This window comes from Rhipicephalus microplus, unplaced genomic scaffold (assembly GCF_043290135.1).
Source record: "Rhipicephalus microplus isolate Deutch F79 unplaced genomic scaffold, USDA_Rmic scaffold_32, whole genome shotgun sequence".
NCBI lineage: Eukaryota > Metazoa > Arthropoda > Arachnida > Ixodida > Ixodidae > Rhipicephalus > Rhipicephalus microplus.
The window spans coordinates 3,006,839-3,250,631 of record NW_027464605.1 but is presented as its reverse complement, the minus strand read 5'-3'; the positions used below and the strand labels follow the sequence as shown (position 1 = coordinate 3,250,631).

Here is a 243,793-nt window from a genome sequence, read left to right as displayed (position 1 = left end):
AATAGGCACGGGGAAAGAAGTTACGTCACACACACACACACACACACACACACACACACACACACACACACACACACACACACACACACACACACACACACACACACACACACACACACACACATATATATATATATATATATATATATATATATATATATATATATATATATATATATATATATATATATATATACGCACGCACACATATAGATAGATAGATAGATAGATAGATAGATAGATAGATAGATAGACAGATAGACAGATAGAAACACTCGAAGTTACTACATTCGCATTTGACAAGTAAAGCCTACCAGCCCTCACTGCTCAGTACACTGAATGAAACTTCAAGTCGACGAGAGGAGCACAAAGGAGAACAAGATAATCGGCAGCGCCGACTTACATTAGTTTTTATATCAAGCCAGTAAACTGCACACGTAGAATGAAACAAAACAGACACACAAAAAATACGCCAAGCCTGTAAACCGATCTTCGACCTCGTCTAGTGTGCTAGAAGCTGTATCCATATTCTACCAACATGCCCAAGCAGTCACCTAAGCGAGTTTCAAAGAAACGGTTACAAACAACGTCGGAGTGACAGGCTCTCTGTAGCGTGAATGAATAGCGCAAATAAACGAGATACTTGTCAGCCATTTGGCCGTTGACGATACTTTTATTTGTCTCCTTGCGATATAAACCTAATCGAGTGACTAGAAACATACAAGTGTTATTAATAGCACGTTTGCAAATACAACATCACACACAGATTTGGCACGCGAGTAGCTGGGAATGGAAACAGAACGCGGCGCTCGAAAAGCAGAGTTACAATGCACACGCAATCCTCCCCCGATGACAGCAATGCCACCCGCAGAAACACTGAACGCCAAGAAGATGCGTCACCATTTCTGGCATGACGTCACTCTCACGTCGCAAACCTGTGCAGGAATCAGAGCTCTGGGAGAAAAAAAGGAAGAAAGAAAGGTTTCACACACCTCCCTCGTATACCTAAACATGTGAGTGATCCCAGATAGGACAAAAGGAGGTGTCGAAAGCGGCACAGTGAATAAGGTATACAAGCAATACTCTGTGCGATTGTTTTCTCTGGGCCTCTTTACACAATCCGTGCATTCGGAATTTTCTCGCCGACATGTTCAGTTTGTTTTCCGTACGCCAACACTTTTTTTTGTCATCATTTCTATGCTAATTATTTTTGAACGAAATTGTTCTCTCTAAAGAATCAATCAGTTTTCAGATTGCGGACACTCGTGGAAGTACATTTTAACCTTTTTTTTTCTCTCAAGGTAAAAAAAAAAAGGCTTCCTGGAACCTGCAGCGATGTAACTGCTGATGATTATTATATATCCAATTTGTCACATTCAACAAAATTTCTACCATTACTTGAAGTTAACTACATTTGAAGGTAACTATATTAGCTGTATTAGTATCTCTAATAGCGCTTCTCGGCTTCCTCTGACGTTAATCGCATCACGCCTGCTCGGATACTTTAAAACGTTTCTTGCAGTTATGCGTGGTGTGGTACGTGTAATTCCTTAAAGGCTAGAGCGTAAACTGCCCAATAAGAAAGAAATAATAAATTCAACAGTTCTTTTTTCCCACATTGGTCGACAAAAAGGGCAATACGATAGTGCCAGGCGGAGTATGATGAAAACCAGTCTCATTTCCTACCTAGCAATAAGAATACACTAGAAGAGTAAACACAAGTCCACGAGATGGATAACTTTTAAGAACTAACACACGCACTTTGTCTCGCCGGGGCAAATATCAACATCAATAGCTAAAAATAAAAACAAAGTGAGCCTAGATTAACCATCACTATTGTTGCCTCTCGGTCAGTATATAGTGACAAGTTCAGCATCCGATTGTTCTGATAAGCGGGAACGATGGCGCAACGAACAACGCGTAAAAAAAAAAAAAACGAATGAAGTTGAAATAATACTGGCGTAATGTACCGGCCATACATTTCTTTGCGAACAGACACCACGTGCAATTTCATAACTGCAAGTTTCTCTCGTGTACTGAAGAGATAGTGACGTGCAGTGTAAAATGACAGATGTGCTTAGTCGTAACGACAAAGGCTCGGAGCCTGCGCAGCCAACGTATAAGGTACCCGTCGACACTGCTTACCGCACCCGCGAGGATCAGTACCCCGTTGTAGAAGCGCCTTTCGTTTTGTACCACTGCAATAACAGTCAACAGAACTTCTCACACAGCCTACCTGTTTCTATCGGCACTCGGGCATTGTAATCGTTTGAACACCGTGAATACAGTTCGAAGAGGTGCGCGTTCACAAAGCAGTCAACAATGCACGCCCAATGAAGCCAGGACGGAAGAGCGTACGCAACTTCAATACCGTCGCACGTTTGAAGCGTCAGCTACGACTGTGTCTAGCCGCCGTTGCTGCCATATTTAGTCATTCCATGCTATATGCGGTGTCGTCAAATTAGAAGCTTGCACGTTATGAACAAGAATTAACGGGCTCGTGCTTTTTCTTGAGCACACAGTCGACAGGCGGTTATTCGAATAAGACTTAAATACATTGATGCAAGTAAGCACTGATGCACCATAAGATAAAACTCAGACCGTCATATTTGGCAATGCTTAGAGTTCAGACGAATTGACGTCACTCGGGTTTTTTAATGTAAGACTTTGGCAATGTGACAGTGGTTAATTGACCTTATATCGTAAGTTATTACACAGGAACATATCGCTGTTAGGACGTTTCTTTTTCTAAATGCTGGACTAGTACCTCGTCTCTTCGAAGCACGTAAAGCGTAACTTTGCATTTGGTTGCCTTATTGATACTGAATAATGTTTTCCTATGTTTACCGAGTCACGTTTTACCGTATATATAGTTCCTACCGATGTTTATCTTAACACTTGGCTAGTCTGATGACACCCATTTGTGTCGATTGCGTTCGCTAATTCCCGTACTCAAGATCTAATCAGTCGACCAGGACACGACCCGAAGCGATAAAGAGCGCAACGCAACGTTATGCATTATCTCGCAATGGAATCTACAAGCTAACGGCACGTTCGCATAGCTGCAACATCGCCACGTAGCGGTGACCACCTCTCACATGTATACAGAGACAATCTGACCTGAGCACGAGACGTCCTATAGATGACTACACCGGAGGATGTTCGCTATGTTTACTAAACAAGCGAAACGAATGAAGAAAATTCAAAGTGAGTCAATGCGCGTGAACAATATCTCACGCGCCTGTCGGCAATTGTCTCTGCGCGTAGCGAGTCTTTGCTCTCAGTGTACAAATGCATCGTACATCTTTCCAAAGTGGCTTCTCTGCGATTGTCCATGGGCTATGACTAATTCGCACCATATTCAACGCTTTCTCCGCATTCCTGTTCCGTTATTCTATGCAGTGGGATCGCGGTTCATTTGAGGGACGTGTTTGGCAGCTTTGGCGCCGTAAAGCGAAGTCGTATTACAGATGCCCCGTTTCATTTTGTCGCAAGGCTTTGTTGCGCATGTTCTGAGCGTCGCAAGCACTGCACGCAACATCCACTCCTTTTCTAACTGCAGTGGCAGCGTTGGGAGCGTTTTACCGGTAAGCGATGAAGCTATGACTAGGCAGCGTTAAAACATTAGCTCACGCTACCATTTACAGCTGCCACTTGATAAAAACAATGTAACTTCAGGGGCTATAGTTCGTTATAGGTGGAACTACAGTTCTCAAACTGGGACACGTTCTGCATGGGCCAATATGAATGCCGCGTATACACGGATTCGGCATTTAAGGAAGAGTTCGCGGACGCTGTATGCCTTCTTCGCATCACCGAGCCATGTATACAAAGAGAAGTTCGCCTGAAACGCACAAAGAAACCTTCCGGCTTCACGTGCGAGCCTGGCGCTCTTGGCAAATTGAATGTCGTATACAGCGGGAACTCTTGGTTGACGAGGTGACGCGCGAAGCGAATACGTATACGTTCGTATAAAACGGGGGATATTCTCATCCGTGTAGTCTTGTGCGGAGGCCGCACGGGGTTTCACTTTACAGTCCCATGCTCGCCACCAGCTTTTCGTCGAGCGCATGAAGCTAGTGCGATGCGCCAGGCCGTGGCAACTCGTGCAAGGGAAACGTCACTCGCAGCGTTTACGAAGAGAACGATGAAAATGCTACTATTCTAGTATTTTGTTTACTTAGTGGCTTGAAAAAGCGCGGCTGCTTCATAACGGGCAACGGAAGAGCTACCATATTTAGTCACATTTGCACGTACACTCAAGTGACGTGGGCAAACACTCTAGTGATCCGAAGTTGGCACGATAAAAAAAAAAAGAAAGCCCATTGCTTCGCGTTTTGAACTGCATGCGCGTCTGAAGGTGCTGATTACTTGCGTTGTGAATTTGTAATCCGCCTGAAGAAGTTCACAAGCGGCCACTCCTAAATGAATTACATTAAGAACCACTATTACTTTAGTTCAAAGCAACAGCAGGAAAGCGCACTTTTTGACGCTGTTTTCTTGGCTGCCTTTGCTCTCAAATAAAGTAACTATTATTTCCTATTGCAGTTGCTGCACGACAAATCACGACAGGCATGAATATAACGTACTTAATTCAGCTTTTTTTTTTCTGTTGCCAACGTTGAGCTTGGTTTGATGCTGCATGTATGTCTCATCGTCACGCAACTATGTTCGGTTTCGCGTGCGCCTCAAAAAAGAAAAGAACGTGTGAGCCGCACCTACAAGTGTTATTTTTTTATCGGCTCTACAAATACGTCACATTTCGATTCTGGCCGTAAGTACACTTCTACCGAAAAAACGTATACAATCTCTACGAAATGGAAACTATCACCCACTGCAACACCATCGAGAGTTGACAAGTTTTTCGTAACATCTATACAATGTATCACTAAACATGGTTACACTGCACCGTCACTTTTGTCACACACGCGGCATGGTATAGGTATCACTCATCTTCTCAATACTCTAGTACACATTTCGTGGGGACCATGAAAGAAGTCCGTGCCTCTAATATTTGTTTGAGCATTGCGTCACAGTGACCTAAGCTTCCAAGGCATTGCAGTCCCGTATGCTAATAAGAGTAGGGAGCACGCAGAGATCTGGGCATGCACTCACAAAACTTCTTATGCTAGAAATTTTCATTAAACAATATTAGTCAATCGTAATGTGTGATACATCCTTAGCGAAGTTGACTGAACAATGAGAGAATGCACTTATGAAAGATAGATTTTGTGAATTTTGGCCCTCCGAGTGCTCAATTTCTCCCAAATAACGCGACACATGCTCTTCAATAATCGCTATTGGAAATTTAGTATCTGCCAATTTAGTATTTATGTTTTCAGTTCAGACGTCACTCCCGTGCTGGCTCCATGGCTTGAGGTATGCTCAACATATTGTGCCAGGTCACACATCGCCTCTTTTACGCAAGTTCTGCCTGTTGAAACACCAGCTAGACGTCTTTTTTTTTCACACTTTTTCGTTCATGTTTAAAGGGACGTTATAACTGCACGCTTCCTAAAAATGCTCATTATTCTAGGTACCATTCTGTACCAATTGCTAAAACAGGAGTCATGGATGTCATGTGAAGCTAAAAGCGCTGTTTATAAAGTGCTTGAATGACAACCGTCGCCTGAGCGGTACGATCCACAGAATCAAAGCAACTCGAGAATGGGTTGATTTGGTTAGAGATTAATCCTTTGAAACTTCGTTTCTCGAAATTGCTTGGAAAAAATGTGATTATATGAACTGAGATAATACTCAATGCACCTCGAATGTTTGAAAATAAAAACACTTGGATTCGAGACTAATATGCTGATAAACACAATAAAGAAGTGAAGTCCTTGGTACGTATTCTCGAAACATAGGAAAGCTTGTATAGACAAAAGCGTTTTGCACTCAGCTTGCCTTTTAAAAAACTCTGACAACAATCACATAGCCATGACCCATTTCTACTTTGCCAGAGTCTATAAATTCGGGCCCTAGTGCCACGCACTTTCAAAATAATAAATGAACGTGACTGAGTCCCGTCTAGTTTTCGGCACTTCATTCATGGCCCCTTCCGTCATCTTTCTTCCACCATTATCGCTCTTTGCGACCTTGCATTGAACGTAAACACCAATGACGCCATGCAAACACAACAAAGAAGACAATAACTGGTCAGACGTACACGCGGAAATTCTTCACTTTGGACTCCGCGTTGACTGAGCAATCGCTACATTCAATGATTTCGTACAGAAATAGAGAAAAAAATTGAGACAGACAGACAGAAAAGAGAACAATACTGCAGTGACGGAATCACCGGAGGCTGCAGATGGGGGCGCGTCCGTTATCTCGACTAATTGCCGCCTCGACACAGACGAGACGTGAAGTGCACGCCGGCAGGCATCTCCGACGACTCCGGTTGACGGAGACTTCGGCGAGTCCCGGATACAGGGTGGCTGTCATTAGAGCGGATACAACGTGACATGCTTGTATGGCCGACTCCGCGTTGTCGAAGTCGGTGCTTTTAGTGTTGCCTGCCCGCACGCTATGAGCAACCGTTCAAGCACTCGATCGGGTCTATCTTGTTGTGCACGCGGGGAGCTTATGGAGCATTACGTTTTAACTCCTGCTCTCTGTGGTTTCACGGGGCCAGCGGTGAAGAACGACTGAAAGCGCCTAGTTGTGCACAGGCCATTGCATCCCCTCGTGGTGAGGAGAATTCAGTGATTTATTTTTTTTTACTGCCAGCGAGTATCTGTACGGACTCTATCCGCAATGTGACCACGCTGTAGGTACTGGGCTATTTCCTTAGACTGTGCTCACACTTCATGCTCCACATGTTGAATATGTACATAGAGCTTCTGATTACATTTTAATGTACGTATTCTCTTCTATTCTTGTATTCTTTTCTAATATTTTTCTGTCTTTCTAAGTTTATTTAATACTCCTCTCCTGGTGATGGGATAGTCAGCTCTAAGGTAGCCTACCCCTCCCATGTTTTCATATACAAATAAAACAAAATGCTAACGGATGTTCCGGTTCTGCGCCGCTGATCACACGAAACCACGTTTGGTCAAGGTACACGTGCTCACAAGTCTTTCCCGTCTGAGGCCACACGCCTCGGCTAAGTGGTGAAACGTCCGCATTCTCCCGACGTCGTCTCGGGACAGGAATGAGCATCTCCTGCGGCGGGGACTGTGGCGGTGATGGCACTGGGACCGTACATCGGTCGGGGCCAGGCGTCGAGGTCAGCCGACGGCCACCGTCGGCGACGTCAGCGTCGCGTTGTCGGCGGCGAACGCCGAGGTCGCCGTCACGGCGCCTCCCGTCGTGGTGGTGGCAGCCGTGGACGTCGGAAGCCGGAACAGGTTCTCGTTCTCTTTCCTCACTGCGCAAGAGGAGGAATGAGATAGGAAAGAAGAGAAAGAGGTGAGCTTTAGTCGTGTAATTTTATTCAAGCCACTACACGTATTTCAACACAATGCCCACTTCAAATACTGGAAAAAAGTAGTCAAAAATAATTTTTAAAATGTGAATAAATACAAGTAATACATCCCAAAGTAATTAGGTTTGGCAAGCTCAGCTGTTTGGTCGGCTTCAAATGATCAGATTATCGTTAAATAGTTTTTGAATTTTGTTTCTCACTCTCTGAAGGTTTTTTTGTGATGTCTTCTTTCTTGTAGATTAGTTTTTTTTGGAAAGCAACAGTGCTGTTACCGTCCCTAGAATACTATGTGTTGTCTAGTCTCCCAGAGTGGGTATGTGCCCTGGTTTTCAGGCTACAGAGAAACAAAGAAATCATGCGGAAGATCAGTGACTAGAAAATTTTATTATTGGTAGTCATTGCTAGAGTTGCAGTTGACCGGTGAGCTGGTCAGTGAGTAGACAGATAATTAATTAAATCTATTTTGTGGCAGCCGCAGTTAATCAGATAACTTGTCAGTGAGTAGAAAAATTTTCAATTGAATTTATTTTGCTTCAGCTACCATTGACGAGTTAACCAGACATTGAATAGAAAAAAATGTTGAAGCGAATTTCTTTTGCCTCAGCTGCAGTTTACTAGTTGACTGGTGAGTGACTAGATGGATATCTAACCAAATTTCTTTTGCTACAGCTGCAGTTAACCAGTGAACTGGTGAGTGACTAGAGAAATTTTGAACAGAATTTTTTTGTCACAACTGCAGTAAGCCAATATAACGCACCATCTAATGTATGATTGTTTTTCAGTTCTACTTAAGCATAATGATGAGTTATGATCCCTGTCAAGAATTCACAGTAACCAACAATTATAAGCCATTGAATAGATGAGTAGTGAATGTGGCATGGGGAAAACAAACAGACAAACCCTGCTGAACCTTATAGGTGTAATTTAGAGAAATATTAACAATATTAAAAAACTGAACACGATTCCTTGTAGTGGTTGAGAAGGGTCAATTGGAGTCATTTCACATTGCACTTACAATGTGATGTAGATCTAAGATCAACGGCTGGCTGCGTTGATGAAACATATATCTGACAAAAGTGACAAAGGCGCTGGTATTTCAAAGTTCTGTGGCAGTTAAAGGATACATTTTCTTGGCAATATTTATTGATCACATGCGCATTAAATTTTGAAGCATTCGCGTTTGTGATTTCGGATAGTGCACCCTCATATGAAGGCATGCTTTCCCACAGATTTCGCAGAAGAAACAGATTGGAAAAAAGAAAAAAAAAACAGATGGAGGCATCAGTATGAGACATTCGTCTCTTTCAGGCGTGCTAGCAATATAGTTAAAATAATGGAATGAAAACCGAAGAAAGATATATTAGTATACACCTCGAGGCCATCAAAAAATGAGGAGGCACTGGTACGGGTCGTGAGACCACGAGTCTCCAGCTTTTTTTTTCTCGCGAGTCTTTTCTTTATTTAGTTTAACGAACCAAGCGACACGAAGAGGGTGGCAATGATAAGCCAGCTGTCGCAGCCAGGCTTTCATTTTCGCAGCACGCCGCCTTTAGCGCGCTCAGTTTCTCGCGAGAGATAACTGTGTACGTTGTATGTGCGGACTGACGCTTTTGTGATGTGTTAGCTCAGCGCAACTGGAGCGCATACACTGTCCATCACGGGGACGGCCATAGCAGCTTTGGCCCGCACAGATGACGGACAGCTCCGCAAGGCTTTGGCCGCGTATATACCGCAGTTGTCGCAATTGACTCTCTACAGTCGCTCTGCGAAACCGCTTTCACGAAACTTCTTCCCCATCCTCCCCATTCTTATCGGATCCCCCGCTTCATCGACGACCCGATTCAATGGGGAAGCGGCAGCCATGACGACAAATCAACGACAGCATCTGTTCAGGCCGCGACCTCTCGCTCCCCCTTCGCTCCCTCTACCCCTCGTTCCTCCGCGCTGCACGTTCGACCTTGCGGTTTCTGTCAGGAGCCAAAGCTCACTCGAGTACTCACCCGCCTCTGTTGACCTTCTGCGGGGGGTCACACACGGGTGATCAGCGCTACCGCCTTTTTTTTTTCTGCCCCCTCGTCCTTTCCCATTCAGCTTTCCCGAACAGCCCAAACGGGCCCGCCTCCCTCCCGGTCAGCCCAGGTTCGTATTTAGCCGATCATTTCAGTTTTCCCACAACGGTGCCCCGACACTCTCGTCTTTTCGTTCGCCCAGCAAAATATGTTTTATTGCGATGGCAATTATATGGACACTCTCGGCTGGATATCGCCGCTGGCGTCGGCGTCGACAGGGGCGTCGATATCATGCACCGTATATATATATATATATATATATATATATATATATATATATATATATATATATATATATATATGAAAGTGCATGCAAAAACAATAAAGAAGGCGCCAGCGTGAGAATCGAACGTGGGACCTCTACGTCGTGAATGTGAGACGTTAACTACTGAGCTACCGAAAGGTACCAATTCAACGACAAGCTAGCTATATCTACCACTTATCGCTGCTCACGGGCATCTCGGAGGGAAGCTATTGTGTTTTCAGCATTATCAGCAAGATGGCACAATGCGCGCGCGACGGCTCTCATCTCTCACGCGCCCTTATCTGCAGGTGGGGAGGATTTTACGTTTTGGCTGGCGTTCGGCTTGCACTGGAACGATTCTGTTGTAGTGACGGGGTGCACAAAGGTCATTGCAATCATTGCACAGCGTCCGTTTGCGAAAATGGGCGCGCTTTTCAGACACAGCGAACTAACAATTGAGACGCTAATTCACGTGCATCTGTACCTGTGAGTACGTTTCGTGTGTCATTTGTATGTAAGAAACGCGGGGCACATCTCGATCATCTTGCCATTCTGCGCGTGACCTTCCGATTTGTTGCTATTGCGTTCATCGCTTTGCCTTTGCGGCAAAGCTATGACATTTTTATTCCAGCTTCGGCTGTTTAATAGTCGCAGACGTATTAAAGGGCGGGTTATATTAGAGCCAGCTATTCCAAAACATTGATGAAATGTTTAACGCAATGGTTATTGGTTGGGTAATTTAGTAATTCGGCTTAAAGTGTCTCGTTCGTAACAATCAACTTGAAGCACCCCGAAGACGCAGGCAATGTAAGTGAACAAGAAAGTGCAAAGGGAATGGGCTGTCATGCCCAGATTACGCAGGTCAGATTACGCAAGCTTGTGAGTTAAGAAAACGGTTAAAAGAACACTAAAGGCAACTATTAAGTCGACGTGTTTTGTTGAAATAGTGGTCTAGAAACCTCGTAGTGTTACTTTTGTGCCAAATACCTTATCTCAAAATAAAATCATGTTTTAGTGGTTCGCAATGAGTTTGCGCACTTCAAATCACCAGCCTCAAGAAACAGGCCGTCTAGCGTCACTGTTGTTGACGTGTACAACTTTGCCCGGCTTTACTGCATGGCCGCCGAAACTAATAGCAGCACAACGAAAGAATAAGTGCAACAGCAGCAACAACGCCCATTGATCAATTTTTGGCTATTGACTCCAAGATGGCAGACATGTTTGGTTCAACTGAGCACCACTAGATGGCACGACCTGTCCTGTTCTGACAAAGCGAAGTCTTGGCGCATCCTGATGCACACAGCTGGATAGACATGCAGTGAGCAAACATAACACATGTAGCGATTTCAGCTGGGCTGCAGACAAAGAGCTTCAGAAGACAATGTGCGCATACAACTCATTGTGCCCCTTCAGTCACAATACCGGCGTTAAAGAAAAATTGAAGTGTCGTATACGTAAGAATGCTTCACAAAAAGTAGTGTGCATCGTGTTGAGAAACATAACGACAAATGGGACATTGTGTTCATACTCACAAAAAAGCCATTCAGTTCGAGACAATGACCTAAAGCAACAAGTATTCAAGGTGCAATAGCTGAATCAGCAGGGAAAATATAAAGAGAACACCTTTTTAGCGCGAGTTTCATGGTGCGTATACCTAACCTAGAGCTCGCGGTGTCGTGACATTTCGTTCTAACGTAATGTGCCTTGCTAACTAAGTCACTACAAATAATAAGCTGCAGTATGCACCGTAAAGTGACTATTTACGGTGCAGGTTTAGATTTTGCCAGTTTACTTCGTTTTTTGATTTTGTGACTTGTAATGTCCACCGCTTGGTGCGGTTGAGCTCAAGGGCTGAAATTTCGTGATACGCTACAGGAGATACTGATATATATATATATATATATATATATATATATATATATATATATATATATATATATATATATATATAACATGCTCCTTATACAGCTGTAGTTCTATCAAAAAGATCTTAAAAAAAAACGTCTTTTCATCTTTTCCCGGGATCTTGATTGAAACGCTGCTCGCGCCTTACTTTTAAGTCATTTAAAATTTTGCTTCTCGTTATTTTTCGGGTCATCGAATATCGCTCACAAGTTTTTCACAGATCCGATGCATAGGCCTTCGCTCCTGCTTTGCGAGTTCGATCGCGATTTTTTCCTGTCCTTTCCAATAATAATATTAAAGAAAATAGAACGAATGGAGAAGGACACTGCTCCATTCCCGTATTGAGAAAACATTAATCTTGTATTCTAGGAGTACAAAGTGAGCTGGACGTTTAATGAACCGAAGAAATACAGCAAATCGCCCCGTCTCACTCACGCCCTCGTATCAGCTTTTCCTTTTCCCTCCAAGTGCTTCTTATGCTTTAGTAACTTTACGCCGGTCTTTCAACAAGGCTATGGATTCGGTGACACGCAGCGGAAACGCCCGCCATGTTGCCTCAGCACGTACGTGTGACGACGCGTCCGAGCGAACAAAATCCCCTGGAACCGAAAAGGGGCCCTCGACAGGCTCTTCTCACGCTCGGAGCGACGAGCGGAGCAAAAAGAGGAAACATTCCTCGATGCTGTGGCGATTTCCGACATCTTCTGAATTGCAAAGCAGATTCCGCATTCTATCGAGGGGACGGCTACTCGGCTGCGTCTCTTCCCTTCGCTTGCGAGTTTGTGTGCACATGCGACTTATGCGATTGTCCACTGCGCATTGCGCAAACGCCTGGGAAGAGAAATACGGGGGGGGGGGGTGATTCTTAAAAAGAGAGAATAAAAAAAAAAAAGCGAGCCCCGTAACTGTCTGCATCTTAGTGCGAGAAGAGATTCTAGAATTGAAGGAGGGTGAAGGGTGGGGTGAAGTGATGCAGTAACTGTCTCTCAGGCGAGGACACCAAAACTGCGACACTTGAGGGAGAAGGGGGAAAAAGGTAGGGGAAGAATTGGAGGAGACTGAGAGACATGGCGGTTGGGGGGAGGGAGTAGTATAACAGAGCACTGGCAGCTTAACACAGTGCGACACCTTAACGAGGGATGGGGGTAAGGAGAGATTAAAAGGACAGGGAGGAATTGAAGGTACAGAGATACAGAGAGGCGCAAGGACAGAGAGACCACATACGGAAATAAGGAGAAGATAGGAAAGATGGATGCGGTCGCTAGAGTCCGAGGACGGGGTACCACTCGGCGAGAGCTCCTGTCGGCGTTTAAGAGATGGCGTAGGGCGAGCCAGTCGGCGAGAGCTGCACTGTCGTCGGGAGATCGCGGGGGTACAATCGGTCAGCACGGAATCCAGCGAGTGAGTCCCAAAGCAAATACGGAGGAATTAAGCCTGTTGCAATGGCATTAATTGTGAGAACCATGGCGAAAAAAAAAAAAACATAGCGGAGGGGAGTGGAAACGTCGATAGACGAGTGGCCATTGACACGTATCGTTGAAAATTTGTAATATGCTTTTTTTCTCCTTAGGCATATGCGGGGTATTACTAAAAATGACATTAGAAGTGAAACACGACATCTGCGCAAAGAGCGAGGAAATTTTCGCTGAGCCTAGCCGTGCGTTTATGAATGTAAACGTGTATTGACACTTGATCGCCCGTAGGAAACACTGGTGATCTGTGTGACATGCGTGCGCGCTTCGTTCCGCTCGTATTGACTACAATGACAAGAGCACCGGATCAAGGATGGTTTTTCCAACAGCAGCAGCGATTCTTGAAAGGATATAGAAAAGGACGAACGTACCAGGATATAAAAAATTATCTGATTGCAACACCAATTATATGGACAATCTCGTCGCGTTTAGCCGTGGGTGTAGGGGCCGCTGTGACGTTCCGTATAAAGTCTAAATCTAAAACGAAACGATAACAACGCCCCGCACATTGCATGGTCTGTGTGCGAATTTCGCACGCAGGCGCAGGTGGCGAAGAACACCTATCTGCAGCAAGGTAGACACGGCGACACTGGAAACGTCGGAGTGAGTGTAAAGATTATTTACAACAAAGAGGTATTACTGACGTTCATAAGTTGCAGTATCACGACAGGTGACGCTAACTTTAACGCGACTTTGATGAGCCATATTCTTCGTCAAAGCCCAAAACTGTCGATGACCCTAACGTACTTTAAGACAACTTTTAGATGAGTAATGTTGTTTGACAAAGCCAAAAACACATTTTTTGTGTTAAAATAGAATGACTACTAGTTTTACTTGGAATTTCAATAAAACAGCAAATGCGTACAAATAGGACAAACTTATGTTTCACCTTACAGAAGGTCAAAGATGTTAAATGATACGCTGAAATATCGTGCCACGCTCTGAATCATTCAACTAGTCCTGCTGTAAATTAACCACGTACCCCGCGCATTGCGCAGAATCAGTGACACGTGAAATAACCAACGTGAATGTGAGAAACACCACAACGTTTCAGTCGTGTCAGCCTTTAAGATTGGGTACAAAACGCAACTGTAACTCGGCGCGAAGGCTCAGTGGCCATGCCATGGATTATACCGCTGAGCGTGAAGTCGTGGATTCAATTTCCGGTCGCGACGGCCTCGTTTCTATGGAGATGAAAGGCAGAACCGTCTATTTCGAGACTTGGGTGTCGGTGCAGAGGTTCCAAGCAGATGAGAGTACACGCATTGGGGAGTTTGGCTGTGCCATTGTTCTGAAAGGTCAATCTATACTCTTTACGTTTTCGTGTCGCGCAATCGTAAAAGAAATAGTACAGCAGACAGAAACGTAAAGGCAACTTCATTTAAACGCGCGCGCGCGCGCGCGCGCGCGCGCACACGCACACACACACACACACACACACACACACACACACACACACACACACACACACACACACACACACACACACACACACACACACACACACACACACACACACACACACACACACACACACACACACACACACACACACACACACACACACACACACACACACACACACACACACACACACACACACACACACACACACACACACACACACACACACACACACACACACACACACACACACACACACACACACACACACACACACACACACACACACACACACACACACACACACACACACACACACACACACACACACACACAAATTCACTCAGACTAAATTTTGAATTGTTTCGGGGGTCTTACATTTCAAAGCTACAATTTCGTTCAAGGAAGAACATCGGCTAAATTTTGACCACCTGAAATTCATGAACTTGCATCTTAATCCAGGTGAGCGGGTGTTCTTCCATTTCACCAGAATGAAAATGCGGCTGTCGTGTATCGATCGCATGTTTTAGAACATATCCACGTTGCGTATGCCTGTTAAGCCATGAAGGTGGGTGTAAATCAATAAATAAATAAATAAATAAATAAATAAATAAATAAATAAATAGATAAATAAATAAATAAATAAATTAATTAATTAATCAATCAAAAATCTGTCATAGAGAGACAGAAAGGTCCTAAACGAGAGACAGTGAGGTCTACCAGGCCGTTGGACTTGAAGGACTCTACTGCACTGATGTGGGTGAAACAAAGCTGTGAGATGAATCCTATTGAAGTAAGGGGTGTTAGCAAGATCACACCACTGCCCCCAGTTATTGAAGCTGAGGTTTTAAAGATCCGCCCAGGTCTCCTCGCTGCCAGGCAGGCTGTCACAAACCTCGCCTTCACGAAAGCCTGATGCTGGAGGGAACCGCATTTAAGAGCCGATGAAAAGTACGAGAGGTTTATTCACATATTCAGAAAATAAATATATGCGACTTTTGAAAGGAAAAAGGAAGAAATAAGTGCAGTTCCGTCACTGCCCCTCTCTCAATAAAGGACACTTCCACAGTTATGCGCAGGGGATGGGGGTAAGCAGAGATTAAAAAGGATAGGGAGGAATTAACGTGTAGAGATAAAGAGACGAGCGGGAAGAAAAAGCGGCACAGGTACAGCATCATAAGAAAGTAAGGAGAAGATAGGAAAGATGGGCACGGTCTCAGAAGTCCGAGGACGGGGCACCATTCGGCGAGAGCTGTTGTCGGCGTCAGGAGATGGCGTAGTCAGCCAGAGCTGCGCTGTCGTCAAAGATCGCGGGTGCACAACCGGTCGGCGCGAAATCCAGCGAGAAATCGAAACAGGAATTGACTCTCCAGGCATTCGCCTGCTGCTTTTTGTCATCTCGCAGTCCCGAGACGCCAGGCCTTGGGAAACGGGGAAGTACTTTTTCACCCGATCAGGTCACCACTGTTGAGGGTCATTTTGCCGGCACCACCCCAACATACGCACACACACAACACAAAACATGTATTGTTCCGGCCACGCTGTCGCATCAGGGGAATCGTGCTGCCAGCAAACGGGATGTCGCTCCTTCTTGTCTCTGTGTCGTCGTTCTGTTCTCGCGCTATAACTATTGTCATGTCATACCAACTACCCCAAGCTGCCACACTTCTAAGTAATGAGTTCGTCGTGCCGCTGCTCGGGCCGACCACCCACACTCTCGAACGGTGGTCGCAGGCCAGGCAACTTCAATGGGATCTCGCGTTGATTTGAGCGTCGGTGACCTCTGAGCCAGAGACGCGCAGCACGGTGGTCCGAGGTGCGTCTTTGGCGGAAACTCGGCGTCGCAGCCTCGGCGTACAAAGGCGCCACGTGTCGCACTTCTATGGCGGCATAAGCCGAAGCAGTGGTGCGACGATAGTTATAGCGCGAGAACAAAACGACGACACAGAGACAAGAAGGACACGAAAGACACGAGCGCTAAAAACTATCTATAACTATCGTCATGCCATACCAACTAGCCCTAGCTGCCACACTTCTAAGCAGTGGTGCGTGGAGTAATTACTACCACGCACCTCCCAATACATGAAAAATAGCCGGCCGTCTTCGCGTTCCTCCTTGTCGCCACTAAGCGAGGCAGCTGCCTTTTTTTCTGTCACAGCACCCGTGGCGCCGGGTGGCTCGCCGATCACAACAGTACAAAACGTGTATCAGATACAGAATAAAAAAAAATATCGATACAAGTAGAGGAATAAACGACCAAGGGACAGAGAGACCACGGATAGCAGAGTTCAGCTGTTCGAATCCTCCCCCATCCTACTCCATCTCCCTCTATTCACTCGTTTCAGTCATGGTGAAGCCCGTGGAAGAGGTCAGCTGTTATAGTCACCTCCCAGCGATCCTCCTCTCCCGACCGGGCCCTGAAACGTTTTCCTTCATTCACAGCGAAGCGTAAAAATCGGTGAGGCGTTTTTCAATGCACAGCCCTCTAAAGGACGCGGCGACAGACGAAATGATAAAGTAAAAGCAATGCAATGCACATATACCTCGCAGAGAATTGAAAATAAAGAAACGCAGAAAGGAAAGCAGGGAAGTTCAAAAGGGGATGCGGTCGAACGATGATATAACAATATGCCACTTTTTCGTTTCCCTTTCTTTCTTTCTTTCTTTCTTTCTTTCTTTCTTTCTTTCTTTCTTTATTTATTTATTTATTTATTTCTTTATTTCTTTCTTTCTTTCTTTCTTTCTTTTTACCGACACGAACATGAACATATGTAAAAAAAGTAAAAAGCAAGGAATGAAGCAGAGTTAAAGTCAACGAGTGCATTTACGAGTCTGTGAGTGGCACGGGGATCAGAGATCCCCTCCCCTAACCGGCCGCAGAAAAAAAGAAAAAAAAAAGAAAAAAAAAACGTAATATATCAGAGCCAAACGAATCACAGCTGCGTTGTGCGAATGGCCATATGTTCTGCTTGGTGAGAGATTCTTATAAAGGAAAAGAAAAACACGAAGAAAAAACAAACCGAAACGAGTTCAAGGCAAGCCTAAACAAAAAATTCACAGAAACGGTTAGCAGTTTTCTAACGTTAAGAACTATAGCGGGCCCTCGGGACTATCTTGGCGACCGTCCATTCGAATCGCGAGAATTCCGCCTACGCGTTAATATTATTTTTCAAAAGGGGTGTATTTGTCGGTATACCGAAGTCCAAAAAAAAAAAAAGCCCTAATGTGTAACTGCTTTTGTGAAAATATATGCTATATATATGCGGAGTTTTCAATACAAGAATCTATTATACTGAAACATTCGCCCAAGTTATTATTCAGAACGAACAGTAAAAGAGAGGGAGAGTAAAGAAGAATGACTTAGCCATGAAGAAATGAAAGACACCACGAACGTTTGACCGAAAAGCTGATTGAGTCGCTGTGAGGCGTATTGTAATTGCGATGCTTTCATCTTTTGTACAGCAGGACGGGACAAATATTACGCAGTTTCTTTTTTTCGTGATCATGGGAAAAGAAAGTACTTGACTTTAACGTTACACACAGAAAAAATATATTTCCGACGACCTACAGTTTCGAGCCTCCGGATCATATAGCGACCCGGCAAAGTAGAAATAGAGAGAGATTGGACGTTTAGCCTCTCATTATTACTATTTAGGTTGTAGAAAAAAGAGGGACAGAAATTGTGTCTTTGACGATGGTCAAGAAAGTCGTTAAATCCTCGCAGACGAATCTAGACGATATACGCTGATATACTGACGAAAAAAAAAAAAGAGATCTGACGAAGCGGCCTCGGGCTTTTGTATTCGAGATGAAAAGTCACTTTGAAAGACTTCCGGTCTAAGGTCGTTTGAAAAACGCTGGATAAAATACAATTTCGTTTCGGCTGTTGCACCACCGTGGCCAATAGGAACTGGACGGTAATAAAAAATAGAAAAGAAAACGAAAGAGCAAGCGTACTCTCAAGTGTGTAAGGACAGCGGAGTCTGTTTTGATACGGGAACGCTAGTTATTACGTTTTGAGTCTTTTACGTGACTGCTGTTACAAGAGAGCACGGGTGATATCTGTACCATGCTCTGAAGGACAACGAAGTCCATACGGGCGCTGCTTCAATTTTTACGGTCAATCACTCTTCCCAGCGTGCTAGTATATAGCGGAAAGAAAGAACAAAGTAAGAAAGAAAGCAAGGAGGTTAACCCCTACTATACATATAGAATCCACACGGACAGTACCCCAGCACCTGCATTTCGCCAAAACGAAGTATAACAGAAAGCAATAATAAGAAATCATTCATATACCACGGCGAAAATCATGTGCGCAGGGTAACATGGGTTTGTGGCTTCGGGCAACGCACGTACATACGTATAAGTCTATATACTATTCGCAAGAAAAAGAGTCGGCTGCCTGCTTAAACATATAAACATATATACGAGATAGTTCAAGGCGCCTTCAGCGCCTATACGATCACTCGGCGGTGGCAAGCTCGAAGTGACCCGTTTTTGCGGCAGTAGACAAAATAAAGCCTACAACCAACGTATACGAAGCAGTCCGTACGCTTGTATGTGGAGAGAAATATGAATGTGGACCCATTATGGCGACGAGCGTGATGTTAGCGCTGATGGCCGGCCATAATGGCTTGTATGAACGGAAAGCTTGAAGTTCCCGGCCTTTTGAACTCGTACTTGATGGGATTCGTAAGAACAGCCCTCGAAAAAAGAAAGAAACGTCGCAGCTAATCTCGTTAAAGAAGTCGGAAAGCCAAAAACATCGAATTCAAGCAAAGAGATGCTGGTGCCAAAGGTTGAATTCAAGGAAATTTTTTGTCGTAAGTGATTTTTACTTTTCGCCGAACAGCCTCGCTATTAACATGTTCCACATCAGCTTTGGTTGAAACGTGCTCTTGCGAACATTTGTAGCGTACCATGCTTTTGTGAATGTGGTCTTATAAATTATCCTTTTCGAAGATGGTTGACGTCTGCGCGAATGGCGTACCCCAACGTTCGGTATAGGGAAAGAATCGAGAAGATGTTTGCTTTAGTGATTTCTCTTTGCTACAGTCAGCGCTGCTTTCGGTAATGATATGTCGAGACGCGGGATTGGTTGAAAATTTGTCATAAAACTAGTGCTATTGTGTAAGAGCTTTTTGAACACAAGAGCTTCTATAGCTCCGGATAAGCATAAGGAAGCGCCGCCCACTGCCGTGACAAAACCGCTAAATTAAAGTGCGATACTTATATAAGAGGACTTTTTCTACGGAGAGGAGGATTTCGTCCTTTCTGGCCTGTTGCACTAGTGTACAAAAGCCGACGTCAAAGCCTCGGCAGTGCATTTTTTGGTAGGTCACGTGAACTAACAACAGCTCATAGAGGACTATGGCGGCACCTAGGAGAGCGTTGAGGGAAAAGGTCCGTAGCAGCCACTGCATAGTTATTCGCTACAGTAAACATACATCATAATAATGAATTGGTCGAGCCCAATTACGCGCACGTAAGATATTCCATGCACTGAACTTCGGGGTGTACTGTCCATTTCTACTATTTTGCTCACAAATGTACGTCATGCAGCCACAAACACCTACACGCATGTGTTGTAGGACCAGTTGGAACAGCACTTATAAAGCGCACAGTCTTTTTTATTTTTGCATACTAAGCGAATGATATTTTTTGAAAAAAAGCAATGCAGTTTAGATTAAGCATATACTGCAGAAAAGCAAAGAGAAAGTCCCACATATTCGCACCGTTTTTTCGAAAAATAAAAGCAAACAGAAAACCTATAGCGGAAGGTTTTTGCGTGAAATCACTTTCACAGCAAGGATCAGTGTGCAGGAGGGCGAAGAAATGAACATCACCAAAGAGCCAAGGAGCAGTTTCTGGTTCACTGCGCTGGCTTTTAGGAAATTGGAGAGGGTAACTAGCTCAAGTTGTTGCGTTTTATTTCCCTGTCTAAAGTTAGAAAGTTAGATGGACGAAGCAGCAGAGCATGAACAAGATGTTAACGTAGCTAGCTCACTTTTTTATCTTCGTTTTATAGCGTTTATTTGGCCGTAGAACACTCAAAAATCAAACCTTGGAACTTCGCAGCGAGGTAAGCGTATAATGTCCTCAAAGTTTCGATGATGTAAAAACGTGCCGTCGCTGCACACTGCACCAACTTCACGACCATGGAGTTTTTTTTTCTTCCTTTGCTTGACTAGATGAAGTTTCGTCGGTTTTTTAGGTTATCTTGGCGGAGTTCACTCCGAAAAACATGGTCGGTGCTGTACACTTTTATTGATGAAGTGAAAAGCGTGATTCTATCTTTTGCGGCAGTAGACGCTTCAAAATTAGTATTAAAAGCTAGGAGCACTTATTGAGCTACACGAGCTGTAGTAGGCTTGACGTAGCATCAGTGATCACGTGTACGCAAGGCGATGGCGTCGGCTGCTTCAAACTGTTTAGAAGTGACAACAAAGATGGTGTGCTTCGTAGCTCACCCATTGAAACAGGATGTAAAAAAAAAAACGACAACAACGCAATTTAATTGTCAAGAAGGGCTATAGTATGTGTCTTCTGGGCAGCATAGGCTCCACATACATAGTGATAGTGTGGTGCAACAGCTCCCAAAAACTTCGCTCCAACTATATTTGTAGTCTTGTCAAATTTCTCCTACAGCTCACGGACAGTGGGAAAAATATATAATGGAAGCGGACTTCGCTTTCGCGAAAAATCACGATACTCAGGTATTGATGAAATTAGAAGTAATTAAGCAGTGACGTTTTTAATTGTTTTCTTCGTGTTATCTCGGCATTTTGAAAATGAAGATTTCTGAAGTCACGCCTGCCTTGCAGAAATTCGGGTACTGAACAATGCTCCCACCTGTACTTTTTCGAATTGCTGCAGTGTATAGATCTTAGTTTTTTTGACCGCTTCATAATAGTTTAATAGATTTAACGCCAAAAACAATAATAAGTACAACACTAATTCTAAAAGAAAGGGCGTGCAATCACGGACAAAAACAAAAATAGATCAAGACGCCGCCAACGCTCAGTTGTAATTTGGCACACTTTTGGGGTGGATAAATCAAAAGAGATGCTATTACAATAAGAGTTTCCTCTTTCCCTGAATGCAAAATGGACTTCACCGCGAATTCATTGGACTTTGGCGAGTAAAGGAGATATCGACTCACAAAAATTTACTGTCGTGGCCTTCTGATTATGGCTATTTTCAATTTCAGCTCATCATGGAAGTAATCGTATTCCTTCTTTTCTATCATACGTTTGAATAGAAGGAAGTGTGCCTGTTACTGAAAGGCGATTTTGCAACATAGCGCCAAGTTTAAAGCAAGTGAAGAAGCGCTATACACGGGTGGTGCCGAACAAAAGTTTCCAGACGAACTAAAGTTTCCAGGGAGACCTTATGCATTGCCACGCGCGTGCTAGCACAAGCATATAAGAACCGTGAGGTTCACCGGCCGTGGAAGCTTAACAGGTAGTGTCTTCCTGATAAGATTAAGGATGCCAGATGTATTTGCGGCCCGGGCGGCTGCATATTGATAGCAACGGAATGTAATGTCGCCCCTGTATGACCAGGCTTATTCTCACGTTAAACAATCCTTCATGGCCCAAATTAACCGGCAGTCCACGCACCTCGTAATGAATATTGAGGATTTGTCGCATAAAGCTCCGCATACTATAAACTTTGATATCGCTGCTTTGACATGACAATAGCTTATATTTTAAACTTTCCATCATAAATATATTTGTGTCCTTCAAGCACAAAATAAACAAAACAAAAACTGCTCGGTAAACTTCATCTCGGCGAACACTGAGAATGCACGACAGCATCTACGACATCTAAAGATTTTTTGTTCAAGCTAAGATTGTCAGCATTGTTTCACAAAAGTTATGAAAGTGGAGCCCCAACATCTTGAGGCCTCTGCTTTTAGCGATGGTAGTATGCTTGACACCGTCACCGAGTGCCAGATGTAGACGATTAAAATATTCTGTGATCGCAGTGAGAAACAGTATTTAATCAGAAAGTGAAAGAATGTCACGTTGTACCTTTTTCATGAATCTTTTAAATAAAAAAATATATAACCAGAATACTCCAGCCAAACTATCGAGGCATTTTCTTCGTACAAACTATTTGCTTTTTAGCGGCAACATTTGCTAATCGTGTGGCCAAACGCACAGTTCACTGGTATACATCTTCACATAATTAGAGGTGTACCATAACAACTTTGTATATTTAAATCCCTGAATTTTTACCTACAGCAACGTGATAGCCACAGGGTTGTGAGGTGAGAACTTAACCGATAGAAGCACCAACAAAAAAAAATCAGCCAATGCGAATGTCACGACTGCGTTTAAGACATTTGCATGCCTCCCCAAGCTGTACTAAACCTGGAGAATCGCATTAAGAATTCAGATTGAGATGTAGGCTACAATTATTTCTTAGCGTTTTAGAAAAAAAAAACGACAAAAGGAGCGCTCAACGTCAAGAAAGTGGCACTGTGGGACTTCAGGGGAAGCAAAGGTAATTCGGAATGGTATAGCTTTATGACAAAATAGGCAAAAAAAAAAACAAGTATCTTGCGTAGGCTCAATAATATAGAAAATGTCAGATAAATGGTAATGCTGACTAAAAGTAACAATGAAAGAGACAGCAGGAAAAGAGAAAAACAAAATGTGGCTATGTCAAATACAGGACAGGTAGTAATCAACGCTCCGTTTTAAAGGCAATACTTAGGTAAACTTCATAAATATTCAAATTACTATCATTATCACCGTTAACAACGTAATCGGACGATTATTGCGACCCCTCATCAAGGGTGCATTTTCAAAAAAATAGAGTGAATGTCCATTGCACAGCTACGTACCCGAACGGTTCCTTCCACGCGAGTCAGATTAGAGTGGCTAACATGGAGAGGTGCGAACAGCAATACAGTTCCTCCAAAATTTTTGCCCCAGGAGTAGAGACCATATACTTACAGACTTCGTCTACAGCCGGCGATAAAAATAGCGTGATGGCGACGAGCAAGACGCTGGCCGTCAGCAGAGCCAGCGCAACGAGAACCACGGCGAACACTATCCTGCGCCGACGGCTTTCCTTTTGGGAGAGCCCAGTCGAAGGCACCAGTCCGACTTCGACCGCAAACAGTTCGGTGAGCGACGTCGTCTTCAGCAGCCTCCCGCCAGTTCCGGCGGGCGTTCTGTTCGAAGCACCGTTATTCCACTGCGCACTACCACAGTCACCGGAGGCCAGGGTTGACCGGGACCCCAACTTGCCACCGTCCGGGTCTCGCTTGACGCTGCCTACCCGTCGAATCTCGGGACCCTCACGAAGCGTCACCATACTACGAGGTCTCGGTCCTTCACTGCTCGTCCTTCGCACCGGTTGCCGGTTTTTTACCGGAGTACTTTTGTCGCTGTCTCGCTCCGCTGCAGTTGAGGACGCGGAACGTCGAAGGCGTCGTCCCTTGCGGCCACCGTTCTTGTTGTTCGGGCTCTTGCCCCTCCTGCTACCGCGGGCGTTACTCCTGTCCTGGTCGTGCTCGCCAGCCGCCACTTCCGACTGTACGGACGGCCGCCGCTGCTGATGTTTTCCATGTCGTTGATTCTTATGCGTCCTGTGGTTCCCGCCACAGTTGTCGCGATCTTTCGCGCTGGGACCGCTGCAGGTGAGGCTGTCGAGACTTCGAGAGGATCGCGTTGCGTCGTCTTCCCTTATACGAGCGAATGCTGACGGCTCCTTGTACTCCTTGCGGTGGTTCTTAGAGTTGCGACGTCTAGCACCGGTCTTGTTTCCACCGCCTTCCATAACTAATTCTTGTTGATATTCATACTTATGTGCTGACTTAAATATAGCATCACACCAAACAGCAATGTTTGAACTTAGTGTGCTGGCAGCGTTCGCATAAGTTGAACAGGTTTTACGGCTTCTTCGGCAATCCTTATTTGAATGAAGTAGCACTAAACCCGTTTGCTGAACGTCACAGGAGAACGAGAACACTATTTTATTATTGTGGTTTTCCTGTCACATTGCACTGGCGTCCCATGATACGAGGGATACCGAACGTCCGATAGACCAATGTTCAGCGTTGTCGCTGGTCATCTTCAGATGATTATGTACTCCTTGATAAAAGCCCAGGGTAGCCAAAAAGTGCAATCATTGCATCCGGAGGCAAAATCAAAACACGTAAACACAACAATGTTAGAGATGAGATGCAGGACAGAGAAACAAAAACAACCACGGAATCCTGTGGGCCGTGCCTAAGGCTAGGACATTAGGGATTCCGCACACCGCTTCTCACGGACTGGTTGATCGTCCCACGGCGGTCGTTTCTACGGAGATTTCGTTGCTTTCTCTCTTCGTCCTCGTCGACTCCGGGGCCGGTCTCCCGCTCTCCCGTTTCATCCGGTATTCCTCGTTCGCGTGGCGCAACAGACTGCCAGCCTGGACCCCCGAGAGCTCTAGCCGCGGGCCTGTCTGGGACGTCAGAGTCGGAAGGATGGCGAGGAGGATCGTTGCCGCTCGGGGGTGACGAGCGGCTGCGCAGGGGATAGGGGAGAGTTCGTTCCTAACGCGGGGCCCCTACTCTCTCACCACTCACCACACTGCCCTCCTCGCCCCACCTTTACACCCGATGTTTCTGTTCCAGAGTCTGGCAGACCTGGGTGGGAGTCACGGCTTGCGCGGCCGGTACAGCGCACAAGAACATACACAAACAAGAACGCGTGCCGCGGTCCCGGATCGGGGCAACAAAACGAAAAGAAACGCAACAAGAAGCGTGGCGACGACGTCAGTAGGAGAGAGAGCGTAAAGATGGCGGAGGAATGGGTGGCGAATGCAAAAAAAAGGCACTCTTGTCCGTGCGACTGGCGCGTGCACAGTTCTTCTATTTTGGGACAGGCGTTCCCCCGCGCGGAGTTTGGTGCCCCCGCCGAAAGGTGCTGCTCGTATAGCTATTATTTATAAGTAAGTGCTCTCCTACTTCCAAAATCGTCTTGACATTTTTCTTGTGTCTCTCTCACTTACACAGGCGATACTACCTCGGCTCCGAGCAGAATCGGTAGGCGAAAGCGCCCTCGCGGTGCAGCGCGTCACTGAAGAAAAGAGCGAGATAAAAACGAAATCCCCCTTTCTACCTCCTCACCCTCTATAAAACAGCGAAGAAGTAGAAAAAGAAAACAGAGGGTCTTGTTGGAAATAAACCGTCCCTGCCACCGCCACGCGAGCGGGGCACGCGCGCGTGCGTGTCTGTTGCTCCGCTTGGTTCGATCTGCGATTTGTTCTCGCCGCCATCGTCGTCGAACCGAGGCGGCCTCCTAGTTCTTCTTTTACATCTCTTGCTTCTTTGCCTGCGCAGCGAATGCCCCCGTGCTGCACCAGATTTGCTTTTACCGTCCTCTTCTTCGTTCCATCTGCGCTGCCGTTTCATTTCTCCTTCGCATCGAGTTCTTTTGCTTGGCGCCGGGGCTCTGGGGAGAAGCTTGCGTGCTTTTCGCGCATGAAACGGCTGAGGGGTAAGAGTGGGCTAAAGGGCGCTCTGGAGAGTACCCCGGCCGAAAACAAAACAAACAAAAAAAAGGTTGAAACTCGCTGGGGACCATAGCTAACGCTGTGGACGGATAGTTGGCGTTTCTCCATCGTTCCTCTGTGCTCTAAAGAAACGACCAAGAAGAAGAAAAAAAAAAAAACAACGAGAAGGACGCAACGCCAGTTGCGCACGATAACGTACGCCACGCAAATGTACATGAAACCGTACGGGAGGAGTAGTAATGGCGACCAGGACGGTGATAAGTGATGGCGTGGGTGTACAAGTAACCGTAATTTGATATAAGAGAGCTCGGACATGCCGGGGCAGTGTGTCTTCGCGAGTCTGCGGGGACGAGTGATCGGGTGAGAGCGTGCTTCCATGGATAACCATTGGTTGGCCTTGTTATCCGCAGTTATCTATTTATTGCATAAACCATGCTGCAAGCTGTCATATGAGCCGGATATATGATTCTCAACGAAACAACCTCAGGAACATAGGCCAGCAACCTACCTTATAAGTCGACTCACCCGAACTAATATTGAGCCGTGTCTATTGGTCTGAGTGGGTCCAGTTGAGCAATATTTTTGGTAGTCTTGACTAGAGTGAATCTGGTTATGAAACTTTAGTGAGCCTGAGTCCAAGTGAGGCCGGTTGTGAGAAAGTTTGGCGAGTTTGGATCCGAGATGAGCTCGAAGCGCCCGATATATTTCTTAACTGAATCTGAGGGAGCTCCACATTCTTGTGACACAGTGTGAACATTATGGTAGCAGTACAGAATAAGTTAAGTTTTTTTTTTGGTTCCACCTGCGAAAGGCGCAACTTGATTATGATGCACGCCCCGATCGGTAATTCTGCTTGTATTTGATCGCGGGAGGTTCTTTAATGCACATCTTAATCTGAACACGCTTTTTTGTTTTCGCATCCAACCTCATCGAAATGAATACGTTGTGACGGGGAATCCAAAACGCTTATAATAAAAGCATAGCAGCGCAATTGACTGCCCACTAAGAAAACATGATGGGTTGGAAGCAGGTTACAATTTTCAACGGACAATTTATATTGCTTTCTGAGAAAGAATACAACGAAGCGCTGCTGCTTCTGTGTTACGCACAGGGTTTGCGTAAAGCTCTGGCCAATTCTCTGAAGTTTCAAATTTGTGGTGAACACGTTGCAGTTGTTCCATTGCTATTTATCAAATCACCGTTTTGCCCAGTAAAAACCACTGAAGCTTCGAGTATGAATATTTCAAGGCTTTATAATTTCAGTTTCAAGTGGACACACCTAGCAAACTCGCCAGTCACAATTCGTAAGCTGCAACATGAAAGTAATTGACTAAAATCAAATTAGGCTAAATATATTCATCGGTCAACTGTGCAATTCATTTTGACGTGTAAGCGATGTACGTCTCTTCGAGTAATCAACCTCACAGTCAACAATCGCATGCTATCCAAGTACTTTAGCTGCAAGGATTCCTTCTTCTGAAACACACACAACACCCGGAATCTTTCACGAACATGATCAAAGCACGACCGGGTTAGAGAAGTGACACCCGCTCTGGCCCGGCCGTGATCAAAGATGCTTTGTAGCTTTCGCACTTTGAGTTACTTGTGAGCAATCCATCGCTGTGCGTGTTTCTCATCTTTGCCAGGTTACGTTTGTGTAACTTGCGCACATTTTGAGCGAGCTTACATTGTTCTGGCGCTCTATAGGCGTTCAGCTCGAGCCGAGTAAAAAAGCTCATTCGCAAAGTACACTGCAATGTAACTGATAGTCGGCAACATATCAACATTATTTTAAATGTGTGGCAATTAATAAAACAAACAAACAAACAAACCAACAAGAAACGGGCGCTAAATATGAATCAGAAGTGAAAAAAATATAGATATGAATGTTCAGTGAAATATTTTTTTTTGTTTCTTTTTGTTTTTCCACTTCAGAATTTGTATGATCCTCTACGTAAGCATGCCTCGAAGAAAATCCGCTATGAAGCGACATTATTTCCTAAGCAAGAACGCAGTTCCGCAAAAGAAGTGCACTGTGAGAGCTTCAACAGTTCCGCATCGAGTTGTGAAACATTGTGCAAGTCGTCCAGCCTGAATCGTATAACGTTAGTTACGAAGCAAACCCCGAGTGTAGCGTTAGAAGCCAACTTCTCGCGGTAATCAAGTCGCTGGAAAACCATCAAGTTGAACGTTGCCGCAAATTCGAAACCGCAAGTGCGAATGACGTGCATAACAGAGGTCTCTGACCCTTGGCTCTTTCATCATCACCTCCGCTTTTTCTCTAATCTTTCTCTCCGCCCCCACGTTTCCCTTTCCCCAAATGGCAGACGAGAGTGCAACCCAGATCTGTCGGTTTGTTCGTGTGGTCAGTAAACGTGCACGAATTGAAATAAAATTTTTGAAAGTTGTTCCGGTCCGTACCACAATTCATACCCCTGACAGCAGGACATTATGCAAATCAGTAATGCGGAGTTATACCCCTTTCCACCCTCGTCGCGGGACCCCGGGGCGTTTTCGGTACGTTCGTTGCGGTGGGTGTATATGTAACGAACGTCCGCAACACGAGGAGAAGAAAAATGCGTTATTTCTGCCGCCGTAACTCCTCCCCCTCTCCACTACGCTCCAATCGTTTCTGACTCCTTGCCACCCCCCCACCCCCCTCCTTTTTTTTTTATGACCACCGGACAACGCCCCCCGTCTCTGCCGTGGAAGGTCCGTAAAAATAGCTCCTCTCTCGTCATCTCAACCTCGACGGAATGTTCGAGCGAGCTTGAGGCAGACCTCGCGTGTTTTATCCTCATTAGCGATAAATTGAAGTGCGAGCGCAACGTCTCTGGCGTATATGGCACATAGGCCGGAACTCCTCTTCCTCTGCGGAATGTAGCAACGACAGCCTTGCCGAAACAACTGAACAAAACACACAGACAAGAACCACTCCTTCGCGCTGTCTTCGAAAGGCGCTCTCCATCTACAGGCCCCCGAGTTGAAGGAACGCCTTCCTAAAATGGAACGCCCTTTTCTTTGTTTTGCTCCTTCATTTTGCGAACGAATCCACTGCCATCTCTTTAAAGGGCCAAGTATTATACGCCTGGCGTTACGAATGTCGTTCCTTTTGAACTGGACCTCCTTGCGTTGCTTTGGTCCTCCCGCGGATTGCGTGCGTAAATGTAATGAAGCAAAAAAAGGTGAGAGATGCGGAAAATTAATGACAGTTCACGCTGACAAAAAAATTCTGAGCTTTGACACATCCTAGCGAAGACTGTCAATTTATGACAAGACAGGCTGTTCGTTTCGATTGGCTCACCGCGGGAGGCGTCTGTACGTACACCGTGCTATCGCCTTACCGTTTTTTTTCCCACATTGTTCACGTAGAAACAGGTCACGGCTTTCTGAGCATCCATTAGCTATAGAGTTGAAATGCGCTGCATGTATGTACAACTAGGAAGCTGCTATATGCGAAATAGTAATGTTCAGAAAACGACGACGTTGTTAGAGCTCTTCCACTCGAGACCGTGCCATTTCAGACCGCGTCTTTGTTTCCTTTTGAAACGAAACGTAGTAAGTGCCATCGGGGAGGACATGTGTGATTGAGAGCGTTGGCTTCGAACAAGGCACTGACAGTGGCAGAGAAGGCGGCTGCTAATAAAGGGAATGTTCTCCATACAGCTGTGCGGATTCGTTCAAGTTTAACCGACGTGAATTTTGTCGCTATGTGATAGCTGACTATGCTTGCCAGCAGAGAATACCGGCCTGCAAGTGTTGGTTAGCTATACAAGGACTTTCCTACACATACATACATACATACATACATACATACATACATACATACATACATACATACATACATACATACATACATACATACATACATACATACATACATACATACATACAAGTTACAAAATTACGCGAATGCTGCAACTATAGCAGCGAATGAATATGAATGAACGATCTTCGGCGAGCTTAGGTAAGCTTTATATTGTTTTATGTGTATATTATGTGTTTTTTCATGTTATATATATATATATATATATATATATATATATATATATATATATATATATATATATATATATATATATATATATATATATATATAGATGAAATAGATGATCAGAGTTTCTTCCGGCTACCGTAATAAAAGTTATAAACTTCGAGAATAGTGCAGTATAGGAAACAAAACAATAAAATATTTATTTAATCCTAACAGTTTCGGCTGGTGGACCAGCCTTCTTCGGAGGATGTAAGTGAAATGATACAAGTTCCCGTAGCAGAGGGTCACCCTCACAGTTTAAAGACCCTCCAAAAAAAGAGAGAGAGAAAAAGACAAGCGGGCGAACGAGGTAGCAACAGACAACAAGAAGCAGAAGAAGGAGAGGAACTAGAAAGGAGCGACGGAGAGCCGCCGGAAACGAGCGGGTAATTCTGGCATTGTTGCTGCGTATAGGTAAGACGCGCCGCCAGCGGAGGCGACCAAGAAAAACGGAAAAATGTGGAACATGTTGCCGCTTTACTCGCATCCCACACATGGATCGAGTTTAAGTTCACGTGGTTCGGCGGCTGGCCCGTGGCATCGGGCCACACACACACACACACAAGAAGCATACGACCCGCTCCAGCTTTCGGAATATAATGGCCACGTTGGAAAGCTAATGTGCCCTCTCCCCCTCCCTCCACCTGCCCTCTCTTGCAGAAAAATGTACAACCAGTCATACTGAAAATAAATAAATGGGTATTCTTGTAAAGGATGAAAATATATAAAAATAAATAATACTAAAAAGTACTCAGAAATGAAAATAAAGTTTAATAATACTAACACAATCCGTTCGGTTTACGTAGCATCGAATTCGTTTAGTTTCGCTATATTGACTAACTTGCGTGTGCGACTTCACGTATGTATAAATAAATTAATTGAGTAATTCAATTTCTGTGTTTCACTTACATCCTCCGAAGAAGGCTGGTCCACCAGCCGAAACTGTTAGGATTAAATAAATATTTTATTGTTTTGTTTCCTATACTGCACTATTCTCGAAGTTTATAACTATATATATATATATATATATATATATATATATACAGGGGGAAGAAGTGTATACCTAAGGGCTCGTTTTTCAGTGTTTTGACACAATAATAATGAGATTTAACAGACAATAATGCCAAGAAATGTATAGGGCAAGTTATTAGAACCAATTTAATGTAAATAACAAGAAAGAAAAGTGGGGAAAGATATCTTGACGTGAGTAGGAATAGAACCTACGACCTTCAAATAACGCATTCAATGTTCTAGCCACTGAGCTATCACGGAGGCTATTCCCCCAGCCACTTTATTGCGTTTATATGTGAATTTAAACGTAGGAGTATCAAAGTTGCATCAAGTTGCATCAAAGCTATATACAAGCTACGCTGTGGTGAGAAACACCTGGCCTCGGCCACGAACAATTTGCCATGCAGTTCAGTTGAAGTCTCGTGTTCTTCCGCGACATACACGATATCTTTGCAGTAAAGGTAGAAACACTTTCGCATCAACTAACAAAACGAAACAATACATCCTGGTTGCCACTAACGAACGTAGGTGTCATATAACAAGATTAATCGTTCATTAACGTCACTCAAGCGCAGCCTGTCAATGTTGTTTAGAAGGGCGGCCTCGTTGGCGCACTCCGTAGGAAACAACGGCACGCTGCGGTGCGAGTGAAACCACCCAAGATGACACAAAGTTTACGACGCCTTCTTCTTCTCATTGGCCTGCCAACGATCGCTCACGCTGCAAGCTGTACATAATGAAATTATTGATAAAAGACCCTCACGAAACACTGTTTTGTCGCTCCTATCCTACTCCGAACTTACATAGCGAGCAAGCGCTTTCTGTATAAGGAGCTTTTCTATTGCTCCTTCGTACACAATCATTCAGGAGCAACCCGAAAAGCTATCATAATACACAATGCCCGGAGCAGTGGCAACAGCACCGCACGCCAATCTCTGATTGATCTTATTACGAGTGTCTGTCTTTCTGTCTTGCCTGATATATACTTATGGTGCGAGCCGAGGATTTGTTTTTCCTTACCTCCCAATAAATAACGTCTATCTATCTATCTATCTATCTATCTATCTATCTATCTATCTATCTATCTATCTATCTATCTATCTATCTATCTATCTATCTATCTATCTATCTATCTATCTATCTATCTATCTATCTATCTATCTATCTATCTATCTATCTATCTATCTATCTATCTATCTATCTATCTATCTATCTATCTATCTATCTATCTATCTATCTATCTATCTATCTATCTATCTATCTATCTATCTATCTATCTATCTATCTATCTATCTATCTATCTACCTATCTATCTATCTATCTATCTTTCTATCTATCTATCTACCTATCTATCTATCTATCTATCTTTCTATCTATCTATCTATCTATCTATCTATCTATCTATCTATCTATCCACACACACACACACACACACACACACACACACACACACACACACACACACACACACACACACACACACACACACACACACACACACACACACACACACACACACACACACACACACACACACACACACACACACACACACACACACACACACACACACACACACACACACACACACACACACACACACACACACACACACACACACACACACACACAGTGCCTTTCTGTCCGAGATTGGCAAACGGAACCGCCGTAATTACCTTTTGTTCCCTCTTATACCACGTCGCGTGCCTCCGTCATCCCAGGGTATTGCCGGTCTCGTTTCTCGCGACAGAGGCACGTGCGCGGTGTGCGAAGGGCATCTCGGGAAAGATTACGCGCAGGCCACGCGAACGCGGAAGACGCGCGAGCGACGCTGAGCAAACGAGGTGATGACAGTTAACGAGCGAGGCGTGTCGAGCCAGAGACAGAGTTTGCGTTTCCTCTGTATGACGAAGGAATAACAAAACAAAGAGGGACGCCATTGCGAAGAGAGCGCGAAGATGGAAACAATGTATACGTGTTGCCGGTAGATAGAGTAGACCCTGTGGAAGGATATGAGATTCAGAGTGGTAGAGAAAGAAAAGGCGTATTATATATATATATATATATATATATATATATATATATATATATATATATATATATATATATATATATATATATATATATATATATATATATATCTTTATTGGGTGAAGATAGCGGCCTCTTGCACCGGAGTGTGATTGATGAGATCAGTGTCGTTATCTCCTGATGAATGAGGCACGCAACGATAAGCGTGTCTTAGGAATGTGCTTCGCTATCGATCAGTCGTCGGGAAAAGTATTGCGTCGCTTTATTACCACTTCAGCTTTAGAAGAAAACCAAAGAAAGTCGTCCGCCATGGTGGTGTAGCGCTTACGTTGCACGGCTGCTCACCCAAAAGGGTCGGGTTCGATTCCGGCCGCGGTGGTGGCATTTCGATTGAAGCGAAACATTAGAGGCCCGTGCACTTAAATTTAGTTGCACGTTAAAGCAGTTACCCAAAAAAGTGTTTGAAAAAGGTTCTGAAAGGCCACTCTTCCAGCTTCCAATGTGACTCTGCTGCGCGTTTTCACGCAGGTCTGGAGGCTTTATTATTATTATTATTATTATTATTATTATTATTATTATTATTATTATTATTATTATTATTATTATTATTATTATTATTATTATTATTATTATTGTTGTTGTTGAAGAAAGAAACAACAACAAAAAAAGAAAACAGCTGCACATGCATATAATTTTGCAATGAAAGGTATTCACCGAAATTGAATACACAAACGTCACGTACATGATGCGGCGGTTGCTATGCGCAGGTTGTCTTAAAACAATGATGGGTCGTTCTGAGAAAACGAAATTTAACAGTTGCCCTAGGACACGTTGATATATTGTCCGTAAATTCTACAGTTTGGTACTCGTTTAGTATAAATCTGTTAACCAAGATTATTACATAAAATTTGCTTAAGGTGAGTGTCAAAGTAAGATAATTTCCTGAGCGAATAACCAAGCCTACGCGCACGCTGCTCAATGTTCAGTCAAGAGGTTGCGAGTAATTGCTGTTTCTGACATCCAATTTACGAAATAAAAACAACTGCAGAAAATATATCTGAGGGTATTGCAGTAAAAAGCGAGTTGCTGACCGGAACCGTAGAAGTGAAACACAACGTGCGAATCCTACTTCATAAATATACACTTCTCCTTTCGGGCAGGTTCGCGAACTTTTGAGGTTGTTTTGTTCGTTACGCTAGGATCACTGCATGCGCAAAGTACGTACGTTCAGGGGCTCCGGGCAGGTATATATATATATATATATATATATATATATATATATATATATATATATACATAATATGGGCGTTGCTACACATCTGTTTTTGCTAAGGCGAGAAAAGGAGGGGTGGAGGGGTCGTAGAACTTTCAGTGGAGGGGGCATGCCTCCCACCCCACCCCGGTTTGTAACCTTTGGGGGCGACGGCCTCCACTGCCCACTTCGGTTCCGGAGCCCCTGCGTACGTTAGTGCTTGTCCATCCGGCGCCGAAGCTAACACAAAGATTAAGGACAACCCTAATAATTGACTCGTGTGGCTGGCTATGACTTTCACATGTCATCGTTCATGTGCTCTGGTGATTTCGTTCGGTTGACTTCGTGTTCCATCGCACTGTTTAATCAGATCCGAGAGGCCCTGCGTAAAAAAAGCCCGCGGTTTATGCTTCGCTAGGTGTCACGAAGAACCAATCTGCGCCGAGAAGACCATCTATTCTTTCAATAAGATGATTGGAATAATTTCTATTAACTATCCTTAACTTAAATAAACTTATGCTCCTGCGTCAAGTGTATCAAGCATTTAGCTTCAACAATGATCTCCTTTTTCGATGAGTTTTTATTTTTTATTGGGGTGTCGTCACACTCGAGCCAACACTCAGCTTGCAGTTGGCTGGGAGCGGATTACGGCATGCTTCTCAAATAACACAGTGTCACTAAGGGCTATCACCATAATATGACCACTTCACTAAGACCTACGCAAGAAGTTGCAGGGCAATCGGCGAGACTCATTAAGAAAGAAGCGGCAGGGAATGTGGAGCTTAGGGCGCGCGCTTCAGACATGCCATGGGGAAAAGCCCGTGCATCGTCTCATACTCGCCACGTTTCCTTGGTATGCCGGTATAGAATAATTACCGCGAGCTGTTGTCGACGAGTCGTGGCAGGAACATGCCGGTTGCTATACTTACTTCCCGGCCCAGACACGGATGAAACAGCTCGTTACCCTAATTAGACTCCTTCATGGCACTGCTGTCAAGTGAGTACGTGGAGGAATCTTGAACATGCTTAGGGGCCGATTGTAGGCATGCATATTCCGCGGTCGCGCTCTGGCGTGACATCTTCTTTCATAGATGATGGCGGTGCTTCCTTTTCGCACAAAATATTCAGCGCTACAGATTATGTGTACCTACATCTCGTTTTTAAGTATATTGAGATTCTTTCGATGTACGTAGCTTACAATGACATTTTGAATGCACATTAGGAATCTATCTCATTATAAAGACAAAATAAGAACTACCATGCACTTACCGTATTTGCACAATTCTAAACCACGCCTTTTCTCCCTCGATGTAGCTGCGACAGACAGGCTCAAAAACGAAGCCAGCCTCAAGGTTATCTAGCTTTTTCTTAACAACCTCCGTAATGCAGTATTTGGCTACTTGCGTGTTCCAATTGTGGATGTGCAAGAATCACGCAAACGCGGTACCGCGAGCCAGTTGAAATTAAGATTTAGTGTTTATTGCATGTGAGAGAAATAATGCATTGTGGTACTTGTGCATAAGGTTTATTCACTGTTAGCAGAACTTTGCGAGCAAGCAAAATGAATAAATGTGCAAAGTAGCCGCTAATATGCGTGTAAAGTGGGCAGGCGTTCTCACATTTGTTACCTGAACAGTTTCTATCACACGAAGTAGCCTCGAATAAATTGGATGAGGTTGATGGTTGACTGCACCCATGCATGCGTCTCTTATTTCTGTTTGGCGGTCGGCCACTGGCTTTCTCAAGCTTGTGCGCATTCATTGAGTCATGTCATGCAGCTCTAAACGTGCGAACATTACGGATTGTTCAATCGCTTATTCATTGGCGCACACACTGATGGCATGTACACATGGCGTTAAACGATACTTTCCGCTAATGACCCTAAATCAGTAGGTGACAGTACTGTTAAGAGCATCATTATCGTCACCATCACTATTTTCTGTGCCCAGAGTACAGCGCAGCGTACGAAACCTGCTTCCGTGTTAAGAAAATATTTGCGACGATTATTTATTGTTCTCTATTACAGAAATGATTCCGTGAGTTTTCATTTTTTTTATTCGCGAGGTTAAAGGAAGCAGACATATTGGTTTCAATCAACCAAGAATAAAAAAAAGTAAAGAGCTCGAGGTAAGCAAAGGGTGCTAGAAGCGTCAAAAAACCCTAGCATGACCGGGGCGTGAATAACACAGGCTGTAAAGTCGAAGGATATCTTTACGCGGTAGTAACTTTTCTGCTGCATGTGCTCACGCACCATCCAGGCTATCGTGCGAATCACGTCAAGCTGATACAGGTACCATAGTTACAATAAGGATACATTGCGGACATAGCATACACGTCCTTGAATGAGAACACGCTCCCACAGGAGGGTCAGAACATTGATTCAAGAAGACGCGTCAGGTTTTCTAACTAGAATAAACGTTTCAATGTTTGTGTATTTTCTTCAAGCAAAGTACAACTTAGTAAAGAAATTGTAGACTAATCGTTAAAGACAAAAAGATAAAGTCGAACAGATGCACATGAAGACAGACATTACAGATGCCGGTAGATAGAGGGGGAAGTATCGACCACTTATCGACCAAGTACGTTGTCGAATGGACGCAGAATAAAATTCCCTTAGCTCTAGTTCTTTCGCACATTTGTCTTGTCTAGAAACGATTAGGGGTACCGTTCGTTGCACCAAGCCAACATAATCGCCGCCGACATTTCCAGTTTCAGGTTTCCGCAAGAGTGAAGACGGCCCATAGAGAAAAATGGGGTGGGAGAGGGCTCGTGCTTGTCGACCGCCGTCTTTGGAACATGTCCAGGAACCGGATTCCAGAAATCGGGCGTCTGGGAAGCTGCGTCCACAGATCGAAGCGTGCACTGGCTACGTACGCATTGCCCCGGGCCCACTCGATGACAGCCAGCGAGAGCTCAATACTAAACGAGTCGCGATAATTTATCGAGCTTTTCTGCAGCCCTAACGTGCTCGCTACCGCCACGTTGACGGCAAAAACATGTAGAGCAGCGTGGTAGTTGTACAAAATGGCTGTACCAGTTTCTATAGACAAACGCATATTTTGCACTGGGGCTTAATGTTCTAATACCTACCGTGAAAAAAGCCCATTTTGGCGTAACGAACGCATTGTCTTTGTAGCACAATACGTACACTCGTGAAGAATATGAAAGATTGATATATGGGGTTTTAACGTCCTAAAACCACTATATGATTATGAGAGACGCCGTAGTGGAGGGCTCCGGAAATTTAGACCACCTGGGGTTCTTTAACGTGCACCCAAATCTGAGCACACGGGCCTACAACATTTCCGCCTCCATCGGAAATGCAGCCGCCGCAGCCGGGATTTGAACCCACGCCCTGCGGGTCAGCCGCCGAGTGCCTTAGCCGCTAGACCACCGCGGCGGGGCAAGAATATGAAAGGGAACAATGAATGTCGGTTTAAATACCGACAATTCATGATAAAGTTGTGGGGAATCGCACTGCAAGACACCGGTTTCAACCTGAACATTCAGTGCTTCGAACACATGTGTGCTTATCGATTGCGTTCAGCCGCTGTATCACAATGAAGGTGATTTCATCCTTGAAATAAATAGCGCATAAAAAAAGCGGAGTCAAAGCAAGAATACGTGGGCGGGACAAGCGCAAAAAAAAAAATTCGCATGCACTGCTCACTTGAAGTCATGCATCTTAACCTGACAAACTTGCCGCACCTGTCAGTGATCTAAGCAGTCAATTCTATATTGCTCACTACTTTACTCGCTATAGTGTTTATGAATCCCCATTTTCTCGTACAGGCCCAGCAGAACAGAAAAATTTTGAAATCATCACCTCACCAGCGTCCGCGATGCACAGTACCACAAATACCCGGTTTACCTTCGTCAGCTTCAGCAGCGTGTATGCAACTGCTTGAGATGAACTAGATCATATGAAGCACTTCTGGGTCTGAGGAAAGCGAGGACAAATTTTCCACCTCTTCCTTTCAGTTTGCTTTAGACAATTGCAGGCTTGTCAATTAGCATCAGCCTGGTTAAATTGTTTCTCTTTTCATTTTCTTTCTCTCTCTCTGCTGGGTTCCGATTGACAGCCGATGAGAAAGCATCGTGAAAGTAAAATCGACAAAATTGTTCTTCATATCATTATTATTATTATTATTATTATTAAACAACTGCGTGCTTTTAGAATATAGATATTATGCGCAGCATGCATAACAATGAATATTTCCGTGCGACAGGTATGACTTGCGTAAATGTGAGTGGTCCAACAGCATCTTCAGGATCAGATTTCACAATACCATATCAAGTTAAAAATCTACCTAATAGCCAATTTAGGCCTATCCATATGCAGGATAAGACATTAGTGAAGGCTAGCCGCCAACGCAGCATGTCGCTTACAAAATGCAAGCTTTATGACTTCGTCCCCACAACACTCGGGTTTCCTATCTGTGCGTTGCACATTGCCTGCACTGGTAAACAAGATGAGACAAGACGAAGCATCACATTGTTTAGACATCACGTTCGGCGTTCGGACTATTTCGCTGAATCTAAATGTCTTCCCGATGTCTCGGACGGTTTTCGTGCCGTATCACGTACAGGCTTCCAAATGTCGGCGGTTTCCACGAAAGCACTTCAGTGCAAGAAATGCCCGCTGCGTCAGCGTATGATTTTCGGTTGTTGACATTTCCAGGAATCCTGGGCGATTCGTCCTAGCGTCAGCATGTCTCAACAACAGTCCGCTTGCGAGCCTTGTAAAGGTTTCTGCGCAAGATAGTTCGCGTCGCACTTTCATCGGGTCTTATCCATTTATTGCACTTCCAAGTACAGCGGTGCTAACGAGATTAAATCGTCGCAAGGAGGCCCCTTTCGCTTTTCTTTGAGTACAACGCTTTGCCTGTCTTCTCGCTTCTTTCTAGTTCACCTGGGCATGTTGGGACGGTTCCCAAAGAGCGAGAAATTTCGAAACATTTGCTGAATGTGCTTAATTGGGGTGCACTACAAGGGGCGTCAGCAGTATAGCTCGCAATGAGCTCGCGCCTCGTATTTCTTGAGGAATGTGCTGCCTACGCAGCCGCCACAACGCACCGAGTCGAGCTCCCTTCTGGAAAGTAAAAATAGCGCTTTTTTTTTGCGAAACCTTTCTCGATCTCCATCTCGACTGTTGCAATGTTTACACCAATCTTTTGTTTTTTCAAACTAAGTACGCATACACTGCTCACTTCACACTTTGATGGATGTAATGCCCGTTCTTTTTGTTTTTTTGTTTCCTGTCTTTGCCACTGCATTTGCACGCTACACCTTATGCAAGCAGCACAACCCGTTTTGAGCAGCCTCTCACTTTTTATTCTTCCTTCTCCTTTTTATTACACCGCTGACTCAAAAGAGCGCTGATACAAAATATGGAAGGTGAGATAACCAGTGGGATAAATATGTGTGAACACACATGAATCATCTACAAAATTAACGATAACCAACAGACAATAATGCCAGGAAAACTGCGGATGATGTTATTAGAAGTAATTGTAATGTAAACGTGAAGAAAAAAAGTGGGCGAAAAGGTAGTTCGCCACCGGCAGGATCCCAGCCTGCGACCTTTGAATAAAGCATCTGATGCTCTACCACTGAGTTACGGTAGCAATCATCCCCCGATCCACTCTATAGGGTATAAATGTGCATTTAAACGTGTCGCGTGGTGACGCTGACGAAGGGAGCAGACTGTAGTTCGAATATCAAACTGTTTATTTGGCCGAACCTGTGGCCAGTCAACTAAAAGTCAGATTGCAGCGATACACACCGACACTGAGAGAGGTGAACTGAGAGTCGGCCGTCGACCAACTGACAACCGGCGAAGCGCATCAGCCTTTATACGTGTGCCGTCCAATATTCCAGCCTTATCACTGGTCGTCGTGCAAGCTTTGGAATAATCTCGTGTGTTCGCTTCTAGCGAGCAATTTCAGCGACCATCAATAATCGCGATCCTTCTCGAACAATGAGGTGCAGTTTTCACTGAGCATTCCTGACAGGCTTGGTGGGCAAAAGCCGAAGTAACAAGATCGATAATAAGGAACGCTCAGGGCAATATATAGGGTATACTTCATCCGGTATATGCTACAAAGTGTATGGGGGGGGGGGGGATGATTGCCACCGCAGTTCAGTGGAAGAGCATCGTACACGTTATTCCAAGGTCGCAGGTTCGGATCCTGCCGGTGGCAAGTTATCTTTTCGTCCACTTTTCCTTCTTCTTATTTGCTCTAATATTTCTTCTAATAACATCCGCTATACTACACCAGGCATTATTGTCTGTTAGGTATCATTATTATTGTATATAACAAAAAATGAGCCCTTGAATTTACACTTTTTTTTCACTAATCATCTACAACGTTTGAATAGGCAGTATAGCTTAGAACATATTTAACGTAACTTTTAGAGTGTTTGTCACGACACGGCACGTAAAACGCGCCTTTTGTTATTGCGTAAACAACCAACCGTCTGTTACGTCACGGGTTCACGTTGGTTGCCGCGATTTTCATGAGCGTTCTTTTCTAGCAGACCGGTGCAACGGAAAGAGGGGGGGGAGGGGGAGTGATTCCTAAATGAAAAGAAAAGTGAGCCCCGGAACTGTCTCTCATGGGGGAGGACACCTCAACAGTAGCTGACGAGGGATGGGGGCAAGAAGAGATTAAAAGGATAGGATTAATATGTATAGAGATAGGGGAGCGGAAGGAGAGAGTGAGGCGCAGGGACAGTCACATACCGAAGTAAGGAAAAATAGGAAAAACGGACATGGTCGTACGAATCTGAGGACGGGACACCACTCGGCGAGAGCTCATGTCGGCGTCAGGAGATGGCGGAGGGTGAGCCAGTCAGCCAGCGCTGCGCTGTCGGCGGAGATCGCGGGGGCACAACCGGTCGGCACGAAATCCAGCGACCGAGTTCGGAAGAGGAGGCAGGATGTGATGCGTGTACAAAGGCTGATGTATTTGCCTAGGTAGTGCATTTTTGGGGGCTCACGCATCTACATCGTCTCGGGGGGACCCTTCACTCATAACAATTACCAACGTGGCGCTCATGTGCACAGGGTTTTTTGTGCCCCCGTAGCTAACTACGTTTACGTGATAACCACTCTGGGTGCCGCCTCACTCGGTGCTTACTATAATACCTAAACTGCGACCGAGTGGTAGGTATAAAAAGATTTCCAAATAACTAACCTTTGCGCGCTAGAGGAAGCGAGCTTTCCAGACATGATAAGGGGGTCGTTAGCTACTTGTTGCAACAGAAAAACAAAACAAGATGCAAAAATTTTTTTGCCCCACTGTTCATTTAAATTTTCATGTTTGTGTGTAGAAGATCTGTTCCCTTAACACGAACAGAGGGGAACAGCGTCAATTTGTTTCGATCGCTGTTCTACGGTATACCCTACCCTCCTATGTGTCTGCGGCTGTCAAACAACCGCTTCAGACAAAACCTCCATTTTTTGTTTCAAATTTTAGAATTTGTGTCAATACAAGAATAACATAACAAGACATGTGGGTGAGGGAATTTACATAATAGTTTTGACCACATTTGGTTCGTTCACACACACCTAAATGCAAGCACGCGAGTGCTTTCGCATTTAAACCCAATCCAAATTGTTATATAACTAGACAGTGTGTGTCTGAGTAAGTGCACGTTTCCGCGTCACCTGTACTTGTCCTCCATTAATGAGGATTCAACAGGACTTTGCCTGCTGAACCTCTCCGGCTTTATTTCGTTGCTTTCCTAACCCTCTCTCCATCTCTAAGTGACGTCATAGAGTGTCTGGCCACACGCGCGACTCAACCGTTCGGTTCTGCGAAACCTCTTACAGATCTGTTTTATGGTCTAGACTGCGCTTACCTGATCTCCCGCCCACCACTCACTAATCCAACGGCGACCGTCTTGGCCCTTCGTCGCCTGAGCTGAGTTCACTGTACACGCGAGTATATAATCTCCTCTTGCTCCCGATTCTTTTGTGGTCGCGTCTCGCCGCAAAACGCAGCGTCTGAGAGACGGATTGTCCAGCGCCCACGCAAGCGCACACGTTGCTTTGTAGGGATGCCTGCGTCACAAGCCGGGAGCCCAGCGTAAGGTGGGCACGCTTCAACCGGTGTTGTGCGTGTGCGTGCGTATGTCTGTGCAGTGCCGCCGCTGCTCTCTCCAATCGATGCTAGCGTCGGCTATTTTTGGAAAGACGGGCGCCCGCGCTGCCGCCGCCTTGGCCGCGCGTTTTCTTTGGCCTCACCTTTCTCAACCTCCTTCTTTTCTTTTCTTCCCTCAGAATTTTTCTTAAAGCACATATCCTTCACTTCATATTCTCGTTGAACATGCGTTTTTTTTTGCATATGTGCGTTTTTTTCCCCCGCCGTTCACGTGAAAGCGCGCACCCTTTCCTACCCGAAGCGTAAGCCCTGTTTTTGTTTTCACAACCGCATTGTGTGTAATTTTTCCTTTCCAACACTTGCACAGGTGTTTTGCTTCCACCCCCTCTACAAATGAGGTGTAGCACCACATATTTTATATGTTCTCGTTTCTTTACCCTCCCTCATTGCTCTCACCGTCTTCCTGTTCGCCGACTCAATCATTTTTACATTTTCGAGGCGCCTCTCGTACGACGCCAAGAAGAACGACGTGAGCGGCCCTCCGTCACGGATGGGCGATCTTTCATCCTGACAACTTTTCCTTAAACACCGGTTTCTTTTGAGTTTTTCTTTTGTTTTGTATCGGTACTCGAGCAGTGCTGCAATCACTTTGTACATATCATGTCGTGTTCCTTTCCCGTAGCATCAACCATTTCGACATTCCCGTCCGTTTACCTCGTTTTTTCGACTGAAGCTCCCACCTCGCCCCGGAGCCCGGATTTCGGGGATCGGCGCCAACGCTCGCGAGCAATGTCTGCTTGCCTGGCTTTTACTCGCTGGTAGCTGACATCCCTCGAAACACAAAGCATCTAGGTTTGTTGATATCGTCATTCTTTCCTGTATATCATAGCGTCGAAATCGCCGTCGTGAGTTGAGAAAAACAAACAAGCAACCAGCAAGAGAAAAAAACAAGAAAAAACGATAGAAGAGTGAAGTCATGGAGGTTAATCAGTCCGGAAAAGGCAGTTTGCTACCCTACACGTGGTAACGCGAATGGTTAGACTGAAAGATGTACAGAGATAAAGATACACACAACACAGAACACACGCAAACATACAATAGGTCACATGTCCATCATGTTGCCGGGGTGCAAGACAATGCTGTCACAGCTGCTTGTGCAAGTTAGTATTTCTTAGAAATTCCAAGAGTTCGTTGGTCGCCGTTAACTGTGATATACTCTAAGAATACATTCAACAGACATTCGTCTATTGCCATGGTGCTCTAGAACCGACGCCAGTGACTCTTTCTGAACATTGTATAGGTAGTGACAGCAACACAAGATGTGGCGTCTCCTTCCATGACAGGCATAGCAGAGAAAATTGTCCGCCCTCTCAATACAATATGAATAAGACTCAGTGAACGCTACACCTAACCATACACGATAAAGCAGTGTAGCATAGTTTCGGCAGAGCCCAGTTGGCACATGAACCTTCATCAAAGAACGCAGGTGGTGTTGGTGACTGACAAACAAACAAACAAACAAACAAACAAACAAACAAACAAACAAACAAACAAACAAACAAACAAACAAACAAACAAACAAACAAACAAACAAACAAACAAACAAACAAACAAACAAACAAAATATAGGTTTCGACGAACCAGGTAAGGCGAAGCAAGCCTTATTACAGCCGTCTCCTGCAGTGTGGGAATCGCATTCATGCTCTCTTCGTGATTAAGCGAGCTCAAATTTTCGAAAACAATGAAACAGGAGAGATTTTACGTAGACGTTTTTAAGAAAGATGCCATCTGAGTGCGCACAATATTTGCTGGAGTATTACATGCCGGAAACGTGATAATATTGCGATCACATCATAGCGGAAAACTCTGAATTAATTTTCGAACACCTAGCGTGCTTTGCTGAAACTTTGCCAGCTTAGATCATATGCTCTGGCTGTGCCCTGCGTTACGGGTTGAAAACGTTACATCGTCAAAGTGGGACACGGCGCTACGCATTACGGATTTAAAGACGCAGCTATGGGCAGTCCAACGGGTCCAAGACGAGGCAGAAAGGTTAGGCCTATCTGTCCCAATGAGGGAGTGGCCCGCTACATGCTAGTTCACGCCCCAATCGACCTAAATAAAGTTTTCCCATGCCACATATACCATACCATACCATACCATACCATACCATACCATACCATACCATACCATACCATACCATACCATACCATACCATGCCATACGATACCACACCATACCAAGGGCTTCTCCCGTGTACCTAAATTTAGACACATGGTTGTTTATTGAATATACCTCCCGCGTGAAAATAGAACCCACGCGCTTGAGATTAGCAGCACAACACCTTAGGCGTTAGGCTACCTCGGTATAGTTTTAAGAATTTCAGAGGGTCTATACACGATGCTGAGTTAGCCAAATTTCTACCTTAGGTTCCTGAAATACGAAGAAGATTAGGACTGATGCTACTCATTGGAGGAGTTGATGTTATGCGAAGCAGTAATAAGCGAGGCGCAGCCTGATCAACATTTTTTGTTGTTTCCAAGCGTTTCGAGGCGAATCGACGCTTCTCTGCATATTGATTAATTATACACGTATACTGGGATTACCAAAGAATTTGACTGCATTGATGCAGAAAGTGTAGCTTTTAGTCGGACGTAACCTTGGCGCTCACGTAAGAGTATAGACGTCACTTTCATTGAAACGTATGCATATATAGCGCATGCTAGGGTGCGATGATGCACATAATGCAAACAGTGGTTTGTGGCGTATTCCTCTGTTACCAAGTTATAGTTTACTATAGACTAGGGAGCCCTATAGTAGTGAAGATGCAACGGTTATACTACATTGCTACGGAAGCGGGTAGCCAACATTGAAACCACACTGCAACATTGGAACATTGACGTAATTGCCAGGACGTGATGCCTGCGTAGAGGCCTTCCCTGCAGCTGTTTCCAGTAATGGAGTATCTCCGTGGTATAATACTCGACTTAGACGCTTATTGCCTGGCTTTGAGGGCGACTCGAGGAATGATACTTATTCGTTACGTCCGTCTGATCTTTCACTTACCAGTAACGCTCCTGCCACAGACACATTTATTTTTTGCGGCACGGGTTCCTCGAAGATTTCGTGTTGAAATTTCCAAACCCTGCATGTCCTCGCTGTTCATGAGGTGATATGAGCTGTGAATTGCGTGTTGCAGCATACTCGCATTCCAAGGGCCCTGGTTATTGGGCATACGCCACACACGGCTGAACAGACAGGTTTCGTGACGTAAGTGACAGCCATGCAACGTTATTTATGTAATGCCCTGTCAGCAATGTTCCTCATAAATATGTGCCTGGAGCTTAGTTTTAGAGCGCGGCCCGGGCCAACTGACTGCGTTGAAGGCGCAACCTAGCCCGATGCTATAGGGCTGCGAATCCTCCCGGCCCGCCATGACACACAAAAGCCAAAGTCCTGCCCGGCCTGACATTATGAAGGTTTGTGTGGAGACTGAATATAGTTTCTCAATAATGTGGCATTTTATTCAGCATATCGAAGTGCAGTGATTACGAGTTGTATAAAAATAAGCTGTCCAATGAATCGGGCTTCAGTGAAGTGCGGCGTCACACATACCGCCCAACTGAAGCTCCGTTGCCTGCTCGCACTGGTAGCCAGTATTGGCACTATCTTTTTTGAAAGCATAGCAAGCTTGGAACATATAAACTGATTGTTCATGCAAAAGTCTTGTACCTCAGGAGTGGAAGAGAGAATTCTCACGTGTATAGATTATCCCAAAGCTCAACTTGTGTGTGTTTACCTTCTTCCCTCGAGTTGAAAGTGGCTAAAGGAAAGGAAAACCGAGAAACAAGTTAGAGTTGGTCGCGAAAAAAAGCACTGTGCAGTGTAAAAGAGTTGTGGCACAACGTCTATATTTTGGTCTTGATTGAGGCTTTGAATCTCGCACGGCCCGCGCGAAATAAAGCAATGTAGCCCGAGATAGGTCTGCTTCTGAAATCAGAAGACGTCAGCTTGCCCGAGTACGGCCCGTTGGCTGGGCCGGGCCGGGCTCGGGCTTCCTGGAGCCCGTGCGCACTTCTAGTTTCTCATACACTCATATCCTTCTATGTGAATTTCGGTATGTGTCAACTTTGAAGACTACTGCGATAGCACCCGTGGGCCGTTAGACGTAGGCGGTTAGACGTGGGCGGTTAGACGTGGGCGGTTAGATAGGTAGATAGATAGACAGATATATAGATAGATAGACAGATAGATAGATAGACAGACAGATAGATAGATAGATAGATAGATAGATAGATAGATACGCAAAGACAACATTCACCTTACGCCAACGGGAACACGTTTATGTAAGAGGAGAATTGGAATGAAAGTGAGGCATGTACGGATACTAAAACCAGAACTGCCATTCACGTTAGAAAAAAAGAAGAAAAAATTACCCACAAAAAAGGGTGTTGTGGTATCAGCCCAAATTATCATCGAAGAAGCGCTAAATACAGAAAACCCTCGCAAGAGGCCCCATCTGTGCGTATTGACAGTAGGCAGAGGAAGGGAGTGCGGGTGTGCGTACTCGTATAATGTTGTCACTGCCGAACATGGTTCGTAACGCGTGGCCACACAGGACAGATCCCCCTGAAAGCACGGGTCGGACCTTCATAAGTTTGACACGCCGCAAGACAGCTCTCGGTCTGGCACTTCGAGAATGCCTAGACAGCAGAAAAACTTCTCGTGACACCTTTTTTGTTCACCTTTTATATTTTCCGCCATGTTCTGAAGTATTACGGAGACCAGCACTTGGGTACGCTTCTCTGAATTCCTGTCTGATGCAGAAGGAAGCTTTGTAGAGAGTGTAAGCCGAGTGAAGCACGTGTTCTCGCTCTCTTTTTTTTTATCTTTTTTCCCGTTGTTAACCCTACTAAAACTCGATATTGACTTGGTAAACTCTGAGACAGTGAGTAAAAGGTTGTATAGGATTCTATAGGAGTTCGTGAGAAGTAGGGCGGTCTTCTCTGTTTGCCTTACGTTTATACGATTACCATAGTTCGCCGATATTCAGTCAACACCAGATCCATTCGTCTGGGTAAACGACCACCAGGACACGAAGCCTAAAGTATACTGAACTGCATGAGCCTAGTAAAGCGAGACACAGCTCGTACTATACGAGCGGTGAGTACCAACGAAAGCGCAATCTAAGCGTGTTAGACTTGCTCGGCGCCGAAGCAGACGAAACTTCGCACAGCCCAATGAGCGAGTAAACATGTCTAACCTCGAAAGACTTTCAATTGTAATAGAGATAACCACGCTTTTTATATCATAAAAATAACAGGCAGATGATCGTTGCCATGGCGTTATCCAGTAAGTGGTATTGAAAACGAAGAGAAGACCCGGACCTGGACGTCTGGCTACATCGAAGGAAAAGGAACAGCAGAGCAAGGCAGCGCCCATAGCTCTTGTTCGTGCCCATCGGCCCTTTTTTCTCCCTTATTTACAACACACTCCAACGGCCACAGAAAATTAAAATAAAGTGCTGCGTGCTTCAAAAAGGTACCGTTTTGTACCAGACGCCGAATGATTGAGCCGGGCTCCAACCTCAGGCAGCACGCTATAGTGCGATGTTATCGCGGCCGGGAAGCAGTTTGGTTACGCAAGCCATGTTCTGCCTTATTGGCGGTGAGTCGTCGTGCACAAGCATAACGACGCCGACCTGAAGACACGTAGGTGCCTTGAGTGGGTGGGCCAAATTCAGAAGCAACAAGTACTTCTTCCGTCGGCGCTTCCAGAGATGATCCGTCAGCGCTGGTCGATGTAGCGCTCGACGTTGCAGATCGACGCTCGTTCACTGAGGTAAAGCAACACCGAAATGTTGCGGCAACCGCAACATTTCGCAACACCGAAATGTTGCCAAACAGAAAATGTGAAGATGTGAGTGAGCTTGGGTCCTCGGGAACGTTATGTAGATAAGCCAGTGAGCGGCTGTTGATGTTCGCTTCCACCTCGCAGAGAACCGTCGCTATTTCTTCGAAGGAACGATGACTGCCATCCAGCGCACGTTTCAACGTGTTCTTGGCGATGCCTACGAGTCGCTCCCACCAATTACCCCACTAAAGGGCTCATTAGGCGTTAATTTACCACTCGATGTGAAGGTTAGTGCATAAATCTGCCAAAGTGGATGAATTTTCCGTTGTTATGCGCTATGATGGAATGATATAGTCCGAGTAGATGGTGGACGGGTGGCTGCGGATAGGCAGCGATAAGGAGTACCTCGGCCACCCCATTTATTTATGCTGTACTTATAAAAGTAGATGTATGATCACGCTAAACTATCTAACTAGTGAATTACCGAGTAATTACTTTGTTAAATAATTCGTCAATACTATAGATAGCTAGCTAACAAAAATAAATAAATAAATAAGTATAAAATGTGATAACTACTGCAAACAATACTCAGTGAAAATTTCACCGAGTAAGGCAACATAATAGAGAGAGAGAAAGAATATCAGAAACGTAAGGAGGAACCTAATAGACTTCTTTAAAGAATGTCGGCCTTTATGGGCCATCCAACTTAGTCGAATCACGTAAAGCGCCCCGAGATATGTGCAAAGCTTGTGTTGGAGAGACTACAAGATAAACATAAAAAGCTTCCGATATGTTAGAAATAGCGGAAAGGTAATCACTCCTTGTGGAACGGCTAGTGCACGTAAGCAGGAAAAACATGGTGATCCCAGCCATTTCTGCGTGATTCAAGTGCGTCGTTCCCTTTCTTTTTGTTTAGTTCACAATGTCTCTCTTAATAAGCCATTCACCCTTCCATATATCTCTCGAGATGATTGACTGGAAGGCAGAGAGATCGGCTTTGGTTCGCGCGCTCGAGCCCGCTGCTGTGCACAAGGGAAAATGAAAAACGAAAACAAAAAGAAGACATGGGGGGCAGACAACCAACTTGCGCATATATACAATAACTACTTCTGCAGAGCATTGAATTGAGTCCCGTGCTCTTAAGGACCTATAACAATTCTGACAGCAGCTGTTGGTTTTGTCTGACGGCACATTGCTCACAAAACGCCTCTTGTCACACGCATTTATGCGAGCTTTGAAGCAGCCGTTTTAGTTTCTTGACTTCAAGTGAGCAATCAGAAAATAGATGCACTGTTCATTGACACACTTGGCAGCGTTCACAGTTGGGGCTGTGTGTGCGAGGTGGGGGGTGGGGTGGGGGTGTGAAACCGCGAGGGAATGCGAAACCCAGGCGAATGCGGGGTAGAAAAATCTCTCCTGCATGGTACTTCCACGTCAATGAGTGCCTTATACGCAGCCAAGACAGTTTTTGTTTCTGACGGTGATACCCGTATACGCAAAACATTCCGCTTTATTTCATTATAAACGTTTTTTTCTTTGCTTTTATCCCTGTTAGTTCTGTAGAATAACTTGATATTGGAAATATTTTAGCGAGAAAGCTTAAAAGGTCTTTCCTGCAATTACAAACTCCTCGCATCTTTATTCGGACAACCACAGAAAAGAAAGGCAAACATAAACAAGCTTCCTGGCCCAGCACACTTACTGATAGTTCAGAGGCATGTGAATTTGATATTGATTCGCTTCAAGTGGCAAAACCAAACTCTCCTTGAGCAGCACAACAATAAAGGCCACCTCAAAGCACACATTTGTCGAAGCAGCGTAACAAAAACAGGGGTATGGGGCCAAGCAAATAAAAAATCAGAATGAAAGCACATAGCGGAGTACAGTAGTTTATCGTAAAATACGGAAATGCAGTACCTGATATAATAAGCATTTTCCACTCACCACAGTATACTTAAAATATAGAAAAAATTATGAATCATTTGCAAACCGCCATCATAACCGACGGAGGGTGGGAAGTGACAGGGGTTAATCCCCGCCTCCCCCACTTCACCCGGAGGAAATAGTCGCACTTCAAGTGAAGTTTATTCATTCATTAATTGAGCTTTAGATTATGAGGATGCTACATAGAAGCACAGAAAGTAGGGATTTTAGAGTGAAAAAAGAAGCTTCTTAAATCTGGTAAATTTTAAACAGAAACAGTGTCGTTGGTTTAGAGCGTGGTTGCGAAAAAAAAATGATGCGTAAACCCGTTTACGAAACTCTACCTTAATAAAAAACGCGGAAGCAAGGTCGGCCAGAAAATTACAAGGTTTCTGATGATATCACTCGCTGACGGGAGCTTATATAAAAGCCCACAGTGGGCTTTTCTGACAATAAAAACAGGAGATTACAGCGGCTCTAAAGTTTCTACGTCAAAATTAGTGCAAAATGCAATGAACCATTCTGCCATTTCTAAAACGTGAGGGCCTTTTTCGCCTTTTTTTTTGCAGCCTGGAATATTACTGTACAGTGACTATCAACAAAATCTGTAGGAATGCATTTTGTATAATCTATTATTTTAGGCAACGGAAGCGGATTAACGTATGCGTAACAGGATTGTGTTTGAATAAACAAGCGTATTTTTGACTTCGAAGTTTTACAATATGTTGTCTGTTTAGTTTGAATAATTATGCATGCGATGAAATATTAATGCGGTTCATCTATTTTCAGCATAGTACTTGTTTTCTACATTAGATCCTAATAAACATGGATATTTCTTTCATATCAACCAAAACTCTTGTTAGCAACTTTCATGACTGATATTGCCCTAACTCGTGCATAAACGTGTCGTTACAACAAGAGTCTGCCTAGAAACTTCTTTGATGTTTAGAAATAAGATGTTTGCACATAATGCATCCAGCGATGGGTATTTTCGATTCTAAAAGCCAGAAATGTTGACACAGAACAGCTGCCTCTAGTAGAACCTGTAGTTGCAGTAAATTTTACGATTTCTTCCATACCGAAAACTCATAGCGAGGTTAGCTGAATTATAATTCACAACTCAGTCAACTTTCTGTTACAGTCAGCACGTGTTTTTATGCCTTGAAGACTTATCTGGTTGTTTGTATATTGTTTCTAGGCCTTAGCTTGGTGATGCAGGTTGTTTCAAGGCTACCTTGAGGTCGTTGCTAGGCGGTAGCTAGATGATGCTACGTTGCTTTTTCGTCTATTCTCAACGCAGAGAGGTTCGTGTGAAATCTCAGAGTGATAGGCGTGACGTAGTTGTCCGAACTCCAGAGACAGAGACTCGCCTTCTAACCAAGCGTTTGCGCCGCAAGGCTACTGACACGTCGTCGTTGGCTAGACCTTCCATCATTTCAGTGTTTCACCTTCCAGTTCCCCATTATTTTCTCGTTGTAGTACGTCCTCGGGGCCTTGACTCACCGCCGTCACTTCGCAGCTATTCGTTGGTCCCATTGTTGCCTTAATTTTAGTGAACCAGTAGGGAATGATGGGAATATCTCAATGTATGTGGCACTCACCTGTTTATGATGATAGTTTTCTAGATCAACTCTCAAAGAGCGATTTACTAAAGAGCTTTGCTGTAAAGAAAAGTTGAATATAGCTATTCGTAGTGTCGCCCAACAACAACAAAAAAGAGTATACCTTTGTTGATAGGGCTATGAAATTAAGACAACTGACTAGACCGTATTTCATATTTCAGCTGCCAATGCCAATGACATACAAGCTCGTTCGAATGCGGCTGTATTATAGCGAGCACGGATTTTGTTCGGTTCCTGCTTTGTCTTCTTTTGCTGTTTTATGAGAAATAATTTAGCTCTTGGGATTGTCAGTCGGCACCTCTGGTACACTTCGTGAACGGTCTGCGCCTTTGTGTATATGCGAGCACATTGACCGTGCGTGCTATCTGTGCGCATATGTGCGCATACAGTCAATACCCGACACTTGGAATGGCAAGGCAGGTGGTTAACCTAGTTAACATCTCCGCGATAGTCATTAAAAGTTATCTGATCTACATATTACGCTTGTCTGTAAGGTTACACTTCATACATTGACACGCTGCCAGTGTAGCAGGACTAAACTAACAGCTTATCCAGCCCTCCAAAGTACATCGGTGGCCTACGGTGACATATGTTATAGTTACGCACAATTTAAGTCATGTTGTACGCAGTGTAGACGAGAGGTAAAAAAAAAGCCTTAGTGGATATGACTCTGCCATACAACAAAAACCTATTGGTGATGTCACATAGGCCTCAATCAATCTTCCTATTTTGTTATAGTTTACCCAACTATATAAAATGAGGAGGAGTGAGTAAGAACTTTATTGTAAATGTACGACGGAATTGAGCGAGGTGGGTCTACAAGCATCTAAGCCTATAGGCGAACAAGAAACTTCATTCACACACATCAATTTCCTTACAATCACAGCGCTGTCAATGAGAAATTTCTTTTAAAGCAGAAGGACTTGATGGACGACCCACGAAATTAAAGAGTATGCTGTCGTGCTTCTTGGTGCCTTACTCTTGCCTTGAATAACTGTAGAGCCTGTACGCCACAGTATCGACACGGGTCTAGCGGACATGCCTTTGTACTTCTGTGCTGCCAGAAGAAAAAAAAAACAACTGACAGCCTGGAACATTACGTCAGATGTAATTGATGGCCGAGTAAAATTGGGCAGATTAAAAGAAAGAGAAGTACGTGGAACGCAAAAAAAAAAAAAAGATTTCAGTGCGCAAGCACGCACGAACGCCGTGCTCGTTGGAATAAAAACCCACTTAATTAAATTTAGGCAGTCTTCCGGATTCCGCTCTGCAGTGGCCGACAACGCTGCCGAAAATAACTGCGGTTTCGACGAGACCAGTTGCGAGGTCTTATTATACTCAACACACAGCTCACAAACATGTGCTCTCGACTACACTAGCTCATATTGATTTGATTGATTATTATGCGGGGTTTAACGTCCCCAAATCACCATATGATTATGAGAGACGTTGTAGTGAAGGGCTCAAAAATTTAGACCACCTGGGATTCTCTAACGTGCACCCAAACCTGAGCACACGGGCCTACAATATTTCCACCTCTACACTAGCTCATATTACCTACATGCCATTGTCGAGAAAAAATAAAGCTATATTGAAATGCCGACCTGATAAGCCATCACAGCTGCTAATAAGTTCTTGCAGTACTTGGAAACTACAAACGTGCACGAACAGCTTCAGTACTGATACGTTTCATTGTGTGCTGTGAATGGGAGTCATCGAGTGCATCTGCATTGTTTCTTGCTCCCCTTTCACGTTCTTTGTTATATGTCAATCTATTGGTTCAGCAGGTACTTATATGAATGGGCCAGCTTTAGAAACTCGAGGACAGCTTCACAAACACATGGTGTATAGTTTGCTTCACGGCGTGATTCACAGGAACAGACAGAAAAATAGTGTTTCATACTCGCCGTCATGGCTACAGGCAGCGCTGGCTAACGCTCCCACGTTTAATTAACATATATAACGTCCGCCTATCCATACGTCCGCACATATGTTCGGTCGTCTGTCTGTCTGTCTGTCTGTCTGTCTGTCTGTCTGTCTGTCTGTCTGTCTGTCCATCTGTCTGTCCGTCCGTTCGTCCGTCCGTTCGTCCGTCCGTCCGTCCGTCCGTCCGTCCGTCCGTCCGCCCACCCGTTTGTCCATCCGTCCATCCGTTCGCCCATCCGACCCTTTATTCATCAACTATAAGAACACGTCAGCACCGTCTAGTGATCTTATATATAAACTTACTTATAGACACACAACACCATCCAGTGAATAATTCATAAACTAGAGCTGGCTACATACTGTGTACTGATGACGGAGGAGGAAGCGACCCACACCCCAACTAGCTTCTCCCCTAAAAACCAACAGACTTCCTCAGTTCCTTTTTTTTGTCTTCAGTTTCATGGTTTAAGAGGCATACGTATTGGACGTACCAGTGAAAAGAAAAGCAACCAAACAAGCTGATAAGTAGCGGGATGGAATTCTGGCTGAAATAGTCACATTTAGATGGCGATGTAATGCTAGATACCCGTGTGGTTAGACTTACGTGCATGTTAAAGTATTCCAGGTGGCTGAAATTGCAGGAGAACTTCACTACGGTGTCTCTCATAATTATCTCGTGGTTTCGTACGTAAAATTTCGACAATTATTGATGCGAAACGAGCTTACATTTGTGCTATTGAGGCCCACCTTACATCGTCCTCTGGTCTACCCTTTCAGTTTCGGGCTCTGCTGGCTTACACCAGCGAACGTGTCCGCCTGGATGAGCCCTCGTTCTCATGCTGCACTAAGCTCATCAGCGCATGGTCTCCCAGGGGAGAAAGTTGAGCGGACGCCTACGCGAACTATGAGCGTAGTTTGTCAAGGCTTTCGAATAGTTTGCAGTGAAATAGAGAGATGAATAGAGAGATGCTCTTTAATGAGTACTGGAGGAGTTTGCCTGGCGGTACGCCCAGTAAGCTGTATTTATAATGAGTTCCGTACTCGGCAAGCGATATACACCGACCACAATAAGTGCACAGCATACAGAAAACTTGCTTCAACGCTGAAAAAACTCGAGTGCTTCATTTAGATCGGTTTCTCACAGAAACCTCTCAAGTGATACCGTTGTAAGAAAAACGGTGACAGATCTGTTCATGGACTGAGAACGTATCTGAAGCAAAAAAGGGACGACGCTTTGGGAGCGTTTAGTTTCGAGACTAAGATTCGTCTTTCTAGATAAATTAATAGCCTGGAATAGGCCATTGAGTGGTCTGCATTTTCTCGTACCTATCACATCAGAGACTGTAGCTGAATTTCTTGCTCCATTCAACATAAACTTCCAGGGTATGAGAAATTTCGCCAATGTAAGCATGAACGATCACGTTCATTGAGGCTAGAGGACGTACAAAATTCGAATATTCGGTTTTAGGTGCTTACCTCACCAGTGTGATGCTCGAGACGATTGGCACGCAACGGCAGAGACAAAAGCTGACTGTGTGCGCAATGTTGCGTACCGAATGAAGATGGGGAGTTGAGCGAGTTGATTGGAGCTTATATAGGTGAAAGAGCACGCTACTAATAGAAAAACAAGAAAGGCTCAGCACTAGTCCTGTGCTGCATCTGTGTCGCTCCTCTAGTAATACGTGTTTCAAAGTTGTGTGATAAACGAGCAGCGAATATCTGCGTGAAAGTTGCCCGTTATCCCAGAGTGTGAAAATGACACCAATTCCACGTAACGCTGTGCTGCGTGCAACAGAATTCAGCGCGTAACCACTTGCCTTGTGGATGTTCTGGTTATTGGTATGTCTAGATTTTAAGAATAATATTAGAACAAATATCTACGTCAGTAAGATGTCCCAAAGGTCTAGTTGGTTAATGGCTTTTAGTCTTTAATAAACTGCGCGAAAAGACGAGGACACGAGTAAGGAACACACAGAACCCACAGTTTGGTCGCCTGTCCTCGTGGTGTCCTGTATGTTCCTTACTATAGTGTCCTGGTCTTTTCGTGCAGTTTAAAAATGTTGCAAAAAGGACTCACTGGCTCACTGGCAGGCATGTGCGCCTACATCGAATCATCGTGATCATCTGGTTGAACGCTTCTATGAAAACGTAGAGTCAGGCATTAATAAAGTTAGGACACAATATATATATATATATATATATATATATATATATATATATATATATATATATATATATATATATATATATATATATATATATATATATATATATATATATATATATATATATATATATATATATATATATATATATATATACATATATATACTGATGGGCGAAAAAGCCAAAGTAGGCAAGAAACAGGCCGAAGAATTTATTTGTAATACCACCTTCTGAAAACGGACTAACCGTATAGCGAACGTGGCGAAGTCCTAACGGCGAAACTAAAAATGAAATATACCCCATTCTCTGTGCATACCCAGGCATTGTAGAGGATGTAGAAGTAGTTGACAAGATCCACTGTATTGACCATGGAATGACAAGAGCTCGTGTTCAGCTACATTTAAAAAAGCAAAGGCACAAATTGATATGCGAGAAGCCAATTAATGAACTAGAGGTGAGAGGGAAAGTACAGGAATTAGGTGTTTCGCTTCAGAATAGGTTCGAGGCTTTAAATGAGGTAACCGACCTTAGCGTTGACATAATGAACAATAATCTTACTGGAATCATCAAAGAATGTGCAATGGTAGTCGGAGGTACAGTCAGCGGATGGGACACTGGCAAACTATTTGAGTAGACGAAAAAATCTCATTAAGAGATGGCAAACCAAGAAAGCCTCAAATTCAACAAACAAAATAGGCTAGTGGAGCTTTCAAAGTTCATCAATAGACATAAAAATGGAAACTTGAGTGAGTTGGTATGCGTTCTTGTTGGCAGAAGTGTATTAATCTAATTATCTCATCATGCGCTAAAACTTATATTAGCCAAAACGTAAGATGTATCAACATTCGCCTTCGAGAACACGAACACTTATCATCAGAGGCAAAATCGTACTCTCTAGACGACGCATCGACAGAACCACTAAACTACAACGCTACGCTGGAGTACTACCGACAGAGCCGTTATACGTATCCTCCCCCTCATCCTTCACTTAACAGAGCAGATGCTGTCGCTTGGCGGCAACTACAGACCAATTCATTTTCTTGCCTTTATATGCTAAATCGCTTTCATCCGACTCTCTACCCCTCCTACTGCCCCTTCTGTGGATCCGTACCGACAGTGTACCACCCCACGTGGGTATGCTCTGCCCCACAGGACGTTCCTCCCATTCACAACCCCACCCCTTCCTCTTGGGAGTCTGAACTGCTCAGCTTACGCCGGCAGAAACAGCAGCAGCTGGTCAAGCGGGCTCGCAGGGTCGCGCAATGCAATGGAGCCCTGGACTGAGGGCCCCACCCAAAGAAGGCTCAGTGTGCATTTGTTATTAGTAAAAGTTTATTCTCTTTCTCTCTGTCGCCGCTCATTGTCACAAATGCAGCTGCGCACTCTTCTTCAACGATACAGTGGTACTGTCGCATCATAAAAATCAGGCAGCGAGAGAGCCCCGCCATGGTGGTCTAGTGGCTAAGGTACTCGGCTGCTGACCCACAGGTCGCGGGATAGAATCCCGGCTACGGCGGCTGCATTTTCGAGGGAAGCAGAAATTCTGTACGCCCGTGTGCTCAGTTTTGGGTGCACGTTAAAGAACCCCAGGTGGTCAAAATTTCCGGAGCCCTCCACTACGGCGACTGTTATAATCATATCTTGGTTTTGGGACGTTAAAACCCACATATCAATCAATGAGGTAGCAAGAGAGGAGGTTGAAGCCTTACTCATCGGAAGGAAAACATTAGGTGGGTCAGCATGCCGTCCTTCAGCGAAGCAGAATTTATCTATCTTTTCCGCACCTACAAAGGGTGACACTAATGCATATCTTTTTTGCCTTGATTGCAGCATCTTTGGCTGTATTGCGGTTCTCTTTTTGTACTTTCTGTTAAGTTGCAATTTACCTGTATATAAGCTCTTCTTTCCCAAATACATCTTAGTTGCGAGTCCGTGCCTGTCTGTGTTCTTTCACTTCTTCTTGTGTGCGCTGTTCAACCAAGATTAACCAATAGATGTAATGAAGCCGACGTCATAAGGTCATGGAGAGAAATGAGAAAGCTGTAAAAAGCGACCGAAGCCTAAAAGCTGCGAAGGTAAACTTGTGCATAGGCATGAATCGGATGTATGCATTAAGGGTCAAGGAATTAAGGCAACCTTATAACCAATATGAATAGGATAGTTGATGTGGCGGAGGAGATTTATAAAGAGCTGTACAGAATCCGCAACAACCGGGATGATTTCGTGAGAAGCAATAATAGCCCAGCGGCATTCGACATTCTCCCAGTAACGACAGGGGAAGCAAGGAAAGCCCCAGAAGAAATGAAGGAGGCAGAACCGCTGGTTAGGATGCGGTAACAACAGACCTGCTGAAAGATGGCAGAGGAAATGTGTTAAAAAAACTGGCGACCTTATATACGAAGTGCCTCTTGAATAGAACGGTACCATAATCTTGGAAGAACGCCAATATCATCTTAATCCATAAGAAAGGAGACGTCAAAACTTGAAAAAAATTACAGACCGATCAGCTTACTGTCAGTCCTCTACAAACTACTTACAAAAATCATAGCTAACAGAATAAAGGCGCTATCAGAGTTCAATCAATCAAAGAACCAAGAAGGATTGGGAACTAAGCAGGATTAAAAAGCACAATACCGGGTTGAGTGACGGATCATAAGAATAGCCTTTGCCCTGCAGTGGGCGTAGTCAGGCTGATTATGATGATCATGATGAGCTCAGTAGCTACTTGTAGATTTAAATGAAACCTGATCATGAGACAACCATGACCACAAAGCTTCCTCAAAGGCCGAAGGGAAACTTTTGTGGCACTTCGAAAGCTTTGTTGTTCAAAAATTTTCACAGCCTGGTTGTTCCAAGAACCCGGAGTAAACGAAAAAAAACTTCATGCATCACCCATTTTATGCGGTATTATTTTGTGTTCAGCATAAATAAACCAGCTTTCACGAATATCTTGCTAATATTCTTGGTAATATTGTGTCGAATATCTAGTGACGCAAGAGCAGTATAGCCAGATTTGAATAAACTTGATGCATCAACAATTCGTTATGACCAAAAAGCACATTTGTAGTATCTTTGTTGCACTGTTTGTCTGCCAGAAATATGCTTTGTCAAGCCACCAGCAGAATGCCTTGGCCAGTACAGTCAGCCCTGGATTTTTTCCATCACCAACAATACCAACATCATCTTCATTATAATCGTCATCGTCATGATTTTTCATATTCACTGCAGCACGAAGGCATCCTGCCCTGCGCGTGCTGAATCAACTTTATTCCTGAAAAAAATTTCTTAATTTCGTCCCTCCACCTAACCTTTTTACATGCTTAGCCGTGCTTCCCCCTTTTTGATGTACATTCAGACACTCAGATTCACCATCAGTTATGTACTTCCCATGACCGACCTGCCCTATTCCATCTACGACTACGATACTGTTTACTCCTGCTCGTCCTATAAATTTACACCAAATTCTACTGCTTGGTTTGAAACGTGCAGACAAAACGTTCAGGCTGTCTCAATTAAAGTTGTGGCCTATACGTACGTGCAAAAGCCTCGTTGGATTAATATAAAATATAAGATAGAAGTTAGAAAACATCAACACTATATTGATATAGCTGCTTTCCCAACTATAGCCTATTTTAGCCGACACCTGTGGGCAATTCCTGTTTTTTTTTAACGCAAGAAAAAAAATCGGCAGATCCACCATACCTTGGGAATCGACACGTTATGTGAAGCATAAGGAGGGAAGCTGACCATGTATTAACTTTTTTGTTGATTGGCACGTCATGAAGTGACACTAAATATATGCATAAATATTGCATGTACAGATATATGTTGAAGAGTTAAAAACGTTTTTTGCACTTGTGCAATGATGCCAACCGGAACACGAGTATTAGGAACACCAGAAGCAATAATCTGATATTAAGCAGTGATGCGTGGGAGGATGGAAGCTCTCGACACTGCTACATATATAAACTTCAGCTCATGGCCCCTATCTACAATGGACGTTAGCCCGACGTTTCGGCTGTATCATATAATTGCATATGTGTTGTTTATGAAATCAAATAATGAACTTTGCTACCAATATTGACGTTTCTCAAACATAATGACCTATTCCAAATGTAGTTCCGAGACATGGCGTAGCTCTGTGGTAGAGTGCTTGATTGCCACGCAGAATGCTGTAGTATGATTCTTGTTGGGGCGCTGACATTTATTATTTGCATTCATCTGGCCAACGCTGCCAGGTTTTCTTAACGCTCACGTGTTAAAATTACCCATGTATGTTCTCATCGTTCCCGAGTAGATATCAAATGTCAGTTACTTTTGGCACATACCCACAAAGCAGTGGCAAATACCCACTCGCTGGTGTACCATACGTGCCAATGTCTTGATGAAATTGTTTGAAAACGTACGCGACGGGATTCTGACATCATTCACGTCTTGATCAGCGCGTCATGTTGGTCGAACCACGTTACCCTATTATATTAGTTTTGGTTCACGCAAAGCTTAGGGGGTGATCACGAGAGCACTCAGACTTAAGCGGATCGATAGATAGATGGATACGCAGATAGACGTCAAAAGTGCTTGGAGTAATGCTTCATATTTAAAACTAGCCAATATTTGACAACATTAACAAAAACTTGACGACAGTAGCCTACACTTTCACTCTGCTTTTTCACAGCAATATCAATACCAGCCATCACTGAAGCCAAAAACTTGCCTGCACAAGCTATGAATAAGCTTACAATAGCCAACATTAGAAAGAGCTGTCTGGTGCTTACCATAGTTGAGGGACATATGAAGCTGAACACGCACAGCCCAAAGTTTATTGTGGGTCAGTACTGAGAACGGTAGAACAACAAACGATGACATTGAACTGTTTTATATAAGGCAACGTAACTTAGTGACGCCAGATGGTTTTCGAATATTGTCCTGGCGTATTGCGTTTGCTGGTAGAATAAATAACCTGGTAGAGCTATATCATTGGTAATGGCACAATATCCGCTGTACCTAAGTTATGTTGTCGTATATAAGAGCTGTTCAATAACCCACGTGCCGTTTTCAAACTTGAGCAGGAAAAAAATTTCAGATAGTGCCTTTTCAAACCGTTTTTGTTTTCTTCGCTCAACGCTCGTGCTGCAAGACTATTATATTCTTACACAGAATTTCAGAATGTCACACTACAGTTAGACAGTGCGGCATTTATTTTTGTTAATCTGTAATCCAAGGATCGTATTTATTATAAAATTCAAAATTTTTGAGCTAGAGATAAATATTCCCCGTTTAATAGAAACAACTTTTCTCTCATAATTTAGTTTTACACCTATTGCTCGTACTGGCAAGCTGTGGTGACTTAAAATATGCAAAAATCTAGAAAAACGTGAATGCATCTACAGAGGGGTGAGAAGACGGAAATATAAACTGATGTTTGCATTTCCGGGGGAGCAAAATAATGGGTAAACAGATTTGGCGCACCACAACGCGAACTAAAGGCGATAATCCCACCTGCGAGGCCAGAAGCCAAGGCATCCTCGCCAAGAGATGGCGAAGCCCTGGATCTTCTTTTCGTTCCCCGCATTTATGAATTGCCGCCTGCACCAATCTCGACCGCTACCGGGCGAATTTAATAGAATCAAAGGCTTAGCCTGGCTTCGCAATTTCACCATCCAATGGGTCGTGAAATTGGCCGCTTTGTTTTCGCTCGTGTCGTCATGGCCGGGTACCGACCAATATTGGCTATCAATATCTCCCGCTCACACGCTTCGCCAGCATCTTCTTCTTCCCACAATACCCTTTCTCCGTACGTGATCCTTTTCTTTCAACTAAGAGAGAATAAATAAATACAAAAATATCCTAGGTACCTTGTTGCGCGTCTCTCTTGTAGATTTGCCTGGACGGATTGACACACGAGGTGGGAAGACCTTAGTGGTTAAAGAATCCAGGAGGCCATGCAAGGTTAGCAAAAAGAGCGTGCAAGCACCAAGGCAACTCCGTAGAGTCAGGCCGCAGCAATTTAGGATTCGTTCTGGCTGAACAGTTTTGCAACGTGCAATGAGTAAAGAGGCCTTCTTTTATTCTCTGTACATCCCGCTGTGTTCCTCCCCCCCCCCCCCTCCCACACACAGATGCTATAGATAGATAGATAGATAGATAGATAGATAGGTAGATAGATAGATAGATAGATAGATAGATAGATATAGCATCCCTTCTGGTAATGAGCCAGCTTAGGTCGTTCGTATATTTCCTTTGCTCACTGCCACAGCTACAGAAATGCTGACTCGGCGTGCTTCTAAAGGAAGAAAATGCGCCGCTGTTGGGGCACTTTACTTTTGGCGTGAAGAATAATCGAATGTACGTGATTAACTATGGCCGTCGGCATGCGAAGCACATTTAGGTCTGACGTGTTTCGGTAATTTATCTTTTATATCTATTCATGTTTATTTTTCGATTATTCGCTAGTGACAGAAAACTAGGCGAAATAGGAGAAAAGGCGTAATTGCCGAACTAGTTGAACGGTAGAGCGCGGCTTGATTAATCGCATGGCATGTTATAAAATAAAATGTCACCTTCTGGCCTAATTGGCTAAGTTATTTCGATGACTTCAGAGGGTATTCTAGTTAACAGAGCGCTTTATATTTTTTGTCTGCTCGTTAATAACCACGTTAAATAAAGTTCATTTTGATTGACTTGAATCCACTTTATGTTTTTGCCTTATGAATTAAGAAGATAAAGATTAGAGGACACTTTTTAAATTCAAAAGTGTTCGGCGAAACCCTGTTGGCCCTTCAAGTGACTATCGCCGCTTTTCTTGTTTTAGTTTTTCATTTATTTCTTAAACTCTCTCCCATTATCACGTGATTGATGAGAGAGTACAAAAGGGAGAGGCCATGGTTGTTGTGGCACCACCGTTGCCATGCGCCGCTGTGCAATCACGTGATTGCTGAAAGAGTGTGAGCGGGAGAAGCCCCAATCTAGCACCATTCCAGAGCACGGATGGAGTGTTTGACGGACGCGAATATGAGATAAAGGCTTTAGAGTTAATATACATTAGGCAAAGCATACCAAACTATGAGCCCTCTGCCGTCAGTGCATCGATGTAGTCGCATTTGAGGGCTGTGCAGCCACGTTGCCTCCAACGAAGATGGCGAAATTATGAAATTGTTATAAGTTAGGTAGATTTGCCAACATGTACTTCTTTATGGGACGTTCTTAGAGTAATCTGACGTCAACCTGTTACGGTTTGTTAAAAGCTAATATAAACACTGAGAAGTGATGCGTTATGTATGATTTGGGGTAAACGCACTCTCCAGCAATGTTTAGCCTTTAGTTTTTAATACTAAAAACTGGCCCCACATTTAGTAACCAATTTCAACTCTTCTACAAGGGGTGAATGTCCGGCTTCCTCCGAAGCTATAACCTTTCCTTAGTGGTTGTCTCATTCTTCACCATCGCCCATCGTTTTTGTTACAGCGTTCGTTTCATCATTAGCTCCGGAGACCGATTAGATACACGCTCGGACGGGTCCAAGTTGATTGGTTGAAATTGCCACGTGCCGTTTGGATTGCCAAGATTCTAACAATTGGCTTTTGGTGTAGTTACCTTGCGTTTTGATGACCCGGGGGGGGGGGTGCCAAAGTTGGCGCAGTGGGGCATCTTTTCAGTCTGTACTTTGAAAGAGTTTCGTTCTTCATTGAAGCGACGTACGTTGTTTCAAAACATAGCATTGTCAAATGTGTTTACCATTAAATGTTTGCGAGGTGGAATTCAGGAATAAGCGTTTACAAGCATCCAAATTTTTCAGTCAGTGACATCTCATATTATGCTCCCAACAATTTCAAGTCACGTGAACAACACAGACGTAAGTGCAACAATACATAGGCTCAGTGATCTTAAAATTTTCATCTTTTCTCGTCTTATTCATTTGCTAGTGGGAAAGAGCAGTCAGACATGTTAATTTTTTTGCGTTTCCCTTACTCTTATCATGCAACAGCATGCATGACAAATTAGATGCCTGTTTTTACGGGAGGAATGTTATACTCGAGGTTCGTCGTTTGCCGTAGATAACAAGAAAACAACCGGAACACGTTCCCTTCTTCATTGTCGTCTTCTGCTTCTATCCCACAGCACGTACGAATATTTCTGCGGCACGCCATGCAATAACTCTCATGGGCGAGCTGACGAGTACAGAGAGAAAGAAAGGGAATTAACGATAAAGAAAGAAATTTTGTTAGAAAAACAGTGTCTTGGCGAGACTGTTGGGAGACAGAGAGGTAATACGGTAACAGCGTAGCAAAGCCTAGACGAGGTAGGTACCCTCACTTTTAGAACATCGGCTTTCCTGCTTTATTAGTGAGAGTATAACGCGCATAGCACTCCCTTTAGAGAAGCACGTTGACTATCTTTAGGAGATATCGTGGGACGCACGGTTTTCCAAAGAGAGTCGATTCACTACTATCTTAAAGAGAGTCTGCGTGCCTTTATAAGTGAAGGTAACGTGTCTAACACTCCCTTTAGAGAGACACGCTGACTCTTTTTTCGGAGATGTCGTGGCATGCACAGCTTTAAAAAAATAGCCAATGCAGCACTACCCTAAAGAAAGCGTGCCTCTCTAAAGAGAGTCCTACACACGTGAGTCCCACTGGTATAAAAAGAGAGTCAAATGACACCTTTTTTTTTTTTTATAGAATGCGCCAGCTCTGCGGCTACTCAGCTTTGCACGGCTTAGTGCGAGGTGTGGTATTTTCTTACTTGTATAACTGTATGTTGCGTTAAACAGTAGGCAAGGCTCTGAAACATATGTAGCCCGTGGTCGACAGCTGCTGCATGTCTTTTTTTGCGTATTACTTCTGTCAGATGATACAACACGCTGTTATAGCGTTCATCGCGTATCTACGCATTTCTGTCACGACCGAATTTTAATGCATCAGATGTACTATACCAGAGCGTAACACGAAACGAAGTTTGAGCTTTTTCAGAACTTCGAGGTTCTTGGAACTTTCAGCGCGGTTGCTGCTCATCAAGAATTTGTGGCGAGTCATTTCAGATCACGTAGGTGGTGCAGACGTGTAACCTTATTTTTATCAGCGCAGAGCTCGGTCCGCAGAACGGCGCCAGTGCTTATGAAAAACGTTGCACGTTTGTTTTATGCCACGTTTTTGTAAGACTTCGTAACTTCACTGACTCTATTGGAACCGCACCTTCAAGGAATTTTATTTTCGGACCTCGTAAAGCACTTCTCAGAGACGACGTCGCGATGACGTCGTCTCTGGGAAGTGCTTTAGTTTGAAGGAGTTTGAAGGATGACGCCGTCTCTGGGAAGTGCCGAGTTTGAAGCTCGTGATATAACGTTTTTTTGTTTGTTTTTCAGTCACGGTGCTTGCAGGCGCACTTGACTTCTACGATCGAGTTACGTGATTGGTGTTTATGAGTGTCATTCAGTAAGCGAGCGTTAAACAGGCGCATATAAAGTACGTCAACCCATGGTTACAAGTCATTCGTTTCTCATCTACTAAATAGCCTTGACCAATTAAAAGAAGCAAAAAAAAGTGAGCCTTATCTGCGTTTTTCTGAAAACAAATATTTTAATGATGATGCCATGATTTGTCTGAACTCGAAGTATTAGCAGTTGCTTATAGAGCCGCTTTACAATTGCACAGAAACCCACTAAGTGTTCTGACGGCCTTTTATTTTTTTCTACTTTTTAAATATGTATTTTCTTATAGTGAAAGCCGCTTTTGCATTGGTCCAGATGATTTGCCCATCCATTATTTCAAAGTTTTTGTTTTGGAACAAGACATGTAGGTCATCTTAAAGTAGTTTAGTTTACGAACTGATGCTTCAGTTATTCATGCACATGAACACTTAACGAGAATTTCCGAAACTCGCAAAAGCTCCTTGCTGAACTCTCGTTACTAAGAAGCCCGCCGTGTTCAACTGCTTCGTGTTTACGCGAGGTTGTCTTCCAAATATATTTAGGAACAATAGCTCTGCGTTCTAACAATGGGCGGTGAATTATCGGCTAGTACTGCATTATTGAAGAGGCAGGCCTGAATCTATTGAGGATAGGGAGAACTGCAGCGAACGGCGGTTGACTATACGGCAAACCATTCCCAAACTTCAAAAGCTTCAAAACTATGTTTTGGCTGTTGCGATTCGCACAGTCACGCCCACCCATCTGCTTTTGTACCTGTTACCACAAGCTGCCAAATGTGTCTCGGCTGTGTTTGAAAATTGCAGTCAACAAGTGTAAAGTAAAGCTCATTCTGAGGCCAGCAGCATGCATTACACTTTTTATTCTCTCTCGGTACTTGCTCAAATGGCCACTGGTGAGTCTGTTCCAAAGGCTCACGGCCAGCAGTCATGCTTCTGGTAAATTCGCATCACCCGTCTTTTTAAATGAGCAAAAAAAAAAAAAAAACTAGAATGAAGGATAATCTGGAACGTGAGCAAGAAACAAACGAGCTTTCTAAGACAAACACACTGGCTTGCGCTTCGCAAGAGAAAAAAGGCGCGGCACAGACTTTTACACCCTTTTATAATTCGGTGCAGTGCTATGTACGCTAAAGTCGGATTCCTACACACTTTCAAGCACGAAGTTCATTTTTGTTAAGCAAAATAGTCTGCACAGTGACCAAGAAATTGTTATAGACTAAATGCGCTGCCTTAATGAGAACTCATCACCCTAGTCTTGGTCGTACGCTTAATCTAGACACACCTCACGGAAGAAACTATAGGCTTACAGTAATAAGTCGTGAGAATGCTTATCGCCAATCATAGACATTGTGTAAACGCTGTTTCAGTAGTATGAAACAAGTCTACAAGATTTATGGTTATCTTACAGCTGCTATGCTATGGCGTCTCAGAAGCAACATTTACTCTCTCTCCGTTCTTTTTTTTTTCATTTATGGCCAGTGTACAGATTTCATATACATTCATCAGGCGTGTGCGTTAGTCATCTGAAAGTATAAGGCCAAAAATGCCTAAACTTAAAAAAATACGGACTCCCAAAGAGTTGGCAGTGTTCTATTGAGAAAATGATTCTGAAGCCAACTCTTCGACGAGGGGAAGTGCCTTCGGCAGGGCCCCGACAAGAGTCAAGTATGAGGATTGTACTAAAAAACAAGCTTCTGTAGAACATTTTTTCTGCGTAGACTATACTTGCGTGTGAAAAGACGAAATATAGAACCATCAAAACTACGCACAGCTTTTCCAACGTATTGGTTGTTGGCATTATAAGTAATTACAGCTGGTGATTGGAGCACTGACAATAGAAAAATAATGAGGCGACGTAATCACTAAATACTAATGTTGGCCACCACAACGTGCAGTGAAAGCTCAACCTAAACCACCACAAAACTGGCAGCGAAATGTCTTTTAACACTCTTTGCCGACTTCATAAGAGGCATCAAGTCCACCTTCAAATGAATGTAAAGTCACCTATCTGTACGAAATAACTGAGGAGTAGTATCTAGGCTTCTACGTCACTGCACGCTAACGTACGAAACAGGGGCTGCAGGCCGTGTCGGCTTCGCGTGTGGCCTTATAAACGGGCAGCTTCGGTGATGCTTTTTTCCCACGCGAGAGTTTCTTTACGAGAGCCGGAGTGTGGAGGGTGTACTGGCACTGATATACACCTTTGTTTAAGAAACGCGCCCACTTTTTATGACCCGTCTCATCTCCCCTTGGCTTCGAGCGCATATTATGGAAGCATTCTCCCAGACGCCGTCTTCGCTGCAACAACCAGACTTCCAGGAAGCAATTCGACATTTTTCTTGGTTGTGGTGTCTTGCCGTTGTTTCGGGCTCTGTAAGTCAGTCCGGTAAGAAGCTACTGTACGTTAGGACCTTCTTTCTTTTTTTGTAACACCTTATGGTGGGTATTACGCGCGTTGCCCAGCCGGGCCATATGTTCTTTCTAGCCAAAGAAAGGAAAAAAAAGAAACCCTCACGTGACACTCAAGACTGCACCCACTTTCACAACCAAGAATAGTAATAAAATAAATAAAAGCGCATAAAGAAACAAACAGTGAACTATGTAAACGTGAGGGATCCATTTAAGGCGCAGTTTCCCTTGACGATGATTTATTCAGAGCATGGGTGGTGGAAGGAAATTGCAGTAACTCAGTGCGCACACCTGTTCCATTCGGGCACCCGTCACTAAACCAAATTAAATATTGTAACGACTATAGTGCTTCACAGAAACATATGCATATCCCATTCAGATATTTATCGTCTGGTGTGGTTTTTGTCTAGGAGCGCATTCTCATTTTCCCTTTGAGGCTCATAAACCAAAGCCTAAGGATTACAGCATTAACGATCTCAATGCGGGGATTCTCGAAAGCAAGCTTAAAATGCATGTATTCATGGTGGCTTTATTACTACATTTTATGCGCTCTGAATGGGGCATGGATTAAATTTAGTATGTTTGCACTCCGATTTTATACGACCACACTTTTTATTCTTAACCACACCTTTTATTAGCTGAGCAAAACAAGAAAAGAAAAGGAACATAAATGCAGTCGACGAAAAAGAAAGAAAAGCAAACCCTTAATAAGTTTCTGCTGTATATTAATGACCTCATGTGTGTGTAGGTGACACTTCAAAACCTAGGTACTCTTTCCAGCGCAAAAGTGAGAATAGCACTTTAGTTTTTTTTTCTCGAATTAAACTATAGAGGACTAACATTTAACATGGTCGCGTTGTGTTTTGGCACTTAGGGTGTTACTTTTCGTGAAAATCTGGTATTGAACATGCTTCTGCGATATACAATGCCTGATTTAACACAAGTTTTAAACCAAGAAAATTAAGAAGCCAAGAGTAGCACAACAGCGTTTTTGGTGGTTTTCAAATGAAGTGTTTTATTTACGACTTGGAAGGAAACCAATAAAAGTGGCCAGAAAGAACATTCGCCACTTTGGGTGGTTGGTTCATGTGGTTCAACACCGTCAATGTGAGGGAAGTATAGACAACATAATTTGTCGGACAACTCAGCACCTGTTGTTTCCGAACAGTGGCCGCGCCCACATCAAGCGCGCCCTTTCAGCACTGCTGGACTTTGTTGACGGAAGTGGGCTGTGTGAGCAAATTTAGAAAATTTAGAGAATTCACTCCACGTGATTTTCGTAGACGATCTGTGCCTCCCCCCTTCCTCTTCGGTCTCTTCGCTCACTCTCTCCTTCCTATTTTCTCTCTCCCCTCTAGTCTATTACTTCCCACCCTCATTCCCCTTCCCTTGTGAAACGCTGCTGAGGTGTCGCAGTTAGCTCCAGACAGTTGCGGGATTCACTTTTATTTTCTTTTACAATTTTAAGAACCACTTCCCCCTAGTTTTCAAATGAGCTGTTGTAATTGTGGCATGAAATGAAATGAATGAAAGTGACCAGAAAGAAGTACGGCCAAGTTTGGGCGGTTGGTTTACGAGTTTTAACGCCCTAATGGTAAAGGAAGTATAGATAGCATAATTTGTAGTTTTCAGATCAATGGTCATTATAATGACAAAAAAGGAAATCAATAAGAAATAGCCAGAAAAAAGTACTAGGCAAACTTGGGTGGTTGGACTATGGTATTTAACGTCCCAAAGTGGCTCAGGCTGTGCGACGCACAGAAGCGGAGGACTTGGGGTATTTTCGATTACTTGGGGGTTCTTTAAACTACACTGTAGTCACATAGTATCCAGGCCTCCATAGCGTTTCGAAGCTCACAGTTTTCAAGATTCAATGCTGCGCATCCAGTCCACACCGGTATGTAGTTTTTTTTTATCTAACAAGGAACGGGCTCCTCGATATATCCCAATTCTTACGTTGTTGATTCGACATGAATAGGCGGATTGTGATGCAATGAATGTTTCCATTTTGCTTTTCACAAATGTACCTTAAGCAGGTGGTTGCGAAATGACCTTCTGCTAACCTGTTATGTTCCTATGTACTGGTGCATCATGATATTTTTCACTGCTTTAAATTATTCTCTGTGGCCTGTCATGTCGTTCCTCAAAATCACATTATCTATGCTCAACTACCGTTGCTTTTTTTTAATGACCTGAGGGTAGCTAGTTGCCGGGATTTTCTGGGTGACGATTACGATTGTCCACCTGCTCCCTTCCTGATTTTATTTTCGCGTATGACGTTTTCATATGAGTTAATGCATTTTTTTATGTACGGTAGATCCTTCGAGATGTGGCAAAGTTTTTTGTGTTTATAATTAGAAAACGAACGCTGACGCACTGGGTATACAGTTCACTGGGCGTTTGAAGTAACACGCGCCGAGTAGGATGATCCTATTTTTAATACTAAGCCGGTGTGACTATGACAGTCGAAAATTTATTCATGAACAGGGCTGACTGGCCCTTCGCATGACCTCTACCTGGGAATAAATAGATGGACGACTAAATAAGCACGTGGCGTTGTGTTACATGTGCGTGTTGAAGCAAGACGGAAAGGTGAGTTAGTTGATGCATTTGCTTCATACAAATTCAAGCCAGAACTACTATGAAAGGGAACAGCACAAGCGCTTACTCTAATCTCAAAGCTTTATCATAACAGAAAGAACATACACACCCGAATAGGAAATGTATACTGGCCCCTCGTGCGCCACGGTCTTAAGTGCTGGAACAGGCTGCTATAGCGTGCAGCATTTTTTACCTAGCCTCTTTCCTCAACGAGTAATTCTTATTCTCCGGAAATGTTCAAAGGCGGGTGACTAATACACTCGCATCCCTTATCTGAATATGAAATGCTTCAGCAAGTACACACATGTCGTGATCTCGGTGTTCGAAGAGAACTTCCGCTAGAGTAGTGCCACTGCTTAAAAAAAGAAGGCTAGGTAAAATATGCACTATGCGATATCGGCCTGTGTTAGCACTCAGGAATGGTGTACATGTGCGACGGGTAGACGTGCTCTGGTCGGGTTTCTGCTGTCATAGTAAAGCTTTCACTTGCAACGTTATCTTCGGGTCCGTGTCGTATATTGCACTGAAATGTTTAATGATTCACGTGCTCCAATCGATCGTTGTGAGACACTGCCTGTAGTCTAGCAAGCGGGAGCATATCTCTGCCCCACCACGGTGGTCTAGTGGCTAAGGTACTCGGCTGCTGACCCGCAGGTCGCGGGATCAAATCCCGGCTGTGCCGGCTGCATTTTCGATGAAGGCAAAAACGTTGTAGGCCCGTGTACTCAGATTTCAGTGCACGTTAAAGAACCCCAGGTGGTCCAAATTTCTGGAGCCCTCCACTACGGCGTCTATCATAATCAAATAGTGGTTTTGGAACCGTTAAACCCCACAAATCAATCAATCGGGAGCATATCTCTGGAGTTTCCTTCGAATTCATTTAAGCCATGTAGCATAGGTAGACAGTGGTACCTGTGCGCGGTGGAGTTGTTGCACGTGAATAGTGAGGGACTAACTCGACGCTCATCTACAGCCTCAACAACTGACGTCGCGAGCATGGGTAAACTATTCTTACGTCCTAATCAATGCATCGGGCAGCCTGTACGCTGACCTGTGTAAAAAGCTGAAACGCATGAAATGAGTGATTTGATCTATTTGCAGTGGATGTACACACATTAGTAGAGAGCGTATGCACTCCCGTGCGCTATAATACCGACGAACTTTTAAAATAACAGAGTGTAGAAAAAGGAACGCTCGCAAGTTTGTGCTTTTTCGTAACGATGGTGATGAGGCTCCATTGTTACATTCTCGAGGGAGCAACAGTCACGCATAAGGGTTGATTAATTTTGCGATTAGTGAATACGTGGCTCTAATCAGAAGATAGCCAGGACGTGGTTATAGCTTTTTTGACCCGATGCATAAGGCCATGCAATGAAAGATTATCGCTTTGTCTACTCTGCGTGGCCTCGCTTATCGGCTGCGGAGCAAGAAAAAATAACAAGGAAACGATATGAATGGCATAGTGCCCATATCTTTGCGAGCCTGCTATTAATGAAATCTCGTGTAACGGAACCCACTCCTCAGTAGTAGACAAGTGAGATGCGACTACAGTGCTAAAAAAAAACAAAACGGCGATAATTGAATTACGGTAGTGCCTCTGCGAGCGGGGCTACCGGGGGTAACGCAAGATGCCGTAAGTGAAAGGGCATTGTTCCGGTGACCTCACTAATCTTCGATCGCCGCCCGGGCGGGGCCCGCACAGCCGTGCGTGCTGGGCCACTGTTTGCGTTGCCGGGAGCTTTCGCCAGACACTCTCCCACGCCCCGTGTTACTTGTGTTGCCCCGACTGCGAGCTGCAGGCCACCGTCGCAACCTCGTCAGCAATAGCCGTCATTACGCCCGTCATGTCCACACACAGAAGCGAAGCGGCACGCCGGAATGGGCAGGCCGTTTCGTTAATCATCGCCAGATGTCATCAGCCGGCAACCGCCCGACGGTGCTTTATTTCGGGCCAGACGTGACGTCAAAGCAACGAGAAGGGAAGCGGAGGGGCACGCTCCCGTCGTAATGTTGCTGGTTTGCAAATACCCGCTGCTGTGAAACGAAGGGGTGAGGCAGGTGCATCTGGATGGAGTATGTGTTAAGAAATGAAATAGCGAGAAAGACGAGAACACACGGGCAGCTGTCCGGAAGGGTAGGTCCGCATTTACAATGCTGCTCGAAAGCGAGAGAGTGGTTAGCAAGAACCGAGACGATGGTCGGACCCGAAGCTGAAGGACATAACGACAAACACAACGCTCAAAAGACATACATGCGTGTCCTCCGTGAATGTGAAGCTCTGTACACCCGACCATTCATCCTCACAAACAGCGAATTAACTTCATTGACCGAGAGACGGCACATTCGAGTCATTCATTCTCGCACTTATGCTGCTGATTCCTGCTTGTCTGACAATGTCTTGTGGCACTGCGCGTATCTGCGTCTCCCAGAATCAGCCGTAATTTTGCTTGTTCGCGACTTGCAAGGATTATGAATGGTGTGAGCGTCCTGTTTTAGACGTTGATTCACACTTGCTATTCTAGCCATTGTTTCGATCGCCATCATTTTTTTTACATTATAGCCAGAATGGCAAGTAAGAGCTCGCAAAGACTATTTCTCAAGCTCTGTGAATAGGATTGACGCTAACGTTGTGGAGAAGATTCCGCAGTGAGCCTTCTACAATGAGCTCAAGTTTTCTAGTTATTTACTTGCTTGTTGATATATCTTGCTTCGTTGCATTGTTCATCAATAATATATAGTTCAAGTTTTGTTTAAACATTGTGGAGTTAGAGTAAGGCATACCGCCCTATACAGCACAGCATTACAATCTCTACCTGCAAGAAAAAACAAACAAACTAATACGACATACTTTTAGATCTCGCCCGATGCTGACACAAAATCGTGTTTAGTGTGAAACACATCGCTTCACGTTCCTTTTGTACCAACGTCTATTGTGATTACCTCCTGCTTTGTTTGGAGACGTCTGTGTTGATTGATTGATTTGTGGGGTTTAACGTCCCAAAACCACTATATGATTATGAGAGACGCCGTAGTGGAGGGCTCCGGAAATTTCGACCACCTGGGGTTCTTTAGCGTGCACGCAAATCTGAGTACACGGGCCTACAACATTTTCGCCTCCATCGGAAATGCAGCCGCCACAGTCGGGATTTGATCCCGCGACCTGCGGGTCAGCAGCCGAGTACCTTAGCCACTAGACCACCGTGGGAGACGTCTGTGTTGCGTGTTGTGGCGCATTCTTCACGGCATCGCTGTGTTTGCGATGTGTGGTCGATACAAAAATGACGCAGTACGCAGCAGGCTGTACGTCCTTTTCGCATTGTCCACATACACAGCAACACAACGAACGACTAGGCGGAGATCTCTTCCGCGTACGATGTTTCCGCTGCCCGTCTGGATGCGCTACCAGTCCGTCTGCGAAGTATATGAAGACGGCAGGCGAAGAGAGTGACCGAACGTGGTGGAACAAAAAAAATGATGGCATTGTCTGAAGCAAGAATTGCCTGCTTTGAATTTCTGAGCACTTCATTGTGCATTCCGTGGCCTGTTAGTTCCAAACTGACACTACAATTTAGGTCTGTATACGAAAACGTCGACGGCGAAGCATTCATGACGTTTTCGCACTGTCTCCGAGAGCCATGCTCGTGCTCCCAGAGCTGCTAGCTCAGGAAATCAGTATGTCGACGGCGCCTACCGCGGTTTGCAGTCGTCGAATAGGTCTATGTGTAGACAGCTTTCTTTGTGCGCTCATGTGTTAAGGTGACTTTCGCTCTTTCTCGCTCCCGCGATTTTATAGGCGGAAGGATAGCCTATGGTTCTATTCTGGACACTAACGCAATCCGCCGTATTGTCAAATTCCGTAATGGTGACATTTTAAGCCAACCAGAGCGGCCGTAGCAATTCCCCGGGACAAGCACAGTTGACCTAACGCGTAATTGCACATTATCAAGAGTATTAACTTTAGGCCCCTTCTTATTTGTCTTCCAAGCATATCATGTCGAGTGCCTTCTTCCGGTTTTTCAAATATTAACGTGATCCCGTTGAAGAGCTCGTTTCGCAAAAATTCTGGCGTCGGAATCTTTATCAGCGTTGCTGGTTGTGAGCGAAAGAAACCCCATCTCATGTGTGACCATAAAATTGAGAACGATGCAAATAAAATGAATTTTAAAAATCCCGAGTCAGAGTGGGGATCAAACTCGGGTAGTTTGCTTAGGAAGCGGCTGTTCTACCATAAGGCCCCACCTCTGCTGGTAAATGCACTGAAAATATTTTTCTCTGCTAGGAAATGCAGTGAAAGTAACACCTGCCTTACAAAAACATGCATCATGTACACATGGTTCACAATACAACATGAAATATTGCAGTAATAAATCGTGGTACAAGCGCCCATTACCATTAGGTGCCAGCACATGTGATTATCATAATATATTCACGGTTTAAAGCCGGTAACCCCGTACGAAAGGCATACACGCTACTGCGCCTGTTCCGTTAAGACCATGCAGTGGGTTCACTGCAAGTTCAAGAAGATCTCAATCACAAAATGCTTTAAGTACGTGGAGCCGAATATCACTATCGCGTTCAACTGATAAAGGCAAAACTTTAGGGTGACCTAATTTTTCGTCATCTTGTAAAAACATAAACCGACGGTTGTGACTCAAGATAACATTTACGTTGCATATATATAGGGAAGTCTACTTATGACGATGTCCAAGTGCCAAGGAAATCCCATCGTGCGTGCCGACAGAAAAATAAGAGAGAGAGAGAGAGTGAGAGAGAGAAAGACGAAAACATTTAATTTAGATGCAAGTGAGGTAGCGCAAACAAGTAATACTTGCTTCTAGAAAAGACATAGTTTGTCAGCTTTGATTGCTGCACGTATATAGCTGGCAAACATTATTCTCAAGAGCAACAACGTGATCTACGCAGATGGGTGGGAGGTGAGTCCCGAAAACACGGTACCGGTCAAACTGTATCAACCTCGTGCGATGATAATGCCTGTGTAGACTGCTCAATCACGTCGTAGGAGTCATCGCTTTCACCACTATTCACAGCACGGTGTGTTCAGTGTGGAGACCCATTTGCAGCGTGCGCTGTATCCGGGTTCAATCGCTATATCCGATATCACGTCACAGGAGCATAGGGCCATAGAAAGCATGCAAAAGGGAATGGTGCCATCTTTGTTGATCGTTGTGTTCGATATATTGTAATAAATCTTATCGTTATGGGTGGACTCGGCTATCGAATCCAAACGTCACTTATTATGGGCGTCAAATACCTGTATATTAAATAAACTAATTATTTACTTCATTAAACTAATGTATACATCTCGGTATCGTCGTGACAGCTGGCTCTATGTGGGCTCTGAAAACGGCTTGAGCAGCGCGCGACAAACAGTGTTAATCCATGTAGTATACGCCACGACACTCGATCGCCTACGAGCGAGCACCACTACGAGAAACCTAATTCAAGGATTACGGTGATCCCTGAATTTCTTTATCCTCATCTTTTTTTCATGAGGGTAGACGGCTTGACAACTTTCTGGTCAATTATAAAACACTAGCTTAGGCATTATTGAACTATGCTGTCCGGTCGGACTTAAAGAGGACTTTGAGCTTTGCAAGGAAGGACTTATGTACACCTCGATCACGGCTGCTGCATAATGCAGCAGCCATGCTTGAAGTACTGCGTGCGCTAGTCCTCCCACGCGTTCACTTCACTTTCTAGTTTTGTTTTAGATATGCTCGCTATAGCAAAGCGTGGAGCGCTACTCGGGCCTCCAGCCCAGCGTGGCACGCCTTCGTTGCATAGGACCGATATAACGGCAAAACGTACCTTTGCCCCCGTCTAGGGGTCGTAATCAATCATCTAGTGCATATTGACATCGGTTGCTTTCCGATCCGGGGGTTACCCCGTTGTGACTAAGACTCAGCCATGCCTCTTACGTTGCGGTAATCAATGCTACGTTATAAGAAAAACAGAACGAAAGGAAGTCTTCCGTTCTCGTTATCGTGCGACGCAGTGGCCAGGAGATATCCCAGAGCCTAACTCGTGGGCTTTATGACGTCGAATGCGATATCCGCCGCCTGAGAGAATTTCCAAGCGACCCCGGGGGTGCCTCGATCAATAAGTGCAAGGAAGGACAGCAAGTAGGTAAAGCACCACGTAAAGGCGGAGTACAAAAGCATGCGCAAGTGTGTTATTTCTAACCCAGGGCCCGAGGACAGACGTATTGCATTGGCACGGCAATATAAACACATCCGCTCTGCGATCGCTTTATTGCGCGATACGACAACGTTGTTATTATTCATGCAAACATATACAGCGCCCAACGACAAAGAAAGAAAGAAAGTGGGCTGGCGTAGTTCTCCTTCAACAGAGCCACGGCTCATCTGCTTGACGAGGAAAGACTAAAAATAGGAAATGTTTTGAAGGCAATACCCAGAAACGAAGAAAGAGATCAAGTGAAGGTGCGCTCAAGCTGATCGCCACGCAAGTAGAGTACCAACATTAGAGAAGACGATAGTTTGGATAGCTGACGTACAGGAATTCCAACAGTGTTGTGATCTTCGTACTTACTTCATGTGCTGCCATTTGGAAGAGAGGAATCATTGAACGGCGGCAGAAAATTAGGCTTCCCACGAAATGCCCCAGCCCCAGTGCTTCAATCCGGTGAGCCTCACCGTGACGCCAAAAAAGCAAGCACATAACTCGGTGAAAGAACAAGAGTTAGAAAATGGGCCTTTTTCAATTGTAAGCTGGAATTCTTCCACAAAAAAACGTTTCTTTTACGAACCTGGTATTCTTATTTGTCGCAGAGACAATTTCTGATGCAGCCCCGCCGCGGTGGTCTAGTGGTCAAGGTACTCGGCTGCTGACCCTCCGGTCGCGGGATCGAATCCCGGCTGCGGCGGCTGTATTTCCGATGGAGGCGGAAATGTTGTAGGCCCGTGTGCTCAGATTTGGGTGCACGTTAAAGAACCCCAGGTGGTCGAAATTTCCGGAACCCTCCACTACGGCGTCTCTCATAATCATATGGTGGTTTTGGGACGTTAAACCCCACAAATCAATCAAATCAATTTCTGATGCCATTTGAGAATCGCTGACACCTGCATAGACAGTGTCCCTCGCTGCACCCGTCACCCGGCTGTCCATGGTGCAGGCACGAGACAGCTGACATGGCGCGTATACTTTGGGAGTGTGAGTGCAGTGTTTGCCGCCACTACTCGGATGAGTGTGAGTGTACCCCAGGACGACTGACTGAGCGGTGGTGAGGCACCCTTCTCAGCCCACGTGCAGTGGAACAAATCTGAGCTGTCCAGCGAGCCAGGGCTATCACCGATGACCTCGCAAGATGCTCAGCACAACGACAGCTCCTGGAGGCCTAGCTAGGGCCAATAATTCCTCGTTGGATTTTAATAAAGTTTATTACCTATTTATGTGTGGAAGTCAACTAAAAAAGATTACCTATTTGAAATCCACGCATACCCGTAATCTATGAAAGTACGCGCCTACACTGTCTTAGAAGTTTTACTTAATAACAGGATACGTGGAACCATACCACTCATTCTTAGGTATTTTGTGTTTGTCTAATTTTTTTCTACTGTACATTTCATTCGGTTTTGCTTTTAAAACTACGGTTGATAAGATCACACATGTAGGCCGTCTGCGTGGTTGAGCCTTCATGTGATTATTAATTTTTTGAGTTGTATGTATTCTTGGTCTCGCTTTATGCCACCTGCTTTATAGCCCGTCCACCTGCTTTATGCCACCTGCTTATATCCCGTAGGTGGATCAGTGGCTACGGTGTTCTGCTGCTGACCCGAAAGTCGACGGGTCGACCCGGCCGGTCGGTCGTATTTCAGCGAGGTGAAGTGGTTGAGGCCCTTGTGCTATGCGATGTGAGCGCACGTTAAGGAACACCAGATGGTCAAAAACTTCCTGGGCCACCCACTACGGCTTCTCTCATAATGATATCGTGATTTCGGAACGTAGAACCCTATAAATTATTATTATGCTTTTATAGCCCGTCATTACGAATCGCGCGTGCAGTTTTCACTTCGAACTTTCTCGATTAAAATAGTTTAATAAGGGATATACCTGAGACTGCAGCAACCATTGAATTCGATGATTACTACGTACCAAAAGCACGACATCATTGGGAGGCACGACAATGACGGGAAGCTCAGAGCTGTACTTTGATTAATGGCGTTTCTGAAATTCAAGTGTATGCAGAATCTTTCTGCCATTTTACTCGCACAGAAACTTGGTGCTCTTTTGCTTAACAGTGAACACTACGACCAATAAGCTGCCACTACGGTTTCAAATAAATTGAATTATATCGAATTTTCACCATGTGTTATACTGCCAGACCGGATTAAATTTGCACCCACAGTATACAGCCTTACACATCACTTCGTAGAAAGCACCGCATAGTTGTCCACCGAGTGATACCTTTGTCTTTATACTGTGGATAGTGCGCGTGTGAATATTCTATTGAAAATTGAACTCACGTATTTGTACTGCCAATCGACATGCTATTTTTTAAATTAGTTTCAATTTGCTATGTGTTTTTTATTACTTGTTCATTCTTGTTTTAAGTAACAATTTTTATGCGTCGCGGAGTTTATACACTTGGGGTAGCCAAAGTGACAAAAACCTATCTTCACGATAAGGTGATTCAAAAGGAACACTACAGAAGTTGCGCAAGATGGAGGGGCCGGGAAAAGTGATTGACGTAAACCTAATTATCACGACTCTTTTCCCAATTTCCGGGCGTTAGCATTACAGAGATGTCTTACTTCTGATCGAGTGTGCCCGACTATGCCGGTCATCGACCACGCTGCGCGCTATGGGGCGGTTGGGTCCTAAATTTTCATTCGCTGCGCGTGCACAAGATGCGACGGTGTCATTTCGGAGTCCCTTTAATAGTACACCCGCTCGTATAAATACCTGCACGAACTTCGATTCCGGCTTCTCGAAATGACTGCTCTCATTAGTGTCCCACTGTAGGATCGCGTCAGCTAGAACTTTGGAATCTTATCGCGAAGAGAGTGGTTACCTGTATCGATTGTCCAGGCCTCATCACGCCGCATGTATTTACAAAAAAAGGGAGGCCCAAGTTTTTGAACGAGCGTTCGACCTCTTCCCAAGCCTTTACCTAATGACCACTTATTTTCTTGTTTTTTTAACGCTGCGAGTGCTTATACTGAGACGCGAAGGCTGTCTTCAACTTTTCTAAAAATCTTCGATTTCCCATAATGAGGCCCGGCTTTCACCATTTGTTATGAAACATTGAGGAAAATAAGGAAAAACAACAAAAGGTGACAACGAACAGATTTCAGTTTATATAATTTTTGCAATCAAGAACGTTGGGTTCATTAAGCCAGCTGCGCAAAAGCCAATAAAAAATTGAAATAACAAGGCATGACCACTTGGTTCCGGCTATTAGAAAAAGTGAAAACACGACCCCAGTTAATATCGAATATTTCTACAGTGCGGTTATCAGGAATGATATTTAGGGAGACACTAAACAACCGAACAATCTAATCAGATGTTTTGCTTTTCTAAATTCGGGAGACGCATGGCGAGCGTGCCGTAATAACGGTGGCTTAATATAAAAGCTTACGTCTTTTTTTTCCCATCGATAAGTCAAATATATGTAAGCGTATACGGATATTTATAAAAAGTCCCGCCATATGCTAACTGAAGATAATAGGAGATCAATAAGACAAAAATCTGTCTTTCGGATGAGATGAAGCTACTAATATATAAATATGTTGCAGTGAAGGCTGTTGGGGCCTTGGCGATAATGAATTCTTCCACTGTTAATGACTCATTTTTGCGATTTCACCAGTCGGAACAAGAATCTGATTATGAAGAATGCGTTAGTAGGGGATCGACTTCCCATTTACTTCAACCAGCTGGTGTTTTTTATGCGTTCCGAAATTTTATAAAGCTGCACAGTGTTTTTTTTGTATATATAGGAGAAACCACTGGTCGAACTGGTCAAACATAATAATGCGTTTGAATAATATTACGCAGCAAACCAAAGTAGTTTTCGAGATTCCCGGAAAAGAAAAACGTTTTGAGATTGGTTTTCGAGGCTTCGGAGACCTACCACCTACAGAAGATCAGAATAAGAAGTTGGCAGTGATAATGTGGCCCAAAAGAAGCGAGAACAAGGCCGGGCTTAATGAAAAAAAAAAAAAAACACGGCATTGGTCTTTGATCTGCGGTGGACGTGGTCAGGCTGCTGCTGCTTCTGATTACGATGATAATGACGATGAAAGGAAAATGCAGTCACCGCTGCTCGACGCGAGCTAGTGTAGAGCGCCAACGCAGCTGATAAAATATTGCGGTAGCTTCGTCGTTTAGTCGGTGGCTATAAAAAGCTATCAAAAAAAAGTAAGTGCTTTTAAAATTCGAACACTACAGATGAACTTGGAAGGATAATTTAGCGACGTACCCTCAGTCTTACATCGCAGGCCGGGGTTCCCTAAAGTGTCCTAAATAATTGGAAGATTCGAGCACATAGCCACGTATCAAATATACTACATTGCAATGCGCATCTTTAAGTAACAGAAATTAAACCACGGTGCAAGTCTCGGGTGGAAAAATTAGAATGGCAGATTAGAACGCGGATCTGTGTATCACAAGAATGCCGCTTTCATATGCGTGTTAATGATTAGATGCACTGTTTTGTTTATATTTTCAAAAAGCGTAACGTAACATCTCATTATCCACCTGACAATATGCGTACTAGCTGTCCCTCAGAAAGTGCTTAGACAAAATAAAAACAAGGCCTAACGCAACCTAAGTTATGCTAACCTAACCTAATGAAAACTACACATCTCATAAATTAGTTTGCGTTGATAAATTCCTTTGAGTAACTCTGGGGAGATTTCATTCGCCGTAAAACCTTTGAACGTATTCCCACCGAGTTGAGAGTGGGGAAGTTTTCGTTTCTCTGCATCAGGAATATTGGAATGTCGTGAAGAGATATGTTTTACGGGAGGCTGTGGTCTGCAAATGCGAAGACACCACGGAATTTTTTTTTCAATGTTACGCTGGAGGAGTCGCAAATATTTGTTTTTAAGATCACAAAACTCTCACATGGTAGTACGTGCCGTCATGTTTATGTTTCTTGTGATACAGGGCTGCTATTCACACATTAAAAAACGGGTGTCGCATTAAAATTCCTCGCAAGGAAAAATTTGAAGCAATCGTGGTGTTAGGCGTATCATTTGAGAAGATGCTCAGCCAATTAAGTAAACTAATTACGAGAGGAAAACTTTATGAATAAGGATAACCACATATAGCGGCAGGCCACCCTTCATCGAGTTTTGCAGCGCCAGATGGTGATAAGGACGAGTGCATCAGAAGGTCCATGTTGCCTATATTGAGCCCATTCATTTGCTTTTGTTATAGAACCATGCTGCAAAATTAGAAAGGCCATTCAGGAAAGAGAATACACTAGCAGACTGAGTGATTTATTCAACAGCAGATATCTTGCAACATACAGGAAGAAACGGCCACGACACAGAAGTCTCAAGGAGAAGAAGCGATAGGATTTCGAAAGTTGAAAGCTGGTCAGTTCACAACAGACTACATGTGAAGCTGATTAGCGTCACTATCGGATCGTTGTTTCACGAAAGAACAACGTCACAATAGACAGTAAAAAACTTACAAGGACCAATACCGTTCGAGATTAGGTGCCACAAAAAAATGTCTTTTGTAAAAGAAAATGCCACGAAAATGTGTGATCATGCTCAATGACATGATTTGCTTGGGTGAAGGAGACAAACAAAGAAAACATAACTAAAGAATCACATTCCACAGAGGATACTTATTGCACAGATACACCATTTTTGCCATACAATCAATCCAATGTCAGGAGACAAGCTATTACACTTCATGCCTTAATCAATGCATTCTGTTCAGCTTGGTTTGATAGCATCAGCAAGTGGCATCAAATATATATTGAGTTTACGCTTCACCTACAAGCAGCGCAAATCATTGCAGTCACACAAATGCACAGAGAAACCACGTTCATGTCAGGTTTGGCAACTTGAATCTGCTAGATATTTTTCTTTTGCTCCATGTCTTAAAGACAAGACGGCCATACCTCAGAAATAACGCAACAAAAAGGAGAATAAAGCTCCTTTTTAAACGCATCTAATAGATACGCTCAACGTATCAAATGAGACCTGTGAAAACACATAACTATATCGCTTCAGACCGTCATTAACATATTTTCGTTGCTGCTGCTAATACGAATCAATCACAGTATCAAGCACGACACGTTGCTATCGTTCGAAGTAGATTCCAGCTCCAAAGTGGAACACGTCCACAAACACGTCTCGTGTAATTGCAAGAACTTCTGTATAGAACAATACTCGTGGTGTACTCTACAGTTTTGGGCCGTACTGTTTGTTCGGCCTGCTTCACCTCCCATGTCCCTGCATGCCTTTGGGGTGATGACAGTTTTATCCGAATACAAAATAAATAGCTTTCGAAATCAATACTTTCGCACAGTCAATGAATAGACGCAGCTTTGGTGAAGGGCTAAATAGAGTGCGAGTTGGACGAAACTCAATCAAATTATTGTTTGAAGCTCAGCTCACAACTCTTCGGGGCGCGAGTACTTTTATTTCGCCTCGCCAGTATGGAATAAATCTAGATGTCGTGCGCGGCGGGACTCGTTGACGAGAGTAAATTCAGACTAACACACTGCCCATTTCAGCATGCGGGCCAAATTTAGAAGGTGCGCAGGCGATTGGCGCAGCCTAAACGGAAATGTGTTCACGATGAGCTGATGTGGCCCTCGGCGAGGCTTAATCGAGGGCCCCTGGCTCGTGCAATCCCCCGACGCAATTTTCCGCTGCGAGATGAATTAGCTCTGCGATAAAAGCAACACGTTAAACGAAGCGAAGCTAAGCCGTAATAGAACTGGAGAAGCCCCGAAGGCGGGAGGCAAACATACGCGCCGACTTTCATTAACGTGGCACCTACTGAATGCTTTCGAGAGAATTCGGTTCGCCTACGTCTCTCGACGTCACGTTCGTGGGAGTGTATACGGCTGGCTGAATTCTCTACCAGCACAGCGCGTGGTAAAGGCAGAAGCGTGCAGTAGGAATTCTAATTCCCTTAATGGCAATATTATCTGGGGTTTTACATCCCAAACCCACCATACGAATATGTGAGATGCCTTAGTGAAGGGCTCCGGAAAATTTGACCATCTGGTGTTCGTTAACGTTCAGTGATATCGCATGGTACACGGATCTCTACCATTCCACCTCATTCGAAATTCGACCACCACGGCTTCAACGAATTCCACACAAGCAGGAAAAAGGTGCAGTCATGTTAAAAAGGATGCCTTCTGTGCAACTGGCGTACCGTCACTGTTATGACCGAGATGGTTTAAAAATTTTTTAAACCTCTTTGGTTATGACATGAGTATTTATGCGTAGTGCCTTTTTTCATCTGAGTAGAAAAGAAAATTCTAGTTTGTGAAAGTGTGCTAGTGTGTTGGCGGCTTGCATATTAACTTGCTTCGCACAAATTACAGAGGACCACTCGGGCTTTATGCGCAGTGTGAACAAAAAATTTGTACAGACTTAGGAAACATCAAGTTTATTTCCTGATTCATCAATGTTTTGTTTTACAAGCAATGGTTAATAAAAAGTTTTTTTCACTTTTTTCAGCATTGTTTACTGTAAGGTATGAATGCCTTGTTTACAGCCTATAGGTATATGTCAGATATACAATATGCTAATATACAATGAATGAATGAGTGAATGGCGCACTCCCCAAGCATGTGCCACAGTGTGACCCTTTCCCCGCACGCTTAACAAAGCACAATATTTTTAGTTCGTGCATGAACTAAGATTGCAAAAATATCAGGTGAGCTAAACCAAAGCAGAGTATTGAAGAGAGCACTAGTGTGCTTTGTAGTGTTGTGTTTCCAACATGATGGTTACTGATTACGGCAACTAATTATCTTCGTAAATCGCCTGAAAAGATCGCCTAACTTTCTTTGGAAGAATTCAACAATAAAGGGTTGTGCTTCAAGCGTCGTATCCATCTAGTTCTTAACAGATCGTACCCCTCAGCTTGCGATTCACATAGTAGCTGTAATGTCACTCAAAATTTGCAGCATGGTATATCACTGTATTGGTGATATATGTCCTACCAATAGAGCTTCAACAACAATTGAATGTCAAAGCGCAAGGCATTGGGCCCTCACGCACACGCGTACGCACGCACGCACACACACCCATACACAAACCCACACAACCCCTCCCCCCCTCCCCCCCACACACCTTGCTCAACCTTGGCAGCCAGGTGGAGGTCTCAGCAAAAATTATAAGAGAAATATTAGCAGTTGTTCCGTGTACGAATACAACTGATGAGCGAAGCTCCTTAGAAATATGATGCAATCGACTGCGCACCTGATCTTGCTGCTGGCTTTCATGAAGGTGGTAGGTTGTGGAGTGAACGAGGACAGCTTCTGCGGCGCTCGCAGACGCTCTACAGATGGAGCTCCCCAGATGAAGCTCTCCAGATGAAGCCAGATGGTGGCCTCAGCAAAAGTTGTTAGAGAAAAATTGGGCAGCTCTTACGTATCTTGAGAATCAATGTTCTGCGAAGCATGCGGATGCAAGGCGAAAATGTTTTAGTTTTTTGTATTGAGGGAAACGTAATGAAGTGGCGCTAACTATATGTACAAATCCACGCACATAAATACGTTAAACAGCCGCATATGTTTTATATTAGCAGTTGTTTGCAGTTGCTTATCCCTGCCAACAGCAATAATACCAGAAGCGGTAAGCTGATATTAAGCGCTGGTGTTTGCACTCGGACTCACGAGGATGGTGGCCCTCAACACCTCTACACAAATCAACCTCAGCAGATGGCGCCTAACTATTATTGACGTGAACCCATCACGACGGCTGTATCACATGAGTACATATGTTAATAAGGTGGCAATGAGGCTTGTAATGCCCTGAAGGGTAAGAAAGAAAATTACGAACAAACAATCTCCCTGAAGGGAACCCTGGTGGGATGAGAAACGGCAGCGGTGCGCACGGCTTGGACCCGGTTGAGACGGGCGTCGACACAGATGTTGGAAGAACGATTTGAAGCGAAACTCAGTGTAGCGTTTACTCGAATAAACGTGTATTTGAAACGCAAAGACATGAGAGGTGGTTTGCGTTTCGTGTAAGTTTCATTAAAGCGTTTGGCAAGACTTCGTAGTCATCGTTTCTTCAGGGTTGGGACACGGGCGTTGGACCGAAGCAGGTGTGCGTTCCGACTTGACTACCACAGCCAGCCTTGTGATCGGTGACGTGCACGCTGGGAGGTTTCTTCAGACACGCGACGTCGAAGCGGCAGCTGCGGAATCCATTTGACGTTTCACGAACATAAGGTTCTAATTGCAAAGTATTTCCGATGCCTGGCGTGGCTCGGTGGGAGAAGACTTGCCACGCAGAATGCTAGGGTTCAATTCCTGCTGGGAGACCGACGTCAAAAGTGCTTGGACCATGCAAAGAAATGCTTTGCACTCAAAATGAGCAGCGTGAGTTAGACCAGACAACGGACCAACTACTGGGCGGACAACAGGGGAAGCAATAGTTTCGCGCATTCGTATAAGCTTCAGGGAAGTGGGCAGATGCGAAAAAAGAGGGAAAACCAGACAGGCGGGAAGGGATGTGAGTACACACTTGGCGCGCTTGTTTAGCGACTGCGCAAAGGTTTGACATTGCTGAAACGTTTCATAGCCTTTTTGCGTCGGCTCCACATGTATGTTGTCGGAAGCTCCAGCCGGCAAAGGAGGTGACGGTGACGATCACAGTACGGTGCCAGGCTAAGCAGCTTCGCTTTTAAAAGCGAAGGCACTGGGATAGGTGAGTCGTGTCCATGATTGGTAGCGCATGACCTTGCCTGTTGTTTTTACTCATAGGTACAGGAGCCGTTGTCACGTCAACTGAAGATGATCGTTGGTAGTGCGACTAAAACATTTGATCCGGTTTTCGGTAGCCACACGTTCAAATGACTATTGACATTATTAGAAGGCTGCATTGTCCTTGGAGGCGCAAGAGTACTGGAGAGGCGCCACAGCGATCACGTTACAACAGTATGACAGAAAGTACTAACTGTTTTAGCGTGTAACAACAATTTAGTTCTCATGTGACAGCAGTGAGGATGTGAAATAGTGTTGATACAGTACAGTACACCTGCATGGCAGGCTTGACGTAGCCCACATTGCGTGAAATAGCTTTCAATTCCACATTCTAAAAACAGGAGTGCGAGTATACAGCAGATGAGAGAGGAGGAACCCTGATGCAGAGGAGAATGACCATTAACAACTGATCGCAATTAGCGTTTGTCCGATTCAAAGCGAGTACCACCGCCCGTGGTCATCGATCTCTTTTGTCTGTCTTACATTGCGTTGTTTCGGCGTTATGTATTCAAGGTTAGGAACTAACTAGCGCAGCAAAAAATTTCGTTATTCAATTCCCCATAATGAAAGGTTCACCTGAGGCAGAGAATACGATAGCGAATGACTTAGGTGCAGGGAGAGGTGGTACGCGTCCACTAATTTCTTGAAGCACGCACTCTCGGCGCTTTGATTGAAGAAATTAATGAAGAAACTGGATAACCGGAATGGGCAAAGGAAGTGGACGCCTCGTATTCCTGATTCCTGCTTCTCATGGTGTCCAGGCCCGGGGGACTATACGTTTTCCGACCCGTGAACAGGAAGTTAATGCGGTCAGTAGCGCGCACCGGAAATCTAATTACGGCTGCGCGCCTGGCCATTCCCGGACTAGCTCTTCCCTCAGGGTGACGGCGTTTCCAAAACGGGCCTTCCGTGAAACGATGCGCTGTCGCGCTCAGCGCGCACCGAGGAATGCGAGGACGAGAGATGTCTGTCGCGCAGCGCGTGCGATAAAAAAAAAAAAGTGGCTCCCATAGTTGCACTACGAGTAAAAAATTAGTTATAGTATTAGGTACACAAAAGACACTTCCTTTTAAATGCGAAGCATTTCTTAGCGAAAGTTCGGCGACATTGAGCGTATCTATCTATCTATCTATCTATCTATCTATCTATCTATCTATCTATCTATCTATCTATCTATCTATCTATCTATCTATCTATCTATCTATCTATCTATCTATCTATCTATCTATCTATCTATCTATCTATCTATCTATCTATCTATCTATCTATCTATCTATCCATCTATCTATCTATCTATCTATCTATCTATCTATCTATCTATCTGTCTATCTATCTATCTATCTATCTATCTATCTATCTATCTATCTATCTATCTATCTATCTATCTATCTATCTATCTATCTATCTATCTATCTATCTATCTATCTATCTATCTATCTATCTATCTATCTATCTATCTATCTATCTATCTATCTATCTATCTATCCATCCATCCATCCATCCATCCATCTATCTATCTATCTATCTATCTATCTATCTATCTATCTATCTATCTATCTATCTATCTATCTATCTATCTATCTATCTGTCTGTCTGTCTGTCTGTCTGTCTGTCTGTCTGTCTGTCTGTCTGTCTGTCTGTCTGTCTGTCTGTCTGTCTGTCTGTCTGTCTGTCTGTCTGTCTGTCTGTCTGTCTATCTATCTATCTATCTATCTATCTATCTATCTATCTATCTATCTATCTATCTATCTATCTATCTATCTATCTATCTATCTATCTATCTATCTATCTATCTATCTATCTGTCTGTCTGTCTGTCTGTCTGTCTGTCTGTCTGTCTGTCTGTCTGTCTGTCTGTCTGTCTGTCTGTCTGTCTGTCTGTCTGTCTGTCTATCTATCTATCTATCTATCTATCTATCTATCTATCTATCTATCTATCTATCTATCTATCTATCTATCTATCTATCTATCTATCTATCTATCTATCTATCTATCTATCTATCTATCTAGCCGCCTATGACTTTTAGCTCTCCTGGCCGTTTCGATAATGCTATCGATACCAAAATTGGTATGACATAACAAGACTGTATGACGAGCATAAATGACTGGTCATATCATAGAAATCAGAATATGCATGTCATTAATCTCATTATTTATATGTCATGGTCTTGCTGCTCTTGCAGGGGGTTCGTTCACATGACATGTTGAAAAGTGGTATGGTAAGACATGACTGCATGGCGAACACAAGCAACAGATCCTAACAAGAAAATCATGACATGCATGTCATGTAACAACATGACTACATGCCACACTCATGATGCGCTCGCGGCTGTTTCGCTAGCTTCGCAGTTACCAAATTTGGTATTACGGGAGGATACTGAATGACGAATGTATGTGACTGGTGCAAACATGAAAATCATGAGATGCGTGTCATGTAAAAACATGACTACATGTCATGCTCTTGATGTGCTCGCGGCTGTTTCGCTATAGCTTCATATGCACCAAATTTGGTGTTACGGGACGTGAATGAATGACGAAGGTATATGACTGGTGAAACATGATAATCATCAAGTAAATGTCATGTAACAACATGACTACATGTAACGCTCTAGATGGGCTAACGGCCGTCTCGCTAGCTTCACATATACCCAGTTTGGTAATTACAGGACATGGATGACTGACGAAAGTACGTGACTGGTGCAAACATGGTAATCAAGAGATGCGTGTCATGTAAGAACACAACTACGTGCCGGCGATGCCACGTCAGGTGCCTATGTGCCTGCCATATACTCAAAGGCACGCGCCGCGCTGCGTTATTTTCACGTTGTTTTCATGTTTTAGCGTGGCCGGCGTCCCTCCGCACGAAGAGAGTCAGACGCGGTGCTGTCTGGGTAACGTCGTCGGCACAAAATGCACTATGTCGCATTTTGCACCGGTTGCTGCTGGGCTGCGCCAACGGACGCTGGTCGCACCTGGCGTCAGACTATAGCGCTCGCGTTTGCAAGCGTAGCGTCACTGCGCCCAGCGTGCGCACGCGGTAACGTAACGTCGGAGTATATTGGGCCCTTCCTTCATGATGCGCTTGCCGTCCTTTCTTTGGTTCCACATATACCAAATTTGGTATTACGTACGCCCCGCCACGGTGGTCTAGTGGCTAAGGTACTCGGCTGCTGACCCGCAGGTTGCAGGATCGAATCTCGGCTGTGGCGGCTGCATTTCCGATGGAGGCGGAAATGTGGTAGGCCCGTGTGCTCAGATTTGGGTGCACGTTAAAGAACCCTAGGTGGTCGAAATTTCCGGAGCCCTCCACTACGGTGTCTCTCATAATCATATGGTGGTTTTGGGACGTTAAACACCACAAATCGATCAATTGGTATTACGTAACGTTAATACACGACGAACGTGAATCACATGTCCAAACATGATAGTCATAATATGCGTGTCAAGTAAAACATGAGTACATGCTACACTCATAGCGCGTTGCGGCCGTTTTGCTAGTTAACATATACCAACTTTGGTATCACGTGACGTGAATAGATGAAGAAGGTAAATGACACGTCCAAACAAGATAATCATGGCATGCGTGTTGTACGGCATACATAATTCACCTCCGCCTAGTAACGCTGTGCTGATTTTAAAGTGACCTATCAGCCTTCCTTTAGTGCTTCGCATTTCATCGATTCCCAGTGTACGTGGGATCTGCCATTTCTTTTTTAATTTATTCCCACTCAAAGTCTTGATGAGACGCAACAGACAATAAAGCCAAAGAACACAGTCGAGACGTCATTCCTGGTAATTGTGCTATAGATGCAATGAAATTAAACTGAACGACGAGACAACTTGTCACCGGTAGAGGTTTGTATTTTCCACAAGTTAATTGCGTTCCCATTATTATTGTATTTAGGACAAATATCGTCCTCTATACGTGCCTTGTCTGTGTTGTCTGTAGGTTTTAACTAGGGATATGTTCAGCGCAAAAAATAACACGCCCTTCAATTCCCCTACTTTTCACGTGTCCGTCGTCTGTTTGGCGAGTGTAACCAATGATGGATGATGGCACGTCATTGTTACTATACACCATAATTACATCAGTATAAAGAGTAAGAAACTTTACTGTTCCAAAAAGTCTTGACAAAAGGAGTTGAGTTCTTTTTTGTTTTAAGAGCGAAGCTCCATAAGGAGTGGGCTGAGTGCTCCGTTGTAAGCGTATGTAGCCACCTCTCGTTAGTTCTTGAACCGGCCGTAGAGGGCGGTACTTATACATGTAACGAAATGCATATACGCTGAAAAACGCAAACGGCACAATACTAGATGACGTTACTTTTAGTATGATAAATAATAAACATCACAGAATATCCATAGGATGAATGATGATGAGTGGGGCGAAGCGTCCATCCTTCCGTCCGCGCTTCCGGCCATCCGTTCTTTCTTGCTTCCATCCATACGTGCATCCGTGCGTCCACCCGTCCATCAGTGCATCCGTACGTTCGTTCATCCGTGCGTTCATCCATTTGTGCATCCGTCCATGCGTTCGTTCATGCGTCCACCTGTACGTCCGTTCGTGCATCCGTCCATCCGTCTTCTCGTGCGTCCATCTATGCGTTCATCCGTCCGTTCGTTCATGCGTCCATTACTTCATCCGTCCATGCATCCGTCCATGCGTTCATCCGTTCATGCGTGCATTCGTCCATTTGTGCATATGTCGAAGCATCCATCCATCCTTCCATCCATGCGTCCGTCCCTGCATTCGTCCATGCGTCCATCAATTCGTCCTTTTGTGCGTCCGTCCCTGCGTCCGTCCCCGCGTCGGTCCATGCATCCATCCATTCGTCCTTTCGTGCGTCCGTCCCTGCGTTCGTCCCTGCGTCCGTATGTCTGTCCACTCATCCGTCTGTTTGTCCGTCCGTGCTTCAAACAGACAGACAGACAGACAGACGATAGATGGATGTGGCCAGCGGATGATTCATGGTTTGCTGATAAAAAGTATGATACGCTGAAGGCAGGTGTGGCTCGTACTCGAAGATGGAACCCCAATGTGCGAGCGCGCGAGAAAATAGGAATGACGTCACACAAAAACGGTGACGATCGCGTGTTCGTCCGCGGCACCGTACGCTAGGGGGTGTCATGTTGTGAAATAAAAGCCGTTTTGGCGAGCGCGCGTTCAGAAGGCCGGCGGATGGACAAGGCTGCAGAGCAGCGTGCGCGCAAGGCGGCGGTGATGGCTCGCGCTTGAAGACGGAACCCCGATGTGCGAGCGTGTGAGGCAGAAGCGTTCCGTAAAGCTGCGCGGCGGCGCCGATAAGATCCCGGCGAACGAGAACGGGAGGCCGAAGCGGCGCGGCAGTGGCATGCGGACCCAGCTTCACTCCACTCTCCACCATTCACCCCGTGGACATGCTGTCATTTTTTTCTGCAACGAAAGATGATAATGGCTCATCGATCTGTAAAAAAAGTTTCAGCCCAGTTTCGCTCACCATTTCACGCCAAAGGGTGCTAAAGTTACCCTTGTTACCAAGCATTATTTTTTATTAGTACTTATTTTTTCGCTACTGCTTTGGAAGTGACAATGTTGCCTTGAATAGATATTTTGACTCAAGAAAAAAATTAAACCAAAAGAAAACAAGAGAGAAAATATTTTTTTGTTGTTAGCATTGAAAGTGAGTATATGCAATTCAATTTAGAGCAACAGATAAACAACATCTGGTTTTGATAGAGAAAAAATGACATTCACACAAAGCAGAATCTTTTTTTGGCCTGGTATAGTATGCCGAATTATCATCATCGTCATCAGCCTGATTGCGTCCACTGCAGGACAAAGACTTTTTCAATGTTCTGCCAGTCAACTCGGTCCTGTGCTTGTTGCTGCCACTTCATGCCTGCAAACTCCGTAATTTCTTCTGCCCACCTATCTTTCTGTCTCCACCTCACCGACGCTTGCCTTCTCTGGGAATGCGGTCAGTTACCCTTAACGACCAGCGGTTATCCTGCCTATACGCGCTACGTGGCCGGCCCATGTCCATTTCTTATTTTTGATTTCAACTATGATATCCTGGACCCCGGCTTGTTCCCTGACCCACTCTGCTTAAGGTTACACCTATAATTTTCCTTTCCATCGCTTGCTGCGTTGTCTTCAACTTAAGCTGAACCCTTTTTGTAAGCCTCCAGGTTAGGCTCAGTAAACATGTCCAATTAGAATATTGAAATTAACGCCCTCATTCAAGTGAAATAGAATGGGCGTGCAGGTGGATGCGTTCTCTTCATTTAGTCATAGTTTCCACCTACATCTTCATGAGGCGCAAAATGATTGGCCGCATTTTCTGAGTTACTCGTATTTGCGCCGCAGTTATAGACATAAAATATAATAGGGAGTAGCTAACGTGGTTGCTTGGGCGAGTTGTTACGACATGATTCACATAAAAAACAGCGCCAATAACGAGGGACAAAAGAAAGAAGGAGACAGACTGTCTGTCTCCTTCTTTCTATTGTCCCTCGTTATTGGCGCTGTTTTTTACGTGAATAATAGAGAGTGTTCTCTACAAGAGGCTACGACAAAGCTCTTCATTTGTTGATGCAACCTAGTGCTTGCCATAACAGGTTGCACCTTATTCTCTATCTATTTCCTTTTTGTATTTGCCTGGCATCGGGTAGCCAACTGGACGCTTTTCTTTGCAACATTCCTGCCTTTTCGATTGATTTCCTCTCTACATAAAACGCAGCAGACCTGGAAAGAGTAGCTGTACCAATTAAACTTTAGAGCACTGTTTGCAAATAGCAACTATTTGCCGTGCCAAACATAAGTTTCGTGAAGCTTGATGCGGTGATTACAACTTTATGCAATTGCCCATTGGTGTCGTCGGTCAGTTGCTTTTATTTCACGATAATGCTCTGCATTATTAACCGTGCCCGTTCGTAGAAAAGCTAGTTTGTCATGGTAGGGACGGCGTAAGCTCTCCCATAGTAGAGTACCTGGTACTCTAAATCGTTACCCACTTTTTCTAACCCCCCCCGCCCGTGCACGTGTAGATGTTCGTGGAAGTTTATCTTTGATATGTACCAGTTCATCATACGCAGAGAAATAATAGGAATCATGCGTAAGCACTGTGAGATGTCAGGGCACGTTAAAGAAGACCACATGGTCTAAATTTATGGAGCCCTTCGCTATGGCACATCTCTTAGTTGCATAGTGATTTTGGGACGTAAAATCCTCCTTGTTATAAAGGAAGCATAACTGATACCGCATTTTCAAACATTAGCATCTCCCTCTAAAGACATTGCCTCGTCTAGAATGACAAAAAACCTGCCTAATTTTGACAAAATCTAAAAAGGGCGACGGAGTTCACTGAAAAATTTTCTAGATTTGGAACGACTTTTCGCACAACAAGTGTGTACCCGAAGTGAAAATCAATAGCAGCCAAGTTTATCATTGTGCTCGACGGCGTCATCTCATCTCCAGCACGTGACATCAGGCAGGTAGGTTGACCGGCAGCACACTAATAGAGACGTCTCAAGGCGACGGCTCGTTTAACCGGAGCTATAACCGTACACGCTTGAGCACCATAGCGATGATGTGGAAGCCTCCTTTGAGTCCACCTGTTGGGAATTCATCAGGCCTGCGCAAGCAACGCGGTCCCTGATTGGAAGACAAGGGCGTGAAGAGCACACCGTGCGTTGACATACAGCCCACTGTCGTTTTCGAGCTAACACGGGAATCACGACGACGCAATAACGTACTGCACCGAGCTCTTCGAGTGAGTGCTGCCGCAGGTTGCCTCATCCACTGCGAACGTCTCGTAAGAATTCTCATGGCGTGGTATAAATATATCTGCGCCTTTGTGAGCGACACCACGCCGTCCAATGACAGCACGGACGTCATCGCATTCGGGCTGCGTTATCTGAATGGCGCGCCGGTAATCAAGGCGGTCTCCCGCTTGCTTAATCAGTGCCTTTTTTTTTCGGAGAAGTGCACCTCGGAACCGAAGCGAGCACCACGGGCGACCACGTTAATAAATTGCGTTGGGTTTACTCTCACAGCTCCTCGAGGAACCCAAATGCCTTCCGAAAGCGAAGACCAACTAATCAGGACCCTCTAGGCGACGAAGCGCGGGATTTTGGTCTCGACGTGTCCGGTATACCGAAATTAATTAGATTCCTGGGCCCCCGTTTGTCTGATTCCGGCCAGACGTGGCGAAATCTCGCGCTAATCTCGACATGGCCGAAGCATATTTTTTTTTCTCGCTAAACATTATATGAGAGAACCATTTTCTGTCCTTGTATTTACAGCAGTGAGAGTTGAGTCTCTCTAGAGAGGCGTTCGTGAACCACTCTCTTGACCTACTCCTGTTCTTTCTTCAGAAAGCATATATTTAGGATTACCTTATCAGACGCAGGTTGAAATATCAAGTAATATGGTCTTTTCACACTTGTAATATGACGCGTTTGCCTCGTAATCCTTTTCCATGGCAACACATGTGAATTCTACGCGTGAGTTTTGTGCGTTCGTATTTAGTGCCCATTTTTGCTTGTTTTTACTTCTATATGTTATTCCTCACACCTAATAAAGGCTAGCCAACGTTGCACGAGTGCTTAAATAAGCTCTCTACATTCTCCCTTCGTTTCTTCTTCTCTCTTTATCTCTTAATCGATACATAACCCCTACCAGACAGATCTGGAATTAGCATGTCATTCACGAGCCAATAAGGAACAGCTGTACTGATAAAGCTATACAAGCGATATTGCAAGTTATCGAAAGCATTAATGTTAACATCACCAGCAATAACGAAGCCTCAAAAGAATTAAAGTCTCATGTACACGTCAGCACTTGTGGTTGCCCAACGACAGCGACTGGTCTACTTTTTCATTGTAACTTCGTTTTGTTGAGTTTATTTTTCGAAATGTGCCTCGACATATTCCCCAGCTTTCTCGCATAAATAGGTGAAGTTCTTGCAAGTTTTCAAATGGCGGCCATTTATAAGGGAGATTGGGAAACGGGGAACTGGCGCCCTAACAATGTCACCCATTGGTGGGTAGTGATGCAACCCTGGCATCAAAAAATAAAATAAAATAAAATAAAAAAGAGGCAGGAGCGAAACCGAATAATTTCTCAATTTGGAACGAGATGCGTTGCGTACACGAGCTAACATTGCAGCGAGCGAGTTGGTTCTGGGATTGGAACAGCGTGTGGCGGCCTTTATATTCCACCATTGATATGCAAAAGCGTTTCGTTTCTTCTTTCTCCACAAAACGATTTCATCATAGCGACATTCATCGATTAGCGATCCATCTCTCTTGCTCGCGCACGCAAAAATGTGCGCGAAAGCGCCAGGAACAAGCAAACAAAGAGGTGCGCAAACACCACCACAATTTTTGTTGTTCATACACTCTCACTGCAAAGCAGGTCTTATGATGTTTTTAGTTTTGAGCTTGCCTTTCTGTTTCCTTGCGATAGCCTGGTTGCGCACATCGAGAAGGTTTTGAAAAACATTTACTGTTAAAACCTGCACGGCACGTGTACAGCTGTCAAGTTTAATAACGGTCGCCCTCTATTTCATCGCAAAGAAAAAAAAAGAAAAAAAAAAAAGCGGTAGCGACATAGTCGGCGACGCTGCGAGAGGATCGACAAAGTGCGCGACGGTATCCTTCATCTCCGCTTGTAAATTGCGTTCACTAGCGCGCGCACATGCACCGCTGAGTTTGTACATTTTTTTTTTCCAAAGCACCCTCGCACATCCCTCAGTGTCTCGCCGGCGTCGAACTATGGCCCTTTCCCACTCTCTCCCCCCTCCTCGCCCCCGGCGTGCGCACGTGCATTCATCGCCCGCTTTTCATCCACACCGTATGTACGTAACGAGTAAATTTTCTTTAATATTTTTTTCGCGTCTGCGATCACCGGAAATGATATTTTTGTCGCGCTGCCGTGGGCGCCTGGAAGGTATGTATAGCGCGCGCGATATTATTCACACCGCGTGTGCTTGTACGGGCTTTTTATTTTATTTTTTGCTTCTTCCTGTCGAAAAAAAAAAGGGAGACATGCTCAGGAGCTCGTTTATGGGGGGAAAAGATGCAGCAGGGCCGCGGAGAAAGACGAGTGGTCGTGAATGGTTTAGAAGAACGGCGAGATTTTGAGATTTTCAGGAAAGCAGTGGGTTATTATATACCTGAATGGCGCGGTCTCCTTCTTCCCATGTTCCCATTATGATGCTTGCGGGTGTTTTACATCCCAAAACAATAATAATAATAATAATAATAATAATAATAATAATAATAATAATAATAATAATAATAATAATAATAATAATAATAATAATAATAATAATAATAATAATAATAATAATAATGTATGAGGTGTTACGTCGAAAAACCAAGATATGATTATGAGAGACGCCGTAGTGAAAGGACCCAGAAATTCCGCCAATCAGGAGTTCTTTAACGTGCGCCGGAATATAAGTACACGGGCATTTTTTTACGAATTTTGTCCCTATCAAAATTTTGCCTCCGCTGTCGGAAATTAAGCCCTTGCCCTCGAATTTAGCAGTGTGACAACTTGCGTGCTAAGCTGCCACTGCGGTTCCAGGGTTTATTATTATTACTTTTTTTTTGCTCCTCCAGAGTGATTTAGACGGAGGAAACATGAAAATAGGTACGCACAATGCTCATTGTGAGCACGAAATTCTCGAGGTATAGAATGGTTGTAAGGAAGAAAAAAATAATAGGTTGTGCTTTCTGACACTTGCAACTGAATAATACGAAACAACTGATAGCTCGAACCGATCGCGGAACTCTTCAATGTGGGTAATTTATATCGAATGTGTAATGTCTGATCGCGTTGAAGAAATTGTTAATTGTTGATAGTACTGATGATATTGTTAAGTCTGATAGTGTTAATGAAAATGATCATGTTCAATGTTGATTGCACATGAAGACACTGTTTAATCAAGGGGGTGCGAAAACAACAACAACAACAAAAGAATTTCTAACAAAAATACTCTAGACGCATGTTGTGGTTATCACTATGAAATGACGTATACAGGATTTTTTTATTTTCTTTATTACATGTAGAGGATGCCCCGCCACGGTGCTCTAGTGGCTAAGGTACTCGGCTGCTGACCCGCAGGTCGCGGGATTGAATCCCGGCTGTGGTGGCTGCATTTTCGATAGAGGCGGAAATGTTGTAGGCCTATGTGCTCAGATTTGGGTGCACGTTAAAGAACCCCAGGTGGTCGCAGTTTCTGGAGCCCTCCACTACGGCGTTTCTCATAATCATATGGCGGTTTTGGGACATTAAACCCCACATATCAATCAACACGTAGAGGATGCCCACAGCAAAGCATAAACCCGGCCCAGCATACTTAATTGAGGAATATTTCTGTGAACATGCGATATTATCTTCTAGGGAGCTGCGTGTAAGAAATAAAAAATACTAAACACTAATGATAGTAAAACAAAAAAAAAAGAGAAGACGACACCGACATGGCAAGTGGGATTGCGCCACGCCATTCAATCTGCGCAACGTCCCTCCTGTGTCATATGTGGCCGGAAGAAGTCGCGTGCCAGCCACGCGACTAGGCAACCTCGTGGCACGCCCCCTACTTCCGCTCTGAAAGGAGCCCAGAGGGAGTGAGCAATGGGCCACGACTGCGGTATGGTGGGGTGCGGGTACCACAACCTAGGGTCGACCAGATGGCATAGCGTCACGGCGTGCCGCCTACACAGGCTATGGTCTTCCCCTCCGCTATCCCGCAGCACCCTGCAGTCTCTTTATGTACCGTGAATTATTTTTTTCAACCTTAGGTGCTTTTTTTATCGTTACATGACTCCTAGCTTCTTCGAACCATATGTTCTTTCCTTTTTTTGACTCACCGAGCAGCGCAGCCTACGAAAACGTCAGACCCCGCATCTAAATCTGCCGACAATCTGGTTCCCGTTATAGTTACCCCAATATCCGGTCGACACGACCGGCAACGGCCTCGGATGTTGAGTTGCGCTCACGTATACATCCCATACGCTCTCCTTTTTCAGCACAGGGGCGTCGCTTTTTCCATCTTTTCTCGAAACGCCATCACCCACCGGGTCGTTTGGTTTTCATTCGCTTGTGAATTTCTGTTTCAGAGAAGGTCACGTACGGCACACCACGAAACCGCATATCGCATATCCCGGTTGGGGCATGAGGCGGCGGAAGGAGCATTGTGTCGGCGGAAGCACGCGTTCGACAAAATTATCCGCCGGCGACACATCTTGAAGGAAAATGCGAGCACGCTTAGGGTCGTGCATGTGCAAGGAGTTCGCTGCTGTGTCACAATAACCGTCGCAAAATAAAAAAAGGGCGTTGCGGTTTTGTTTTCTGTTAGGACAATGCTAACCCGGTCCCAACCCTATCTTGGTTCCATGGTTCGATTCAACACGTTCTTTGATTCAGCAGTTTTTTTAGGGGCGAAGCTCCTTATTACGGCACCCGTTCGTCCCTCGTAGCCGTTGTAGTATGTGACAAGTATAACATTTGGTCACCAAGGTAGTGCCGGTGAGAGATTTCTTCTGTGCGTTGTTGAAAAACAAAAAGTAATGCTTAATGTACAAGCCAATGGCTGCTAATAAGGAATGAGAAACAGGAGCATTCGGCTTTTAGTTAACGCACACGCTGCGATCTCCATTAGCAGCCATTGGCATGTACATTGAGCACTATATGACAAGAAAGCGTTGCTACGTTATACTCGCTGGGTGTAACCTCCTTAGTTTTAGAAAGGTTTAGCGAGCGTGGAGCCACAGTGCCATGAATACATTGAACTAGTATATACCATGAATGAACTCGAGGTGGTTAAAGTTGGGAAGTAGACAAGAAGCGCAAGCTGTAAGAAAGTGTGCGTGTGCTACCTCTCGTTTAGTCCTTGGAATGTCCGCTGGAGGGCGGTGCTTCTATATGGGGAATATATGATAAAAAGATGCGGGATGGTGGTACTTGGAGTGTTGAATAGATGGACAAACGGACACACAGACAGATGCATGGATGGACGCATGAACGCACGCAGGGAAGGACGCACGAACATACGCACGCACGGCCGGCCGGATGGACGCATGGATGGTCACACAGACAGACTCATGGATGGACGAAGCAAGAACAAATGGACGGACGAGTGCTTCACCCCACTCTCCATCATTCACTCCGTGGATATGCTGCCAATTTTTAAAATTTACATTTGGAAGCAGTTTTTGCTGGTAGTACTAAATAGGTTAGGCTCGGCAACGTAGCCTCGGTTTCTGTCGGTTCACCACCCTACGTGTACCGTGGTTTTGAAGGAGAACATGTCTCACAACTTTGGCATCTCGGCTACGTGGTTGTTACGAGATTTTAGTTACGCGACCGGATGCTATACGTAATGTAACGTGATTTTTGGTCAGATCAGTATCTCTTACGCTATGTTTCGTGATTTTTGTCACGTGACTGAAATCACGTAACATTATTGAACCAATCGTGGCTAGTTGTCACGTAACGTTACATGGACGGTACGTAACTAGTCATGACTGTAGTTGTTACGTAATGCCAGGCGACTTAGTCGACTGGATAGGGGTTACGTGATGTTCCATAATTTTAGTTACGCGACTAAATTTTTTTCACGTGACGGTACGTGATTTTCAGTCAAGGTACTAGTTATTGTCGCATTCCAAGGCCAGACAAATTGGCGCACGTGTTACGGGAACGAAGCAGAAAATGACAAAGAGAACAAAGCGAGCACGTGCCGGTTCTCTTCACTCTACCCAATTTCCCAGCGCGCGCGCGTTTGCATGCCTAATCTACTCTACACAGTGCAACGAAAATCTTCAACGGCTACACCGTAAGTCTCACAGGTGTTATCGCTAAGCGCAGGTCTGTAGCAGCGGCTCATTCTTGGTTGTTCACGAACGTTACAATGAGAATGCGCGCATAACGTGTGTGGCGTAGTTAGGTAACTTATGAGCTAACGCATGTACCAGCGATGAAGTAGGAATGTACAGCCATGTGGCCGCTCTCTTCACCAGACGTCCGCAACAGGCTCTGGTGGTTGCAGTGTTAGACTGCCGACTTGAAGGTGAAGCGTTTTGCTTTCATACATTAAGGAACGAAAATGGCAGCATATCCACGGAGTGAATGATGGATAGTAAGGCGAAGCATCCGTCCGTCCATTGGTTCTTGCTTCCGTCCATCCATGCATGCGTCTGTGTGGCCGCCCGTGCGTCCATTCGCCCGTTCGCGTGTGCGTCTGTTCGTGCGTCCGTCCCTGCTTTCGTCAATGCATCCGCTGCTGCGTCCGTCCATGTGTCCATCCGTCCGTGCAGCCATCCGTGCATCCGTCTATGCATCTGTCTGTGTGTCCCATCGTCCACCTATTCAACGCTACAAGTACCACCATCTCGCATCTTTTCATCATATATTCTTCATATAGAAGCACCGCCATCCAGCGGACATTCTAAGGACAGAACGAGAGGAGGTACACGCACACTTTTTTACGGCTTGCGCTTCGTGTCTACTTTCCACCTTTAACCACCTCGAGTTCATGGTATATACTAGTTCACTGTATTCATGGCACTGCGGTCCAACGCTCGCTAAACCTTTCTAAAACCTAGGAGGTTACACCCAGCGAGTATAACCTAGTAACCCTTTCTTGTCTTCTGCGCGTTGTTGAACAATGAAAAATTCGCAGCGTGCGCGTTAACTAAAAGTCCAATTTTCCTGTCTCTCATTCCCCTTTAGCAGCCATTGGCATGTACATTGAGCACTATTTTTATTGTTCAACAACGCACAGAAGAAATCTCTTAGCAGCACCACCTTGGAGGTCAAAATGTTATACTTGTTACAAACTACTACTACGGCTACGAGGGATGAACAGGTGCCGCTGTAAGGAGCTTCGCCCCTAAAAAAGAAACGCGTGATGATTAGCCCACTAGGCAGGACACTCTGCTGTGGAGCACGAGGGCCTAGGTTCGAAAACCCATACTACCAAGAGGATTTAATTTATTTTATACATTTATTTCTTTATACAGATTTGTCGTGTGTAACAGAATAAAAGTTGTACATTTTTCTCTGTGACTCGGCATATGAGCGCTGACGCATTGAAAACATTCCTGCTGGTGTATGTGAACTACTGATCCAAAACTTTGATAAAAACTAAGAGCATGATGGGTTTAGAAAAAATGTTCAATGATTTAAAGTATGATGTACCATGAAATAGCAATAATTTGTCTTCGTTTCAATATACGTGTTGATTACCTATTTGATTACATATTGATTACCTATTGACTTATTGATTACCTATTTAGACTACTTGGTATTCTACTATGGGATAGCATAAAGCCATCCCGTGGGCACTTGATGGCGCTTCTATGCATCGGCGTATGCAGTCATGATTTTCAATGACAACGAAGGTAGTGAGCTTAGAATACAGGAGGTCACGCTAGAGATAACAGATAAATACAAATATCTGGGCGTATGGATAAGCGATGGGACCGAGTATCTGAGGGAACACGAAATATACGTGACGACTAAAGGCAACAGGAATGCAGCAGTCGTGAAAAATAGGGCACTGTGGAATTACAATAGGTATGATGTTGTGAGAGGAATATGGAAAGGGGTCATGGTTCCTGGGCTGACGTTCGGCAATGCGGTCTTGTGCATGAGATCAGAAGTTCAAGCAAGATTAGAAATTAAGCAACGTGGAATAGGTAGGCTTGCTTTAGGAGCTCACGGGAATACACCAAATCAGGGAGTACAAGGTGATATGGGATAGACATCATTTGAGGGCAGGGAAGGTAGCAGCAAGATAAAATTTGAGAAGAGATTGAGAGAAATGGGGGAAGAGCGTTGGGCTAGGAAGGCTTTCAGCTACTTGTACATGAAGAATGTCGATACAAAATGGAGGAAGCGAACCAGGAAGTTGACTGGTATATACTTAGAAAACAGCAGGTGGCCAAACCAAAAAGAACTATTGCTTAAGAAGAAAGTGAAGGAAACGGAGACTGACATGTGGAGAATGGGCATGATTAAGAAGTCCGCACTAGAGATCTATTGAACTTTCAAGCAGGAAATTGCCAAGGAAAGGATCTATGATAATACTCGGGGTAGTTCTCTACCGTTTGAGGCCAGGACGGGAGTACTACGAACCAAGACATATCGGGCCAAATACGAAGGGGTAGACACAGTATGCAGTGCGTGTGGAGAGGAAGAAGAAACTGCCGAACACTTGATAATGTTCTGTAAAGGGCTTCACCCTATAGTTCAGGATGATGGCGCAGAGTTTTTCAAAGCACTTGGGTTTAGGGACCGGGAGGGCAAAATAAACTTTAAGCGGGTAGACTTAACTATAAGGAGGTTATCTGATTGGTGGATAAAGTCAAGGCACGAGTGAAAATTAAACTCTTCACTGCAAAGTACGAATCCTCAAACTCACTTTTCAAGGAAAAAATATATATAGTTTTTGGTTCATTAGGTATTACGGCTTGGTGGCGCTAGCCACCGCCCGATCTAAAGGGTACAGCCATATCCATCCATCCATCCATCCATCCATCCATCCATCCATCCATCCATCCATCCATCCATCCATCCATCCATCCATCCATCCATCCATCCATCCATCCATCCATCCATCCATCCATCCATCCATCCATCCATCCATCCATCCATCCATCCATCCATCCATCCATCCATCCATCCATCCATCCATCCATCCATCCATCCATCCATCCATCCATCCATCCATCCATCCATCCATCCATCCATCCATCCATCCATCCATCCATCCATCCATCGTATGAACTAGCTGTGTTCTGTAGCAGAATCGTAAAATCACGCGCTCAGAAATGTTCGCCAATTTCGAGTACGTAGCAAAATACGCTGTCCCAGTTTAATTCCCAGGTTCACTGTCCACCATATGAAGTGCACGAAAAGTGTTTAGAAAGAGTGAGGTACTCTACTATGTGAGGGCACGAAGCCATCCCGTTGACCTCTCAATCGACGAGGCCATTGCGACAAGAATTACGGAAACAAAAGGTAACTTGTGTTTAAAACAAATGTTTGACAAATTACAGTACGATGTACTCTACTACGGGAGAGCAAGTGTGTTTAGAAAAAAATTGTTAAACGATTTATACCCCTGTCACACTTAGCAACTTAAGTGCACTTTGAGCGAGTACACTTAGCCGCGACTGTCACACGAGCAAGTTTAGTGTCACTCGCTGCAAAGTACACTTGCCGGCAAGTGGGCTCCCCAACCTGAAGTGCGTAGCCTTGGTACCTGTGGCTTGTGCAGAAAGATGCTGTTGCCTAAAGCGGCGCTCACATTATATTTAAAGCGCTGTTTTTGTTATGATCGATACTGATATGTATAAAACAAGTCATAAAATACCACAATAAACTCGCTATTTTCACCGTCGGGCTGTTTGCGGCTACGTCCGCTAGAGGTATGTGGCAGCCCATGCACAGCAATGGCTGCGTCCGTCGCGTTGTTTATTTCCAGGCAGACTTGCACATGTGTACGCGAGTTATTGTCTAGTTATTTAAGATGAAATGTGCCACAGGTGCTACTTCCACGAAGGTAATGTGGTCTGAAGGTGAGACACAGGCGCACACATAACAAATATACGTTGTGCTACAAATCCGTCAATCGCCACTGCCATCATTTCTAAAGTACACTTCACTTTCTCGTGTAGCAGCGAACAAACAAAATGACACTTTGTGAGCGTAAGTACACTCGCTCAAAATGCACTTAAGTTGCCACGTGTGACAGGGGTATTAGAATACTTTGTACTCTGCTATGGGAGAGCAAGACGCCGTTCCTTGGCGCAGGGATAACTCATGAATTATTAGCAACTTATGTCTGGAGCCAAATGCAAAAATTTAGCTCTTCCTTGTGTCACTCAGTGCTTCCGCGGGCTAAGCCTCTGCCTGAAGATGTTTATATCGTAAATATTTCGGAAAACCACGTCGTGAATTTCCGAAACTAAGACTTCTCTGGTTCTTTTTGACGTCCTCTTAACTAACCTCTCCGAAGGCGAGAATTGATGCCACATATATGGCTGAAATACTGTGTTGGATTGCCTTACAGGATCAAGCAGTCCAGAAACTGCAGACCTCTTGCACGGGAGTTACGGTGGCAGAAGATGGGAAGGGTGCCACTACGGGGTGATAATATGAGGAAGAAATCTCACCCAAAACCTCCTTTTGTATAGTCGTGTGAGTGAAGCTATAGCGCGATGTGACGTGCTCCTCGGTGGCGCAGTGGTTAACGCCTCGCATTCACAGCGCAATATTTTATTGTAGAAATCATAGCGAGCGCGCAACTTAACACAAAAAGCACCAACTCGCGCAACAGGGAACTTTTTGAAGTTTTATTGTAGGTTGCGACATTCCCTAGAGCGTTGTTCGCAGTCGGCCTTTCACTTTCTTTCTCGCGTTTGTCGCCGTCTCGAATGACCCCACGGGAAGCGCATCCCACGACCACCGAAACGGGAGTTCAGCGTTAAGTTTTCGCAAAAATAAAATGTTTCTGACATGCGCAGTCATCTACGTCGGCATTGCGCTTTGTTTTATAAAAAAATTTTTATTCCACCGCCACTGATCAAAAAAGCCTTCATAGAAATGCTCTGCTGTTACACGTGTACTGCGGGGGCACTGCCTTCGGATGGTTAATATATATTCACAATCTTGGATGGCGCGGGTTCAAAACCATGCATTACTAAGTAAATTCATATACTCAATATTGCGATCACTGTCTTGCGTGGCAGATGCACGGACGCACAATTTTATGATTGGGTCGGTATAGAAGCATTTACGAATTGAATGACTTGATGTTAAGTGGTTTGACTGCTTGTCTCATCACCGTTGCGACCAAGCGACGACATTTGTTATTTCGTAATAACCAAGTGAAAAGGGAAAGAGGTAGCCATCGCTAAGTAATGCTGAGAAATCATTCGTTTATTAGAGAATCCATTTGATTGATTTGCGGGGTTTAACGTCCCAAAACCACGATATGATTATGAGAGACGCCGTAGTGGAGGGCTCCGGAAATTTCGAGCACCTGGGGTTCTTTAACGTGCACCCAAATCTGAGCACACGGGCCTGCAACAGTTCCGCCTCCATCGGAAATGCAGCTGCTGTAGCTGGGATTTGAACCCGCGACCTGCGGGTCAGCAGCCGAGTATCTTAGCCACGAGACCACCGTGGCGGGGCCCTTTATTAGAGGCGAAGCTCCTTAGTGTGTGGGTCACTTCCTCGTATTGGTAGTAGTATGTTGCAGTAATAGCCACTTCTAAATATTTTTAAGAATTTATCACTAGTTGGCGTTGTGTGCACATATTCTTGGAAGTAATGCCACTAGATGGCGTTAGTGGTTTCTGTATTGGAATTTACAGCATATCCACGATGTGAATGATGACGAGTGGGAGGAAGCGTTCGTCCAGCCATCCGATGCCTGCTCTAGTGTGATTAGGAGCGGATGGGTGGAAGGACAGACAGACATACAGACAGACGGACGCATCGCACCACTCATCATCGATCACTCCATGGATATGCTGTGGATATATTTATTTTACTACTACTACTACTACTTTTACTACTAATAATAATAATAATAAGAAGAAGCGGGAACACTAATCACCACAGTGCAATCGTACCAGAAGAAGAAACCATCACAGTGTGCCAAATTGAAGTGGGAATTTATATCCATGACTGTCTAACATATGGAATAAATTGCAGGACACCCATACAAAAGACTTCAACTTCAGAGATTTGCCGGGCAATTTGTGCCAAACGAACTTGGAGTGGAACCACAAGCCCCACAGAACGCCCTATCGAACACCAAAGGAAGATCTGCTGGAGGGCCAGCTGAGAAGCACAAGTCACGATGGCTAACCACAACTATAGGTCAGCAGAGCTAGGTTGTAAGCGCAGTTACCCTGAAGAAGGTGATCATCCACCTCCGAGTGTGAACCACTTGGTCTACAAAATAAAGTTAATTTCCTCACTCGTTTCCATGTAAATATTTTGTAGCTGTCTCTTGAGTGTAACTCCATCGTAAAATTCACCATGCCGTATAATAGATTCTATGAAGGTTTATATACAATATTCTATCATCACATGCTTAAAGGACAAAGTTGCGTCATACGCGAGCATCTTTCACTTACTAACAGGCAATGCCTGTGGCTGTACCGTTAATGCTTAGTTACAAATGTATACCACTCTCTGCGAAAGTCTTATAATTTACAGCATTCCTGCCATGCATGGAATTTCTCTAAAGAACATACAGGCACTGACTGGAGTCTAGGCACAAGCCCTGAGGGTGTGCCTTGGCCTACCAAAGAACACATCAAGCATCGGAACCCTTGCTGAAAGTAGGCACTTTTCAGCTCCTGTTCTTCTGCAGCAGGAGTTTTTTCGAGTGCACTTGCGTTATGCCACCAGAGCGCCGGATCACCCTCTTGCTTCAAACAGTAGCCCTGTGCGGAGCCTCCTCCCCCTACACTATCAGAGAGCATCAATGAATACAGAATCATCGTGGAAATCTCCTTCGTGGACCATAGACACCTTTGTGCCTGGGTTCTAGAGCAAAAGACGCACACCCGAACCAGCACTCAGACATTTCACTCTAAAGCATGTGAAAAAAACTGCTACAGAGCTCACCGTCTTATTTACACTGACGGCTCTGTTACGTCTACATCATCCGCCATTGGCGTCTGGATTCCATCTGCCAATGTCACCATCTCTGCTACTATGAGTCACTGCATCTCATCTACAGCCCCTGAACAGGCTGCACTGTGGGCTGCCATTAATTATATCATTGACCAGACAGTCGAGTCCTGGGTCATTTTCACTGACTCAAGATCAGCGCTGCAGTCACTGAGATCTCCGTGCACACAGGACCAACTCGTCATGGACATCAAACGCCTATGCAAGAAAGCCTGTGTCCTCCATCACCGCCGTGTTCTGCAGTAGATACCTGCCCACTGCGGAATACAAGGCAACGTCCGGGCTGATGACGCTGTCAAAGCTGGACATGGCACCTCAGCAGAAATCGTCGAGATACCTTTCTCGAGGCAAGACGCAGCAACGCTAGTGTCGGCACACGCCTCGCGCCTCCAGCGATCTCTCTGGACAGACCCTAGCCAACAGTATGGGCCTCTGTACAAGATTGACACATCGTGTGACTTCAGGATGCCGCGAAATCTCAGCAGGCAAGATGAAACGTGTTTACCCCGCATCCGATTAAACGTTGCATATACGAACTACTTCAGGAACAAAATTGGACTGTCCGACTCAGCGTTTTGTGCCCAATGTAACGTCGTTGAAGACATCAATCATGTCCTCTGTCAGTGTACGAAATACGCATCAAAGAGACAGTCTCTGAAGATGGCCTTAAAAATGCAACAGGACACAAATTTCGAGTTAAAACTATTCTAGGCCCATGGCAGAACACCTCCAGTGCGTTAGACTCTACAAAAACACTACTGACGCTCTTACGGGCCACGGGCTTGAACAAAACGTTGTAAATAGTGCAGTACGTGTGAGTGACTTTATGTGTTATGTGACTGTTATGCGTGTATGTAACTGCATGTGTTGTGTGTTTATCATTGTATATATCCCTGTCATCACCCGGCAACAGGAGTAGCCTATCTGGTGAAAAACCAGGCAAACCTCTCCAGCTTCCCATTAAAATAGCTCTCTATCTCTAACGCAAACGAATTATTTTACGAAATCCTAATTATATCAATAATCATTACATTTTTTGTATAATTTGATCCTGAGGTCTCTCTATTCTTTCATTATCACCACGACTTCTTCACTATTATTGCTGCACACTGATCAAGTCACTCTTACGCGGATGCTTGGTATGTTTTCAGTGTAACATTTAGGAATTTGTTTGTAATAAATTTGTCAATGCCTGACAAGTGGATATGCACAGAACGATCAAAATACAAAAAACTAGTTATTTTTTTATTTTTTGCGCGTGGTGTGAATAGGGTTACAGCTCTGTTCCCGATGCCTTGTGATATTGTAGATGATTGCTCTCATTTCATCCGCCTGCTGTGACGTGCTTTCGAGGGTGACAGAGAAGGAAGCTGTGCAGTAGGAAGGCGTTGGACAATCCTTACAAGACGCGCGTTCGAAACATCACGAAAAAAAAAGAGGGGAGTAAAGTGTCCCTTTCATTTTTTGAAAATTTTCAATATCTCGCTTCCCAATTCCCCATTTCCTTTACTGCGGCGTGTAGACGTGTGTGCGTCGGTCCGATAACGACTGCGCAGCGAGGCTTTCGTTCTCTGTTGCGACCAGAGGGCCGCTGTTGTAAAGCCCTCCGCAAGCCATCGACCCGGGAAACCGGATGCGGCCGAACAAGCGTTCTTTCAAGGCCATCGAAAACCGCTGCCTTCAACGAATTACGGCGTGCGGAGTGCGCCTCTTTTCCCAGATTTTCCCTTTTGGGGTTTCAGTTCCTGCTTTTTCTTGCCATAACAAGGAGAGAGGCTCACCAGCGAAGTTTTCGTTCAGAACGCACCGCAATGGTTACAGCCGATCGAAAAAGCACTGCGCGTCCTGCCGCCTTATCGAAAAAAAAACAACAAAAGAAAAATGGCCGATCTAGTATTGAGGGGCTCAGTCGAGCTTTGCAGCTTTCAGGATATGTTGCGGCCGTAATACCAGCCCATCCGGGTGCTTCGACTCGACGGTGCTTTGGTGAGGAAACATTGCGTCTTTCGGGATTGCTTCTTCCTCACATACGGGAATTTCGCTGTAGAACTTTAATGGCGTCATTGACTTGTCGTTTTGAGGCTCTGATTCCTCGACATAAAGAGAAAGTATATAGTGGCTATTCTTTACTGAAAATTTCTTGCGCTTGGCATCATGTATTTTGATTGTTCTTGTAGCCTCAATCATATTGTAGAAGTTTGTTGAGCGTTTCGCGCTTACCTGACATCGCGTCTTTGAGTTCCGCACCATGCGCATCTCTTATAAAAGACGAGTTGGTCTCATTACGATAATTACTAATGGCACCACTTTGATACGCTTAAGACAGCGAACTTCAAGTGAACTAACAAAAATCTTTCTGACATTTCTCATTGGGGGATTGTTATCACCTGTTGGGCCAAACTGGTTAACGTCCATGCCTTTTCCCTCACTCGGGTTGCTTCTTTTCTCATTTGTTTATTTTGTTTGACATCATCTTTTTTCCTCCCTAAGTAGTGAATAGCCAACTGGAAGTGTGCTATGGTTTACTACCCACACTAAACTATTTACTTTCTTTTCCTCAAGCCTCAGCTCACCATTCTTATAGATCAGACGAATGCTGTGCCGTCTTAACTAGGCAAGTACCAACTTGTAAAATCTAGCCAACCCTTCGTCATGACGGCATCCCATTTTTTTGTGTACGTCTACAGTTCGCTAGGTTGCATGCCGAATTGTCGACGAAAGCACCCACGACAAAATATCACGTCCGCATTCAATCGACGTTGCTTGGAAAAGCTGCACCGTAAGGCAATGCTTCACTTCTCCATAAATACAGCCCAAGGCGTCTCCCATCCCGCTTCCAGGCTGCCATCTTCCCCACTCATAGCAGTGACCTTCGGGCGTTGGGCACATCCGATGGATAAATTGAATTGTTCGGCAAAGAAGGATGAAGTGAGTTTTTTTTGTGCGGCAGTCTGATAGAGGAAAACCGGACACGCCGTGCAGTGAAGCGGAGATTGTCAGGTCGAAGAGGAAAGCGAGATGCGCGATAGGGCGTGCAAGAAGCTTCTTATCAGGTGGCCACGAAAGAGGCATCGTCCCCACAACGATGTCGCAGCCTTCTGGACGCGAAGGCGGTGACAAGAAGAGATGACTGTGAGAAATGATCGCAGACACCTTGCCTGCATCCGCTGAAAGCGGCCGGTATACGCAGAAGACCGGGACGCGGCGTATGATCAAGTCCCCTTTATCGTAACCTTGCACCAGAGCCTTCGTAACAACACTTACTGGCGGCTACAGCTGCGGTATATTTATGCGATGCCTCGTTGGTTCGAGTAAGCCATCCATAGCGGTTCCTTTTTCCGGCCGCCGTGGGCTCCACATCAGTTATTACGCGCAGCGCCACCGAACGTTCAATGCGTTCGGCAAAATATGTGACTCGATTCTTTCGAACGCATAGTTCACTTCCCTGTTTTGTAAGCATTATTTATGTGACCACTGTATGCTCAGATTCCATTTAACCAATGCCAAATGATTTTGTACAGCCAACTTGTGCAAGATGTGCTAAGAATGAAGTGCAGACTCACTCTTCACTACCATTGTTTCCCCCCAGATACCCTCTTACGTCATCTCAGAACGCAGGAACGCTGGTGCACTGGACCGGGAGTGCACAGAACTGTGTTCTCACAAGGACTGCGTTTCCCCTGTGTTTGCTTTCATCTGCTTCTTTATCCCGTCTGTTCTGTTCACTATATCAATGATGCTTTTCAGCGTGACTTCATACGGTTCCCGTTGCCTTCCTGTACTTTTACGCTTTCTCCTCGCCTCTGTCTGAGCAACACGCCCGCCGCTGGGAAATGGTCATAGCTGCCCTCGGGGCTTTTTCTTCCTCCCACTTTTACTTGGCTCTCCTTTTGTCATCGCATCATCTGTTTGGTGCTCTTTGTGCTCCGTAGCAGACTCTTTCAGGGGACCTGGCGGTAAGGGGGAGTCGCCGATAATCTTTCCGCTCGCATTGGGCAAATGGACTTTTCCGACGTATGACGCCCTGCTCTTTCAGAGCGCACTCTCCCCTCCTCCTCTCATTCAATCGCCTCTTTCTCGGAACCACGAATTCCATATCTGTTTCACTTCGCGTTGTGTCTTCGCTTCTCTAGCCCCTCCATCGGGGTGGTTTCAGCCTCTCCATCCCTCCCGAGGCGGCAATCGATTGGTCCCTAACCGTACAGCATTCACTGCCTCCTCGCTTACCCTTCACAACACCATCGAGGCCCCTTCGAATCTCCAGAACAAGAGAGCTGCCGCTGCAAAAAGCCTATCGACGACGCATGGTCTATTGCCACCCCGGCCCGACAGCGGTAATGTAGTCGCCGTCTCGCTGTTCCTGTGTCACCACACTCTGCTGCGGGGGGCCTCGGGATATGGACCTGCCCCATTCGTCGACGGATTCCAACAGTGGGAGCAAAAAGACGAAATAAGACGTAGAAGCGCATAAAAATTCAATCGAAAGCGCAGCTAGTTCGAAGAAGAAGAAAAAAACGTAGTGGAGGTGAAGGACCGAATTTGCTGTCCTTATAGACTGGCCCAGTCTGTTTTCCACGCCGGTGAAGAGCCGAGAGGAGTGCTTCTTTCGCCAGCCGGACGACCGGAAAACGACAGACGAGAGGGGCCGTCAAGTGTGCACGGCTGAGTCTCTTTATCAAGCGAAGAGCCGGTCCATGCGTGAGGTGTGCCTTTAGCGCATCACGCGTTAAAGGACTCGAGAAGAAAAGGGAACGAGCCCCGGAGGTTTCCTTTTCTTCGCGACGGCATGGGCAGGTGGCTCTCAAACTTGATTCTGTCAGGAGGAAGGGAGCGGAAGGCTACAAGACGTGAAGTTTCTCGAGGCCAGAACTTCGGTTCATTCATGTGGGAACTTGGAACTGAGAAGTGTGATGCGGAGTTCTTCACCAGAAAACGCGCGCGCGCTTCAATTGAAGTGGACGCATTTTCTAGTTTTTTTTCCATGAATCTCTCTAACTTGAAGAGTGAACTTCCGCCCGGGACTGTGCAGGTTTTTAGAAAGAGAGCTCTCCAGAGCGTCGAGAGAGAGAGAATAAACTTTATTGGGTTCCAGCATGCGGGATTCCCTCCGGCCGCGCAGGGCGTGGGGTTCCAGAGCGTCGAGTGTGTATTGTTCGATAAGCTTATGTCCTGTGCCATGGAGCTGCTATGAGGATGTCGTTGAACCAACGCAAACCGGCTGTCAAGCATACTCTAGGTATAGATACTTGAAGTTTTCTGGATTGACCCCGACTAAAATTTGCCATCTGATTGTTAAGTTTTGCCTACGGAACACAATGTAGTTACTCGTTCGAAATGCTATTCACACCACTTCAGCCCAAGTACGTCATTTTATTGGCCAGTGGTGAATAATATACACAGAGTGCAACTATTTGAGTCTTTGTTAGCCTCTGATTTATTTATTTATTTATTTATTTAGTTATTTATTTATTTTGAATACCTCAAAGGCACCAGCTGGGGTATTAAATGAGGGATGGGTATTAATCACAGAAAGAAGTGACTCGAGGACAATCATGAATTAATGAGGGTCGAAGTGGTGCACGGTAGATGCATGCAGACCAATTAGTTGCGGTTGTCACAAAAAATGAGCGAAGATGGGTGGTGGTTTGTGCTGTGGAGGGCATATTGCTCTTGAAGGGTTTGTGCGGTGAACACTATGGACTTCCTCGAAACGTTAAGCATGCACTTTCAACTTTAACACGAATAATCATTTTTTTTTGTCAGAAATCATCGAGCCACAACGATTTAACGTACCGTCCGACTAAGGGGCAAAATGAGCATACAAAATCTGTTTCGCTGAATGCGTCTGATACCGATTGCAATCAAAGTTGAAATTTGCAGACAAAGTGGTAACGTTATGAATGGTGTCTGAAAGTGTAATAGTGAAGTAAATTGTCTGCGAGCTTGTGAGCGAAGTTTGCTGATGTTATGCATGCTTCTGAAGAGTAAATAGGCGTGATCACGAACTTGTTGATTGAATAATTTTTTATTATTTCAGCGCGAAAATACTGTAGGTAGCACGTGTAAGGAGACCGTCACATTATAAAAAATGGTGAAGGCGCCTTGTTTCTTCACTGAAAAACGCACTCGATTAAGGAAGCGAATAAAAAAAAGTGGGAAAATAATGTAAATTTAGGGGTTTCGCGCCCGAATCCCTCAATACGAAGCACAACATAAAGAGATGTCATAGATTATTTTTGAAAATGGGGGCTTTTTAAACGTATATAATTTAAGTGCATCAGTGTTTTTTCAATAATTTCTAATCACTAAGTGGCCACAGAGTCTGCGAACCAAACCAGCATGTTTGAGATTGGCAGTGCATTACCGCATTTGCTATAAGCTGCCATGGCGAATGTATAAACATACATGGAAAAAATTTTTGTTTGTAAATGTTGTTTGGGGCTGATCACTGTTTTGTAACAATCGCTGCCACTGTAAACAGCGCTATTTCTGGATTGGTGTCAACCGTTCGAGAAACAGGCACGCAGTTCGCCTATAATGAATATTCTATAACAGCATCCAAATATTAGCGGAAGAGTAACACTGTATCCGTGTCAAATTCGCAGTTAAGGCCTGTCTCCGAAACCACTTCGCTTTTTTTTCTTCAGTGTTCTCTTCCCCGTCCCCCTAGTGACCTGACCACGATACGTTTGTAACCTAGCTATTAATCGCATCACTTCCTCCTGCGTCGCAACCCACTTTTCAGTGCACGACTCCCCGGAGGTTTGCCAGTCGCGGGGTTGCGGAATCTAATTTCGTGGGCAACGAAGTAAATAACGGCGTGAGCAGTTTCTTTTAAAGGCCGAAATTAATTCCTCTCGGGGGGCGAGTGGGAAAGAATGGCCGAGCACGACGAAAAATCGGCGCGCATTCATATAGTACGCGCCACTGGTCAGCGTAAGCCGCATTCGCGAAAGCATCGGCCTGCGAACGCGCACGCCTGCACGCACGGACGCACGGACACACAAACGCACACAAACACACGTACGCACGCACTAATACACACATTCTCCCTCGCTCTTTTCTTCTCTCTCACTTTTCGGTGGCCCGAGGAGAGGTGCGTGTCTGGAATCCCCCGGAGACGACAAAACGTGCGGCGATTGCGATTTCGTGCACCCACTTTTACGTTGCAACATTCCCGCACAACCGTTGCCGCTGCCCGCGGTGCTAATGGCCACCGGGGCCAACGGTATAGAAGAAGGCTGGTCGATTTCGCGCTCGCCGGTGCCGCCGATGCGTAAGCACACACAAATGCACCAGCCGAGGACTGCCCGCGAAGTGACGATGAGTGTTTGCGCATATGCCATGCCACCCTGTATAGAGCAAACAACATCAATCTCACTTCCGTAACGGCTTTCGAGGGATGCCGACTCTCGCAACAAGTTACTAGCCCAGATGAACGCTCATCAGAAGTATACACGGTGGGACGGGCTAATCTTTTATTGATATTTTGCGGTGTTGCGTTCACTTTAGCTGCGTGTGGCAACGCGATTAGCGCTTAGAAAGCCTTCTGCTTTGCCTCTTTATATGTTTGTTTGCCTACTAAGTGAAGCAGTAGCGAGGAACGATATCGAAGTGGAATGACGACGTGACACATTCGGAAAGTGCTTTTTCCTCGCGCGGTCGTATAATACACCGCTGTTAAATTTGACTACTTCTGCTCTCTTATTTCAACTGAGAGTTTGTTGGTATACAAATATTGGTTGTCATCATCACCGGATGAAGTCACGAGTATGTGAACATTTTTTGTGTCAATTCATTCCGTAACCATACAGATGTAGTGTTTTGAGTTCGTGTCTTAAATAGCACGAATTTCACTTTTCGAGGTTGGTCGCGCGTTATTGTTATTATAATTAATCAGCACGCCTTCTCTTTTTGTTCTTCTCTTCATCATCACCATCTTTTTGTTTTCTTTTGCTTCGTTACTTGAACGTGTTCGCTCATTTTTCCGGCAACAAACGCAGGGGCTGAGTGAAAGTGTAGACACACGTAGAGAGAAAAAAGAAACAGAGAAGTTTGGGGATTTAAAACAGAAAAAAGTCTTGGTGAGAACGAAAATTCCTTAGCAAGGCAAGACTGGAACTCACGCACCCACAATCTGATGGTGAGCGTCTTAACCACAGGGTTATTCAAGCACGCTAGAAGAGCATAGCGTAGCCTTGTAGAGTAAAATGTACAAGCAAGGTAGCCTCGTCGTGGACAAGACGAATACGGCCGCGACTATATTGCTTTGAAACACAGTTACAACGCGTACATTGTTTGCAGTTAAAAATCAGTTCGACACACGCGCTGCTCGCGCCCCGCGCGAGTGCCACTATCGTCTTTTTCTTCTAGTATTTAAGATGTATTTAAGCAAAGTATTTAAGCAAAGCAGTGGAAAAAAGAAGTAAGGCTCAGGAGGGGAGAAACGAGGGGAAAACGAGTTCAGGTAGAGAATGAGAGGGAAAGAAAAAGAAAGATATAGATAAAACAAAACGGCTAAAACAGATAAGACAGGTGGGATAATGACTATAGAGCAAGAGAGAAAAATAAAAGAATAGACAGATAAAGAAATACATCAAGAAAAAATAAATAGAAAGAAACAACACACGAAAAATAGAAAAACAAAACGAAGCACAGCCATGTAGAGCATAATATAAGAGCGGTGTGAAAAATGATGACGAAGAAGACACATGAGATGGTCATGAGGAAGGGAAAAGGGGAAAAAAAACGAACACAGAGAGTGAGAAAAAAAATAATCGGGAGAAAAAAAGAGAAAGATAGATACAAAGAAAAAAGAAAGAGAAAAAGGTAGAAGGTGAATTAACGATTGCATATAAAGAGAGAGAGAGAGAGAGAGAGAGAGAGAGGGAGAGACATAGAAAGATAAAGAAACAGAAAAAGAAGAGGGAAATAAAGGAAAGAAACAGAGGAAATTAACGACAGATAAAGGAATCTACGCAAAGAAAAATACAAAGGGAAAATACACAAAAAACGAGCATAGTCATTCATAATATAGACTCATTCCAGGTACGTAAACAGCGGCAGGCACCGTCGACATACAGAGGCGCTTGTAGCGACGTCGCGGTGCGTAGGCTCCGCCCACCCCAAAGCTCATCCCCCCCCCCTCTATGATCATGTGACAACTGGCACAGCAGCCGGAAAGTTGCCTCCGAGCACAGCGCCTGACACGCAGGGGGCAGCTTTGGAAATGGTGTTTCAGTTGTCACGTGATCATGGAAGTTGGCGGCGAGCTTCTGGCTGGGCATGGCCTACACACAGCGACGTCTCTACAAATACCTCAGTATGTAGGAGGCGCCTAATCCTGTTAACAAACATGAAATGTGTCTCTAGAATAACAAGGATGCGAAATGGGGAGGTGAGAGAGTAAAATCTTAGCCTGGGCAGGACCCGTTAGGTGGCCAACAGCTTCGCGTGACCCAGTCTTGGTGACTAAACGGAAGCCGCGCTGATTCTGTTTATCTTATATAAAATAGGTGTTTACAACAACAACCTATAGGCAGTGGTTACGGACATCTGTTCTTCAATACCCTTTCTTCTTTATAGTGCTATTTCAAGACATCAAGTTTTTATTATGTTCCGATAAGTGTCTCCTCGGAATCCACTCTGTGAACTTTAACGCTGCTGCGATGGTAAGCCATACCACATATTTTCAGCTGCTATTATTTAGGAACTAGAAAGCACCGTGCTATAAGAGCACCCTCACGTTAATTGAGATCTTAATATTTTAATTACACGGAGTGATTAGACTACTAGGCACACTTGCACAAATTACGTATTGAGCAAAAAAAAAAACCCTCATTGAAAATTTTGTCGCTTTCTACCATGAACAAATTTTTTTGGTGGTATCAATCTCTGCGGAGAAACAGATCGATAATATTAGAGGCGAAACTTTTTTTGTCTATATTTGCTTCTATAATATGTGAAGAAAATGAAAAACAAAGGTTTCCTGACTAAAACGGCTAAACTATGGTTGCATAAACTGCGTGTTCAAATAACTACACAGAGTTTCCACTCAAAGACGTTGGTAACAGTGACTTTTAGTTTAAGCTATTCAGGTTGGTCGGTCGTTATCAAGTTGAACCTAGTTTACCATAACTCGATTCCCACTACCACAAAAAGCTGGCTTTGTTATTAAGCATAACTACCTTACAGGCAAAGCACGCTTTACAGGCTCTAATGAATACAGTCACGATAACTGCGCGTAGTTCATTGTCCGGACTCGTGGCAGAAACCGAATCATCGATTGTGCTTCCCGATCGTTAAGCCCGTAGTGAACTGGCTCTGTTAGCAACTCCAAAGTTTTTTTGCAAGTGCACTGACATTCGCTGTAATTAACAGCGCTGCGTCATTCAGTGGTAACCATTTGTATTAGAATACTTACATCGCGACACAGGGCGATGCTAAGTGTTTGACCTTTTGCACGGAAGTTTAGAAGGACATAATAAGTAAGAATGACGCACTTTCGCATTGTACTGTTTGCATATAGTGCACATCCGCTCTAGCGTGTTTCTTTAAAGAAGGCGTCTAGCATAGTTCACGAAAAACTGATTGTGAATGAACTCTATTTTTTTTTTGTTGGCAACGTACGTCTCTTCGTACCCATGGAGACCGACGCTATGCAGTCAAAATAGAACCGACTCTCGCATATAAGTAACGTGAGCCGCTGTAGAACGTTAATTTGAGCTGAGCAAGCACTTGGGAAAGAATAGGCATGAGATAATTTTGGCGTGCTGACACGCAGACTGCACCGAACCACGGGCGCTTCTGTGCACATATGATGTGCTGGTTCATCTTTACTGACTCCGCCGTGATTCATAAACGACAGTGGTCTTTGTGATGCGCAGTACGGCCTTTTAGTTCCTAAACTGACGTCACTTTGACTCATGCCCGGATACTTTAAATTAAACACCTTCTAATGCAACGCCACCTGCTTTTATCGTGTCCTCTTGCTGTGTATGGAAGGCGTTGTGGTTGGGTAACAAAAACATTGTTGACGCTGGCGCTACGCGTTTAGGAATTCAGCCGTACACTAAACAAAGACCGACATAGGCGGCAGAAGAAGACGGGATGAGTGCTTGCTCACAACTGGAAAAACAGATTCGTTCATTTCGCAGAGCGCACCACTCCAACGACAGCTCCTCAGATTATGGCAATTAAAAAAACGAGATTTATATTGTCAGCTGTTAAACACAATTGGCCCTTTTTTGTCCACTTAACGATGATGTTGGATTACGGGAATCTGGCTGCCACGTATCTTTTTGTTTTCGACGACATGGAATGCCTGGTTAGTTTTTAAAACATGAAAGTGTTTTATGCAGGGCTCCACTAAGAATTCAGTGACGTACTTTTGTCCCGGAAATGACGTCTAGAAATAATATGGACCAAACGACAAAGAGAAAGTGCAGTCAACGGGAGTCAAACCCACGACCTCTTGGTCGGCGACAACAGCTGCCTTGGCATGCTAACCACTGCTACACGGCCAAGGCTTTATAGGATACCAAAACACACCTTTTAAACCTGACACTGCTCTCTCAAAGTACTCTTGTTAAAGTGCAGTAATGCATGATGACCATGGAATTCACAATTAACTCTTTCAACGCTTCGTTTATACGCGATTTTCTTTTTCGGTGGACAAGTGCAATATGACAAGTCCAATTTTGTCTACGCTTTCACAAACTGCCAGGTGTTGACTTTACCTCAAACGTCGGAATGGCTCATACCATCTCATCATACCGAAATAGTTTGCAACGCCAAGAGCAACGTGCCTGCTTTGCCTTGTTTACCGTGGCCTCAATGTAAGTCCTCGCAATGTTAGCGGTCCCTGCTTAAGCTAACGCCACAATAAATCGTGGTCGACAATAGAGAAGGCAGAGCACGCTGTGTTGCTGTCTAATCGGGTAGTGGCGTTCAACATTAACTCTAACACGCTGCGACCTTAGTCCAAGTTTGGCGTACATTCAGTCATGATCTTTTCACTGTCCTTTAGATCCACTGTCATCGTTAACTACTACAGCTGCCACAGGTATCCATGACCACCAGGGCATGTTTAAGGATTGGTCAATCAATAATAAAGGATGTTAGTCTTCGAGATGGAGATGTGTCGCTAAGTGTCAACTGGGATGTAGTTATGAAAAACAATGCTTTAGCTGTTGAACTTCAACAGACATTGTATAGGCTCTGTTTTTATATCAATGTACAGTCAGCACTAGACTACTTCTGTAAGGAAACGTTTTACTTTTGTGTTATACCATTTTCAATGAAGAAGGGATCCCCCATGTTTTTTGTATGTCATTCAACCCCCCATGCTTCGACAGAGTCCTAATATGTTAAAGTCTCCGCTTTACCAAAGTCAAACAGTTCACAGACTTGAAAAAAATGGGAAACTGCTTCGGTAACCTCCGTTGTTGCGTTATGCATTTATTGTCGCATTAAGTCATTTAGAGTCCGTATGTAACGCCACGTGTCAACAAGATGCCGTAGTAAAATTGACTTGCATACACATGAAGTTTATATGTCGCATATAATTAGAAATAAACTTTCATTCTCAATAGGCAAGCGTACCTTCTTCTTCCATATGTATCCGTGAGCGCTCTCTGTAACGACGAATGCGAGACAACGAATGGCAGATGGATAAAAAAATGAGTTTAGTGGGACATTTCAGTGTTGCGAGTTGGCTTATACTTATTCAGAAGCACAGCGATTGAGACGGCAAACGCACGTCACAAACACTTTCGAGTTGCGAGTTATTCGTTTTATCGAGCCATAGTTGTCTCCACGACGCTTCAACTCTTTCGATCTCCGCCTCGCGACACCATTGTCGGGAACTCTTTCTGTCAAACGTGACGTCACGCGACTGCGCCAGCGAGAAACAAACCCTCTTCGTTCTTTCGCGCTCGTTCAACCGAGAACGTCTCTGTCGACGTTGCTCGCTCGTTTCACGCGTGGAACTGAAAGTGCGCTACCGTTGTTGGCCTAATTACGTCACGCTCAAGTGAGCTGAGTTTGCTGAGGAGGCACATAGTCCGAACAACAAATGGGGTGAGGGTAGAGTGGGCAGGGTTCGCATTGTCAGGCCCTCAAAACCCGCATGACGGCAGCACCACCGATCGCGCCGCTTAGAAAGCAAAGCAAGCGTGGCTGCGCGTGTTTTTGGCGTGTGCTCGTTATGCCGGAGGGACGATTTTCCGCTTTATTGAACTCATTGGAAAGCGGGACTGCTAATATGAATACGTTGTTTTTTTTTTTGTACCCATGCCCTTCGCCGAGTTCCAGAACAAAAAGGGGCCTTCAAAGTTTGGGTGTAATTTCCTATCTGATTATGAGGGTCTACCCACCTTTTTTGTTCTTCGCCCACATGTTTGAATATATAAGTGGCGTGAAAGACGTTTTCATAAATAGACGAAAAAAATAATCTAGTAAGTACATGCTTCTTTGAAAGTTGGACATTTTTTTTTCTTTTTACTGGGTAGGCTTCTATGCAGAGGAAAGAGTGACAGAGCAGACTACGAGTGAACGTTGTGAGCCGACGGATGAATGGCCAGAAATAACGAAAACCAAATGAATGCTATAAGGAGACAATGTAGGCTCAAGTTGCGAAAATAAGTGAAACGTGAAAGTGCTCGCGTTTGCGGACCTCCAAAGAATGAAAATGCCGGAAGAAATGCATGATTACGCAAGCGTCGGCAGAACGCCAGTGATAAGAACAGTGCTGCTTTTGATCCCCTGTGATCTGTCCGACTTAGAAAGCGCTTTGTTGCTTTGTCACACACACACACACAAAAAGCCTTAAAAGCTGCTCACTCCCTCACTCACTGACTCACTCACATTCGCTTGTGTATCCACTGTACCGTACACCGCTTCACTACCACAATTTTCCTTTCCGACCCGATCACAACATTGAAAGAAAGAAGTTTTAAACAGAGCTGAGATTTGAAAATCATGGCAGATACGAGCAATGTGCTTCACCGAATGCAAACTCAGACTACTACGGAAAACCGGAAGTGGAGTGAAAAAGAAGCCCAGTCACTTGGAAGTCCAATTTAATTTTCGACTACTATTTTTACTTCATCTACCCGCCATATCTCCCGAGTGGTCCTAGTGGGAAACACTCAGCGCTATTTCTTTTCTCCCGAGATGCCCCGTTCAGGATCGATTCATTTTTTTTGAGCTGCCACGATGAATAGAATGATGATAGGAGTCAGAACTAAGGAATCGGTTCTTGCTTTTCTCCTCTGCATTCGGCCTCGTCATGATTCTCCCGCGCGTGTTTAAGAATAGCCTCCTCGCGTGGGCCGAGATATCCATCGCCCTTTCCTGCCTTTTCTTCAGTTACGGACCTGAGGCGAATTCAATTTACAGAGATTCGTGCGTCGTATTCATTCCTGAGAGACCTACGGAAGACACACATACATATAGAAGAACGAAAGTATGAGAGGAAGCAAAAGATACGGAGGGAGATTAGTTCATCGGGAAGGTTTCCAGCGTTCCCATGGGAAGGCGTTCAACTAGCGTTCTTTCATTTCACTCGGAGTCTCCACTTCTCCATTGAGGTAGGTCAGTAACACAATGATGAAGAACGAACTTACGAGTAGGACGAGTGGGCCACAAGAAAAGGAAAGAGGAGGATGAAAGAAAAAAACGAAAAAAAAGAAAGAGAAAAAGGAGGAAATATAGAAAGAGAGGCAGAAACAATGAAAGAAAAAAGCAAGCAAAAAGGAATAAACATCAAGCTGTGAAATGCACTAAAAGAGCAGTTCTCATACTCCACAATTTCGCACTTCTTTTGCTCCAGACTGCGCTTTCTGCAGGTGTGTTTGAAGCGCTTGGCAATGGCGACTAAGCGTGAACGCCCTTGGAATTGGAAACAAATCGGGACAACCGAATCTCGAGACTTCTAATTGACAGAATAGCGACCAACCCCTCGCCTCTTTCCTATATGGCGAAGTGCCGCGTGCAGGTAAGATATTTTCAGGTTTGCTCGCCTCACCCTTTTACGGAACGTTGCAGCAGGGAAAAACCTCGTTCCAATATAGCCAATTTCTCAAAAGCCGCAGGGCTGGTGGGACACGGGAATAGAAAGCTATTACGACAAGCCATTGAGGACGCCGGAACTACGGCTGCCTAGTTTGTAATCACGCGACAATCGGCCATTGTTTCTACCCGGAGAATATTCAGCGCCATAGGCGAAACAATTCTTGGGCTCAGTGTGGACAGAAACTTTCACCTGCCTTTTCCGTAATTTCTTTCCGTGACCATTACGTCTATTGTCATCCCGCTGAGTGCATGATGAAATATTTAGGACGCTAGAAGCAGTGCTGAGTAAGAGGCTCTGACGGAAAGAGATTTCGGAGGTACGAGAAGAACGAGAAGAGGCGCGCGCGAGTTCTCGAGTGCTTACGAAGTGAATAATTTCCGAGAAGTTCTACGAAATTTTTCCTTTTCACTTGGTACATCTAAGTGCACTCACGTTGTACGGAACCAGGGCGAACTTTCGCTATCTCGCTCGCTACGTTTGGCCCCACTTACAGTAAGGAGGCGGAACAAAGGCGCAAAATGAATGGCGATGCGCGTTGAGAGTACATTTACGCACGTGATGAATCATCATTCAAGCAGCGTGTGTAGGCAAGTCGGCGGGCGTGATAAACAACTTTGCATTAGATAACTAGGAGGCGTTCCTTAACAGTGATTGCCTAGCCACCGCATTCAAGAAACAATAAATTCAGGTGAGTACCATTAGATGCCTACCGCACCAGACAAAGGTGGGGTCATTGGCACTTATTCGTGTAGGGAAGAGTGCTGGCGGAAAGAGGGGGCACATTTAACGCCACTCTGAATGAATTTCAGTAAATATATATATATATATATATATATATATATATATATATATATAATACTAATAACTATACTAATAACTTCCCCTATACATTCTTTGGCATTATTGTCTGTTAGATCTCAATATTACTGTGTCAAAACACGAATATATATATATATATATATATATATATATATATATATATATATATATATATATATATATATATATATATATATATATATATATATATATATATATATATATATATAAATAAATACAGAACGGAAAAATAACAGCGCTAGACGTATCAAGCAGTACGTAAACAATTTAGTCGGAGGTTTCTGAAAGTGCTCTGCATATCAGTGTTCACATTTTGTGTTTCCAACCGATAATTTAAAACATAGGTAATTAAGGATTACTATATATATATTATGGGGAGAAAATACGGCCTGAGTACCTACAGGCTAGTGCGGTAAGTACGCGTTTGGTTCAATTCGCCGCTGAAGTGTCTTTAACTTTCGAATCCTTGGCTCAAGTTATGTGGGACACCCTGTATATATATAAATGCCAACGCCCGCGTGCAAATTAAGTGTGGTTATGCTCTTGCAAGCCTGCAAGTTTCAAGTTTCTCTTGTAAACCTAAAACAAACAAACCAACAAAAGACAGGTTCGTACTAGTGGTGCAGCGCCCAAAGGAAATGTGCATGCAGCTGGGGGCCGCCGTCTTTATTTTTCGGTATCTATTTTTCTCTACCCTCTTTCTTTCTTTCTGTCCTTTTCCGGTTTTCCTGTCTCTTTTTCTCTATTTATTGCTATTTAACCATTTATCTCTCTTTATATATCTTTTTTCTTGCTCTTCGTATTTTTCTTCAATTTTACCCGTTTCTCTCTCTTTGTATGTCGTGCTCGCTTTTCATTTTTTTATTTTTTCTTATTTTGTGTGTGGTTTTGTTTTCTTTACGCCAAACGCACAACTTTTTTGCCGTTGGTGATAAGTGACGATTGCCACGGTACTGAAAGAGCAAGATAGCCCCGCCGTGGTGGTCTAGTGGCTAAGGTACTCGGCTACTGACCCGCAGGTCGCGGGTTCGAATCCCGGCTGCGGCGGCTGCATTTCCGATGGAGGCGGAAATGGTGTAGGCCCGTGTGCTCAGATTTGGGTGCACGTTAAAGAACCCCAGGTTGTCGAAATTTCCGGAGCCCTCCACTACGGCGTCTCTCATAATCATATGGTGGTTTTGGGACGTTAAACCCCACAAATCAATGATGAAAGAGCAAGACAGAGAAGACGTCTTCTTGGTGCGAGTGCGTGCTCAATATGATACACATAGAGTGTTACGCTAAGTGACCACAATGGCGTACTATAACATACTACATCATATACGACGGCCTGGACCTTGAAATTGCGCCTCAATTCAATTATTTTTTTCCTTTTTGCTATTTCGTGAGTTTACAAGTTCCAAGTCTAGGAGCAATGGGACCAACACGTAGACGCAGAAACTAAATTTCAGAGTGCAGAATTCGTGCACCGAGTTACACAAACGCTGCAATTTCGTGCTCGCAAACATATTTTTTTTGTTTTTTTACGTCTCGAAACCCTCGATATGATTATGTGAGATGCCGTAGTGGAGGGCTTCGGAAATTGCGACCGCCCGGCGTTCTTCAACGTACATCTAGATCTAAGTACACTGGCTTCCCTCACTTCCCCTACACCGAAATACGATACCACAGCCTTCGGGTCAGAAGTAGCGAGCACTGTAAATACTGGACCGCACCAGCGGGTCTTTCTTAATCCCAAATGAACCCTAAATAAACACAAGTTCGAGGGCTGCTTTTCAATTTCGGTGCATGAAGCATGGGAAAGCTGCTTTCCTTTTCACACACACACACACACACACACACACACACACACACACACACACACACACACACACACACACACACGCGCCCCGCCACGGTGGTCAAGTGGCTAAGGTACTCGGCTGCTGATCCGCAGGTCACGGGTTCGAATCCCGGCTGCGCGGCTGCATTTCTGATGAAGACAGAAATGTTACAGGCCCGTGTCCTCAGATTTGGGTGCACGTTAAAGAACACCAGGTGGTCGAAATTTCCGGAGCCCTCCACTACGCGTCTCTCATAATCATATGGTGGTTTTGGGACCCCACATATCAGTCAATCAACACACACACACACACACACACACACACACACACACACACACACACACACACACACACACACACAAGCAATAGCGGTAATACTACACGCAATTTTCAAGCCAAGAGCTGCCAAAATTATACAAAGAAGCAAGTTGTCATTTTATACAACAAAAGCTTCCGTAGAAACAGAAACGAGTCATACCTTCAAACTTGGCTTTGCCTTAGCGACCTTAAGTCACTACATCCCTAGCCCTGCTGGCCCCTGTTGTGGCAGTCAGATTTGTTTACTTTAGGTTCGTATTTGAATGAATTGTATTTGTAAACTTCGTATTTGTATCAATTCACACTCGTAATCATATAACAGATGAACTGGAACTCGAAGAGTATAGTTCAACGTCACTGATACACGTTGCCTTTTCGTCACATGATATTAAGGGTCCTTTTGACTGCCCAGTGAACAATTTATGCCGAGGCACTGTTACGAAAGGCTAACATGCGGAAATAATAGACTCTCCACATCCAGGTATGTCTCCACTGTCATTCACTAATACGCGAGAGCGAAGTTGAGAAGTCAAGCGGGATAACGCATCATCACATTTTCTTCTGTTGTCATCTCTGTCCTTAACGTGACGGAGTGCATAGTGGTGGAGATGTTCAGCGGCAGTCATTTATTTGGTGTTGTGGTCTCTGAGCACTGTTCTTGAATATTATCATTATGCTTCGTGTGACACACTACACATTTGAGAAATAGCAATGCAGGTGACAAAGATAACCAAACATGACACACAGCTAAGTGACAAGGCCTCAATTTTGTCTAGCCTATTCATATTTACCGTTAGCGCAAATTGCAAAAAAATCAAACACTCATTGTTCGCTGGCCTGCTAACTATTTTATTTATTTACGCATCACTATTAACGTTCGGAACTACGTGCTTAACCTATCAGCTGATGTTAGCATGTAACCACGCCTTTTGGATTCTATGAAATCTGCGAATGTTTATCTATGCTGAAGTATTATGGCAGAGCGGTAAAGAATACAATGGACAAGATAAGACAGGACATGCGCTGTACTCACAGTTGTGGGTATGGCGCAAACCAATTGGTTTGTGTTGTGAGTACAACACAAACTAACTCATTCATTTAGCTGTTATTATGCAAATGCTTGTCTGGGTTTTATTGTTCAACCCGGTCTGATATGGCCCACTTAGCGATTCAGGAGCGACGGGAGAAACGTTTTGGTACTACTCCTCGACGGCAGAGAATTTAGCATTGTTCTTGTTTTATATCTGACTAAAAAGAAAGCATCTGTGAGACCTATCTCGTAAGCTCAAACCAAAGAAAGTTGTTCGACACGCTGCGTCCGCCACAGCATTGCTATCACGAAGTTTTCTTTTTCCTTTACATTGTGAAGCAGATGCTTCAGTTACGTTCATTTCTTTGTCTGTGCTATATCGTATCCAAACAAGCCACTGTGCTTGGCACTTCCACTCTTCTAAATGGGCACCCGAAGAAAAATACGTACTTCCACCATTTGAAGGGACGTTAAGCGCCAGGGCTTCATACGTCTATGGCTTGTTCTGATGCCCCAGCCAATGATGAGCCAGCTGGCGCAATGCATCTAAGGAAACCATATAAGACGAGTCGGCAGTGTGGATTAGGAGAAAAGAAAATGTGGTCGTTTCTTGGATGTAGGAGCTTCGAATGCCCTCTCAAGACTGAGGAAAGCGGATATCTCGAGGATCAGAAAAAATACCGAGAAGTGTAGAATCCTGGAGGTAACGATGGGGGTGCGATAGAGAGAGAGAGGGATGGGAGACGAGAAAAAGGCTGTAGACAGTGCGAGAGACTCAGTATACGGTGAACCATTGCGGAGTAAGTCAGAAACACTGGGCTTTAGGTTTGCTTTAGCGCACGGGTGCTCAAGTGGTGTCCGGCTGGTGGTAACTTTATGGAAGCGATGGTCGTACTAGGCTCTCAGCGAGACTTTGTGACGTGACGCGACCGACAAGTCGTGACCAGAGCAGAAGACTGCGGGGGTGGACAGCAAAGAAAGTGTGCCACCACATAGACGATTGAAACTGTGCAGTAGGAAGAGACGGTGGAGTGGCAGAGCCAGAGAGTTAGGAGGTAGTAAGTTGAAGTCATCAGTTATGCGTCCAAGTTACACGCACACTAAGTCTATATGCGCAGATTGTACATTTTCTGTCCGTACTTCATCAATATGAAAAGGCGTGCATAGAAGTGTAACAGAACTTAAGGAAGGCTGTCCAGACTAGGTTTGTAGTGTCCATAAACTCTAAGGACAGCGGAACAATCGTCGCTTCACGCTGATAAATTCCGAGCTCTTCACTGAGCAGCGTTGCAGCAAAAAAAAAAAAAAGAAAAGCAACAGACATGATGACTCTGTTAGCAGCATTTGCAAGAAACAAAACACATGCATATGTCTAATATTTATTGGAATTTTGCAATGATGCACATTGCGGTATGCTCTTGCGCACCGTCCAGAATTACCGCGCACTGGCAAACAACACAGAAGCACTGGCAGCGGATGCTCTGAGCTTGAGCTACAAACGTGTAAACAAATATTTCACTTGACTACTGATAATAAATTTTCCCGAGTTTGATGTAAGATACAGTAAGCTTGATTTGTAATATAAGTTAAACTCGTACTTGCACGCAGGAACAAGAAAAAAACATCTTTGAGAAGAAGAGGTGGCCTAGTACGTCGAGAACCTCCTTTAAGAAATTTTCGACGCAATTCACGTTAACATTTAAACGTATTTCTTTCTCTCTTATTGGCTTTGTTTGTTACGAAGCAATGAAGCAATACAGAAGGAAGGAAAGCATAGGCACTGGTTTACTGAAGATAACACAAGCTGATACTGCATTCTTGCCTTCCGCGATGCTGCGCCGTACCCAGGGGCAAAAGGTAGCCAGGACGCAACAGACCAACAATCCAAGTTACGGAGAACGCGGGGCGAAATCTCCCGGGATAAGCGAGGGCAGTAAATAAGAAGTCCGACCGTGGGCCCTTCGAGGATAGACAGGGACTTTGGTGGGAGATACACTGAGTCACGCCGGAACTTACTGCCATCTTCCTGTTTATTTAGATTACTCGGTGTGCTTGGGCTCCGTGTACTTGCGTGCTCCTCGTATTGTTTCGTTGAGATCGGTGTGTTTGGAACAGCAGTGGCGTGTGCGTATCGGGATGTCTTGGCTGAGGATGGCCACCGTCCATATAGCTGAGACATCTTGTTCGCTAGGTCGTCTGTATACGTTATGTGACTGCGTCTGCCGGGGTGAAGTAAAGGAGCGCAAGCACCGCTCCGGGTTTTGTATATGCTTGGCGATTCCTGGACTTTCGGTATACGCGAACATAAACGCGGGACGCGGGAGCAACAGTCATTATTGCTGGAGGCGTCCGACTCTCCGACGTCGCTACTGGGAAGTCGTGCCGGGAATCTGGAAGTGCATCAGTCGGAGAAGAAGGTAAAAGAATGGCCTGCACCCGGGAGTGCACGGATGACAAAGAAAACTGGGAACGCGGCTAATCAGGAACGCGGAAATGCGCAGGTACAGCAACAAGCGTCCGACCACTACGCGTGTATCGCGGAGAACAACAGAGGAAACGGTGATAGCGCGTGGTCTTCGCTGTCAAAGGAAAGGAACCGAAGGGATGTTGAAAAACAAGGAAGCAATTAGTCTCGGCGGCTAATTAGGAAGGATAAGAGGCGCCCGCGATAAGGTAGTGAGGCTCGGCGTTAACGAAGTGCCGCAAAGATGAGAGGGTGAGCGAGCGCGTAATATAATGAAGGATTCATTATTGTAAGTGGCAAATGCCAGACAAGAAAACACTAGATGAATCAAGGCAAAAATCAGGTTGCGTATAGCCTTGAAGAAGACTGGTAGGAACCGAAAGGCAGGGCTAATAAAAAAAAAAACGGGAAAATGACGCAAAAAGTTTGGTGCGTGGTACTACAGTTCGTGAAGTCAGTCTTAGCTTGATGGCTTTAGGCACGGAGTTAACAAGATTAAGTAGCAAACTATAACAAAAATGGGAACAAAAACGCTCATCTCTTCTTTTTCGTGTGGCCACGGAGCAGCCACCACGGTGCAGGTGAGGGCCAGGCAAAAAGAATTAGACAAAAAAGTACGAGAACAATGAAACGCACGTTAAAAAACCTGTAGTAATGCCAGCTACTTGCAAGGAAGAAATGAAGGGAAACGAGATTTAGGAAATTTGTCCCAGGCATCCTACAGCCTCGTCTTCTGGTTTTGACTTGTTTATGGACGGCGTTTCGCAAAACCCTTTTTGTAGATCGCGTTTCCAGGCGGTGGTTGTTGGGGACGGTTCCTTAAAAGGCGCCTGGTCTGCGAGAATTCCAAAGGTTGCCGCCGGACGGCGCTAAACACAAAGAACGCAAGGAAGTTCTAGCAAAAGAGCTACATGTTGGAAAGTACAAAGCCACCTGGCCCTGGAAGCTCGAGAGTAGAGGAGCAACACATCTTAAACGGCTCACTGTTCCAACACGGAGACAGCACGTAGCGCGCTGCGAACCTTTCGGAGCGAAAGGCCGGGACTACAGGGTCATGGATGGATGGAGACTGTTTTATGCCCACTTGCCTTTCAAAGAATGCAGCGGCTTTGGCATACGACCCAAAATTAAGTGACGTTCGGCCACGCTAGCCCTTTTTACTTTTCTCGCCGTCCATATTTTATGCGCGTGTGCGCAACGAACGTGCATTCTTTGTTCGTCAGAGTGGTTGGTTCTCAAATAAGGTTATGCAAGTCTTAAAAGCCACGCAGCGGCGAATCAGTGATTTAAAGCTGTTTTAAAACGGCCTTGGTGTTGCTCGCCCTGCCTGTCGACGAATACATCCTTCCATGCTTTTAACTCCTTTCTTTTTTAAAACATCTCGCTCCTCGTTCTTAAGACACCAAGACTGACTGCCTTTAAGTTGAGCGCGAATCTTTGGAAATGACTTTAGGGACGTTGTTAGCGGGACTAGTGGCGCGTGCGAACAAAGACCTTGTTATTCTCGGGCCACGTAGTTTCAGGAGTAGAGTTATTAGGGACTATTACCATGGCTACCCGTGCTGCGTGGTGCTTCGTAAATGCTTTGCACACCGTGTACCTCGCTTGAATCGATAAAATTTGGGAGAAAAGTTGGACGAAGGAGGGGGCGAGAATTGAAAAAAACGTGGAAGGAGGTGCGCCTTCTCAACGCTGCAGCCGGTACATTCTAGCCTACATGATTGAATGCATGCTCCGGAGACATCGATTAAGACATGCACCACCTAGAGACAACTCCGTCACGAACGTGATAACAAAGTACGTTCACTGCTCCCCAGAAAAGATTGGTTATAATCACGTGAAACTAATTGCTTGACAAGATATTTAAACCATTTTCAACAACACTAAGGAAGAACTAAACGCCATATTCAGTGGTTAACGAACAGGCTTAGTTAAAACGCAATATCTTTTGCTTTGCTCCCTGATGCCGAAATTTAAAGGGCCATACAGATTAGTCATCCACACCCTAGAAATAATGAATAACGACTCTAGTGAAAACTTATTATGATTTCTAAAAAAAACGTGATTTATAATGCTGATTTGAAATTGACGCCGTCTTCGGAAAATAAGTTCACGTGTTTCATCCCCATGGTTGCATCTGCCAGGATTAAATCGCAAAACATGCTCGTGTACTTTAATTTAATTGTGTGTTAGGCAACTACAGGTATATAGTCCACGTTATTCTAGGGTATCTTCTTCAGAATTCCTCATGATCAGAGAATAAATTTGGCACTTAAAACCTTACGAGTTGTTTTAATGCAATATTAAAAAAAAACAGTGTAGTCCGTGTAGAACGTGGTACTGTCACTGAAGAATTTTCGAAAGGAAAGGTTTCATTGCAGTCGAATTCGAGACGCGTTGACAACGATGACGATGCTGCCACGCTGATGATGATACATGAGCTTTACATAGAGAGATAGAGAAAATGAGGTTTTTTGCGCTCCCAATATGTACTAAGTGTTATATACTGATGGCACCCATACTTTTATGAATGACAGCTGTTTTATTGACTATCCCTAAATAAAATAGTAATAAGGTGATTTATTTAAGTCGCATCAAATTTTCTTCCCCAGGAAATCGGAAGAATTTATGGGCCTGTGTTGTAACCGCAACTAGCTTTCGTAAAAGACTGCTCTGGTGGCTTACAACTACAGCGGGATTTCAAGTCTCACTGGAATATTCTGACACGTGTTTCCTAATTATTTTCTTCGACAGTCATTGAGCGGAAACACTCGACAACACGGTTGTTGTCCTCGGCCACGGCGGCGACATCTCAAGGATGGTTTAATGTGTAAACACCAGTGTACTCAAACTCACGTACACGGGGAGGAATTCCCGAGTGTTATCATTTCAGACAAAAAAAAAAATAAAGAAGAACGACAAACAAAAAATTGTGACATTGGTTTTTAGAGACCCGGAAAACACACCAGCGCCAACCACTACTGGGAGGGCGAGAAAAGAACGAAACTAGATCCTCTGTAACTTCACGGGAGGCTACCGATGCCTGATTATTTTTTATTGTGTAACAATCGCTAGACAAGGTGCGGGAGCACGACTAATCGCAGAGCCGAAGTGTTCGCGCGAAGGATTATAGGCCTTCTACAACGAAGACGGTGAACGTCGTGTGCGAAGGAACACGCAACATTAAGCACCGAAAGCGCGTTAACGTGCGTCAGGACCTGCTACAAAACGAGGGAGAGCTTACGGCGAGCTGTACAACGCATCGATTAACTCTCTCCTCATCATCCATCTCCACATTTCTCGTTCGTCGGATGTCTTGCGCATAATGACACACCCTGCGCCCTTGCGCGGCAGGAGGCGAATGCAGCGAAAAACGGCGAGACAGTATCCGACGAGATGGAAATTTGCAGGCGCGCATTTTAGCGCGTGCAAGAACAGAAAAGTCCATTAATTCTACCCCGCGCCGTGCCTGATCGGAAAGATGCGCCCGCGTCTCAAAAGCCTCACGATGCACCGAGCTCCCGTCGGGCTTGCATGCGCGTGTGGGCGGGACCAAACTATTTATGTTTGCTCGCTTCACCTAGACAAATATCCCGGTACACGCGCTGCGTTGTAAGTATAGGCGAAACGTGCTCACACAGCCTGCTCTTTATGCGAGATATCGACGCTACTTCTTGAGTTTCTGCGTCGCCGCTCGCATGCTGATGCGCTGCACTTTCATCACGATGAAAGCATGACTCGGCAGGGCTAGTGAAGCATCGGAAAAATGCATTCGACCCATGCCGTTTTCATCGAGTTTACTTGGAACTCCACGTTTCAAACGGGGTATTTGTTTGCCTCATCCTAAATCTTGTACATGGGCATCTCCTACCCTAAGTGCGCTTAATAATAATAATAATAATAATAATAATAATAATAATAATAATAATAATAATAATAATAATAATAATAATAATAATAATAATAATAATAATAATAATAATAATTATAATAATAATAATAATAATAATAATAATAATAATAATAATAATAATAATAATAATAACAATAATAATAATAATAATAATAATAATAATAATAATACTTGCTGGAGTACAACGCATCCAAGCCACCATATGATTATGAAAGACGCCGTAGTGGGGGTTCTAGAAATTTTGACCACCTAAGATTCTTTAACGTGCAGCTAAATCAAAGCACATGGGGCTTAAACAGTTTCGCCTCCGTCGGAATTCGGCCCCGCCGTGGCCTGGATTCGATCCCGCGACCGGAGGCTCAGCAGTCGCGTGCCTTACTAGACCCGACAAGCGGGTTACGACTAGCCTAATAGTGTGGGTACATCGAACTGTTTTACCAATAAGGGTCAACGTTTCTGCTTTCATGTGCGCTCATCGAAAGTACGGGTAGTTTGATTTATATTTAGAGTGGAACTACTTGGTAACATCTGGCGGCGTCTGACATGCTTCGTTTAAGGTCACTCTAATGGTGACGAACACCAACGGCTCCTTTCTTCTGCCCAAAAATAATGCTTTGCGCAAAAAAAGTATTTTTGTATGTAGTCGATTTAAAATTAATAATTAAAGGCGATCTGTACCACGAATTCGTATAGGCGGCTACAAACAACGCGTCGATTTGATATTAGATTTTACAGTGGTACGTAGTAAGCAGCCACCCTCTTAGCCCTAATAATAAAGCTGAATTAAAAAAAAAACGAACTCTTCTTTTGCAATGTGCTCATAACCACGCGTCCTAGCAGGCTGCTTGAAAAGCTTTTGCAGCCGCTGATATCTGGTAAATAAATTGCAAAAAAGATGAAAAGAAACCGCCAAGAAAAAACGCTCTGAAGTACTCGATTCATACGCTCGTAGCTTGCAGATCTGTATGAGTGCACTAAATTCAATAGTCGGGCGAAACAAAATATACACAAAGAGGAGATTCAAAGATTCTGCAGACAAGCCCACGAGAGGAAATAAAAAAGACGTTTTACTGCGAACTTCGGTCACTTTAACGTTCAAGAGAAACAAAAAGATTTTAAAAAATTGAGACATTCCGTGCTCAGTGGAAAAGTTCCCCGTACCTTCACTCCCACCTTGGTTTTGCTGAAGCCTAAAAAGCTTGTGAGCGGCAGTTAGAGCGAAAGACGGAGATGATACCGCGTTTCCGCTGCAACAGAACTAGCCCATTTAAGCGTTTTTACGTATCCGGAAGCACTTGCTTTTTGAGGGCAGCCCACACACATCAACGGCGACGAGCGAACCCAGCCTTGCTTCCCTTATTTCGGAGGATGAAATTTTTCTTATCCCGCGAGACTTCTTCGCAAGGAGTAAGTGTTGTCGCACGGAAAATGATCCACCGGGAACTTTCGATGTAGAAAACAATAAAGATTCAGAAAAGAATACAAATGAACAACAACAAAAAAAGAGGGAAGCGAAGGAGGGCCACGTATCAGTATCCGGCCAGCGGCACTCAGTCAACATAATTGAGTCACGGTCATTCACACGCTGCGTCCCAGAAGAGACATCGGCCGAGGAATAACTGCGGCAGCGCCGGCCGACCGTCCGCGTAATAAGCGGAACCGGCACTATACAAACCGACCAGCGATCGAACCGGCGTGAAAGAAAGAGAGCGAATCCAAAGCCGAGTTTCGACGCGGACCGATGCCCATAAAGCAGCCAGATTAATTCCACTAAGTCAATGACGCTTTCGCTTCTGGGGACGCGAAACGAAGCAGGGCGAGACAGTGGTGCCAAGAAAAAAAAAAGCAACAAAACGAAACACTGGTACCAGCGCCACTGAGCACAATCACTGGAGTGTGTAGAATGGGGAAGCGAGGAGTCGAGGGGTGGTTTGTTCGTTGGGAGGACTCAAAGGGAAAAAAAAGTCAATACAAGTGCCTGCCTTCCATGCGGATCACATCTTTCTCGGCGCTTCTGCGGACCCTGATTTGGCAGCGCCACGTCGGTTCGACTTTCGCCCCCCCCCCCTTACTTTACGTCTCTGTACGTTCATGTTTTACTGGGAAGGATTGATGGAAAATAAACGCAACTTACGAAGACCGTGAGACGAAGCGACGGAGGACTCTACATAGTGACCACTGGCGATGCGTGCAACAATTTATTCGCGTATAACAGAGTGCTATGGAATCACACAATTGCATTCTCTCTGGATCTCTACAACGTGACGGTACTACAAATACCATAAAGTGACTCTCTTAAAATATAGGGGATCAGATGGAACTGCGGAAAGTAAGTTCAAAGCAACGTGACAGGATTACGTGATATCAACGCTTCTTTTCCCTGTCTTCACTAACATCAAAGTGGATCACCTGACTTCGACTCGAAATTGCTAATGAAGTATGAAACCGGCGACGACAATGACGTTGACTGGGCTATTTGAGCTGAGACTTCGGTTGTGACGTCGGTTGACTTGTGCGCTTCATGTTAGGGTACGCCCAACTTTGCGCCATTTTCACTGTGTACTGACTGGCGAGTTCTAGCGGCTTAATGTTACTAGATCTTCGCCCTCTACCGTGTCTCGTTTTCAAAAGTTTGTCCACACAGTAAGAAGCTTACAGACTAATTTTGTAATCGCTATCGACCACTGCGTAGGATTCTGGTTTGTAATGCTCGCGCTCTGCATGAAACTTGATGTAGTGTGGAGCAGCCTTTCTGCGTTTTCAGTAGAGAAGGTATTTTTTTTTTCGAGGATTTTATGTTCGCGGACCATCATAGATTGTAGTACTCCCAGAAAGCGGGTAAATCCCACTACAGATACGACCCCTCCCCTCCCAGCACTGCTGACTGCTGACGACTGCTCCCTACTTCTATGCACCACTGCCTACTGCTTCATGACTGCTACGTCATAGTTTTTTTTCTCTGTCGATTATATTTGATTCCCCCCCCCCCCCCCCACTTACTCCCCTGTTGTTTTCTCGCCCTCACGTGAGAGACTTAGTACGAAAATACAGATCGCCTGTTGGCCTGAGCTCGTGAAGCTTACCACCTAGAAAAAAAAAGCAGACTGGAATGTTAACGACTATAAATAAAACGCCTTACTTTCTTCCCATTATCAAATAAGCCCTCGCTCGAACTTGGTAGTTCTCACTTTTGACGTTTTACCGATGTTTTACCGAATTTCCGTTTCTCAATTCATATATGTACCTCTTTTTTGCTCAAAGTAGCTTTCACTTCCACTTCAAGTAACGATCATGGTCTTCTAATCTTGACAGAGAAGATTTTGGTTATAAATATCTCTCTTTACTCACCACGTCGCCTGTGGATGTGAAGGATTATGTTAAAGCATGCAGCCGGGTCTATCTATCTATATATATTTTTTCATTTGCGTTCTGCTGTGGTGGTAAGTACGGTTCGCGTGAAAAAAAAAGTTGAATGATGTTGGCAGTCACATCATCAAAACGGCCCCCATCTCCTGTTAACCAAATGCTTCCATTGTCAGTACGATGCCCAGTACCATGCCTGCATCATACCTTGTACCAAACAGAACCACCCACGATTGTTCGGGCTTAGGCCTACTACTAAACATTTTTCTCGACCGCGAAGTAGCGGTACTCTGTTTTAAATAAAGAAAATGCGCAAGTATAGAGCCCCATGAAGTTCGTTTTAATTAAGAACTGACAGAGAAAGTCGAGAGACAGTATTTATTTATTCTTTATTACGGCCACGGTAGCCAACAATCTTGCTGAACTCAAGAAGTTCACCGGGCAAGTCACATAATGCGATTAATATGTAACCGGTAGTCATAGCGACGGTATGGTATCAGGTGACTGGGAACGCAGCTGAAATTAGTGCATTGTGGGATCGTGTGAACGATTCCGGATGTTTGTTGGTATCAAACGGAGCGAGCACATACGAGATGGAACAAAGTGATACATGTCTTGGTCCTGATGTGAACATAAAGTGGTGTAAAAATACAATGATGATGGTGATGATAGTGATGATGGTGATAATGGTGATGACGACGATGATGTCCGCTTTTCTCAAAGTACAGTTTTATCGAACATTACGTTCAGCGTTCTGTTACAGAACTCATCGCAAGCTACCGTTGTTCAGTGGTGTACGGGGAGCGTTTTAAGAAATATAACCTTCGTATAGCCACGGCTGCTGCATAAAAAAAAAAAAAAAAAAAAAAACAAGCGGCCGTGGTATAGCGTAACTGGACTGTCAGAGATAAACAACCTATCTCGGAACGTACATTGCTGCTCGTGTAACACGCTTATGCTTTGAAACTTGTTCAGAAAGCAAGTGCGATCCGAAGGGCCCGAACTCGCCAAACATCGCTGATTCTCGAAGTCGTAGAAACAAGGCGGGTGAGACAGAGGTCCACAGGAAGAAGTAAAAGTAGCTTTCAATAGAGCTTTTATTCAGAAGCTAATGATACTGTCCACTCCTATTCTTCATGACAGTATATTCCCTACGACTGTATAATCCCTCAAGAGATAATTTGGCCTTGCACATTTCCTACCCCCGCAGTCTATAATATATACCAAACCGGATGCGCGGCTGATGGAACTCCATGCCTTTTATTCCTTTTCTTTGCCCTTCTCCTCCTCACGCATTAACTTTACTCGGAAAGCAGCGCATGGAGACAAGGCTCGAAAAGAAGCGAATAGACAGGATACCTGCTCCACTCACAAACAACCAGTTTATTTCGAAGAAAACATGGTTAATATACAACATGAGGCGCACCACTTGTGACAATGACGCTCAAGTTTCAACAGTTTCCAGTGATCTTCAAACAAACAAACAAAAAATAATTTCGCTATTGCTTAGAGCTATACCGATGCTTGGCTGATGCAATAATTTTTTGGTGTCAGTGATATTAAAGCCCTTGATAACCTCCTTCGTTCTTATCCATGTGACTGAAAAGTATTTCAGTTTCAGCGAACAACGGCATGCAACCACATTAGAAGCAATGCCGTCTATGGTGAGAGTAAGCATTATTTTTTACCAATATTTAGATGCGTATATATCTGTACATACATGCAATGTTATCACGAGATTGACGAGTAAAAGAAGGATGTCTTCAGGCAGATATAGTCTTGAATGTTATACTGGAAGTGAACGAAATACTTGCGAAACAGGAAATCTGTAGGTACGCCGATCAGTTCATCGGAATTTATAAATTCATTAGCAAAGGGGTGTTCGTTCAGTGTTCCTGTAATTACGGTGCTTGGTTTCTGACGCGGAAGTCGTGGGTTCGACCCCAGCTTCGGCAGTGGCATTTCGACGGCAGCAAACTACACGAGGCGCACCTACCGCGCGATGTCTTTGCCCGTTAAAGAACCTCAGGTGGACAAAACTTTGGAAACCTTCCCCTATGGGGTGCCTCATAATAATATTGTGGTTTTGGCACTCAAAATTCTGAAAATTTAATCAAAAGAGTGATGAAAACGGCATTGTCCATGGCAAGATATGTGGTAATTATACCACGTCTGGCAGCTTCCTCTAATGTTGCTTTTGCGGAGTACATAAAAAATACAGTATTATCCCATTTGCCGTTATATATACTATACCTTGCACAAAATTACTTAGGTGCCATGCTTTAAATATTTCAATAAGGTTCAGGAGCATCAAGCAAACTTCATATAGGGGTTTTGTCCCTGGGATACAGTGACGGGAAGGTTGCCGATGCCTTGCAGTAGTTTCTAGAAGGTACAAAATAATGTAGACTACAGAGTCGATATTTACTCCTGTTCTTGCACATTTCCAAGTTGCCCTTTTTTATGCAAGTTGTCCACTTCACTGCTTATATTCTGTTCCAATACACTATTGTTGTCTTAAAAATTTGTGTTTCGCTTTTAATTCGTTCATCTAAAATAGACAAAATTGTAGGTTTAGTTTAAGAGTTACTTTTTAAAACTAGCTTGTTCTAATGCCCTAGTGTGGGTGTGCGCCACGGGTTCAAGAATCTACTCTCCTTTACACAATTACCTGATTTGTCATTACTATCCCGTTTACGATAATATTGCTGAACGTTACGAACCATAGCCTAGGCTCACATTCGAAAAAAATAGTGAAGTAAAAAATACCAGCACTGAGGTTGTATTGATATCATTGTTTAGGTACCTATTCAAAAGCGCAGTGCATCACTAAGAGCTTTAATACAAACACTCTTTTTTATTCCCGTATAGATTCTTCAAGTAAGTGCACTATTTCGCAAATGCGTTCCCTTCAAGACAACCCATTTTCAACGTGGATCAGAGATGTGTCGAAGGTTATCAATGGAAATATTCGTCGGGGCGCAATCCATCGTCGTCTAATGCTATCGTTGCCAGTGCTAAGAGTGCAACTGCGTTAAACTCGCCCTTTCAAATTGCGGGTCATTCGTAAAGAGGCTGTCGGCGTCCGTCCCCGACTCCGTCATTCATGGCAAAGGAAGGCGAATCGCGCAGCCGATCTTCGTTGCCAGGAGTTATCGCTGCAGCGAGCGTCATTGATGGCACGTCGTTCCCAAATAATTTGCGCCATAATGACATCCCAGATGTTGCGCAGTGGCTCCGCGAAAATGCCCTCCGCAATGCTTGCATTGACAACGTTTTCTCGGGCAATCGGTGCCATCGCCCTCCAAGCTCGGAGATGTACATGGTATTCAGATAGGTTGTGCCTACGTCGCGAAAGATCTGTTACTAGATATTGCGTGTACAGGAAGGAGAAAGTGTGAACTCATGAAAGATGGTTTATTATATGGAGAGATGACCGGATCGATGGATAGATTAACGAATAGACAGATGCATTAGATTGATGTAGTGATAGTGGGACTAACATTGAAAAAAAAAAGAATTCCTCTAACAGGGAAGTTGCGCTTAGTGGAGACTTCCCTTGAGTTAACGTATTAGTTATCTCGTCGCCTCGTAAAGAGGCGAGAGTAAAGCTCGATAGAAATGTAAGGGTGGCATCATGTTGCGAGAGGCGAGGGTGGACGATGTCAAGGTTCGCAGGAGGGCTGAAACTTCTAGAAATACGCCAATATGGGGTGATGGAGAGGAAGATGCTCAGTGGAGTACAAAAGAGCGCGTCAGTGTTATAGTTTAGGAGTTTGTGCTTTTAGAATAGCGATAATTTTTCGTTTTCCAGATAAAGAAGTCATCGGACATAGGCGTCAGCGAAAGCTGATGCGAGAATGGGCATGCCATTGCTACGCCAACCACTCTGTTTGTGCAAGAAAGGCTGGAGCTACGCGTAACGGAAGGCTTGAAAAACCCTATACCTTGATAAAGGAGCGGCATAAGCTTCGCCGTTTCGACAATGTTTGCGAATCGTATCGCTTTGTCTGCCACACGAGCACACCTGTACATCCATCCCAACGCCAGGGAATAAACATTCGCGATAAAGGGGATTAATGCATCAAACGAAGCAAATACGAAAAGGTAAAATGCTGGTGGTGGTTATTTCCCAAGCTGTGGGACTACACTCGGAAGCTGAGTGTCTCAATGAACAGTTCGAATACCCTAGCTTGCGAAAGTAGAATACATCTCAACATCCTGAACATCTTGCAGCGGCAGAACTACTGAAAGGCACTGCCGAATGCAAGAAAGAATTGGAGAGACACCATGCCGATTGCACAATAAAAAATTTGGAGCAAAAATTGGGATGGGAGCTAGCTCCTTCTTATCAGAGACAGAGGGGCAATACAAGCTTGGCGCACGCCATTAGGGCAGTGCTTTCTTTCTTTCTTTCTTTCTTTCTTTCTTTCTTTCTTTCTTTCTTTCTTTCTTTCTTTCTTTCTTTCTTTCTTTCTTTCTTTCTTTCTTTCTTTCTTTCTTTCTTTCTTTCTTTATTTCTTTATTTCTTTCTTGCTCGCTTGCCTTCTAGTTCTTATTCCCACATTTGCCAACCTGCATAATGGCCGACCAAAAAGAAACACATCTCGCAGTCATAGAAACACGGATTAGAGATTAGGTTTTCTCAAGTAAGTTTTTTTAACGTCCTTGGGTTTTCTTGAAGTCGTAAATTAGCTGAAATGTGCCATTCCTGATATCGACCATACGAGACGTCCAGCAGATTGCTTTCAGACTACCAAAACGACATAGCTCAGTGAAGTGCTATGGGCGCTTCACTGAACTGTGCCGCCACTGTTACCCCGACGAATGCAAAGAATAAGTGCCAGGGTCTCAGCAGGAATCAAAGCCTAGCATTCTGCGAGGCAATCAAGTATTCTACCATAGTGGTCTCGGAACTACATCTGAAATAGACCCTAATGTTCGTGAAACATCGATTCTGGTTGCAGGGCTGGCAATCCAATTTTATAGAAATTCCACGTGTACTATGATACAGTCATCACGTCATGTTTTACGCCAGTTGTATTTAAATTCTATCTGCCAAAATTAATTTATGTAGCAGTGTCTTCGGCTACCATCCTCGCGAGCACCAGCGCTTCGTATCAGAGTAGCGCTTATGGGGTTGCTAACACTCATGTTCTTGATGGCAGCGTTGCGCAAGTGTAAACTAGCTGTACAAACACCTGCAACTGCTCAAAATTCGTCTGTGCGTGGAACATTTGTAATATATTGAGCAACTAAAAAGCCCCAGGTGGTCGAAATTTCCGGAGCCCTCTACTACGGCATCTCTCTTAATCATACCATGGTTTTGCGACGTTAAACGCCCACAATTATTAAAATCGTATATATTTAGCGTCATTTTATAACGTGTCACCCAATAAAAGATTACAACATGGTCCCTTTCCCTCTTCGTGCTTCGCATAATGTCGATTTCCTAGATACGTAGGATCTGCGTGATCTTTTAAAGGAAAACCAAAACACAGACGTAAACAAAGCCACGAGTGCGTTCCAAGCCTACAGACATGAAGACTAGGAAAATCTGTGTACTACCCATCATTCCCGTAATGGTTGAATGATCGCAGCGCCAGAGTTCCCTCTAGATAATTTGAGGAAACTCTATGAACACCATACCGTCGCCTCAAATTATCACTTCATTACCATTTATCATTAGTACCCTCATTATTCGGCTACGACTGCAGCTATTTCAAACCATAGTTACGCTAGTATATCAAATTTATCATGCACCATAGCAGCATTCACACTTATTATATGGTTTTATTTTTTGCAGGTTTTTGTCACAATCACTTAACGTAGGTAGCCAGAGGTTGCTGCGCAAGGAGCAGAGAACAAAGAGGCAACATAACTCTTTGAATAGAAAATAATGAAGCAATACAAACTCGAAATGACTACGGGTGTTCCGAACTGCATTGAGTGCACACAGAAGAAACACCTTAAAAGAAATAATATTCGATTCCTGATTAAGCTGTTAGTACGTGCGCAGTGGTGGGCACATGCAGGCGCGGAACCTGTATCAAGGAAAAAAAAAATCACTGCCGAAACAGGACACATGGAAGCTTTCTCGAAATGGATGGACCGTGGGAAACAACCATTGTTTTCGCAGCCAGGTTTAGCAACGCCCAAAGAAATCAGCGCACCTGTCGGCAGCAGCTGTGCGGGTGGAAAGAGAGATGAAATGTGCATCGAATTCAAGAATAGGCGCCGTATTGGAGTGACAAAGCGTGCGCGCAGTTTGCTCTCGCATGTGCTAGACAGACGCGTGTGCCTCTCTTCTACGATATTTGCCGAGTGAAATATTCAGCACGCTTGTGAGAACTGATTTTCGGATTATTCCACTTCACTTGCCCTTATCTGCTGTCGCAGTTTAGAGGTAGCGTTAACTCCGTTACAGGTGATTCGGCCGTTGAGTACTTGCTGGGCATGACGACAACGTTGAACCAAACGAACTGAGTCGCATGTTAAAGAAACAATAAAGAGTACGAAGTTTTTTATTTGTATTAGTGAAGTACAATTTTATAATCCTGAAAACGCCCCTCTTATCGCGACACGACGCTTAATAAGCGAGAAAAAGTGCGAAAAGAAAAAAAAAAGCTGCTGGAGACAAAGCGTTGAGCTTTCCGCACCAAATACCATGACGTCATATGTTTTGAACGTGTGTAGTAAATTCTACGTAGCTTCTAATCAATTGATATGTGGGGTTTAACGTCCTAAAAGCACCATATGATTATGAGAGATGCCGTAGTGGAGGGCTCCAGAAATTTCGACCACCTGGGGTTCTTTAACGTGCACCCAAATCTGAGCACACGGGCCTGCAGAATTTCCGCCTCCATCGGAAAAGCAGCCGCCGCCACCGAAATACGAACCCGCGACCTGCGGGTCAGCAGCCGAGTACCTTAGCCACTAGACCACCACGGCGGGGCTAGCTTCTAATCAATAAACCTGAAACATATTGTCGTTTGTGGGTGCCATAGTTCTATCGTACGAAGTTTGAGAAAATGTTTTCGAGCCGAGGTCGCGAAAACACAAAAAGTAAATTTTGGAATTTTCGACGTCATGCGGGAGGGGGGGGGGGGGGGAGTTCCGGCTAAATAATAAATTAAAACTTTGGCCTGGATTTTCTCCACTAATAATTAACTTATATTATTGAAACAAATGGCATTAGAGTTCACAGAGTTCAGTTTACTTGTTTAAACTAAGTTGTTTTTTTATGTCTCTTTAATGGAATGCTTGCTAAAGTGAACGAGAACGAAAATTCTGCAGCAAGCAGAATCATTTCAAATGACCCCCTCTTTCTTCGAACTTTTTTATTGCAATTACAAATCAAGAGTGGTTGGTACCATTATTGTGGCACCAGCTACTCTTTCTTACTTGACCGACAAAATATGTGGTAAAAAATATAAAAAATTACACACCCTCTTCCCAAAGAGAACCCTGATGGGATGCGAAGAAACAGCGTTGCTCACGGGTGGCGCCACGGGTAGACGGTGCTAACGCGGGTGTTTCGGTGAGCGCAAGAAGATTCGTTTGAAGCGATGGCTGGCTTGGGCCCTGCGTGCGTTAGGTGCGCGTCAGGTTTATTTCGCGTGAACCGTCGAGTCGGCGGTGTAGCGAGCGGTGGTCGCAGTAGCGAAGCGAGCGGTGGTAGCGTCAGGTGTCGCGGGCGAACGGACGAGGCGGCAGCTGCGGCGTGTTCTGCTTGGTACCGCTCCAACACCTGCGGTGAGCGAAACGCGTCGCGCCGCGTTCGTACGGACGGCATTACACACATATGATATGAGGGGTTTAACGTTAGAAAACCACGATATTATGGGGGACGCGGTAGTAGATGGCTCCAAAAATTTCGATCATCTGGGTTTCTTTAACGTGCGCACAAATCTGAGCGCACGGGCCTACAGCATTTTTGCCACCATCGAAGATGCAGCCGCCGTAGCCGGAGTTCGACCCTGTGACTTGCGGGTCTTCAGTCGAGTACCTTAGCCACTATACCACCACGGCGGGGCTTACACACGTTTGTCAAACAGCTACTTCGCATCTAAAATGGCACAAAACTCAATACAGTAAAACATACGATGTGAAGTTCAGACCAGGTGAACATCAGATGACAATTCAGATACGCTTAATAGGTTCATATGTATAGGTCAGTGGACACTGAAACAAATTATTAGATATAAAATGAAAGGCACTACTTCTACATTACACACTTGTTTTAGTATAAAGGGAAGGCGACATAGTGTACACAAGGTCAGTATTTGCCAAAAATGTTTGATTCCTCAAGAAACGTCTTGAAGTCGGCAAGTTCTCTTTTATTAAATCCTGCAGTTAACTATCGGCGTATTATTTCTTTTCTGTGAAAGATCTTCTATCTAGAAGTAGCAACTTGTTCGTAAAATTTTTTGTTGGGACTCATATTTCTCTCAATCGAGAAGCAGGTGGTGTACAATGTTAATTTTTATGAAAGGGAACACGGCGACGCATGGCCTGCGCGCTACGGCAGTAAAATTTACCTGGCGGCTGCTAACAGCGCGTTCAAGCGGGAACGAGAGCAACCACAGTCTCTTTGCGCATCATCTCGTGGCGAGAAAAACAGCCATTTTATCTTATATAGAGCGGAAAGATTTCAACCCCTCCCCCTTGAAAGTGATTACTGGCTCTCGCGTAATCGCCTTCAAGGGGGAGGAGTCGCAGTCTTGCCGCTGGTTCCGTATCAGCAACGAATGGTTGTTTTCCTCGCCGCGGGATGACGCGAAAAGAGACTGTGGTTGCTCTCGTTCCCGCTTGAACGCGCTGTTAGCAGCCGCCAGAGCACGCAGTCCACACGTTCCCGTGTTCCCTTTCATAAAAATCGACACTGCACATCTACGTCATGGTGGCCACAGAAACACACTGTACTAGACGCACGTTTTGTCCCGTGTAGGAAGTGTCGCGCAGGTGCTGCGCCAAGACGTAGGCGGTTGTATAATGTTTCAGATCTCCTATATGCTCCCAAAGCAATGCTTAGTGGCTTTGCGAGTCTTGACAGGCAGCGCCGTCTCTGGCAAAAAATAAAAACTCGGGATGCACGCCGCTCGTTTTTCCTTCTCTTCGTCGTGCTGTTCTCACTTCCGTGCACGTGCAGGGCTGATGAATTCTGAGCCGGAGAACTCCACTTTCGTGGAGGGCACCAGGAGGGAATTAACCAATAAAACATACGCGCTCCCTCTACAGTTGCGAGGAAGCTAGCTTAGCCTAAACCACTGCGATGCAAGTTGTCGTTTTTTTTTCTGTTTTTCTTTCAGTTCTCTCGTCATGCTTGCACTCCAATTTTATGAAAATATCTATCGTACAAGTGTATAAGGCCTGCTGTGCGAACGTGGGTCAGCGTTAGAGGTGCCGAATTTCAGGCACTATGTCACATTGGGCGCGCGACGTGCTCGGGCAATTAGCGCACATGTAAGCGCACACTAGAAACACTCTACAAAGCGTTACACGCATACACGCGGCGCGCGTGAAAAAAAAAAACTACATATCTCCGAATGTGATAATTATAATTCATATATTGAGAGTTAGTTAGATTTAGCTGCTGAAATAAATACCACCGTAATAAAGCGACATAATTTAACAAACCAGCAAAGCGATTGCAAACTTGGGCTGAATACGCACAGACGTTCTTTCAGGCGCAACGATGCAGGTTTCCCGATGCGTGAATTGCTGGCAGCGAGCCTTTGAATATGGGCGGAGTTCAGTTGAAATCAGCCACGGAGACAACGCTAACCGCGGTATGACGCATGCGTGTGTGAACACCCAACAACGACAGCTACGTCTCACAAGCGCAAGTAATCAAAACACAAAGCTGTTTCAACATGCAACCTTAACTGAACTTTCACAATGCAAGGAGACAGCGAGCAATCGCTACTGCAGTCGTTGCACATACGCGCCGCGTTTGAAGTAGTCGAAGCATGTGATTTCAAGCGAAGAATTGAGACAATCAAAACAGAAGGCGACAGATTGCGCTAGAGTGCATGGCTTATAAAATCAGCTTTGGTCGTACGGCTAAGCACAAAGTCAACCCAAGAAATATACTAGATAACATGAATGACTACGTCTGAGTGCCTAAACAAGGCACCTAACCTAAACCAGAGAAAAGCCGGGCTAGAGGAGTAGCACACGTTCGCGCGTGCCGCTCCTCTAGCCCGGCCATGACCAGAGATTAAAAATCCCCTTGAATTTTGGCTTAAGATTCATAAACGTTCAGAGGCCTGTTTTGGGAAACAAAAAACGCTTTGGTGACAAAGCATTCCACCTGTGTTGTGTTGCCGTGCATGCAAGGGGATGCGCAAATATCAAAAGCATATCAAGAGGAAAACGCATCCTGCAGAAGCGCACGTGTTGACGGGAGTTAAATGCCAGGGTCGCCCACAATTTATTCTTGACAGCTATAGGCAAGGGCGGCTGCTCGTGGAAGCATGATGTGTTTTGTTGTCTTCGTTGGCCTAAGCAATCATAACTCATGCCCAGTTCAAACAATTGGTCCCGACTATAAGGGTTTCAATGAACGTCTCCTTTGTTTTGTAGCCATCGCGAGCACGTGTCAACGCTGCATGGGAGACACAAAATTAAGTAGCAAATTGGGGTATAGTTAGAACATCAGCGCACAAAAAAGCACAAAAACAGAAAAAAGTGCGCGACACGAGCGCCGCCTAACAATTGAAAGTTTAACAGAAGAAACGTGTCTTATATATGCAAACATGAAGTCATAAACAAATCTTGACCCCCCCCCCCCCCCCAAGCACGTAATCAAGTATGCTGTAGATACGAAATCTCAGCATCGCTGAAAGCGATTGAGCGATATATGTGACACGTTTCTTTCAATAAACCTTCATGACAGTGCTCGTGTCGTGCAGTATCTTCTGTTATTGGGCTTTTTTTGTGCGCTGAACGTGATGAGACACAAAATAAGCAGTTTTAGTAGTAAATGCAATGCTTCAAACAATGAATAGCAGAAGCCTTCTGAATGAATGAATGAATTAATCTCAGGTAATTGTTAGCGCAATATTATTTGGTTTCTAAAATACACTCCGAATAAGCAACACAACTTTCTCACTCTGTCAATCGCGATTATCGCGACAGCCACTTTGCTATATGAAAAAAAAAAAAAACTACGTTTGAGCCCTTCATTTTTTATTTTCTCTTTTTCTTGGGTAATGAATTTGCCGGAGGGAGGCTGTATCCATGGCACTTAATCTCCAAGGCGGTCTGCCTCTCTATGGCAAGGCACCACTGTTACTCAGGCAAAATAAAGCTCATAAAATATTTCTGCCGTGGATTATCCAGCCCAAGTGCTGTTCCGGCAGATTTTTTCCCTTTCTTAGAGCCCTCGACTTGTTCGTGTGAAGGTCCCTGTGGAAAAGTTGCCATTCTTCGACGTAAAAGTTTGCCGTCAAGCAAAGAAACGGTTACATGAGGGGAAAAAAAAGGATAATTACACGGCCTCCTTACTCTTACACAGTACTGGCCTCTTCAGCAGGAGTCCAATCTTGGAGGAGTGGAATGAACTTCAGTCTCGTGTCACGCTTTTGCTTTCGCATTTTTTTTCGTCTCCGTCAGCATTTCTTTCTCTTGACTAAAAACAGCACTGTCGTCGTGAGGGGGTCAGAACGTCCCTTAATTGGACTTCTTTCATTAGCTGGTCGGGCCTGTGCTTTCTTTTTTTTTTTTGCCTTTCCTTTTTGCGAATGGGAGCCACCCCGCAAAAGCCGGGAAGATTTCTTGACAGACTTCTCGCATCTAATCGAAAGAGAAAAGTTAGTTTTGCTTATTTCAACACATTCCTTCAGGGTGGGGGAGGGGTGAGGGGTGCTAATTTCACGAATTTCCCAAAATACTGGTCCCAATTCTTCGACAAGACTCTTAGCCGCGAAGGACGTTCCACGTAGCATGACACAGAAAAAAAATGTTGTCCGTTGTTATCTCTGTCCCGAACTGCGGGCAGTTCCACTTTGTCCTCAAGCGTGCGTCCCTCTTTGTCTCTATGCTCGAGCGCTCGAAGGTAGAAACTAGCGCTATCGTTGCTGAGTTGCAAGGAACTGCCGCGGCAGTCCATGAGTAGCGAGGCACATTAGGGCGGCAAACGACTTGCACTCGGCGCGAACGTGCGGCGTTCCAATGGAGCTTGCCACAACGCGAACCCACACTGATGAGGTCGGCACCTCTCCCACCCTTCTGAATCCCGCGCAATTTTGGCGCGCCGCACTGCCTTCATTTCTCGACCCGCAAAAAAAGAAAAAAGTCATCGTGGTTCTTACCGGACCTGATTCGCTTATGACGGGTCAGACTGCGCCGCTTATGACGTGTGGCTCGACTCACTTGCGTACCTTACGAGCACAAAAGTACATTATTACGCTGACTTGGTCTACGATCACGTCGTAGGGTACTAGGACGGAAAGTACTTTTTTCACTTGTTTTATTTCCATCTTCGTCGAAACATAAGCGTGGAGGCTTCACTCAAGCAGAGATGGCGTGATGGCTTAGATGAATTCTTACTCTTCATCAAGGCCTTTGATGGATGCTGTCGTTCATTCGTATACGCTACCAGTGCTGGTGCCGTCGCTGAAATGACCCTCTTTTTTTCGCATAGTGTTAACAGGTAGTGAACGGCCGCTGTAGAAGCCGTGCAGTAAAGCGCCTTTTGCAGTCAACTGAGACTTGAGATGCTGGACGCTAGCAACGTGACCTGCTTTCAGTTCGAACTATGCCCACCCTGATGTGGACTTGCATGAATATTATAAACACGAAGAAGCAGAACTAATATGAAATGCACTCGCGCATAAAATGGCTCAATTCGTTGCATGCACTGGGGAAACATAGAGCATAGTCATTCGGAAACAAGGTAACATTAGAGAAGGAAAGTGAACACATAACACGTCCCACATCGTCATATAACGCAATATTTTACGTCCATTCTGATTGTTGTAGGGATGTTATTTCTTTTATGTGTACCCAGGCACACATATCGTACGCATGGTCTAGCAGGCACATTTAATATGAGTTGGCGATGAACAAAAACACGACGAGGAGAATACACGTATCGCACACTGGGATGCGAAAGTCGAAAACAGGTTTCGTGGGGCGAGACGAGATAGAAAGAAACGGTGCACACGCAATATACATATATGAATAAAGCATACATGACAGAAGTGTACATTGTTCAAGGAATTCAATCCAAAGCACATCTAGTAAGCGCGTTAGGTATATTATTTGTAATTAGCAGTGATTTAGAATTAGGAACGACTTTACAACAAATCAGCGTTCGCGTTATTTATTCTTGTGTCTGAGTACACTCTACGCTGATATTTACGAAGCGTATGCACCGACAAACCTTTATTTATACCACAGTGAACTTAGTTGCACCTGTCTCTTCAAGTAGTGTAACGTGAAGAGGGATGACCACAGCTACAGTCACATCACTGGTGCTGTTTAGAGCCTCAGTGTCCAGCACTTCTATATTTTGGGGGTGGTGTTAGAGTCGCTATTCAGCGTTCGCAGTTTGCCTCCGTTTATACTTTTAAGTTCGCTAATACATTAACATTTTAGATGTGCAGCAACTCTTACGCGCGTAACCCCATACGTACGTGCCTCCGTACGAACCCGCTTGAACGCGTTCCTCTCACCACAGGTGTAGGAGCAATGCTAGGTAGGTCACGGCGCAGCTGCGCGTTCACGCCACGCTCCCCTCGCACGCTTCTCTCGCAGGTGCGCACTCACGTCATTCTCTTCCTGACCCGCAGCACGCTCGCCGTAGCGTCCCCAGGTGCCGGCTCCCGCGCCCATTCACAACACAATTCTCTCTCGCTTCACCCTCTTCCCCACCCACAATTTCCGATGGCATGTTGAATGGAAACACTCTTTCGGCTCGTTTATCTGCGATGAAATTCACACAAAACCCAACCCGCCTCCCGTGTTCTTGCGTTTCAAACAAACTTTTACTGGAGTAAACCCTGCACGGAGTTTCGCTTCAAACCGTTCTTCCAGCACCCGCGTCGACGTTCGTTTCAAACGGATCAACGCCATGCACACTGCTGCTGCTTCGCATTTTATGAGGGTTCCCTCCAGGGATGTATCTATGATATCTAGATGAGTTTATATATAAGAGAGAGAGCGAGAGAGAGAGTATAAGCATTTATCAGTACTGTCTGTTAGTATATAAAAAAGTGGGCGGGGCCCTCCATTCAGAGCTCCACTGGATATAGCGGCTCGCTGGGCCTGGCCAGAGTTGCCAATTGGCTTCCCAAGGCCTGATCTGAGAGTTGCGTCTCCGAGTACCAGTGAGGTAGCGCGTGTGGTTGTATGAACGTCAAGTTTGCCGCAAGAGGACGTCAGGGACAGCTGTATATAATGAGCATAATTGTTTGCACCCCTCATTCTACATAACAAAGATGGGCACCGCGACCGTTGGTTGTTAAAGAAGTGCCCCGCCACGGTGGTCTAGCGGCAACGGTACTCGACTGCTGACCCGCAAGTCGTGGGATTGAATCCCGACTGCTGCGGCTGCATTCCCGATGGAGACGGAAATGCTGTAGGCCCGTGTTCTCAGATTTGGGTGCACGTTAAAAAACCCAGGTGGTTGAAATTTCCGGAGCCCTCCACTACGGCGTCTCTCATAATCATCTGGTGGTTTTTAGGACGTTTACCACCTTAAGCATATTAAAGAAACGTGTCTAATTTTCACAGATCGAGATACGAATCAATAAAGTAATGAAATGTGTGACGTGCCAACTTCACCGTTTCCATGCGTCTCGCGTAGCGCCATTTCTTTATTTGTCCAAGGTGCAAAGCTGGGAAACTGCAACCCAACATGGCGGTACTGACACCCATCCGGAAAGTAGTCCATGCACGCACTTTATTGATTGTATCCGAACCTATCATCGCACTGGAGTTGCCTTCTTGAGGAATAAGATTTCCCATCACGTAATGCAAATCTAGCCCCAAGATTGCATCTATGTTTTTTTTTTCACTCACGTTTGCAACCCATGCCGCGCACAGTATCATCTCAATGACTAACACCATCGTTCGCTGAAGTCACTCTGTTAGCGCTATTACTGAAAACACTGCCGATAGACGAACTCTCGAAATTTTCACACGTGCAGTTTGCTCAGTCGCAAGTTCTCTCGATGCGGTGTTTTAAACTTTAACAAACCAGAGGCCGCGCTCCTCTGCATGCAGCTGTGGAGCCGGAGTGCAATGAAGCCGCATGTGAGGGAAAGAGTGGGTGGGGGATAAAATGGTTGGTGGGTGGTTGAGCTTGCTCGGTTAACGAGCGGCCCCCGCCATGAGCCTTGCGGTCAGCGGCTGCGCTCAGGCCGAAAGGACAACACGCTCGTCGAAGAGCACCCGAGAGAAAGCCGGCACGGATGGAAGGAAAGAGATAGAGTGGGAGAGAGGGTAGAGGGAGAGATGAAAGAGAGACACTGCGCGGGTTCGCAAAAAAACTTCGCCGAGCGCTCCCGCGGAATATAAAAGGCGAGCCTGTCGCACGAGAGCGCGGTGTCGGTCGCGGGGAGTGTCGGAGTCGTTGCAAATGACGCGCCGGGGCCACCTTAATGCGGCCTGATGCGCGCCTGATGCTGGGCTAGCGTGCGACTGTAGAGATAAGCCTCGGGTACCCCGTCCCCTTCGTGTGCAACCGTTTTACGCGGCGGTGGTCCGCGCTTTTGTGGGCGCGCTGTTTGCGCGGCTTAGTTGACGCTGCCTTTGAATGAAGGCACGCGTTTCAGAGGCTCACTTCCTGTGATTCTTTCTAAAAATTGATTGTATCGAGAGTTTGCTTTCGTTGTACTCGGTTGGAAGCCCTGTTGGAGGCTTTGATGAGAAACCTTTGTTGGCTCTCTCTCGCTTGATGCAGCTGTTCCCTTCATGTTTGAAGTTTGCGAACTTGGTTAGCCTAGAAAGGAGGCTAGAGTCTCCTTTTGTTGAAAAAAGATTCTAGACTACAGTAGTAAGGGAATGAGGGCAGCCATTCGTTAGCCCGTTTTGATGCACGTGTGCATTACTAAGGTTAGCTGAGCTGTATAGAAAAATACTTCAGAATTACATGCAAGAGTGGTTTGTGTTCCAAGAGCATTATGCCTGACTAAAAAAAAAAAGAAAGCTTTGGGATGGCATTAGTCACCATATCAAAGAATCTGCTTTCAAGCAATAGACAGTGACTCTTGTTAGCTGCGGATAATCATGAATAACGTGAATACCTTAAGAAAATTCTGCTCTATACAGCACGAAAAACTGTTTTATGCACACTGCGCGAGCTTGTTCTCAGTGTTTGCTGATGCTAACGAAGCAATTACTGGGCATTCAAGCGGCACCGCTTTATTTTTTTAATATATTGAACTTCTACACAGGTGAGGTAGGTGCCTTGATGGAGGTTTATGTGACTACTACAGGCCCAGCGAAAATAAATATAGATGCAGAAAACAGAGAGAAAAAAGAAAAATGGCCTGAGATATGTCTTTCAGAAAAACACTGCAGACGTTCATACGCAGCGTAATTGAAGAGCGCATGAGTCGCAAATATTATAGCATGGGATGGCGTAAGCACAATGAGATTATATGTTGACGATGAAGCTTGTACTGGGAAACAAAATGGCGAGCCTGATGAATAAAGGGCGTATATATATATATATATATATATATATATATATATATATATATATATATATATATATATATATATATATATATATATATATATATATATATATATATATATATATAACTTGCCGTCGGCCGGTTATCTGGGACTGAGAGTCCCACGTTTAGTTCACATATATACCCAATGAAGTGGCTGGGGGAATAGCCGCCATGGTAGCTCAGTTGGTAGAGCATCAAACGCGTTATTCGAAGGTCGCAGGTTTGGTTCCTGCCCATGGCGCAAGTTATCTCTTCACCCACTTTTCTTTTTCAGATTTACATCACAATTTGGTTTAATAACTTCCTCTATACTTTCCTTGGCATTATTGTCTGTTAGATGTCATATATATATATATATATATATATATATATATATATATATATATATATATATATATATATATATATATATATATATATATATATGTGTGTGTGTGTGTGTGTGTGGTGTGTGTGTGTGTGTGTTGTGTGTGTGTGTGTGTGTGTAGACATACACTGCTCTCACGCCAAATGAAATGGCTGACTGACCGACGAGAAATATTTGCCTCATTATGCAGAAACATTTACGCTTCTTCCTTAGCCGCTATCACGCTTTTGTCAACGGTATGTTTATAGTATGTGTGTTTTGTTTTTCAAGGTTTTTCACCACACCTTCATTATCGGCATATTTTCTACTGCCTTGTTGGGTAATCTCACTGAAATTAGATCCACGGTGTCCACTAATCTTATGTTACTCGAGGTTCGCACACACAAAAAAATTAGCAATGTCTTTTCATCAATTTCACCATGAAATTCACTACTACGTGATCTGAAATATATAGTGCACATGGATGTTTTTGAGGGTAAAAATTGTTTATTCAATGTGTAACTGCTGCATTTTGCCTTGTTTGTAAACAATTCCTAATGTGCTGACCTGAAAATTTAGTCATGTACTTGTTACTCCCAACACTTAAAAAAACGCACTCTTGTTATTTTTTGTTCGTTTCGTACTTCTGTTTTTTTACTGTATGAACATAGGGGATGTCGTCTGCAGCTTGTAACCTTGGGACCTCCTGCTGCATATTTGCCGGCTTTGTGTTACGTTTTTGACACCACTAATAAAAGACGATTGAGATTAAGAGGAGAGTGACTCCATGGGAATGAGCCAACTGACTCTGGGTTTTGACAACGTAAGATGTGTGATCAAAAGCTCAGTAGAGACAAAATACCAGAAATGAGGATGTAGGAGCCCGGTAGAGTCGATGTCACATATTTTGTGAGTAACGGCACCAGGCAAAACACCTCGCCGAGTTTTTTGTTGTTCCGTAGTCACGCACCCATATGGAGGGAAAACTACATTAGCGCCGGTTTTAGTAGGGTTCTGTTCTATTTGTCGTACTGCGGAAAGGTTGAGGTATATATTACCTACTCGACTTCATCTCTATAACTTCTGCAGTGAAAAAAATTGAAGTTTCAAAAAATAAACACAGCAAAAAATGAACAAAAAAGCATAGCACGCTGAAACAAGTTAAAGTGAATGTCCAGTTCATTTCTGAGAGTACACATTGTTACAAAGCGCCCACAAGCGCGAATTTGTAGTTCTGCTCACAGTATACACGTCAATACAACATATCAATACATAGCTGTTCATCACAAGCGCTTATCTGGTCCTGTCTCTACGAAGAAGTCATTCAGGAAACTGTTCATCTTTTCTGAGGATGCACTTAAGACCATGTTACTAGTAATTTCTGCAATGTGAAGTGGTGCATGTCCAAACTTGCTAGTTTCTTCTCTAATCTTTTTCGAATATTTGCACACCTTATAAGCATTCTAAAGGAATATGCCCAACATTATCATTATTCGGCACAGTATCATCATAGCGTGCAGGATTGGTGTGCATTGTCCAGGAAGCTGTTTGTATATGGAACTTTCAATCGAAGTTCACGTAAAGATGTGTGAATGTGTCATGGTATTCCTGCCCCAACCGAAAATTTTACATACGGATCGACATGAGACTGTAATGATTGCTTTAATTTAGTGATATGAAACCACCTATCTCTAGAGCAGTTGTTAGCTCCTTGCATTAATATATTGCCACGTTCCTTTCCTCAAGTTTTGTTATCAGCCCGTTACACTACGTTCGGCGATAACCGCGCTTACAATGTTCGAGGGCTTCGAGGCTGTAGTAGATCGTTGTGTTGGGATTACGCCCACATCGTGAAAAGTACAGACTATTCTGGAACCTACGTCGCCGCTAGCGATAACGCTAGAACATTAGATGGCAAGTGTATAAATTCCGATGCGCTTCGCTGAGCGCCAGCTGGCTGAAACGCAACTTAGGGGCCTAATCGAATACCTTGAGGGCAGGACCTCCGTTGTTCCGAAGGTATTCAAACGGGCCCTACATCATTTTCACTCCAAAACGGCCTTTTCCTCAAGAAGAACTCACCGCTTCGAGCCAAGTACCTTCTTGTGGCGCCTTCATCTCTGCGACAACAACTCCTCCAGGCCCTGCACGAAAATCCAACAGCGGGACACCTTGGTATTTCGTGCATGCTCGCGAGGATACCAGAAAGGTACTACTGGCCACGGCTTACCGCTGACGTAGGTCGTTACGTGAGGACATGTCGAAACTGTCAGCGACGCAAAACACCGCCGACAAGGCCAGGAGGTACTGGCATCGTTATCCAGCACCTCCACCAGATGTCACGGCGTCGTGACAACGACGAAGGGAGCAGACAGTAGGTCGAAGATTAAACTGTTTATTCGGGCTGAACTTGTGGCCAACAAATAAAAAGTAAGATTACAGCGAGGCACTGGCACTGATAGTGGCAGGCAGAGCGTCGGCCGTCGATCAACTGGCAAGCGACGAAGCGCGTCGGCATTTATACACTTACCATCGAATGTTCTAGCGTTATCGCTAGCGGCGACATAGGTTCCAGAATAATCTGTACTGTTCACGATGTGGGCGTAATCCCAACACAACGATCTACTACAGCCTCGAAGCCCCTCGAATATCGTAGGTGCTATTTGCGACGACCGCAGTAAAACAGGGCGATAACAAAACTTGAGGAAAGGAACGTTGCAATATTTCGAATAGCGGCGCCAGACATCGAGATTGCGCAATACCCTTATAGTTCGAGGCCTTTTTGGTGAGTATGTCGACTTCTTCATTACCTTGCATTCCCATTTGGCTTGGTATTCACCAAAATAGCATGTTGCGACCATGCCCTGAGGCATATTTCCCAGTGTGTTGTTATATATTTCGACTGTTATTTACCCCATACATATATATAAATACTACGGGAAGCAACAACGCAAGAAATTATATAATGTATCGAAATATAAACCGCAAACAAGGTAAACCAAAGCGAACCTGAACAAGTGATCAATATGCACGTTAAAGTTCCCGTGAAAAAGAAATGAACCAACGCTACGCCTGATGACCGAAAAGCTCCACAGATAAAAACTGCGGCTTCTTGTTTTTTTTTTTGAGAGCCGCATGCAGTTGGAATTAAAAATCTAGTAAATCTCGTTCTTTGGCCAGTGTGTTCAACATGCTTCAAATCAAAAGGATACGTGAAAATAAGACACGGTCTCAAGCGAGAGCACAGGGGCAAGCGCAAATTCACACTGATTTATTCGTGGGTGGAACCACTCAATAAATAGAAAATAGGAATACAAAGAACACATGTGCATACACCAAATAGATATAATACTTGCACATTCGCATCCAGAAACGCCTTCTGCGATGTAGCAAAAACAAACAATTAGACCTTCATATCTCCACTTCTACCGATAATCTTAATCTCATTAGGTAGATAATCCCTCATGCACGTATTGAAATGTGCAGCTAAATTAGCCTTTTGTTTTTGTCTTTACACTTTGCAGGTGCTCCCTTACTTTGTCATTTACGCAGCAGCCCGCTTGGCCTACGTAGACCTTTACACACCGAAGTGGAATGTCATATACCGCTACCACTGCGCATTTGATGGAGGGCCTCGCATGCATTTTTTTTCGCAAAGTGCTGTCTTTTTTGCAATAATGCGGGAACAAGGAAAGACAGAACAGGAGGGAAAGCAAAAGCAGGAATGTGAACCAGTCTAGAAGGACCGGTATGCTACTCTACACTGGGGAAAGGGGTGGGGGAGTTTGAAAGAGGGTATGAGAGAGAGAGAGAGAGAGGAGAGAGCACAGCCACACATAGTTGCACTTCACAGTCATCATACAACACTATAAGTCTATAAACATCGGTCCCAGTTCGTTGGCTTCAAGAAGCTGAGAGCTGCTTTCTTCGCCTTTACCCACAATAACTGCTGTGGACGACATTCCAGAATAGGATCCGCCATTATCGGTCTGTGATGTATGCAAGCTAGCGTGACTCGAAATCCTGTTCTCTGTGCATTGTAGCGAGGACAGTCGCAGAAATTGTGCTATAATGTCTCCTCGCTACTACAGCCGTTACAGAAGGGGTTATCAGCCATTTAGATACAAAGGGAATGCCGGAACAAAGAACAAACAACCTCATTGTGGCCTTAAGAACAACCGGAACCTCATATTTACCAGCAACTTTCTTGAGGGAGTGCGACATTCGATGCTCACAAGGCAGAGTTTTGGGCCGTGTCACATGTTGCGCACTGTTGGTTGCTGCTGCATTTCTTGGGCCCTTAAGCGGCTGCTGCGACAATGACCGAGCGAGGGTACCCAGCTTCTGCTAATCTGATAATCTATGCACAAAACCTGTCACGCATCTCTTGAATACATCACTTTTTAAAAGAAGATTCAAGGCACATCAACGTAATAGCACGTTTTACCACTTTTCAGTGGACTGATTCAAACGGAAGCCCAGATATTCCTTCTCTACGCTGACACCGCTAACTTGACGTTCGGTGCAGAGCATGCATACTTGAATATTGAGCTGTGATATAATAAATGCTGATATTCAAGAGGTTGCATCCTTATCTTTGTGGTGTTGTTTTATGTGTGCGTGGTAGTGCCCTTTTGCATGTGTGTCCTCGGGCATTCTATTTTCCATGTACCGCTGTCTGTTTTTTCTTTTAAGAAATGTGTTCACCATTCACTGAAGGACTAATGAATATCAGGCGCCTCACTTGTGCGCTGAAATCTCTTTGTATATATGATATCAATAAAGAAATAGAAACAAAAGAAATCAACTTTGCGTAGTTACCAAAATAAGTCGCAGAATAAGAAATTTTTTTGCTGTCGTAGTTTGTTCGCAACCTGCGGAATCGTAAAGACAGCTGTACAGGAAGGCTTAGAGAGCAGTTCAGTCGTTGTCTTGAATTACGGCTAAGTCGTCAGCGTGATCGGTGTGTGCATCTTATGAACTCGAAAGAACGAAACGCGAGACATCCATGTATTAACTTGCCCTGCCCACAGGCAATGCAACGGCTTAAACTCCTGGTTAATAATCCAACGTGACAGCATCTTCCTGCATCAGGTAAGTCGCTGGAAGCAATCAAGGCATCGGCTCCGTGGGTGTGATTCTGGCATAAATAAAAAAAATAATGCGCGTCACCAGCAAGATGCCTATGTAATGACTCTTTCGCGTGATTGTAAACAGTACTTCCTCGAATCCTGTACTGCCCTGGCGTTCAAGTGTGTAGCCTGCATAGTGTACTATGAATACGAACGGGAAAGAGTAATTTCAAATAATGATGTGCGAGCTGTGCTCGCGCTCATTATCTCAACAACGTGATGTTTTGCCTCTATGCTACGTTTCGGTGGTGGCAAGCTTTTAAGAACCAGCTTTTAAGAAAGGCTAGCTTTTAAGAATGGAACATATATAAGTAAACGCTGAGATCACTTAAAAGAGTCGTCGATCATTTGCTGAGGTACCGAATTAAAACTGAAAGAAAACATTCAAGGAACGATCGTGCAAGGTAGTTTTATGAAAAAAAAAGATAATGAATGCAACTGCAAAACTTTGAGAACTCTGAAGCTTTTACATTTATTGAATGTTTTCTGACTGAGTTGTTGCACCAGAGCCCAAGCAGAACACGAGTTAAAGATTAAAAAAAATCACAGCATATCCACGGAGTGAATGATGATGAATTGGTCGAAGCGCTGAATGGTTTCATAGCTAAACCGTGAACCATCCATGAATATTGTGCACTACATCATAAACGACGTGACAAACACTGTATATATTTGTACAAGAAATTTTATTATTATTCGTAAGTGGTAGCTATACGCCACTTCCGTTCCCCCTTCATTATAACGGTTTTGTAGTCGGTGAATTGGTGGATCGGGGATGGGGCGTAGTGGGATGTTTGGAAGGATCCAGTAGTGGGCAGTTTGCAAAGATGGAACTGTGCAGCCACGTTTATAGATACAAGGAATGAACAGACCCACGCCTTTAGGAGCTTCGCCCCAAAAATTACCCCCCCCCCCCCCCCCAATCACTGCATAGCAGAAGCAGGTGGCTCTGGTGGTAATCACGACGGTTTATTAAAGTATGTGTTCCTAATGAGCTTACATACACGCTTGTCTTGGGTTCATTAGGGTATTCATTTCAAGTGCCGCACACTGCGCTTCCCATTATCGCGATCAAGGATGAGTTCTATCAGAGGTTCACAGTGTTTATTATTACGTTAATTACAATGGTTGCTACTATACTAGCTTGCTCGGTAGTTACACAGTGACACACCAAAGCTGCATGTTTCACCTTTGCTGGTTAATCGTTGGCACGGGGAACTTGAGCGGTGATAATTTTTGCACCCTCTCTGCAGTTTCACTTTCTATTCTTCATTTTTAGGGAACCAGAGATGGTTACTGCGGCTTACACGCTTTCTGTGATACATACCGAGTAGGAATTTTCGCTTGCATAGGATGAATGAATTTCGATTGCGCCTAGACAAATAGAACTTCACCGTAAAAACACAGTAAATGCCGACTTGTTTAATGAGCAGAATAGCTATATACAACTGCTCGTATCTATATACGTAGGATGAGTATAGCAATGCGAATTCATTTATCGTCGTCGGACCTGTGTGCAACGCCCATAAAGTATGAATGTACGTTCCTGTGCTACAACGAATCTTTGCAGCCGCACATATGTTTTTTACAATAGAAGTAGTCATGCCTATAACCTGGGGTGTTCACTAACCCCCCAGTTTTGAATTGGGGAGTGTTCTATTGAGAAAAAATAATGAAAATGAATGTTTGACAATGCCTTCAGCATGTAGCGCTCACCTTCCCCCGAAAAAAAAATCCCGGCTACAGGCCTTCCAGTAAGTAACAAATCTGGGTAGATAGCATGAAAATATTCAGTGTGAAAGAAGAAGGATAACAAAAGTAACAAATAGACAGAGAGGTGAACGACGGCGAGTGTGCTTTGCTACCCTGCATTGGGACAAGGAATAAAAAATAAAAAAAAGGAAGCAAGAAAATTCTGCCAGGGTACATGTGCGCTTGTACTATACACGCCTACAAGAGACGAATGTTATATAACAAAGCACCAAAGAAGGTCCCGGCAGGTGTATTGCAAAAAAAAAAAAATGCGGTAATGAAATGAACGAGCATAAAGGATTCAGCCCCATAGTCGTAAGCGGAACTGGCCAACAGTACCACGGTCACGTATAATAAACGTGTAGGTAAGCATCAAGGAAATCGAATGGAAACGTGTAGTTTGTCATAAATATTGCTAGCAGAGAATATGACGCTGCAGTTGTTCAGGGCGACATAAACGACATGCAAGTTTAAAAACTTGAATGAGACGTCCTTTGAGCAGTTGCGCGAGAAAGTTGAAGTGTTTCTCCTAAGGTAAAACTTTACCTCCTAAAATTTTTAACCATAAAGAACGTTTTTGCTTATATAACCACTAGTAGCCACGGCGTCATATTATACAGAAAAAAATATGAAATTAGCATACAAAGGCAACCACTTACACTTGTAAACTGGAAGCGCTACCCAATACTTAAGAATGGTTTGCACTGCCTCCGTAAGCAAGGGTGGGTGGATCTCCTTAACATGGCGACAATTTAGTGGAAATCAGCGTACGAGACATTTTAAATCAGATGCTATAGAAGATTGACTGAGATAAAACACACGAGATGCACCGAGACGATAATCTTAATCGCTTTAGTGGAGCATAAACTGCTGTTACGCCTTGTAATTGATTGAATGCTTGAATGGTCTCCAAGCAACCCTTCAACAATGACCAGTCAATGATCACGTTTGCAGCCGTTCTCCGCCTACGTGTTGTCACGTAGTTGGCAATAACGGGATAGCACCCAAGGCTTCAACTGTTTCGGCTGACGGTAAGCATTTCGATGTCGATGCTGAGTGGGCAAAGATTCGAGATGGGAGAAAAGTGCTGGCTTCGCTGACTCAGCTGTCAGAGTGGCGCAACGTACGTTATAATACAGCCATCGTACCGAATTTACGAACGACACTTGCTGCGATCCGCTCAAGCCGTGATACATGTCTTTCTAAAAAGAGTGCGGTAATTTTGAGGTATCGGAAACGCTTGAATAGCGTAAGAATGGAAGCGCATGTGGCACTAGATAACAAGTAGGACGCAATCAAGGAGTTTTTATATTAAAAAACGCAATAGCTCAGTCACGTTGAATGTATAGCGCTACATTGAGCTGAGTCATGCCATAAGTGTGGCTTTATGTATCATTTTCCTTCGTTAGTAAAGTGAAAGTCTTAAGGCCCAACTAAACGTACGCGTTGCAGCCGGTCAGCGATTGGCTTTTTGACGCAGAGCTGTCTCTATGGGGGGAGAGGGGAGCACTGATTCACGTAACCGGGCACCCTCTCCGCAGAAAGGGGGGCGGCGGCAGACGTCAAATAGCCTCGCGTTGACCCGGGGCAACGCGAATGTGTGGTCAGGCCCTTAGATGCTCAAATGAGAAAATTGACCGTTGGCGTCCCGCGGCGTTGGCGTCCACACAAAAAAATGCAAAACATGATCATTGCGTGAGAACATTATCACTTGAAGTCATCGTGACGTCACAGATCGCCAGAACTTGTGAGAAAGCCATGACGCGATGTCGACGTCACTATGGGATAAAATAAGGTGAGATCAAATGATGACGTTATCATTTCATGACATCCCTCTTGGCCCAAGGGCAGCTGGTCATGGAGTCGGCGCAAAGTGGCGGAAAACTTGCAATGCCTCGGATCCTTGTGGTAGTGCAAAAAGCCAACCGCATATTACGACGAGGGAAACTCGAGTAAATTTGTCGCAGAGTAGGGGATGGGGGTATCGCGCTAATGTTGTGTAACTGGGTGTAGTTTGGGAATGATTAATTGCTATTTTGTCTTTATCGTTCCTATTTATTGAATGAAGGAGAAGCGCTGCCTTCAACGAGTAGTGGGAAGCTGATGTTAAATATTGCCCCACTACTGCCACTACTGGTTAAATGTGCTGTTGCTTCCATCGCACCTACTCGAGTCGAGCAAAGCGCCAAGTCAAGCGAAAGCGAAGGCGCCCTTCACTGAATTCCGAACGCGCGCTCCTCCGTATACACACGCCACCCGCGTTCGAGTAAGTGGGCCGGCACGATACGCGAACATGCGTAGTGGAGGTGCGGATGAGACATGGAGGTGCGCATGAGACATCGTGCGACTGAGACATGCTCCGCATTTAAAACCGTGTTATGTGTGAAAAGATTACCTACGAAAGCAGGGCACAATCAATACTTCGACTGGGAAGAAGATCCTTTCCGACTTCTATTCATCTTAGGTAAATGCAAAACGTACCTTGCACATTCTTTGTTCTTGTTCTTATTGGTACTGCGTAAGAATATCGGCAATCAGCGATGACGCATCTTGTCACTTTTTCCACGTTTTCCGAGTAAGATATATATTTATTTATTTCGAGGGATCGCCTTTCGTGATAATACGAAATATTGTGCAAAATATACACGCGAACTTGATTGGCGAAGAAAGCCCAGCGGCCCGTATATACATCGATTGGTTCCTGGAAGTCATACAGTCTGCTGTCTGTGGTACTGAGATATTCAAGAATGCCTACATACATACCCGGGCAAGTACTGGGCGCCTGTGCCAAGACAAATTTTTCGTTGAAGCGTCATCCAAGGGTCCGTCATTGTGTCTGCTCTGGAAGCTAATGAATTCTGCGAGCGTGCACATCTACAAATTCTGTCTTCTGTGCGCACATAATCGATGTATCTGAATTGCTTTCTGAGACGCGTATCTTTCGAAAACATCACTGCAATTTGCCTGCTCACCCCAACCAGATCAGGATGATCAATTGGCAAAGAAAATACTGCTACTCAAGGCAGCGGAGAAGTCTTCTTTTGAGACTATAGCTTATCGATCGGCAAACGCATTGATACATCGACTAACCCTGATTGATGTTGAGCTGCGAGTAAGAGTTCTTTCGATCACACGGTGTACGGGCCCTGAACCATTTCGCGTCCGTTGAAACTGCAGCCACCGTAGCAGGGATTCGGTCCCGTTACCCTGTAGTCAATAATCTAGCAACATTACCTCAAAACCACCGTAAAGGAGTTGTGTTTATTAGTAGCATATAAAAAACAAATAAGCGCCACGCTTCAAACCCGAGGATTAAGAGGTCTGCCTGTGTATTTCGAGCGACTTTCCGTTTTTCCGAAGCGCATTGTGTTGTGATGCCCTTTTATTTAATTATGGTCACCCCTCTTCAGCTTCGTATTACGTAACAGAACGGCCGCCACATGGCAAGCTTGACTTCAATAATGCCACATAAAGCCGAATAATAATACCTTAGACTGCGTGCGATTTTCTACTTTAAAAAAATTCACGCTCATTTAATTCGACATTTCCTACAACTTTCCTGCATAAAAAAACTGTTTTCAGCTTGATAACAAAATGTTAATAAATAAAACTTTGGTCATTCTTATTGTCGAAGGAACTTTAGTAGTGGCAAAAAATTTTGGCGTCGAAGTAGAGATTGTGTTAAGAGTAATAAAACTTTGCCTTGCTACCGACATTCAATATAGAACACTTCTGAATGGATTGATGTGTATTAGGGATGAGGAAACCTTTTTTAGGCGAGATGTTGCGAAATGGTCGAGTTGCGATACGTTAGCTGAACAGCAGTGAAACGATGTTTTTCCTTACTTGAAATTCGAACGCTTACCGAAAGTTCGAGGAATCTGTTGCAGAAGCTTAATACGAGATAAAATGACAATCCAGTGAGAGGTGTTTTCAATGCCCCGTCCACTAGTACAAAAAAAAGTAGGCAGGTCTAGGGATGAGGCATGGCGAAGTCGGCGCTATGGTTGCGATTGTTATTGAGCACAAATGACCTTATTTTTACGTGACTTACTCATCCCTATTTTATCGTATGCTACGGAGGTAAATGTTTCCCACAGAAAGTTGGTTTAAGGCGATTTGGGTTACTAGTGATCCTGTAGGGGCGTTAGTACTAATTAAGCAGATTAGTTTTTTAAAACTGCACCCGCCATGATGATCTATTGTTCACTGTGCTCAATCGTCGACCTAGAAGTCACAGGATCCAATTCTGGCCGAGGCGGCTACACCGACATGAAGGTGAAAAACTAGAGGAACATGTACTGAGATTTAGGCAAGCATTAAAAAACCCTATAGGTGGTGGAAATTTCCAGAGCCGGCCACTATGGTCTCTCCTAAAGACATGTAATGGCACTGAGACATGTCCTGGTATCACTACTTTTATTATTTCAAGCACATTAGGGACTGGCACGTGGCCGCATAAAACAACTATGTGCCCGCTTCCAATAGAATTAAAGTTTTGACTTCTTGTGAAGAAAAGCTATGCAGATTTAATGTGGAAAAAATATGAATATTTTGAAAAGAGATTTCAAGAAACTTTATATTATTTTTAGAAATTCAGCGTGCTGGGAACATTTTTCACATGTTATATTCTGAAATAATTAAAATTGAATGTCAGTAACTGACGAAGGCAACGCTAAGCGCATCACGAATTTAATAAATTTCTTTCTTTGGCGTTCAAAAAAAGGTTCAGCGAAACATCACCTCTCAAACCCCGCTAAGATGGTCTAGTGGCTAAGGTACTTGGCTGCTGGTCGCAGGTCAGAATCTCAGCTGCGGTGGCTGCATTTTCGATGGAGGCGAAAATGCTGTTGGCCCGTGTGGTCAGATTTTGATGCAAGCTGAAGAACCCCAGGTGGTCGAAATTTCTGTAGCCCTCCATTACAGCATCTCTCATGATCATGTGGTGGCTTTGGGACGTTAAACTTCACGTATATAAAATAACCTCCGAAAACACGTTCCCTAAATTATTTGGGTTCTTCAACAGCACCCTTGCTGACATTTTAGTTACTTAAGGGATTTCCAGGTCTAAGTGACTTCCACAATCGGCCCTGTACGGAGGTTGCTCTCCAGCGAATAACAAGCGTGCGCTACTAATCCACCTTTTTTAAGTATAACCTTCGTTCGCTCTCCGGCTGTCGTGAAACGGCATCGATGTTCCTCGAGGAAAAAAAAAAGAAATATCTCAGCCTGCCTGGTCCTAATGTATATCGTGCATCGTGGTGGAAACGCGGGCGATGTTTTGCGGCCCAATCGATGATGGCAATGCGGAATCCTTTCAACTGAGAACAGGTGGGTCCTCAGGGGAATCGGGCGCCCGTGCGAGTATATCGCGTAAAATGGCACTCGCGACGTACCTGCATGCTCGAGTCGGCGAACTCACCCACGCAGCAGATAAAAAAAAAGAAAGCTCAGTGCGCATGTCTGGCCTTTAGTACGCCCGAGTTGAGTATGCTTGAAGGTTGCTTCTGTCCTGAAAAGACGGAAAAGATGCAAGAAAAAAAAACAAAGCAGCGAGCGACTCAGAATAAAACTTCCACGCTACTTTTTCACCATGATGCGAGTGATTCTTGTTCGTGCAACGTGTTTCCTGAACTTATGCTCGAAGAAAAAAAAGTGGTGCACATAGAGGAACTAGTGAAAAAGAAAAAGCTTCGCAAAGCTCACAGAAGATGTATTTAGAAATGAAGGCGTAACTAAGTTAAACAGTAATGAAAATAGATGACGTTCGTTAAAGATAAATGGGGTGCTGTTTTGCGTACAAAAAATGCAGGAGCATTGAAAGAAAGAAAAAAAAAACGTCTAGGAAAAGTACAGAGCTGTAAAAAATGTTTTTATGTTTCTCGTACTAGAATGAAGAAATAGAAAACAAAATAATAAAAAACGAAAGATAATGAGTCTTAGGATAAGTTGGCCTGTACGCTATAGTATTTTAGTCCAGCGCAAGCGCTTTTGTTACGCTGCCTTTCTTATGCCCCGCCGCGGTGGTCTAGTGGCTAAGGTACTCGGCTGCTGACCCGCAGGGCGCGGGTTCGAATCCCGGCTGCAGCGGCTGCATTTCCGATGGAGGCGGAAACGTTGTAGGCCCGTGTGCTCAGATTTGGGTGCACGTTAAAGAACCTCAGGTGGTCTAAATTTCCGGAGCCCTCCACTACGGCGTCTCTCATAATCATATAGTTGTTTTGGGACGTTAAACCCCACATATCAATCAATCAATCCTTTCTTATCATCGGAAGATTAGTGAGTGGAAGTATTCATGCAGCTTCGCAGCATGAACATCTTGTAAGCGATTGCAGTCACGCGGATCGCTCGCAACGCGGCTGCAATTCGGGCCCACCACCTAGACCTCGCGGGACTGAAGAAAGACGGCAGCGTCGGCAGGAATCGCAAGCGAGCAGTAGCGTCGATCCGGAGGAGGTGCCAGCAGCGAGGGCTCACGCAGCCGAAGAAAAGCGGGCTAGTCGACAAGCGGATTCCTAAGTGGGAGCCCGTGAAGCAGAGGCGGCAAGCAAGTGGTGGCAAAAAAAAAAAAAAACTTGAAATCAGAGCGGGCGCGGGAAGAAGTGGAGACGTACCGAAATCAATCACTGCTTGAGGTTGGTGGTGGCGGTGCGTGCTTCAAGCGTGACTTCCTCTTCCTTGATCGCTCGTTCGGCCACGGCTGCAAGGTATGTAATCGCTTGTGGTGTCACAACAACATAATCACCACCGCCTTCATACGCAGTGACCAGTTCCGTGCAAACACCATGGCTCTGCTCCAACGAGTGTTTCCTCTCGTTCAGTGCCTGCAGCGGAATGTGCCCGACGACGCCAAGTTCAACGTACGCCTGAAGCTCCAGCTCATTACAAGCTATTCTACAGGCAGGGCGTCGTCAAGATGATTCACGGGTTCTGCCGATCAGTTTCAATGGTTCTAGACTCCAAGCCTCCAAAGTGGAGTTTCTAAACGTGCGCAGTCGTGAACTGCGCAGAAGACCGGCCTGCTTAGCCAACCAGAAGCAAATTAAAGTGTTGCTGAAATATTCAAGATAATAAGATACTGTTAGCCACATGAGGCATCCGTTCTGTATTTGACATATTGTTTAACCTAAGATTATACTCGCATACGACAGTGTGACATAAGTCACAGCCTGTCTTTGAATTCGAGGCTTCCTAAAACGTTGGCACGCAAATAATGTTGCAATGTACTACTTCTTGAGAAATATTACGAACACATCCATGCGTGGAAGAGCTACAGCATATTGCCTGCAGCGTTAGCCCACCTTCACGGCAGACTCTTATCAGAACAGCTAGTGCTTGAATGCCGACACGACGTGTTTTCGCAGAGAAAGCCAGTCAAGGTCTTATTAAACTTCTTGCTTGGTAGTGACTTCTTGAATAGGCTATAGCACCCCCGCTTTCGTTTTTTCTCGCGCGCCTATTTTTTTTCTTCGCTTTCTTTCTCATCTTTCTTCCCCATTCCCCCTCCCCTTGGTGCAGGGTAGCAAACCAGATGCTAAAGTTCTTGTTAACCTCCCTGTCTCTGAATTTATTTTCTCTCGTTCTCTCTCTAGAACATCTTATGAGCGTGTGGTCGCATTTGGTAAGTGAGCTTGCGGTGGTTCCCCAAAAACGAAGTTCCAACTGAACACACCCGTCCCCTGTTTTCAGGCATGTAAAGCGTGCTCTTTCTGTGAGGCACTTCTGTTTAACAGCCAAGCCAGCTTCTTTAACACATGTAAGAATGCTAAGAATTGTTTATGCTTGCTCACAAGCGATATTGCAGCCCAGCTGTTATTAATCGACAGCATTAGACCTCTTGCTTTGAAGGTGGCTTTATTAGTTACGTGAACGGGAGTTGACTTCGTGGTGTTATGGCAAGTGGTGAAGTGTCGTGACAAGTGACTCACTTCGTCTTCTTGGCGTTTGCCTCAGCAAACAAACAGACGAACAAGCAAACATAAAAAAAAAACTGGTGGGCGTTTACGTTCGTTGCTGAATAAATAGGCACAGCACAGACGAGGAACATCCCATACACCACGGTGATGCGCGTTCTTCATCCTTTGCATTCCTCGCTCTGATCCTTCCTACTCCTATGAACCGACTCGCCCATTTAAGCCTCACAGTCAGTTTATCCTATGCAATGGTAACGCGAGAAACTAAAGAAAGCGCAAATATCACTGCACAGCACAAGCTACATCTTCAATTTACTTAAGCAGAATTCACGTGTAAAGAAAATTAAGAAAAAAAGCGACATTCGCTTGATATAAAGTACGTGGTAAAATAGACTCCCCCTCATGTCTAACAAGTTTTGTTACGCAAATTCACAAATGACCCTGTGATCTTTTTACTTTGCTCTACACATAACGAAGGGACAGTTGGACCATAGGAAAGGATGACACAGCAAGCTTCGGGGGCTGGAGCCCGAGCCTACGATGGCTTCCACCACGAAAGAAGCGTTAACGCACAGGTGACTGAGTGACCATGAGCGCAGCGTGCAGTTTTCCGAACGTAGAGCACAAATAGAGTTCAAGTGCACACTAGCACGAGGAACTCACGTAGTTGTGCCTTCCGGGAAGGAGTCCTGCTTCCGACCTTCTCAACTACTGCAAGTACACCTGCCTAGCACTTTCACCCACTGAATAATTCCAAGACTCAGCTGGTGGTGCTGCGCGTTGCCGCTGTCTTCCAGCAAATGGTGAGAGTGCTTCGTCAGCCGCTACTGCTAAGACACCTGCTCGAGTAAACAGACACAACGCCATGAACACCCGAATCATGCTGCAACCTAATTTCGTAATGTGGAGTATCGCATGTGTGGGTGATACTTTTATAATATTTTAGTTTCTACATGCATTCCAACTTGTGAAGAAAAAAAACCCAATTCTTGGTAATTTTTCTTTCCTTGCGTCCATTTATATACTTTTGGTTAAATAAAGAAATATTCACTAATGTGTCCTCAATTATGTTTGGCCATTCGTTTCAATTAGAATGTGAATAACTTGTCGAACCACTCGCGTCTTCTTCTGTTCCACTACATAGCGACTGTCTTGACTCTGGGAGCGTCAGTCGCATTCAGCCAATAGGAAACTCACCTACGGCGTAAAGATGGAAGACAGAAGCGGTTCAATACTTACTGCCATGACCGTGAGTAATGGCGCTGGCTAACACTCCCAGAATAAATTTTACCACATACAAATACAGAGAAAAATGGCCGCGAAAACAGTGCCATGCTCAATTTAATGCGCAAGACGCAAAAACGTGGGTCCATGTCCTACCTTAATCCACTTGCTCCATTTGCCTAAAATTTCAAGTTTATTTTCTTTTGTAATTCAGTTATTTGGGAATATTGCCAATCCCAGAGGGATAATAGCAGGAAGGCATATAAAAAAAAACCCCTCTCGATAGGTCACATGTCAATAAGAGGGAAAAAAAACAGAAAACAACTGTCTTGCAGAATTCATCATTCCCTTCAAGTGCATTTAAAAACTGCGGTAGTTATGTGATTTCTATGATATGTGAGGGGAGGTTATGCCCTTCTACTAGGGCCAATGAAAAAAAAGAATTTTCGAAACAGTCCATATGAAAGGTGTATTCCATAAGCATATACGTATGGTTATGTCTTGTAGATTGTGTTCGTAAACTTGTTATGATGTGAGTGACATCAATATTCGTTTTATCATGAAGAAGTAAGTCCATAAATTTAACTCTAGCTATTTAGGCTCGGCACTGGAGGGAATCTATAATGCCACTTTCTATCTACACGGCAGGTGAAACATGGGGCCCATATGTGTTAAAAATTAACCTTACTGCCTTTCTCTGTACGCCATCAAGTTTAGAGATGTCTTGTTTATAAAAATGAAACCATACGATCTTTGCGTGTTCGGGTATTGGTCTGATGAATGCATAGTCAGGAGTTTGCTATCTATAGGAACTAATCGAAGGCGGTGTCGGATGAAAAAGAATCGTTTGAGCGAGGTCGCTGGTATGCTGTTTATGTGATTAGTCCATCTAAGGTCCTCACATATAGTTAATTTCTGGTATTTATGTTCACTGATGGCACTTAATTCAGTGCCAATAATTTTGTACGGGTATAACGATTTGTTGTTTTTCCTCGAGACAATGAGTGGTGTTGATTTTTTGCAATCAAAGGGGCCCTGCAACAATTTTTGAGCATGGTAAGAAATCACTGCCGATCGGTAGTAGAGGCTCCCGACAACACGCGAGCCAAAAATTACAGCGCAGCGTGCGGCCTAGAATTCACAATAAATGATAAAATTCAGCTAAAAATTGCTTTTTCTTCTCTCGACAAATCACGCAATATAGCCAACAATCACACATAGCTAGCCCATCCATCAGCCATTGGGTGATTTGAACATGACACGCTCGCTCGTTACAGAGATTGCCGCGGGAGGCTGCTACTTATCCACGCGCGCGCGCGCGATCGCACTGGTAAAGCCGCGCATCCGAAGAAAAAAAAAGTGCTCAAGGTCACGAAGCGCGCGTCACGTTTTTCTGTGGCCCTGTCATCCCCCCCCCCCCTGCTTAGCTTCCAGCGCTTTCGTTGGGACGAGAGAAGAGAGAATGCAACTGCAGCATGTGACAAAGCTTTGTGACTCCACTCGCACGGAACAGGTTCTTGAATATTTTGGCGTTGAAATCTGGGCCACTCGCAGTGCCCAATAGCCTATTGCCCTCGACCAACTGTCCACAAACACTGGATTCCCGCATGGATATGCCTTTTTCCATCGTTGAACTCAGAGCAGCACTAGCTTTGTGTGGACACACGTCGGCACCAGGACCCGATAGAATTTCTTATAGGGCCCTTTGTCATCTGGGCGAACGCGCGAGAATCCTGCTCCTGGAGTTGTACAACGAATTCCGGCAAGATGAAACGCTCCCGACAAGCTGGAAGACAAGTCGCCTAGTTCCACTTCTGAAGCCAGGCAAGTCACCGTTGGAGCTCACATTTTATCGCCTGATCGCATTGGCCAGTTGTGTAGGCAAAGCTATGGAGAGGATGACTTTGGGACGCCTGGAGTGGTACTTGGAGTGCAACAACATCTACCCAGACGCCAATGCAGGATTTCGGCGTGGTCGATCATCGATTGACAACGTAGTCGACCTGGTCACTTACGCCCAACACGAGAAAGGCCGTAAGCGTCTCTGCGCATCTTTGTTCCTAGACGTCAAAGGGGCGTATGACAACGTTACGCATGAAGCTGTCCTCACCGCTCTCGAAGATGTAGGAGTAGGTGGCCGGATGTATTGCCGGATACGTAGTTATTTGTCAATGCGATCCTTCTTTGTGACCACTGAAGACGGTCATACCTCTTCACATTACAGCTACCGTAGCGTCCCCCAGGGTGGCGTACTCAGCCCTGTGCTGTTCAAGCTTACGCTAATTGCTCTCATTGGGCATCTGCCAAGCATAGTCAGGCTATCAATGTATGCAGATGATATCTGCGTTTGGGCATCGGCTGTAACACGCCTGCAGTTGTGAGGGAGAATTCAAAAAGCTGCCACTGAAACATTACGTTACCTCCAAAATCGAGGCTTGAACATTTTTTCCGAGAAATGCGCCCTCATGGCTTTTACACGAAAGCCTATGGATAAGTACACCAGAAGCATCAATGGTCAAACTGTACCATACGTTCGATCGCACAAGATTTAGGGCGTCATAATTGACAGGAATCTATCATGGAGTGATCACGTTTAGTACATGAAGAAACGGTTAATATACATCTGTAATATACTGAAGTTCTTTGCAGGCAAGACTTGGGGAATGTCTCCCACTGCAACAATACAGCTGTACAGGGTACTTTTTCTCGGTTTCCTGCTGTACAGCTTGCCGGAATTGACCAATGCAAGCAAAACAAGCCTACGAACGCTACAGAGTTTTCAGTCCCAGACACTACGAGATACTACGAGTTTTCAGTCCCAGACACTACGAGGCAATCTGAGGCGCTTGCCTCAGATTGCCTCGTAGTGCGTCGACAATGGCTACTATAGCAATCCCCGCTGACCACCTCATCACGACACATATCGACGTTGAGGCACCCACGACACATGGCATTGCTCGGACAACCTGCCACCATCTAGCCTCTTTACCAGCAGACAGACCACGTTCGTCATTTTGCCATACGGTAATCACATATCATGATTCTTCGCCAACATGCTTCACACCCTCCGCCAGGCTTTCGACTCCTCCCTGGTGCCTGACTCAGGCTAACATCAGGCTAACTATACCCGACATCCAGAAAAAAGCAGATATGTCGTCACCTGCTCTTAGGCAGCTTGCTCTGCTCTTGTTATACGAGACGTATCAAGGCTGTATACACGTATACACCAATGACTCTGTTTTACAGAAGAGTTCAACGGCATAATTTGTTATACCAATAAAAGACACGACAGGAAAAGTCAAGACCTCCCACCTTACGACATCAACGGGAGCAGAGTTCACAGCTCTTCGTGCCGCGTTGTAATTCATCAGCGATCAACAGCCACAAAAACAGACAATTTTCAGTGACTCAAAGGCGGCACTGCAATCCCTTCTATCACTTTTACGCCACGGCCCATAGAAACAGCTGGTATTAGAGATTGCAGAAAAGACTCACCAATTAATTCAGAAAGGACATAAAATAGCCTTTTAATGGTTTCCAAGTCATTGTAGAATAATTGGCAATGAATGGGCCGATCGAGCTGTCTGTTCTGCCCATACTGAGAATGATCAAATATCAATTCCACTCTCCAGAACTGACGCTGCACGGAAACTCCACATGCTTGCTCACAAGCGCACTACGTCAGAATAGAACGAGTCACATTTCATCCATGCACGGTTATGTACCTTCGACCCAACCCTCAGTCTTCGAATTCCTCCGGAATTGCGCCAACGAGACGCTACCATGCTGTGTAGATTATGGTTGGGCGTCGTATTTACCAATGCGTACGCACTCCGTATAGGAATGGATGACACTGCTGCATGCGACCATTGCTGCAGTGACGAAACAACTTGTCAAATTCTGTGTGAATTCCCACAGTACTGCTCGCAGAGACAGTCACTCCGCAATGCACTAGATGAACTGGACAACCAGACTTTTTCGGAAGAAAGAATCCTGCACTACCGACAGGACTTTATGTCGCAAAATAAGGCTGTGAAGGCGCTCCTGCGCTTCTTGCGTTCAACCAGCCAGTTCAAACGACTGTGATCGGAAGTCCCTGAGTGTGTGCGCATGTGAATTTTTTCTAATTTATTTTATATATCTATATCTCTATCCTCTTTCCGACCCTTTTCCCCACCCCTGTACAGGGTAGCAAACCAGTTTTTCTAGGTTAACCTACCTGTCTCTTCTTTTTATTTATTTCTCTCTCTCTCTCGGTGTTGAAATCGTGAGGCAGTAAGCTCTTTCAGTGAATTCATTCCATGGTTGCTTGAAGAAGTGTTTCAGCGCCCCCTTATTGTTATTTTCCTGTCTGAGCACCATCTTGTTACGGTTTGTAAAGCGTAGTCAAGGGCTTGGGGATCTTCATGCGTGTCAGTCATATCATAGATAATGGAGTCATCAGCGAATAATCTGATGTGGTTATATATATTAGCGGGTAGGTTGTTGATGATTATTAGAAAAAGAACTGGGGCTAGGGCACAACCTTGTGGAACACCAGATAACACTGCTGCAGTATCAGACGACTGGCCACCAATTTCAACCAACTGTAAACGATCACTTCTGCGACCGTTATTATCGATTAATTCCCTTGTTCTTATTTCTATCTTTGTCTTTTGTGTGACTTAAATGGACACTAGAGTGGCACAGTGATTAGGTCGATAAAGTGTTTTCTTTCAACAGTAACGTCGTTAATTTTACCGTCATAAGTCCTATATTACAGGGTAACCAAGGTGAAAGTAATATATCTTTTATTTCCCGCCAAAATCAGTGCGCGCGACGTAAAAAACAATCAGAGCAAATTTGTCGTATTTTGCCGGCACTGGGTCGGCGAAACTTCCCAAACTTTGTATGTTAGGCCTGTCACCCCTTCAGCAGAGATTGGGTTTTATTTTTGCCCGTTGGAAGCCACGTAGGCCGCAGTAAAGAACGTCAAAATTTATGACATCATTGCGTTAGGCGCACAAATTTCAAGATGAAGTCATCACTCGCTTTTCTTTTTTGCACGTTTTCGCTTACGAAGTGCCTCCCCGATGCGAGAGCAGTGATTTCGGAATAGTGAAAGGGTAATATTGAAACGGGGGAAAGCAGAAAATTGTGGACCATCTCCCCGGAGAATGTGAAGAATGAGCGGTGCGCATGGCGTTGACCCGGTTGAAACGGGCGCCGACGCGGCTGCTGGCAGAGCGGCTCGCAGTGAAACTTAGTATAGCATTTACTCGAATAAACGTTTGTATTGAAGCTCAAAGACACGGGAATGCGGGATGGGTTTCGTGTTAGTTTCATTGAATCGCTTGGCAAGACTTTGTAGTCATGGTTCCTTCAGAGCGAGACACGGGCGCTGTACCGGAGCAGGCGTGCGTTTCGCCTTGATCGGTGAAGTGCACGCTGAGAGGTTCCTGCAGGCACACAACGTCGAAGTGGCAGCTGCGGGCGCTGCGGTGAGCGTGCTGCGGCTGAGGGAGAGAGGGACGTCAGCGCGTACCTGCAAGGGAAGCGTGCGAGGGGAGCGTGACGTCAACGCGAAGTTGTGGCGTGACCTGCTTGGCACCGCTCCAAAAGCAGCGGCGAGGAGAACGCGTTGTGGCGCATTCGTACAGATGCACGTACGTACGGCGTTACACACGTGAATCAAAGAGCTGCTTCGCATCGAAAAACCAATTTTTCTTTTTATTGTACCTTTATACCTCACGTCGGGCAAAAAATATGAGTTATGATTCTTTAAATAGTTTCTAGAGTTTGGGGTACCTAAAAAGGTCGAGTTTTGCATTAAAAAAACACAACACTAAATGTGCGTTAAGCAGAAATTTCTGTTTCAACGTTCTCGAATGCAGACCAGGTTATGGGTCGTTTTCTTGCGAGACAAGGTTTTGCGAAGGCATCAACTTGGCTAGATATAGAAATAACAGATTTGTTATCTTGTAGCGGCTTGGCAATAACATGCAAATGTACCTTTAGCCGGAAAGAAAGAAAATAATGAATAGAAAAATACATGCTTTGGGGGAGCGTGGTTTATAAATACGTGTAATCGCGACTAATAGCGTGTAATCGAACACATTGGAAGGGTAGGATTGAAATTATTTTTCATTTTCGCCCATGAGGGCCGTAGGGCAACGCTTCAAGACTGAGCAATACATATTTTGACAAGTGCTACCACACAAGCAAAAAAAAAAAAGAAAGGCGGATTCCTCGTTAGAACACCATGAATACTGCAAGTTAGTATTTGGTGTAACATTGTAACAAAGTGCAACATAAAATTTCTGTCATTTTTGTTCCTGTGACTTCTTGGAACTCGTGAATTTGTCTTGGTGACGTTCAAAATTGGCTAACTCATGAACTAAGTAATTGCATACAGGAAAATAAGCTGCATCATGGGGATCTTTCGTGATAAGATGAACCGTAAAAAAAAAAGAAAAAGCAGGAATTTCCTTTCAAGTCAATCATGAGCTGATGGCTAGTAATGATGAGTTGTGCTCTTGATAATGCGTCGAGAACGGCGATGATCGTCGAAAGCACTGTTGCGAAACACTTGCATTGTATGAAGGACACTGTAATCAACAAAAGGGGGGGATTCTTTGGTGTCTAAGAATCCTCGGAGAAAAGTTTGCTGCCACTCGAACATCTTGTTTCTGGTTAATGTAACAGAATCCTTGTGACCTACAAAGTCCTAGCCCGACACGCCCGAGTGCGGTTTAAGGCCACGCTTCTCGTATGATTGATGAGGTGGCGCGTGAATTAGGGTCATTAATTTCTCACCCCTACGAGAAGGATCTAGACTTGGCGCCTTCAACGGGTATCCGGAGCCGCCGACATTTTTCTCGAAAAACGAAGTGTCGTTTTAAGAGAAAGGAGCACAATAACACACAAACACAACAGAAGCTCAATAGCACAAGCACCTCCTGGGCGAGCTTGGTGCAATTTCTGTATTCGCTGAACAAAAGTCACGCCTTGTTCTTTTGTACGTCGCATCTGTGTCGTTTCTACTTGTTTTCTGAAAAAAAAAAAGCTGGTTTCCTTGTTTTCTGTGTAGGTATTCTATATGGAAGAAGCGGAAAAGGATGTTTACTTCTCTTCTACTTTTCTCTCTGTCTCTCTTTTTCCCGAAATGGATGCTGCCCAGGCTCGCATCACGCGAATTACCGCTGTTGTGTCCTCGGCGAGTGCCGGCACCACGGGAATGTGTCGTTGACCGGGCGCCCAAGCGGTGTTGTGGGATGATGTGCGAAAACCCAATTTGTCTCCTAGGGCGGTGCCCCTGTCCTCTTTTTTCCCTTCTCCAACCCTCTTCCAGCAACAATCCTTCGCTTCTTTCATTCCAGCACGCACGCACAGTTTGCAGCGCCTGATTCTCGAAGAGGCTTCATCGTCACTTTTGCCCGTCGTTCGTTCGACTACAAAGCGAAGAAGAAGACCGTTTCGTGGTCACGTCTGCGTGAAACGCTCTTCGGATGTCGCCAGGCTGCCGCGTCTTTTCGTTATTTTGCAATCAGAAGATGGTCCCGGAATCGGGTTCTCAAGTCAGAGCCACGAAAACAGCTCCGAGTGACATTACAATACCCCGCAGTTCTTACAGGAACACCCCCCCCCCCCCCCCCCAGAAAAAAAAAACGACAGTAAAAGAAATCGGCAAGCTGGCTTCTTATTTTCGGGCGGCTGCACTTTGGCTTCCAAGGCGCCCGCTCGGCCTGTCTTCTTCAGCGCAAGAGCGCGAGCGCCTCATTTTCACCTCTGTCAACGCGGATAATTTGTCGCCGCGCGCCTCGTTTTCGGCACCCTATACGAAATGCTGTCGCCGCGGGGAAAAGCTCGCGAGCCTGTTCCCGGACCTCGGAAGCAGGCGCATCACGGTTCAGTGAGGCGACATCCTGAACCGGCGGCACCCCTAGCGGGTTTCCACTATAAGCTGGAATAATCTCCGTTGTTTCGTCGTTGCCACCACTGTCTTAAGAAGCTCTGGTTGGAAAACTTTTGCGACGCCCGTCTGCTTAGTTACTTCGGTCCTTCATGTTTATTATGATAGGGTGGCCATACTGCCTTTTATTTGAATTGCATGAGGTGTTTACCAACAATGGCGCTCGATATGTATGTGTATGTATAGGTAATGAATTAGGTGAGGTACACGATACATTTTAAACGACGCTCCGCATTCTAGACGTGAAGGAATGCTGCACGAAAACCACGTGTGATACATCACATAACGGTTGGAATTTCCGCCTTTTTAAGATAGCACAACGCTGCTAGGCAATCTTAAATGATTACGAAGGACAAGGAAGAAAGAGGATACAAACACACCGATGACTACTACGTTCTCGTCTTTGTATTTTACGTTCTTTGTGAATTAACTATAGATAATCAACAAACTGAAGATACCCATGTGATACTGACAATTGGGCGAGTTAGTGCGGGTTCACAGTTAAGAGCGGCACAAAAAAAAATGCAGGACAAAAAACTATGAGAACACGAAGACGAGTGCCCTGTAATGTTACATGTGTGCAAAGCCGAAAGTATCACAGCCAAATTCCATATTTTATGATGCGCTATGCACCAAAATTTACGACGTACTAGAATGCTAAAATGGGACGCGAAATGTCAGATCAATATTTTCCCGGAATGCCTTCGCGGTTGATATTATACAGCATCAACGTTTCTAAGGAACTCCACATTGTGTATATAGGACGTTTCTTTAAAATTTGCAGGGACTTACCGCATAAATTTGTAAACAGTTGTGCCTCAACTCTTCGGTTCATTCTCTAGGACGTAGTGTTTTAATATGTTGTACTTACGACAATATTTTGTACAGGCATGATAATGACCTTTCGAAGATTTGTGTTGCTTATACTTTAAAAAAAGTTACACGTGGTAAAGTAAAAATAATTTAGTTAAGTGCACTATATATATCACTTCGTAATCACTTTCGCATATGCATTCACACGGTCGTACGCAGTGTAGCCGCCGCTGCACACAGGGCGTTGGCAAGGAAACCGCATATAGATGGTCACAAAGTCATTCATTACGAGAGCGGTGTTATCTTTGGCTCGTGTTTATTCGCAGTTACTACATCTGGTGGCTGCAATCAAACGGAAACAAACACTTTTACTGACCGGAAATGCAGTTATATCATCTGTGCAGTGAACCAAGCAAGAATTCTAAACTGATTATGATTTAAACAAGATGTATTAACCTGATAATCAATGCAGTGCCCAAATATTTCTATAAATCCAACCAACTTTATATTAGAAGATGTCTATTAAAGTAACGTTATGCGTATTCTCAAAGTGAATAGGAAATTTTTTTTTCTTACTGAAAATCCTACAGTAAAACAGCAGATCACGGACTATCATTTACATCATTCAAGTCAATGTGAGGTTTCACGCTACGCCAAGAGAATGGTGGACAAGGCAATAGTTGTTGAAAATTAGAGTTTGTCATCAAAAATGAAGTGTGAAAACGAGAAACGCGATTAGCCAACGAATGAGTAGCACTCCAGTACTAAAATTAGGAGGGAGATGTAGTAAGTGTTAGGATCTCCGCTTCTATATACGGAGTGGGCAGACATATATAGACTCATAGCTCGTCGCTACTCACCGAGGTCGTCGATGACGGGTGCCAGCCGGAGCATGATGCCCACGAGGAGCACACTCATCACAAAGAGCGACACGGCGGTGGTAATGATGATCCAGCGCGCCTTCCGGCTAACGTCCTCCTCTTCCTCCTCCTTGGTCGCTGTGCCGAGTCCTCCTCCGCGCACACCCCTGCCGCCCCTGGCACGTTCGCCGTCGCCGGACGACGCGCACAGGGGCCGGTACTCTTGCGGGCTCTGGTTGCCCAGGCACGAGGAGGCCCTGGGCGGCGAGATGGAGAACACGAAGCGAGACGTCGGCCGATCCTGCCACGTGGGCGTGGCCGCCAAGTCAGTGGGCGACACGTCCGAGTACGTGTGCAGCTCGGTCGTCGGACTGTGCAGGCAAGACGAACTGAAGCTCTTGAAGCGTGGCGTCGGGGGCAGCGTGCGCGGCGGCTGGACACTGGTGCCGCTGCCGCCTGCGCTGCTGCCACTCCCGCCGGCGCTGCTGCTGGTGCCAGCCATCTCTGCCACGGGTTCGGCGAACGTGGCGTGGCGGTTTAGTGTCGAGTACGGCCGGTGGCTGAGCGTTAGGCAGCCGCGATGTGGCAGCGTGTTAGTGGCACGACGTGGTGGCGGTGTGGGAACGGGCACGAACGGTACGTCGTACGGAGTGAGCTGGCGTAGTGGGATCGACTGTCGCGTCGGCGGTGCGCCGCTGCCACCGGCGTTGTTTGTTCCCGCGGGGTCTCGGCTCGCTGCGAGGGCGGCAGCTGCGGCTGCTCGAGCTGGTTGCGAGACCAGGTGGAGCGTGTATAAAGTCCACAGCGTGACGGCCTTGGCTCGGGTGCTGCAGACCCGACGTCTCGCGGCCGGCACACTCCGAGTCTTAACACCACACACGCGCACTGTCTCGCCCGAAACCGGCCAAAGTAACAAGAAGCACGACTCGCGAAGTTGGGAGGGAAGAGCAAACCAGCTCTTCTTTTGGGAGAACAATGAACTAAGCGAAACGCCAGTTCAGCTCGAAATCTATCGATCCTTTACTTTGAATGGGCAAAGAAAAGAAGACTGAAAGAAAAATGAAAAGAGAAGCAGTTGGGAAAAATTCTTCAACAACCAAGAAGGGTCGTCTAGTTGTCGTCGACAATTTTAAAGAGCTTTGGATGCATTGAATGGATGCTGTCTAGATCGACTTCAGCATTGAGCCTGGTGGCTTTGTTGCGCGATGCCTGGAGGGAAGCAGTGAGGCGAATTTTCTTGGCGCCGTCTCCTTTCCTCCAGGGAAAGCCAGAGCGCGATGGGTTGTTCGTGCAGATGTTTTTCTCTTTGCTCAGTCGGGCCGTCTAGTACCGTTCCAGTCCATTAGTCAACGATCGCCAAAGAAGAGAAATCGTTTGTCCTTGTGCAACCCAGAAACAGTTGCCGCAGCAGCTGATCGACTTCTGATCTGCTTTGCTTGGGTTGTTGTTGCGTCGTCTTTTCTCGAAGGTTGAAAAATCGGACCACCCGCTTGGTGAATGCAATTAAACAGAACAACTGCTTGTACTGATGTAAACAATGTCCACTTGTAGCAAGCTTCGACTGTCTGCCCTTAGTAGTCTGGGCCTGCGAAAAAATGCTAGGTATTGGCTGGCGCTTCTCTCTCGTCTTCTTCGTGCGTGCGCCGTTTTCTTGAGCAATGCGCACCAGCGAAAGAAACAAGAAGTTTGAACTTTACGTGCCGACAAAACGAAGACACGATTTGAAAGAGGTGCTCTCGAGTCGAACGCTTGAGCTTTGGCGGTGACTCTTGGCGGAGGAGATCACGATTGGTCTTTTTGGCAATGATGACGATGAACCAAGGATTGTTTGGCGCTTCACATACACACACAATGCAATCATACACACAGGGTTGAGGATTGACTGCTTATCGTGTTTAGCTTCTCCGTCTCTCTCACTTTGAATCATGAGAGGCTGTAGTGCCTCCACGTCTCGAAGCGCAGGTGGTTCCCAGCGGAGTCTTAAGAGTTGCCGGGCGGCCTGCCTGCCAATACACTGTGTCCTTCGTGGCACTCTAAACGCCAGAACGTGTCTCCCAGAGTTGCCTGGCTACGCCTAACGAGCCGCATGCTTTTGGCGATGGCGTCGCGGCTAAAACACGGCCCGATGGTTGCGGTAGTAGCGAGGCGAAGTGTCTTCCCGTGGAGACTTGTCGTACGAACCAGACACCCAGCTCCATCTTCTCCTCCGCTGCCCGAAGCTCTGTCGGCGTCCGAAGTACATAAACCAAATCATCTTCCCGCTTCAGGTGGCTCTTTTCCTTTTGAAGCTCCCTTGTCGACGCTCCCAGGAGTCTCCTCAATAAACGACCTTAGGCCCTTTTCTCACAGCCGCAGCAGCTGTTGAAGAGAAAAACCAGCACTCGTTGCAGGCACACTGAAGTTCTATATGTTATCGACATTTTATTGGCTTTACAACAGCAGTGAGGCCCACTTGAATGTTGTCCTTGCATTGTCGTGTCGTTTACTTGCACGCACCGCTCATGCAGCGAGTTAAACTTACTATAAAAACAGATCCTTTTTTTTTGCAAACTGATACCGTCTGAAACTATCATTCTTTTGAGCGCGCAGATTTGCTAGGAATAGTCATTCTTTCAAGAATATTGAATCTATCTGTGTCATGAGAAATGTTATGAACAATGAACCTGCTGACAGGATTCGCCAATGCGTATGACATGAACATATTTTGTAACGAACACAAGCACGTGCTATCTATCGCTTGACTTGAGTCGGTATAAAGGACAGTTTTTATATATGTGCTAACAACTATCGTCGACATGGAATATAAAATATAAGTAAGAATAGCCAAACGTATTGATTGTGTCATTTGGTGCAATTCTTTTTAACAGGAACTTCAATAAACAGCTCTTGGCACTTATAGTGAGACTCACAAGGGCAATTCCCACCTATCAAGGGCACGTCCGTTTGCCATACATGACTGCACTATTTTTCTGAAGCGCATGTATTATTGATATAGCTGCACTTGAGGGCATTGATACTGTTGTTGCAGCTTTTACGAAGATTGCTGGTTACATACTATGTGACTATCGATCAGATCGAATACTTGCCCTTCAACGGAAAGGCGGCACTTGGTTTTAGTTTTCTCTACCGCTTTGCTGTAGACATGACAGCGCTACAGGATGATACACCGGATAACAAACAAAAGAGAACACGCATCTGCCTGATTTGAAGAGCTTTTCGTGTCACGCCTGCGTTGCAGTCTACTGTCATCATATATATCTACTAAAGAAAGATGAGAGGCACCTACCAAAATAATTCAATAACACCGAGTAATGCAAGCAAATGCCTCCGCACATTTGAAGAAAACGTGGCGACTCCGAAGCTCACCTGTCAGGTCAACGCCGACACGCGTTGTTGTGAAGCGAGCGCAGCAACAACGCAACTCCCACTCGCCGAGAGAAAGCGGCGCAATCCCTCGAGGATGCAGATCCCGGTTGGTTCACCGAAGACAATCGAGGATCCCGAAGAAACCACGTCACGTACAGCCGACTGCAGCAGCAGATGCGGCCAGCGCTTGCCACAGTCGACGACTACGGCGTATGTGCCGCGTTTCGCGGGGGACTTTTCCGCGGTGGCTTCAAAACGGCGAGAGGAAACGGGCCTCGGCCGCTCCTTGCGGTGCGTCCGCAACGGCCAGCTTTCGGCACTGTGTGTGCGTCAACGGCGGGGGATACGTCGAGAGCCGGCAGCCAGCGCGTCTCTCCGGAGGGAGGGGGTAGGGAAATACGGGATGTGGGGAACTGGGGAGATTCCCTCCCCCTTGCAACCATCTTCTCTTCGCCAGCCACCCTCTTGTCCTCCCACGCGAGCACTCCTTTCCTCACACGCGCAAGGAAAGGATCTCCGGATCGATAACACGCATCCCTCTTTGCCTCCTGCTCCTCCTCTCCAACAGGACTTTGCTTTTTTATCCTTAACGTGCTGCATCTTCGTGTATGCGCCACTCTCTTTTCTTTGAGCTTCTTCTTCATACACCGTTGCGTTTGCTGGAGGAATGCTTACGCTGCGTTGTTTCTGCGGTTTTTTTTTTCCCGCCGTGTGGCGAGAATTGCTTGACCAGCGTCGCTTGTCGCCCGACATGTTTCCAAATGCGCACGTCCGAAAAATGTATGCGGCTCCCGTTGCTCTGTATTCTTTGGCACTGTAGCAGAGGCGGTGTCTTTTGTGTCAATCGCCCGAAGCTGGTTCCATATCGCTCTGCTTCTATGCGGTCGGCCGCCTTTGATGTCGCGGAGGATATTCGCACTTTATATATTGCTACGTCTACGGCAATTGAAGGATGAAGAAAAAATTTCCGCTTCCGGTTTTTTTTTTCGGCCTTGTGTCTAGGATATTGAAGTTTATGTTACTTGTACGTAAGCAGCACCACCAATTTGGCAAAGTTTTTAAAGAATTCATGAAGTTTAGGTGATATGACTTCCTTAATTGGAACCTATAAATGGAGACGAAGAATGTTGCCGCAGGATTGTAATGCCTTGCATACACATGTAAAATCCAACACTATCACAAGCACGAAAACAGTCTTTCTTTAAAGCGTTAATTGCGCAATAAAAATAGGAGTGCATTTGAAACTTTTAGCCGTTTACACTAATCTCAGGCAATCATTAAACGTGGCTACAGCAATTTTTTACGATTCTTAGCCCATTTATTGCAAAACTTGTGGCTATGACTACTGCGCTGGTAACATCCATGTTGAAATGAACATATGTATGGTTCACACCACGTTTTTTTTTCTTTTGCAACCGTATTGTCAAGGTATGTACAGCCCAGTTATTTTCTTAGTCTTTACGCATGGGAAAACTCCGCTCAAGTTTGTTGAGTAGCAACAGCGCTTTTGCTTTGTTGCGCGAACTAATCGTTGAAAATGTTAAAGTACATCTACATGATTCTAGCACATACATATATTTTGATAAATGTAGCCCTCAAATTTATGTGCGTGCTACAATCGTGCTCAAAAGCAAAGCAGGCAAAAATTATCGTTTTGAATTTCGCTTACGTAAAGTAATGCGTCCACTCCGTTCGGGGACGCGCTGAAATAGTGCAAATATGGTTGTTTCTGCGCAGTACAATGCGAGTAACTAAGGGCATTAGTCTAGTAACAAGCAACCAATATACTTAATTTATTATATTTATTTTTACTTACAATCTAATGATGTTTTGTTTGGAAATTCTCGGCCTTTGTTATAGTCACGTTCCCAAAGAATGACCCCATAGACTATCAATACACAACCTACACAAAGCGTCCCTCTTTAGGAACGTTATAGTAGATGCATCCCAGGTTACTCTGTATTTTTCACACAAAGTGCAGCTGACACAACGATGACAACTTCCTATCATGGCGGCGATGCGCGAAATAAACGTGTTTTTCACTTAAAAGGTCATCCACTGTTGACGTGTAAAATTTGGTGGAGTTGGTATTTTATGGAAGCGGCATATTTGAATATGAGCTTTATGAGTGTTTTAAATACCTAAGTGCAGTTTTCTTTGAGCTTATGATAGTCGCCCACTAAGAAAACAATTTTTTACTTCCAAAGCTTACTAAATATTTTCGCCTATCGGAACGGATACTCCATTTTCCGATGCCTCATATATGATAATAATGCCTCTGTACTAATTACCTGGACAAAACCTGCACAAATTTACCTGCACAAAACTTTATGTAACAATATTTTAGCCCGAAGTTTATTTCTATACGCAAAAAAAAAACAGATTTATTTGTTCAAAAAACTTGTGCTACTTTTTTAATAGCTTGCATTCTTCTAGTTCTTTTTTTTTAGCATATTCCAGTTACTAAATTACATTAGGTATCGCATTTGTAATTTTTCATGCACGAGACAGATCAAAATGCTGTTTGCTTTTGAAGACTGTTATATGATAAAAGATTGCTTTTAATGCGGTGCATTTTGCTTGCTGCTGCGATTTTAATATGGGTCGGGATTATGGAGCCTTTCGTAATTGATGTAGCTACCCACTTGAGCGGATAACTTACGTACATTATTCGGTTATTGGCAGGGGCTGTCTATGAAAAAAACATAGCCCTAAAATTTATACGACTGAATGGGCTTAATCCATGCCCAAGTTTCGTTTTAATGAATATGCCACAGATCCTATGTGAAGTTAAGGCTATCAGTAAAATTACAAAAAAAACTAGGCGCATAATATTCATAGGGACAAGGGTAATTTGCAAGTAGCGCGGCCTGGTGTCGCCAGAACTTCGTACTGGTCGTTTAAGTGGGGTAGGTTAGTACTGGTTCTTTTATTTCGTTAGTGGCAGGGGATAATCTGTACCCAAAAGAAACGGCTGTGTTTGAACCAACTTTGGCTAAAGTACTCGAATGCTAACGCTTTCGGCCCCTACATCAGTAAGCAAAATTCATTAAAGAAAAGTCTAGTCAAACTAGTAATGAGCTATTTGTTTTCTACAATATGATCCCCCCCCCCCTCTTACCTAAAAAGTAAAAAAAAAATACTTGAAACGTTTATTTCATATACAACGTAATTTACAGCGCTAAGCAGTATGAAAGTGTAGCTGTGCCATTTAACAAAATGTCAAATACTATTCTTATTTATTCTATTTTTTGACTGCATTTTCATGAAAGTAGAAGCTTGGCAATAAAAAGTAATTTCGGTCAACATGCGCGACGAAGTGAGAACTTATTTTTTGCTCAAAATAATCCCTTAACTTTGAAGCTTACCTCGTTCAGTCCGTGCAGCCTAATTTTGACAATTTGAGGCTTTTGGAGTAAACTGTAAGAAATTACAGAAGAACTTTGTAAACTACTGCCTTCAGCAAAATGAGGCCATCACGTCAGAAATCAAACCCACAACCTGAAGCATAGCACCTCAATGGATTAGCCATCAGTCTACTGGGTATATGCACTGACTTTTTCTCTCTCCCAACTTCGTGTTTTTTTTTGTGTACCCGTGTACACTTTCCCTAATTGGAGGTTCTCTGCAATCACTTATTTTCATCCCTTCGACACATGCTTGGAGATATATGCCTATTATAGATCGCCGCTCAACCACATATATAGGAATAACACCGTAGTACGTTCACAATCATTCCATCATAGGACTTCAATCGATCGGAATAATCTGCCTGCATCACTAGTATTCACCACTCACTACACTACATTTACGAATGCGCCAATCGACTAAAATAAATCATTCGTACTTTATACAAGCACTATTAAATGTTTATCGATGAACATTACTTTGTCTATTCACTTGTTATTGCCTGTTCAATAAAGTGTGATCTACGTTTGCATTAATTTACTGCTATGTAGTAGGTATCTTGTTGAAAATCATTCACTATTTGTTTTTCTCTAATACTCTATTTTCTCGTCCCCTCTACAATGTACGAGTTTTACTCTGAAGGTTTCATAAATAAATGAAAATTATAAAAGTGGCTAAGCTGAAAGCAGCTTATAATAACACAGAGCTGAGCTAGATCATAGGTATAGAGCGTGAAAACCCGGATGAAGGAGAAATGTCTAGACGGCTTTGCAGTGCCTCGACTTGTCTGTGCAGTCCGTGTTTACACGCTCCGACTTTTTAACATTGTAACTGCAGCATGTTTCCGCGTGTAGTATGAAAACAGAGAAAACGGTTCATGGCACCTAATGAGCTCTTCTAACCTGTAACCAGCAAATCGCCCTTTAAATTCACCTAAATAATGGACAAAGCTGAAGCTGCGTTGAGCAGTTGTGGAGGTTAAATATTTGGTAACGCTTCTTTGTCAGCGTACCGAAATTTGAGGGTAAGCATCTTGCTTTTCTTGCTCGCATTCGCACGCATTTAGTGTGAATACTTAGCTTTCTTGTATCGTTAAGAAGGTAGCTCGCCTTTGCGTGCATTTGGTGTGAATTATTTCTTTTCTTATATCACAAAGAAAGTTCGAGAGCTTTTGAAGAAGCATAGATATCAAGGCTTCTCACATGTTAACATTACCGCACACTGAATAAAATGATACAAGGTAAACGGAAGCATTAGTTTCGAGTCTTTTATGAAGCTAATGAGACCGCTATGTCTCGCAGTGCCATTCTGCCCTAACATGAGGGGCGCGTAATAAGGTGACGCTACGGTTGATCGCTCAAGGAAAGGCAATTACAAACGCTTCGTAATTAGCTCCCCTCATTGCTGTGACGTCATTAGGCTGAAAAGGTGAGCATTAGGCGCCAGAGTAGCGTGACGTGGCCATACGCTCTTAAATATGAGCAGCGTTATGCCATAAGGAACATATTATTGATTATGCTAATCAGAATCGCCCAAAACGGCTTCTTCAAAAAGTTTCGCGGCTGCTGTGGATTATGTTTTACGTAGTCACATGTCACCGATGTGTTAGCTCTCGGGAGTGGAAGCTATGCAACTATATTCATGGATTATAAGTGGAACTTTTAGGGCCCACAAAAATCATCAAGTTTTAGACACACACTCTCTGGATTTTCATATGAATGCACTTTCAAAAGAGGCTGAGAACTCCGTACGAGAGACGTTAACATATTTAGACCGTGAAGCGAGACACCCATAGAAAGATCAGGCTGCCCAAATTGATGGCCTCTAGAGCCTTTGCCATGACTGCCAGGAAAAGCAAAAATTACGGCTTCTCCTATTTACGGTTTTATTGGGCATTAGCATATACAAACTGAACTTTTTCTTCGAATGCTAGTTCGGGCAAAGAAGGATCTGACAAGCGTGTTTTTCTTTCGTTCGCAAACATCCCCCGACAACTGACGTGGATGTGAGGGGATCGTTCTAATTGCAAATTTCGCCGACTGAATTTTCACTCACGTTCTCGCAGCTGCGAGGCTTCAGCCAATCAATTTCTGAGGCACGAGCGAAGACGCAATGAGATTGCATTTATCTTGTCCGCAAAACGAACCTCGTAGATGTGCGACTGCAGTTGGACATCTGTCCTGTCGCAAACGTAATAACGTAAACGTCACTATTATTGCGACTGTTCGTAATATGCAGCTCCTACAAGGATTTGACAGCCTTAATAATAATTGGTTTCCAAATTACCACAGGTACTGTCGACCGTTTCCCTTCTGGTTGGGAAGCAAAGAGAACAGCGTGCCTTACAAATGTACTAGAAATCTGTGTTATGGATTGCTGTACGGGACGGGACGTACATCTCTTTATCTGCGGACCTCAGGGGTGCTCGGAAGCAAGTCTTCGTCGACAGTGCTAATAAAAAGGATTTCAAGAATTAACTGGTACCTTTATTGAACAAGAGAGAAAAATAAAGTGACTGTAGGTAATATTTGAGTTATTTATTGAATATGACGCGTGAAAGGACGCGGCTCTTTTTTGAGTACTTTGCGCCTGTTGCAGGAAGCATATGACAGATGAGATAAAGTACTTTGCGCGTTGTCTCTCTCTCTCAAACACACACACACACACACACACACACACACACACACACACACACACACACACACACACACACACACACACACACACACACACACACACACCCGCGCCACGGTGGTTTACTGGCTGAGGTGCTCGGCTGCTGACCCGCAGGTCGCGGGTTCGAATCCTGGCTGCGGCGGCTGCATTTCCGATGGAGGCGGAAATGTTGTAGGCCCGTGTGCTCAGATTTGGGTGCACGTTTAAGAACCCCAGGTGGGCGAAATTTTCGGAGCCCTCGACTACGGCGTCTCTCAAATTCATATGGTGGTTTTGGGACGTTAAATTCCACATATCAATCAATCAAAACACACACACACACACACACACACACACACACACACACACACACACACACACACACACACACACACACACACACACACACACACACACACACATATACAAAGGCATTCTCACTACGTCGTTTTGATCCTCAAAAGCCAGCGCAGAACACACAGCACTTTCACAGCATAAACCGGAGAAGCGGCCTTCATGGAGACTGTTGTGAGCTCGCCTGGGGTGATTACTGCAAGTGCAGTTGCGAGGTATCTGCTATGCTATAATGCATTATTTAGTCAAGCAGCGAGGTCCCTATCATAAATATGGAAGAGAAATGCGTGCAACTACGCAACTGGACACTTTGTTTACACCAAGGTTTAGCGTAGGGCGAGCGTGTCTTTCTTTGTTGTCTCTGTTCCGTGCGCTGTGTAAGCAATTTGTTGATGCTGTGGCTGATGATTATGAGGAAATAGGGATGGTTCCTCTATAGTGGGTGGGCACCTGTAAGCCGCCCACTTCTAACGCATTCGCTTATCTGTGAATGCACTAGTGCTCACACGATAGTGTGAGGGCTTGAGTGATTCCATGCTGCTGACAAGCAGTATGTACGCAGCTGCTAAGATAGTCTCGCCCGACCCGACGCCTGGAATAGTTGTTTTTCCCAATATGTTACAAACATTGCTCAGGCTCCGTGGTCCAATATTGAAGTGCCACGCAGAAAGGCTGGGTTCGATTCCGACTCGAGCCCCGGGTTTGTTTCTCACCGTGCGCGATAGCTGCGCTGGAGGCGGTGTTGGCAGTGGAAAAATACGTAAAAGAAATCAGCTTTTGTAGTGAGCTCATAACAGTTTTCGCTGTTGTATCTATCAGGACTAAGGGCGGATAATTCATGATAATTTACATAATTGTTTTGTATTCTTAATAAGTGATATCGTCTCAGTTGTATGGTGTGTGTGCAGATTGTTCGTTGCGTGCGAGAATTTCGGACCCCGTATACTTTATATTCGACACCACTAAGAGGTAAGGAGTAGCCGGTGCTTTATTTGCACGAATTACATCATGAAAATAATAGGAGTATGAAAAAAAGTCACAGCTTTGCCATAAAGGCGAAACAATGAGCGCGATAGCAACAATTTTGCAAGGTCACGCGCAGAATAGAAAGCAGATAGAAACGTGCCCCGCGTTGCTCGCGCACAAATACGCACGAAACGTGCTCACAGGTACGGATGCACGAGAATAAGCGTCTCAGTTGTTAGTTCGCTGAGTCTGAAAAGCGCGCGCTTTTCGTTAATGAAGACTGCAATGATTGCAGTGATCTTTGTGCGTCCGGTAACTACAGCAGAATCGTTCCACGTAAAGCCCGAGGCCAGCTAAGGCTTACGATCTTCCCCTCCTCGCCACCGCGAGATAAGGGCGCACGAGGGAGCGTAGTTCCCCTTCTCTAAGCCGGGCAAAGTACGCGTAGGAGATAAGAGCGGGCGCGCTGCGCGATGTGGCGACGTGCGCTAATTGCACCATCTTTCTGGTATTGCCGAAAACACAGCAGCGGTAAGTGGTTGATATAAGTAGCTTGCCGTTTGAACAGTGAAGAACGTTCTTCAGGGTAGCTCAGTGGTTAACGCCTCGCTTTCACGACGCAGAGGTCTCACGTTCGATTCCGTTCGCCAGAGTGCTTTTTTCCTGGATTATTTCCTTCATGCGTTTTCATATATATAGATACGTACACATATACGATGCATGACATCGACGCCGGCGGCAAAGTCTAGCCGAGAGTGTCTTCATAATTGCTATCGCAATAAAGGCACACCAGAAAAACAGACGCAGAACTGACGGGAAAAACTGGTTTACCAGACGCGAAGAAGTCCCATGACGACCACTGCGCATTAGCAAGAAGTAGCACGCCTCATATAAAACCACAAGAAAAAGTATACAGAAAAAGATACTAGTTTTCAGAAGAAGCGTACTAGTTTCCACGCATGCGCTTTCGTTGTCTGAGAGGTTCACCCAGCCTAATGAACCTCAGAGGCAAGTACAGCGTCATTCCGGTCAGTCCTGTATTATTTTTGTCGGTGTTGTTATTGAGAACACTTATTGACTCTTCTTCCTCAAATTGTAAGTGATGGAATCTAATCCCGGAAGCCGCAGCAGCATTTTCAGTGGAGGCGGAAATGCTTGAGTACCGTGAATTTATATTTAGGTGCATGTTAAAGAACCCAAGGTGGTGGACATTTCCGTAGCCGTCTCTTACGGCGCCTCTAACAAGCGTATTGTGGTTCTGGGACATTAAACTCCATCAATTATTGTATTGTTTTTGAAATGTCTACCCAACTAGTCAACAAGTCCTGCTACTACTTCTGTATGACTTCATGTGGCGCATTGCTTGGGCACTAACTTCCACTTCATAAATTCTCATTTTTTAGACATGTCCTTGTAGCTTGCGGATAACCGTCATAGAAATAAGTGCATTACGTTAACATAGGAGAGTAGTGAAGTACACAAACAATTTACACTGCTTGCAGCCTGAAGAAAACAACAATTTTTGTGTGTGTGAATTCACAGTTTTTGTCGCTTCAGAGAATAAAAAATAAAAGTACTGGCATTGGCGACATGATATACTTAGGACAAGTTGTACAAAAATGTAGGAAGAGGAAACAACAAAGTAGAAAATTGTAGGAGATGAACGGCGCTCGAGAGCAGTGTAAAAATAACTGCTACACGGCATGATATTCTATGACATTTATGTTCTTCCATAATATTCTTTGGCATGATATTCGCATGCCTTGTATGCTTGGCTCTTGGGAACGTAGTGGACTCAAACGTTTAACTTATTTGTATGAGCTAAACCAAGCACCCACAAACTTTTCGTACATGCGTAGGCGAAGTGTTCTGCGCCTTTGGAGTGAAACCTTTTTTTCTTCAGCAAATTTAGGAACTTAACCGTAAGTTGTTCGCAGCTAGGAGGATTGTCGAGATGCGTAAAACAACTGCATAAAATATTGGCTATTATTATACTTTTTGTTTCAGTAGTTGATCAACCAACTCACCCCAATCAAACATTTTTAGATAAATAGCACAGCAGATGAAGGTTGAAATATATTGTGTTGATGCTTCAATAGCATTTTTTGAGCGACATGTCCAGAACAAAAGCCGTAAAGAAACAAAACACATTTTTTCTGCATCCTAAGAAACTTGCAGACCAGATTCAATCGTGAACAAAATACCGGATCACTTAAATATTTCACCAATAATCTCATGCATTGCGTGCGTTCGTTATGCTCACGGTACTGCAAAACTAGTGATCCATTTGCCTACGGCATAAAGAAAGACGGCATAAACGTGGCTGTCGGCACTGGATCTTGTATAAAAGAAAGGGGCATCCTGAATACGTCGAGCCCTACGATGCTTAAGCACGGTCACCGGTTCAAACTTGGTCTAACTTCCGCGAAGTTTTTCAAGTGAAAAATTCAACGGCAGACAGGCTGCCAAAGTTTCTTGCACGCTATTTCGCCGAACCCCAACAACTCGTTCTGTTGAGCACATTCTGCTGCTTGTCAGAAGGAGAGAATCTAAAAGGCCGCACCACAGTTGCAGCATAACTCTCTCTCTCTCTCTGATAATCTTAGAGTTACTTGTACGTGCACTTTGACATGATCTGTCTTTGTGTTCGGCACGATCTCTCTCCTTTCGCATGCCCTGTCTTTGGTTAGCAAAGTGTCTGTCTTTGTGCGTGTGTGCCCTCATGTGTCTGCATATGTGTGTGTGTGTGTGTGTGTGTGTGTGTTTGCGTGCGTGCTTTTATGAGATTACTGCAAATACTCCAAGTTTCACCCACAGCCAGCAGCACCAAAAACGGAACAATCAGCCAGGCTAACATCTTCCGCGTGTGAATGAAGTTTCTTTTTTTACTCTGCCACTGAATGCAGTTTGAAGAGTGCATTTTTGTGTTGCGCTTCGTCAGTAGGATGTTCGTCGCACCCGGCGACTGTCTTAACCCCAAACACCACTGGAGGAAAAGAACATAACTCGGATGCTGGAGTGCTTGTCTGTGTTAGCCAGCACCAACCGTAAATAGCTCAGAACAGCCCGTATTTGCGCACGTCCAACCAGACGAGTTGGTCGCGACGGCTGGCGTTCTTATCAGCGACCCAGTCTTCCAGAAGCAGCGTTCGCCACCATGAACTACTCAGTAAAAAACGTTCTATGCCGCTACGACTGCCTTATCACCGGGCGTTGTTTCCACTTTTGTGGAGCTGCATAAAACAAGCTGTGTGGTCATGCCGACATGCGTGGTTAGTTTTCTTTCTGGAATTCAACGGAAAAGTAACCTGAGCGCATGTCGCGTAAAAGCTGGATGTATGTTTCTCAGATTGTATTCCGTACCATGCCACCGGGACCAGAGAAATGTGAACAGACAGCTATAAATTTGGAACAACAAAGATAAGAGATTTTACTTGCAGCGTAAAAAATGCAAGAGACTGGGAGTTGAACCAATACGGCGTCTAGTTGGCAGTCTTAGGCCAGGGATAATTTTAACTAGCTTGCAGGAGCTTCAAATTTTTATGCGGCAATACTAATGAAAGTGTTTACTTTGAAGCAGAGAAAAAGAAAGTAGTAATGAGATTTTGGCTTGTACGCTCAGTATATAAGAAAGGGGTTTGAAGAAACCGCCTATTTCCAAAAACTGCTGACTCAACCATATTTTTGTGCGATCAGGTGTGTGCTGGAATAGGTTTTGGTTGAGGCCTCACAGCGAGACACATATAAAATGCGTAACTTGATCACGCGTAAGATAACTTGGTGAGTGAAGGAGTGCTATTAAGAGAAGGAAAAGTAACACCAGTCACATCACCTAAGCTCAGCTTTGTAGGCGAAACATTTCTTAGCGAACTTCGGCGAGTTTGAGCGTATCCATCCATCCATCCATCCATCCATCCATCCATCCGTCCATCCGTCCATCCGTCCATCCGTCCATCCGTCCGTCCGTCCGTCCGTCCGTCCGTCCGTCCGTCCGTCCGTCCATCCATCCATCCATCCATCCATCCATCCATCCATCCATCGATCCATCCATCCATCCATCTATCTATCTATCTATCTATCTATCTATCTATCTATCTATCTATCTATCTATCTATCTATCTATCTATCTATCTATCTATCTATCTATCTATCTATCTATCTATCTATCTATCTATCTATCTATCTATCTATCTATCTATCTATCTATCTATCTATCTATCTATCTATCTATCTATCTATCTATCTATCTATCTATCTATCTATCTATATCTATATCTATCTATCTATCTATCTATCTATCTATCTATCTATCTATCTATCTATCTATCTATCTATCTATCTATCTATCTATCTATCTAGCCGCTTCCGTTTGGGTGCTCTCGTGGTCACCTCCTTAACTTCGCGTCAACCAAAATTAGCATGGGAGTGTAAGGTGGCTTGGAGAACATGACGCGCTGCTCCAATACCTCAATAATGTCACAGTCCCGTAACGTACGTCGTCAAACACGTCCGCCAGACAGGGGCACAATACCCATGGGCGGGTATGTGCCGCTGGTAATGCGGGTATGTGCCACAAGTGATTGACACTTAATATCTACACAGGAACGCCGAGAGCACACATGGGCAATTTCAACGTAGAAACGTTAAGAAATAACCGAAATCGGTAGCGTCAACCCGATGAATGCAAAGAATAACTGTCAGCGTCCCAGCTGGAAGCCAACCTAAGCATTCTGTATGACATTGAAGCATTTTACCACAGAGCTACGCCAGGTCTCGGAACTACTTTTCAAGTAGACGTTAGTCTTCGTGAAACGTCAATAGAGGTTGCAGTGCTGCCTATCCAATTTATAAACATTACACATGTGCTGTATTTTAATGCATCCGTCACGTCGGGGTTAACGTCGATTGTGGTTAGTTGTCATGCGCGGAAGTTGATTTATGTGGCAGTGTTCAGGGCCAGTATCCACGCGAGCATAAGCGCTTCATATCAACTTGCAGTGTTGCTAATACATTTGTTCTAGTTGACATCGTTGCACAAGTGCACATAACTGGTTATATAAACCTCTGGAACTCTTCAACATGTGTATGTGCGTGAAACGTTTGTACGTATATTTAGCCTTATTTCATGACGTGTCAAACAATAATAAAAATGCAACACAGTCACCATCCTTTCGCATGCTTCGCATAACGTCGATTCCAAGGTACGTGGGATCTGCCGAATTTTTTTTTGAGAAGCTCTCGTGCCAGATTTTGTTATCCCAACTGCCCCGTATTTCACAAGTAAAAAAATAAACAGATTCGCTAGACTCATCAAGATAGAGAGATAGATGGTGAGGTAAGTGTAATGACACACACACACACACCACACACACACACACACACACACACACACACACACACACACACACACACACACACACACACACACACACACACACACACACCACACACACACACACACACACACACACACACAGCAGATGGAACCCTGAGAGATATGGTCTCCAGTTGGCAGTCATTGATAAACCTGCCCTAATTTTTCTAGATAATCATTCTTTATTTGCATGATCTACGGAAACATACGCAAGAAAGTAATAAAAAAACTATGAAGACCAATACATGCGCGGAATAAAGGTCGTACTATATAAGTTTACAGGTAATCTTTCGAATCTTCGTGAAGCATGTTCGAGAGGGCTATAGTGCTACGACTATTTAAAAGATCCAACGTCAGTGGAGCATCCCTCAGGAATATTTGCGTGCGATGGCTCCTAGAGCCACCTAAACTGAAATTTCAGCCGACTAATAATTTGGAATTCCTCCTGCATGGAAACGAGCAGGCTGCATCCAGAAGTAGAAGCCATGACATCGTCCATGGTTATCCAAAAGCTGCAGCCGGGCACACTAGGGATTGACTAATATTGACAGTCATTCGCGGTGAAAGGCTCACGAAATTCCTGCAGGAGAGAATGCAGTAAATTAGGTTTGCAGACAAGTAGTAATTATTGGGAGGTCACATGCCGTTACCAGTTAGCTAGCGTGGAGTGCTTTAAGTTGCGCACTGCGATATTTTCTCGCCCATCAGAAAAATATCCATTACAGATTCAGTGGCCGTTGTATAATTTTGTTTCTCGTTGGGAAAACTATGTGAATGTAAACAGCGCGTATTAAAATTTACTGATTCTACAATTAAAACCAGCTACGCCCTTTTTCACCCTTCTGCACCCAGCATCATTGTACCCAAAGTTAGTCACAGCTAGAGCATAGATCAAAGTAGGGGGGAAGGAAGCGCAAAGTTAACACCATACATTGACATAACAGGGAGGAGCGGCACTGTTACGAACTTTCGCCATCCTCCTCCTGTCTGAAGGAGAACCTTGCGTATGCCTATGTGTCGTAAGAGTACTTCAGCTACCACAGGATCGCTGAAGTAGATTAATAATTAAACTTCTTATGATTGTCAACGTCACTGATCGAAAAAGAGATGCTGCATCAGTCATCAACTTGGGTGCAAGAACCTCGAAAGAGAGAGTGAATAAGGTTCACTGAGAGGCACGGAGGTAAACCAGAAGAAAATTTCTGGTTTGCTACTTTGCGCTTTGGAAAGGAAAATAGGCAAAGAGTGTCAAAGACGGTTGTTGCGGCCTGTATACTGTGAAAAATGCGATTCTGGACGTCCAGCTATTCAGCTATTACTTTCATATAGTCAAACTTTGCTTTAGCGTTATGAAAAATTTGGGTGAAAGAATGCTCAACCGTCATTCTAAAAGTACTCGTCTGAACATTCTGTCATGAATATACAGAACATTTTATAATAATAAAGCTGCTTCTGTACGCTACACGTTTGACCTACAAATGGCGGCAGCTGTTTTGCTTCAAAAGAAGAAGTTATCTTAGTTGCACGTGCTGTGACATGTCTAATATGCACGTTTTTATACGAATAGAGTTGTGGTACACTCTTCGTGTCAATGCTCTAGCAAACTACACTTGATCACGCTGTTACAAAAAACACTAACCACCAGCTAAGTTAAATGCTTCGCAAAGAAGCTACCTCCACAAATATAAGAATAGCCATTAACCGACCAAACAACCGACCGACTGACGGACTGAATGACTAATATAACTAACTAACTAACTAACTAACTAACTAACTAACTAACTAACTAACTAACTAACTAACTAACTAACTAACTAACTAACTAACTAACTAACTAACTAACTAACTAACTAACTAACTAACTAACTAACTAACTAACTAACTAACTAACTAACTAACTAACTAACTAACTAACCAATGAACTAACTGAACTTTCCAACTCCTTCAAGCGTGTTTAAAGTTAGTTTTGTCACGTAGCAGGACTGCTTCACAGACAAAGCACGCTCTACAGGTTACTGTGAAAATATCTTTCAAAGTTCTACGATGTGTGGGCTAACTTTAATTGAAACGATGCTTAACAACATCAAATAGGAAGCTCTGCATCCAAACATGACTCATAAATGAAGTTACAGAAAGAGTGAGAATAAAATATTTATTGCTAACAAATAGATAGCTCGTTGGTGCACCTTCTAGTCCAGAAGACCATTGGCTCTTGCCACCGTCCCGGGTCGGTCGACCAGGGCCTGTTGCTGACCTGGCTCAGAACTGGACAGGGTCTCCTCCCACTCGACTTTTGTGGGACGATAGTTGGCTGATATTCTGGTATTTTTTCGGCACTCCCAGAGATAATATATGACATAAAGCTGCCATATGGGGACAGCATTTAAATATCGCACTGTACACCAAAGGATCTATTTTGGGTAATACATGAGGATTTGGAACAGATAATAATAGTAAACGTTGCCACGCCACCTGCGTTGCCTTATGTTCTTTGGGATCGGGGGGGGGGGGGGAGTGTAGAGCGTCTACTCAGTCTGATGTGTTGCAGGATATCTGTATGAGAAATGAAAGGCTGGGTGTCGTCCTGGTTCATGAGAAGTTGCACTGTGATGAAGCACAGAAGGTCAGATCCACTGGAGCAGGATAAGCCCAGACCAGACGCCGAGGCATAAGCGAGCTCAATGCTTTGAATTTTTCTGAGATCTTGAACCCACAGCAGCTGTATCCACTCAGCCTCTTGGCGAGTGGCCGCAGCATTGAATGCACTGAGCTAGAGTTACTATATGCTACCTTTAGGTAGCAGAGTTGCGCCAAGGTACGCCCCCTTGGGTTCAAATGTCTTGCGAGAAAGCCACTCACCACCCGCGTAGGAGCAACGTTTGTGCTTCAGAGTGCTCCATAGTCTCTCAATATTGAGGGATTAAGGTACTAGCGTTGCTTTATTTATTTTTCAGTTTCTTTAATTTTTTTTAAGTATGAGTGAAAATCGTTTGCTCCGGTCACACCTAGAAGCCTTGATTTGATGCTTACGTTCTTGGTTTGTAATAATAAAACAAAGTGCGTAGCTCGTTGAACCAGTGATATACATATTTATGGTTGGTTACACTAGCTTTGACTTTTCCGCTGTTTTCCCCATTTATAAACATGAAATTATTTTTGCACTTTTGAACGCAACCGAACCAGTTAGAGATGAAATTTTTTCATCATGTTGGACTCATTCGTTAACTGTGTGAGGGAGCCAGGTGTAGTTGTGTCGCCTTCAACTGAATTGAACGGAACAGCGATAGAAAGTGCCCGTGCAATGCCCATATTACACACGACTCTCTATTGCGCCAGTATTAGAATCGCGGCTCACGACAGCTGATGTGAAACAACAGTCGATGTCAACCACTCTTGATCTGCCCGTAGCGTTGGCTTCTCCGCAGTGCATTTGAACCACTTATGACCACGTGATGGCGCTCGGCGAATAGGGGCGCTGAAGTCCTGTAGGCGGAGCGAGCGGCGCCCGGAAAACAGTGGCGCAACTCTGTTAGCTAAAGGTACCATATACAGTAGCTCTACACTGAGCGGCCGACTGTGCCTCTGGCGGAATTGCGTATGTGGTACCTTCAAAGAAGTGTTGGAAAACTGATTTAGATTGCTCCCACTAATAAAGCAGTATTCAATATAGAAGTTCGCCTAACATCATGATACACGCCTTATTAGTGAAATCCGGAATAATTTTGAACCGTTATAGCTATTAAACAAGTATTTAACTCTCAGATATTGGAAGACAGCACGGTTAATCGGAAAACAGATGGGTGTAGCAGATATCTCAAGACATATCAAGAAGGGTGAATAGACCTGGAAACGTCAAGTCATGAGGAGAGATAAATGATAGCTTATATAGTGTTGGATTATTACCAAGAGAATGGCAGCGTCCACCATGATGGAGTGGTGGTTATGACGCTGGCTGCTGACGCGAAGGCCATGAGTTCGATCTCAGCCATGGCAGTCCCATTTCTATGGAGGCAAAATTCTAAAAGCCTATTTACTGTTCTATGTCAGGGCACGTTACGGAACGCCATATGGTCGAAATTATTGGAGTCCAACACTATGGCATCCTTCACGAATATATCATGGTTTTCGGGCGTTAAACCTCAGGTATCAGTGTTTAGGAGACTGGAAGCATGGCTGAGCCGGGTGGAGAGTTAGATTGAAGGATGAAAGGAATTAAATCGTTTCCGTAAAATGGGATCCACAAGCACGGAACAGATATTGGGAGATGCCTTGGTCATGCGATGGACGTGAGATAGGCTCACGATAATGACGATGACTAAACAAACCTTTACGGTCAGATATGCTTGTGGTAGCTGTAGTAAGCGCGCTGAGAGTGGATCAAAAGAAAGCGTTGTCGCAGAAGGAATGGCGTCACTGATTGGGAGATAAACTTGGGCTAATGTCGCCTACTCGTAGCAGGTTAGGGTTAGTGAACACAACTGCCCAGGTAAAGTGCAACGCAACGCGCATCCTGTTTTTTCTGCTGGCCGGCCGCATAGTTTCGAGTGGAGACCATAAGTGGGGAACGTGGAGTTACAGCCAGGTGGAGCAGTCGTGCATCTCAGTGGTATTTTTCGTATTAGTAGATGATTGAGCGAAGTAGACGCTTGGACTAACAGTCACCGCTCTACAGTGCGTTATTGAGTCGAAAAAAGGAGACTTCCACTACTGGAAACGCACGGAATTGACGAAGTGTGGAAGAAATTAGTCGTGGATTTCCTGGTCGGGAGGCTTTAGCTCACTGAAGAAAAAGTGCTGTGAAATGAAAGTGTTGGATATAAAGGCTCCGAAACATACTGTACGAAGATGCGTGCATTAATGAATAAAGCCTACGGATTGTGTCATCATTACGCTCTTTAATGAAGAAAAAAATCTTACCGTAGCACAGTGGATAGCTTGCCCGGCATCTGTTGTCACAAACCGAGAGGTCGTGGGTTCAACTCCTATTGAGAGAACCTTTATTACCTTTCTTCTGATGATGGGTATTTTGTCGACATGATTTGCGTGACGGGAATTCGACACTGAAGTCTGACATAAGCCTAAAATGTTTTCGTGTTAAAAATAAAAATAAAATTATGTTGATTGTAATGAAACGATTGCACGAAATTGCTATTTAGGTACAATGATTCCACAGAAATCTTGTACCCAGATTATTAGAGCAACCGCACTAGGGGGGGGGGGGGGGACAGACGTTAGAAAAGTCTCTAGATTTGTTTTCGCGTATTTTCACCCTTAGAACTAGATATACAGAGAAATAATAACAGTAGCAAGTTGAACTACACGCATTGCAGCTCATACGCGTCCCTGTAACGAATGTGACAAAGAATAAGAAGTCTTACACAAGCCCTGGTCAGCTTATTTCAGGCTAACATTTTCAAACCACCATTCCTCGAGCCTCATGAATATGTATAAAGCTATGACATATATTTTCCTCGCATGACCATTCTACTCCGGAACCTCTCCTTTCTAAATATATCTCGCTTCGTGCGAAAAACAGCGCACGCAATGTTCACTCCATTTACTTGTTTTATTTATCTGCGGTGGTCACGGCTAAGAATAAAAGACCACAACGAATCATAAAGAGAAACGGCCGCTCGTGGAGGGAAACCACTCGGTGATAAAGATTGTCATTGATGTGGAAGAAAAGATTCGTCACGCGAATGGTGAGGAGACCCTCCCCTCCAAATCGCCTTATTCTTATAACCCACGCCACCATCTCAATGAATGGCAGGGCCTTGCCAAAAGTCAGCGGAGCGTGTCAGTAAGATTCTGTCCTTCAGTGCTTTATGAAGCTAAGGTCAAAAATGTAGAGGCTGCTATAAGGATGTGTAGATACGGCTTAAAACATTTTAAACGACCCACCCGTTATGAAGGTACCCTCATCAGCGCTTCCAAGGCAATTCCGAATAGGGTGATCTATGGGCCAAAATGTACTCACAGCCTGACACTTCTAGTCGCTGCATGCAGCCCGGGTAGCATGAAACGGAGCGAAAAAGTATACGACAGTAAGGAAATAAGAGAGAGAGAAGCAATGTAGGAAAGGTAGGGAGGTTAAGAAATATAACAAAATTACGGGGTGGAACAAGCCGGAATTGTGAAGCAATGACTGCTACAGTAAAAAAAAAAGAGCTTTTTCGAAAGCGTGTCTCCTCCCCCGCCTGCTTTATCCTTGCGTACTGCACTTGCGAAGCTTTTTCCTATGCAGCGAGAGGTCTTGAGACGCGAGCGGACAGAATGTGGAGGCAAGCGAATGACAGCCGGGGTATTTTCGGGCAACCGAAGCGCAAAAAAGGGAAGCGAACGAACCGCCCGTTTCGAAACGGTTGTTCATCGCATAGTCGTCGTCAAATGTACGCTCCTCTTGTCGGCAGTACGTGCAGCTGCAGTATTACGCGCGGACGCTCACATCGAACAAGGAGGTAAAGAAATAAGGACGATACATATACAAAGAAATAAATAAAGAAACAAACAAACGAAAAGATCGAAGAAGATGGAGCTACACGATGCGACCTCATTGCGCATCTTGTTGCGCCGGAAGCCGACTGGCAACGTCGAAGTTGCACGGACAAAGGCGGACGGGACATCGCTTGGCATTCAAAGCGCTCTACGAGCTCATAATGGCGTGTAATGCTTGCCCGGCGATATCGGAAGCTGTAAGTACACTCCCTTCTCTAAGGTTCTCTTGTCATTGACGTGCATCTCAACTCCGAAATGTACTGTACGAAGATGCGCGCAATAATGAATTGTGTGTGTGTGTGTGTGTGTGTGCGCGCACATTTGCGTGTTCCATACATCACGAGTATAATTCTCGCGGTGAACTTAATGGTTGACTTGGTAGATAGATACGTATGCATACATACATACATACATACATTCATACATACATACATACATACATACATACATACATACATACATACATACATACATACATACATACATACATACGTACATGCATACATACATACATACATACATACATACATACATACATACATACATACATACATACATACATACATACATACATACATACATACATACATACATACATACATGCATGCATGCATGCATACATATATCCATACATACATACATACATACATACATACATGCATACATACATGCATACAAGCAATTATGCAGGGGGACTGTTATATGTCGACCCGCAAAAGGAAATTCGCATAACCAAAAAAGAACGCAGATGCTGAAAATTCTCGGTTAGTTCCATTAAGGTGTTGGTCTTTATTTTTCATACGCATACGAGACGCGACCTAGTGGGTTGAAAGAGGAGAAACTAAAGGCTATTGCGAAGTGCAAGTTATTTGTGGCATTCACACTAATCAGTTCTGTGTGATAAGGGGCACTGTTATTCTTGTTTTACAATAAATGCGCTCTCACAATAAACGCAGAACGCACCATAAGCCACCCGCAGGGATATGGCGAATAGTCGGTCCACGTGGGTCGCTGCTTCTGTAGAAAATTCATTGCCACGAAATGGAAAAATAGAACGTCTCGGTTCTCCCCGCTACACAAAGCAGAAATATAAGTGACGTTGAAACAATCGCCGCATGAAACACTATACCTAATGTCTTGTCAGACGCGCCATTTGGCGGCAGAACAATTGCGACACTACGGCACTTAAAGATACACGTCTTTTCATGTTGAAACAAGCAAAAAGCATAAGCAAAAGGCCCCGAAACGAAAAGATTGCGCATCAACAGCAGAACTTCGTGCACACACAACTGCATGCCCTGCTCTGAACAAGCGGAGTGCCTTACTGCTTTGAAATATTTGCTTGGACGTCATCGTCATCAAACCTCGCTTTTTTTCCTTGAGACATTAAACATGAGGCTCATTTATTTCTAACGTATATCAAGAAGCAATCAGAGAAGTTAAAAAAAAAGAAGCACGTTTTCAATAAAGTGGTCGGCTTGGCAGGCTTAACGGCTTCGTTAAGTTTTGAACGCGGTCGCACTTATTTGAAACGTGCGCATACAAAGGTGCTTCGGAATTTATAATTGAACCCATAGGCGCGAAGTGCGAAGTTCTTAGAGTGGATAAAACACGTTTAAAACAGCGAACTTTCTTGTTTTAATCGTATATAAGACATGTTTGAAAAAGTGAGAAAAACAACAAAGTAAGCATCTTGCATCTTGGAGCTTTTGCAAGCACGCTTGGCTGTATTATAATTAAGAAGGATTTAGAATAAAAATCATGGGTTTTCTGCAATATTGTCTATAAAATTATACAATATAAGGGTGATCGACACAAATGAATAAGATCGGTTGTTTGTTTGGAGCAAGCGAAAAGAACGTTTGGTAAGCGTGTTCGATCACGGTATTGTAAAAATAGAGAATATGCTCAGTTGTACTCCGCCAATACACTGTGCGATCTACCGTATATAACAAGCATATTGATGAATGAATGACTTACATAACAGTACTTGCGCATTTATTCACTCTATCGTTGAGCAGCCTTGTCAGGGATGTGTCATGAATTTGAAAAGTGAAGCGTCTTGTGCACATGAACCCTATTATTGAGCAAGGTTATCTGTGGCGGTGCTTGCACAGACACTACACCATGGCAGGTCTTCCGAATAGTGAATCAGGTATTTTATGCGTGTTGATCTCGGAAACAAATGTAATAACTTTGGTGCAAATTTAATAACTTTGGTGCAATTATGGCTAACCTCCCTGTCCTTCCTCATTTATTCCTCCTCCTCTTTGGTGCAATTAGAAAATGGAAATAAGATAAAGACGAACAAGTGAGAATGTTCTACACAAGGCACTAGTCTTGGCGGTAATATGAAAACGTTTTGCGTTGCACATTTATGCTGTGGCTTAACTTCTGCGTATTATTCCTTCCGTAGATCGACATCCACCCTTTTAACGTTACAATCATGGCAATGAGGTACACATAGCCACTTGAAAGATGATACAGGACACACGTAGACACAAACTAGCACCGGTGCGTATCTGTGTGTAAACGCGTCTACTACTAGTCTACGTCTACGTCGCAAAGCATCTCGTAAAATATGAACCAACTAGCCCAGGGGGAAGTAATAATGACTGCGTGCTCTGTTTTTACAGGGAGTTGGAAAACTTCAGTTATAGCGGCAAAGTGTTTCACATGCAATTTAGTTCACTTACAAAAATGGTCAGGCGCTGTGTGCATCTGTAAGGTGACACTTTTCCTTAGGAATAATATACCTGGCACTCGTATCCTCTTAGCGCAAGTGTTGCAAATCTGATAATTATTACAACGCTTGTGAATGAAACACTGGTGATAACACGTATGCACGCCGATATATGCGACACTTAGTTGCGTTTAAAAATATAGTTCCTCGAGAATTACTGCTACGCGTAAATAAAATCAAGCTGTAACCAAGGATAATTACTTGAAGGTTTAGAGCCGACCTCATACTACAAAAGGCACACACATTACTGCGCCTATTCTCCCAACGCCATGTAGTGGGTACATAGCTATACTTCGAAAAGATTTCACGCGCATAATAGCCTGTGGTTTGAAACATGCTACGCTTTACACAGATGTTAAGCTACCCGTCTCTTGGCCGACCCCCCAGGGTAGGTGTGAGTCACAAGTTTAGGATCTACATCTACATCTACACAGAATGCCGCCATATGCCAAAACCTCACTGACACAAGGCACTTCCAGCTTCACAGATTACAATGTAGTAATCCATATTTTGAACTTTTCGAGTAACATAGAACAATAAAAAGTATGCACTAAGTCTTGTACGCACTAGGGACAGGACATCGCTACCGGGTTAAACTCCTAAAGCTAAATGTCAAGGGTCTCCCAATTTTTTTTAACAAGTCAATTTGCTGACATGTCATCTCCAGGTATTGTGCGGGACTTTTTTGTTGATCGCAGCAAAGATGAAGTTGTAGGAACTGCATTGTGAAACGTTGTAGTGGATATATGACCAATATTCTGGCACTTATTTCAGTGAATGTAGAACGTGCAGGGTTGCCGCTGGGCAAACTCATGAAGGAGCCAGAACTCAATCTAAGGGCAGCCAAACCAGCCATGCCATTTAATATTTGTGCCAAGCATGTTTGAAGCCAAATAGAAATAAAAGAGGAGACCTTTGGGCTTTGCTTTTGAGAGTTGAACGCGATAGCAATATCCTGTCCTTACTGCGTGCTTGAACCACTCAGCGGATACAATTTTTGTGTGATGCTACTGGAGATGTGTCCGTGGTGGATTACTGCAATGTAACCGATGAAGTTGAAAGTGGCTTGTGTCAGTGAAGCTTTCGAATATGGCTGCACTCTGTGTAATGAGTAGGATACTTTAGACCATTAGCAGTTGTGCGCGTGAAATCATTTTAAACCTGCTATATATGCACCCCCACGGGGTCATAAAAATATGCGCAGTAACTTGTCTGCCTTTTTGTAATTAGATGACCAGCTTTAAACCACGAAGTTGTGTAATCACATGTTATGATGTCCGATGGCAAGCACGCTTGTGCCACGCAATATTACTGCAATATTACACACTGTATTGCTAAGCGCGTATACAGGACCCGTGTGTTTTAAGTAGTGAAAGTGATTCCCCGTGCATTTACAAGCAAGGGATGTTATTTTCACTATATTTCCAAACAAAAGCATGAATGCGTGGTGCAACATCTGCTTGCCACACAAACGACTTTCATTTGTTCCTCGCTGGGAGCCAGAAATTTTTATCATTTATTTTATTTGCATGATTCTCTATTCTTTTGTTATGCACAAGACGATAATTTTTCATTCATGACCAACGACGCTGACGCTGAAATCTCTGCGAAACAATTTATTTATTGCTATTGCCTTAATACTAATCCAGCTCGAAATGCTTGAGGATCGTGAGCTTAGATTTAGGTGCACGGTAAAAAAAGCCCAGGTGGTAGAAATTTCCCGAGCCCTCTTCTACGGCATCTCTCATAATCATATCGTGGTTTTGAAAGGTCAAGCCCCAACAATTATTATATGTGATTGAAGATGATCAGTCTACAGAGGCGTAGCCACAGAATGGGGAGAGTTAAATTTTTTCTCAAAATTTTGAATGTGCACATATGCACACACACATACAAACGCACATAGGAACATGCACAAATTATTCTTAGCCCAACCTACTTCACCCTTGAAAAAAAGTTAGCTATGATACTGACAGTGAAGCTACATTTTGCAGCGCATACCTTTTTTTCAAGGCGTCAGTAGTGTGCTATATAGTGCCACGCCACATGTGCTTCTTTGTTGGGTACTTCGGGGCACGCTGGCTTGTTGGAAAGGGAAGCACATGTGCGTGCAAAGATCAGCACGATATAAAAGCTTGCAAACAGTGGTGATTCTCTAAGATTGTTTCCCACCTTATCTTCAAATATTACAAGAAAAGTACCAGGAAATCCGCCAAAATGGAACTTCTATATAGTAGCCAGAAAGTAGCCATGGTGCCAACCTGAATATTTTGTCACAAACACTCAAGAATCAGGATTTTAGGGGCGAAGCTTATTATAGCAACACCCATTCGTCCCTCGTGGCCGTCGTAGTAGTCTGTAACAAGTATAACATTTTGACCTCCAAGGTGGTGCCGGTGAGAGATTTCTTCTGTGCGTTGTTGAACAATAAAAGATAGTGCTCAATGTACATGCCAATGGCTGATAAGGGGGAATGAGAGACAGGAGAATTTGGCTTTTAGTTAACGCGCACGCTGCAAATTTTTATTGTTCAACAACGCACAGAAGAAAAGGAAGGGTTGCTACGTTATACTCGCTGAGCGTAACCTCCTAGGTTATAGAAAGGTTTAGCGAGCATTGGGCCGCAGTGCCACGAATACAGTGAACTAGTATATACCATGAACTCGAGGTGGTTAAAGGTGGAAAGTAGACACGAAGCGCAAGCCATAAGAAAGTGTGCGTGTGCCTCCTCTTGTTCAGTCCTTGGAATGTCCACTGGATGGTATTGCTTCTATATGAGGAATATATGATGAAAATATGTGAGATGGTGGTACTTGGAGTGTTGAATAGGTGGATGAACTGACACAGAGACAGATGCATGGACGGACGCACGGATGGCTGCATGGACGAATGGACGCACGGACGGACGCAGGAGCGAATGCATGGACGAAAGCAGGGACGGACGCACAGATGAACGTGTGGACACACGAACAGACGCACGCACGAACAGGGGGATGGACGCACGGGCGGCCACACAGACGCACGCATGGATGGACGGAAGCAAGAACGAATGGACGGATGGATGCTTCGCCCCACTATCCTTCATTCACTCCGTGGATATGCTGCCATTTTTTTCTCTTATACAAAACGACATCTAGACAATTTTAGTTTAGTGTTAGTGTTACCATGCCGCAAATTTTCATTGCGAACAGCAAATTTTATTAGAGCGGAATAGCGCTTACGTGGCACACCTGTGACTGTAGCGACACCTAGTGGAGAGTTGTTGCGATCAACAGGCGAAAAAAAAAATAAAATTCTCCCCTGCCTACTCGCATGCAGCAATATTACTACTTTTTAATGTAATTGTCAAAGTAAACGAATGTGAACCATGCACCAACAGCGAAAGTTTATTTGTAGCAGATTTGTTCATACTGACCTTCATGTCAGACCAATGACTATTAGAAATGGAAAGCGATCTCAAAATTTCAGCTAAGCTATCCGTAATACTCAGTCGCCGAAGCTGCCCAAAGAAATGCAAAGCCATTTAACACAGTCATTTGCTGCGAACAAAGTCATTCCTTGAACAGTAACGCCGATTTCAGTTCGAAGGGGATGCCTCGCCGCGGTGGTCTAGTGGCTAAGGTACTCGGCTGCTGACCCGCAGGTCGCGGGTTCGAATCCCGGCTGCGGCGGCTGCATTTCCGATGGAGGCGGAAATGTTGTAGGCCCGTGTGCTCAGATTTGGGTGCACGTTAAAGAACCCCAGGTGGTCGAAATTTCCGGAGCCCTCCACTACGGCGTCTCTCATAATCATATGGTGGTTTTGGGACGTTAAACCCCACATATCAATCAATCAATCGAAGGGGATGTTTGTACCTGCACCATGTTTGATGTGCACAACGAAGGCCATGCAAATACGGTAACGCTTAATATAAAAAAATATCGTCTGTATATACAACAAATATGACCAAACATTTAGTCACTACGCAAGTGCATTTCGATGCCACCAATTTGCTAAGCACGCTATTGCAATAACCCCACTAAATTTATTTGACCACTGCCCCATCGACAACGGCCAATGGCGGGCGGTCTCAATTGACATCGTGTATCACATAAAAAGACCTGCTGTTTCAAAAGTTAAAAAAATGGCATGATGTTCGCTTGTTGTGCAAGTGGTATTGTATTTGTAGAAAACTGGTTGACATCATGCTGTCATGTTGACAAGTTTATAAAGGTTCAAGTTTTCATTGAGGTTACGTTCTTTTTTTATGCAATGTCACTGGATTAGCCGCGTTAATTGGTCTGTCGAAATTGTCATTCCATGAATGTTTTTAACAGAGCGTAGACATACACATAATTGGCGTAATACGACCACCAAGATACTGACTAATCTACAGCTGGCAGCGCGTATACATATATATATATATATATATATATATATATATATATATATATATATATATATATATATATATATATATATATATATATATATATATATATATATATATATATATATATATAAATATATATATATATAACACCAGATTCATAAAATTAGGTATAAAGAGCATCGCTGAGAAGGAACAAAGATAAACTGAACGCGATGTTTGCAACAGCAATAGACGTCAGCGACCAGATTATCGACGTTTTCATTTTTTTGCTCGTTACCAGCTTTCAATTTGCATTTGGAAAGTAAAGTGCACTGAGACAATCTCGCTTGAAAAGTAATCAGAATACTGCGGCTGATTCCGAAGCATGTCGGAACATCATCACATGCACCCGCAGTTATGGGTAAGCTGAAAACTATGATTACTCGCGGGGCAGTGATGTCGGCGTAGCGAATAACAATAGAAAGATCTAACCTCGCTTCTTAAAAGTTTGGAGCGTTATTACTGCGGCATAGTCGTTATTTCTCTTTAAAAATTCAAGTGCGCATGTTGTCGTCAGCAGCGATGCCGAGGATACAAACGAGAAAGATCATCGCAGAGTATGCAGATAGTGGTCGTGATGAGGCAGTCGCCTCTGAGCGGAGTTTCGGCCTACGCGCGTAAATATAAGCCCCTTTGACTCTTCCGAATTGCAATGCGTGCAAGACAGAGATCAGAGAAAATGATCCCCAGCGGAAGGGGCGAATAATGCCGACGTAGAAGCTCGTTTGCAATCTACAGGTTAATTTTCACGGAATAGCTCGCAGACAGAAAATGGCGATGGTTAGCATTTTTTTTCTTTCATAAACCGGTAGAGGCCGAATGTGAACACTCGTTAGGGCTAGTTACGCGTCGTCTTGGCGCGCCTAAAGTGAACCCCCCCCCCCCCCACAAATTGTACGTCATGTGGAATGATAAAAAACCTAAAGAAAACAAAGAAATGAACGCGATATCTTACAGAGCAAAACGGTTGTGTAGAAAACTCAGAAAACCTTTCCTTGAAAAAAAAAAGGAACAAGGACGCCTTTGCGCCAGTATGCTGGATGTATTTTTCTTCCTTCTTTCTTTCTTTCTTTCTATCCTCCTTTTTCAATTTTTCCTTCTTTTATTGCGATGGCAATCACATGGATTCCCTCGACTGGATTCTGCTGCCGGCGTCGTCTCGACATCACTCACCGTATGTGTACATGTATCTATATATATGAAATGACAAGAAAGAAAAAAAAAACCCACAATAAGTCTCCGACACGTGGAATCGAACTCAAGTCCTCTCAATTGTGAGTGCGAAGCGTTAACCACTAAGCCACCGAGGAGCTTTTTGTTTTGCTTTATTGCCTGTTGATAGGCGCGTACAAGAAACCCCAAGCATAAAAACAAGGAAGTGACATTCCGACACAAACTAAAATTTCGTAAGTGCTGTCAAGGGTTCTTTCCTCAACAACCACTCAGGTACAATTTCCCGAGTTTTCTTATGTTTAACAAACTTGGCCATACATTCACAGAAATACATTCGTACAGGCCGTGCATCCTGTTAACATTAAAATCCCCCCCCCCTCCCCATACGGACCCGCCATAAACAGTGAATGCCACATAACATAATCAAGCCAAAAGGCATTCCCTGTTCGTCAATTATTGGCAGAAATCTTATACCATAAATACTTAAAGGTAATTCATTCTTTATTGTTCTTGGGAGTGCATTCCAAAAATATACTCCTTCTCAACAATGTAAGAAAACATAGTCTATAGTTTCCGGTTTTTCACTCATAAGGCAATTTGTCCCCAAAACCACGGTCTGCTTCAAATGTCCTGACAAATAATATACCCATGTGAAGCTTAAAGAAGAAAGACTTTGCGGCAGGAGCCACTTGCATTCTCTTCACTCGTTTAAGCACATCTTTCGCTTGACTTCCAGTGTACATAGCATGGTACAGGAGTTCAGGTAAAACAACATCACACACATCTTCGTACAACTTTTTGCAAGTCACTGAAAATAAATATTCATTGGAAAATCTAACTGATAAAAACAGTACATTTAGAATAACCTCCTTGAAATATCACGGGACAGCACCGGTCCTGTCATTCTTGGTAACCACATATCCAGGTAAAGCCCTCATCAGTCTCAGTTGGCACACTGCACGTAAGAAAGAATCCCTAGAGTAGCGAAAAAAAAAGGACCTATTTACGACTGGGCGTATGAAAAGTTGGCCAACCCAGCCCTCCGTGTTTTATTCTTCGAAACTGATTGGTTCAACTGCACTTCTCTCAGTTAGAGGCCCACACGGACACTGCGAAGGTGCAATGGAGCTTCTGTATGTGTGCCCTTGAACAATGCAATTCTTGCATCACATACCAAAGTTTTGAGGCAGTCACCCTCGAAGACGCTGACAGATGATTACCGTTGCATCTATTGGCTTTCGTCGAGATTTATTTCACTTGTTATTACCAGTAGTTCTCGTTATCTTTATAATATTCCAGTGGCACAACAAGGTACTTGACAGGTGGGGTCACCCACCTAACATTGGCAAAATAGTATTATCTGAATGACCACTCTCCACACCAGAAGCCCATACACTTTCCCCAGTTTACTAGACTGCCAGTTGCATTACCGAACCTTTTAACTACAGTGATGGTAGTGGTTACACTATCTTGATCGGTACAACAAACAGCCACATCATCAGCATACGCCAGAATTTTAACTTCTGATTCTCGTAACCTAAAGCCATGAATGTTGCTGTTTTGAGTTATTGCTAAGCACAACGATTCTATATATAGACTGAACAGTAGGGGACTCAGCGGGAAGCCCTGACGGACAGAACGCTTTATGTTAATTGTATCTCCTAGCGTTATCAGACGGGTCGTGCTATTCCGGTATGCCATAGATACCCCATCTATGATTATGGAACCAACGTTGACGTGGTCAAATATGACAAGCAGAAGGTTGTGGGAAACACAATGAAAAGCTTTCTCAAGATCGTGCTTCGTGGGATGGGATTCTACGACATGTGCAGCTAGCGAAAGGGCTGCGAGCGCCCACCGACCTCAAAAGCTCTCTCAAGATCGTGCTTCAAGGGATGGCATTCTCAAGATCAATCTGTAGAATAACTACCCCTCCTTGGTTGGCATCGCAACACTCGAGCACACAGTGCATCTTGCGTATATTAGTCACAATGGAGCGTGCCATAATCCCGCATGCTTGGTGAGGCGGTACCAATTCTTTGATTACCCTCGAAGTCGCCGTGTTAATACTTTCACTAAAATTTTGTAATCATCATTAGTGATATATGAGCCACCGAGGAGCACGTCCTTCACCGTTGAAACTGCAAACTATTTATACCATTTACCACTCTTCAAGGGCATCTGGGTGGGAACTGTGTTTTCAGCATTACCAGCAAGATGACACAATAAGTGCGCGTCGCTACATCGCACAGTGGTGCACCTTCTAATCTCCCACGCGTACTTTGCTATGCTTATAGGAGGGGAGCGATGCTCCCTCGCCCGCCCATATCTCATGGTAGGGAGGAAGGGAGGATCATACGTTTTGGCTGGCCTCGGGCTTTACCTGGAACAATTTTGATGTATACTTACAAGGTGCACAAAGGTCAATGCAATCATTGCAGGCTCCGCTGTCGAAATGCGCGCGCTTTTCAGACACAGCGAAGTACCAACTGGGACGCTTATGCGCGTGAATCTGTACCTGTGAGTACGTTTCGTGCGTTATTTGTGCAGCGTCTTGTCACCGCTTCCCTTTAACAGCATACTTGCCGAACTTCCAGGCGGATTACCGCAAGAATGTGACTTTCCTATAGGCATGGAGATTTACACTCATGACATCGCACTCTGGGTCAGTGGTCCGTCACATCATCGTCCACATCTTCGTGGTATATTGCAGCGAGCTCTGAATGCAACTTCGAAACACTTGGTGGAAGTTGGCCTGCAGATTTCCCCTGTGAAGTCAGCTGCGATCGCGTATCATCCAAGGCAACGCGCTCGTCGAAGCCTTAGCAGGCTTTACCTCGGAGACACACCAATACAGTGGGTACACCAACATCGCTACTCGGGTTTAATCATCGATGATCGCTTTTCTTGGCGACCTTCTGATAAAACTGTGCGGCGAAAATCACTGTCCTTGTTCAAGTATGTAGCCGCCTTGACAACTAGGGGTGATGGCATTAATCAGATAATGGCACTACCAGTTTACCAACCAGTAGTACTCGCTTGCGTTATGTATGCCTTGTCAGTCTTGAATGTACTGCCTACTTTAATGTCTCAGCTGGAACAAGATCATGTTGCCCTCCGAGAATTGTTTGACTTACCTCGTGAAGCACAATTCATCCCACTACTGGATGAAGCCCACGAGTTGCCGCTTAGGCTGCAAGCTTACCAGAGAGCGCTACATCATATTGAGAGTATGAACTGAGCCCCAGATGGCAGGACACTACTTAACAGGCTGTTACAGCGCCCACTTTGTCGGATGGGTAAAATGGCGGCTTTGTTCAATGTTATTACTGGCAATTTTGATGAAACTATTGAGTTGCCAACATCGACAGAGCACAGCCCATGTGCCTTCACTACCCATCTGTCAATTCCAGGAATACGAAAAAAGTGTGACTGACCTGTTTCGGAACTATATCAGTTGGCCCATTCACACTTATTTGAAAACTTCGAAGACTATGCAAAAGTATTTACGGACGCTTCTGTACGCAGCGATTGCCTGAGCGCTTCCGCAGCTTTCTTTTGCCCTTCAACCGATTTCAGGTGGTTGTTTAAAATACCACACCCATCATCGTCGGTGACGGCCGAGCTAGGAGCGATTGAAGTACGTAAAAGAAGGGTCACCACTATCGAAGGACGTCATCTTCACCGACTCTCGGAATGCCTTTAGCAGACTCACCAGCAAGGAAACCGACAGCCCTATACTGAAGTGGTTCTTAAGAGAAAGGAAGAGAAAAGTGAGCCCCGTTATTGTCTGCTTCAGTGAGCGACACCGCCACAGAGCTCACAAAGGGATGGGGGTAAGGAGGGATAAAAGGGTAGAAGTAAAGGTATAGGAAAGAGGAAGAAGAAGCAACAACAAACTGAGGGGATAGGAGAGACAGGAAAGATGGAAAACGGTCACTGGAGTCCGAGGACGGGGTGCACTTGCGAGAGATGTTGTCGGCGTCTGTAGATGGCGTAGAGCAGGACCAGTAAATCAGAGCTGCGCTGCCGTCGAAGGTCGTCGGCGACAGGAGATGACGTAGGGCGAGCCCAGTCGGCCAGAGCTACGATGACGCCGAAGGTCACAGCGCGCGGAGCGCGCGGGCGCACAACCGGTCGCCACGAAATCCAGGGAGCGTCTGACTGACAGCCCTATACTAAGCAGCATTATGGAAACCATCAACTATATTTTGTCACGTGGGGTATGCCTACCTGCACAGTGGGTACCTTTGCACGTGGGTATTGCGGGCAATGAAGAAGCGGATCGCCTTGCTTCATCATGCAACGATGATGGCTGTGACTGTCCTGAAATTCCATGTACGATGGGCAATGCTCGTCTGCTTATACGCTGACACTTCCTAAAGCAGCACCATGACCAGCGTGTGGCGAATGGATCGTTCCCTCCCCGTGTTCGTGGCCGTGGCTTGCCTCGTCGTTCCCGAGCGCTGTTGTATAAACTAATAGTGGGCTCTGTGCTGGTGAACGATTACACCGTCAAAGCCGTGTGGACCATCCACTGTGCGCAGCATGTTGTTTCTGGGAAACACTTGAGCATCTCGTAGTACACTGTCCCACATTTGCTACGCAGTGGTCTTTGCTGATTAAAGAATATCAAATCCTAGGACTTAAGTGCGCAACCCTAGACTACTACCTCTTTCCGAGCGGTTGTGCTTCCCGACGCGACCAGTCCCATGACCTCTCCTTACATTTACGAACCAAATGAACCTGGCCACCCGTTTAGAGACTTTTTTTCTTTTTTATTTTTTACTCACACTTGTTGAAGTCTTTGTCATTTTCCCGCCTTCCTCCTAATTTTCTTTCCTCTTTCTCTCTCTCTAATCTGGTTTCCTCTGTTTCCTCTTTCCTCCCGAAAGAGTGAGCAGGCGTGGTGCCCCTCCAGGTGGCTGTTACCACCTTGCTCCCTCCCTCTTTCCTCCGTGTCCTTGTGTATCTGTGTATGCTAATCAAATATCAATAATAAAAACGTGAGGCATGTTTCGTTCTGCTTTCCATCCTGCGCGTGACCTACCAATTTGTGGCTATCGCGTTCATTGCTTCGCCTTTGCGGCAAAGATGTGCTTTTTTCTTTCTTTCTCATTGCGCAGTGCATTCTCCTGTTTCTTCTCTCCATGTCGGTGCTTGGGCTTTTCGTCTATGGGTTCAGGAGTGTATTCCCTCCATGCCAGGACTTGGGCTTTTTGTCTATGGGCTCAGCAGTGCATTCCCACCATGCCGGGATTTGGGCTTTAGGCCTATGGCCTCAGGAGTGCATTCCCTCTATGCCGGAATTAAGGATTTTAAATGCAAAGCATTTGTTAGCGAACTTCAGCGACTGTGAGCATATCCATCCATCCATCCATCCATCCATCCATCCATCCATCCATCCATCCATCCATCCATCCATCCATCCATCCATCCATCCATCCGTCCGTCCGTCCGTCCGTCCGTCCGTCCGTCCGTCCGTCCGTCCGTCCGTCCGTCCATCCATCCATCCATCCATCCATCCATCCATCCATCCATCCATCCATCCATCCATCCATCCATCTATCTATCTATCTATCTATCTATCTATCTATCTATCTATCTATCTATCTATCTATCTATCTATCTATCTATCTATCTATCTATCTATCTATCTATCTATCTATCTATCTATCTATCTATCTAGCCGCCTACAACTTTTAACTCTACTGGCCGTTTCGGTAAAGGTATCAATACCAAACTTGGTATGACATAACATAACTTTATGAAGAACATATTTGACTAGTCACAGCATGAAAATCATGACATGTGTGTCATGAATGTCATGAGTTTCATTTCATGATGCTGTAGCTCTTGCGGGGGTTTCGTTCACTTGGCATGTTGCAAAACTGGTATGCTATATGACATAATTTCATGGCGAACACAAGCGTCAGACCCTTACGTGATAATCATGAGATGCGTGTCATGTAACAACATGACCACATGCCACGCTCATGATGCGATCACGGCTGTCTCGTTAGCAGCACATGTACCAGACTCGGTATTACTCGACGCGAACGGACGACATAGGTAATGACACATCCAAACATGATAATCACGACATGATTGTCATGTAACGACATGAATACATGCCACACTGATGATGCGCTCGCTGCCCTTTCACATATGACGAATTTGGTATTACGTGACGCCAATAGATGACGAAGGTATGTGACTGGTGCAAACATAATAATCCTGAGATGCGCGTCATGTGAGAACATGACTACATGCCACAGTCAAGGTGCCAACACATTTCGACGTGATGTGGTGCGGGTGCTTGCCGGCGTTTATTTCGTCGCGTCACGCCGGCGTTGCCACGCCAGGCACCGGTCCTGCCATATTCTCGCAGTTGCGTGCCGCGCTGCGTTGCTTTGACGCATGCGCGTTTCAGCGCGTCCGGCGTCCCTCCGTCACGAAAGGAGGAATACGCAGTGTTGTCTCGGTAATGCATCGGCACGAAATGTAGCATGTCGCATTTCACACCGGTTGCCGTCGGGCCGCGCCGACGGACGCTGGTCGCGCCTGGCGTCAGACTATAGAGTGCTCGCGTTTTGCTAACGTTGCGTCGCTGTGCTCAGCGTGCGCGCACGTCAACGCTACTTTGGAGTGTATTGGTTCTTTTATAATGAGCTCGCGGCCGTTTTTCTAGCTCCACATATACCTAATTAGGCGTTACGTGATGTCATTGCATGACAAATATATGGCTGGTGCAAACATAATAATCCTACACGCGTGTCATGCAAGAACATGACAACATACCCCGATCATAGCGTGCTCGTGGCCATTTCGCTAGTTCTACTTATTCTAATACTGGTATCACGTGACGTGAACAGATGACGAAGGCAAACGACACATGCAAAGATGATAATCATGACACGGAAGTGATGTACGGCCTCATTTGCCTTTACCTCGTAACATTGGGCTGATTTCAAAGTGCCATATCAACATTTTTGATTCGTGCGTCGCATATCATCGATTCCCACTGTAAGTGGCATCTGCCATTTTTTTTTTGTCTCTGGGTTCAGAAGCGCAACACTTCGATTGATTTTATATGAGCGGTTTAACGTCCCAAAACCGCCATATGATTATTAGAGACGCCATAGTGGGGGGGGGGGGGGGGGCTCCATAAATTTTGACCACCTGGGGTTCTTTAACGTGCACACAAATCTGAGCACACAGGCCTACATGATTTTCGTCTCCATTCAAAACACAGCCACCGCAGCTGGAATTTGATCCCGTGACCTGGAGGTTAGCAGCCGAGTACCTTATTCACTAGACCACCGCAGCGGGGCAAGAAGTGCAACACTTCAGTCACTAGTTAAAAAACCATGTATTCGTATCCAGGCAAAAATTGACTGTTGATATGTCCATATGGTCAGGAGAGACGCCGTAGGCGAGGGCTACGGAAATTTCGATAAACTGAGAGGAAGAGGAGGAGGAGGAGGAGGAGGAGGAGGAAAGTTTAAGCAGAAGGAAAGCGAGGTTAGCCAGTTTTTAGACCTGCTGGCTACCCTGTGGTGAGGAAAGAAGTGAAGGGAATAAAAGATGATAATAGGAAATGTTGCAAGGAGATAGAGAGAAAAATTACAAAAAAATGGTGATGTTTGATGTTGCCTTTCCTCGGTCGATTACCTGAGGTTCTTTAACGTGCACATAAATCTGAGCACACGGGCCTACAGCATTTTCGCCTCCATAAAAATGCATCTAGCGCAGCTGAATTTGATCCCGTGGTATGCCGGTCAGCAGCCGAGTACTTTAGACGTCGGGAGAAGACTTCGAGGGCTCTGCGCCTTACAGGTACGAGGTTTCTTTATCAAAGACTTGGCTCGTACGCAGCCACTACGGTGGTTGGTAGCCATCGCCACGAGCCTTGTGCTCGACCAAGTGCTTCAACCCTCATGAGTGATTCTACATGACATAATGAAAAGCCTGGGGGCTTACAGGCGCGAAAAAACATTATGAAGCCGGCACGTTTCCTCATCCAGAACCGTGAAATGGCTCCAGCGAGCCCAGCAGCAATGAAAGACGATAAAGCTGAGTGCAAGAAGCTTCGCTTAGAAGAGAATCTTTTCGACGACGGAACGTCAACCTATATAAAACCTAAGTGATGAAGAAGACATGGGTGAAGATGAACCATTTACGTTGGTCGCGTATAAGAAGAAGCGAGTAGTGGCCATCCCAGTCGTCTTTCGTCCAACAGCTGAAGGTACTAGTTTCTGGAAAGTGAACCCCAATCAAGTGTCAGCCGAAGTAGTTCCCACTGCTAAAGAAAAAGTGCAGTTATTCAGAACGACCAGAGATGGAAGCTTCAGTGTCAGTATTGCTTCCTTAGCTTCAGCAAAGCGTCTTTTGATGCTTTCGAATGTAAGTGGCCTGGAAGTTGAGCCTTTCCTCCCAGAGTCATACACTCGGAACATTGAGAAAGTAGAGCAGTTATTCAGATGAACAACTCCTAGAATACTTGAGAGATACAGGGGTTATATCGGCGCGGCGGCAAACGAAATATTACCGCCAGGAAGATGGAGCACTGACGTCGCATCCACTTCACACAGTGATCCTGACTTTTCGAGATGACCACCCGATTCCAGGAAGAATCTACTGAGAATTCAGCAGTCACCTAGTAAAAGAATATCTCGGTCCAGAACTTCAGTGCTATACTTGCCAGTGATTTGGACATATGGCGAGACGTTGCCGTACTACACGCCGGTGTAAGATCTGCTCAGAAGAACACCACCATATGGAGTGCAAGTTAGTTCTTCAGCCTAAGTGTGCGTCTCACTTGCTGGATTCCGTGCCGACCGGTTGTGCCCTCGCGATCTCCGGTGCCAGCGTAGCTCTGGCCGACTTGGCTCGCCCTACGTCATCTCCTGGCACCGACCTCCGACGACAGTGTTGCTCTGACTGACTGGACTTGCTCTACGCCATCTCCTGACGTCGACAAGAGCTCTCGCAAGTGGTGCCCCGTCCTCGGACTCCTGTGAACGTGTTTCCATCTTTCCTATCTCTTCTATCTCCTCGATTTGCCATGGCTCTCTCTGGCTTTCCTCATCTCCCTTTCTCTCTCTCTACACCTTTTTTCTATCCTTTTAATCCCTCCTCACCCCCATCCTTTGTGAGCTACTGCTGAGGTGTCACACCCTGATGCAGACAGTTGTAAGGCTCACTTTTCTTTTCTTTTCTTTTTTATAAACATAAACACTCCCCCCCCCTCAGCCTAAGTGTGCAAACTGTGCAGATAATCACGCTGACTAATATTCAGGCTGCCCGCAAAGTAGAGCTGCTGCGAAAATGCGTCGGCATAAACTTATCTATCAAAGAAAACCGCGCCCCAATGAACCCTCCCCAAACGTTGAGATTGTTCACTCTGTACGTGGCCTACCTCAGCGCACACCACAACAAAAACAGCCGAGAACCACGCCAAGAGAACCGCCAAGAGCACACCCGAGAGACCACGCACGAGAAGTACATTCAAGTACCCCAACTTATGCGTCGAAGCTGCGAGTGCCCACGCGACGTCAAACGGAAAGTAGCAGGACCGACAACGCCAGTGTTCGCCCAAGCTACAACATCGAAACATCCCGTCATTCTCAGTTAGCCTCAGAAACTGAACTATTCAATGGTGACCGTGCCTCGGCATTAGTCATGCAATTGATTCTACCAATGCTTTTCGCAGCACTTAGAGAAATCCTATCTGCTCTACCAGGAACAAACAACCTGCCAGAAGTAAAAGCCCTGCTTCCTCTGGAAGCACTATTGTGTGTCCAACGCGCTACAAGTAACATATAAATAAGTGCTATAAAAATGTCTTGATATTGCAGTGAAATGTCAAAAGTCCTCGAAGGAAGTGTGCTGACTTCCGTAAACTCCTTTTGCAATATAACTTTCCAATACTTTACAACCAAGAAGCAGGAATGAATGACGATTTCCGCCTCTCTAACTACGTGATATATAAGTCATCTCATCGAAGTGGTCCTAGCAGAGTGCATCTGTGCGTCAAAAAGGATCTACCTTCTGACCAAGTTCTCTCAGGTGATTGGGACTTCCCGGAATTCGTCGCTTCAGTACGTGACAGCCATTATTTTTTACCTACAACCTTCAAAGCGTATTTCGATGGAACAGCTAACAAATATCTTCAATATTTCTAAGTGATATACATTTGTATGTGGAGACTTTAATGCACACAACATTATCTGGAGTAGTGATCCATGTGATGGAAGACGAAGATGAAGACGTCTCAACGCAGACGTGGTTTCTTTCACTCCGTTAGAAATTGCTCGACACCAACAAAAATCTCGACCGTATCCAGACAGGAGGCTTCTCGGAAGCGTATGGGGACCTGAGGGCTTCAGTGAGGCCATTCCTTTGCCCTGTCCTGCTGATCCTGCGCGACTAGTCGACTTTGAATCTGCAAGGCTGTCGTTTAGGCATAGTGTGGCCTAGCGGCCACACTCGCCTGAAGAAGATGACGTGCTGGTGGCAGATGTGGGCGTTTCATCTAAGCCATCTACTGGACTATCGCGCATGACCACTTCCGTGCCAACTATGCAAAAGCAACGTGCAGCTGACAGTTCAATGATTCAAGGTGCAATGACCAAGGACTGTACACTTCGTGACGAGAGTACGAACCAACGGGAGGCCATGTTGGTGGACAGTGAGGACCCCATGGACGTGCAGTCTTCTGGTGGTCCCGTGATTCAAGCAAAGCGAGGTCCTCCTGTCATTGTGCATCAAGAAGATGCCACCACATCGGAGCAACCACCAAAAAAGGTAAGGGCCACCCCTGATAATGCCTCCACGCTCTTTGCTTCTCAGTGTTAACCAACGCCCACCCCATCCCAATCTGATCGAGTTCACATACGCCCCCTATCAATCTATGACATAACTTCAGTGCCCACCGAACATGTTCAAAGGGTCATTGACCATGCCCTTGAAACAAAGGGATCAAAGGGTTCGCAGCATACAGATCGACGGAAACAATTATTGCGCACTTGGCATCTCTCAACGACGTGCAGAAACTATGCTCTTCAACATCTATACCGCGCTCAGAAGATCGAGAGCTGCCTGTGCCGTGCTACTTTGCATCGGGCCCTAACATACAAAAGTGTGTTGTCTATGGCATTGACCGTGAAAATTCTCCTGAAATAATATGTCTCAAATTGTATTCCCCGACGCACAAGGTTCTTGCGGCCTGGTTCATGGGCAAAAGTCGTACTTGCTTAGTAATGGTACAGGGCCCCCAATGTATTCGTGATCAATTTTACTACTATAGTTGTTTGTTGTGCCCCAAACCCTACCTTCCTCGGGCAATTTTCTGTTACCGTTGCTTTCAACGGGGACACACGAAGGCATTTTGCTCAAAGCCTACAATGACTCAGAAAGGCTCACACCCGAGGGCCAACCACAATATCGATGTGGCCTATGTAAATCCGATGAGCACGACACAACAAGCATAAACTGTCTGACTAAACAGAGGGCCACAGCGAGATTACGAAAGGCTACACCAAAACACAATATAGTAAGAACTAACAGTTGCTTCAAAGTTCTTAATGAAGAGCCGGAGGCACTCACGGCAGAAGACACACAGGGCTCCGAAACACAACTGTACTCTTCAGTGGTTAAACAAGGCAGACAGACCCGGACAATGAAACCAAAGTTAGCTGAACCACTGCTTGAATCGAATAATGGCCACGATGATATTGACGCCTGGATAGAAGGATTAGCCAAAGAAATTGAGAGGCTACGCAAACGTAAGGAATTGGTCATTCTGAAGCGCCAGAATACAGGACCTACACGCAATGAATCACTGAGCGCGCATTCCGCAGTTACGCCTGCAGCCCACACGACACTACGGGTCAACCAACCAGTTTGCACAGCAGTTTGGATCAGCTAGCTCAACTGACGGCAATCAGACAGGATTGCTTGCATCATGGCTAACTCCCTGCAGCAGATGCCATGTGACGGAATTCTTCAATGAAATTGTCGACGCTTCAGCTCCAAGTTAGTAGAAATTAAAACCAAGCTTGAATACAACAACCTACATGTATGGGCACTACTTATTCGAGAGCATAATAAGCTGTGCTGTCCGTATAATATTTTGGGTATGATAACCCGTCCATTACAGATAGGCATGCTACGACTATGGGTTCAACTCTGGGAAAAGCCGTAGCGTATATGTCATCGCGTATTCCCCGTACAATGATTACTATGGTACCATGGTGCGGTGGAAATTAAGAAGTTGTCGCTGTTCTGACACGGCCATTGAGGACTCCTGTCATACTAGTGTCTTTTTATGCCAGACTAGAGCGCACACGTCTTAACCTGGATAGATATCACATCTCCATTCTAAGTAATCGGGGATTCCCATCCTCGTAAGTGGAGATTTCAATGCACCACCTACAGATTGTGGATACAAGCACAACTCCCAATGAGGATGCCAGGTTAAAAACATCATGACTGATGACATAATTATTCTGTTGAACCATCGCGCCATGTCTACCTGCTCTGTGCGTACAACATCGGAAACACACGCTCCAGATCTCACATGGTGGTTGGGTCCTGGGACGCCGCAATGGCGAGTGGAGCCGGATACCTAAGGTAGTGATCATATGCCAATAATTATTGGTTTAGAAAGAAGATGCAGAAGGAAAATTCGACGACGCGTAGCGATCACGCATTAAAATAAATTTCGGGAATCGTCGATTGATATAATTCCCACAGAGCCCACAGAAATTCTTCCCGCTTTACAAGAGCTGCTCTGCAGTAACACAGTCGTGATCACCGTTGACTAAGAACAACCTCAACCGGACCTCGCTCTTTTGAGACTCTGGGCGAAGCGACGTCAGGTGGAACTGTATGCGCCGAGGAATCCAGATGCACAAGGTAGCCATGCACATGCCAACCATATAGCAGCAAAAGCGCGTTGGCATGAAAAGCAGCTTTCTCGACAGTGGTGACATGAGTGGTGTGAAAAACTTGGATCTGGCATGGTAAACAGAGCCCTTTGTCTTACGTTCCGGTTGATGGAACGCGGTTACAAGCAACCTGAACCTGCAGTGAGCGTTAGGTTATCGATGCAAAGTACGTCACAAGAATTTGCAGAGCAGGCTGCAAGAGCTTTTTCCCGAAGTACGATAGCGCATCTTCTATAACCTGTCCCGAAATCGACGAGCTTGAGCCAAGTGCCAAATCCAATATATCCATTCTTTTCGGCATGGCCGAACTAATAGCTGCGATTCAAACTTCTCACCAAGAAACAACACCTGGTTCAGATGGTATTTCATACGAAGTTTTCAAAAACATGGAAGGTGAAGCTCTTGATGCACTTCTGCCGGCTAATAATAAAGTATGGGAAACTGAGGACCTCCCATCTGATTGGAAACCCTCAGTTGTCGTCCCAATTCCAAAACCCACAAAGTCTCCAAATAGCCTGCAATCCTTACGCCCGATTTCATTGACTGCTACAGTGAGCAAACTTGCTGAAAAGATGCTGGCCACACGTGTTTCCTGGTGGCTCGAACGACACAAGAAGTACCATCTGGCTCAAATACGGCTCTCCTCTCATTTGGGGACTGAAGACAGCCTTTCTATCTTGTCGGCTGACATTTTACAAGCTTCTCTACACAGCCATGCAGTACGCACTGTAATAGCAATGGACGTAATGAAAGCTTACGACAACATAAACCATGACGTCATTTTATCCAACCTCATCGAGCTCGAACTTCCACTGCAAGTAGTAAAATTTATTTACTCTTTTCTTTACAACCGCATATTTGCGATAAGAGTTGATGGAAAGCCTGAAGGTTGCTTCATGTCCAACAGAGGTGTCCCGCAAGGATCCGTTTTGTCTCCTCTACTGTTCAACATTGCTCTAATACCTCTAGCATGGCAACTACACCAAATTCAAGACGTGACATTTCTAATATACGCTAATGATGTGACTTTATGGTGTGTGCATAAAGACGTTTCACGACAAGTACAACAGTTTCAGAAAGCCCTTGATGTTCTTCACAGCTACACTCGGAACGCAGGGTTAAACATGCCCGCCAAAAATCATGCTATGTTCAGGTATCTAACAAAGCAGGATGCACAAAATCAAGAAGTGCCCCTTTACATTTACACTAGGTGCATTAATCAATCCTGAGGCTTCAGAGGTCCGCATACTAGGTCTTGATATTCACCAGTCCGGCCATGGAGTGCACTGGCTTCGAAAAGTAAGACAGAGTTTCACAAAAACACTTTATCTGATTCGCCGTATTGCACCGAAAGCAGCTGTAACTCGTACACATGTAGCTCGACAGCTCGTCCACACAGTTGTGCAGCCAAGAATTTTATACCAGGCTCAATTTCAATGGTTAACTTTGGCCCAGCTGGCACAGTTGGAGACTATTAACCGCGATGCTATGCGCACAATAACAGCGTTACCTCGCATCACTCCCATACCAAGTTTACAGGAGCACGCCCAGCTTAACACCATTGCAGAGCTGGTTTCGCAAAGAGAAAAAGCTCGTGAAATCAAAGGCAACTTCTATCGACTGTTGCTGCGTTGCATGTTCACTTTCAACGTGGCTCTCGCATTGACAACCATCCCGAGTCTATGCCTCCCAGGGAATTCACCACCATCACATCTAATGAAACAACAAAGTTACGGCGCTCCCATACATCATCTACAATTGACGAACGCTCCATCATCGAGGGCCCTTTCGATAACTTGTCGATAACTTGCCGTGGGAATTCTGCCCACGGCAAGTTATATTTTCACCCACTTGTCTTTCTTCTCATTTGCATTACAATTGGCCTAACTCCCCTATACCTTCCTTGGCATTATTGTCTGTTAGATCACATTAATGTTGTGTCAACACGAAAAACGAGCCCTTAAGTATACACCTGCTTCTCTTATTCATTAACGAGGTTCTCGTACTGGCAGACTTGGTGCGTTTAGGTTGTATACGAGGGACTATTGGTCAGCTGCCAGTTAGTAATAAGTTCACGTGCTACGTGACGCCAAACAGGCTCGTAAAGAGTGTGCCACCCTCGCCGCCCTGGCTACTACTGGCGCTGACTGACACTCCCACGTTTAAATTGACATATATACCCGTGTGGGGGATAGCTGTCGCGGTAGCTCAGTGGTAGAGCATTGAATGCGTTATATATATATATATATATATATATATATATATATATATATATATATATATATATATATATATATATATATATATATATATATATATCATCAGCCTGACTTCGTCCACTGCAGGACAAAGGCCTCTCCCATGTTCCGCCAGTTAACCCGGTCCTGTGTTTGCTGCTGCCAATTTATACCCGCAAACTTCTTAATCTCATCTGCCCACCTAACCTTTTGTCTCCCCTTAAGCCGCTTCCCTTCTCTGGGAATCCAGTTAGTTACCCTTAATGACCAGCGGTTATCCTGTCTACGCGCTACATACCCGGCCCATGTCCATTTCCTCTTCTTTATTTCAACTATGATATCCTTAACTCCCGTTTGTCCCCTAATCCACTCTGCTCTCTTCTTGTCTCTTAAGGTTACACCTACCATTTTTCTTTCCATTGCTCACTGCGTCGTCCTCAATTTAAGCTGAACCCTCTTTGTAAGTCTCCAGGTTTCTGCTCCGTAGCTAAGTACCGGCAAGATACAGCTGTTATATACCTTCCTCTTGAGGGATAGTGGCAATCTACCTGTCATAATTTGGGAGTGCTTGCCGAATGTGCTCCACCCCATTCTTATTCTTCTAGTTACTTCAATCTCGTGGTTCGGCTCTGCGGTTATTACCTGCCCTAAGTAGACATAGGCTTTTACAACTTCAAGTGCACTATTACCTATCTCGAAGCGCTGCTCCTTTCCGAGGTTGTTGTACATTACTTTCGTTTTCTGAAGATTAATTTTAAGACCCACCTTTCTGCTCTCCTTTCTGTTATATATATATATATATATATATATATATATATATATATATATATATATATATATATATATATATATATATATATATATATATATATATATATATATATATATATTGCATGCACCGACACATGGTAAAGAGTTACAGATGTTTATATAACCAGTTCGCTCTTGCACAACGATGTCATCTGGAAGATGCGTATTAGAAACACCAGAAACTGATATGAAGCGCTGATGCTCTCGAAGATGCTGTTCCTAGACACTGCTTCATATATGAACTTCAGCGCATGGATCCTAACAACAATTGGCGCTGACTCGACGTGACGGCTGTATCAAAGGAGTACATATGTATTGTTCATAAAATTGGGTAGGCAGCACTGCAACCGCTATTGACGTTTCACGAAGATTAACGTCTATTTGAAAAATATTTCGGAGACCTGGCGTAGATCTCTGGTAGAATGCTTGACTGCCACGCAGAGTGCTTGGGTTAGATTCCTGCTGGGACCCTGAGATTTATTATTCGCATTCGTCAGGGGTCAACGCTGCCTATGTCAGGTTTTTCTTAAAACTGACCTTTATTGTATGCCTTCATTGGGTCGTCGCTACCAATGGAGGGTATTGCTTAACGCTCACGCGTTGGAATTGCCAATGTGTGTTCTCGTCGTTCCTGGGTAAACACCAAGTGTCAATAACCTGTGGCACACCCGCATACCCGTGGCATGTACCCACTTGTGGGTATGTGCCACTGTCTGGCAGGAAGTGTTTGACGATGTACGGGACAGAATTGTGACATTATTCATGTCTTGACCAGCGCATAATATTAATCAAACCACCTTACCCTGCCACGCTAATTTTGGTTCAAGCCAAGTTAAGGGGGTGACCACGAGAGCACCCAAACGTAAGATGCTGGCTAGACAGATAAATAGATAGATAGATAGATAGATAGATAGATAGATAGATAGATAGATAGACAGATAGATAGATGGATTGATAGATACGCTCAAAGTCGCCGAAGTTCGCTAAGAAATGCTCCGCATTTAAAACCGATACACAAGAAACCAATTGTTGAACTAGCAGTGAAAGCGAAAGTACAGGAATTCATAGTTTTGCTTCAGAATAGATTAGAGGTACGAAACGAGATAACCGACGCTAGCGTTGACACTGTCACAAATAACCTATTGGAATGTCACTACCGTAAAATCGACTGCGTAAGCGAAACGCTAACAGCAATAGAGACCATGTTTGGCTGGATGGTAGAAAGACCCTTGTCGTCTGACAGCATCCAGTGCCAGTCTAACGCACTGTTTCTCTTGAGTCGCACACCTTCTGCAACGCACACAGATACATCTTCGATGTGGCGTTTTGGTTCCATCAGGAAAGATAAAACGCCTTCATGAATCTCGGACAATGACCATGATCCACCGGTACGGGAGCAAGTTATCCCCACAGGAACGAAGTGCCATCGACTTAACTGCACAGTCCGTGGCGGCAGGAACTTAGAAGAGGCTGAGACGCCGGGCAAGCAGGTCGATGCTCACCGTGCACTGCCGCGCGCGTTGACGTCGGTAATCTTCCATGTCTCGATCGAGTGCACTGCGAATATCTTTCCTTCCTTACCCGCTTTCCTTCACCCTTTACGTAACGAGGAGCTGTGTGGTGATGCTCTCCGCGATGGACCTCCCGAGGTCCTCCGAGCTCTGATACAGCGGACCCAACTCGTCGCTGGAGTCGTCCTAGGGACCCCGGACTAGGGGTTCTTCCCACGCCTTCCTTCTCCATGCTTTCGTGAATAAAGACGTTTCTCTCTCCCTGAACAACTTTTTGGGCGACCACCACAAAAGCATCACGTCTTCGTAAGTCTGCACGCGTGGGAAATGGACAGCTTTGGCTCCATGCTGAAAGAAACGGGTCGCCTCCATCTAACGTTTGCGGAGTGATTTGGCGCAGACACAGTGAACGATAATCTTACTAGAAAAATAAAAGAGTGTGCAATTGAAGTTTGAGGTACAGTCACTAGACAGGAGGCAAACTATTTCAGGAGACGAAAAAATCTTATTAAGACACGACAACCTATGAAAGCCTCAAATGCAATTAAAAATATAGAGCTAGTGGAGCTTTCTAAGTTAATCAATAGACGAAAAGTAGCTGAATTCAGAAGTCATAATATGGAGAGAAGTGAGCAGGCTGTAAAAAGCGACAGAAGCCTAAAATGTCTGAAGGCAAACGCGTGCATGGGGAAAAAATGTGATATATGCGTTAATGGACAAAGAAGGCAATGTCTTAACTAATAAGGATAGGATAGTTGAGATGGTGGAGGAGTTCTACAAGAGCTGTAAAGAAGCTGGAACAACCAGGATGATGTCGTAAGAAGCAATAGTAGTCCAAAAGAATTCGACATTTTACCAGTAACGGCCAGGTAAGTAAGGAAAGCCCTAGAGGGAATGCAAGAAAAAAAATTCGTTGGTGAGGATAAGGTAACAGCGGACCTGCTGAAAGATGGCGGAGAAACTGTGTTAGAAAAACTGGTCACCTTATGTACGAAGTGTCTCTTGACGGGAAGGGTTCCAGCATCTTGGAAGAACGCCAACATCATTTTATCCCATCAGAAAGGAAGATGCAAGGACTCAAAAAATTACAGGCGAAATAGATTACTGTCCGTTCTCTACAAACTATTGAGAAAAATAATAGCTAATAGAATATAATGTGACATTAGAGTTCAATCCACCAAAGAACCAAGCAGAATTTCGTACAGCCTACTCCACAATAGACAATAGTAATGGTTTCAATCAGGTAATAAAGAAATGTGCGGAATATAATCAACCTATATACATAGCTGTCATAGATTACGAAAAGGTGTTTGACTCAGTTGAGACGTCAGCTGTAATGCAGGCACCACGGAATCGAGACATCGACGAACCCTACATAAAGATACTGAAAGCAATCTACACAGGCACCATAGTTATTCATAAAAAAAGCGACACATCCCAATAAAAAGAATTGTAAGGCAGGGAGACACGATCCGTTCAATGCTATTCACGGCATGTTTACAGAAGGTTTTCAGGGCCCTAGATTGGAAAAAGTTAGGATTATGATGATGATATGCGAGGTTTAACGTCCCAAAACTGCTATATGATTATGAGAGACGCTGTAGTGGAGGGCTCCAGAAATTTTGACCTCCTGGGGTTCTTCAAAGTGCACTCAAATCTGAGTACACGGGCCTACAATATTTCCGCCTCCATTGGAAATGCAGCCGCCGCAGCTGGAAGAGTTAGGGATAGGATTTAATGAAGAGTATCTTGATAACCTTCAATTCACTCACGACGTTGCCTTGATGTACAATTCAGGGGACAAATGAAAGCTCATGATTATTGGTCTGGACATGAAAAGCAGAAGATTGATTGATTGATTGATTGATATGTGGGGTTTAACGTCCCCAAACCACCTTATGATTATGAGAGACGCCACAGGGGAGGGCTCCGGAAATTTTGACCACCTGGGGTTCTTTACCGTGCAACCAAATCTGAGCACACGGGCCTACAACATTTCCGCCTCCATCGGAAATGCAGCTGCCGCTGCCGGGATTGAAACCCGCGACCTGCAAGTGAGCAGCCGAGTACCTTAGCCATTAGACCACCGCTGCGGGGCATGGAAAGCAAAGGGTAGATCTGAAAATTACTATGCACATAACAAAAGTGATGTGCAACAGTCTCAGGAGAAAACAGCGCTTTGCAATAGGTGGAGAGACGCTGGAACTTGTAAATAAATATGTCTACGTAAGACATGTAGTAACCGCGGAGCCAAACCACGAGAGAGAAATAAGGAGAAAAATAAGGTTGGGGTGGGTTGCACTCAGCAAGCGTTCTCAAATCATGAATGGTAATCTGTCACTAACCTTCAAAAAGTAGGTATATAATAGCTGCATCCTCCCCGTACTTACCTACAGAGCAGAAACCAGGAGGCTTCCAAAGAGCGTTCAGCTTAAATTGAGGATGACGCAGCAAGCGATGAAAAGGAAAATGATAGGTGTAACCTTGAGACGCAGGAAGAGAGTAGAGTGGGTCAGGGAACAAACATATTAGTTTAAAGTTAGTTGAAAGGACATAATAGTTGAAATTTAGAAGAAAAAAATTAACATGGGCTGGGCACGTAGCATGCAGAAAACCGCTGGTTATTGAGGGTAACTCGATAAATTCCCAGAGAAGGCACATGTATGAAGGGGAGACAGAAAGTTAGGTCGGCTAATCAGATTGATAATTTCGCAGGTATTACGTTGCAACAGAAAGCACAAGACCGGTTTGATTGATGAATCAGTAGAGGCCTTTGCCTTACAGTGGATGCAGTCAGGCTGAAGATGATGATGTGGATAGCATCAGTGGACACGTGGAGGGAAATGGTGAAGTAGACAGATTATTTCTCTGCTACAGTAGACTACTTTCTGCTCTGAGAACTGTGGAACATTTGTAATAAACACATGTTTAGTCACGTGAGATGAGTTTAGGCTCTCCCATAGTAGAGTACTATGTACCCTATAACGTTAAACGTTTTTTTCTGAACACGGTCTTTCTTACGTATATTGTAAATTATTTTGTGAGGTTTTATACCTACGTATTTGCCAAAAAGAAGCTTGGGGATGTCACCCGTCATGGTTCTCTAGTGGCTAAGGCACTCGGCTGCTGACCCGCAGGCCACGGGGTCAAATGCAGGCCACGGCGGCCGCTCTTTCGATGGATGCGAAAATACTTGAAGGCCATGTTCATAACTTTAGGCGCCCGTTAAAAAACCCCTGGTGGTCAAAATTTCCGGAGTCCATCACTATGACATCGCATAATCACACGACGGTTTCGGGACGTTAAACTCCAACAATTATTTTAAGCTTGGGTGTGTCGTTAGAGTCACTTTAGCACCACACTTTTAAATACAGGGAGCTGTAGTCACCAAGAAGACGCGAAAGGGACCCAAAAAAGCTCAAAAAGATGCGCAAATCACCGTAATGTAATTTAGGAGATGCTCTCTATTTTCGCTAATTGAATATATATTATATAAGCATAAAACTATCAAATGACTCCAACAGACTACTGGACCAATGAAAACACAGATGGCAATAACTTTTGTCTTTAACTGTAAAGACTTACCTGCAATGCCCTAAAGTCCGACAAAAAGTTTTTACAGAGAAGGGAAGCTTGCGTACGCAAATACAGCAAGAGTTACCGATATCTCGTCATTGACGTACGCACTTTCGTGTTGTTGAAACAGCGCGTCACCATGTTATAACCATTGTGATGACGTAACAAATGTTGACAAGATGTACCACCACAACAGCACCATTGCTGACCTTTTGATCATTTACCTCAAGCTGATGTAAACTCACAGACGAAACGGGAAAAGCCCGAGTGTCCCATTTTTACAACCTTTATTCTCGCCAGCTGTTACGTGTGATAACGATATTGGCGTGAAGCTATTACTTGCGTATATGACGTCTCCAATAGCAGATAGTAAATGTATATAAAAATAAAGCAGAAAAACTAATGTTCTGAGAATGCGGAGTTCCCATCACCATGCGGTACTAGACTGTAGCTGAAATTGAAGGTTGCACGTGTGCTGACTGATGATCGACTCGTAGGAAAAACGAAAAGGAGCTATACAACAAATAACAGTGAGCGTTTCACGGAAGACATTTTTTTTTCTCAAAACAAGCAATGTTTCTTCGAGAAGGTATTAGCCATTTCACGTATTTCGTATGAGGCGTTGAAGAAATTTCCAGGTTTCACTCAATCACCGCGGGATAACGAAAGTTTGCAAGGAAATAGCGCCTTCGCAATAGCGCCTTCGCAAGTATGCGAAACCGAAGAGAAGCCCCAAACGACGGCTTTTTCTTTACACAAGTACACATCACTGTTATATACTCCTCCTTCAACCACCGAGGAACTTCAAAATGAAGAAAAAGAAAGGCAGGTCCAGCAAGACGTTGAGAAAGATATGGAAGTGAGGCGCGAGTGTGAGGGGAAACACAGGGTTGCTCTCGCTGGGTGTATGTTGGTGCACGTCACGAACAAGAAGAAGCATTTTTCAATCTAGTAGCGCTTATCGCTCGGGCGCCTAGTTGTTTGCACAGTAGCGAGAAAGTCTCCAACTTTTGCGCAACAAGATAGGAAACAAGTTAGGATTAAATGAAAATAAAAAGGAACTGCCTCGGTCAGCCTGCATAATATGAGCCACTCCGTTTTCTTCCTTCGCGAAAGTTGACAGAAAAGATAGTGGTGCGAGCGCGCGTGAGTTTGAAAGTCTGGCTTCCCGAGCGACCGACGGGTCGACAGGCTTGCGCCTCCAAGAATCCTCTTTCATCGTTTCACGCATTGCGCTTGCGCGTCCAAACGAGAATGCCCCCGCTTGTCGTAAACCTGCACCTCTGTTACCACAGCGCGACAGCTGCTGCAAGTTGCCTAGAGCTTCTTCACGCGGAAACCCTTGCCTTATTTGCTCCTTCTAAACCAAAGAAAAAAAAAGAGAATGAGAGAGTGACAGTTCGTTTGTTTACTCCTCCGCGCTCGCTGTGAAAGACACGTCATCTCGTCAAGGTTTGTTTGCGGATGATTCGGACAATGTTGTTAACACCTTATCTAGAAGCGTCTGAAGTTCGCACGACGACTCGCAAAAACAGCTAAAGCCGAAAAAATTATAAAGACCACTGCAGGAAAAAATCTTTAGGTAGACAATTTGTGCATAAAAATCCGCTCCTGAGCACAGAAGAGTGCGGAAGGATGCCTCTTCGTGAAAAAAAATATTAGCGAGTATATATATATATATATATATATAAATATATATATATATATATATATATATATATATATATATATATATATATATATATATATATATATATATATATATATGCGGTGCAGTCTAACCCCACTTTCTGCTGTGCCACTGTGTGCTGCAGCCATAGAATAATTCCTGCACGAAAACTTTGCGAGGCGGCGCAATTTATATTCGATGAGACCACTCCGTATTTGTGATGGTTCAGCAACTCGCGGGGATAATAACTACAAGCTACCTTACTGTGTACCAAAGACTAATTAGTAGTAGAGTTACACGTGTGTGCAGAGAAAGTTACTAATAGTGGATTCAGGCAGCTTTGATAAGTAACATTAGCAATATCTGGTGGTTTACGCACCGAAACTACCACATGATAACAAGGCAAGCCGTAGTAAAGTGTTGCGGAAATTTCGACCACTAGGTGTTTTTTTTCACGCGCACTGAGACCATACAAGATACGGGCCCCTAGAATTTCAACTCCACTTAAATTTGACCACCGCGACCAGGCTCAAACCCGGGATTGACAGGCCTGCATAGTAAGCCACCATGAGAGGGAGGGTGTACTTTGATTATAGACCTCCATTAATAGAATGAAAAAAAAAAATGCACTTGGGCACTGTAAACAAAAACGTCAACTGACGCCGTAAAATTCACCCCTATAAGTGCCTTGTATTGCATCATATATATATATATATATATATATATATATATATATATATATATATATATATATATATATATAAGAGAAACAAGTGTATACCCAAGGGCTCGTTTTTCGTGTTTTACACATTGATAATGAGATCCAACAGAGAACAATGCCAAGGAAGACATAGGGGAAGTTATTAGGCCAATTGTAATGTAAATGAGAATAAAGAAAAGTGGGTGAAAAGACAACCCGCCGTGGGCAGGATCCTGCCCACGGCGGGTTGTCTTTTCACCCACTTTTCTTTATTCTCATTTACATTACAATTGGCCTAATAACTTCCCCTATGCCTTCCTTGGCATTGTTGTCTGTTGGATCTTATATATATATATATATATATATATATATATATATATATATATATATATATATATATATATATATATATATATATATATATATAACTGTTTCTTTTTTTAAGTATGAGCAACGCTTTGAATAAGCATCAGTGCTGAAAATGATGCGCACACTGTTTTGGTCCATATGTTAAGTTGCTGTTTTGGCTGCACTGCCGCCAGGCGCCGAAGCTGTCCCGCTTCAGCGTGTTGACAGACAAGGTGAGGCCGTCTAAAGCAGCAGGATCCCCAATACCAAGACCAAAACGGGCTCAGTTATGCACTGTACAATATAGTATGTTACAGTAGAAATAAATTGTTCTTGTATGTCCACAAAAGCTTCTAATTTTTAGCTATTAAATGAAACTCAACGAGGTTTGGAGAAGCTTGGTTTCTGAGCAGTACGCTTATACGAGATGACCGGCTTCATAGGTTGCACTTCAAGCGTAAAAACGGAGCATTGACTTGGTGTGGGGCATATATTACTGTTCGAGAAATCAGCAGCACTGATTTCGTGCCTCGATGACCGGCCGCTTTCTGAGCAATCAGTTTTTGAATGCCGGAAAGATTGAGCTTCCCCACAGAAGGCACTGCTGGAGTTTCTTCAAGCGTCCCGGCTTGTTGAACCATTCAGGCTTGACTAAATTCAGAAATGAATGTTTGTTTTTCCGCTTCTCTCCTTCCAACTCTCTTGCCCTGTCACCTTTCTTTCAGTCTTCCCTTTCCTCTGACCTTTTCCAAGAGCAGAGTAGTGAACCAGGTACTTGTTTTTTGGTGAACCTCCTTACCTTTCGTGCATTACATTTCTCTCTCTCGAAAATTTACTATGGAAAAATATCAAGTTTCTTTCGTACTTAATATGAGCGTGCTGTTTTTTTTAATTTTCGTATGCGTTTGAAATGTAAATGAGACACGAGAGAAACATTTTCGACTAGTAAATCAAATACTAAACATGTTATCATCATCTTCATCATCATCATCACTTTTGTCATCGTCACAATCATCCAAACGACTGCCTGTCCCAAAGATCTCCACCCCACCCTGTACTGCGCAAGCTGTTCCTGACCCCAAACTTCTTAGTTTAGCGGCGCCACCAAACCTTTCACGATCCTCGGCAGCGCGTGTGTTGTAAAAATGTTGGAATGCGAGATGAGAGAGAGAGAAATAAACGTTTATTCAGAAACAGTGTTCGTATCGAGGCCCTGTATCACCCTAAGGTAGGAGGGAACCTAGTCGAAGGACCCTCTGGCTTCGACTGCCCTCTTGGTCCTGGCGACGAGTGGTCGCTGGTCTTCCAGGTACACGGGGACGAGGTTCGTCTCGCACGTTTCCATTAAGTGGTCATCGTTTATTTTTGGGGCTTGGTCCCGCTCCAGTTGCATGTCGTGGTTTGCATGGCACTGGCATTCCAGGCGCAAGTGTGCCAGGGTGTCCGGTACGCTGGAGAGCGGGCACATGTAGCCATGTGTCTTTGGGTAGAGGCGGTGCATTAATATGCCATGTATGTAAGTGTTGCTTTGCAGGCGTCTGAAGATCACGCTGTGTTCTTTGGTTAGTTCCGGATGGGGTGGAGGGTACACCCGTCGCTCCAGTTTGCAGTGTTGAAGTAGCGACTAGTAGGTACCTCCATCTCTGCAGCCACGGATCGGATATTCTTTGGTCCCAGGGCAGCCCGGCTGACGTGTCTGCGGGCAGCGGTGTGGGTCGCTTCATTTCCCTGTAGACCCTCGTGTATAGGAACCCAGATTACGCAGGTAGACACTAAGATAGTATTTGTTACATCTCCTTGAACATACATAATATTGCAAGTCATTAGAGTACAACCAATTGGAAATACTCTAAATAATGCGCTAATCGGAGCTGATCATGTAGAACATTTAACTAGTTCACGCGTTCACAAACTGAGCCCACTTTAGGCGTTATATCAACACTTCCTAAAGATAACAAATGCTCTTCTATATGCATTCGGGTGCTCGCGCTCCTAATTTTTTTTTCAAGCACGTAAACATTGCTTAATGTCATTCTTGGCAACCATGTTGTATATGCTTATAGAACTTGAAATCATCACATATGAACATAAAAGAGCAGTGACTTTTAGCTGGAAGAAAATGAAAGCTCTTGCAACTTCAGCGTGCAGGACGTAGACATCAATGGAGCAAGGTATACCACCCCTTTATATGCAAATTTTGCAGTGATCCAAGCAAAACATCGCTTATTACTGGGAAGGCTACAAAACGATGCACTGAACGGGAATGCATAGTAACTACGGAGTAGAAGGTAACCCAACGGGTACGTATTAGTGGCGTTTATTTCAAGCATAGTAACGTGCAGCCTTTATAAATCACTGCTTGTTCGAGTGTTCGAAGTTCTTCGTGTATTTGATTCTTTAAATGTGCACCCAGCTGTGACCCAATGTCCGAAAATACCCAGATATGCTTCTATTGAATTGAATGGGCTTAACATAGCGAAGATGTTCTATTCGTATTCGAAATTTCCCCTTACGCACGCACCTCTAGTATATAAAGTTTTGAGCACTGCCACCATTCATTTTTCCGGTGGCGGAAACTGTATAGAACTATCGTTTCTTTTTTTTTACAGCAGAGCTGTTTTGCTCAAGGTTGCCCATGTGATGAAGAGTGAACATCATGAGCTGACATTCACTCTATTCATCCTCCTCTTCATTGTTGTGTTATTTTATTTTGTATTTGTTTTACTCATGTGTAGAAGGTTACACTTAGGAAAGAGATAAATAGAGGCACTGACGCCAATAAGGGCCTCTCACCTGATACTAATACGATTTGCACACAAACACTGGCCTCAAAAACGGAAGTGACTGAAAATTTGCACATGTAATATAAAAGATGACTTGCAACTTTGAATACTTACAGAATGATAAGATAATATTTTTCAGATAAATATGCAATTGCAATAGCACCGTTGTTGTGAACGGAAATATCAAGCAATATGCTCTGGAAGTAACACCAAAGCTATAAAATAGGTAATCTCGTGCTTTATATTTTTTACTGATTTTTCCTGTTGTTTACCATTTCCTCAGTGAAGGTTTTCATTGACCATCCATAATATTAGTTCTTCTGTTTCGTTTCCACAAAACGTGCGCCGGTTTTTACGACCGTGTTGCAAAGTTGTGAACGCCGACGGAACGAGTGTAGAGAGAGAGAGAGATAGAGAGAGAGAGAGGGAGATACATGAAAAGAGAAAAGTCCTCGGTGAGGAGGGATTCGAACCCGCGTGTTCATAATCCGTAGACGGCTGTCTCGTCCACTCGGCTATCCTGGCACGCTAGCAGAGTATAGTAGAGTAGAGTATAACAATGAGGGGGGGGGGGAAGTGAGAGTAATATCAAAAGTTGTGAAAGTGAGGTGGAAGAAAAAGCGAGTACAGTGAAAGAGAGAAAGAAAAAAGAGACAGAGATAAAAGGGAGAAATATATGAAAGAATAGAAAGAGAAACGAATAGAGCAATAAAGAGGTTAGAAAGGAACAGTCAGATGAATAGATATAAGGAAACAGAGAGTAAACGTGGCATATTGTAGCGAAAGCTTTGTGACGCATTTTTTTTCATGCATGCTATGCGATCTTTGTAAATTCATGGTTATCAAGAATCACTCAGCTTCTGGAGAAGCGAGTCAGGCGGTGAACTAAGCTACTCTCTCCAGTGAACAAATACTAATTGTATTAATGTAATCGTAACAATGTTTAATGGTGGCCACCTAAAGTAACTTCAGAATGAATAGAGTGGGATGCAATCTGCACTCCAATGAATTAAAAAGGCATGCGAATAAACAGAAATGTGTGCACTATAAGGAAAATTACAACAAAGAGGTATCTGCATGCTACCTGCGGAGTTCCTTTTACAGCGCCAAAGGAATGTTAAAATGGTTATAAACATAATTACGGCAGTAAATATAGAAATGAACGAAATTTAGTTTTCAAACAGTGTAAATAAGCGTTTGAGTCAAATGGGCAAATTCGAGTCCTTCCTGTGAGTATTGCATAGCTTCTTTGGAAATTCTGAAAGACGGGTGGTGGCATTAACCGCGGGGCAATGAAATCTAGCTATTTTATGAAAAATAAGAAAAAAAATTGAAATGGACACACCAAACAGCACATCTACCATGCACTTAGAAATCATCCTCAGTGACTACACTGTTTCCCTCGGTTTGGGGGAGGAAGACAAGCGAGCGTCGATAAGCGAACATCCGGCGGGACAGCGCTTCCACGAAACGAAGTATGTAGATTGACGGTTGATCATTGCGAGGGAAACAGTGTCGTGACTGGCGTTTTTTTTTTCGAAGTGAATCGTACACGCACTGTTTGTTGCATTGGTTTCGGTTTAGCCTGCAAAATTAGCTTCATTTTTTCACTCCGCCATGATTACCAATGTCCGCGTTTAAAAAACTTGAAACTTGTTACGCGCAATTCGCAGGAAGGACTTGAATTCGCCCATTTAACTCAACCACTCATTTTTACTGGTTATAAGATATTTTGTTAATTTTTATTATTACTACAGTAAATATTGTTCGCACACATCTGAAGATGCACTCTCCCACAGTAAACGGAATGCAGCAGGTACACGCAGATACCTCCTTTTTGTAATTTTTCGATAATAGTGGGCACATTTCTTGAAGCACTGTGTATATTAATTCAACAAATCGCAATGACTGCTCATAGGAAAGGGATACAGAACACTGATGCAAGCTATGCTTTATCCATTTTCTGCATTACATCCTCGGGCAGCGCGTACAAGAAGTAGCATAACATAAATCATAAAAAATAAACGCAAATAAGGGGGTTTCCTTAAGTAGAGGAAACCTGCAATATAGGAAAATAATATCTTCCTACTACCTTACCTTAACTTCCCGTTTATAATACTTCGAATGTGCCTATTAGAGACCCCATAGGCCGTTCGCACCTTGGGCCCAATCAGTTACCTTTTCCCCTTCCTCTATAACTTTCTCTGCCCCTCCCCCCTTCTACAGTGCCGGGCTCAGTCATGGTTAACCTCTCCGCCTTTCTTCTCATTCCGTGACTTTCTCCTTTATCCAATACTTTCACGGTACATATAGTGACATTTAACTACATACCGTTATCCCGTATTGTTTGTGCCGTTGCAGATGCCGGAATAAATATATAGTAAGGTTAGCGTGCGGCGTCAAAATATCCGTCTTTAATGAAACAAAAGTGTGTGGTGGACTTATCATTGTTAGGAGACACACGTAGCTGAATATTCATTTTTTTCATTTATTACAAAAACGTAAAATAATTACCTATCTGTTGTGATGTTTGACCCAGCCTTATGGAGGAAAAAGCGTAACATGCTGCCTAATTTTAGGCAGACACTATTGACAATGTTCAACCTGCTTGTCTTGTTTAGATAATAGGTATAAGCCGCAAATAACTGTGGTAGCAATCAATGTTGGGTTTGCATAAGCAATGGATCGTCAAGGTGGCGACCAAACGCGAAGCTTCACACGTGTACTATTTATTATACTCCAGGAAGTCAGTGAAATCCTACATCAGGCTAAAATCAGCAGCGTGAACTTTTGAATGGAACTCTGCGGGCCTGTGGTCTTACACCATTGGGTGTACACGTATTGGTAAAGTCTAGTTCGCTGAAGTTTATTTCGGACATCGTCAGAAATAAAACGGGTGAAATATGATGTCAAAAAGATTCAAAATACGGGCTTAGAGTGAAGCAACATTTTTTTACAAAGATGAATACATCGACGACACTAAAAGCAGTTTTCAAATCAAACCTAAGGCAGATAAATAACGTGCAAGGCACTTTAGATGTACGTAATAACTGTAAAAAATTTCACGCAATTCTCGCAAACCGTGTTTTACTACGTGTTCATGAAGTTTCAAAGACACAAAAACTATAGATAAAGACAGAGAGAAAGATAACTTTATATAAAGAATTATATTGATTAAGATCTCTTCAGTTTCTTATGAAAAGGAAAATAAGTAATATAACACTGGCTCCTGCTTAAACTTACTTAATTTGCTTATATAGACCATTGCAAGGAAGAAGCCATTAAAATTTTGTTGAGTATTGTTGGTGTCTGGTAATCAAGAAGGTATGCCCCATAACTTGTGTCAGGAAAAGGAACTGTTGCGGGCTGTTCACTGAGCAGGTATCTGCCGGGTGGAGGTGGGAGGACTTCTAGATTAATATATCAAAACATATCACCATCGTCACTGCCAAGTGCTGACGCAAACGAAGAGAAAGAAACAGATAAAGAGGAAGCATTCGAAGACCAGTGGGAGGCTTTGCTGGTGACGCAAGACCCTGACAACCAGCTGCGATAGGTGAACCGAGCTCGAACAGCGGCAGCAAGCCATGACTACCTGGACTGAGGAGGCCACCCACCTTAGGGCTGAAGTACAAAGAGCCTTGTCCAAACGAAGTTCATTTCATTCAATCATTCACGTTTTTTTGAAACAATTAATTTGAATTGATTGATATCTGGGGATTAACATCCCCAAACCACCATATGATTATGGGAAACGCCGTAGTAGAGGGCTCTGGAAATTTGACCATCTGGGGTTCTTTAACGTTCATCCTAGTTGGAGAACACGAGGCTGCAGCATTTTCGCCTCCATCGAAAACGCAGCCGCCGCAGCCGGGATTCAATCCCGCTACCAGCGGGTCAGCAGTTGAGTACCTTAGCCACTAGGCCACCACGGCGGGGCAAAAAGAATTAATTTCACAAATTCATATATTCAAAGAGCTCTAGCTCAAGGGACATGAAGTTTTATAAAAAAAAGTGAGTGTCTACACAGCTCACTTGGGTTCGCTGAAAGCTTTCTTCTGCAAAGTCTCGAGTTTGCTGAAATTCAGCGCAGACGTGCTTGCTCAATACCGCATGCAGTAAAACCGGCAAGAGTGAATGTGGGGTCTCTTTAAGCTATAATAGAACACAGACAGGAATAGTTATAGGCCGTCCACAATTTTTCCTAAGTCTGATGCAAGCTGACGAATAATCATATTACCGGATGCGTTTTTCCCTAACCATACCAGTGGAAATGTCCGCGTTTGTAATCCCTGTATAGTAAAGCGTTGGAAAGAGATGTTTGTATTGCATTTACTTGGTTTTCATGGGTCTAACTATATTGTATTATGTTGTGCTTACGTTTAATGCAATTTGTTTACACGGACCTCTAATCCGAACTGTGAAAACAAAAGCTAGGCCACAAATAGGGACAAGCTTTGAAACTTAAACATTGCGTGCAACTTTTTGGAAGTATTGAACAGAGCTTTACTTCATTGCGTTTTAAAGTGGTTCAACTGTTTTAGTTCCTGTAGTTAGTGAGTGATGGGGGCAGATATGATCAAGAAGCTTACTGGATTAGCGAGACAGCAGCAAGTCCTTGACCGAGAGGCTAGTGTCCTGCAGTGGGCGAAAGGAGCGTAGCCAGAACATTGTTTCGAGTGGCAGGTTCTACCTTACGTTGTATGTTCCTGCGTGCGTCTGAATATATATATATATGCGAAATTGAAAAAAAATTGCGGGGGTCTGAGCTCCGCTCTACCTTTTCGCAGCGCCTATAGTGGGCGTAGTCAGACTGCTGCTGCTGCTGCTGCTTCTGATAATAATAATAATAATAATAATAATAATAATAATAATAATAATAATAATAATAATAATAATAATAATAATAATAATAATAATAATAATATAATAATAATAATAATAATAATAATAATAATAATAATAATAATAATAATAATAATAATAATAGTAATAATAATAATAATAATAATAATAATAATAATAATAATAATAATAATAATAATAATGATGATGATTACAAACTTCTGCGGACGATTTGCGGCAAGTAAGACGCAGATTGCCTTCTTTGTGTGATGGTCGTGCGTAATGCTTCGTACTTAATACGCAGAAAGGATTACAGAGCTACATCTGATACAGCGTAATGATGTAAACTGAAATTCTAGCACACAAAATTGTACACGCATACTTTCGGTAACGTGCATTGTGGAGGCGATGCGCTAACGTTGCCACTGCTGCTATCCTTCTCCCAGATAACAAAGCTACTGAGGAAGCTAGATAAGCTGACAATGTCAGGCTTCCCAACTTCCATATTGATGTTGCTGCGGCTCATTAAGAGCCTCAGCAACATCATTATGAAAGTCACTGAATGCATAAATCCCACCGAAACGAACGAATGAATATCTGGTCGTGTCTCAGGTCTCCCATCGGGGCGCACCAAAACGACAATTTTTGTGTGTGCCGGTCCTGAGTAGGCATTTTCAATGTCCGAGCTTATTAGGCACTGCAGTTAGTGGTGGAAGTGTGCAGCGACTAATTACGCTAACAGGCAGCGCGCATAAGGATGGCAGCGCGTAAAGTCGGAAACGATCAATAACATCGTGCCGGCAAAGTTGCATGTGTTGTCTACAAGAAAAACAGAATAAACGGCATGTACTACTATTCGACAAGTCACTCACAATGACAAGCAGTGGCTGACAAAAAGTGGCACATCAAAGATATATCCGCCGTCACGGTAGTATACCATTGAACGCACCGGCCTGCTTTTTGAAGGCCAGTGGCACCTACATTATAGTAACGTTGAGTGGAAAATGTGCATTATTTCCTAAACATGTTTGCGCAAACAAACAAATTCATCGCATTTTTAATACCAGTTTCGACATTGGTGTTGGTAATAAAGCAGCCGAATCGGTTGGTTCATAATTCTCCCATGAATAAATAGTGTTTGAAAAGCACCACCTCGGACGGCAGATACACATGGCCCGCGCTGAATAAAAACTGGTCATTGACTGACATTAATTCGTGAATATACAGCGAGATTCAAGAAATGTGCACGGACATCATCAAAAGATTGGAAATTGGAATACTTATTCTCGGCCTTCAGAATAAATTTTCCTGCGGTAAGAGACATCTCCAGATAACTACACAAAGCATGAGAGTCGTATAATACCCGCAAAATTATGAAATTTGTAATGAAAATTTTCATTAGCTGTTCCGGCTTAGCCGGCGTAATTGGTTAGATTTCATTATTCGCTAATAAGTGGCAGTGGCTGCTTTCCTGAAATTCAAAAGCGGTATCAGGCTCTTCACTGGAAGGGCTGCAAGTTTTTCATGTGGCCGGTATACCGATTAAAGCAGTTAATGAGCTCACTTCATTTATTTACTCTCATAATTCATTTCTCTACTCCTCATAGGATTCCTTCCACCGCCATAAAAGTGAATAAAAGCACAGCGTGAAAATCACATTTTCCTTGCTTTTGAAAATTTTTCGGTAGTATATGTTTCAAACACCCTTAATGCGAAAAAAGTTGCAAAAAATAAAAAAAGAAGAACCCTACATTGACCTGAAAAAAGAAAAAAGAAGAGCATAAAAAACAATTATGGTGTACTGTCGCGTCAAATCCCACATCCCGTTAAACAGAGCTTCAAAAAAAAAAAACTTTTGGCCATTGAATAAACGACTGAGGGAACTGTACGTCGTAAAAGATGAAAGATAGGAGTGAATATTTTATGAATATGCAGTGTGATCAACAAATGTTTTATTCGCAAGCCTCGTAGGTAACATGAAGTTATCGCGTTTTCCTCTATCTACAAATTGTGACTGGTGAGATGCCAATAAAAGGCAGCTCCTACATCTTAGGATATCACTCTCAGACCAGCACACGAGCCGGCAATAAAATCAATCAATCAATCAATCAACCAATCAGCCAAGAAAGCCAGCCAGCCACCCAAGCCAGCCAGCCAGCCACCCAAGCGAGTCAGTCAGTCAGTCAGTAAGTCAGTCAGTCAGTTGACCTGTCCATCCGTCCGTCCGTCCGTCCGTCCGTCCGTCCGTCCGTCCGTCCGTCCGTCTATCTATCTATCTATCTATCTATCTATCTATCTATCTATCTATCTATCTATCTATCTATCTATCTATCTATCTATCTATCTATCTATCTATCTATCTATCTATCTATCTATCTATCTATCTATCTATCTATCTATCTATCTATCTATCTATCTATCTATCTATCTATCTATCTATCTATCTATCTATCTATCTATCTGATTACGTCTAGGTGCTTGCGTAATGACCCCCTTAACTTGGCGGGAACCAAAATTAGTATGGGAGGGTAACAGGGTTTGACAAATATGACGCGCTGGTCAAGACATGAATAATGTCATAATACCGTTGCGTACGTCCTCAAACACTTCCCGCCAAAGAGTCGCGTATAACAGCGAGTGGTCATGTGCCACTGGTTTGCGGGTGTGTGCCACAGGTGTTTGAAACATAGTTTCTATTTAGGAAAGACGAGAACACACATGGGCAATTTTAGCAGGTGAGAATTTAGAAAAACTTCACATAAGAAACGTTGACCCGACGAATGTAAAGAATAAGTGTCGGGGTCTAGCAGAAATGCAACCCAAATTTTCTCTGTGCCAATCAAA

General features: G+C 44.4%; 1 protein-coding gene across 1 annotated transcript; it reads right to left on the bottom strand.

Annotated features, from left to right (window-relative positions):
- Positions 1-6,952: 6,952 nt before the first annotated feature.
- LOC142786801 (uncharacterized) lies at positions 6,953-179,568 on the bottom strand. Its single transcript, XM_075884448.1, has 2 exons — positions 178,572-179,568; positions 6,953-7,369 (listed from the first exon to the last, which is right to left on the bottom strand). Exons 1-2 carry the CDS (start codon positions 179,071-179,073, stop codon positions 7,230-7,232), a joined length of 642 nt encoding a protein of 213 aa, XP_075740563.1. The 5' UTR covers positions 179,074-179,568; the 3' UTR covers positions 6,953-7,229.
- Between the last annotated feature and the right edge of the window lie 64,225 nt (positions 179,569-243,793).

Coding starts and splice junctions, on each gene's coding strand:
- LOC142786801 (XM_075884448.1), bottom strand. CDS start 179,073: ATGGCTGGCACCAGCAGCAGCGCCGGCGGGAGTGGCAGCAGCGCAGGC. Junction 7,370..178,571: donor ACCCGTCATCGACGACCTCG/GTGAGTAGCGAC, acceptor CCTCTTGCGCAG/TGAGGAAAGAGAACGAGAAC.